This window comes from Triturus cristatus, chromosome 2_1 (assembly GCF_964204655.1).
Source record: "Triturus cristatus chromosome 2_1, aTriCri1.1, whole genome shotgun sequence".
NCBI classification, from domain to species: domain Eukaryota; kingdom Metazoa; phylum Chordata; class Amphibia; order Caudata; family Salamandridae; genus Triturus; species Triturus cristatus.
In genome coordinates, this window is record NC_140581.1 from 223,516,947 (window position 1) to 223,805,304 (window position 288,358).

At 45.6% G+C, this 288,358-nt stretch overlaps 1 protein-coding gene and 1 long non-coding RNA gene across 2 annotated transcripts; both read right to left on the minus strand.

Moving 5' to 3' along the window:
- Positions 1-13,104: 13,104 nt before the first annotated feature.
- NARS1 (asparaginyl-tRNA synthetase 1) lies at positions 13,105-230,107 on the minus strand. The gene is made up of 15 exons (XM_085630181.1): positions 229,900-230,107; positions 172,119-172,201; positions 169,447-169,512; positions 169,251-169,343; positions 150,949-151,038; positions 109,776-109,854; positions 105,972-106,042; positions 102,566-102,652; positions 91,489-91,710; positions 90,594-90,793; positions 63,049-63,184; positions 50,930-51,043; positions 43,544-43,675; positions 21,540-21,671; positions 13,105-14,345 (listed from the first exon to the last, which is right to left on the minus strand). The coding sequence occupies exons 1-15, from the start codon at positions 229,943-229,945 to the stop codon at positions 14,214-14,216; spliced, it is 1,683 nt and encodes a 560-aa protein (XP_085486307.1). The 5' UTR covers positions 229,946-230,107; the 3' UTR covers positions 13,105-14,213.
- Positions 113,665-116,450, minus strand: LOC146863999 (uncharacterized). The gene is made up of 6 exons (XR_014969908.1): positions 116,321-116,450; positions 116,124-116,221; positions 115,907-116,005; positions 115,462-115,566; positions 115,106-115,169; positions 113,665-113,783 (listed from the first exon to the last, which is right to left on the minus strand). It is a non-coding gene; the product is annotated as an uncharacterized LOC146863999 (long non-coding RNA).
- Positions 230,108-288,358: the final 58,251 nt, after the last annotated feature.

A 288,358-nucleotide genomic window follows, 5' to 3' on the forward strand; every position in this document is an offset into this window, starting at 1 on the left:
TTCTATGTAAAGTTTTCAGTTGGATAAGTCGCAGACGCATTGGGATGGCCACCTACCTCGGGGAGGAAATGGTTTCGTGCCAGTCGTCGTCCTATAAGTATCCCAGGTCCGTTTCCCACTGCTGCCGAAGACGTACCAATGGGTCGGGTTTGTTATTGATTAATTTGCGGTAGGTGAGCGAGATCGCTTTACGGGGCAGGGGATATGTCAGGAGCCTATCCTCCAGTGGGGAGGCTTCAGGTATTGTCTCCCTGCTAGTCACAACAGCGGTTAGGACAATGACGATTTGGAGGTATCGGAACATCTCGGACTCCGCCAACTGGTATTCCTTTTGGAGGTCTGCAAAGGAGACCATCGCCTTTCTCTTCCATAGGTCCCCCACTGAGGAAATACTGATCAGGTCCAATTTTTAAAAGCCCGGGCAACTGCTCAAGGTCCCGAGTTATTCGGATTCCCACAGGGGTGTGAGCGCTGTTAGTTTCTTGTGCCACCCCAGTTTCTTTGTTGCACAATGCCACTGTGTGCGCAGTAGTGGATTGTGTGGATTGTGTTTTGGGGTTAGATACAGGTGTTTCCAACAAGTCAATCGTGAGCTACCAGTGGCTCCCTCCCACCTTCAGAGTAGCTGACAGCCTTGTGTTAATTTTTAAGTGAGCACAGGGTCACATTTTCCTTTTAAAGTTAAGGAAAGGCCGTGTTTATTTTATATTATCATCAGGCTGCAGATAGCAGGGCCTGATAATGATCAGTACGCAGTCAGATTTATGACCTGGGATGCGGCACAGAGGTGAAGAACTGAAGCACTGATGTATTTAACTCCTATATAAAAGTCCTTGTCAGCTCAGTACTGGAGCATGTCAACAAAATTATGTTTCTAAATGCTTTTAAATGGGAGATTTTTTTTACATTTTTATTTATTAATTTTCGTCAAATGTAACATACATTACAGACTTTAAGGTTCATGTTACAGACATAGATCAGTTCTTTTGCATATTCATCATACTTATCTCATTGATGTAAAGAGCAAAGAGATAGATCTTGGATAATGCAACATCACGTTGTGACAGGTCTGTTCTATCTTAGTACAATAACATGACACGCGATGCACTATATATGTTTCTGGGTGAGTGAACTACAGTATATTACACATGACCTCTATCTCGCATATCATGGGGAAGCGGACAGTAGTATCTAAAAGAGGGCCAACAGAGTAAGAGACTTCTCAATCACAAGACATTTCGTATCACAGCAATGCAGGGTGTGATGAGAAGGGGAAGGAGATATAGTGCCAACATTAAGATCCTGCTACAGGGAGTGAATCGGTCGCAACCTCCGCATCTCTCATCCGAAGATAATTCTGGAGAGGGTCCCATATATCCTTGGGCCTAGAAGCACGTGGGAGTGTTTCAGCATAAGTGGTGCGCTGTTCCTGGCAATAAATTAGGTCATCAAACCACTCCTTGAATTTCGGGGCTCGCCCCCCCTACCCCACCTGCAAGCCACTCTACGCTTAGGCAGCAGTAGCGATATAGTAATATATTGGCAATATAACTTAGGGACCTGTTTGGTATAGCCCAAAAGCACAAGTAAGGGACTACACTCCAGTGTGACAGATGTAATCTTCTCCAGGGGTTCGAAGACCTGCAACCAATATTCCTGCATATTTGGGCACTCCCAGGCTCAATGTAGGAACCCGGCCCCCGGCCTGTTACATCTCTCACAGAAATCTGTGTCTTTCAATTTGAACCGAAACATTTTGGAGGGGGTGTAGTAGAGACGCTGCAGGAACTTATAGTGTGTTACACGTACAGCTAGCAGAGATCTGTGCAGTTTGCAAGCAGCAATTTGTCCACTGTTCATCAGATACTTCCATTCCCCAGATCTGTGTTCCAGTGTGTGCGGGATTTGCAAGGGGGCTCTGGCTGATGTGTGCGTATGTTCTGGTAGAGCATAGAGACCAAGTGTCCCGCATCAGTGGCTCCCAGCATTTGATGTAGAGGTGCAAGACTTGTGGGTTCCTGAGGGAAGTCTGGAACAATAGAGTAGGACATAGAGAAATACGTCAAGGGAAGAGCGTTGTATCTTGTGAAAAAAATGGTCAGAGGAGCGAAATACGTCATGAAAAAGATCATCCCATTAAGTAATGTTGGTATGCTCACATACTTTGTGAAAGCCACATTCCTGTAGTATGGGCATGTGGGGGTGATAGGACAGGGGAAGCCGCGGTGAATACAACATGGGGGATCTAAGGAGAGCTGAGATGCGATGCCATGCGTCAACCGTACCCGTGACAGTAGCGGGTGGTATGTCGCGTGTGCGAATGGGTGCGTGTATCATCCCATCTAGCCAGTGCTCTGCCGCTACCTGTGGCATGTACCTGGGGGGGTTGATCCAGTAATAAGTATAATGAGCTTGTGAACTCAAAAAAGACTATACAAAATCTGGAATGTCGAATCCTCCCTGCGCGCAAGGTCTCGTGAGTGTCGACCATTTTATCCACGGCTGTTTACCACCCCATAACAACCTAATCAGTTCAGTGCAAAGTATTTTGAAAAAGTAGTGACCTGGGTGATGAGGTATATTCATGAATAAATACAGGAACTGCGGGAGCACCACCATTTTTATCAAGGAAGCCCGTCCTGCGAGCGGGAGAGGAAGGGAGATCCAACGGGTAACACTGCTTGTGAGACTATCAATGGCTGTACCATAATTGAGGCGTAACAATTCCTCCCTGTCGCGAGAAATTTGGATCCCTAAATATCGTAGGTCAGTATCGCACCATTCCAGCGGGAAGTCGAGGGAAAATCTGGTGGCCGCAGGCGTTAAGGGGAACATTTGTGACTTCCCCCAATTAATATGTACCCCGGAGAGTCTCCCAAAAACAATGAATTCCGGCAGCAGCGGATTGATATTTTGCGGAGGTTCTCTTACATAAAGAGTAACATCATCTGCATAGAGGGAGATCAGGATTTGGCATATACTGCATCGAAGTGCCTTGTCCTGATGGTGTGGACGCAACTGGGACGCTAAGGGTTCTATCGCGAGGGCAAATAACAGTGGGGGATAATGGCCATCCTTGACGGGTGCCTCTCGAGATGGGGAATACAGATGATAAATGACCGTTTATTAACACTTTAGCCGTGGGGCATTGATACAGTAATCGTATCCAGGACGTGAATAGGGAGAGAAAGCCCATGCGTTGCAGTACGCCAAGGAGATAATCCCATTCCACTGAGTCGAATGCCTTGGTGGCATCTAAAAACACTGCAGCTAGTGACAATTCCGGAGCTACGTTCTGGAGTATGGAGAATAGGGTGCGAAGGTTATGGGTGGTGGCCCGTCCGAGTACGAAGCCCGATTGATCTGGAAGGACAAGTTTGTCCATTAAAAGGGCTAATCAGTTAACAATTAACTTAGCCTATATTTTTGTGTCACAATTTATGAGCGACAGCGGTCTATGTGAGTCGCAAGAATCCGCGGAGTTACTGGGCTTCAACAGGGAAGTGATTAGCGCCTCCCCCATTGATGAGGGGAGCATGCCATTAAATGGGAGAAATTTAAAACGAAATGTTACCTAATGATCATGTTAACTCTTCATTTTAATTTTATCCCATTTCAAAGTGATGCATGTACAAACAGCAGGCCTCTGGCTCCCAGTGGCCAGTGGACACTGTACCCTATTTATATCTGAAAATTAATGTCATGTTTTTCAAATGGGAGAAATTTAAAGTGGATAAAAATATTTCAATGAAAAATTGAGTCAATGTTTTTCTCCACTCTCAATAAAGTCATTTACATCTTAATATTTTATGAAGCATGTTCCTTCACTTTAATTTACTCCTATTTAAACAAATGGCTGTATTATTCTGTTATAAATATGGCACCGTGTCTACAGGCCACTGGGTGCAAGATGCCTGCTGTTTGTAAATGCGACACTTTGAAATGGGAGAAACTTAAACTGAAGAGTAAACGTATAGATTCCATGAAACTCATCATTTAAATTATCTCCCATTTCAAAGTGTCACTTTTACACAAAGCAGGTATCTTGCTCCCAGTGGCTGGTAGATACTGTGTCATATTTATAACTAATAATAGGCAATTTTTAAAGTGGAGAAATATAAAATGCTGAAAAATGTTCCATATTATGACATTTTTTTGCAGAACAATTTTCTGTACTTTACATTTCTTGCATTTAAAAAAAATGGCTGTATGTTTGTGTTATATCTGTAACATAAGTACATACAACACAGACTCATTCACCCATAGACATTCATATGAACACATGTTCATACATCTCCAAAGACCACTCTCTCAATGATACACACGGCAGCCCTGTCATAGTGCCCCTTGTCAAAGTATTTTGTTCAAACCCTAGTCTTTGGCTCTATCGACAATAAGACTAGATTCAATGAAAATGGGATTAGGGTGTCTGGTAACTGCGCGAGTGGCTTGGCCTCTAGTAGCTCACAATGATTTTCACTGATCAGAAGTAGCTCTCTCTACAGAAAAGGTTGGAGACCATATTGTGCATACTGGTATCACCCCCTAGCCATTACCCATCTATCCGTGTGGAACGCCTGCTCGGATGGTGGTGCGAACACCCATTGGTTAACCACTGCCAACTGGGAGGCCCAATAGTATAGCTTCAGGTCTGGTAACGCAATCCCCCCATCATACCATCCTCTGGTCAGTTTGCGCGCTGCTATACTTGGACCTTTCCCCTCCCATAGAAGAGTTCTGACCTCGTGTTCCATGCTGGGGAAATAGGTCTCCGGGACTCTGTGAGGGGTGTTTTGCAGAGCTTATAGGAAACGCGAGAGAGCCAGCATCTTATAGAGCGCCGCTCTACCCAGTAAGGTAAGAGGCAAGGTTCTCCAGTCAAGTACATCTTTCTGGAACCTGGCCAAAGGAGGTTGGAGATTAGCGGCATAGAATTGGTCAGGGTGTGAGGTAATATAGATTCCCAAGTACCAAAAGCCCTCAGTGGCGACCGTGATATTAGTGTTTTTATGCAGCCTCGGAACTTGCCCCCTCAGCATGAATAAAACAGACTTTGTCCAATTAATAGTGTAACCAGAATGCGAGCTAAAGATCTCGAAGATATGCAAGATTCTGTGGATCGAGGCAGAGGGAGCCGCCACATACAACAGGACGTCGTCCGCATAAAGCGAAATTCTGTCCTCGTGTTGGTTTGTCCACTTCAATCCTCTAATCAGGGGGTCACCTCTAACCAAGGGGCAACCCTGCCTAGTTCCCCTCCCTAAACGGAAGCTACGGGAGGTATGCTGATTGACTACCACCTGCGCCGTTGGACCGGTGTATAGTAGTTTGACCCACCTTATAAACCGGGGCCCAAACCCCAAACATTCGAGAAGTGCAAATAAGTAAGGCCATTAGATGGTGTTGAATGCCATTTTAGCATCCAACAACAGCAGTGCAGCGGTCTATGGGGCTTTTTATATTGCCAACTATGTACCAGGTTTAAGACAGAGTTGCTGACTTAAGAGTACAGCGCAATTGCCCGTGGAGGAGTGTGTTGACTGTTTATTTCGAGGATTGTGCAATAGCAAGAGTGAATCTTGCAGAGTAAAGGAATTTTTATGGAGGAATGGTAAGAGGAATATTGATAAGTATACTACCCTAGGGGCAGTAAGAAATTTCTTAAAGAATGGAAGGACTAAAAAAAATGTCAAGCACTACAGGGAGGTCAGACAAATTTAGAGGAGGATGGTTTCCTACTAAGAGGAGGCTAGATTGTACAGTCAGTAACCAGTAAAAGATTTTGATAATTAATCTGGAGAGTCACTTAAGTATCATTAAGAACAAGTTGAGGTTTAAAGATCAGATCTAGAGGCCTGGGGTGGATGTCACCATGGAGAGTGGTGCAGGAACGTTAGGACTGTTGTGCCACAGGCAAAACTTCAGTTCTATTACATACGCCTTTGAAACCCAATACCTTGTCTTGAGTTGCCATGGGGTGATGTGGACGTGAACCTTCTGGGTGCCATTGTTGAGGTGTCTGGTATGCACAGGTATGTTTTGGTACTATTGTATTTTTGTTCTTGTTCCTAAAGTTTGTTTTATTGACGGAATTAGCTCATGCTGCAAATTCTTAGATGAAGTTTTCCAGAGAGAAGGAATACCAAGTTCTGTGGCAAGTGACAATGGCACCCAATTTAATTCTAGTACCGTCAAGGAATTCTTTGTGTGCATTGACATTTTGCAAAGGATCATGTCCCTGTAATATGCAGCTGGCAATGGGGCTGCTGAACACTTCAACCAAATGATAATTGGAACACTGGAGTTGACTATTTAACACAGTAGACACTGGGAACAGAAAGTGACAAAAATGGTTTGGGCATATTGGGTTACGCTTACATTGACAAAATATAGCCTTTATAATCTTAAGCGAGAGAACAATTTGCAAAACTCAATCTTGCTTAAATATCACTGGAAAGACATAAAGATTAGTCTCTGGAGGTAGTCAAGTATACGGTTGAAAGGGCCCAAGTGTTCAGGAAGTCGTATTTCAATAAGCAGTGGGGACCTTGGACGTTGCAACAAGGGTGCATGTGAATATGGCTCATCAGTCTAGGAGGGGGAAAGAGGGGAAGTATGTTCGCCAGACCCCTCAAGGTGGTCGGATCGTTCAGAAATTTTGCAAATCTCAGAGATTGGAAGGGATGGTATTTCGGTGTGTTGCCCATGTGTGATGGAGCAGACTAATGTCAGCTGGGTGAGGATGGAGAAAAACTATTCCTATTTCAAGACAAATGGTATAGACAGAAACAGGGTGTGGCAATGGGCTCCAGATTTTCTCCCGCTTTTGCTAATCTTTTTATGGGTTGCTTCGAGGCGAGGAGGATCTGGGGCCCTTTGGGCACAGAATGGAATGATTCGATACTGTACTGGTGAAGGTACATTGACGATTGTTTTATGATATGGACAGGATCCCAGACCAAACTCACTGACTTCATCGGACATCTTAACTCTAATGAACATAACATTCACTTCACCTCACAACAGAGTAGAGACAAGATTTCATTTCTAGACGTAGAATTTTATGTCAAAGACAAATGTCTACATAGTAGATTGTTCAGAAAAGAGACAGCATGTAACTCTTTACTCCATGCATCCAGCTCACACCCACAGCACCAAATTCGGTCTATCCCATTTGGAGAACTGGTGAGGGTGAGACGTAACTGCAGCACGAATATTGATTTTGAATCACATAAAAGGAGCACCCTAGCTAGATTTAAGAACAGAGGCTACAATCATGAGACTCTGAGGAGGGCTGAAAAGAGAATAAATGTAGTCACAAGGGCAGACACTTTGAAAGAACGAACACTGGTCAACAAAGACGACAATAAAATACGGCTGGTTACCAGCTTCAATGACTGGTCGGGTATTCTTAAACGGAGCCTTACTAAACACTGGCACCTACTCAAGGCAGACAAATCCCTCAGCGAAGTGATCACAGACAAACCAGATATCACGTACAGACGGGGTTTTTCACTCAGAAATATTCTGAGCCCTAGCTATCCAATACCCAAGAACAAAGACAATTGGCTGACCCAATATTCTATTGGGTTTTCCGGCTGTGGACAATGCACGGCATGCAAATGGGCGCACTCTAGAATCACTGAATTTCAGGGCCCGGGTGGGAAAACCTACAAAATCAGGACCAACATTACGTGTCTCACCAAATTTGTGATCTATGCTATAGAGTGTAAATGCAGAAAGAGATACATCGGGAGTACCATCCGGCCCCTACGTGACAGAATCAGGGAACATATACGAGCAGTAAGAAATGGAGATATGAGATACCCAATAGCGGCACACACATCTATTTGCTCAGAACAAACTGCCAATAGATGTTTTGAATTTTATGGTATTGACCATGTACCTAGACACCCTAGGGGTGGGAACCGAGAGCTGACACTAAGACGCAAGGAAGCGTTATGGATTTTGAAATTGAGGAGCACAGAATGTGGCTTAAATATCGACCACGAGCTACATTATTTCCTAGGCAGATAGGATGTGCGCTCACTCACTGTTATGAAATGAAGATAATTGTACCTGTCACAGTGACATAATGAGATAAAGTAACAGTCACTGTATATACAGATGTACGAATTGATTATGACCTGGGTAGATGACGATGTTTTAACAATATTAAGTCATTTATGTTTGATAGTTGATGTCTATGTCCAAATGTATGCATATTCCTTTTCTTTATGCTTATATTATGTATACATTCTAATCATGGCTACTTTAATTTTTAATGGCCACAGCAGATGGAGAGACTCAAGGGCACACTAAGGGCACACGAACCCAAGGATACTAGTATAGCCAGTTCTATCCGAACATTGCCGTTTCACTAATACTCTCACTGCACTTGATTTATTTCGGACTTTCGTGTATACATCAACGGTGATACGTCAAATGCACGCCTGATTAATTTGGGCTGTCTAAACTTTCATATCTCTTCATACTACTTTTGTACATGTGCGCTTTTCAGAACGTCGAATCTTTTAACTGATGTTCGCATGGGATTATGCTGGAGATTAGGCACATTTGCTCTGGCTTATCAAATACGGGATTTTCACACACGTCCTACACGCCCATAATCAACTTGATATTTATCACAGCTCGTGTCACACTCTAGTTTATGGTCTTAGTGGATTTTGAATGAGATAAACATTAATTACAAGTGGCATAGAGAACGTTACCTACGCTAAAAGAATATTGCCAGGCTTGTTTCTATTTCCATTGTTCTGACACGGGGCATTGCGCGCCACCCGGAGGTATTTTCACTCGGCGATTTGAACGCGATAAGGAAACACACGCAAAACGGGCCGCTGTACTCGGCGTCTCTACATCTTGGTAGTGAGGACAGATACATGGGACACTAACTAATAAGTCAGGTAAGAGTTTGCAGTGATCGTCTAATGAGACGAATGTAGATAATGACCACCGCAATAGCTTAGTCTTTGTGATTAGAGACTTGGAATCTGGGAATGTTTGAGATATAATCTGAGCATACTTTCGTGGTATTTACACAGCAGCATCTCTGAGTTTTTAGGTATTTGCTTTAAAAGCCTGTTACTAGTAATTCAGGCAGAATACTCATGGGCTTATCTCTAACTTCACAGATCAAAGCAATATACACGCTACGTTGGGAAAAAGAGTGTGTATTTCCGGTGTCCCCGTCAAGGATCAGACCCCCATGTGGTCCGGAATTTTAACCACATTAGAAGTAGGTCTTGTCTTGTTATTTAGCGTTATATTAGGTCGAGAATCAAGGGAACAGAGCATTAATTTGGTTTCTCTTGTTGTTTTTTTGTTCTCTTTACTCATTAGTAACATATTTGGATAGAAAATAGGTAATTATGCTTGGCCATGGGGCCCTGGTGTTTGCGTGTATTATCACGGGTTGGCATGGTGGCTCGATGCTCACTTTGCTACTTTGGTTCCGAGGATTTATTTTACATATCCTCTCACATTAGGCGAGATTCTATCACGTGTGTGTTTTCACATCTACTCCCTTCTCTCTCCATCCTTGTGGTCCCGTCTTAGCAGATTTTAGAACCGTTCATATCACGCTTGTTGGTACGTACACATTAATTTTCTCCATTCTTTTATCCTTTGCCTTGCTTTTGGACTACATAGGATACATATCTATGTTCTCACTGAATTGCGCCACAATTTCCATTTTCTTTTCACTTCATTAATAACCTATGTTTGGAAATCCACTTTATATATAAAACTTTTTCAATGCTTGTCGGATTATAATGATTGCATTTCTTTGATTAGTGACCCCTCTCTATCCATAAATTCTTGATGTCAGTTGGTATTTACTACTGTTTTTTTCTGCACAGCCTTGAGGAAGTCGTGGGATCACTTTCCCTATACGACGAAACACGTGTTGGCTGTGACTGTGATGTTTCATTTGAGAGATTCTTGAAATAAAGAGCAAAGAAGAAGACTTCACATATGACTCACTGATGTTTATGTATTGTATCTGACTTACAGACGGTCAATTTTAGAAACCAAGTTTAATAATTACGTGTGCTGGGGATTTGATAAACAATTTCGTCGAGCTCTTGCGGTTTCTCTACACCTTACAGCACCGTCATATATGTGAATTACATGATATGTATGTGTCTTTCCTTTGAAGCGCCTTTATACCTATGACCTATACCACATATCCGCTGATTTAACTGAGGAGTCTGGTATGCACAGGTATGTTTTGGTACTATTGTATTTTTGTTCTTGTTCCTAAAGTTTGTTTTATTGACGGAATTAGCTCATGCTGCAAATTCTTAGATGAAGTTTTCCAGAGAGAAGGAATACCAAGTTCTGTGGCAAGTGACAATGGCACCCAATTTAATTCTAGTACCCTCAAGGAATTCTTTGTGTGCATTGACATTTTGCAAAGGATCATGTCCCTGTAATATGCAGCTGGCAATGGGGCTGCTGAACACTTCAACCAAATGATAATTGGAACACTGGAGTTGACTATTTAACACAGTAGACACTGGGAACAGAAAGTGACAAAAATGGTTTGGGCATATTGGGTTACGCTTACATTGACAAAATATAGCCTTTATAATCTTAAGCGAGAGAACAATTTGCAAAACTCAATCTTGCTTAAATATCACTGGAAAGACATAAAGATTAGTCTCTGGAGGTAGTCAAGTATACGGTTGAAAGGGCCCAAGTGTTCAGGAAGTCGTATTTCAATAAGCAGTGGGGACCTTGGACGTTGAAACAAGGGTGCATGTGAATATGGCTCATCAGTCTAGGAGGGGGAAAGAGGGGAAGTATGTTCGCCAGACCCCCTCAAGGTTGTCGGATCGTTCAGAAATTTTGCAAATCTCAGAGATTGGAAGGGATGGTATTTCGGTGTGTTGCCCATGTGTGATGGAGCAGACTAATGTCAGCTGGGTGAGGATGGAGAAAAACTTGCCATTGGTGGTTGCGGGCTTACAGTGAGATTAAAAGTTGTCATTAGTTGGGTGCCACTAAACATGAATCTAGTTTAGGTAGTCAGTCAGGGCCGCCCGATGCTCTCACCCCTGTTGTGCCTGACAGTGAGAGGGCTGGTACAGAAGTTGTGACAAAGTGCAGGTACACCATCAGGCTTCCTGAGAATTTGGACAGGTTTGTTGTGGATTAGCTCCCTGTACGGTGTGTGTAATTCCAAATGCTGTCACTCCGTGCAAGTGGGTGTTTTTTGTTGGGTTTGCTTGTCTGTGTATGGGGGGGTTGTGTGGTGAGTTTGGTTCTCGGTGCTGGAGTAAAATACACTTAAGTTCTATGTTCTTAATTCCTCATTGGAACTGTGATGTTAAATTTGGGGTGGAAGTTGCAGACCAGGAGATGAGGTTGCAGCTGCATCACTGGGTTTCAAGAATAAATATGCTTTAAATCATGTCACGGCTCGGTGATGTCTTTTAATAGAAGTAAACAAATATATGCTCAATTATTAGCAAGAACTTTGCAATAGCCTCACAAGGTACTTTGTCCCCCCCAGACGATGACCTGTGAGAGAGACTCTACCAAGTTCAACGTTCTATATTGGCAACACAATGAGAACTAAGATGTTATTTGGCTGTTTTCCACCAGTTAACAAACAAAGATAGCATTAACAATGAGGGGGCTCTAGCCCGTCCTGTGAAATCCGGACCATTTGAGCCCTTTGATCTATACCTTACAAATACTCGTGTCAGGCTTACAAAAAAAAAAAAAAAAAAAAAAAAAAAAAGAGAGAGAAGGTTGAACCTTCTATCCTATCCCACTGCAGAACTATTTCACTGCTTCCTGCAATCACAAAAATCCTCGCAGGACTGTGGATGATGGCAGTCAGTGACCTAGTGTTTTTTGATCTATGTGCCACTTGACACAGTGAACCACATTGTTCTATTGCAAAGGCTTAAAGATGGGAGTGTTTGCAGCATGGTTCTTCATTGATTTTATGAATTCATTCAGGTGGAACTCAAGAGGCTTGCCTTCCTCAGTTAGGTACTTAACATATACCATGAGGTTCCTCTGGTTTGAACACGCTCTCTTAACTTTTTAACCATCGATGTCAGACTGGCTAAAGCCACATGCTTCTGTTGTACGTGTTTAATGAGGGCAACATCCAGCTCATACTATATATGAATAGCTATCAGGTGACTACTGCTGATAAGTTAAAAACAATACAATGGGGAAGATAAATGCCCCTACATCTACCAACCACCTTAGATTAAACTCACCCTAGATGGTAGTCATGGCAGTGGCCAAGTGAGTGTATGTGTCCCCTCATACAGGCCTAGGAGTAGGCTATATGCAACCTGTACTTTAAATTTCACATTCAGCTCTCCCAACTCCCACCCATAGCATCCCCTTGTTCTACCACCTGAGGCTATTAGGAAAAATCCTACCCAGCCTCACGTAAGAGGGTACCAGCATAGCAGTAATAGCTGTGATTGGTTAAAGGATAGACTACAGCAACACAGTCTCTCTGGGGATGCATAAAATAGCCAAGATAAGCACTTTAATGGTGCACAATACAGCAGTGAAATAACTTTTGGGGCAGCCAGTGTAGGAAGCTACACTAGCTGGAGAATTACAGACACCAAGCAATTTTAAAGCCTTATGCTCAGTCTATAGAGATGTTCCTCACTGTGTAAATGTATATAAACAACCTGGCGCGAGATCTCCCAGTCCGTCATCTCATTTCTGCCGAACTAGAAGCAAGTGGCAAAGTAATTTGGGTGTTTTGAGACTCAACCCAGACTCTTACACTACTACTGAGCTGCACAGAAGGAAACTAAAAACCAAGATGCTTCCGCTATTTTCAATAGCTTCAGTTTTTACCTACTTTCAGCATCATTGCAGCTCGCCTTTCTTTTTTCAATGGGAATATAGCAATATCGATTTGTATAAAAATCTAAAGCGCATCTATGCCAGAGGCATTATTCATGATATTTAAACATTGTAGTAAAGGTTCATATGTGGATAAGGTGCAATCAAAAACGGAGCTGGGTAGATCACTTATAGCAATAAATGTACAATCATAGAACCATAGTACTACAAAAAATGAAAACAGTTGTCTGGTGTTCCCATGTATTTAATGGATTCAATATTAAACAATGATTTTTACATTAAGCAAACAAAGACTCAAATACAAAGCGTTTTAATTTAATGAAGATCAGTGGAGGACTATGCGGTGTAATAAAATGGGTCCCTTTTTATTATACCCGTAACTTACTTAATGTGTTCGATTAGTCAAGCTGTAAAAGATCTATATTCAATATAATTATATTGTAATTCCTTCTTAAAAGATGCTCCTACTACAAGAGAACAGTACATTTTATTCTTATAGATTACTGAATGCAGGGTCATTTGGAGAACAAAAACATAAAAAATCATGCAAACAGCTGTGGGATGCCATTTCACGATTACAAAATGATGAGTTTTTCAGTCTTTCCAAAATCCTTTTGATTTAATATACTACTGTTGATGAGGTTTGTACAGTAAATAGCATGAAAGTATAATGTCCAAATATAAAATCATTATCCACTATCAGTTTCAATTATCATTTTCACTTTTTCACAATGAGCTGCTCAGGTGCAAAAAGGAGCAATGCCTCATTTTGATTTACAGAACAAATATTTAGAGGAATAAGCAAATGGCTTTCGGGAAGGAGAAAGTCATGCCTTTCTACTAACACTCGTATATCTTTTTAATTTACATACTAGTATCAACCTAGATGGCCACTTGGAATATGAAATGCCATACAGTATGATCATTCTTTTGAAACATCTTACTCCACGTGACAAAAGAGTCCACATTATTACAGCATATAATTACTGTCAGGTTAGTTGAAACACATGATACTGCTTCAGAAAAATCAATGACTCAATTATTGCGATAATATTCAATAAATCAGTGTTTAAGGACCAAAATAAATGTTTTTAAATGAATTAACTTTTAAGAGGTTTCCAACCGTGCCAATATCCAACTAGAACAGATTTGCTAAAAAGGTTTTAACAACAGTTACGGCATACTGTAAAATTACTGTTTAGCAAATGAAACCGTTGAAAGAAGACAGGAAAGGGTTCTTCTCCCTCATAAGTATTTGCAATGTACTGTTCATCTTCAAGTAAAAGTTCACTTTTCTTAAATCCATTCTTTTGTCTACTAAATGGCAGCAAAGGGAGTTAAGGCTTGCAGCGCTGGACAAAGCGAGGGTACAAACATACATCCCTGATGTGGTGTCTATTCAGAATCCATGTCAAGAATCGCTCTAATCCCAATCCATATCCACCGTGAGGACATGTGCCATATTTACGCTGCAACAGAAAAAATATCACTATGTTACAATTTATTGAAATACCCAAAGTCAATAAGCACATACTGATTGTTTCACAAATCGTTTTGCACACATATGTTCAATTTTAGTATGCACAAATATGAATCTGTGGTTGAAAAATGCAAATTTCAATTCAAAGAATGTGGAAAATAATCGAAGTATTGCAAATTTCTGATAGAGACTTCTAATTGAATATTCCTCACCATGTGAATATCCCCAGGCTTCAGCCTGGATCTGGAAACTTCAGTAACAATTCCCTTAAGCGTCAGTAGTTGGTCGCTTTTTTGTACAGATTCGCAATGGCTCTGTCCCACCCTGGATAGGGCGTCTTTGCCCCTATATATATATATATATATATATATATATATATATATATATATATCACCTCCGCGTGCTGGCATCTGTTTCTTTCTTTATGTGTATATTAATGCGTATCCGCAGTTTCCAAATCCTGTCATACCAGATAGAGATTTTTTACCTCTAACTTTACAGTGTGCAGAATGACACCTACTAAGACAACAGGGTTCAAACTTTGTCATGCCTGTAATAGACAAATGTTGGTTATTGACACCCACAACAACCGTCTCTGCTGCTGCTGTGCCAAAATTAATAGAAAGGCCATTTGGGAACATGAGGCCAAACTTGTCGGTGCCGAACTCAGGAAATCAAAGAAGGGTTTTCGGTCAAAGTCAAGACTATGTTCTCGCTCCTGGTAATCAAAAGGCTCGAATAAGACGAGAAAATTCTGTAAAATATACAAGCACAGCTCCTTTTCATCCAGCCACTCCAATCATTTAGGGATGAGCAATGCTACAGGCACCTCCAGGCCACAAAGTTAATCTCCACACCTGAAAGAGACACCGTCAATGGTCCTGACCCATCCGAATCGGCAACAGACAGAAACGCCACAACAGCTACATGAGCTTCACCTGGCCATGGATAAAACTTTTGGTGCCTCACTGGGCCCGTCTGAAGGGCATTCGGGTCTCATGGATACAAGGTGGATTCCAGCCAGAGGATCTTTCCCCAACACAGACCACTACACTCGACCAAATGCCAGTCCCCCTTTGGATTTGGCCTCAAGACTGGCTCTGACCCCATCACTGGTGCAGACTATTTTCCAGAAATTGGTGCCCTGTAGGGCCGCCACCAGGTACCCTACCGATGCTGGGCCGCCAACACCAAACGGATCCAGATTTTGTCTGGTTGCAAAACGAATCCTTCCACACACTCAGAACTAGACTATCCCCTAGAAGATGATGATGATGATGATCAAAGTAACACTTATCATGATGGAGACATATTCTGAAGACCTTCAGGACACCAGTGGTGTGGACACTTCCCCAGACATTGGTCTGTCCTCACCTAACCTGGCTATAGCTATATATGATTTTGCCTTATTTTCCACAGTGATCAGGAGCCTAACAGTAGTCCTAGATCGTATTTTGCCAACTAGAGGTCGAAACTAAACTCAACCCTGCACAATCAAACTAAGAACCCCTCCTGCCCTTCAATAAGGAATTTACAGACATACTGTTAAAAACCTGGGTAAAACCAGGATGTTGCCCCCTCACCCCTCAGTAGGCAAGTCGCAAGCTGGCAGAGATTGTCTACTACAGCTTCCAAATCAGGAGAATTTTGTGGTGCAGGAATTCACCAGCCAACTGAACCCAAATGCCAACCCAACAAGTTCCCCAAAAATTCAAAGCTAATGGAAACATTTGCACAACACATACTTTCGCCTGCCGGCCTTGTGCAAAGATTAGGGAATACATCTCGTCTCCTGGGCAAGTATTCACACACACACTGTGGGACAAAGTGGTTGAGGTTTTGCCAGCTATATCCGATGACGTCAGAGTCACATTGCAAAGACTAATCTTGGACGTTCAGGGAGCTGCGAAATACACCATCAGATCCGGCCTGGACATGACCGAATGTCTGGGTAGGGCAGCCAGCACCAGTGTGGTGCTAAGGCACCATGCCTGAATAGGCTCCATAGGCTTTTATTCAGATGTACAGCAATTCCTTCTGGACATGCCATTTGTCAGTTCTCACCGGTTTGGAGCAAAGGTGAACTTGGCATTGGAACATTTCAAAGTGAGCAAGGCCACAACTCAATATTTCGGCCTTGCTCTACCTGTATGCCAACTTCCCCACACCACTCACCCCTTTCGAGGCTTTGGAAAGGGTTTCCAGCAAAGACGTCAATACGAACCTCGGCAGTGAGTCTCCCAATCTTTTAGAAGCAGAGCAAGGGAACAGACCACCAATGCTCAGGCCCACAGGGATAACATTCCACCCAAACTCCACCCCTTCCTGCAGTCACTGCTAAACTGTTTTAGTTTGCCCTCCGCGGCACGTGATCGGCTGGTAGGAGGTCAACCTTTCACCTCCCCGATTAGAGGAGCATCACACTTCCTAATAATTGGTGCTCCTGATTGTAGAACATGGCTATTCCCTACCCTTCCTCTCTGCCCCAATAGGCATGCTATCCATACCGCAAAACCTCCCAGAAGACCACTTGTTCATACTCCAAGGAGAAGTTCTGGGTCTCTTGGCCAAAGGAGCAGTAAAGAGGGTGCTGACAGAGATCTGGACTGGTTGCTACTCCTGTTATTTTCCGGTGTCTAAAAAGGACAAAAGCCCTTGTCTCATCCTAATTTTTCACCCTCTAAACTTCTTCCTTTGGAAGTACAAATTCAAGATGTTCACTATGGCCCAATTACTATCTGCCCTGGATTTAGGAGACTGGATGGTGGTGCTCAACTTGTAAGGCGCTTATTTGCAATCCCCGTCTGGCAGTCCCACAGACTATCTGCGGTTTGAGGAAGACCACAAGCATTTCCAGTTCTCACTGCTTCCTTTTGAATTGATCAGTGCACTTCGGGTCTTCACATAAGTGATGGTGGATGTCACGGCTCATCTGCGGAGATTGGGAATACCAGTCTTCCATACCTCAATGACTGGTTGCTGAAGGCAGTCTTGCGTCAAACAGTCATAAACCCTCTCCAGACGAGAGACAACCTGTTGATATCATTGAGTTTTTCTATCAAAATGCCAAAGTCACACCTGACCCTTTCACAGTGAGTACCCATTATCAGAGCCCTCCTGGATATAGCGCTTTTCCAAGCCAATCCTCCGCCTTAATAAGTCCAGGACATTCGGGCTATGATCCCAAAGTTTCGGCCTGCAGCCGGGGTCTCAGTGATATCTGCTCCAGGCTTCTTGGCCGCTTGACCAGGTGGCACATACGGGCTATGTAGTGGGATCTGCAGTCTCAGTGGGCTCAGCAAAAAGGCAAATTGTCTGACTCCATACAGGTGTCGAAGGAGACCGAGAAATACTTGCTGTGGTGGTTGCTCGACCACAACAATAACTGTTGTGACGGATGCATCATTGTTGGCATGGGGTGGTATTCTAGGAGAGATGAAGATGAAAGGACTCTGGTCTCTGGCAGAAGCTTGACTCCACATCAACTTGCTGGAGTTGCAAGTGATTTGCTTCGCACTGAAGGCGTCCCTCCCAACCATCAAGGGGAAACAGGTACAGGTGCTCACAGACAACACAACTACCATTTGGTACTACAAATAAAAGGGCAGTGTGGGCCATGGGGCCAGTAACAGTAGGGTAAAATTCTTTGGAACAGACTGAACACTCAGGACGTCTCTCTGATTACACAGAACCTGGCAGGATCTTTGAACACCAGGGCAGACAAATTCATGAATGGCATTTATACTTTGAGCTGGCACAGCAGGTCTACGAACAATGGGGAAAACTCTGGCTCGATCTATTTGCCACCACAGAGAACAGGCAGTATCAATGTTTTCGCACAGTAGTTATCTTTAGGAGACGCCCGTTTCGCCTACACTGGGGGCTCAGGGACTTCTGTACGTCCCTCTGTCTTCTGTCCAGAGTACTGAAAAAGATCAGGAGAGACTGAGTAGGGCACCCAGAAATTCTGGCCATAAGCAGTTATCCTCCGAACCGACTGCCCCCTGGGGAAACCCTCCTTTGTCTGCAGCAGGGCCAGGTCTTGCACCTAAGCCTGCACAACCTACTCCTCTATTCATGGCAAATGAGCAGTGATAGTAGATGGCCTTTATTCTTCCTCCTGAAGTGGTTGGTGTTATTTTAGCAGTCAGATGTCCAGATACCAAAAAAGCAGGATGCTATGAGAAGGTCGACTGGTATTCCTACCCTCAGGTTCAACACCTGCAAGCAAGTTTATGTGACATTCTTATGTTTTGTCTTTCACTGGTACAGCAAAGCCTTGCTGTGACTAACTAAAGGTTATTTACCATATCTTTGGCCTTTTTATGTTTACTAGATCAACCTTCTCTTCAAGTCATCTGTTATGCCTTTTAAGAAGGGGTTGACTCACCTGCTCACACCAACACTATTTCCAATACAAACACCATTTCGGATACTGCAGTGGGACCTTAATTTGGTTCAAACCTATCTCGTGTGCACTCCTTTTGAGGCCATGCAGAGTTGTCTTTTGCCTGTTACCATCAAGATAGTTTACCTCATCACCATAACATCGGCCAGGGGGGTGAGTGAACTGCAGGCATCGTCTGTGGCCACCATACACTTTGTTGTTCCTAGACAAACTGGTCCTCTAGGCAACAGCAGCATTTCTGACCAAGGAAGTCAATCCCTTTGACGAACAGCAATCCATCACCTTACTGGCTTTCTAAGCACTGCTTCATCCTTCCTATGAGGAAGAATGGCCGTACTGTCTTGATCCAAAAGCTTCTACATTGATGATTCAAGGGAATCACACAAAAGGGAGAAATAGTAGAGCATTACAGGGCTTACGCCTGCCCTTAACATCCTATGTAAACACTAAAATGTTGCGTGGTATCCCAGGGAGTCTGCTGTCTGCCTATTCAGCTGATCAGCAGGTCATTTTCAGGAACCCAAAGTGTTCCCTGTGAGCTGCTACCTGTGCTTAACCTAATCTCAAGGCAATTCCAAGAATTGGACAAGGATGGCTCACTCACGTAATGTGGCATGCTTCATCATTTGCCCCCTCGTCCCACCCTCGTAAGATGAATACTACTAAGGGGGACTCAACCTCAGAATGGGGCTTTTCTGAGGGAGCATCCTGGGACCGGTTGTTTGTGCTGTAATTTTTGCTGTAAGTGAGATGAGTATGCCCAGACATGGCTCTCATGCTTGCTTCGTCACCGGATTCAAGTTAGCCTAGCTGATGAGGGGTGATATCCCGAAACCTGTCCTAGGGTGCTTGTTTCCTGTCCGGGAAGGACCTCGCCTGGCAGTTCGGGCTGGACTGTTCCCATGAGAAACAGGGTCAAGACTAATCTGCATATGGCTAGATCCAAACTGGGGTGGCATAGTGAGCAAAAGAACAATAGATTGAGCCCAGATCTCTTGACTGGGGGAAGAGTGGTTGAAAGGTTTCAGCATTCCATCTTGCTGCGTTTGTTATGACCATGGCAAAGGAGCCAGTCTCTTCTGCCAGTGGTGGGTGAATGTAGGGCAGTTTCTGTGTTGGAATCGAGGTCACTGAGCTTCCTATCATAAACCTTTGCGGTATCATCATCATTAGGGTCAAGGCAGGTTATAATGAAGTGGAAATTCTTACAAACTAAGTATGCAAGTGGCGTGAAAGGTGCAACTTCGGTTGAGGTCTCGGCAAATGTTTTTTCAAGTCCAAAAGTACTATTAGCTTCTTGACTGTGGCGTCCGTGCTGGCACCAATGCTTGGGACACCGGCGTAAGTCGTGGAAGTCTTGGTGCCATGTGGGGCAAGGAAGTAGGCATGGGTCCCAGAGTCTAGGATTAGCCCCGGAACAGGGTAGAGAGACACATTCGGTATCAGGAACTAATCTGAAAGCAGTAGCCCAAATGGAGTCTGCCTCAGATCCTTAGGGCATGAAGACACTCCCGAAGGATCGGGTAAGGTACCGAAGAGACACAGCATTGTCTTCTTGGATGCCTAGATCTGCAGCGGCATCACCAATGGACCCAGGGACTCTCGATTGGGACTAAAGCCGGGATCGGCTCCAAGGTCAGAGGCAGATACTGTGACTGGGAGGTATCTGGGGCACCAATCAACTTCTCATTGTGGGAGTGGCTGAATGAGAGGGACATACTTTATCCTCTTATGATGCTTCTTCTTCGTCTTATCTGATTGCTTCGGATGAGAGCGCTCGTAGGATCGGCCTCAGGAACGAGAACAAGTATACACTCTCAACTTAAAAGTGGGATCAGGCTGTAGGTGCCTTTTCTGCCAAGTATGGCGACGTAGAGCTTGGCTTCACAGTCCCGAACAACCGTCTGCTTCATCTGAGCGAGTTTCTCACACGTCGCGAAAGTCATGTGACGAGCCTAAACGTCAGAGAGACCTCATGAGCCATGCCATTTTTGGTGGGAGAAGTCCCTTACACACTGCAAATTAAAAAAATAATTAAGTCTTTCAGTCCTGCCGGGATCCATGTCGGTAGGCATGTAATAAAAAAAACGAATGTCAGCTCGCAGAGGTGGTGGCTTTGTAGAGGCCTTTTTGTCACATCTGGGTTGTGACGGATCCGATACAGAGTCACACAACACCACCTACTAACGCACAACGGAGTTGCTGAAGAAAACTCTGGACCCAGTCTGGCACCTGGGGTATTCACAATGTGAGGAATCCGCAGTTAGAAACAGCCACCAGAGAAATGTTTCACCACTGGGAAAAATATTTTCCAGGTTGGAAGAAAAAAACACAGAAACAAAGTTGCATGTGGTAATGCACAGATCCAACACTCTTTTGACTGCACTTAGTCCACTGTGCAGACAATTGCCATGATGTGGAAGCAGACAGGAAAAGAAACACATAGGGAAACTAATGACTGTGATTCATTGGGTACACATGGAGGTTTCTGTATAATCCAGAAAGTTAGAAACCCTAAGATATATAGCTTTGAGACTTTCAAAAAGATTTTCTGTGAATCAGGCACTTCGTTATCAGGTGCATTTCTGTACTATGGGCAAAAAAAGATCAAACGCTGTTAAACTGTTAAAATAGGAGTGCTGCTTTTCACTCTTATACAGTGTTGATGAATCTAACAGCTTGAGGCCTGCAATGATCAGACTGTCAATTCTGCTGTAAAACATAGAGCTACTTAAGAGTTGAATGTCAATTATTAATTAATATAATTTCCCTTACCTGATCCGTATACCAGTAGTAAGGAGTGGGGTCAATCCCTTCTCTCTTATATCCCTCTAATAGCTCATCACTTTCATAAATACGCATCGATCCACCTACAATCTCTCCAACATTGGGCATTAGAACGTCCACCTACCAAATTAAGAAAACAAGATATTTCAATGCCAAAAATACCAATTCGTTGAACAATGGTTGAATGGATGGATCGTTTTATTTTCACACAGCAGCATACTGACCTTTTCTATTGGGTATATTGCAGTATCAATTATTACACAGTGGTAAATGTTCTAGATTTGTAGTATTGAGCAGCAGCAAAGCATCTTAACATTTTAGTACTGAAGGTATGTGAAATAAATGGTGCCTGTGCAGACCAGAAGGAATGAGTTACTTACCTGTAAGTGCAGTTATCCAGTATTGGTATCTTTCATAGATTCACATTCCTGAATCATTCCCCGTCGTCAGTATGGGAGTCCCCGGTACATAAATAAAGTAATGTCTCATTAGACATATAGAGTAATAGGCCAAGGGCCTCACCTTAGTATCATATCCATGTCCTTTTGTAAAAAAGGACCACACTTTGGAGTAGAGCCAATCAGCTATCACCACCCTCTGGAACATTCCTGGAAGGAGCTCTAGTCCCTCAGATTTTCGTAAGCACAGTGCTAAGTAGTTGTATCACTGAGAGATCCAAGAGAGTCCTTCCAGGGGAGGTGGGTGGGTTGCATGTGAATCTATGAAAGATACCAATACTGGATAACTGCAGTTACAGGTAAGTAACGCATTCCTTATCCAGTATTATGGTATCTTTCATAGATTCACATGCCTGAATCAGAGTAGTAAGCAATGATGAGCACATTTCGAATGGTACAGTATATGAATTCACCAGATAACAACATATCAACGTGAAAATAGAAAGTACCAAAAGGCAATGAAATAACATAGTAGGAAACACAATAGAGAAATGTGCGTATAGAAGAAAGGATGGTGGGATGAAAGGAAGGGCACACCTCTAATGAAATAGGTGACGAAGCACCGCTTGTCCCACTGCAGCGTCTTTCATGAGTTCCGTATCCAGGCAGTAATGCTTGGTAAATGTATGCGGCGTCTTCCATGTTGCCGCTCTGCAAATGTCTGCAATGGGCACACCTGCAAAAAGTGCCATTGAGGTGGAAATTGCCCTTGTGGAATGGGCTCGAACTTTGGAATGCAAGGGCTGCCCTGCTTGCTGGTGACAAAAAGTAATAGCTGCGGCGATCCAGCGAGAGATACTTTGTTTAGTGAGTGGGAGACCTTTCCTAGGTCGACTGTAAGCCACAAAGAGTTGGTTGGATTTTCGGATAGTCTGTCTTGTCAATGTAGAATTTTAGGCAGCGTTTAAGATCCAGAGAATGCAGGGTCCTTTCTGCCACTGTTTGAGGATTTGGAAAAAAGGATCGCAACACTATAGGCTCATTGCGATGGAAGTTTGACGGGACCTTAGGTATAAATTTCGGATTTGTGTGTAGTATAACCCGGTCATGTTTGAATTGAAGGAAAGGGTATTGAATTGAGAAAGCATGAAGTTCACTCACTCGCCGTGCCGACGTAAGGGCTAGAAGGAGCACTGTTTTCCAGGAGAGATACTTAAGATCAGCTCTGTGTATCGGCTCAAAAGGGTGTTTCATAAGCTGAGCCAGAACTGTGTTGAGTTGCCATGAAGGAGGTAAAGTCTTTACAGGAGGGAATGTCCGAAACAAGCCTTTAAGAAATTGTTTAATCAACCTATTAGACCACAGAGAAGGGCCTGCAAAGGATCTCCTGAAACGGGATATTGCTGCCAGATGGACTTTAATGGAGGCATGAGCGAGACCAGAGTTCGCCAGATGGAGAAGGTAAGGCATTATTTGCTCTGGAGAGGATGAAAGAGGGTGTATGTTGTTTGACTTGCACCAGATACAGAACCTCTTCCATTTTAAGGAATATGTTTTGTTAGTACTGTCTGCCCGAGCCAGAACTGCTCTACAGTCCGGAGGTATGTCTAGACCCTGGAACTCTCTGAACTCAGGAGCCAAGCTGATAATCTGAGAGATGCTGGATCTGGATGCTGGACTTGTTGGTTGTTCATTGTGAGAAGAGAGGGAAACAGTTTCAACTGGATCGGCGGTTCCAGGGAGAGAAGGTGAAGCTCCGTGGCCAAGCTGGAGCTATCAGGATGAGCGTGCAAGGTTCCGCTTTCATTTTCCTGAGAATCAGGGGAATTGGTGGAAAAGCGTATGCAAAGACGTTGCACCATGCGATCGAAAATGCATTCCCTAGAGATCCCTTCTGGGGATGCCAGCTTGCGAAGTGTTGGCATTTGGCGTTCTGCTTGGTAGCGAATAGGTCCAGAAGAGGGGTGCCCCACTGAGAGAATATGCCGTTGAGAGTCCGCTGATTCAATTCCCATTCGTGACATGCTGTCTGCTCAAAGAGTCGGCCAGAACGTTGTGTGTTCCTGGAATGTACTCTACCCGAAGAGAAATGTTGTGATGGAGCAACCAGTTGCAGATTTTTTGCGACTCGTGAGAAAGTGTTAGAGAGCGAGTCCCTCCCTGCTTGTTTAAATAGTGCATTGTCGTGGTATTGTCGGTCCGCACAAGCACTAGTGAACTTCTCATCCATGGTAGGAATGCCCGAAGAGCGAGATAAACCGCTCGTAGCTCCAGGAGATTTATGTGGTGTTTTCTTTCGGAAAGGGGCCATTTCCCGCTGATCTGAAGTTCTTGGAGGAAAGCTCCCCCAACCTTCAAGGGATGCATCTGTTGTGATGGTATGTGGAGAAGCAGGAAGCAAGAAAGGCAAGCCTTGAGAAAGGTTCTAAGGGCAAATCCACCACCGTAGAGCCTTGATTATCTGAGGGGTCACCAGGATGACATCGTTGAATGATCCCGTACACTGGACCCATTGAGCGGATAGCGCCTCTTGAAGAGGGCGCATGTGAAGGCGACAGTGTGGAACTAGTAGAATGCAGGAAGACATCATCCCGAGCAGGGATTTGAAAAGGCGCACTGTAAGAGACTTTTTGGATCGTATGCGAATCGCCAAGGAAAGAAGCTTGTCTCTTCGCTCTTGTGAGGGAAACGCTTTCTTCTGGATCGTGTCGAGAGTAGCACCCAGGAAAGTTATACGCAGGGAAGGCCGGAGGACGGACTTTTCCTGATTGAGAGGGAGCCCCAAGCGATCGAAAAGCCGTCGACAGGCATCGGAAGACCTGGACGCGCCTTCTAGAGAGGGTGCTTTGACGAGCCAGTCGTCCAGATATGGAAAGAGCTGATGGTGTTGTTGTCTGAGATATGCGGCAACCGGAGAAAGGCATTTTGTAAAAATGCATGGTGCCGATTTGAGTCCGAACGGTAGGACACGGAATTGGTAATATATGCCCGCTACTGCGAATCTCAGAAATTTCTTGTGATTCCGATGGATAGGGATGTGTAAATAGGCATCCTGAAGGTCTAAAGACACCATGTAGTCGTCCGCATTGAGAAGTTGCAGTACTTCCCGGATGGTAACCATACGAAACGACTGCTTTTTTAAGAATTTGTTGAGACTTCAAGTCTCAGATTGGTCTCCGTCTTCTTCTCCTTTTTGCGGACCAGGAAAAAACGGGAGTAAAATCCCTTCCCCCTTTGACGAAAAGGAACTCTTTCTATAGCTCCCTTCTGGAGCATAAGTGTAAGTTCCAGGAGTAGAGCACGTACATTTTTGTGAAGAATAGGTCGGGGAGGGGTTTGGGGAGGAATTTGAAAGAACTCTAGTGAATGTCCGAAATGTGAACTAGTTGCAGAACCCAACGGTCCGTTGTTATTTGTTTCCAATTTTGTAGGAAGTGGGAAATTCTTCCTCCAATCTTTGAGGGGGAGGAGGAGATGGAGACTGGCGGTAGTGGAAAGTCATTGTCGCCGAGCAGAGTCTTTCTGTCGATCTCCTTTGCCACGAAAGGAGGACTTAGTGTAGGTTGATTGGTGCTGTTGACGTTGCTGGTATTGTGGCAGATATTGCCGAGTGGAAGAATAGGAAGATCGGTGTTGGTAATCACCTCTTGCAGATGTTTGTCCTCTTCCTCTTGAGCCCCGAAAAGGTGGGTTCTTGAACTGAAGGGTACCCAAAGCCCTAGCCCTGTTGGTATCCTTTTTTTATACCCTGAAGAGCTTCATCAGTGTGTGTTCCGAAAAGAAGCTGACCATCATAGGGCATGTCCAAAACTTTTGTTTGCACTTCCAGTCGGAATGAAGTCGCCTTCAACCAACCCTGGCGCCGTAGGACAGCTGCGCCAGCCAGTTGGCGAAATCCAGTAGAGGCGATATCCATTGCACAGTCTATTATCTCGGATGCAGAACGTTCGCCCTCCAGCAAGATCTTTTTTGCTTCTTCCTTTGAGTCATCTGGCAAGGCCGCAAGATATGGAGCAATATCTGCCCACATCTGCCTGTTATAGCGTCCTAACAGTGCCAAGGAATTGGATGCACGCACTGTTAATGCAGACATTGACGAGAAACGTTTTCCGATATTAACAAGCCGTCTACCCTCTTTGTCCGGAGGAGCGGTCAGCAGAGAGGAAGGATTTTTCGATTTCCGCTGAGCAGCTTGTGTGATGACTGAGCCTGGTTTGTGATGTCCGGTTAAGCAAGCTGGAGCAGTATCTGGAGCTCTGTATTTTGTATCCAGACGAGGCAAAACTGGGGGCACCGAGGAAGGGTTTTGCATTATTTTAACACCCTGATCCCATATGTAATCTATAATACGGATAGATCTTACTGATATTTTAAAGGGCTCTTTAAAATCATTGAGGAAGCAATCCTGCTGGTGTGAAGGCATAGGTATTTGGAAGCGCTGCGCCTCTCTTTCCACTATGTTGTGAAATCCCCCAATGTCCTCAGGAGGCGAGTCAGCTTGAGCGGGCTCGGGGGAAGCTGGGCAGGGGAGTACATAAACGTCCCACTCATCACGAGTAGATTGGGAATCTTGAAGTTCCCCTTCCTCATGTGGATCCTCCTCCTCATCGTCTGTAAAAAGCGGAGGTGGTGAAGTGACAGGCCCATACTGCAAATTTAAAGGTGGAGGCCGCGGTCTTGGTGGTGGAGACACAGCTGGAGGCGGAGACGTTGCAGAAGTGGGAAATCTCTGCTTATAGTCCGTAATGAGGAATTGCAGATCAGAATCTATAGATGCAGGAAGACAAACCATGGGAGGTGGAGGCGGATGGTATTCTTCAGGATAAACTGCCTGATCCTCCTGTACTTGATCCTCATAGTCTGAACTGTCCTGATACTTGACGTTAAGTTGAGATGGGCTTCTCGCCGTCCGAAACATACTGCCATCATCAGAATCGTCTTCCTCCAAAAGGTGTGCTGGAGGCAGTAGCTGGACCCTACTAGGGGAAGTCAGGGCCGGCGTCAACGTATTTTTTGTGATCTTCAGATGTACGTACGTACGTACTTTTTTGATTGAAATCCGCAGTCGTCGACGTGCCTGTCAACGGTGTAGTCATCGACGGTGAAGCGTCGACGGACACCATGGTAGACGGAGTTCCCGTCGACGGTGTCGTCGTCGACGGTGTCGTCGTCGACGATGAAGTGGATGTCAATGGGATAGTCTTCGTCGACTGTGTCGTCGTCGACACAGTCGTCGGCAATCGCTGCGTCAACAGTAATTTGGACGTCGACGAAGACTTCTTTATCTTAAGCGTCGACGAGACAGACCTACCGGCCATCGACGATCGAGTCGACAACGTGGATAATGAAGTAGACGCGACAGAAGTTGAAACAGTCGCCGTCGACGAGGTCACACAAAAGGCTGTAGATGGAGATTTCCTCGTCGTCGAGGCCACCGTCGACGAGGCATTCGTCGACGGGGTGGAAAAAGGCTTTTTGAAGGTGTGAAGAACCTCCTGAGGAGAAACCTTCGCTGAAAGAGCCTTGGGATGTACCTCTGAAGACCTTTTATGCGCCTTCTTTTGAGGTGGCTGCGACGAAGGGCCTAGAGAAGCCACCCATGGTCTTTTCTGAGAGGACTGAGAAGATATGGAAGAGCCCTCACTTTCCTCAGAAGACAGTACTTGTTCTTTGTCTTTAAGCCACTGCAGCCAAATTAAGAGGCGTCCCTCACGATCTTTGAGGGTCTTGGAGGAAAAGGTACGATATACCTTACAATCCTTTGAGGAGTGATCCGGATAAAGGCAGTAGAGACAATCCTTGTGTTGGTCAGCCACGTGAAGTCTCTTTTTTCCACAGGAAGCACAAGACCTAAAAAGGCCTTTCTTTGGAGTATCTGCCATGGAGAACTGGAGAACTTCTCCCCGAAGATGGAAATTTGAAGTAAGAAGCACTGGAAATCCAAAAAATAAGGAAAGCTGAGCAGAGCTCAGAGGAGACTCCCTTAGCACGACGTGCGGTAGAAAATCTGAGGGACTAGAGCTCCTTCCAGGAAGGTTCCAGAGGGTGGTGATAGGACATGGATATGTTACTAAGGTGAGGCCCTTGGCCTATTACTCTATATGTCTAATGAGACATTACTTTATGTACCGGGGACTCCCATCCCGACGACGGGGAATGATTCAGGCATGCAAATCTATGAAAGATACCCTAATACTGGATAATGTCTTGCCTCTGGTGTGCCGCTGGAAGTTATTCTGGAGTTGGGATAACGACTTCTTTGGAAATATATATATATATATTTTATCTACTGGCGGTCGCCAGTAGATAGTTATAGTTAGGACCGTGTTTCCATAGGAAATCCGCAACATTCTATTTGGAATAACTTTGGCGTCGGTTGACGAATCCTCGCGAATTTTTCAAACCTAATGGGGCGCTACGCTCCGCTCCTACCCTGAAAGTTTCGGGGTGATTCGTCAAGCGGGGGCTGAGAAAAAAGGGGGGTCCCAAAACGCGTTTTTCCCCATGCATTTTTCCATAGGACCTTTAGTCCGAGCTACAGCCCGAACGGCTGAACAGAATTATGTGAAATTTGGCAGAGAGGTAGCCCTCATGTCAGGGATGTGCCTTTTGCAGGTCTTGTGTAAATCTGTTTAGTATTTCCTGAGAAAATAGCATTTAAATCAATATATATATCTGTGGGCGCGCTCCGTGCGCTTACGGTAAGCTTACCGTACGCGCACGGTGCCGTGCGCGAGCGCGATTCTGATTGGTTGTTAGATCAAAGTAAACATTCGAATCGGTCGAAATCAGGAAGTGTCGGCCGCCATTTTGTCTCTCGCAGTCTGAGGGGGTGAAAAACAAAGGTGGATAACGTGAAAAGGGGGCAGGCTGGACAGTTCCTGACCCCCTAGCCTTTGTCAGGGGGTCTCAGAAGGACCCCCAAGGGCAAAAAATTAATTTAAATTTAAAAAAAAAAATAAAAAAAAAAAAAAAAAAAAAAAAAAAGCCGAATGCGCGTAGCGTACGCGCACGGCGTAAACGGAGAAATTCTGCGAAATTCGCGGAATTACGCGTACCGTGCGCGCACGGTAAAAACATTTTTTCAAAAAGGAAAGCTTAAAAATAATTAAAAAAAATTGTGAGGTAAGGTTGGCTCTTAAAAGAGCCGTTGGGTTCATAGAGGGATGGAGGAAAGAAAGAATGGGAATATTATGAGCGTCTACAAACGTGCTGGTCTATCTTATTGTTAATAAGGGGAACACTGGTCTCCCCAAAAACAATAAGACCAGAACACGTTATACACCTCATTACAACCCTCCCAAATCGAGGGTTAACGTCCAGAGGAGCAGAAGAAGGTGATGCTCCCACCTCAGAGGAAGGGCTCAGCTGAGCTGCCGATTATGTACTCGGCTGAGCTTCTGAGGCTGGGCTCTGGTGACTTACTGAAGAGTTTTCTCCAGTATGTCGAGCAAAGGTCCTGGGATGTTCATCCCTAAGGTGTCTCATCATAGAGTGATTTCCAAAGGAATACTTTTTCCTTGGATTTCCTCTTGATAAAACACGGTCACAAAGTGTGCAAGTGACCAATGGAGCATTGACCTTTTTCTCCCCCTCTGGAAAAGTAAAATACTCCCATACAAAAGAATTCTTCTGTTTCCTCCTTCTCTGGATGATGGTGGTGCTGCTAGCCTCACTCTCAGAAGGTCTGCTGTTCTGCCATTGTATCCCAAAGACAATTCAGCTCCTTCTCCTAGAGAATCACAAGCAGTAATGAGGGGAATGGGTGTGGTTTGGGAAGTTTCAGGAACTGAAAGTAGTTTCAACCAATGAAAAGTGTTCTTTCAAGCAGTAATGAGGGGAATGGGTGTGGTGTGGGAAGTTTCTGGAACTGAAAGTAATTTCAACCAATGAAAAGTGTTCTTTCAAGCAGTAATGAGGGGAATGGGCGTGGTGTGGGAAGTTTCTGGAACTGAAAGTAATTTCAACCAATGAAAAGTGTTCTTTGTGGATCACATGACCTACCGTGCGCGCTCCGTAAGCTTACGCGCTCGTAAACAAGTACGCATGCGCAAATGTGACGCTTACGGAGCGCTTACGGAGCACGTACGTAAGATGCGCATGCGCATTACACGCCCCTGCGTAACCGCGACGTTGCTTCCGCGTGTACGCGTACGTCACGTACGTATCACGTTAGCGCGCTGTACTTATGACGTGCGGAGCGCGTAGCGTCAGCTTACCGTACGCGTATCCTATTACGTACGCGCACCGTACTTATGACGTACGGAGCGCGTAGCGTCAGCTTACCGTACGCGCACGGAAAAAAATGCATAAAAAAAAAACTTTCCATAATGCAGGATATAGTACATATATTATTTTATACATAGGTTTCCAAAAATTCTCCCAAAAAAATTTGCATTTAAAAAACCGTACAAATTCACTGAAAAAACCATAGGTTTCACACACGTTATAGTTAGGAATTAGCATTTAAAAAACCTTGCAAATTCACTGAAAAAACCATAGGTTTCACACATGTTATCGTTAGCTGTACATTTCACTCGTAAAAAACCAATGAAATTCCCCCGTTATAGTTAGTGCAGGCAACTATAACTCACGCGACCGCAATCCTCTGTTGATGCTAATACTGTATCTTTAGCTATACATATATTACAAATATTTATTTTTCATAAAGACACATATGTCATCAGTGATGTAATATCTGACGTCATCAGCAGAGGATTGCGGTCGCGTGAGTTATAGTTGCCTACACTAACTATAACGAGGGAAATTTCATTGGTTTTTTACGAGTGAAATGTACAGCTAACTATAACATGTGCGAAACCTATGGTTTTTTCAGTGAATTTGCAAGGTTTTTTAAATGCTAATTCCTAACTATAACGTGTGTGAAACCTATGGTTTTTTCAGTGAATATATATATATATATATATATATATATATACACATACATATACATAATAAATGTACCTTGTATACAGGAGGAGGGAAGCATCATAGGCTCATCTTTATTTAAAAAGATTACGAAGGACTGCCTGCCCACAGCTGTGTCCGTGTTGTCTGCAGCATCCAGACAGTAGGGTCTCGTAAAGGTGTGTCTGCTGGTCCATGTTGCAGCTGTGCAGATGTATTGAAGAGGCACCCCAGCAAATAGCGCAGTAGAAGAAGAAACCTTCCTGGTGGAATGCGCTAGAACGTTTGATGCAAGTGGTTTTCCCGCTTGTTGATGGCAAAAGGCAATAGTAGAAGATATCCAGCGTGCTATGGTTTGTTTGGTGACCGGATGACCCTTTCGCATCCGTCCGTAAGCCACAAAGAGTTGGTCATTCTTACGAATAGTAGCTGTTCTCTGAAGGTAAAATTTGAGACATCTTTTGACATCCAAAGAATGAAGCGTTTTCTCTGCGGGAGTTTGAGGATTTGGAAATTTTTTTTTTTTAAAACAACCGGCACATTGAGGTGGAAATCCGATGGCACCTTGGGGATAAAGGCCGGATTGGTGCGGAGCAGGACAGAGTCTTTAGTAAATTGAAGAAAAAGGTGGTTTAGTAGTAAATACCTGCAAGTCACTAACCCGGCGGGAGGAAGTAAGAGCCAGGAGTAGAGAAGTTTTCCAAGTAACATATTTGAGACTGACTTTATGGATTGGCTCAAATGGTGGTTTCATGAGCTGTGCCAATACAATGTTTAGATGCCAAGGTGGAGATGGCCGACGTATCGGAGGAAACATTCGAAAAAGACCTTTGAAAAATTGTTGAATTACTCTTGACGAGTAAAGTGAGTTAGAGCCATCTTGTCGGAATCGTGAGATTGCTGCTAGGAAAACCTTAAGGGTAGAGTATGAGAGGCCTGATTTCGCTAGGTGCAAAAAGAAAGGCAAAAGTTGTTCTGGCTTGGAATGTATAGGATGTACTTGAGCTTCATTGCACCATAGACAGAATTTTTTCCATTTGAGTTTATAGGTTTTCACCGTTGAAGGTGCTCTAGCCTTAGCCAAGACTTCTCTGCAATCTAAAGGAATGTCCAAATTTACAAACTCATAGTGCTCAGGTTCCAAGGCTCTAAATGAAGAGATGCAGGATCGGGATGACAAATTTGGCCGTGTTCCATGGTCAAAAGATTTGGAAGAGGGCGAAGAATGATCGGGTCGCACTTAGACAGGAGCAGTAGTTCCGTGAACCAGATTTGTCGAGGCCACCGGGGGGGCTATAAGAATAATGTGACAGGGTTCTTTCCTCATTTTCCGCAGAACCTTGGGGACTAGAGGTATTGGTGGAAAAGCGTAAGCATATATTTTTGACCAGTTCATCAAAAAGGCATTCCCGCATGACCTTGGTTGGGGAAGCCAACTTGCGTAGAACAGGCACTTGCGGTTCAGATATGTTGCGAACAGATCCAGATTTGGGGGACCCCATAGTTGAAAAATGTGATCCAGAATGGGTTTGTGTAATTCCCATTCGTGATTTGTCGTGGACGATCTGCTTAGGGAATCCGCAAGATTGTTCGATGCTCCCGGAACATGAACTGCTGTGAGGACGATGTGATGTTGAATCGCCCAATTCCAAATTTGTTGAGCCTGAAGGGACAACAAGACGGATCTTGTGCCTCCCTGTTTGTTGATGTAGTGCATGCACGTTGTGTTGTCCGTACGGATCAACACCGTGCTTCCTTGAATGATGGTTCGGAAAGCTTTCAGAGCCAGAAAAATGGCCAGTAACTCTAAAAGGTTGATGTGTCTTGTCTTTTGTTGAACGGACCACTTGCCTTTCACGGTCAGTCCTTGTAAGTGGGCGCCCCAACCCTCTAGAGATGCATCGGTCGTGAGGGTGAATAGTGGAGCGTCCGCCACAAACGGACGTCCTGATGAGATATTTTCTTCGTGAGTCCACCATAAAATAGCCCTTTTTAGTCGATGTGTGACTCTGACTAAGTTGTTGAAAGTTCCTGAGACTTGAGCCCATTGTTTGTCCAATTCCTCCTGGACATGCCTCATTTTCAGGCGGCAGTGAGGGACTAGAGGAATGCACGAGGACAACATCCCTAGGAAAGATTTCAACTGTCAGACAGAAACTAACTCTTTTAGATGGATAGAAGTCGCTAGATTGCGAAGACGTAGACGTCTTTCGTGCGACACAAAAGCTTTCCCTTGCATCTAGAATGGCTCCCAATAACAGTCTGTTTTGAGCTGGGAGAAACTGAGATTTTCCCATGTTTAATGTGAGGCCCAGGGATTGGAAGAGAGACCTGCATAAAAGAGTTTGTTTGGATGCCAGATCGAATGACTTTGCCTTCAGTAGGCAGTCGTCTAAGTATGGAAAGATTTGCACTCCTTGAAGATGAAGGTAAGCTGCCACCGGTGCAAGGACCTTTGTAAACACTCGGGGAGCGGAACGAAGGCCGAATGGCAGAACCTTGAATTGGAAATCCTTTCCGGCCACTCTGAATCTGAGAAATTTTCTGAGTTTCGACAGTATGGGAAGATGAAAATAAGCATCTTGAAGATCTAAAGTTGTCAAACTCTCATTGGGATAAAAAAGGGAGTACCTCTTGAAGGGACAACATGCGAAACGTTTGTGTCTTGACGTATTTGTTTAGAGCACGTAGATCCAAAATGGGACGCCATTCTCCTGACTTTTTCTGTATGAGGAAGAACCTTGAATAGAACCTCCTGCCCTTCTGTAGTTTTGGCACCACTTCGATCGCGCCCTTTCTCAATAATATTTTCAGCTGATTCAAGAGTTCTTTCAGGTGTGCAGGAGAGGGACATCTTGGTGGAGTATTGGGAGGAATCTTTACGAATTCCAATGCGTGTCCCTTGCGCACAATATCTAGAACCCATTGATCGGTAATAATTTGTGACCATTTGAAGTAGAAGTGGGAGATTCGACCTCCAAGTTTTGAAAAAGCGGGAGGATTTTGAGACGGTGTGTGGTGAGAGTCATTGTTTCTTGGAGGAATCCTTTTCTCTATAAGAGGATTTTCCTCTGTACTGCCTGTAGGTGGAAGAATGTTGTTGCCTATATGACTGCTGATTCTGGGAGGAGTAGCGGCTCCGGCTTTGTCTGTACTGATTCATATTTCCTCGAAAGGAAGAAGAGGAACCATGACCTCTTGCGCCTCGAAAACGTTGCTTTTTGAATTGTAAAGACCCAAGAGCACGAGCAGTGTCAGTGTTCTTTTTAATTGTTTGAAGGGCATCGTCTATATGCTGGCCAAACCGTCGTAAGGCATGTCCAGAATTTTTGTCTGTACCTCCTGACGAAAAGACGTGGCCCGTAACCAGCCCTGACGCCCGAGGACTGCTGCACCAGCCAAAAGACGGAAGCCAGTAGAGGATACATCAATAGCCCAATCGATAATTCCCGAGGAAATTTTTTACCCCTCTTGGAGAATTTTTAAGGCCTTGATGTTTCAGGGATAAGGTCTATAAAAGATGAAATGTCAGACCACATTTGACGGTCGTAACGGCCCAGGATCACTAAAGAATTGGCTGCCCGTACTGTTGTTGCAGCCATAGTGGAAAATTTCTTTCCTATACCATCCAGGCGTCGACCTTCTCGATCTGGTGGTGCAGACAAAGGAGACGATGGGTTTCTGGATCGACGCTGAGCTGCCTGAGTAATGATGGAATCAGGCTTTGTTTGCGAAATTAGACAAGCAGGAGAATTTGGAGGGGCTTTGTATTTTTTATCTATCCTAGGAAGGATAGCTGGAATGGAGTTAGGAGTTTGCATTAGCTTGGGGCCTTCTTGCCAGATAAAATCGATAATTGGAATATAACGGACCTGCTTTTGGGGTTGATCCTTAAAATCATATAGGAAACAATCCTCCTCCCTGGTGGTCATAGGAAGGTGGAATCTTTTAGCTGCTCTTTCCATGAGCAAATGAAAACCACCAATGTCGACCGGTGGAGAATCCAAAGGAGCTGGATCAGCAGGAGATGGCGTTTGTATTTGATAGTTGTCCCATTCAGAAAGAAAGGAACCGTCATCCAGCTCACCTTCTTCTTTGTCACCATCATCATCCTGCTCGTCGCCAACGTCCTCCTCTATGATTTGAGGAACTGCAAGATGTTGAACTCTTGTCGCCCGACGTAGGTGTGGTCTCTGTTTCCTTATTTGAAAAAGGTTGTGAAGGTATTTGCAGCGTTGGAGAAGTCTGCACAGAACGTGGAAAACGGCGGTTGTAATCATCCAACATATATTGAAGGTTGGAAATAAGACTCAAAAGCAGTTGTGCCATAGGAAGTTCTGGAGCTGGGTGTGTGTCACAAGTAGAGAAATCGTCCTCTTGCAAGTCGTCATCATCATCATCATCAGATTCCTGTCACTTTATTAGAAGTTCAGAGGGACTGCGAGCAGCCTGAAATCTATCATCCTCGGATTCCTCATCGTCAGATGAAAATAGCACCGCTGGAGGCTGAGAAGGAGCTTTAATTGGTATTAGGGTATCCAAAGAGGAATGTCGTCGTTGAAGCAAAGAGCTTGAAGCCCTTAGTGGTATCAGATCTTGAGATGGAGCCGTATCCGTTGTTGCTGACGATGAAAGTAGTCGTTAAGCCACCGTCGACAACGGAGCCACCGTCGACGACGAAGCCACCGTCGACGACGAAGCCACCGTCGACGACGAGGCCACCGTCAACGAAGAGGCCACCGTCAACGAAGAGGCCACCGTCAACGAAGAGGCCACCGTCAACGACGAGGCCACCGTCAACGACGAGGCCACCGTCAATGACGTATGCTTCTTTCTATGTTTACTTGCCGTCGACGACGAAGTTAAAGGCACTGTAGACGAAATGGGTCTCACCTTAACAGATACCAACGTCGACGGTGAAGACGCAGACGACAAGATCATAGCCGGCTTCATAGATATAGAGGTCGAAGATGTCGGCGTAGATGCGACGACGGCAGCTCTCGTCGACGGAGGAAGCGTTGATGAGCTCGTCGACGAGAGAGGCAGTCTCTGAGGTAAAAACTGCGCAGATGGAGGCTTTGACGCCTGAGAATCAGATCTCGGGGGCGTAAAGGATTCAGATAGACTCCTGGGGGGGGGGAAATCACCCCTTTTGAAGTTGAAGGTTGGGTAGTGGGCTTATTAACATGATGGTTCTTCACCACCTTAGGTCTAGGAGAAACCTTCTGAGAATCACTTGTTCTCTTCGAGGAGGGAGCAGTTTTGATTGAAGACACACTCTCCACATCTGAAAGAGGATTTTCTGAAGTCTTCAACTTCTGTAGCCACAGAAGGAGACGCCCTTCTCTGTCCTTTAAAGTTTTCTGAGAAAAGGTTCTACCAATTTTACAATCCTTTACCTGATGTTCAGGATATAAGCAATAAATACATTTCTTGTGAGGGTCTTCAGAATGAAGCCTCAGTTTACCACAACTTTCACAAGGTCTGAAGAGGGATTTCTTGGATGAGGACATCCTAGAGGTAATCTTCTGAGGAGATATGAGAAGAAAAACTGAGCAAGCTCAGGGAGACTCCCTTCACACGACGTGCGGTAGAAAATCTGAGGGCCTGAGCTTCTGAGGAGAGGGTTCTAGAGGGTGCGGACACCTGATTGGCTGGATTTTGGACTAAAACATAATGACAGTAATATGTTATAGATGTGACAAGCTGTCTATCCATAAAAACTCTATGGTTTTACTTTCTTTTATGCCTATTAGGCTTATGATATTACTACATTGCTATGTTATGTACCGTGGGACTCCTACTTCGACGACGGGGAATATTCAAGCATGTGAATCTATGAAAGACACCCCAATACTGGAGAATTGATGTTACTGCCACAAACAAACCTGTTGTCAAGTGAAGGCCCATACATTACAATCCACATTCAAGCCAATCACCAAATTAGGCGGGAGGGTATTGGGGTTAAAAAAACAATTAAAAGAAAATCTTGGTAGGAATTCGGTCTTCAACAATGGGAATTGGTAATTCTACAGATGTCACACACATAGTTTACATGAACCCACAAGTGCCAGCAAACACGCAGCAGCAACAACACATGAGATATCATCATCTACAGGGTAATGAAACATATCTTATGCAAAAGAGGTATAGGGGCTATAGGTCAACTTCTTGGGAACCAAGTGTTCAAGTCCAGAGATCGACTGGAGGAATGAAGATACAGATACCTCTTAACAAAGAGGTTATCTCCTGAAAGGAGGTCCAATGGTGGCCCTTCACTAGATTGGTAACATCAGTTAACCAAACTGGTTAAACGTCTGTATGGCTTAGAAAGTTAAGTAATTACTGCGGACATACTGCACGTCCTACAAATCACAGGTTCGAATCCCAGCATCTTGAACTAAATCTTTGAACCTCCAAAGGAAAATACACAAAGTAACCATAGACACATGACAATAGTCATGCAGTACAAAAACTATATACAACCAATTATTATTACACAATCAAACAAATGTGAAGTACTCCAATGGAATATTACTGGAGCAGGTGCACTGCAGTGATAGAAGCAAACTGAAATAAGAGGTCCTGCATGGTTGTCCCAACTACAAAGAACCTGGACTACAAACCTATTCCCCCCACAATCAACTCAGTACAGAAAAATCTCTGTCTGAAATCTCTAAATCTATAGACTGCCACTAGAGTGGTAGATGGGAGAGTAGTAGTGGAGAGCACTTTTGAAAGGAAACACCTGGCTTATCATTGAGAGGCCCAACAGTCTTGAGATTTATCTGCTTTGCACTAGGTGGTTTGAGGTTCTATAGCCCACTGGCGCACATGAAGTGTGATGCACAAGAGAACCCATCCTTACCAACTCTAGAAATAAATGTTGTCCAAAGTATTGAAATACAGGTAGGACTCCAACTGTTTTTTTTCTCTCTTGACCTCGGTTAAGCAGTCCACACTCTGTTGATGGAATGACTGAATTGATCTGTATTTATTGGATTTATTTATTTTTTCCTTATAAGTCTTTAATTGATGAGATTTATCGTAAAGATGCAATTTTCAAAATGAATCGCGAACGTTCATAAAATGAAAATAAATGTGCTCCAATAATACGTTATTAGGAGCAACTGTACCAATAAACATGCCTTCACACATTTATTACTACAGCCTAAAGTTCAAATTCCAGTTTTTCACCACAGGACAGCAAAATTGACACGAGAAAAGCATTTTTACTGTCTCATAGGTTGCATGTAGCAATCACTTTAATCATGGTACGACTCTTAATCGTCACACTACCTCGTAATTGTGATTTTACTCCGCTGCAAAAATGTACCTCCTTGCATACTGGTTTTAACTATCTTTAGAACAAACAAACAAACACACACGCACGCACACCCCTATGTTTAATTATTATTACTTAATATGAACTGCTGAGACTGCATATCTTTACTTTGAGGTAACACCAACCAGGTTTGTAGCTGTATCAAATCGAAGTTTTTCTAAATATGGCATTCTATACTTTAAATTATCAACTGCAGCATAATTTCAAATGATAATGATTTTGTTTGTTACGGTTAACATATTTAATGATAGTAATTGTTCTACATTTTAATGTTGCATCATTTGGTCTTTTATGCACATGCCATCTCTTGACTAGATAAGGAAAATATCTCCAGAAATCGATGCTCGATTGGTTGTCAATACGTACTGTAGAGATGCAATTTCTTAACTACTTAAGGTAACAATAATTAGACTGCAGTTGTATTTTGGCATTTCAAAACCTTTGTTAGAGGTAATTGACAAGTTTCTTATGCAGCATCAACTTCTTCTAGATCCTTATATTGTACATTAATTACAAAATGGTTTAATTCACCCTACGAGACGTGATTAAAGGGTGAGTGGATCTAGATTAATACTTTAATTAGGTCTATTTTGTCAGGTTCAGAGGGGGTGATCTCTGCCCATTCAGGTAAGGTTATTATGTTGCTCCTGGAAGCACGTTCAACTTATTCACACTTATTTAAATGTGAATTACTGGCTGGCTGATGTTGGAGAACAAATTTAGTTTCGAGGGGCTTCAAGCAGGGCAAAGGTAGCTTTTTAAAGTTATCTTTCGGTAATATTTAGAATAAATCCGACTTCACCACTGAATTGGATTTTTGACAACTATTAAAAATAGTTGTTCAGTTATTTTTCTAGTTAGTTCCACTCACAAGAAACAGGTGAAGAATGTAATATTGCATCACATGTTCTCCTATGGAATAGCAAAACCTGCTACATTGAAAATAGCTTTGAGGGCATTTTCACTAGAAGGACATGTTACTTGTATTTAAAGGAATGTTTTAGGCCTGTCAATATTGTTACAAGTCGAAATTGCAGGTAAAACCACCTGCATGTGTCAGGCCTGCAGTCATGTTTACATTGTCACTGTAGTGGATGGCACATCGGGTGCTGCAGTCCACTTGTGACATTTAATTTGCCCTGTGTACATCTTGGTACCATATACTAGAGACTTATAGACAAGGTAAAAATGTCACATAGGATTATACCAATATTACCATGTTGGAGGAAGAAGCACAAGAACTTTACCACTGGATAGCAGGGGTGAGTTCTAGAGGTAGCAAAAATAAGGTTCAACAAAAAGGCAAACAAACTGGGGTGATCCTCCATAAAGGGAACATTTTAAACAGTAACAATCCTCTAACATATGATCTTTTTGTCAGCAAATAGTGCCTACTCATCATTCATAGTGTAATGATCATATCCTTTCTATTGATATAAATAAATTAAATGGAGTGTTTTCCATGCTTCGGTTCTAATGAAATGGTGTCAAATGGACCCAAGGAATCTTTCTCCACCAATGCATTCATTCTCTGGCCTGGTAAAAGACCTTGGAAAAAACTGCATTTTTCAATGCAACTATCTTTGGCATATTTTTTTTACTGTAGGTATTTTCGCTGATGCTCTTCAGCATTGTTGCCTTGTTCTTGGCCACAAAATAAAGACGGTTGGTTAGATTGCCGACAAGCATTTAAATCCACTGGCGTAAAAACTAATCTGAAGATGTGGTCATGTGCTGGGTTATTCTGGAATTACAATCAATGGAAAAGGGAATATTTGCTCCATCCACAGTTGATACCTAAAGATAAAACTAGATTGTGGAATAATGCACAGTATGCGAGTCTAGAATAGGTGCTTGTTGCAAAATATGTTCTGACAAAAGATACTTAATTAGGCTATGGTACGTTAATTTGTATTGCGCACTAATCACTCGAGAGGGCATCCAGGCGCTTGGGCAAGTGTATAGAGGTGTGTGGTTCCGATGGTGCTTATACAAAGAGCCGGGTCTTCAACTTCTTGCGGAACTCAAAATGTGAGGAGGCAGCTCAGATGTGTTGAGGGAGGCTGTCCCATGTCTTGGGTCAGATGTAGGAGAATGATCTATCTCCAGTTTTGTTTTTGCAGAGTGTGTGAGAGAGTGAGGCAGGTGTCTAGTGTGTTGGTGAAAGTGTATGCGGCTGTTCAGGTATTCTGGTTCTGTGTTGTGTGGAGCTTTGTATGTGTGTGAGAAGGTTGAATTGGCTGTGCTTGTGAATGGGGAGCCAGTGAGTCTTCTTGAGGTGCGGTGTGATGTAGGTGCACCGTGGGAGGTTGAGGGTGAGTTTTGCAGCAGTATTCTGGATGGTCTGGAGTCTGTGTAGGAGTTGTTTGGAGATTCCAGCATAAAGTGTTGCCAGAGTCCATCCTGCTGGTGATGAGTGCTTGCCTGAAGGTCCTTCTAGTAGAAGCAGGAGGTGCACACGGCCTTAACTTGAACCGTCATGTTGAGCTTGGCGTCTACGAATATCGGTCTGTGGGTGAGGGCAACCAGGTGGAGTCCCATGGGGAGGTCTTGTTGTCAAATACCAATACTTCTGTCTTGTCGAAGTTGAGCTGCAATCAGCTGATGCACATCCAGCCTGCTAAGATGGTCCTGGTGGTGGCAGTCTTATCCATCAGGGAGAGGGTGAGTTAGGTGTCATCAGTGTAGGAGATGACTAAGTCTTGTGATCAGATGATGATGGCGAGAGTTTTCGTGTATATGTTGAAAAGAGTGGGGCTGAGGGACAATACTTGAGGGACTCCACATATCAATCTCTTGGTCTCTGATGTGAAGGGTGACAGCCTGACCCTTTGGGTTCTTCTTGTTAGGAAGGAACAGATCCATTTGAGAGCGGATCCTTGTAGGCCAATCTCATGGAAGCTTCCAAAGAGGGTGTTGTGGGAGACAGTGTTGAAGGCCGCGGACAGTACAAGCAGGATGAGGGCTGCTGTTTCTCCTCGGTCCAGGATGATTTGAAATGTCATCAGTGGGCGCGATTAGTGTTGTTTCAGTGCTGTGGATCTTTTGGAATCCACACCGAGTGCTGCTGTAGTCCAGTTAGCTGGTGAGTGCTTGAGTAGCGGTCCATCTGGTGTTCTAAGACAACCATTTAAAGAACATTCGCAGAATGCATTGGATGTGGAAGCAGGAGGATCACACTGCCTGGACTTGAGCAGTCAACCAGCTTGTCTAACATGATCCCTAGATTTCTTGACATGGTCTGTAGGTGTTGTTCCTAGCTCCGACGGCCACCAGGTGGAGCCCCATGGGAAGGTTTTGTTGGCTAAGACCAGTACTTGCGTCTTGTCAGAGTTGAGCTGAAGGAAGCTTGTTTGCATCCAATCTGCTACGATGGTCATGCAGTTGGTGAAGTTAGTTCTGGTGGTGGATGTCTTGTCCGTCAGGAAGATGAGTAGGGTGTCATTGGCGCATGAGAGAACTGTTATGTCATGATCAGATGATGTTGGCAAGTGGTGTCATGTATATGTTAAAAAGGGAGGCACTGAGGGATGATCCCTGTGGGACTCTGCTTATCAGTTTCTTGGTCTCTGATCTGAAGGATGGCAGCCTGACCCGTGGGTTCTTCCTATGAACAAGGAACAGATCCGTTTGAGAGAGGATGCTTGCAGGCCAACCTCGTGGAGTCTTCTGATGAGGGTGTTGTGGGAGACCGTGTCAAAGGCTGCACAGAGGTCGAGCAGGCAGAGGGATGCTGTTTCTCCTCGGTCCAGGATGATTAGAATGTTGTCAGTGGCAGCAATTAGTGCTGTCTTGGTGCTGATGTTCTTTCTGAATCCTGACTGAATGTGGTCTAGAAGATGGTAAACTTTCAGGTGGGTTGTGATTTACTTGTTGATGTCCTTCTCAATCACTTTGGCTGAATAGGAGAGCGGGGAGATGGTTTGGAAGTTGCTCAGTTGATTTGGCTTGGCTGTGGGCTTCTTGAGGAGGGCACTGATTTCTGCAAGTTTCCATTCAACTGGGAAAGTGGCGGACGTGATGGAGGTGCTGTGATGTGGGTCAGGGTGGTGCTGATCGGTGATGTTTCCAGGTTCTAGTTGTTGTGAGGGCATGGGTACATTGGGGCCCCTGAATGGATGTCTACATGATTGCCGCTGTATCATCTCTAGGGAGGGTTGCCCATTCAGTCAGGTGACGGTCTTGGTTGATGATCGGTAGGGTAGCAATGTGTTCTCTGTGGTTGGGTTGGTGTGCGAAGTTGGTGTAGATGTTTGCGTATTTGCTGTAGAAGAAGTTGGATAAGTTGTAGCAGAGTTGTTGGGAAGCAGCAATGTTGATAGCGGCTGAGGGCGAGGTGAAATCTTTGACGATCGAGAAGATCTCATTGCAGCTGTTGAGCTTCCTTCAAGGAGGTCCACAAGTGCTTTCTTCTTGTTGTCTCTTATCTGCTGTTGATAGCGTCCGAGTGCAGCCTTGTAGGTAGTTCTGTTGGTGGTGTTGTGGTGGCTCTCTATTTCCTTTTTAGCTGTTTAAAGGGTTTTTGATGTCCCTGAGGTCTTCTGTGTACCAGCTGGGATGCTTGTTTGATCTACTATGCTTGTTGGGTTTGTCCATGCAGTTTTGATAAATTTGTTGATGTCCTTGTTTTGCTGAAGGCGCTGAGCCAGTCTGTGATTTTGCCACAGCTGCGGCTTGGAATGCTGAACCTAGTAGGGGTGTTGACCTTAGGTGTGTTGATTTGGAAGTAGATGGTCCATATCAATAGTGTGGAGGAGTTGCATTTGATGCCGTCGCTTGGGATGATAAAATGGTTTGTGCATATGTTTGCTAGGTGGTAGGTAGTACAGTATTGAGCTACTGTTGGGGAACAAACAGCATCAAAAATCTGCAGAGCTTTTCCAAGCAGATTCTCTTAGTAGAACAGCTTGCACTACACCGCATCTTTGAACCCAGCAATCCCACAATAGATCATAAACTGTAAGTTAGTCTAATTTACTCATGCAGCAAATTCTGGTTTCACTGACTATATATTACATTGTTTTATAGGTCTAGTTTGTTAGCACTGTAATCTGGCCCTTTGAATATCATCCTGAATGATGTGTTCCTGTTTCCCAGAGAAACTAAAATATAGAACTAAAAAGATACTTTGGCACAATGAACCGATGGGAGAGAGGGGATTTTAAATAATTAACATTTTTAAATATTTTACCCTTTCATCTAGCTGTTGATCTTAAGAGCTTACTGAAATTAAAATTAGCAAAAAAAGTAATAAAAATGAATGTGCGCATTTTGTTTTTTTTAAATACTGCACCAACTCAAAGAATAGCTTAGTGTTAAACATTTGTGCAACATAAACTGACTGATTCAGTGAGGCGTCGATCCTCAGGACATCTCTGCATGTAGAAAGACTTAATCTCTGCAGGGAATCGACACAGCAGGATAGGTTCATTAATAGCATCTGTCATTAGCCTTTCAGGAGCTTCTGGAATGTCCTGTGGAAGAACACAAGTTATAAACAATTAAGAGTAAAATCACCACAACATTTTCAGAGATTTTGATGATAGTCAATATTAAAAGATACAGCATCAGAACTGTTTATGCCATTATTTACCAAGCATACAAATGTACTATTAATTGCAGCATTTGTTCCAAAATCATATACATACATTTTCAGTAAATTACATAGTGCATAACTGTATCATATGGGCCTATACTGCCATCGAGGGGCTATGATGAAATTTATAAAGCAGAAGGCAGAGTAGTTTATAAGTATCACTTGAACTCCAAGATAGTAATATAGGACCATATATTACACATGTTACTCACTGAACAAGTTACTTACCTTTGGTAAAGCAGTTTCTGGTAGATACTCCATCTAACCCAAGGCGCCTCACCTTTTGAATATTCCTCAGAAGCCAGACTGGATCTGAAAGATTTTACAACAATGTTCCTGCATGGCGCTAGGTGGTGGTGTACGGCTCTGCGTTTTACTTGTTCCGACCAAGAACTGACAGAGCAGAGACACCCCTGAGCGTCTGGATTGACTCTTTGAGCCCTGGGATATGACGCACAAAACAATTCTTTGTATCAGGGGCAGATCTCGAATTGGATTTTGACCTTTTCAGATCGTAAAAAGTGGCCACTCTCCAGAACAAGGAGATGAGAGGGCAATGAGGAATATTTAAGTTACATAGAATATCCACCAGAAAGAGCTTTACCCATGGTAAGTAACTTGTTCTTCTGATGGATACTTTTAACCGCAGCTTCCTCACTTTTAAAATAAATACAAACGCTGTATTACACTCCCATTCCCCCTGCAGGTAGAGGGTCTATGAAGCGAGCTCAGACTAAAGTCTTGGAGGACCAAACAGGCAAAATGTCCTTTTTGTTGGATCTGGCTTACAACGCAGTAGCGGTTTGTCAATTAATATATTGACACCAACAAGGCCTAAGGGATGTCAAGAACAGGCACTCGCGTGCCAGCCTTGTGGTATCAGCCTTGGCTTGCATGAAATGAGCCAGCAGTCCTTCCGGAAGCTACTTCATGGACAACGTGTAGCAGATTTTAATGCAGAGGACTATCCATTTTGACATAGTCCTTTTTTGCACTGCCTTATTTTTCATTGTCCCAGTTAACCGCCAGAATAAGATGATTGTCCACCATGAAGGTGTTAGGTGTGATCGATGTAAAAACTTAAGGCTATTTTAGAGACCAGCCAATAAAGTCTCTTTTCTTTCAAGGGGTGAGGCGAGGCAAAAAATGCTGGGAGGTTGATGGATTGCCCAATGCAAAAAGGTGCCACAATGTTTGGGTCAAAAATAGCCCAATCCGGTGCCACTATGGTAAGTTAGGCCAGGTCGTTCCAGATCTTCTTCAGAACTCTGTGCAGGAAAGGCAGAGGCTAAAAGGTGTGCAGGAGTCTCGTACTCCACTATAGCTTGAATGAGTCTCCCAGAGAGAGCACTCATAAACGTTTTGACCCTACAGGTTCTCGACTTTGACAAAATGACCTAGCCAGTGCTTTCCCCACTGTTCGAAAACTCCCTGCGTTAACTCGGGATGCAACCGCCATATGCAGTCCACCACAAGTTATGAGCTGAGCTCGTCTACCAAGGCGTTTAAAGATCCTGCTCTGTGGTTCACGGTCAGGGAGATGCCATAATGCCCCAGCCACTCCTGCAACACAGGGCCTTTTGGCATAGGACCCAGTGCCCCACTACGCTCTGCTTGTTGCAGCACCATATGGCGGTGGAATTGTCAGTGTGAACCTGCAGCAGTCTTTCCTTGATGAACAGCAGGAAGGCTTTCAACACTATGGGGATGGCCTAAAATGATAGCAGGGAAAGCAGAGAACCGTGTCCAGCAGAGCTCCTACAAAATGGAGTGTAGGAAATCTGCATTTTCCGTATGTCCTGATAACCAGGAGTTAAGTGCCTGTACTCCCCCTTTGACCATGGTTAAATTGGCTTATTCCGATTTGGCACATTTAGCATGCCTGTAAGCCCCTAGTATATGGAATAAAAGGTGCACCCGGGGCCTGGAAGGCAAATGCCACTAGTGGACCTATTGAGTCATCAACTACAGTTGCAGTGCAAACATGGTTCCAAGCCTCCCTTGTGCATCTATTGTAGTAAACACTAACTGTGCGACATGTTCAAATAATCCATTGTGACAGGAAAATAAATGTTACCATGTCCGTACAGTGACAAGGCCCTAAAAGCTATTTTTACTGTGGCTGCCTAGCTGTCCTATGCCAAAAAACAGAGAACAGATCAAACTAATAGTTCTGGAAAGGAAATAATCAGAAAAATAATTAGAATACTATTTGTAATAGTTCAATTCACTGCGGAAATTGGATTTTTAATAAATATTAAGGATAAGTTACTTTTAGAAAGTTATCCTTTACCTGCCTGAAATGTCAGAAGGTTAGTTAGCATATGTCTCTGCCATATCTCAGCCTGTGCTCAAGCCTTGAACAGGTATGAAGTGCCTCCCAGAAGCAAATAATAGGATAAGCTGAACTAAATGGATAGAGTACTCCTCTGAACCCTACAGAATATGTAGGGTGAGGTTTGTGGGCCTCATTTTGACAGCACAGTGTCAGACTATGCTTGACGGGTCTTTTGAGCCAAATATAACTGTGGGGCACACTTGAAAGGAGAGAGAATAGCATGCTATGATAATTCTTGAAGATATGGAAGAGATTGTTATTTATTTTAATCAGAGTATGCAGACCGGTGGTGCTGGTTTGGGAGTACAGAAAAAGTACACAGCATGGAATCCTTAAAGGCCTTGACCTGCTACGATGTCGCTGAAGGCCTGGAAACTTCAGAGTCACAGCGTGACCAGTTGTCAAGGAGCGATCAAGCAAGCTATTAACCGCACCTTGACGCCCTCCTACCTTCAGTTTGGATTGAGTGCTGGTTGAGATAGGCTCCCGCTTCGACTTCTTATGCTTCTTTATAGATTTAGACGTGGACTTACCAGATGATCTCAAACATGAAGAGAACAGCATAGAGAGATGAGTCTGCACCCTCAACTTGGAGCATAAACAGGACTTATGAGAGGTCCGTGACTTCTTTCCCTGTTCAGTAATACAGCTTCTTTTCACAGTCCTAAATCGCCTTTGGGTGCATGAGAGTAAATTTTTTTCACAAATCGGAACTGTGCCCGAGCCCACACACCACAATGATAGACCTTGTGCAGGTCTATCATTAACATCAGTTTCCGGCTTCCATGGCACGGTTTGGACCCTGTATTCATTGATGGGAACATAGTTCTCTTGAACACAAGAAAAGATTTTGGAAGGAATTTATCAACTACAGAACAGAGATCCAAGACCCAAGTTCAAAGGCAAAAAAAAAACCCGACATCGGAACGTTTGTAAATAGCCCAGACTCACCTTGAGTATTATGGAAAATCGGCTAAAGGAGACACGTATTCGTGCTACAGACAAACTGCATGATGGGACTTGCAGTCTCCCACAGAGAACTGCGTGAATGCTCTCCGAGTTAGTTTGGTGCAGGTGTGCTCCCGCCATTAAGAAGGGAGGAGCACATTAAAAGACATTGAAACGGAAACTCCAAGCACCCGAGGCATTTGAAAAAGGCTCACTGCCGAAACGCGTCATGCCATAATTCTCAATAAAGGGTCTCCTGAAACCCCGCTGTGTCCCTTTGTCTGCTTGAAACGGAGGAGCCTGTGTTCTATATTTAGCGTGTAGCCATTGGCACATGAGGGTAACCCTTCCAACAAGAGTTCATGGTATACAGTGGCAAACTGGCAAGAAAGAGAACCAAGGTATCGGAATTTACCTTGAACCGCTGCCCGACCCATGGAAGCTGAGGTACTGCTGTCATTTGACAGTCCATCACTGTATGGAGAGATGTGGTCACTGTACTGTGGTCTCCAGGTAGGTGACCAACGGGAAAGTGTGGTTGGAAGTAGGGGACTTAAGATTGTTTATTAGCCAGCAACAACGCTAAGGTTCCCACCAGACTACGTTTGTAAATAGCCCAGACTCACTTTGAGTATTATGGAAAATCGGCTAAAGGAGACACGTATTTGTGCTACAGAGAACTGCGTGAGTGCTCTTCGAGTTAGTTTGCTGCAGGTGTGCTCCCGCCATTAAGAAGGGAGGAGCACATTAAAAGACATTGAAACGGAAACTCCAAGCACCCGAGGCATTTGAAAAAGGCTCACTGCCGAAACGGGTCATGCCATAATTCTCAATAAAGGGTCTCCTGAAACCACGCTGTGCCCCTTGTCTGCTTGAAACGCAGGAGACCGTGTTCTATATATACACACACACACACACACACACACACACATTACCTACTAGCGGTCGCCAGTAGGTAGTTATAGTTAGGACCTATTATCCATAGGAAATTCGTAACATTCGATTTCCAATAACTTTGGCGCCAGATGACGAATCTTTGCGAAATTTGCAAAACTGGTGGGGCGCTCCGGTCATCTCCTATCCTGAAAGTATGGGGGTGATTCATCAAGCGGGGGCCGAGAAAAAAAAAGGGGGGTCCGAAAACACGGTTTTCCCCATGTTATTTCCCACGGGAAATTTTAGACACGGCTACAGCCCAACTGCTGAACCGAATTACACCAAATTTTGCAAAAAGGTAGCCCTTGGTTCAGAAAGCGCCCATTTTTTTTTTTTTTTTTTAAATGGTGTAAATCCGTTCAGCAGTTCCAGAGAAATTAAAAAAATAGGAGGTAAAAAAATCAATTTCCCAAAGAAAACTTTAGACACAGTTATAGCAAAAACTGCTGAACGGAATTACACCAAATTTGGCAAAAAGGTACTGCTTGGCTCAGAAAGCGACCTTTTAAAAAGTGGTGTAAATCCGTTCAGTCGTTTTTGAGAAATTAAGAAATAAAGATAATGATATCTATGGCCGCGGTGGATCCGCGCACCCTCCCGATCACAAGCTTCATGCTAATTGGCTGTCAACACTTCAAACCAGGAAGTGTTGGCAGCCATCTTGTGCCTCGGTACAACCGAGGCACAAGAAAAGCGAAAAACAAAAAGGGGGCAGGGTAGAAACCCTAGGCCTGCTCAGGGGGTCCCACAAGGATCCCAAGGGCCCAAAAAAGCATTTTTTTAAAAAACCCGCGGGATGCGTGGAGGATCCGGCCGCGAAAATAAAAACGTGAAGGAATGGTGAAGGAAGGGGGCGTGGCCTGAGGTGACATGTGTGCAAACACATCCTGTGGTGCGTTTTAAGTGGGGAAATAATTGCCCTTCAATCCTGAGGGCTCCTGTGGGCCAACTAGACCACCAGGTGCTTCCAGCAATTATTTCCCCAACTTAAAACGCGCCACAGGGCGTGTTTGCACACGTCACCTCAGGCCCCGCCCCCTCCCTTCACCACCGTGTAAACACACCCTGTGGCCGTTTTAAGTTGGAAGTGGCGGGGTGTGTGTGTCTATATAGGTGTATAAATGCATATGTAAGTCCTGTACTGAGTGACTGTACAGGTGAGTGAGTGGATGTGTGTGTAGACCTAAGAATCAATGAGTGGGTAAGTAGTTATTGGTATTGGAGTATCTATGGTTTTGAGAATGGCAGTCTGTAATTTTGAGTGGGTGTTATCAAAGGTTATATTAGGGTGTGAAAAGATGCATCAAATTATCACATGGATGATGTCATGAGTGATGTCACTGACCATGTCATGAGTGATGTAATATGTGACGTCATCAGCAGTGCATTGCGGGGGCAAGAGTTATAGTTAGTTGAACTAACTAGAACGGGGGAATGTCAATGGTTTTGTACGAGTGAAATGTCCAACTAACTATAACGCCCCTGAAACCTATGGTCTCGGACACAGACACACAGAGACACAGGGACAGACACACAGACACAGACACACAGAGACACAGGGACAGACACAGACACACAGAGACACAGGGACAGACACAGACACACAGACACAGGGACTGACACACACAGACACAGGGACAGAGACACAGGGACAGACAGACAGAGACACAGGGACAGACACACAGAGACACAGGGACAGACAGACAGACACAGGGACAGACAGACAGAGACACAGGGACAGACAGACAGAGAGACAGACAGACACACACACAACTTCCAAAAGGCAACATGTGCCAGGTTTTCAAATACAGTATTAAGGAATGCATGATCATTTTAGTAACTTTGGAATTATATAGCGTAAGAAGCTCAGCTAGAATTTGAGACGTATAAAAAATAGATATGTGACACCTGCCATAGCCATCTGTTAAGTATAGTTTTGTCAATTTTAAACAGTATTTCACAACAAATGAAATAAATCCACGACAGGAGGTACTTCCATTTGATGAGGTCAGCCACCAAACGTACTTAAGTTTAACTATAAAGGAAAAATGCTTCAGATTCCAATCATGTTCATGAATCTGGGCAGTAATGGGAAGATCCATTTGGAAATACAAAATATTCTTGAGCTCAGACACCCATAAGTCAGAGTAGAGTCTGAAAATGAGTGTGAGGTTCTGAGGTTATAAAAACTAGAAGAGGTTAGTATAAGTTCTGAGGACACCACTGCAAACGACAGTCTCAAAACTCTGCAGAACCCGTTTAGCAGTGGGCCCCGAAATGAAGGCATTCTCTACTGAACAATTTTTTGCACTGTCCTAACATGTTCAACCTCTGAGTGATATGGACAGGAATCTAAAATGTTTAGTACTTGACATTCGTTAGGAGGAAGCTTAAGAAGATCCCTGCCGGCAGATTAGTTCTTTGGATGTTAAATGGAATAGAAGAAAGCACACAAAGGCAAACTGAAACCGTGCCACCTTTTTTTGGGCACATTTCCCACATATATGGTAAACAGATAGAGTACAAAATAGATATTTTTTATTCAGTAATATAAATTGGGTAGGTGGGCATTTCATATTCGCTAAGAAGGCTTTGTTGAAACACACAGTCCTATTCTAGAAACATGCTTGAAACATCAGCACATTTTCAGTGGTCAAACAATGACTAGCTAGTAGCACAAATACCTTACTACACAGACCGCGATCCCCAATTAATGCAGCTTTTTGATCTACATTTTAGCTTCATCACAGCAAAAAAATGGACCAACACTACTTTGTTTTAAATTAGGTGTTCACTTTCATATTATGAACTAGATAAACTTTCAGTAAATCAATTTATTTGTGTATGCATAGGTCTTAATAAATATTGTGTCTCACTTAGGTGTTACATAGAAAGAACTGTGCAACATACCTCACCAAATTCATAGAAAGTCCCATCATCTTTTTTGATATCATGCTCTTTCAACCATTTAATAGCCTCTGAATAGTCCATTCGTCGGAAAGGGCGTTTTGGGGCCTTAAAATCCTGTAGTAAATTATTGAGAAATTTAGGTTAGACAAAAATATGAAGATTCCAACAACTATTAAAACAGCATCCTCCATATGGCCTGGTCTTGTTTCATGGCTTTCTTCCAGGTTACATGGTCCGTCCAGTAGAAATTAACATGGACAACAATTATACAGGTTAGTATGTCAAGATGTTTTTTACCCGAAAGATTGAAACTTAAGAACTATACATATTTAATATATTATGCCTGTTTATACAGCACACAAATAAGATCAGCATGATGCTGTACAGTGAACCACAAAAAAATTACACTAACTTAAAGCAAAAGGGAACAAAACAAACGACAAAAAAGTAATGAAAAATACAAATATAATATTTCATTCAAATCATGCATGGAAGGGAAAGCTCAGCAACATGTCTGGCCATCTATGCAGCCAGATGCAGACAAGGTTGACCTCCATCACTTAGGTTGTTATTACAGCTGTTAAAAGGAATAAGACCATAAAATGTCAACTAGGTTCATGAGACTTTGAACTGAGCTCTTTCTTCTTCCATTATAACTCCAAGAGCAGCATGATGTGTTATTCCACCTTAGTACATTATCTGGGAGACTATCTAGTTGCAGATGTCTTACCTTAAAATATGCCCCAGATGTCAGACTGGATCCAGAGGTTTTTGAGCAGTAGCTCTGTGCGCCGGTAGGTGGCATTGCTCAGCTTTGCATCGGAGGTGTCGTCCACACCAGAAGAGACACATGCGGTACTTATATAGGCACCATCCTGGCACACTATAGTCGGTTACTTTCGTGACATTCCACGCAAGGAACACAAAGCTACAATGAGAACTAACCACTGGCATGAAACACTTAAGGCCCTGAGAAGGGTGTCCTTTACACTTCATTCGGCTCACAGAGCAGGGAGGATTGGTAAGAAATCTGCAGCTAGATAAGGGTCTCGAGCAAATAAGGCTGTACCAAAGGTAAATAACTAGCTCACTTGATAGAGACTTCTAGCCGCAGATTCCTTACCTTAGGAAAGAAGCACACGCATTGCATCTCCGGAGGTTGGTCTGTGAAACCAATTTCGACCAGAAGGTCATGCAGGACCAAATGGGCGAAGTGCCCATTGCGACAGACAGGACTGTCCAGATAACAGTGCTAGGTAAACGTGTACAAAGATGCCCACGTTCCTGCTTGACATACCCAGAACAGGGACGCCACAGGCTAACACAGTGGTGGAATGAGCACGCAAACACTCAGGGGAGTTGATCTTGGCCAATGTGTAACAGATCTTGATGCAGAGCACCATCCATCTTGAGAAGGTCAGTTTCTGCACAGCCTTCCCTTTCTTAGCTCCCTCATACCACACAAAGAGCTGATAATCCACTCTTTTATGCAATCTAGGTAGAAAGACCACGCTCAGTTTGTGTCCAGACAGTTAAGTCTCTCTTCTTCTTTGGAGGGGTGAGGTGGAGCAAAAAAGGTAGGCTGGATAATGTTCTGGCCTACATGGAAGGGAGTCACACCTTTGTAACGAAGAAGGCACGCATCGGAGGACCTGCTTGTCTGAGTAGAAAGTGGTGTAGGGTAGGTGGGCGAGAGTGCCTGAAATTCACCGACCCTCCTGAACGACGTTCTAGAAACTAGACAGGCAGTTTTGATAGTCAACAGTATGTGCAGAGGCTCAAAGGGTGCACACATCTAGAAGGTAAGAACAGGATTAAGATCCAACTGGGGCATAATGAATGGCTTGGGGGGCAGGGGGATAAGCATGTGCTGGTAGCCTTTAAGGTGACTTGAGTAAAGAGGGTTGGTCCGCACAGATACCCTATAACTGTGCCCAGAACAGAGACCTACTCGGCCAACAAAAGAACAAACAGAAGAACCGTAGAGAGAGGTGCAGAAAGAGGGTTGATGTTGAGAGAATCAAACCATATCACAAACTTATCTCCACGGCAGGCATACACCGATTTGGTAGAGGGACGCCTGGTTGCCATAACAATATCACAGACTTTAGGAGAAAAATCGAAAGCTGTCAACGGTCACCGCTCCATCTCCATGCATGAAGAGTGGACAGGATCAGGTCCAGAACCCTCTCATGATGCTGCGACAGAAGATCCTCTTGAAGCGGCAGCCTGATCCGAGGACCGATGGTCATGCTCAACAGTTTGGTACATCAGTCTCTCCGTGCCCCATTCAGAGCCACAAGAATAACTTGGGCCTGGTTGTTCCTAATCTTCTTGAGAACTCTGGCTAGGAGTGGTTCCACTCGAGATGAAAAGCTTCTTTGAACGCGAGTTGCCTTGGAAACTCCAGCGCTCAAAACTGTGGAAACTGCACGTTTGACGGTGTAAAACTGATCTAGTCAAGGCTCCGCCCACTGCTGAAAGAGGCTTTGCATGAGTTACAAGCAGGATGCAGGATGCCATGAGGCCCAACAACCTCTGGGTCATTCCTACCAAAATCCAGGATAGAAATTAAAACATCGGTATCATAGCCTGAATATCCTGGACTCGCTGCTTGGGAGGATAGAACTGAAAACTGTGCTGTGTCCAGAACAGCTCTGATGAAAAGAAGTGAATGAGAAAGATTTGGGTTTGACTTTGGCACATTGATAGTTAATCCCAACGAGCGTAGAAAGTACACCATAGTCCAGAGGTGGGAGACTGCTGCCCTGGGCCGAGCCCACCTTCAACAGTCAATCGTCAAGGTATGGAAAGAGAAATATCTCTGACCTTTTCAGATGAGCTGCAACCACCGCCATCACTTTCGTGAACATCCGAGGAGCACTTATGAGCCCATAGGGGAGCACTGCAATGTGAAAGTGCTCCTGCCCCACCATGAACTGCATGTAACTTTTGTGGGCAGGCAGGTCGGTGATGTGGAAATATGCGTCCTGCACTACCATCCAGTCTCCTGGGTCTAAGGTAGACAGAACTTGTGCAAGTGTGAGCATTTAGAATATCTCCTTTTTCAGAAAGAAATTGAGAAGGTGCACGTCTAGTATAGGACCAAAGCCTCAGTCCTTTTTGGGCACCAGAAAGTAGTGGGTATAGCACCCATGACTACTACTTATGCCCGTACCCTCTCTAAGACTCACTCAGCCAAGAGATCCAGCACTTCTTGATGGAGCAAGAAGAGAAACTCACAAAAGGGAGGGAGTAGCCCCCTTGGCATATTTGCAAAACCAACGGTCCAATGTAACTGACCACCATGGGTGCAGGTGATGGTATATCCTACCCCCCACTAAATGTCCATGATGGTCAGAGGGCAAACTCAAGGGGTTTGGAGGCTATGGTTGCCTAGGGTTGTGGAGGACTGGCCTGACCTCTGGCTACCTGTGACACATGATCTATGGAACCCATGTCCTCAACCACAAAAAGGCTGGGAAGCCTGTTGGCCATAGTGATTGGGATGGTATTTTTGGGACCTCCTTCCGTGGCCATAAAAGGGGCAGAAATTGGAAAGGTGATAATGAGGGGCTAAAGACAAGCCCAAGTATGTGGTCACAGCTCTGCTGTCCTTAAAATGCTCCGGAGATTAATCTGCCTTCTACCCAAAAAGACAAGGGGCATCAAAGAGCATGTCCATAAGCAAGGTTTAGACATCCTCTGAAAAGCTAGTGGTTCTCAGCCAGGCATGGGGCCGCAATGCCACCAAAGATGTAATCACTATACCCAGTAAGTTTGTTATGTCCAGTCCACACTGTATGATGAACTTTTCTGCATCCCTCCAGTTGGCAATAGTTTGAGAGAGTATGGCTCGGGCCTCCTCCAAGACCACAAGCAGCACTTGTGCAACCAAATCACATATCGTATGGGAATATCTGCCCAAAAGGCACACGGTGTTAATCGACCGCGGTGCAAGGCTGGCGAAAAAAACATTCTCTTACCAAAGGTATCCTGCCTCTTGGATTCCCAATCCGGTTGTAGGGAACGCGCCGGGGTTGATCCTAGAGGCTTGGACCACCAAGCTCTACAGGGTGGGGTGCTGGATAAGAAAACTGGGGTCCCCAGGAGTGGGACGATAGCGGTGGGCAATTGTCCTAAGCATAGTACCCCCTGTGCAGGGCTGGGAACAGGACCTAATTAGGACATCAGTAAGGACTTTATTAAATGGGAGTAAGGGTTTAGAAAGGTGAATCTTGGCTGAAACACCTCCATCAAGACGTTTGTCTTGACTGCCACTGTGGGTAGCTGACGATCCAAGACTCAAGCCACCCTATGGACCACCACAACGAAAGAGGCTCGCTCCTCCATGGCCACGATAGGAGAAGGGACCAGGCCAGTTTCAGGTGAGGTGTCTAACCCACTGGCCTCTGCCAGTTCCTCATATCAGTAGTCCTCATTCTCATCTAGGGGTTGCTGGTTTCCAGAAGTATCTTCAGACCCCTCCCATTCGTCTCCCTGTCCAGGCCTGTCAAATACAAAAGGCACTGGCTACGATCCGGAGAGTATGGTCCCGGTCGGCGCCAGGAACCAGCGTCAGATGATGCCCGTCCGGCTCTGTGTTGTAGTCGAGAATGACCATGGAGATGGTGGTGTCGGGGCATCGGCACTGGAGCAGGTGCCAAGGGAGGTCTCTATCTCGCCAGCATCCCCACACACGATTGAAGAACAGATCCTTGGGGCCCAACTGGCACTGAGAGCGAACCCATCAGCAAGGATCCAGTTAGGGCCACTCCTGAGCCCCTGGGGCTCGAAGGCGCTCTAGTGGGGCTGGATTGTCCAAATATGAGGTGCATGGACTCAAAATTCCTTTAGTTGGACTGGGGTTGCTCTGGGAAAGATGTGGCTAAGTCGAAGAGCTCTTCCACTTGTTGGACTTCTTGTGCTTGTGAGACTTACCCGACAACTTCGAGTGAGGTGATGATCTCTAGGTGTGGCTTGGTGCACGGTCCCGGAACCTTCCGTGTATGGTCCTGGGATCTTAAGCGTTGCGGGGGCATCTGACATCGAGGAACTTGGGGGATTGACTCCCCAGCACCTTCGGATGTATAGCACAGCAGTCCTCGCAGGTCTTGGAGTTGTGGCCCCTCTCTAAGCACCATAAAGACACCAAATATGGGTCTGTCACAGACATCTGCCTGTGATAGGCATCACTTGGTTGGAAACCAGCTGGTTTCTTATGGGACATCCTGGCAGATCATTTAGTAATTTTTAATCTGAAAAAAGGTAGGAGTATCCTGAATAGAAATCCATTCACAATAACAGGTTATGTATGGTTTGTGTAACTGGTCTGCAGTTAGTGGGGGTTACTTGGACAACGGTGAAGTGTTGAGGAGTACTGGAGTAGACAATCCCAATATTATGTACAGGAGTGATTTACATATTTACAAGGATTTGAAATGGATCTTACAGTACATCAGGAAGGTATAGCTACCACGAAACATGACAGTGCATTGAGAATACATCTATCAAGAGTTTAGTTCAGGACGAGTATAGTTCAGGGCAAATGGGGGGCATTATCTTTCAGATTTGAAATGTCTCTTAGTTGTAGAGCTTTCTTGCTAGTGCAGCATATCTACTGGGAGGGCATTTAAGCACATTTATGATATAGGCAAAGTGAGTGGAAGCTTGATGGATGAAAGAGTTTTAGGTAAAAATACAAGATGAAGGTTATACCAGTGCAGCAAGTAAGTAATGGGAGAGGGATTCAGCAAAATAAAGCAAATGGGGAAGGGATAGGGAGGGCATACATTACCTTGAAAACCAAAGTGAGGAGCTGGGCTCTGTATCTGTCAGACAGCACATCTGACTAAGCGAGTGATTTAAAATTAAGTGTACTGCAAAGTTCACTACCTGTCAAGCAGGGAGAACGATTACTTCATGCGGCCCATAAATAAAACATTACATTAAATTAACCGTCATTGCTAGTACACTTAATGAGTCACTTGGCATTGTGGAATCGAAGGTGATGAGGGGCCTACTAAACACTGAGAAACTGGCCAGTCAGGATAAAAAGATTGTAGATGCTTCCTACCGTTATTGGTCAAAGATTCTGGCAAAGACATCGAAAGGTTAGATGATATTATCATGATATGAAGGTGGTTAAAAGTAAAGTTTATTGTGTGGGGCATTTTAAGGTACAGTCAAATCGACAATGCTAGGTCTAGCTACTAAGAGGGATTGGCTTCATCATCAGTGGTAGTGACTGTGACCACACACAGGAGCAATCTAATAAGGTTCAGAGATACAGAACTAGACTTTTAGGGACTCTTGAGTATAGTAATAGCAGACCGTGTTGGTTTGCAGAGACATTAGGACCTCAAGACAATAAGTATCAGTGAGTATGTACAGGAAGTATGGTGACCATCTATTATCAGATTTACGAAACTGTATCCAAAAATAGCAACAAAAAAATACCATATGGTTTGATTCTGCACACAATGCATATACATAAACGCAGAAAATACCACTAGGAGAAACTACATTTCCATACAGTTGAATGTGTGAGATGTTGAGTAGGAAAAAATGCTTTGAGATTCACCTGTTAAATTGACTTCCACACTGATTCCTTATTAGAATTCTTGTCCTTTCACTGAAATTTTATGGAGTAAGAGCATTTTGTAGTACTTTAATGGTACTACGATAGTACCACTAAAGTACTACAAAAAGCTATTCACATAGCTACGAGTGTAAAGCTCCACCTCCACTATCTTTTCTATGGTGATATCCTCACACATGTAAGTTTACTAGTTAGTGGTAAATGTGGGAGGGACAGGGCAGTGGTTGAAAAATGGGCCATACTGCAAAATAGGTAGGGGTTAGGAAGAAGTAAGAAGTGGTTAATGAAGGGGTTTTTGAAGGAATGTGAACCCACCACAACAGAGTCAGTCCATTGCTATTCGCAAAACCTTACCTCTAAAGTTACATCAGCCAAAACAGTAACAAATGTAAGTCCAGCACCACACTGCCAACCACTGATACTGCAACCACTCTCCCATAGAAATCTATAGAGGTAGGAATTTAAAATAAAAGCCCCCAGTAAATAATGTTGTTAATTTAAAAATCTATGAATTTAATGTTAAAAACCTTATTAAATGTAAGAATTAATTGCACTAATTAGTATTAAAATATAATTAAATAACTTTTAATTCTGTACATATAACCTATTAATATATATTTTTTAATTTAGGCGGGGTTGCTTTATTCATTTAAACTTCAGCAAAGGATTTATTTTTTAATTTAATTAAATGAATTGAATATTTATTTTAAAAAAAATTAATCTAAACACTGAGTAGAGCTCTCTATATAAGAAGTATGTGGTATGACTGTGCCGCCGCAACCTCCTAATCAATGATTAAATGCATTGACCAGATAACGCTCTTTGCTTTTATCCGCAGCTGTAGAACTATTAGTTACGGTTGTGTTCCCCCCTCTTTTCTGTATCCCAGGCTTAATGGTTGCCAAAAATTATTCAGGCACTTTGACTCAAACGGACCAATTCTACAGAATTTTCTATAGCCACAACATTAAGTAGGGAACAAGAATTCCCCTGTTTTTACCAAAATGTAAAACTCAATAAAAACAGCAAAAAAAAAGATTATATATATATATATATACACACACACACACATTAAATTTAAACACTTTACTGATCTTGAAGGAATAGGTTTTTGACAAATATTAACACAAATACAATTAATTTATTTTTGAATGTAGAGCAAATTAAAAAGCACAAAAAAAGTACTATCAACTTGGAACAACAGTCTTTTTCCCGGGAACTTCTGCTCGTACAGAGAGCAAAAGAACATTCGAACAGAGGAAGGCTGAAAGGAAAAAGACAAGAAAACACAGGCAAAACCAGAAAAGAAACATCAGGCGCCGAAAATCTAAGAACAACTGGCATGGGAACAAGAGGCCAGAAAGCAAAGAACCAATAATGGAGAACATTTACCCAAGTTAACGGTAATGAATCTAACCAATAAGATCCTATCTGATGACGAAATGAGTGTACTAGAACTTGGCTTGTCTTTTTGTCCTGAGACAGGGTTCGACTATGCACAAGCTAGGGTTGATCTGTATAAATTTGAACGAAAATTGAAATTATGCAAAATGCATGCGTTGAAAAATAACGGTAACAAAAAATGTACAGCACACAGCACTGATTGTGACTCTGTTTTAACTATTGCTGACATCCCGACCCTACAAATTATGACAACCCTGGAACAACAGATATCCCAAGAACCTAACACTGTTCCTCTGGACCCCTTTAATCCCACACATACTACTGACATTTCCAATTTCCTGGGCATAAATACAGGCGAGGCATCCCTCACACGGTTCAGAGCCAAATCCAAGTATGTACCTATACTTGCCAGAGAAAACATTGACGTTTTTAGTGACCTTGTGGCCGAAGACCTACTCAAACTCCTTAACACAACCAAAGAGAATACTAACATGACCAAATCTCAATGGGAGGCTGTGAATAATTTACAAAAAGACCAAGAACTGGTCATCAAATCCTCCGATAAAGGAGGTAACTTGGTCCTTATGACACGGACCTTGTACATCAAAGAGGCGCACCGCCAGCTCGATGACAATACTTGCTACGGTAAAGTAGACAAGAAATATCTCATCGACTTAAAAAAACAATATCATGACAAGCTGCAACATGGCATGAACAAAGTCTTCTTACATGGGACGAAAAACAATTCTTAAAAAATGATACCCCCACCACTCCATTATATCTGCTTCCAAAAGATACACAAAAACAGCAGCAATCCAGCTGGCAGGCCTATAGTGTCCTCCAAAAACAGCTTAATGGAGAACACGAGCATATATGTGAACCACTTCCTATTCCCCTTTGTTAAAGATCTAAAGTTCTACTTACGGGACACAACTGATTTTCTCCACAAAATACAAAACATTACAATAGGGGATAGTGATTGGCTGGTCAGTTTAGATGTCGAAGCTCTGTATACGAGCATACGGCACGAAGATGGCTTAAAAGCATGTAAGTTCTTTCTTAGAAAACACAAAGCTGAATCCCTACAACACACACACATGTTATTGGATAGGATTGCAATGTGCCTAAAAGAAAATGTTTTTCTGTTTGAGAATGTATATTACAAACAATTGCAGGGAACTTCTTTGGGCACCTGTTTCGCCCCAAGCTACGCCAATCTTTTGGTGGGCTGGTGGGAAAAGAAGGTGCTCTGGAATGACCTTACTGAACATTGGTATTGCAACGTTTCAAAGTGGTTGAGATATATTGACGACGTCGTCTTTGTTTGGAATGGATCAGAAAGTGAACTTAATCTTTTTATTGATTGCTTATAATTTAATGTTGTATACTTAAGATTCACAAGACACTACAGCCAAAGCCATATTGAATTTCTAGACATGAAATGAACTGTTGAATATGGGAAAGTCAGTACCAATCTCTTTAGAAAAATTCTATCCTTCACTCCTCTAGCTCGCATCCACCTAGCTTCAGATGGGGAATCCCCTATAGTGAATTCCTAAGGGCCAAACGTAATTGCAGTACCGAGGCATCATACACACGAACCAAACAGGAGATGAAAGCAAGATTTAAAGAAAGAGGTTACTCGAGAAAGGCACTACATCAAGCAGAAAAAAAGAGAAGAAACACAATGCAGGAAAGAGATTCTAGAGAAAAGTAGAACCAGGAAAAGAAAACAAGTTGAAACCAAGGAACCAACTAGGTTCATTACTAGATACTGCAGTCAATCTAACCAAATACGCAGGATCTTAAAGAACAGATGGGATATCCTTAGACAGGATCCCATTCTGCGTAATGAAATAACTATTTCCCCATCGATCACATTTAGAAGAAGTGCATCACTTAGAGACATTTTGGTACACAGTCACCTTTGGCCCAAGGACAATAATTGGCTCATGAAAAGCAAAGGCTTCCGCAGATGCGGCAAATGCAAAGCCTGCACACATAGTAATAATTTCACCGAAACTACCCTAGAAAGGACTAAGATCAAATGGAGAATACCCAATGCAATAAATTGCAACACTGAGTATGTAGTGTATGCCATTGTTTGTCCATGTGGCCTTTGGTACATAGGGTCCATGACATTTGCAGTGAAAAAACAAATTTTAGAACATTGGCGTGCGATTACTAACAATGACCAGAGCAACAACACAGCCAGACACTTTTCCAAAGAACACAGGAGTGACGGGACCAAAGCCAGATTTTTTGGACTGGACACAGTCAACCCAAATCCAAGGGGAGGTAATCGAATAGCTGCATTACGTAAATGAGAGTAACGCTTTATTCTCCTAGCAGGCACTAGATTTCCTAACGGCCTGAATCAGGACGAGGAACTGTACAGCCACATGTAAACTTCTATGTATACATTTTTAATCTTGCCTTGACTGAACACTCGCTCCTTCCCTCTTTCTTCACACCTTTTTGTTTTTAATGAGACAACAGCAGACTCTAGAGATGTACCACTGAGAAAAATGTAATGTTGATTTTGACTTATAAGATGCTAATTTGATTGTTCTGATGATTGTCACCTAAGGGATTCTAAAAGTGTGGATTTATTGTGTTTTTTCAGGAGAGAGCGTCTGCAAACCACCTGACCTTCACGTTCGTGTTAGCGATATGAGCACTGGAGTCACGGGCCGACAACCCCATTTCACTCCAAGTCACATTTATAGTTTCAGAAATGAAAACAGGGTACTAGAAACCTTCACTTCTTTGAATGCATAGTCTCATGATTCCTAACTGCCATGATTCTGAATAGAATAGGATCAATATCGAATTACCCTTCAACATTGAGTCTTTCCTCTCTCCTTACTACTAACACAGAGTACTAGACCCCAAAAAACTATGAACATCAATTGAATAAGTATTACTGACGTTTGCTAGCGTAAAACGGGCACTAGACCCACCAAACAATGACTATCACTTGTATAGCATCATCAACGCTAGCGCACTACACACCAGGTGGAAACATTTTGTCTACAATTTGCAGAACAAACCATTACTAAATAACATGCTTGCAATGCACTTGAAAACTTACTCTGCTAGTTTGATTTTAAGCACACTAACAGAGTTTGGCACTAACTTTTGTTTTCAAAATGTGACGTTAACATTTATTTTCTTTTATGTCTATTACCATGTGTAATGCTGACTGCACCTTTAAATAATGTGTAACTGGAGTTGGAGGTCATGTGACCAAGACCACGGACGTGGTCGAAACGCGTCGTCCTTGTCTGCGATCTGATTAAAAAACGTACCTGCAGAAACTGATGGTGGGGGCTCGACTTAATCGGTTACGTCGGATTGTGATTCCTTGAGAATATATATATATATATATATATATATATATACACACATATACATACACATATGTATGTATTATATATACACATACATTTATATACACATACATTTATACACACACACACATATATATATATATATATATATATATATATACACACACACACACACACACACACACACACACACACACACACACACACATACTTTTTTTTTAGGGATTTACAAAAAAAAAATCTCACCCAAAGTAAAAGGTTCATATTTACAAATTATGTATTAGAAATTACAAAAACCTATTTACAGAATTAAAAAAAAGTTATTAAAATATTTTTCATCAATTGGAAAATCTAGATCACTTTTTACATACAATTTAATTTATATATATTTTTTTAATTCAAAATAAACCATTTTATATTAACATCAATTCCTATGGTGTTCCATTTTAAGACCTAGGCCCCATTACTTTCTATGCAAGGACTATGCAATATACGTGGCTGGCCATGTGTGGTGCTAGACTTACTACAGCTCCCTTTTGGCTGTAGTAACTTTACACTTGAAAATGTGGCTTCACCCCGTTTCAGAGATATGCCTACACTTTTGATTAACGTTACACTCTTACGTGGCGAATAGCCAAAAGTCATAAATTTTACTTATATGTGTATGAGTAAAGTCACATGTGTATATTTACTTATGTGCAAGTTTACCTTTGTGAAAAGGCCCTGACATGTTTTAAAAGTAAAAGCAGACGAAAGCCTACCGGATGAAGTTCATATAAGTAGTTGGCCATCGGCGATTTCAGGACTCTATCTACAACATCACAAACCAAATCCTCCAAGCGGAACAGTAAATCTTCAAATGTTATGAACGGGCACTCTGCTTCAACATGTGTGTATCTGTAAAATGAAAATAAAGAAATTAAAGAAATTAAAAATAATTTTATTTTGATAGTTTACAACAGTGTAAGAGTGTTATTTAACCTCTTAACAGTTTGTTCAGAACATCCTGCTTTAGTTACCTTGTGATTTCTGCATTATTCAGTTAAATAAAGGTCACAAAGCGTCTTTGCACAGAAAAAAACTGCTCAAAATCAAGCATTAAAGATGAAGAAAACACAAAAAAGATTATAATTTAAGAGTGGGCTACCCGAAGCAATTGAGGACAATCTGAAAACATGTTAAAACTATTTTTTTCAGGATGATTTACCTGGCACACTATGTTCCTTATGGAACACTGAAACATCAGAATTGTCATTCCTAAACAAAGTCAATAACAGCCACAGTCACGCTACACAACATTGATTGCTACAAGTCTACGCAAATATAATACATTCAACAGAGCTGTTCATGTGCTAACAACATCTTACATGATGTCAACATTTCCTTTTAAGGAGAACAAGGTTGGACATAAATTGGTGCAGAAGGTTGGACATAAATTGGTGCAGGTGAGGTGAACCTCATTTGTCACTGGGATAAAAGACGCAATGGAGAAGCGAACTAGGGTTGAAGCCAGAAATATTTGTTTGAAGGGTCATAGCCCCAATAAAGACAACAATATGGAAGTTTCATGGCAGAGGAATTCTACCTGCTTATTTTTAAAATATTGCTGTAGTATTATGGGGACTTTAAAGCACATTACATTTTGGCTAAGGTATTGTTCATCACTTAAGTTTTGTGGGGAAATGAGTTACAAATGGTGTATTTTAGAGCATGTTACGTTCAAAATTAATATAATTTGTAGATTTAGAGAAGGATACCCTCTTCAAGAAACTACTAGTAAGATTAAGGTCTACTGTTAAACATAAACCATTTTAGACATCGGCAATCCTTGCTCTATTAGGGCAAGACTCACCCTGGAGACAGCTACCACAACAAAATATATAAAGCTGCATAAGGACACCCATCCCTTCCAGTAAAAGAAGCAAGTCAGAGAATACATGAAAGAGACATCAAAGGGATGGCATAAGGGCTGCAGAACTGCAATGAGGACGGCTTCAACTTGCAGTAATAAAGATTTATCAGCAAGCAATCAGGCTATATTTTCCTTGTCCTAGCCGGTAGTCTAGGAGACGGCAACAAGAACTATCCGGCTACATCATGCCACCAGAGACCATACAGTTTACCAGAACAAGAGAATATGTTATCCAGAAGCAACAGAAAAGAGAAAATCCCACACAAAGGAGTAGAATCAGGCAAAGGAATGCCATTGAACTACAGACATGAGTTCAGGCTGCAGCCCATGGTCATCCGTCATGGTTAGTGCCTCTTGTCCTCTGTGTACTTCTCTCACATGCAGATGGCGCCAATAGGAAACTGATGTCAAATGTTACAGCAGGTAGGTGGGGCCATATGCTGCAGCATGTGTTGACAGAGACCAGGGTGACCTGTACAATGCCCGACACAATGTCTGTCTGTGCACTGCCAAAGTGTTGTTAAAGTGAGACTCTAAAGGACTGTCCCATCTGGGAATGGGTGATAAAAAAATATGATCCATGGCTCTGATACAATCACTTTACTTGGAGGACTCTCAGAGCAGCCTGCAGCAGCAGGTAGATACAATCAGCCAGTAAAATCTGAAAGTTACACCGGTACAATAAAATATTAAAGTGGAGGCCAAACATAAATATGGACCTGCCTGGCACCTGAGAACCATCCTGTGTCTACAGCCTTGGGTAGAAATCTCGCCGAAATAGCTTTGGTTCTGTTTATGGAAAGTTTAATTAGCAGATAAAATGCAATATACCTCTGCTCTAACCTGAATAAGTGTCAGTGCTCTTCACATTACAACAACCAAAGAGAGACTGATCTTTTTAAGAATACAATTGCAGAAAACGAGGGGATGGGGTGGTATAAAGAGGGAACAAAACATATGTGGCCATTGTCATTGTTAATACAGTGTATCAAATGCCCTACAGCAGACAGATTATCATTGACACTGGAAAACAACAACCTCCTGGACCTCTCTCAACCTGGATTCAGAGCAAACCACAGCACCACGACAGCCTTGATTGCAGTCACTGATGACATCAGGGCCCTGCTGGATGGCAGGGAAACAGCAACCCTCATCCTACTGAATCTATCAGACACCTTGAAGACCGTCTCCCACCACATCTTGATAAACCGACTCCACCACATGGGAATCCAGGTACACGTCCTCAAATGGATCGCCTCATACTTCACCAGAAGCACTCAGAAAATCAGGCTCCCACCATTCACCTCTGAAACCAAGAAGATCATCTGTGGAGTCCCCCAAGGATCATCCCTCAGTCCTACCCTCCAACAAGTCCATGATCTCCCCGGGCCAACATTGTCCGATCACACAGGCTCAACACAATTTCCTACACTGACAACACCCTGCTCATCATGACAGAAGACTCTACCACCACCAGAGCAAGCTTCCACAAATGTATGATGAACTTAGCAGACAGGATGAAGGCCAACTGCCTCAAGCTGAACATAAAAAGACACACAATTGATGGACGGAATGCAGGACAAATCAAAACATTCACCCCCAGTCAAAAGATCTGGGTTAAATCCATCATTCTTTCACTCACCATGCCACCCCAGTTTAGACCTGGCCATATGCAAATCAGTCTTGACCCTGTGCGTCATGGGAACAGTCCAGCCCGAACTGCCAAGCAAGGTCCTCCCTGGACCAGAAACAAGCATCCTAGGACCGGTTTCGGGGTTTCACCCCTCTTCAGCCAGGATAGCTTGATTCCAGTGGCACAGCTGAACAGAGACAAGACAGAAGTACTCATCTTTGGAAAAACACCTCACCATTGAACGACACATGGTGACCTGCAGAAATCCGCCCGCCCGATGGACCACAAACCCAACCTCAGCATCATCTTGGGCAGCAAGGTATCTATGAAAAAGCTGGAAAAACGCAGTCTCATCCACATGCCCACCCCACACATGCTCCGCAAGATCTTCAGGTGGCTCCTACTCAACACCAGAAAAATTCACACAGGCCCTCATCACCAGCAGGTAGGACTACCGGAACACCCTCTACATAGGAATCACTGCAAGTCTCATGAAGTGACTACACACAATACAGAACTCAGCGTCAAGAATCATACTCGACCTCCCCAGATGGAACTTCATCACAATCCCACTTTAAGAAGCTACTCTGGCTCCCGTGCCAGGTCAAGATGTTGACCCACGCATACAAAGCCCTACACAACATTGGACCAACATACATCAACAAGCGCATGACCTACGACCAACCAACCAGACACCTACAAATACGTCTCCCTCTTCCTTGCAGACACCCCACAGATCTGCTGAGCCAACAATAGAGGACACTCCTTTTCTCATCTGGCAGCCAAAGCCTGGAACAACCTCCCCCTGCACCCCAGAACCTTGACATTGCTACAGTAATTCAGGAAAGGACTCGACTTGGCTGTTCAAATGAGCAAACCACCACGCAGCAGCCAGCACTCCAGCGCCTTGAGACCCTCACGGGTGATTTGCCACGCTTTACAAATAACTGATTAATACTGGGTGTCGTGTCTCAGCGCCGCAAGAAGGACACAGTACACGGTATGGGTTATGCAATCTTTATTCTTCTTCTCTCTGTGAGCCCACGTCCGCTCTGCTCCCTGCTTCCTGCCTTCTGTCCCCTCCCAACACCCTGACCGGATGTGGTGTCCGGTGACCTCCCTGCCCTTCGCCCAGTTCAGGGTCCTAGTGTCCATTCCCAGGACACTACATCTCCCCCCTTTGTCACAAAATCAGAGATGCACAAGTTAGGTGAATGATTGTTTGATAACATAGATAGAACATAGATAGATACATCGAATGGGTGTATCACATTTCTTCTATTAGTCTTTTCGGTCTATTTGCTGTTCGTCTTGGCCGTTGCCCCATGTCCTGGCCCCTTGCTGTCTCCCGGTCACCTTCTGTTTCTGTGTCATGTCGTTCCCGCTCTGCCGTTCCTTCTGTGCTTGGTGTTTGCTCTTCTTTCACCTCCTCTTTCAGTACTTTGAAGTGTGAGCTGTTTCGCGTGATCCTTTGGCGTCCTGACTCTGCCGTGACCATGGTTCCCTTCACTTTGGTGATTGTCAGCGGATCATGTGAAAACGTGCTGTCAGACTTCCGGTGCTGTCGCTTTTGCACTATCACGGCGTCTCCCTCTTGTAGATGGGACGTGGTGGCATTTCGTCTGCTGTCCGCATACTCTTTCATTCTTTCTTTTGCCTCCTTGTCTCTGTCTGCTATGCTCTCATGCCCTGATGTTGTTGTTGTCTCTACTTGCGGGAATCTTGTCCTGCTTGTCCTCCCCAAAACTAGCTCCGCTGGGCATTTTCCTGTGGAGCCGTGTGGTGTGTTCCTGTAGTCGCGTAGCACTTGGCAGAGTGCTTAGCCCAGCGAGATCTGTGACAGTTTCGCTCTCTGAACCGCCTTCTTAATGTTCCCCATGAACCTTTCGACCATGCCATTTGCCTGGGGCGACAGCGGCGTTATTTTCTTATGTTGTATTCCGAGGTATGTCATGAATCTTCTGAATTCATCTCCTGAGAATGGGGGGCCGTTGTCTGTTTTCAAACTTTCTGGGGAGCCCTATGCTGCAAAGATGTCATCTAAGATCGGTAAAGTTGCTGTTGCTGACGTTGACGAGACTGGCCTCACGATGGGGAACCTGGAGTACTCGTCAATGACCACCAGTAGATAATTTCCTGTCTCCAGCGGTCCAAAGAAATCAGCTGCTAATGTTGTCCATACCGCTCTTGGCAGTTCTGACATGTGCAGTGGTTCTCGCCTTGCTGGCTGTCCTGTCACTTGACAGAGGTGACAGGTCGCGATGGTGTCTTCCACTAGATGGTCTAGCCCAGGGAACCATACTTTCTCCCTCAGCAGTTTCTTGGTTGCAACGATGCCTCTGTGCGATTCATGTGCAATGTTGACTACTTGGCGCCGTAGTGAATACGGTATCACTATCCTGGTGCCTCGCATTATTATGCCCTGACTTGTTTCCGACAGTTCTTCACTTATTTTCTGCAATGCAAGCATCTCTTCTTTGTTCACTCCCCTTCTCCACGTGGAGTTGTTGTTCACATGTCTCCACCATTGTTGTCTCATTGTCTCTTTGGCCATTTGTAGCGTGACGTCTTCCTCAGTCTCCTTTCCTATCTCCGCTATTGTTATGGGTGCTGGAGCGCTTTGTTTTAGCACGAAGTTGAGATATTCCTCTGCTACTGACGCTTTCTCTTCTCCATTCGGTAATGGGTGTCTCGACATGTAGTCTGCTGGATTGTGCCCTTTCCCCGGTTTGTGGACAGTCGTGAAATCATAGTCCATTAACCGGATTCCCCAACGCTCTATTCGCGGCGGCATCTTTGCTGACGGGTTTCCATATATTGTTACCAGTGCTTGGTGATCCGTGATGATCGTGAATTGTTTCCCATATATGAACATGTGATAATGCTAACATGCCCATACCACCGCTAAGCTTTCTTTTTCTGGCTGCGAATACGCCCTTTCAATGTCCGTAAGGCTTTTGCTGGCGTAGGCAACAATTCTCCTTGGTGAGTCCCTCCCTGGTTGGTGTTGCGCTAGTATCGCCCCTAGTCCTATTGGGCTTGCATCCACCGTCAGTTCAGTGCAGAGCAGAGGGTCGAAATATGATAGATGTTCCACTGTCATCACTGCCTTCCTGATTTCCTCGAACGCCTCGTTGCATTGCTGAGACCAGATGAACTTTTGGCCCTGTTTGGTCAGTTCTCTCAGCGGGGTGCTCACCGTTGCAAAGTCTTGTATGTATCTGGCGCAGTAGCTGGCCAGTCCTAAAAATGACCTTATTTCTGCTGCGTCTTTTGGTGGTTTCGTGTTCTTCAGCGTCTCCACTTTGCTGGGATCTGGCCTCATCCCTTTTTTTGAAAATATGTGTCAGAAAAATACCAGTTCTTTTCTTTCTAGTTCACATTTTTCTCCATTTAGTGTCAACCCTGCTTGTTCCAGCTGCTTGCATACTTGACGTAGAGCGCTGTTGTGCTCCTCATCAGCCTTCCCAAATACTAGAATGTCATCGCTATAGTTGAAACTATTTTGTACTGGTCGTATTACTTGCCGTATCGTCTCCTGGAATATCTCAGCAGCCGATGATATTCCAAAACGTAATCTTTTGTACCTGAATAGGCCTAGGTGCGTGGACAAAGTTGTTATGTATCTTGATTGTGTGTCTAGTTCTAGTTGATACCCTTTACACAAATCTAGCTTCGAGAACATGCACGCCCCTGTTAGACGGCTGATCATGTCATTCAAATGTGGTCCCGGATGGCGTTCTCTCGAGATGGCTGTGTTAGGTATTCTCATGTCCACACAGATCCGTATTTTGGAGGTGTTCTTCTTTGGAACTGCCACTATTGGTGATACCCACGGTGTTGGTCCTTCCGCCGGTTCAATTATGTCTTGCGCCAGTAAGTTTTTTTAGTTCTTCTTCTACTTGTGGTTGTAGATGTATCGGGACCCTCCTGTGGTGCTGGGCCACCGGCCGGACTGCTTCATTGATGTGCAGCGTTATCTGCTTCCCTTTCAGTTTTCCAAAACCTTCTAGTATTTTCGGGTATTCTTGCAATATTGTCTCTTTTTCTGACATGTGATAAGTCATGGCAAGTAGCCCCATGACCTGTGCCGTCACATTGCTCAGCAGGCAAGGTGCTGGGATGTCACCTTTCAGTACGTGTATGTCTTCTTGGTATGCCCTATCCTTGTATGTTAAAGTCTCTGTGAATTTTCCCATGTTTTCCACCGGTTTCCTTGAACCCCAGGTGAACACATCTACTGTGGATGGTCGTAATGTTGGCTTGACTCTCATTTTCATGTATTCAGACATGCACATGATGTTGCATGTCGCTCCACTGTCCAGCACAAACTTCGCTAGGTGGTTCCCGACCTCGATGTCCACAGTGGCAGTCTTCTTTATTGTCTGCTTCTCTACCAGCTGGATGTGTTCTTGCCGTCTTTCTTCTTTGGGCACATCGGACATTAGATAGAGCCGAGCTTCTCTCTCAGGTGCTGTAGTGCCGTCCGACGAGCTTCTCTCCGCCGTCTCTATGTGTCTAGCATATCTAGTGCTGGTCATCCTTGTTCCGGCTGCACGTCCCCTCTCACTTCTGAACTGTCTGCTCATGCACGTACTTGCGAAATGATTGTCTCTGTTGCATTTTCTGCACTTCTGGCCCATTGCTGGGCAGGTGTCGACATGGGGAAACTCAAGACCGCACCTGTAGCATGTGTTGTTCGTCTTCCTGGGAGGTGGTCGCTATCGGTGTTCCTTTTTTCTGAAGTTTCCAGTGACATGATGTGCCAGTGCCGTTCCTTTTTCTTGGCCCATTTGGATTTGCTTGGCGTGCTCCGTGGCCCGTGCTTCTGTGCGGGCCATCATCAATATTTTTTCAAGTGTCGTAGGTTCCTTCAGAATGCGTGCTCGGAACTCCACCGACTGACATCCTTCAATGAGACGCAGACGTATCGCTTGGTCGTTGTCAAACTTTTCAAATTCGCAGTGTGTGACCAGTTTCCGCAGCCGTGTCGCAAAGTCATCCATACTCTCCTCTGGCCTTTGGCACGCCGTTTTGAACGTGTATCTCTCGAAATCAATGTTGCGTTGGGGGTCAAATTTCTCCGTGAGGCATGCTAGTGCGCCTTTGTAGTCTGTTTTGTCGCTGGGAATCGTCAGGAGCAAATCCTCTATGTCGTCTCCCCCAAGATTCACGAGCAGATCCAGTTTCTTGCCCTCCACGACGTCCGTTGCCCGCATGTAGCGTTCAAATTTCCTTATCCATTTCTCCCATCTGATACCCGCTTGAGGTTCCGATGTGTTGAATGGTAGTGGCCTGCGGAAGACAGCTTGTGTACTCTTTTTGTCGTCGTCACTCATCTTTTCTTTTTTTTTTCCTTTTTGCTTCCTTGTTTCTTTATGTCACCCTTTTCCTTCTTTTATTTGTCCTTTGCTTCTCTATTTCCAGTATTTGTCGTGGTTTGTTGTTATTTCCCTTCAATTCTGTCTTTTTCCCTTGTTTTTCTCTTGCCTGGCCTTTCAAAATGGCAGCCGTGTGTTCCTGGCTGCCTATTGGTCCTTTTTGCCTGACCTCAAAATGGCTGCCGTACTCACGTTTTGCACTTAACTGGCCCTTCAAAATGGCCGCCGTGTATTCCTGGCTCCTTATTGGTCCTCTCGCCTGACTTCAAAATGGCCGCCGTGATCTCGCGAGAGTTGGTTAAACTCAGGCGCGCGAGATCCTTATCTCCCCAGTTCACCGCTCGCCAGCCTCGCGTGATGCTCCTTCCCAGCTTTCCTTCTTACTTGGTTACCACTACCGGGGTGGGCTCCCGCACCGACGTTTGTTCGTCCTTTCCTCTTCTTCTTGGCGCTCCGGACCAGGGTGGGCTCCTGGCTCCGATTTTAGCGACACCGGGTGGGCTCCGACAGTCGCAGCGACGATGTTCTTCGAGATCCCTCCTTCGATCGCCAGATGTCGTGTCTCAGCGCCGCAAGAAGGACACAGTACACGGTATGGGTTATGCAATCTTTATTCTTCTTCTCTCTGTGTGCCCACGTCCACTCTGCTCCCTGCTTCCTGCCTTCTGGCCCCTCCCCACACCCTGACCGGATGTGGTGTCCGGTGACCTCCCTGCCCTTAGCCCAGTTCAGGGTCCTAGTGTCCATTCCCAGGACACTACACTGGGGAGGACAGAGTAAAAGTCAAATCAGTAGTTATAAAGAGAAGAGTGGAACAGGTATGTTTTCTAAATATCACTTTGGCCTCTGAGATTCTCAAGAAGAGAGTTCTACAAAAAAGGGACTGTTCCCAGTGGAGACACAATTGGTTAATAAGGAGTAGGTTACTTACCTTGTAAGCATCTATTCGTAGTGTGTGGTGCTACAGATTCACGTTATGCATAATCCTGCCATCCAGTGTTGGGTTTGGATTCTACAACTTGTTTTTCTCAAACAATTATTTTTATTGTCAATGTGATGTAGAGTCTCCTCTTCAAGAGACTGTGCATGTTCAATGGCTCCATTGTTCGAGTGTTCATCTTTTCCTGCCATAATGGCGAGTGAGGATGGACCTAGTGAAGTTACTCTAAAAGCATGAATGTGTGTGCAATAAACAAAAAATATGTACATATTTGTATCTACAATGTAGAATACATGTAAATCTGACACCAGCGTATGCCTGTCGGGGAGGTGGGAGGGCGCATGTGAATCTACAGCATTTCAAGCTATGAATAAATACTCACAAATTGAGTAACATACTCCATTCGTAGCATGTATTGGCTGCCGATACACATGCTATGAATAGACTGTAAGGCAGTACTCCTCTTGCGGTGGTTCTAGGCATCAGACAATGTAGAAGTTTGAAAAAGTGTCCTGAGTACTCCTTGTCCCACAAAAGATTGCAGTCTTGCCTGGACATCCACACAATGGTGCTTAGTGAACGTGTGCGGATTCAACCAAGTAGCTGCTTTACAAATATCAGCTAAAGGGATGTTGCCAAGAAAGCCAACGAAGCACCCTTTTTCCCCAGAACAATGTGCATGTGAAACTGTTGGTAAAGTACATTTGGCTTTAATGTAGCAAATTTGAATACATTTAACAATCCACCGTGACACACCCGTTTTAGAAATGGCTTTACAGTTTCATGGATTGGAGAATGCCACAAAAAGTTATTTTTCTGAAAGGTCTAGTTCTCTCAATATAGTACATTAATGCCCTTTTAACATCTACTGTATGAAGTGCTCTCTCTGTCACAGGTTCTAGCTTAGAGAAGAAAATGGGTAAATCAAGTAGTTGGTTTAAATGAACAGGAGAGACTACCTTTGGGAGAAATTTGGTATTTGTCTGCAGAAGTACTTTATCTTAAAACACCTGAAAATTAGTTTATTCTATGGTAAGAACATGGATTTCAATAACCCTTCTTAGGGAGGTGTTACCTACTAGGAAAGCAAACTTCCAAGTGAGGAACTGTAGTGGGCAATTATACAACTATTAAAAAGGTGTGGCCATCAACCGTGTAAGAACATTTAAATTCCAAGAGGGTGCTGCTGGTGCCTGTGGTGGAAGGAATATGCTACTTACCAGTATGCATCTGTTCTTGGCATGTACAGCTGCAGAGCCACACTTCGGATAAGATCGCCATCTGGTGTTGGGCTCGGATGATTGCAGGTTGTTGTTGTCTTCGGAAGAAGCCTTTTGGTCACGAGATAGGGGACTCCTCCTCTGGACAACAGTGGCGTGTTTTATGACTCCCTTAATCATGGGCAAGATTTGAACTGATTTTTGAGATTGTTCGAATGTGTCTAGAAGAAAGTCTTCTTCGGGTGTATCTGAATGCATGGTGACGCCATGGAAAAGTGCTGCCCTGTTTATCAGCTGCCCAAACCCTAGGTGGTCATCTGGAGGGGAGGGTTTGGAGGGGTATGTAGTGGGATCAGGAATATCAGGTAAAGGGTAGTAGGCCCAGTCGTCTACGGGTACCGTATCCGGAAGTGTGAAAGGATCATTAGGATCATTAAGGTCATCTGGATCATCCCCTCCCCCTAAGCCATCATCATCATCCTGTGGAGGGGGTGTATGTGAAGGAGATGGTAGAGGAGAAGGAGTTGGGGGCAGGGGGGGTGGGGTGAGAGGTGGTATAGGAGAGGAAGGACGAATGGGTGAGGTGGCAGAGTCCTTCTTGTTTATGGGAGCTGGAGAAGGTGTTGTGTCCAGCTTCCTTTTCTTGTATGGCACAGCGGTGACATGTCCAGTTTTTGGTTTGATATAAATCCTTTTTTGCGTGGGATCAGGGTGAAAAAGTTCTTCATTGTCCGAAAGTGGCTTTGGTGTCGATTTTTTCGGTTCCGATCTATGTTTTGGTTGATCGGTAGAGTCTTTTGGGACTTTAGACGGTTGTTTCGGTACAGATGATGGTTTCGGTGCCGGTGGAGATTTCGGTGCCGAAGAACGTTTCGGTGCCGGTGGAGATTTCGGTGCCGAGAGGGAATCTTTAAGCTTGATAGCTTTAGATGCCGGTTTATCAATAGGTCTCGATGGTTTCGGTATCGAGGGTATCGGAGCCTGCTTCGGTGCCGAAGGTACTATAACATGTGGTTTGCTCGAGCCCGAGCCACCTGTAGGCTTATATTTCTTCGGAGCCGAGCCCGAGACTTCTGAAGACAGTTTTCGGTCGCGACTGGGGCCAGCTGGCAGAGTCTTGACCAATGCCTTTTTTGGGGGGGTTGGGGTAGGGGCACTGGTACTCACTCGTTGCCCCGGAGTGATGGGGTCATCGGAGTCGTCCGCTTCGGATATAATTTGGAGTTCCTCGGAATCTTCTTCCGGGACATCGGGGCCCTGATCAAAGATGTCCTCTGGTTCTGGAGCCGGTCTGGCCATGATATGGCGTCGAGCTCTTTGGTCCCGGATGGTTTTCTTGGATCGGAATGCGGCGCAGGCTGGACAGCTGGATTCGTTATGTTCCGGCGAGAGGCACAGGTTGCAGACCTCGTGGTGGTCACTGTGGGGGAACTTTGCTCCACATCGGGGGCATTTTTTAAAAGGTGTCCTTTCCATGAGCCGTGTCTGGAACCGGTCCGATTGAATTTCGACGTGGAGTTGAAGTATGTAAAGGTTTTTCACTTTGAAAGCTGGATTTTTAGAAATTTTCAGCCGGAGAGGAAAAGTTCATCCGAACCCAATGGCGGAAAAAAACAATCCAAGGATGGAGTGGATGCCCATGCGCACTGTTGTCCAGAGGAGGAGTCACCTATCTCGTGACCAAAAGGCTTCTTCCGAAGACAACAACAACCTGCAATCATCCGAGCCCAACACCAGATGGCGATCTTATCCTAAGTGTGTGATCTGCAGCTCATATGCCTCGAACATATTCTTTTCAACCTTCACATGAAGCCTTAATGACAGGTATTCTAAATTGTAACAATTCTTACCGTTCTGCAGATAAGCCGCACTCGCAGCAAGGTGCAGCTATATGGAAGTGTATGCTAAATGTGACTTTTTTAGGTGTAACGAGTAGCATACTATCTATTGTATCGTATGAGCACAAGGGTCTATATGCTGGGCTATACAGTAGTGGCAATGCGTTTCCACAAGCTCTTGTGGTGGGATATCTTGCCTCCCCTTGAATGTCCATACACTCTAGAGGCAAATGTAAGTATCCAAATTCCACGACTTCAGGAGCAAGTCGGAGTTGTTTGGGGTCTGGGTGCCTGCCTTGTCCTTGCAATGTAGGTCTTGTATGTTGGGCAGCCTCTTGTGAGGTAATAGGGACAACTCCAAGCAACTCCAAGAGTGTCGTAAATCAGGGTTGTCTAGCACAGGTGGTCGCTACTAGAATCATCTTGAGAGATGTCCGTCTCAGTTTCCTGACAAGATATGGAATAAGTGGGAGAGGCGGAAAAGTGTGCGCAAATATCCTTGACCAATTTATTCAAACAGCATTGCCCATGGACTGTGGATGGTTATACCTGGAGGCAAAGTTTTGGCATTTTGTGTTTTCTACAGTGACTAACAGATCCATGCCCGGTGTCACCCACCACTGGAAGTACCGGTGGAGGACTCGGAGTGGGGCTCCCACTCATGGGCTTGTTGCTGCTTCCTGCTTAGCAGGTCCAGCAGTGAACTGTCCACTCCTGGGAGATACTCCTTCAAGCGATGGATGCAATGGTGGATAGACCAGTCCCAAATGTTCTGTGCCAGCTGAAACAACTGTACTGTGTGTGTACACTGGGTTCCAGCCAAGCAGGTCCCCAATGCCAGAGTAATTTCCTAAAACTGTGCAATCGTTCCCCCAATTGGCAAAACCTTTAGCACCCTCTGTAAGACCCTAGTAAATGGTACCCTGGTGCCTAGGGCCTGAGGTAATAAAGAGGGTCCCTAAGGGCTGCAGCACGAATTGTGCCATCTTAAAAGACCCCAGCCCTACCAAGTACCAAGCATCAGGCGTAAGACTAACGCATTTCAGTGTGGTGGTCCGCATCACGGCACTGAAATGGAAAGTCATGCATGATATGCATAGTGCTTGCCAGGGCTATCAAGCCGCAGCGCTGCAAATTCTCAATACTGACACTGAAACTAAAACTGGTGGCAGCGGCCGAGGCATCCGCACTGCTAGCTCCCGGTAGGCTTGGGGGCTAGCTGAGTTGAGCTGCTAGAATGTAACAATAGCCAGGATTCCACACCACCACTGCAGTTCAGGCGAAGTTGTGTGAGGCTGACTGCGCCAATGGTAGCGCTGCTCGCACTGAGTGGTAAACTTTAAAATCATCAATGTTGATTCCCCGCATTCGGACAGACCCAGCCCCAAATCTACAACCACTGGAGCCCAGAGCACACCACTGTGCTCACTGCTGCAGCTGAGTCTGAAAATGATTCATGCCTGGGTGGCGTGTTTGCCGCGGGAGTAAACTGAATTGCCACTCGTCAAAAAGTAAGTGTGTATGTCAGTGCCCAGCCTGGCTGGTGTGTACAATCCGACTCTCACTCTGCTGCTAATTTTTGTTTATAAATTATAATTATTAATAAATAGCAGTTTGGCACGCGGTGAACAGTTGCCTGCTCCCCACAGATAAAGTGTACTTTTCAACGAAGAGCCGCCACGTGACATTGTCAATCTTTTACTAACTCGTTTTGGGCCGGTCAGGTGACTCTCTATGGTGGCGGACCACCCAGTCCAACAAACATTGCTTTCAGTGCCACAGCCTGCAGTGTCACTTAGGGTCAGGAGAGCCTTGTGTAGCTCTCCGTGACAGCCTGCTGGTGGTGTGATCTGCGGGCAGGTAGCGTCGCGACGGGCACAGCGGACCGCTTGGGGTATAAAGATATTTTTTTAGGGTGAGTCAGTCGAGTACCACTACTTTTTGAAATAATTAGATCTGGCTGCCGCCGGTGACCTGTGTATCAGCCCGAGGCTTGCCAATTAATTATGTCTGGTGCCAATCTGCGACGTCTGTGAGTCAGCTGTGTTGACTGAGACTCTTAATTTTAAATTAGGCAGCTTATCCGTGCTGCGAGTGCTGCAGGGCAGGTTGTGGTGCGCCGACCAGGGGTGCCACATCAGGGAAATCTGGATTTTTATTAGGGTTGAGGGTTGTAATTTTAAATAATTCACTACAGTGCCCTGGCTGTCGGCTGGGACCGACTGTGTGTATGTCAGCCTGAGGCTTACCCAGTGCCTTTCTGCGATGGAGTTCGCGAGTCAGCTGACTGTGTTGAAACTCTTAATTTTAATGTTAATACCATTCCATTTCTGTTGCTTTGCAGCAGTCGGATCTTCTTAGAGTTTCTCCTTGCTAAAGTGGGTGTAATTAGAGATGTTTATATGTTTTCCACTTCTTCATTGCTTGATTTTGCTCATGAGAAAGTATCATACATAGTCCTTGAAATGTCAGTCATAATTACACTGAAATTATAAAAAATGTCACACATAGCAGCAATCTGAAACCTTGGCAGGTATGGGACCCTCACCAAGCACATGCATGACTGCCATTGCAGGTTGAGTGTCTTGGTGCAGACAAAAGTGAGAACAGGACATGTCACACATCCCTGTCTGCTATGTCCCCTACCACTACATAAGATATTTGTAAATCACCACTAGAGCAGGCTTGACAGCCCTAAGGCAGGGTGCTTAATATTACACGTGAGGACATATCTGCATTAGGTGATATACCCCTGTGCTGGTCAGTCCTATTGCTGCCAGTGTAAGTCAGGAAAGCCATCTTAAACCACATACTGGACACTGGTGAAAAGAGTTTCCCCAGATACATGATGGCTTCACTGAAAATAGGGATGTTTGATACCAAACATCTTGTCTTGATAAACCCACACGGATGCCAGTGTTGGATTTATCAAAACATGCACTCAGAGGGAACCTTAAAGGTGCCCCCTGAGATCCTACCAGCCTCCGGTGGCTTGCTGACTAGATTCTGACAGCCTGCCACCTGAGGCAAGTTTCTGACCTCCTAAGGTGAGAGCCTTTTGCTCTCAGGAGGTCAGGAATAAAAGTCTCCCACAGGATGACCTGCTGATTAGCCACCTTGGGCTGGCGAGCTTCAAAGGAGCTCCAGCGTTTGGAATGCAAATCTGGGTCCCCTCACAGAAGAGAAAGCCACCCCCCTACTCAAAGCCCACTTGGCACTAGGACAGGCATGAAAATTAGCTAGTCAGGTAGGAGTGCCACCCTCAGGCTAGTGCCACCCCTAAGGTGCACAAACTGAAAGGTGGACTCGAATTTTCAGAGGTAGCCTTCTTTGTGATGGCATACCTAGGAATTCTGGGACAGGATTATTCCCACTGGAAGTGGTCATGTGGGGGGTGTAGTGACCCCAAAGGTCAGTAGCCCATTGGCTACTACCCTACACTCCCCTAAATTCAGTATTTAGGGGAGTGCTTGGCATTAGAGAATCAGATCCTGGCGACCTAACGAGAGAGGACACTGAAGAGCCACAAAAGCGTAGAAGACTAAAGAGAGCACCTAACTTGGCCCCAGCCCCGCCAGCCTGTCTGCAGCCCTCCTCGAAAACTGCACCAAAGTCGACTCGTCCTGCAGCGATAGATTCTAGAAACTTGGGTTGACTACCTGCCTTTGAAATAGACTCAAGACCTCCAGTGAACAGCACACCTGTTCTAAAGAACTCCAAAGACGACTCAGAGGCCTCCAGAACCGCCAAAACCTGACACATGAATCAGCCACTGCACTCGCCGCCTCCAGCCAGAGTTTAAGTGGGCCAACGGTGCTAACAAGGATCTACAGATCTCGAGTCCATCGTGGTTTCACCCCTCCTGTAATCCCAGACGTCACCTGGAGCCTCTGCACGCAGGCTCCCTCTGTCGCGACTGCTCCAGTAAGGAAAAACTGGACGCCTAAAGACATCTCTGCCATCGTAGCCCCTGGGCATTGGAGAAGAGGGCCAAAGGTGTCCCTCTGTCCCCAAGCATTGCAAGGCCTAAGCACACTTTCTGGTTTAGTCCGGTTGGGTTCCTAGCCAAAGCCTGCAGCCTCTTTTTACAGAGACCAATCCCCATTGAAACGCATTGGGCTTCCGACGCCAATTTGCACCATGCACCCAGCAATCCTCGTGCCGCTGATGGTGTACTGTTGGTGCTGCCTAGGATCTTGCCCACCACTCACCTTAACTCCTGGAGATTGGACCTGTAAGACGATGTACTGTACCTAAACGCTGGCTCATGATTAAAAAGGAGGCTTCTTAGTCCCTCCTGGTTACCGCCCTGTCTTCTTTTAGGACGGCCCATCCTGACTGGATCTTTTACTTGTGGCCTGACATTGTCTCCTTCATAAGTGTGCAAGCACTCTTTTATTTTTATGTTCAGCGCGGTCTGCCGCGGGCGCACTTGTTCATGTATTAATTTATTTATTTAGCCACGTGGGGCAAAAGGGAGAGTTTCTCCTCACTAAAGCAGTGTGCGGCCGCGCTTGTTTATTTATTTTACCACGCCTATTCTTCCGTGCTCTGGGGTCCATAGGAGGAGCGAGATGGATCAGACCCTACATACAGCACAGGGAGCAACCATTCTGCATCTGTGCAGGCCTCACAGGAGCGCAAGCGCTTACTAACTCGGTTTGTAATACAAGAGAGACCTTCCCATTCAAAGCTCGTGCAAGGCATGTCTGCTGTCAATCAAACCGAGGGGGGTTCAGGGAATCAATGTTCTTCTAATCGGGCTATAGATGCAGCAGGCAGCCAGATGCAGGCGTGTGACACCACTTGTGTTCATATGCCTGCATAGTTGTTTAGGCCTTTAGTGGCTTTCTGGGGTTGGTGTGCGAGGGTAGGTAGCAGTTACAGAATGCCTTCCTGGGGGGAGCAGTCAGAGTATATAGATGGAGACAGTGATTGCATAAAGGAGATGCAGGGGAATGCTGTGGCTATGCGTGCTTGGTTGTAGGATTTGTAAATGGCATGGGGTACAGTTTGTGCCTGTATTCTAACATTAAATTGCACAGATTAGAACTGGATGCGGGGGAGGGGTGTCCGCGCGTACGAGGACGTTCACGTGATTGTGCTGCGCGCCCTTGTGTGTACATTTGTGTGGGTGTATGTGCGCGTGTGTAAATGTGGGAGTATGCTGTCGTGTTGTGTGTATATATATATATATATATATATATATATATATATATATATATATATATACATATATACACACACACACACACACACACACACACACACACACACACACACACACACACACACACACACACACACACACACACACACACACACACACACACACACACACACACACACACTCCGGAAACTTCAATTACTGCTACGATGCAATGCAGGTATTTAGCTTTGAAAATAATGCACTAAGCTGAATAAAGATCCACTGTGAAATCCATGCAATATCGGAATGGACAAATACCGTGCATTATGGGAAATGTCTTTTTTAATCATGGTCATGTGACTTTCCAGCATAAATAAGCACGCACAAAGCACTTTGTTTTCACGTTTGTTTCCACCCGTGAACAAGGCTCACGCCGAAACGCGTAGGGATATGGAAACCTATGCTGCTTGTCCTTGGATTAAACGCTTTCAACACAGAAATGGGCCTCTGCTTTGTTGTTACGCTGATGGCGCTTTGATGGGCTGCTCCATGCCCATTGTTTCCAGAGGCCGCCCTGTAGGGTCGGGGGCTCCGTGTGCTTGGAGATATATATATATCAAGTAATTCTGTTTAGCCGTTCGGGCTGTAGCTGTGTCTAAAGGTCCTATGGAAAAATGCATGGGGAAAACGCGTTTTGGGACCCCCCTTTTTTCTCGGCCCCTGCTTGACGAATCCCCCCGAGACTTTCAGGGTAGGAGCGGAGCGTAGCGCCCCACCTATTTTGAAAATTTCGCGAGGATTCGTCGACCGGCGCCAAAGTTATTCCAAATAGAATGTTGCGGATTTCCTATGGAAACAGGGTCCTAACTATAACTACCTACTGGCGACCGCCAGTAGGTAATATATATATATATATCTTCTACTGGCGGTCGCCAGTGGATAGTTATAGTTAGGACCGTGTTTCCATAGGAAATCTGAAAATTCTATTTTGAATAACTTTGGCGCCGGTTGACGAATCTTAGCGAAATCTTCAAAACTAATGGGGCGCTCCGCTCAGCTCCTACCCTGAAAGTCTCGGGGGGGGGGGGGATTCGTCAAGCGGGGGCCGAGAAAAAAGGGGGGTCCCAAAACGCGTTTTCCCCATGCATTTTCCCATAGGACGTTTAGTCGAAGGTACAGCCCGAACGGCTGAACAGAATTACTTGAAATTTGGCAGAGAGGTAGTCCTCAGGTCAGGGAAGTGCCTTTTGCATATATGGAGTCAATCTGTTCAGTATTTCCAGAGAAAATTGCATTTAAAAGCACATACATATCTATAGCCGCGCACCGTGCAAGCGTAATTCTGATTGGTTGTTACATGTCAGTCAACGTTCGAATCGGTGGAAATCAGGAAGTGTCGGCCGCCATTTTGTTTGTTTTCAGTGCGAGAGTGGAAAAGGAAGGTGGCGAACGTGAAAAGGGGGCAGGGTAGAGAGTTCCTGACCCCCTAGCCTTTGTCAGGGGGTCCCTGAAGGACCCCGAAGGCAGAAAAAAACATTTTAAAAGTTTTTTTTTTTTGTTTTTTTTTTTAAATCGCAGGGGTGCGCGCACCGTGAAAAACCATTAAAAAAAATTTTTATACGTAGTTTATTGAAAAATAAATATATTAAAAAAAAAATACATACATAACTTAGCATTTAAAAAAACATACAAATTCACTGAAAAAACCATAGGTTTCACACACGTTATAGTTAGGAATTAGCATTTAAAAAACCTTGCAAATTCACTTAAAAAACCATAGGTTTCACACATGTTATAGTTAGGTGGATATTTCACTTGTAAAAAAACAATGAAATTCCCCCGTTATAGTTACTTCAGATAACTATAACTCGCGCGACCGCCACTCTATCACAAGGATGATGTCATCAGTGATGTCAAGAGTGATGCCACTGACCATGTCATGAGTGATGTAATATGTGACGTCATGAGCAGAGGATTGCGGGCGCGCGAGTTATAGTTATCTGAAGTAAGTATAACGGGGGAATTTCATTGTTTTTTTACGAGTGAAATATCCACCTAACTATAACATGTGTGAAACCTATGGTTTTTTAAGTGTATATATATATATATATATATATATATATATATATATATATATATATATATATATATATATATATATATATATATATATATTCCCCCCCCTCCCCCACGTGGATGCAGTGCTGTATAACACACATAATAATGGGAGTGTTTGTCATTTAATAATGGGCGAGCATAAAAGATGATAATGAGTACAGATCTTTGGTATACTTTCGCTATTAAATGAAAGCGTTACACATATTTACTTTTTTTAATATATTTGGGCCAGGATATTATATACACTCTAAGAGCGAGTATCTGTATACAGACGCCAGGACCGGAAGTAGGGCGGGACCTGAGAACCGGCAGCAGCGCGCGCTGCTTGTGATAAAGATCCCTTAAGCCAGGTGAAGATGAGGGACTGAGCGTTGAACGGACACCCCCGCTATATCGGTAAGAAGGGGGACACTAAGGGGAGACCAAGGTTACTTTGCCAAACACGGGAGGCGCCCATCACTATTCATCAATAAGAGGCGGAACTGCTCCCCAGGGTTTGATCAAGTTGTTTGGAAGCCTTGATGTAGCGTTTTAACAGCAGCGAGAGTCCCGTGCAAACCAGGATATTCATTTGGATAACACGGAGTGACAGTTAGCGACTCTATGATGATTGGGGGCATACTTGACAGGCATTCATATAAAATGTAGAGGGGTTTCCGTTGGTATTGCACGACAGGTTTTGAAAAAATAGGTGGAATTACACACAGGAAGCGCCATGCACCCAGATGTGGGAAACACACAGTGAGTAGACAAACAAAGGGGACTACAGCGGTGTGCTTAGCCTGACTTGAGGGCACTCGGAATATGGTTGACTGCATCATGTACATATAGGGAGGGTAACCAGAATTTAAATACCTTTCATCTCTCTTGTACAGACGGACTAATTGCAGCGATTGAGACGGGACCTGTAAATAACTTACAGTGTGAAAAATTGTTTCTCTCACAGGGTTGCAGGTATACCGACAAGGGGCAACCACCCGGTAAATATATCATACGTGATATCCTTGGTTTCCCACAGATATTGTATATCTTTTTAACTTGATGCGTTGTCTGGTATATGTGTTGATGAAATGTGGTATGCTGTCTCTTGCAGGTATAATAAACTGAGAAAAGAGGTGCAGTGAGGATGCGGACCCTAACCCTGATGAAACTGCCGCAAACTCTGTGAGGCAATGAAACATGTTGGTTTTAATTGAGCAGACACACAGCAAGGAATAAAATAGTGTAGCCAGTGGGTCTAGCTCGTTTTTAAACTAAGGTGTTCTGGGTTTCTATGCTAGATCCCGGTACTCCTCATAGGGTCACATGTAGCACATACACCACATTTTTGGTTTCTTTTTTCTCCTCACTATCTATTTGTTTTTCAAGTTGGCAGGTGCTAATGATGAGAACCTGAGGACATAGGCGAGTACCAGCCTGTAACCTCCCATGGTGTTACTCCCGTGAGGCTCTGCCAACTTTTCCTAACCTTCTTTTCTCTATTTTCAGGTCCCCCGCACACTGGTGGGAGGGTTTGAGCAAGCAGACAGCACCATAAAGCACCACATATCATAGTTTAAGGTAGTGATTTAGGTCACTGTATGGCAGATGTGCGATTTTGATTCACTGCCGTGACACAAAGTTGTGTGTCCACTCTAAAATTACATGGTGGACGCTGGTATTCGTCCACAGTCAGATGGAACAGGTCATTTGTTGAGGTGAAGTTAGTGAGTGGGGGGCGACCTGTTCTGTTGCTACCCCCTTGGCTCCCAGTTGTGGATAATTATCATTTACAATGCCAATAACTTACACTCACGCAAATGCGAGACCTATTGCATTGCAAATGCTTGTTATAAATAGGTGTGGATCTCCTTCTTGAGTCGTGTTGTCATTTATTAATCATTGTGTGTATTTGCAAATGTCTTACACCCCTCTGTGTTAAGCCTAAGGCTGCTCGACCACAATACCCCCTAATAGAGCACTTCGGGACTGCATAGCAAGCCCTGTCCACGAGTAAGGGAACCCCTGGACTCTTTACACTGTATATCAGGTTATTGATATATCAGATAAAGAGCCAGCTTTCTACAGGAACAGCCTTCCCAGTTAGATTGGGGAGGAAGGCTTTTAGAGCTATCTGAATCGCTAAGTTCCAGCACATTGATGTGTATCGTTTCTGATGATTGGTTCAAGGACCCTGAACCCTCAAGTCCTCCATATGCATGGCCCACACTATGAGTGATGCATCTGTGATGATAGTCACTTGCGGGATCGGGTTCACAAAAGGTCTGCCCTTCAGGAGATTCTTTGTGCCCCACCATTGCACTGACTAATGGACCCTGGGCGGAACCAACACTAGATCCTCTAAACTGCCCCCGCCTGAGACCACTGAGATGCTAAACACTCCTGTAAAGGTTGCATGTGGAGCCTAGCTTCAGGAACTATTGCTTTACAAGAGACCATCATGTCTAGAAGGGGCATCACTATTATGACTGGCAGGCGGCGATGTGGTTGAAAAAGAGATTGAGAACCCTCTGGGCACTGGGGCATGTCAAGGTGGAGACTGTATTGAGGATTGCTCCCAAGTATGGCTGTATCTGGAGAGGCTGCAAATGGGATTTGGTGGCATTTATGGTGACCCCCAATTTGTGTAAGAGATTGATGGTAGAGTGTGTATCCAGCAGGCACCTCTGCCTTGTTGCACCTCTGCCTTGTTGAACTCCTGATCACCCCAAAATTGAGATACAGGAAGGCATTAATGTTGTGGTTTCTCAAATGGGCTGCAACTACTGCTAGGCATTTGTTAAATACTCTCAGATCAGTAATCACCCCAACCAGCAGAACGTTGACCCACTAATGATGCCCACTTACCATAAGCCTGAAGGTACTGAGGATGTGCCGGGTGAATCTGTATATGAATGTATGCATCCTTCAACGTTGGACGAGGTTGAAGAGTATGGACATTCCGTGGCAGTGAACATGGACATTGTTGTTCCGGATTAGGCCACTGGTCACTCACAGTTATTTGTCTCACTGTTTTTTATTATTGAGCTTCTTTGCCGAATGTATCGATAGTGATCTGTTGTATATTGAGGTCGGCGGAAGTTGTAATATTCAGAAAACCAATAAACTACGTTTACAATTTAAAAAATAAAAATAAAAAATAAAAATAAAAATGAATGTATGCATCCTTCAGGTCGACTGCTGTCATGAAATCTCCTTCTTGCAGCAGTGGTGTTACATCATGTGAAAGTGCTCTGACAGAATGTGACGATTGAAAGGGCGTAGGTCGAGATTCAGCCTGAGCGTCCCGGCTTTTTTGTGTATTAGTAAGTATAGAGAATATACCTCTTTGCCATGATGTCTGCATGGGACATGCTCTATGGCACATTTTAACAGGAGAGCTTTTGCCTCCTCTTTGAGAAAGTGATGATGCTGAGGGTTTGTCTGTGTGGAGGAATATTTGGGGAGGGAGGGGTGGAGGTTAGTAGCAGGCAGTTGCCCTTGCGTATGATGGATAGTATCCACTGGTCTGTTATTTCTGCCCACAGGCAGTGAAGCTGCTGCATCCTTCCCCTGACAGATGTGTCTCCAGGGGGAATGAATGCTTAGTCATTGTTTGGAGGTGGAGGCTCCCTTACTGGGAGTTCCTGTACCCCTACCAATGCCTCTGTGGTTACTCCCCTTGAAGCCACCTTTGGTAGTAACGTTTACCAGCTTGCTGCGGTTTTGGTATGTTTGGTTGCCAGAGGTGGTGGTGTTGGAGGCCCCTCTGCTCTAATATCTGCGAAAGGACTGCCGATGTGGAGTCGTGGACTGCAGTGCCCCCGTGGATTTTGCAGTCTTTGTATCTTTTTTTATTTTCTCTAACAGGGAGTCTTCCTACGGGGCAAAAGAGATGTTCCCCATCGAATGGAACATTAAGGAGGTAGTGTTGCACCTCAGGTTTGAATCCAGAGATGCGTAAACAGGCATTCCTACGCAGAAGGTCTGAGGAGTTTATTCCTCTTGCTGCGGTGTCTGCGCTGTCTAAAGAGCAGCATATACTACCATCAGAGCTTTACCTCCCTTTGGTGACTAACTCCTCTCCTTTTTTTCTGCACTGCGCTAGGAGATGCTGCAGCAGCTCTTCCATATCATCCCAATTGGCCCCGTTATACTGTGATAGCAGACCCACTGAATTGTCTATGCCCCAATGGTCTGCATGGCCCACTGCAATCCATTTTCCTGCCCCATCTATGCGTTTGCTTATCAGGAGGAGGTGCGTTTCCGGTACTCTGGGAGGCTGCTCTTTTCGTGCAGTTGTTACAACCAGGGAGTCAGCTGTTCGGTGATGGTCAGTAGGCGATGGCTTGTATTTCTGTTCAATGTGTATTGTTAATACCCAAGTTTTTTACGGGGTCTTTGAATAGCTCTGTAGAGAATTTTAGCATTGACCCTATCATTGGTAATTATAGAACGGAGCGTTCTGTCTTGGAAAGTATCTCGACTAAGAAGTCGGTTCCTTTCTCTGTAGTATGCATCTGGACTTTATGGTATTCAGCAGCACACTGAATAATACTATGATAGGAGGAAGTATCGTCAGGTGTTGAAGATTTAGGTGGGACTGGCATCTCAATGTCTGGTTTTAGTATTACTACATTGTATGCGTCCCAGGGATCTGGGCTTTGGGGTGGGACTCCCTGCCAGTCAGTGTCCTGAGTGAAATTACTAGGGCACCATATGTCTACATCATCTGAATGTGTAGATAATGGTGACATTTGTTGTGGAGGTGGTGTAATGTCAATTTGCACAGCACCAGTGGCTTTATGCTCCAAGCACTTCTTCCTTGAAAGAGGCTGTGGTAGGTCAATGTCCGTCCTTTTCAGTTTGTAAGCCCTCTCAAGTAAAAGTTCCTCCTCATTAGTTCCTGTAGGTTTTCAAAGACATTTCCCTGCAGTGGTTGTTGTTTTACTTTCTTTTGTTTTTTTGGGCGCCAAGTCCACATCAGCCCTTTTCTTCCTGTGCTCTACTTGAGCGTGGGATGTCAATGCAGAAGTATTTTTTCATGGTCGACTTATGGCTTGATCTGATGCTTGGTCAGCTCCGATGGCTTGGTCGACCCGGGTGGAACTTGTGGCGTCAAAAGTTTTGTCGCTATAAAGTATGTGCAGGCATTGATGGCTTTATTAGCACTGAATGCTGCCTCAGCTGTGAGGGTCGTGTGTTCCCTCCGTGTCCGTCTCTGTGGCCTTGAGCTCGATCATGATTGAGTGCAGTCTCGTCCTGTCTTGGCTCCAAGGTACGCTTTCGGTGTTGGGCAGCACTTGAAGGCTGTGGCACACCAAGGCGATGGTGGGAGGGCTGCGGGGGAAGTATTTTGCTATGTCTGGGGACCTTGGGTACTCCCGGTCCTTGGTGTTGTCTTTGTCCTGGGTCCCTATGCAGTCTGACCTTCCATTGTTTCCATAGCCAGCATCATCGAAACGTCGTGGTTGTCCTACTCATGTTGGCTGGAGACTTCGGAAGCAACATAGTGCAGACTGCACAGGAAGATGCCACCCTCTACCGGAAAGTCTTTATCCTCTTCATCACTTAACTCTAGCTACTGACTATCATCTGCAGAGTATTCCATCTCTGCTGCGGACTTCATGTAATGAGCCAAGCGTTGGTCGCCTCTGGAGCGCAGGGTTTTCTGAACAGGCCACTGGTAGCGAAGTCCTGCTCGTTGTGCTCCGGCTACAAGCAGAGGTTGCAGACGTCGTGTTGGTCAGAGTATACGTATTTTGCCCCGCACTGAGGGCACTTCCTGAAAAGTCTCTTTTTTACCTTCCATCACCTGGAGCCGAACATTCTCGGCTGAACTTGAAAGATGTCCCTCATGTTAAAGTCAACACGAATTGAATAGTCACTCTAAACTTGAATCCAACCGCTGACGGCGAAGAGGCAGAGTTGGATTCTTCAAGTAGAACCCGCTATGAGTGCGTTGCACTTTCATGGACCATGAAGGCATCGAAGATGCGGAGCTCCAGTGCAATCCATCTGAACCCAATGGTGGAAAAAACCAAATAACAATGAGCCGTTGAACATGCCCATCCCCCCAAAGAGGAGGAGACTCAACGTCATGTCGACAATAAAAAGACTTCAAGAGAAACAAGTTGTAGAGTCCAAGCCCAACACTAGATGGCAGGAGTGTGCATAGCATGTGTTGCTGAAGCCAACACATTCTACAAATTTGAATTTCCTTTTTTCAAGTGCTACATTGCCTTTGTCTTGGTGTGATTCAATGACCACGACACTATCTTCAAGTGAGCTTTTGAAGAGTAAGAAAAGCTCTGAAGTACCATTGTTGTTGCTTCAATTTGATGATAAATTAGGCCTTATTGGCCTAAGACCCAACTGTAATCTATGTCAGGAAATGCAGTTGCTGCCCTGGCATAACATTTTCCATCTGCATTCGAGTGGGAGATAGGATTTTATGTGAATCTATGAGGGTGGTTTAGAAACCACTGGCAATTACTTCAGAGAAGAAAAATTACAGTTTTGTTGTAAAATAAAAAAATCTCAATGCCTTTGGTCTAGGTACTTTCGTTTGTTTGTCAGTGATGTTAATTTCCAGCACAGGTGGGAAACTGGAAGGAGAGAACATCGATGTTTGTTCAGGATACTATGCAGTTGCAAACATTGTGGGTTGAAAAGCTGAGGGATGGGGTCCAGTCAAGATTGTGGCCAAGATCTCTTGATATTGAAGCAGTATTGTGTTTCCCATCAGATGTTGACATACTTTAAGATAAGAATGTTTTTGGAGAAGCAGGTGCTCTTGTCTAGGAAAGCTGCAACGTCTCATGACAAGCTGGTGATTAGACATTGAAGAGAAGTGAGTTTTCATTGAATATTTAATAGTGAGATGTTCTAAAGAGATTCTTTCAGGGATAATAATTTCAGTAGCCAAGACTCCATTGTGAAGGATAAGAGCAACTCCTCCTTTGGATTTCTCAACCTGGTTTATGTTGAATCTTGAAAAAAAGAATCTTATTCTAGGTTTCTGTTTTGATTAGTTAAAATGCATTTAAGCTACAAACAGGCAGATTTTATGGTGAAATAAAATACGTTGTAGAGTATAACCAAACTAGAACGTGGAAAGGCTAAGGTGAGGTGATAAACCATTGATAAGCAAGGGTTTGAGGTCAAAAGCCTCAAACCTATGGTCAAGAAAAGGGTCAGCATGAGAATAGGGCGAGTCATCTCAGGATACTGCCCAAAGAATTAACAAACCCTTGTTTCATGACACTGTAAATAAGAGGTGTTCCTGTTACCCAATTTCATGATACTCAGGTTACAGGCCTTGGGCTGAATAAGGGTTGTGTCAAACCAGCCGAGATGACTTGTAACCTGGGGGTCACATCAGACCTCAACAGTGAGCTCTTAACTCATCAAGTCATCATAACAGTCAGAACATTACTCCAAAGAGGTCTCCAAACCAAAGGAAAAAATGTCTGAAGCCAATGGCCAGATGTACTATATGGCTACATCGCACCATGGCATCTGGTGTGAACATGACCTGGCCAGATCTTTGTACTGAGCCACTTGTACTAATCTAACACAACACAAATTGGCAATCAAAGGATTTGCAGAAATCCTTCCGCATTAACAAGACAGAATTTTATCTGTGACTGTTTGCAAACATCTGTGAATGCATACATAGAATCCTACAAGGTATAGCAAATCTCTATATCTGCATTCACTTTAGCAGTGCCCAAATATAGGCACCCGCTGAAAAAGAAATCAGAGGAGCATGCAATGGGCCATTGCTACGGCAAGTTCCCCAGACCCCCAATAAGAAAAATCAAAGCAATGGCAATTTGTAACGATTCAAATCTTTCCTAACCACATGAGCAGACACAAAGCATTTATACAGGTTCTTGCGAGTTGCAAGGAGGAGTGATGCACCTTTACTTGCCCTTTCGCCATGCAACAGAAAAGAATTTATAATATTCACACTGAAATTTGCAACTGAGTTTGTGAATTTCAATGTTCGTTTAGTACATTGCAATTTGGGACTTTACATTGACAAAGTCTGTAACTTTTCATAGCTGTGGCTCTGCAAATGCAGTCACAAATGGAAATTAGTTTAAAATTCAGATTTATAATGTTTCTTACTCTGCAAGATGTCTGCGTGTTCTGGACTGTTCGGCCCTATAGGACTGGGCAACGCAGAAACAATCTCCCACCGCAGGAATGCAGGTCTCTAGATACAGCTGTGATGATTGAGTCAAGAAAGCTTCTTCACCGAAATAATCAAGTTTGAACAATGTTGAGCCTCCCTCAACTTGGGTCTGTACCATTGTTGGAGGGGTGACCTAAGAAAAAAAAATCATTTTTGACTAATCGTACCTATCAAAAGCCTTGGTTTACAATACATAGAAGACACACATTTACATACTTTTCTTGTATTAACCTCTTGGCCAAATGGGGACAAATTTGATCCTCAAAAAATAAGGTAGCAATCAAGGAGATGAATCTCGTACAAATCACATATGATAATAATACACGGACAATGGTTACTCGGCCCTATTGCAGAGAAATTTAAAAATTGAAAACAAAAAAGGGAATCTAAAACGCTAGATGACTCACACAATAAGAGTAACTATAACCATATCACAGACAATATACTATTTATGAGTATATGAAGCACTGAAGATACTTGTGCTCGGGAAAAAAAAATATTGTTGTTTCCCAAGCATGCGGTGCTCGTCTACAAGGTGCACCAGATCAGCTTTGTAGAACAATCTGCAGGTTTGTGTCGTTCCTTCAGCCCAACAGATTAACATTTAGGTAAATCCTAGGTAGCCATTAAATAATGAGGAAGCCGAATAAGCATGCAGTAACACTCTTCTGAAGCACATAAGAGTAATTCAGTGACAGAAATATGCCATATTTTTAAGCTATTAAAAAATAACTAACAATTGCTTCATTCACACAATACATAAAGCTGCAAAACTGATACAGTGAATAGAACCATGAACACAAATAAATAAAAATTTAATTTACTCACTTCAAAGTATCCTCGATCAAAGAAATGATCCCTAAAGCACTGCACAACTGTAGAGCGAATTTTCAGGATTTTAGACATATTCTCACCACGGATCATCATGTATCGGTTGTTCAGTTGCACATCTACATCAGATTCTTCATTGATCAAATTATCTGCCCCGCCAGCAGGAGCCAAGCCGATGAGTTCCCAATAGTCACAAAGCAATTCATGGCCACCAGGAGCCTACAATAAATTGGAACGGAGAAAAAAAAATACATTTAATCTAGAGCATCTATACATCAGGGGTGTGGAACCTAATAAAATATTTACTTGTTCATGGTGCAGGTTACTTCATAAATCTACTTGCCCTGGAGGAAAAAATCCTCTTGTCATTTTCGTGCCATGTAGTGTAGTGACAAATTATGGCAGCAATCTCATTATATAAGAGTTCTGATACAGCCTATCTGATTATGCCAGGGCTCATACCATAGATGGGTTTAATTACTAGTAATTCCCTTATTTTGCCACCTTTCCGCAGATCTATATACTGTGGCTAAAGGTAGTGGTACGCAATAGTTCCAGGACTGCAATGCCCTTTTGAGTCTTTGCAAACCTACTAACTTGTTTTCTCTAATCTTTTCCCATACTGAGAAAGGTTGGACATTTACTCCAGGCAATGGCAGATGGAAAACTTCTTCCAGGGTTGGGAAAAAAGTGGTTGGAGAGAAAGGGAACTTGCAAACGCTCAACAGATTTTTACGTGAGCAAATCTATACATGAATATTTGCTTGTGCTAAAATGCAGTTCAGAAATATTTTCTAGGACTAGGATTTCTTTACATACTTCTGTAAATTCTTGTAAATTCATGAAAGCCTTATGTCTGCACTAATGCAAGGACATATACCATGGATGCACTTTTGAGATTTCTTTAATAATTGGGCCCCTAATTAGATGTGGCCTTAACGAAGACAGTTTTTTAAAAATTCCATCTCTGTCTCTCTGCCTATTTATCGGCTAGCTGCAATATGAGCGACAGCATTCAGCTCTTTCACAAGGAGCGTATTGGCAGACATAGTAGTTTTGTTCAGTGCCAGGAACTAATGTGGTAATGTGTGCTTTTTGAGACCAAAATTAGTTTTTGGTTTTTGCCAGTGCTTGTTATAATGGTGATGGCCCGCAGCTCAAATGCCAATAAGCTTTTACAAAAACCATGCCAAAACAAGACATGCATTGACAAAACGAAAAGGTTGAACACTAATTTCAGACCTACTGACTTTGCCAATGTTTGTTTATTGTTGTGTTTCCCATAATCTTATTGAAACTGGTTACACTGATTTTCCATTAGGAATATTTTTTAGAAAAACTAGCAAGCATCAACACATTTTATAAATGCTGCTACAATGATATGATACCTAAAATTTTACAGTAGTTTAGCAAAATTTTTTTTTTTTCCTAGTTGCATTTTTTTGTGAACATTTTATTTTGAAAACAAAGAATCATCCATCTTGCTTTCAAGCTTCTACAAATATTTGCATCTAATCAGAGAGCATTCTGGGAAAATTATACCTAGCCTCACACTGCTAAACTTCAAAAACGTATGTAAACTTGTTTATGCTGAAACTGCTGTCAGAAGTGCAGTTGAGCCTTCACCATTTCCTTAGAAAGCTCAGCCTGAGAATGAAGGTTTTGCATTAATGAACCATAAATACAAGTTCGGACAGCAGTAACATATGAACACAAAAACTCCCTTAACAGCAGACAATGCCTTTCCCTGATCCATAATGCGGTACTGTAAACTGGCAGCCAAATGGTCCGTGCTGCAGGGGGTTTAGACTATTTGTCCCAAGGACAAAATACACATTAGAACTTGTTGTCCCTGACCCCAAACAATATGTCCAGCAATGTAAAGGAAATCATATAGATATTAGTCCCAAACCCAACACAGCTCAAGGAAATCCTTACTTCTCCAGCAATGTATCAGCTAAAAGACAAACAGGCCCATACTGTCCGTGTTCACAACCCACCGCAAGGGTCACAGATTAATTAGACATCCTCGCTGTTACATAAAGAAGAGGTGTATGTATGTACGTACGTACGTACAAGTGCATTTTTCTATTGACCCTCAGATCCAAAGCACATGAACAGCACAAGTTGGTGGCAGTGCAAGCAAGCCACAATTAATGGATATGACAACTTGCCTTGAAATACTAAGTGAGAAAAATGTAGATGCTATCCACTCTGCGTCAGTGGTGTCTCAACTGAGACTCAATAGGTCCAAATAAAAAAAGTAAGAGTAATAGCTTGTTTTGTTTAAGTGAATTTGACAGACACCACTAAACATGCAGTCTATCGAAGAACAGTTGCATAGGACCGATTTTCATTTGTGAACATCCATGGCTGGTATTAAACATGTGCCCCTCAGGTGCAGATTAGAATCTGTTGAGCCATCCAGTCCACAAGACCTTCTAAACAATAAAAACATTTTTTACCTGCTTCAGATATTAGACACCGTATTTGTTGATTGGACAGTGTTAAACATATTTATGCTGATAGTGTACTTGTTCCACACTTAGCCAAGAGCCAAAAAACCAATCCCCTAGCTTTCATTCACCTTAATTTAACTAGACTAAGCTGACGATTTAGATGGCTTCTTAAAGAATATTTCAAACCCACTGTGAGCCGGAATGCGAGTCAGACCGGAAGTGGAGCAGGACTGTGCCGCGGCATGTAGCACCGGAAACGGGAGAGGGTCTAGTCTCGAGACCGCCCTTAGAGGAGGGGCCAGACACGGAAGAGGAAGCGGGACGCTTAAAAACGGCAAGGAAGGACGAGAAGGTGTGGGAGATGCGAGGAGTATCGAGAGGAGCAGGAGTGTCGAGCGGAACAGCGGTGAGCAGAGGAGCAGCGGTGAGCAGAGGAGCAGCGGCGACCGGAGGAGCAGCGGCGAGCGGAGGAGCAGCGGCGAGCGGAGGAGCAGCGGCGAGCGGAGGAGCAGCGGCGAGCGGAGGAGCAGAGGCGACCGGAGGAGCGGTGGTGATCGGAGGACGAGGACGACGAGCGAGAGGAGAAACAGCAGCGGACGACGAAGCAGGTCGCGTCAGTAACATCTTTACGGCTCTCAAACCCGGTGGGCAGCAGGGAGGAGAAACCCCCCGGGTCCCAGCGCCGCGGTCCGGAGAACGGGCCGTGGCTCGAGGCAAGTGGCTCTGCGGGGACCTTTTGGGTGGGGGCGGTGGGGAGGTTGTGAAGGGCTGTGACCCACGTGAGAGGTGCAGAACATCCCCGACCCCACACTTCCCCTCCTACACATCCCCTTGGTGACGGTAGCACAACAAAGAGATCCTGGTAGCAGTAACTCAGACCATTCTCTTTCTCTTTTCTTTCTCCCTGCAACCCCGAGCACCTGTGAAGATTGAGACCCCTGACGTGGAGGAGCAAGGAAAACACCCTACAGGGAGAAATCTCGGGGAAGACCTACGTTGTTTTGCTCTGCCTAGTTACAGTTTGAGACTGTTCTATCAGTGTTTGGTTCTCCGCCTATCTGTAAATAAACAAGAACCTAAACCTATTCGTGGTATCCCCAACTTCTTTCTGACAGTAAAACCCCACGAGGGACGGTAACCCCCACAACTTGGTGTCAGAAGTGGGATCTCCACCGGGTGTCGACAATGACCCAACCCGTGCCTAACACGATAGAAAGCATAATTAACCAATTGGCGGAAGGACAGAGACATCTACAGTTGGCTCTAGAGGAACAAGCTCTGGCAGCCCGGACAGATAGGGAGGCGTTACATGGGGCCTTAAGGGATCAAGCAGTAATTCTGACAACGAACCAGCAAGTCCAGGACACCGCGATTCTTAGATTGACTGACGCCATCGTCAGTGCTAGAGTTCGCCCTAATGTCCCCGGGTCGGTCCTCCAAAAGTTCCAGGAGGGAGACGACCCCGATTACTTTTTCGTGAACTTCGAAAGGGTGGCCACAACAGCGGCATGGCCCCCGGAACGCTGGAGTCAGTACATTGCCCCCTTGTTAGCGGGAGAGCTACAAGCCGCCTATCAGGCCGCCAACCCAGCTGGGACAACAGCCTATGAAGACGTGAAAAAGGCCATCTTGGAGAGACTCGGTTGTGACCAAGAATACTATAGAAACAAATTTAGGAGGGAGAAATGGAATGCTGGGGATAACCCCCGTGCACTGTACTATAGGATCAGGGATATGGGGAACAGATGGCTGACACCCCATGTGTGTACCATGGAGGAAGTTACAGAAAAGATCTTCTTGGAACAATTCCTGGACGCTCTGCCCCTAACGACTCGATCTTGGAAAAAACAGCCCCTAATCTCAACACTTCCACGGCAGTTGACCTAGCCTGTGCCTTCCATAGGTCACCCGAGTTTAAGGCAGGAACAATCCGGACCCCCTCTGTTTCCCAGAGAAATATCCCCAGACCTGAGATCAAAACCCGTGTCCAGACTAGAGCGCTTCCGCCTCTCCCGAGCATAGGCAATCAGGGCCCACAATGTTTTCATTGCTCCGAGTGGGGCCACATCGCTCGGCTATGCCCACACAAAACCTCAACCGTAGAACCCATGGAGGTAGGATATACAAGGGGGCGGATATGTGTGGGAGGACAAGGGGCTCCTAGATACAAAAAAAGAGATCCTCTTAAACGGAAGGAAGCAACGGGCACTGTTAGACACTGGGTGTCATGTGTCCGTGGTGGACAGGTCACTAGTACCCCAGCCTCAGTTACGAGAAACTGACACAGTGCAAGTCACCTGTGTACACGGAGACACAAAGACCTACCCGGTCGCAGAGGTACTACTGGATATATCACATGACCCACAAATACGGCGAGTAGGGGTGATACCGTCCTTGCCCGAGGCAGTCATAATAGGAACAGACCACCCCAAGTTTGAGCAGTATCTAAGTGAAATAAGAAACGAGGGGACTTCATGGTTACAAGAAGCTCCCTTTAGCGAATACGGTCTAGAAATAAGTGCAGGGAAAGACAGAAAAAGCAAGACTGAGAAAAGGAAAGCTAAACACCTGTATGCAGAGGCGCATGACCCATATCACGCATTTCCTGTCTCCATTACAGAACCTGTGAAGACGGTCCCGAGTAGCTTCCGTTCAGCACAGAGAGAAGATCAGACCCTTGTTCATGCTTGGGAACAAGCACAGGAGCAGGACGAGGAGAAGGTAGGACCTTATTTTTATGTGTCTAAGGGTCTTCTATATCGCTCAGGAAAGGAGGGGGACGGGGTCAGAACGCAGCTCCTGGTGCCTTCGGTCTTCAGGCCTCACGTCATGCAATTAGCACATAACCATACAGGCGGTGGGCACTATGGGAAAGAGAACACTCTGAAGTACCTACTGGGCAAATTCTACTGGCCAGGAGTCTATAAAGATGTTGCAAAGCATTGTGCGTCCTGTGTTAGGTGCCAATACTCAAACCCCGAAGGAGTTAGAAAGGCCCCACTTCGTCCTTTGCCCATAATAGACGTACCCTTCCAACGTGTCGGGATGGATTTGGTAGGCCCACTCCCGCCCTCTGCCAGAGGCCATAAATACATCTTAGTCATTGTTGATTACGCTAGCAAGTATCCAGAGGCGTTTCCCTTGACATCAATGACTTCACCCGTCGTAGCTAGGGCCATGGTTAGTTTCTTCACCCGGGTGGGATTTCCGGCCGAAATCCTCACGGACCAAGGAACTCCTTTTATGTCACGATTAATGGCCGAAGTATGCAAGGTGTTAGGCATCCACCAGATCCGGACGTCGGTCTATCATCCCCAAACGGACGGCCTGGTGGAACGTTACAACAAAACCATTAAAAGCCTGCTTCGCAAGGCCATATCCGAGACAGGGAGGGACTGGGACCAGCAGTTACCATTAGTCCTGTTCGCCATTCGAACCCATGAACAAAAATCAACGGGATTCTCCCCGTTTGAATTACTATTTGGGAGAAAGCCAAGGACCCTGCTAGACATGGCAGCCGAGCAATGGGAGACAGAGGAGGAGGAGGGACAACCCCTACCCAAATATGCAGCTGATTTAAAATCTGCTGTTGAGAGACTATGGGGCCTCGTCCATGAAAATATGGAAAAAGCACAAACCTCCCAAAAACTCCTATATGACCGCAATAGCAGACTAAGGGAATTCTTTCCCGGTGATAAAGTTCTCCTATTACTCCCTTCCACAGACAACAAACTCTTGTCCAAGTGGCAAGGCCCCTATGTGATTGAGAAAAAAATCACTCCCGTGACATACAGTGTCCTTCAACCGCTCAGGACAGGGGGTAAGCAAATATACCATGTCAATCTGTTAAAAAAATGGGAGGAGCCCACAAACCCAGACGGGCCTGGGCCGTCTGTTCTCACGGTAAACACAGAGAGATCTCTAGAGATAACCACCGCCAACATAACCCCGACCACGAGTACAAAGGCCCCTGAGGGCACCATTATGTCACCTGACCAGAAAACCCAGCTAGCTTCCCTACTAGATCGTTTCCCAGGTCTCTTCTCCACAACCCCGGGGCTGACCTCAATGACCCAGCACGACATAGTGTCCATGGACGATAGGGTGGTGAAGCTAAAACCATACCGAATACCCGAAGCACGAAGAGAGGCGGTGGAACGAGAGGTCACCGACATGTTGCAGGCGAACATCATAGAGCCCTCTACAAGCAACTGGTGTTCACCGATAGTGCTTGTACCAAAACCGGACGGGAGTCTACGGTTCTGTATGGACTTCCGTTAAGTGAACAACGTCACTAAGTTCGATTCTTACCCAATGCCTCGTATAGACGAACTTATAGAGAAAGTAGGGAACGCCAAATATCTGACAACCCTTGACCTGACCAAAGGTTATTGGCAGATACCCCTAACACCACAAGCCAAAGAGAAGACAGCATTCTCAACACCATCGGGGCTCTATCAGTTCCGGGTACTACCTTTCGGCCTCCACGGGGCACCTGCGACATTTCAACGTCTCATGGATCACATACTGAAACCACACACCGATTACGCAGCAGCGTATCTGGACGATATAGTCATCTTCAGCCCCACGTGGACAGAACATCTAAGGCATCTGGCAGAAGTGTTTTCAGCCATTCAGGACGCCGGGTTAAAAATAAACCCAAAGAAATCACTGCTAGTGACTGATACAGTACAATACCTCGGATATACAATAAAAGGGGGACTGATTAAACCTCAGGTCACAAAAACAGAAGCGATAAGAACCCTGCCTCAACCAAAAACCAAAAGAGATGTCCGCTCCTTCCTCGGGTTCCTGGGGTACTACAGACGGTTCGTCCCTAACTTTTCAACCTTGGCAAGCCCCCTCACGGATCTCCTAACCAAGACACATCCCTCCCGCATACAAAACTGGTCAGAGACACACGAACGTAGCTACCAAGCTCTAAAGGAAGCCATCTGCACAGCCCCTGTGTTACACTGCCCAGATTTTAGCAAACACTTCGTTCTGCAAACAGATGCATCAGGTGTTGGTCTGGGGGCTGTGCTACAGCAGCCGGACTCACGGGGGGATCTCAAGCCGACCCTCTATATCAGTAGGAAATTGTTTCCTAGGGAGTGTCACTACTCAACAATAGAGAAAGAGTGCTTAGCCATAAAGTGGGCGGTGGAAGCACTACAATACTACTTGTTAGGGCGTCGCTTCACCATACTCACAGATCATGCCCCGTTAACCTGGCTTGCGAAACATAAGGATTCCAATCCGCGTATACTCAGATGGTTCATGTCATTACAACCTTTCTCTTTCCAGACATTCCATATCCCCGGCACTCGGCAAGGCTGCGCCGACTACCTGTCCCGGAATCCCTCCACAGAATGGCCCCAACGTCCATTCCTAGAGGGGGAGATCTGTGAGCCGGAATGCGAGTCAGACCGGAAGTGGAGCAGGACTGTGCCGCGGCATGTAGCACCGGAAACGGGAGACGGTCTAGTCTCGAGACCGCCCTTAGAGGAGGGGCCAGACACGGAAGAGGAAGCGGGACGCTTAAAAACGGCAAGGAAGGACGAGAAGGTGTGGGAGATGCGAGGAGTATCGAGAGGAGCAGGAGTGTCGAGCGGAACAGCGGTGAGCAGAGGAGCAGCGGCGACCGGAGGAGCAGCGGCGAGCGGAGGAGCAGCGGCGACCGGAGGAGCAGCGGCGAGCGGAGAAGCAGCGGTGACCGGAGGAGCAGAGGCGACCGGAGGAGCAGAGGCGACCGGAGGAGCGGTGGTGACCGGAGGACGAGGACGACGAGCGAGAGGAGAAACAGCAGCGGACGACGAAGCAGGTCGCGTCAGTAACATCTTTACGGCTCTCAAACCCGGTGGGCAGCAGGGAGGAGAAACCACCCCGGGTCCCAGCGCCGCGGTCCGGAGAACGGGCCGTGGCTCGAGGCAAGTGGCTCTGCGGGGACCTTTTGGGTGGGGGCGGTGGGGAGGTTGTGAAGGGCTGTGACCCACGTGAGAGGTGCAGAACATCCCCGACCCCACACTTCCCCTCCTACACATCCCCTTGGTGACGGTAGCACAACAAAGAGATCCTGGTAGCAGTAACTCAGACCATTCTCTTTCTCTTTTCTTTCTCCCTGCAACCCCGAGCACCTGTGAAGATTGAGACCCCTGACGTGGAGGAGCAAGGAAAACACCCTACAGGGAGAAATCTCGGGGAAGACCTACGTTGTTTTGCTCTGCCTAGTTACAGTTTGAGACTGTTCTATCAGTGTTTGGTTCTCCGCCTATCTGTAAATAAACAAGAACCTAAACCTATTCGTGGTATCCCCAACTTCTTTCTGACAGTAAAACCCCACGAGGGACGGTAACCCCCACACCCACCTAAATACATTTTGTTACGGATCTACTAAGTATGTGATCTAATAAAGTATAAGCAGGCCCAATTCTTGAAAAATGAATGATCCTACAAATCATAGGTTTGCACCTATGCATTTCATACTAATGTTTATGGATTCAGACAAAATCCCTAGGAATACTTCAGTTCATCCCAACTCTAAACATGGGCTGATTGGTGAAATTCAGATGTGCCAGACCAACCTTTTTAAATTTGTATTAAACAAAAATCTCCACAGGAGATTGACTGTCATTGACAGTCCCACGAAGAGTTACAACTAACAAGAGAACTCCTCAGGGATTCGAATATTCTGGTGGCCTATAAAATGAAGCACATTTTAACAGCCATATATGTGCCCATTCATGCTTTAAAAGTCATCCCCACTCCCTCAAGAGACACTTTAAATGTCTAGGTCTTATAGGTCAAGAACACCGGTCACTCAGCCTTTTAATCATCATATTTGTAATGTAAGATTAAATCTGCTTGGATTTAGCACATCTAACAACTGCCGGTGAGCATCGAAAAATACACCTTCTATTAAAGGCAAAAACCCAGAGTCTTAAATATGAAAATGTGCAGTAGGGGGTCTTGATTATGGCAAGTTCTGTATGAACAAGGCCCACTACTTGGATCCTGCCTTCCTGCTCAAGGTTCCAGATGTGGTAATAATTGGTCAAAGAACCTCTGACTGCAACACAGTGTAGGAATCTGGCTCTTTATGTGATATCATGAACCTGATATACCGTGCAAAGAGTCCAGGGGTTCCCTTATGAGTGGACAGGGGCTTGCTATGCAGTCCCAAAGTGCTCTATTAGGGGTAGTGTGGTCGAGCAGCCTTAGGCTTAACACAGAGGGGTTTAAGACATTTGCAAATACACACAATGATTAATAAATGACAACACGACTAGAGGAGATCCACACCAATTGATAAAAAATAGCAAGTATCTTTATATATGTTTAGGAGTCAAAGAAAAATCGTTCAGGTAAGTAGGCTTTTAAATATAAATTATTTTTACTTTAAAAAGCGGACACTGCAATTTCTGAGTTCTACTGTGTTATCCTATGGAAGGAAGAACAAGTTCGGCAAGCAGCTATAGTACAGCAACTTACAAGACCAATCTCCAGGAGTTAAGCTGAGTGGTGGGCAAGGGTCCAAGGCAGCACCACCAGCGGCACAAGTGGGGGCCGGGTGCAGGGTGCAAAACAATGTCCGGAGCCCAATGTAGCTCAATGAAGATCGGTCACTGAGAAAGGACGCTGTAGTCAGGAGGCTAGTCAGTCTAAAAACCAGCAAGTGCCAGTGCTCTTTCCCTAAAACAAGGTAACTGTGCAATTGTTCCCCAATTGGCGAGACCTTTAGCAGCCTTGTAAGTCCCTAGTAAATGGTACCCTTGGTACCTAGGACCTGGGTACTAAAGAAGGACCCAAAGGGCTGCAGCATGCATTGTGCCACCCTAAGGGACCCACCACCAAACTTATGCAGGCTGTGTGAGATGGTGAAGACAAAAGTGAAAACACAATATGGCACACAACCTGTGTGCCATTCTCACAGACACTGCATACAATATATGTAAATCACCCTTACAGCAGGCCTGATTTCGTTCTATAGATCTGTTTACAGTGTCTGCTTCAGCATTTGACATCTGGAAAATGGACTACAGAGACAGAGTGATCAATGAATGCCTGAGGGTAAAAAACTTCTGTCAATAGGATCTACAACTTTGTCCCTCCCAACTTTGTCAAGCATTACACATCGTATTGTTTTTCTGATAAGTTTGAATAGCAATTCAAATGTTCTGCACAGATGATAGGGCATTTGTTTTTTATTTGGCACGTAGATGCCTTTATACCCAACGCCTTAGGGTTAGTCATTTCTGGGAATTATCAGGTAAAAAGTTCTTTCGGGAACCATGTTCAATCTCACCATCCTAAAAAGAGGGTGTTTGTCACGATCATCTAAGCTGGTATTCTTGGTGAGAAAGCATATGTTGCTGCATGCTTCAATACAATTGCCAGAGAAACTAAAGGCTCCCAAGTCACACTCTCAACTCTGACTGCTGGCAACATTTGTCTTCTAGACACTCCTGCAGTGGGTTCTTGCAAAGAAAAGAGTGGAGAAATGAAGTGACTATTACACCTATCAGTGATGAAACTGAACGTTTGCAGCCCTCCATGGAGATCCCAAGATGAAAAATGTACATGAGACATGGAATCATTTACAAAACATTACCCACCTGCTTCCCGTCTGGCACCAGGTTTAATGTTCCATATACAGCAACACTGCTCTCTGTTGAAAGCACCACTCCATTGTAACACTGGCACTGTTGAGTGGAGTGACAGAACAGACAGGTTTACTTTTGTACTTGTTCAAGAAAACAAAGCAGGCACTAAAGTTCATTTCAGTATCCTTGAAGTCAGGTATATTTTAATCATCAATTGCATCCTAAAATACTTACAAATGAACATCTTTCCATAGGTCTAAACATCTATCTTTTTAGATGCTAACAGCAGCCATTCAGTACAAAGGAAACATGCTGGATAGACTACAGATGTTTTAAGTTAACTAAACATTTTAACAATAGAAATCTTTTATTCCTAAATACAAGAACAGTTTTGACACGTTGCAACAAAAAGACATACAAATGCATGTAAAGACTTCAACTGCAGTTAGTAACTGATGTTCTACCTGTTCACAAATTTCTGTATTTCGGAACAGTGAGAGCAACTTGATGTTGATTCTCCTACAACAAAAATTACTTCTGCATGACTCCTGTGTCTCCCTGGAGGAGCTGACGGGGGCTATGAGGAAACTCAATAAATCTAAGACGGCGGGAAGAAATGGCTTCCCAGTGGAGTTTTACCGAACACACACCGACTGGGTGGTAGCGAGGGGTACCCGGCAGGGTTGCCATCTCTCTTTCCTGCTTTTTTTGTATTGGCATTGGAGCCCCTGACTGTACTGCCACGGCAGGTGATGAGGGAATGGGGTATTACGGTAAGAGACACTGAGCACAATGTCTCCCTCTCTGCGGATGAGGCAGCACCGGCCTAAATGAGACATTTTGAGGGATTCGGGATGGTCTCTGGAGTCCAGGTCAACAAGCATAAGACCCTATTATTTTCACAGGGGGGGGGGGGGGGGGGCGGGGGGGGGGGGGGGAGGGGTGGTACGGGGTTTGACCAATATCCCTGCAAGCCAACTTCCATAGACCAAATTCAGTTGGGAGCCTGAGGGCTTCAGTTTATTGGGGGGTTAAGGTGGAGCATCAAACCCGTTGCAACATAGACCGGGTGGTGAAGGGTCTACACAGGTCCATTCGCTTCTGGAGCACGCTACCTCTCTGTTATGGGAAGGATGGAGATTACAAAAAATGTATTCCTACCTCGCTGCCTATCAGTGGTCCAGAACTCATCGTGTCAGACACCCTTGGGAAACTTCAGAAAAATTGACAGCTTGCTAACTTCACTAGTGTGGGCAGGTCACTGCCCGAGAGTGGCCTTGCAAGTACTGAAAAGGGACATGACCGCTGGAGGGCTGGCACCTTCTGACATACAGCACTACTAGTATGCGGCCTACTTGCAATATGCGGCACAGTGGCTTGTCGACTCAGACAATTAGGTGAAAAGCCTGCTGCACGGTACATTCAGTGGCAAGATGCTGCCTCGACTCCTCATGGGGGTGGGGTGGAGCGGATACTCCGATCCCCTACCTGATGGTGGCTATCTGGAAAGAAATGGTTGGTTACTAAAATAATCCGAAGAGCACCATTTGATCGCACCTCAGATTGTGGGATCTTCATCCTTTTCGCACTGTAGATGGTGACATGTCTATGAAGCGTTGGAGGAGGGGTGGCTGCCCATCATCTGGTGACCTGTATTCTGGTGAAGTCTTCATCGCCTTGCAGAAGGCCCAGGAAACCTTTCAGATGGGTGCAGGGCAATTCTTGCAATATGTCAAACTCGAAGATACCGCTTGGGAGCTGTCGTGTATGTTCCCAGCTGTGCTGGATCCCTTGCAGGTATTAGGTGGGCTTCTTAGCTGAGGGGAGGGACGACATCTTATCACGCCCATGTCCACGGCCCTCTGGAGTGACACTGTCCGGTCACCGTTACAAGCAATGATGGCATGGGAATTAGAACTGAAGGACCCCTTCACTGACACAGACTAGGACCGAGCGTGTGCACTGGTTTGCAAGGTTTCCTGTAACAGCAGGTTCAAGCTGATACACTTCAATTACCTAAATCAAGCTTACATGGCCCCTTCTATCCTTAGCAAGATCTATCCGGCTAGGGAGTTGAAGTGCCCTAGGTGCGGTAAAGACAGTGCCACCTTTTTGTACATGCCGCAGCCATGTGTGGAGGGAGGGACATACTGGGCTAGGGGAGCGGGGGGGGGGGGGGGGTTGGGGGGGAAGGGAGAGGGAGGAGGGGTGGAAGAGTAGTACCACAATTGAAAATGCCTCCTGATTGGTATTTCACCTGGGAAGTTTTTATTGGAAATGGTGCCACAGCCCTGGTGCAACAAAGTGCCATATAGATTTGCACAATTGGCACTCCTATTGGCAAAATGAAGAGTGGCTTTTAGCTGGATATGCACTCGTGCACCTCAGCCAAACATGTGGGTCAGGGGTGTGCTGGAATGGGCAGTACCGGAGGAACAGCATATTCAGCTGTCCAGATCAGACGACAAGGTGTTGGATGATATTGCAACATGGGTTTTAGTGCTGAACGGTTTTAGAAGCATGGGGAAAGTAATGATGGGTCTGATTTGCACACCAGATCCGAGGAGGGAGGCGTGTAATTTAGCTACTGCATATGTCTTCATGGGGATTTGGCCTCCAGGCGTGTCTTTTAGGAGGACAAGTACATGTGGGATTTTTGACCTAGTATTCATCATCGCAAAGTACTTCTTCACCAACCGAAATTTGTTCCCTCTCTTGACACTGTGTGTGGGTATAATGAGCAGCAGGTTAAATGTTATGTTATGTGTCTTGTTATTTTCTGCGCTCCTTTCTCATCATGCTGTAATAATATTAAATCCAAAAATAAAGGTATTTTAAGAAAAGAATACAACTCAGCACCAATGAGCAGTAGCTCTCTAGGCATTACCACTGCCTGCTCCACTTTGTGCATGATCTCTGCTTCTGAACAGGGCTCGCCAAGTGAACCGTTTCTTATATTTAATCAACAATGATGTAGATGACCTAATCGATATTTGACGTAGTACTTGCTTCTTCTGGCAGTTTGGTCAATAACTAGTTCAAAGTCTTAGGCACGTCATTAAATTCATTAGTTGGTTTCACTAAAATTCTGATCTTTTCATGCACTACTGTACAATTTAGTCATTTAATGTGTTTTGCGTTCTAAGCGCTTCACCAGGAGCACGGATTTTGTAGGAAAGAAGAGAGAATGAATCTCGCCTTTTCGTTACTTTGATTTCATATTTGACCGCATTATTTCACCCGTATCAAGCAGAGAGTTTATGAACTAAGACAAATATCAAACAGATACATTAATATTTGTCCTAAATCTACACGAAAACAAATACTATAAAATGGTACATTTACTAATGAGTATGTTGGTTACATTCTCAGGATAACTGTACATGTGTAAAAAAAAAATATATATATATATACTAACCAACTCATTATTAAGAACACACTGAAGAAACCCAGTGCCATCTCGCAGCACAATGAACATCAAGGTTTTTCCTGGAAAAAACAATTTTTATGATTAAATGCTTGACCAAAAGACGGATATTATTTGTTTTTATTCCAGCGCCAGCAAAATACATACTTTTTCGGATAACAGACAACTGTCAAAATTTAAAAAGTGATTCACCATTGATTGTTTAACAATTAGCTGCGTAAGGACATAGTGTAGCCTCTATCGGTCCAGCTGCAACTAGTTAAGGTTACTAGTAGAGGGTAGACTCTATTTACGCATACGCTCTTGCTACAGTTTGGCAACGGCAGTAGAGGCTGTGAAGCTTGAGAACATAGCGAGAATATAATCTCTAAATACTTAGAGCTATCTAGATGTGGCAGCAGCTGACAAAAGCACAAGAAAAGGATAATCTGTCAGAAAGAGATTCTGAGTTATCACGCACGCGGCCAACTAAAGAAGATTCATGGTTTTTGAAGGCTGTGCCTTGTTTTTTATCACAGGATGAAGAAGCATCATTGGCGCTTGATCAAGGTGCTCTGCATCACTGCTTCACCAAAACGGTCAGGGCAAGCCGTCTTGGAGCACACATACAGGTACCTAGCACCGGGCCAGCTAGATGTGACAAACCCTTACACTAATAGAACCACAAAGCAGTAAATCTGAATGTCTCCAGAAGTCTTGGAAGAAAGTTAATGACACACTGAATCGTCTGCATTCAATTATTTTTTTTATTAAAGAAAAACATTATATATTCAACCATTTTCAGGCAGGACTCACATACAGGCATGACATACATATGGATCAATCGGCGGACTCAGAATCCATCAGGTTATGTGAATCTCTTAGCATTTTCAATCTGACTCCTTATGTCTCGTCCCCCACCAATGAAAAGGGCCATATCCGGGACCAGATCTTTTCAACGGCCAAGATTGAAACCGATGTGCCCCTCCCTATTATCTGGTCAGACATTTTTTGCTCACCTTTATGATATGCAAGGCACATGGTAGGTCTCAGTCCCATTGCAAGCAGCGTGCCAGTAGTTTTCGATCTTTCGAGAAGCTAACACAGGTGGCTTTACCTGCTTTACTCAGTCAGCACCCCCATTCCCACTAATGGCACCCTAGAGTATGATGTGCTCTCACTGGAAGGGTGGCTCCAGGAGTGGACTATGCAACTAGCCCCGCAAAAACTTGAGTAGCCAAGCAAGGCAGAGCTTCAGCTCCGTGGTTCACTGAGGCACTTAGAAAAAGCAAAAGCGCATGCAAATGCCTCGAACGAATTTGGAGGAAAAACTATGATCCTCTGAGTAAAACCATCTATAAAGTGGCATTGAAAGACCACTATGTCCGAGTCCGTTAGGGAAAAAAAGCCTTTCTTGCCTCTAAAATTGAGCTAGCCGGACACAGTAGTAGGGAACTGTTTAAGATTGTTAAGGACTTTTCTTCCCCCTATGCAACAAAAAGCCCTTGCACCCCCACCCATGAATGGACGAATCATATTGCGCAAAACTTTTATAACAAAATAAAAACTATCCAGAATTCATTTGGTATTTTGGCCCTTGATAGCAAGAACAATTCTGGCCTGCCCTCCCCCACTGGCCCAGTTGTGGATGCAATTCTTTTGGAGTTTCCCCCTGTTCCTATGGCCACCTCACTTAAAATTATGGCATTGAAATCCGGCTCCCACTCTGACCCTTGTCCTGCCAAAACTCTGGCATCAATCGCTGAGGTATTGAACCCTGCTGTCAACAGAGTCTTGAATGTATCCCTGTCTGAGGGTTCGATGCCGGACAGTTGGAAACACGGAATGATCCATCCGCTCCTGAAGAAACTCTCAGCAGATCCCTCAGTAGCCAGCAGTTACAGACCGATATCTCTACTGCCTTACTTCTCCATGGCTTTGGAGAAGTATTTCAGTGCTGTCATCACTGACTTCGTAGAGGCTACCCATGTCTTGCATCCAAGCCAGTCAGGATTTAGAGCCAACTTCAGTACGGAAACGACCCTCCTAGAAGTCTCTGAGACGATCAAAACTACTCTAGACAGAAGGGGGGGGGGGGAGAGGGGGGGAAGCTGTACTGATGCTATTGGACCTATAGGCGGCTTTCGATACTGTGCCCCACAATCTATTTCTGCGCAGACTTCAGGACATTTGGGGCACAGTTCTTAGGTGGCTCTCCTCCTTCCTGGCAAGCCACCAGCAAACTGTTTGGTCCCCCCCTTTCTCGGCCATCATTCCTCCGTTGAATGTAGGAGTGCCACAGGGCTCTGTTTTAAGTCCAACCCTGTTTAATATTTATATGGCCCCCCTCGCACCCATAGCAGAACAGCATGGAGCAAAAGTTATATCTTACGCCGACGACACTCAGCTGTTGTTTACTTGTGAGAAAGAAGCGGCGTTAAGAGGAAACGAAATCAGCACGTGCTTGGCCAAGGTGTTTGCCTGGTTCAAACACAACCAACTGCTATGCAACTCTGATGAGTCTGAAATTATCTTTTTTGGACACACTCCTGGTGATGAATGGTGCCAATGGTGGCCCCAGAATTGGTCCCCCCCGTAATCCCAATGACCTCATTAAAAAACATTGGGGTGAAACTGGACGCAAATATGTTTATGAAGTCCCAGGTCCAATCCGTGGCCGGCACCTGTTTTGGACTGCTAAAAATGATGAGAAACTTCCTCCCTCTGTTCCCTATCCTGCATAGGAAAACAGTGGTCCAAGACTTGATCATGTCAAGGCTGGACCATGTCAATGTGCTATACCTGGGCCTTCCTGAATACCTACTTGGCCGCCTACAGGTGGTACAAAACACGGTGGCCCGGGCCGTTCTTAGGGTTGGCCCCAGGACACACATGAAAGTCCCTGCACTGGCTCTCAGTGAAAAAAACAGTTAAACTTTAAAGCCCTGGTGTTAGCCTTTAAGGCTCTCCACAATATTGGAGCTCCCTCCATCAGAAATAGAATTCAGCCCTATATCCCATCTAGAACTCTGCGGTCGTCGACACAGCACCTGACGATCGTGACAAAGTTCTTTTGGTCACGAAAGGGGGCGGGCGCTCCTTTCAAGTAGCAGCTGCGAAGCTATGGAATAGCTTGTCTCCCTCTCTGAGACAGATGCAGGATCTCCTCGGTTTTAGGTGACTTTTGAAAACCTGGCTCTTCCAACTGTAGAGGAGGCGCCTACTGTTTTTCTGTTCACACTGCATTGCCAAGGGTTTTTGAGATGGCGCCGGGACACTCCCTGGAGTAGCCGCGCGCTCTACAAATACCTTGTAACATATCAATTAAACAGTTCCTCTAAGCTGTTGAGCTCCTGCATAATAATTCTTTACATGACTAAAGCTGCAGCAGAATTGAAGCTGTCCCATCTGTCTTTTTCAGTTTTGTGAAATTACATGGCCACGCAGTGTGCCTCCAAACATCAATGTTTTAACTCTATTGTAAGACATCAACATAGTCCGAGATCTTTAATTCATACTATGCTTATGTTTGTCGTACTATTAGTGTGTGTTCATGTAAATCGCTCTACAACATTTGGAATTCTTTCTAGTGCTAAATATGTAATATTTAATGAATGGTTTCCTTCACACGGTCTACTCCGTTTCCTCCTTCAAAGCTAGTATTCTATGAAGAAATAATGCTGTCCATTGTAATTGAATTAAGCAAAAATAAATAACACCGCTATAACGCCATTCCATTTTCATAAATATATTATTAAATTAAGAAGTAAAGTAATATGAAATAACATTAATTAGAAAAGCAATCAAAAATACTACCTTGTCTTCTCAACCTGTGCACCCAACCAAACACTTTCACTCTTTGTCCTCTATGTGCTTCCAAAGTACGAATCTTAACCTGTAATGTAAAAAGTAAATAAGATAAAATGTTGATTCTTATGCCTCATTCCTTCTTACTACATAATATTAGACGGTGCAGTTCTCTAGAATAGGGACTTTGCTATTGAGTTGAGAGGGTGGTAATATGTAACGCAGGTAGCTCTAACAACTGCTGAATGCATTACACATCATGGCGAATCAGTGACTACCTGACTTTTAAAACTAGATGTTCATTAATTAATTAAATAATTCCACTTGTCTGCCACTTTCATGAATTGGTCTGCCTAGTTTGGAATTCAATCTGAATTATTTATCCAGAATATCTGGAAGGCTGGAAAGATTTTATTTGAAGGGGGCTTTTTCTTAAAACATGGAACATGGGAAGAAAATGGTTGGCCATATCTTAGACTCACACCCACTGTAGAGTGGGAGATGGAAAGTAGTTATGACTTGAAGGCCTTATTATGTATGACAATTTAATATTAACACATGCCCTTCAGTGCCCCCTACCCAAGCAAGTGGTCTTTGCACACCCATCTCCCAGCGAAGACTCCTTCCCATTTTCAGTCATTTTCTCTAAAGTGTCGAAGTTATCATAACCTCATAACTATCAACTGGAAAAATGTCCTTTGCCTTTTAGACTGATAGCCAAATTTAAAGATATTGTCCTTGCATTCTCCATCATTATTAGTCAATCCTTGAAAGAGGGTCTTGTCTCTACCATACTAAAGGATTTTTCAATCCAGTAAGCCTGAACATAAGCTTCTTGCCACCTATTCTGCCAATATCTGATCTACAGTCAACCTTCATAGCCATCAAAATGTCTTAGAATTTTGGGTACAAACCAAGTAAGTAACTACCCTCAATTAAACATCGTTCTCAAGAGGTTTCAATCAGGATAAGACCAACATAGGTGCTGATTTGGCTTTCCTGTGTTTTAGGAAAAATAGTTAGTTTTTAGAGGAAAATTATATTACTTGTTAGGCTGCTTTCTCTCTAAATAACATCTAAACCATTAGAATATTAATTTTGTAGCCTAAAGTTTCTACTAGAATTACATGCTGTGTATAGTCCCCCATCTAATGGCTGGGCGTGGAAGTGTTGTAGTCCAAAACATTTTTCAATCCTTGGTGGGTTTAGAATGTCGACTGTAAGCTTGCAATGCCCCAGTACGACACCATCATTTTAGATTATTATTTTCCCCCGCTGTTGGTTCAGGGGTGCATGGAAGGTGCTCATGAGCAAAAACACCAACTGACGGTTAACAGATAGTGAGAAGCTGCCTAAAACTACAAGGATTTGCGCATCTTAGTGCTGGATCAAGCCGAGGTTCTTTCGGGGGATGCTTTACCGTAGCCAGAGAATGGTATTGATAATACGTAGGGTGTCTAAGATTCCTTGACACCATCTTAGAACATAAGCACAATTTCCATGTTCTGCCCAAACTGCCACTTGAAGTTTACCTTAAAAACGAACATCCAGTTGTGTCTAATGAAGGACCATCGGGCCGACAATTGCCACATTAGCTCTGCCACACTAGTTCTCTTTTGAAGTCAAAGACTCTCGTGCATAGAGACGGGGTACTTCTTGCCGACTGGCGGCTGCTGACTAGCCAGATCTATATATGACTGCAAAGCAGAGGCCGAGCGTGTCATCGTTGGACAATGTTGGTTTCTTAAAAGACCCCATTGCTGAGATCAAGGGGGCTCAGGGCGAACGCCACGAGGAGGCAGAGCTCAAGGTTACTCATTATAAAACAAACCATAATTCTACATTACCCCACTCAATAAAACTACTGCAGCAGTAGATCGACAAGGCATCCAAATTGCCTATGAAAACGCTGAGGCAGATGCCTTTGAGCGATAAAACAGAGTTGGAAAAACAAAACAAAAGCCGGCCGATGCAGAGAAAGTTTGCAGCCAGAGGAGTGGGAGAGTCTTTCCTTCTTACCAGGTCTAAAGTAAAAGCCACCAGTAAGGCACTGCCGAAAGGATTCAGCTCAACTTCAGGATACGACTGAGCCCGAGGAGGGAATACGGCGCAAGCACCCTTGTAAGACAAGCCCCACAGGGACAAGAAAGCCTCCGGCATCGTGAGGAAGAAGACGGCACTGGAGGCAGCTGATAGAAAGAAGAGGGCCTTTGAGGAAACCATGGAGCAGCCCAGATCCCTTCTCCCCATGGAATTAAAAGTCCAAGAGAGGAGGCAGAAACGCATACAACTGCAGAACCACCACAGAAGGTAGAAGTAAGCCTAAAAGTGGGGGGGGAGGGGGTTGGGTGGTCTACTATACACAACGCGGCAGAGGAAGCAGACCTTGAGGCACATGGTGAGGGAGATGCATTATGGGAAGACAGGGGCGCCAACTCTCCCCAGGAGGTAGTGGAAACCTATCCCTTTAGATCCTCTCCCCAGATGACATTTCCAATATGGGGTGGTTATGAGAGCTTCAGATGTTTTAGGGGGACAGATGAACATTGACACGTTTACTTTTAGAAACACTAAGCACTCTTGATGGGGAAAAATTGATTTCTACCTATGCATCATAGCATTTTTGGGCAGGGGAGGGAGGCTCTTCAGAAACCAGCATGTGCCAAAGTGGGATCCCCAAAGATCGAAAAGAAGTGCAGGGTATCCACTCCGGAACCTAATTAAATATAGTCATGTGTGAAGCCAGACTCTCGACAAGTCTACTGCGAGAAAAAGAGCCATGACCCCTGCATCCTTAGCTCCTCTCACAGACAAAGATAGCAAAAGGCTAGAAACAGTGGGAGAAAGATAGAGCAGGCAGCACCTATATGTTTGTGTATCACCAAATGCAACGCCCTCCTCAACAGATACTGCCACCAACACAGGAAGACCTAATGTCACCTTTCTGAGGAATAATAAAAGAGACAGTCACAGAGGACGGGAAGAACTTCACAAACTCCTGCCTTAGAACTAAACGCAAATGACATCGAGCACACAATTGGCCACGGACACTGTACTAAGGTGACAATGAATGGTTAAGCATTTCAGGATTTACGCCTGAAGTAGTGGCCAATATAATTGATATGCATCTCACAGGAAACCATCTCTTCGGACCAGAGATGGATAAAAGCCTGGAGGGTATGAAAAAGGCAAACAAGAAAACTAAAGCCTTGGGAGCCTTGCAAACATTTGGGCCGTTTTGTAAAAGACTAGGCATCCCAGATAGAAGAGTACAGTGAATAGTTACATTCATTACCACATCAAAAAAGCAACTTACAGGGACCCATTTTGGGCAGGTGCAGCAGTGGCCTTAAAAACGCTGCCAAGGTAAGAGCAATTTTTTCATGCCAGAGGCAAGTTCAGAACCAGCACCCCGAGAATAGCAGCCTTACAATCTACCAAATGACTTGTTGGAAACTCTCTCCCTCCTTCCCCATGAACACACATCTGTAGGAGGACAACGGACTTCCAAGGTACCTGGAAGTCCATTTCCACAGACAGATGGGTGCTAAACATGATAACACATGGGTTTTGGATAAAGTTCATACAAACACCTTCCACAATGCCCCAAAACTAAAAACATACCAGAAAGAGCAAGAAGAGGTATTGCTAAGAGAAGTGAAGGAACTATTGCAAAAACAAAGCAATAGAAACTGTACCCCAAGAAGACCAAAACTCTGGATAATACCTAGGGTATTTTCTTGTTCCAAAGTAGGATTTAACATTACGACCAATATTGGGCCTGAGGTTTGTCAACAGATTAGTCACAACAGAAAGGTTTACGATGACCACATTAGAGGAGAGCATTCTACTGTTGAAAGAAAATGACTATCTTCAACTATAGACCTCGAACTGCCAGGCCAGGTCCTCCGTGGACCATAAACAAGCATCCTGGGACCGGTTTCACCCCTCGTCAGCCAGGCTAGTTTGAATCTGGTGGGGTAGCGAGCATCGGACCCACATCTGGGCATACCGTTCCTATTTAGGGCGACAAATGCAAAATAACAGATGATAAATAGCTGAACCAATCAAACATTCACCCCCAGTCACAGATCTGGGTTAAATCCATCGTTTTTTTGCACGCCACGCCATTCCAGTTTAGACCCAGCCATGTACAAATCCATCTTTACCCTGTTCCCCATGAGAACAGTCCAGCCCGGACTGCATCCGTGGGGCTTACCTTGCCTTGGCCAGATTCAGAGAACTATTATATGCTATGGGGCTGTTGATCCTCAATTTCAAGAAAACTTTTGACTTCCTACATTGGGCCTATCTTCATGAAATACTGCTCAAAATGGGCTTGGAGCGCAAGTTCCTGTCCTGTCTGTCTGTCCCCTACATGCCAGACCACAGGCTCGGATGCGGGCACACAAGTGGTTTACCACAGATTCCCAATCAACTGTGGCACCAGGCAGGGATGCCCCATCTACGTTTTGCAGTGGGTATAGAGCCCCTAGATATGTGGGTATGTTGTGATGCCCAGGTTAGGGGCTTTGACTGGGGGAGGGGCAAAGAAGGGCAGAATAGCCTTTTATGCAGATGACATTCTTCTTTCCTGGCACAACCGTCCAAGACCGGGCCCTGCCTCACGTCCATCCTCAATGTCTTTGGGGGCTTGGGGAGGGAGGGTAGTGGGGGGTGGGGGAGGGGGTTCGGGTTGAAAGTGAACTGGCCTAAGTCACTCTTGATACCCCTCCCGGGAAACAAGGACAATGGGACACAGCATCCTTCCCCGCCGATCCGATGTCTGAGCTTCAGCTACTTGGGGATCCATATGTCATGGGTACCAGACCTAGAAGAAAAGAAGGTACTCTACCTATATTTTTCTAAATGTACAGTGTATCATGTCATTAGTATACTGACACTTAAACTAGACCTATTCAGAGCATGAGTTTCAAGGAACTTTCAGCACATAGTCAAAGAAAAATTCGTTTATATTTTTATTTTTTGTTTTAGTCAATTTTAGACAAAGGTATTCAAAAAATGAAATTTTCAATAATTTGTAGGAATAACAAACAATGTCATGAAACAAAACACAAATAACAATGATAGATGGGTCCCGATCACAACCACGCGCACACAAACACACAAACTTATATCGGTATCATATCACACCTTATGCATCTACTCATAAAATGCCACTAGTCAAGTGGGGGTCCAAAACACTGCCTCGTTGATCAATATATAGGCAAAAGCATATGAACATTCAATACTGTGCTAAAGGGTATATGTTCAAAATACAAGATTTAGAGCTTGAGTGGACCCCTTGGGAGCGCCGACGCGCGTTTCGGTGAACGCACCGAAATGCTGGTGCCACCTTCCTCAGGGCGAACAAGGAAATGGTTTTGGCGTTTTTGCTGGGACCTAGCAAAAATGAGAAAGCAAATGAAGGAAAGAGGCAATTCAAATGTGATTCAATAGCATCGTTTGTTTTGAACAGAGAACTAAACAGACTAAGGTCATTGGTCATAAGTGTCAAACATCATAAAAAATTACAATAAATCCAATTGAAAAAATTGAGAAAAAACGTAGACACTGGCGAGTCCTATGCCCGTAAAGAGATGGTACATATTATGTACTTAATTGGTATCATGTTTCTTATGCTAAAAGCTAATCAAAAAGGGAAAAGAAGCAGATAGGACGTTTTTTCGCTCACCTGTGGGAAATCTAGGTGCGGCAAATAAGTCCAAAAGAGGACACAGGCGAGAAAGCTCTGATCTCGAGCGAAAAACGAAGGTCAAAACGTTCACTTGGATAGAGTCTGCTGGGTAAACATACAGATTATAAAATAGAAACTCGAACTAGAAAAAGAGAAGGAAAAGAATGACATCGCCATCTTTCATGCATAGTTAATATGAACAGTGGGAGGCAACTTTTGTATCGTTAACTGCCGCAATGAGAGATAGAGAATGAGAGACGAAAAGAAAGGCTCGTAGCCTGGACAAAAGCTTCGAAAGGAAAGGAAAATAGGCACAGGGAGGGAAAAACAATCCAGGGCGTGCTGGCGCCAAAAAAGGGAACGGATTAAACCATCCATTACATGTTTTTCCATCCAAAGGCAGTCAGAAAGAATAACAGATTAAGCGAGATAGAAATATCACCTGTAGAGGGAGTTGTAGACTCGCCGTCAAAATCGAATCTTTTAAATCATAAATTTTCTTTTCGGCGGCATAATAATTAGATTAGGATCCCCGATGAGGCTGGAAAACCAAATGCGAAATAATAACAGAGAAATATACAGTGAGCATAAAGAAATTCTAAATAACAAGGCAGGAGCTCTACAGGGTCTGTTAAGTGGGTGGTGTAATGGGTCCATACCTGGGGGAACGGGGATTTATGCCTCGATAGAAGAAAATAATAGCAGGAGCAAACTCGGGTTGCTGCGGTGGATTTCAGCGAGGCAAAGAATTGAATGCCTGGAAAGAGTGAATAAATAAAGGTCAATAACTGAGGAGACGGAGGAGAGAAACAGCTAAAAACTGTCAGGGGGAAACCACAGAGTCTGAAGGAAGTACCTGATAGCACGAACGTCACGCGAAAGGGCACACCGTCAGAGCGCGGGACTCCGGCAGAGATGTAGACTCCGGCAGAGATGTAGACTCCTCAGGGACGGGAGGATCAAAGTGAACGAACGGTCGGGTAAACATCCGGAATGGTTTAAGGGCCGTTTAAATAGGCCAATGCACGGTTGTATGCAAGAAAAAAACGGGAGGGAGGGCGTGGCCAGATTTAGGGGGCCGAAGAATAGGACAAGTCAGAGGCTTTGGGGGGAGGAAAATCACACGGACGTATTGGTAGGAAACTAGGAGAACAGATATCCAAACAAAAATAAATATAAAAATAAATATAGAAATGAACGCACAGGCGGAGGCTGATCTAAGACGGCGGAAACAGCGGTGCATGCTCAGAAAACAGGACCTGATCATCATGTGACGAGGGTCACAACTCCAAATGAGAAAATACAGGGGTGTCAAATATAGCTTGTGAATAATAGACATATTCAGAAAGGTTCAAATCACTGTAATAAACTTCCAGGGGTCAGATGAAGGGAGTAGACAGCAGTTCTAGACAAGGGCTGCCATGATCAAAGAGTGCCCATATTTTAGAATGTACATGTGATTTAAAGAGCTCAGGGCATGATGACTGAAAAAGGGAGAAGGATCTGGAGCCACATGGCAGCTGGAAGAATATTAGGGCTTAAAGAATAGCATTTTCCCATGGAAGGGATTCATTTAGTCCCTTGTCCTTAGATTTGAGGACAAAAATCCAGTACACTTCTCGCTTCTTACGGACATTATTGCTGTCAGTGCCTCTTTGTTGGCGGATCTTTTCTAAGATCGTCCAGCGAAGGTCAGTTTCAGAATGTCCCTTTGCAGTCCAATGGTCTACTAAGGGGGCTCCATGTCTGGTCCGTCTGATATTGGACTTATGCTCACCTATTCGAATCCTTACCTCTCTGGCAGTCTCGCCTACATAGGTGAGGGGACATGGGCATTGGATAGCATAAATGCAGTTAGATGTCCTGCAGTTGGTCATATCTTTCATCTTGATGTTATAGTCATTGATACAAATATTGTTGCAGACTATTGCATTAGAGCATGCATGGCACGTACCGCATCTGTGATTGCCATTGATGGGAACTGTCCCCTCAATCGATTTTTGTGTCCAGCCTCTTGATTCTGGTTGTTTCGCTCTAACTATCCAGTTTCTCAGATTTTTGTTCCTACGGAATGCAAAAAGAGGCCTGGGGATATGGGTTGTTTCTGGCTCTAGGTTTAACAGATGCCATTGTGAGTTCACAATTTGTCTGATTTTATTGTTCATCACAGAGTGTTTTGTGACGCAGACTAATTTATCCGGCTGGTTCCGTGTCTTGGGTAGAAACATGGTGTCGCGATTGTAGAATCGGGCTCTCTTACAAGCATTCCTTACCATCTTGCGGGGATAGCCCCTTTGGATGAATTTTTCTTTCATGGTTTCAGCATGAAACAAGTAGTCATTGATGGTGTAGGAGAGTAGGGTCTGCAATCCTATGATCACCCAGATTTTTTGCTTTTGCTTCATTGGTTTACGACTTTCTCCGGCTGTGGGCCTGCCAATCAGACCCACAGCCTAGCTGTTCTCTCTCGAAATTAACACACATGTACGTTAGGTGCATCCACTAATTGGAACTGGGCCGCCTTGTCAGTCCCTGTCTCAGCATACCACAGGTATCCAGGGCATCGGTGTACCCAGGGCCTACCAGGGGCTGAAGCATGTATTATGCCACCCCTGGAATGGCCGCCCAAATCTGACACAACTGGCTGCACGACAGCTGGGGCCACGTGGTGTAATCACCCGTTGCTGTAGGTGTAGTATTCCTACACCTAAACCCTAAAAATGGACACATGGATTCCTATCAGTCACTCCTATAGCAGGCCTTATCAATCCTGAAGGCAGAGTGCAGGGAATCATGTGGGACGGTGCTCTGGCGCGAGCTGAGCCCGTCGACGGCTTGCGGAACCAAGCCCTAATAGCCGTTCCATGGTGACGCGGGCCAACTACTTTTAAGGCATTATAATCCTTGCGGTTATTTGCTAACTTTGGCATCGCATCACCTATACATGTCGAGTAAGGTGTCATACGAATGGGAATACGAACCCCTCGCCAGTCCTGGTGACGGGGTTAGCATTCCCCCCTTTTAGAGGGACACGACATGGAAGTAACCTGGAACCCCGGTTAAAGTTGACTCAAGCCTCAGCATCACAAAATGGATGCTGCCACCAGACACAAGTCTGACCTCCTGCTGCTGGGGGACCTTCCAGCAAGGGGAGCTTGGACAAAGGGTTTCCTGTCGAGGGCGGTGTTAGCACCGTCCCAGACAGGGTTTGTGTATCCCAGGTAGGCAGGGCTGAAAGGAAGGTGATTGCCAGTGGCACCCCGGTGCTCACTGTGCATAGCCCGGCTCAAACCAGTTTCGGGGGCACACCAGCCCCTGAGCTGGCGCGAAGCCGGACAAAGGATAGGGGTGTAACCACCCCCCTCCTGGCTCCACCCATAGGTAGAACCTAGTCACGGGCCAGCCCCTTTTTCTTAGAATAAAGGTAGGAGCGCGTCCCCTTCCCAAATTGGATAATCAGATAATCGGATAACTCCGAATCACGAACCACTTTCCACGAAAGGAACTCTTGACTATTTCTGAAGACTCTCCCTTGTGGCTAAGGAGTAGCCACCCTGCACCAGCAGGCACCATCTAAGCGCTTGCGGTTTGCTGTAAGTCTCTCCTACGGATCAAGACTGCCCAGCTCGACGAGACCCGAGTTCCCTGCCATCTCTGACCTTTTACCTCCCTCATCAGCTCAGCTGAGAGTCGTAGGTGTGACGAGACCTGCGGGACCGGCTATCTTCAGAACCTGCACGACGCTTATCTAGCACGCCCACCGAGGGACCCTCGAGTGAGTGCACCTAGGGTTTGAGAAGCCCTAACCCTGAGCAGCTCCAGCATCGAAGTCTGTCTCCCCAGCATCCACGAGATCTGCGTGGGGGCCCTTCCGCTCCTTGCTGTTCACCGCGTTGTTCGACCACTTGCCGACCGGCTTGTGGCCCTCTTCACGACGCACCACGATTGTTTCATCACGAGTCTGGTTGCTCCAGACTGGCTCTTGCTCCCCTTCAACAGAGGAGTACCACGGACCCTCCTGGTCCACTCCCGACGCCATCTTGACTCCCCCGCCTGGGTGGCCACTGCCAAGATCCGCTGCCCCTTCCTGGGCCCAGCATCGTCGACAGCAGACACCTTCGTGGGACAGCTCGCCCTCCATCCTGGTCGCCGCCGCGCCTCCTGGTCCGAGGAACCGCCGAGTCCGACGTCACCCACTCACCTGGTCGAGGTGACTTCAGCCGGTACCCTCCTGGTACCCACACGATCGCTGGCTAGCGGTTGAGAACTGAGTCCCCTCTGCTTTCAGGTTTTCCTTCACCACCGATCCAGGCTTGGATCGCTCTGAACATCGTCACTGGTCGCCTGCCAGCAACTTCTTCTTTCAGGCTCCTGAGACTACACGAGGACTCCCGACATCTTGACGAACCTCACGCAGCCGCAGCCTCCGGGCTAGGTAACTCGAGCATCTCGGTGCTCCATCGCAGGTTCGCTCTACAAGTGTCCAGTTCCTTTTTCGTTTAGTCCCACTGATCGGATCACTCCGGAATCAGTATCTCCAGACTCTAACCATTCGCATTTCACTGTTAGTGTAGATGGTTTCTCGTGCCCCTCGGGCATTTGTGTAAATTGTGCAACTGAAGTATTTTCCTAAGAGTTTTGTAGTGTGCTTAGCTCCCTGACTCATAAAGAGCCAGGGTAGTCTTGTTATAAATAAATATCCTTTTATTTTCATAACAACTTGTGTGGTGTCCTTTCACTTGGTGTTCAAGGGGTATATGTGATGGTAAACAGCTGGCTTAACACGCCCTCTAGAGTTTAGCCTAAGACTGCTCGTATCCACGCTACTAGGATAGCTGGTCTAAAAGGTTGACTTACAACCAATCATCAATAAGGGTCGTTTGGAATGATACACAGTGATCACTAGAATAGTGAGCACTACATATCAGGCCAACTTCTCACATTGGTGAGCAGCGGTTGGGATTTGAGCTTGCTGTTGTTTTACCACACACGTATCCTAAGAATATCGCAGTGAAAGATCACATAAGTACCCAGGTACATATAACTTAACTTAGAATACTCCGAGTTCTACTGAACCGGCTGTTGTAGTGTAACAGGGCTTAGCACACCCTGACTACAACTCTTAGCAAGGGATCAGTAGGTAAACCCATAGTGTAGGTAGGTGCAACACTTACACCTCACTAGAAAAGCATGTCGGTCCACGGAGAGTCTGCAGGGACTCCCTTAGTGGTCAGTGACCCTCCACAGGTCGTGTCACGATATGCAACTCTTAGCTTCAAGGAGATGAGACAACTGTGTGCCTCCCGGAAGCTAAACCAGGGTTCTAACCCTACCATCGCAATACTGATAGGTCTCTTAGAGGCGTACGATGCTAGGAGGTCCTCTAACCCAGGTCCCCCCAGTGCAGATGGGAACATGCCTCCCTTAGAGGGAACCCTCGGTGACCCAGACCTCGACCTCCACACAGAGGAGGAGGACGAGGACGAGTTATCGGGAGACGAGGCAGACAAAGGTCCAGTGGTAGTCGGCAGGCTTACAAGGACCAACTTAAGCAGGCATGAGAACGGAACTGGGGGAGCCCCGGGCCCACGCTCAAGCAGGCTTAACCTTGGGAACGGACGAGCTAGGTCTCTCTCCAGAGGCTCTGGCAGATCGGTTCATACACATGTCTCTCAGGCACCTTCTCAGAGAGGAATGACTTCCCCTCAGAGGAGGGAGCATGAAGCGAAGATGCGGGAGGTCAATCTGAGGATCGAGCGGGAAGAACTTGCCCTCGCCAAAGAAAGACTTGCCTTAGCCCGAGAGCAGAAATTAAGTGGGTTAGATCCCACTGGTGGCAGCATTCTCAATAGAGAGAAAGACAGGGGTATAGACACTAGACACCTGAGTAAAATAGTGCCCCCCTTTAAACAAGGGGACGACATCCACAAGTGGATAACTGCCTTGGAGAGGGCCTGCACTGTCCAGTGCGTCCCCCCAAGTCAGTGGGCAGCTATACTGTGGCTTTCCTTTGAAGGTAAAGGAAGGGACAAGCTCCTCACTACAAGAGCTGAGGATGCTAACAACTACCAAGTCCTGAAGAACACACTGATTGATGGGTTCGGCTTAACCACGGAACAGTACCGGGTGCTGTTCCGAGACACCCAGAAAATTCAGTCTCAGGATTGGGCTGACTTTGTCGATTGTGCCACTAAGGCTTTGGAAGGCTGGTTGCTGGGTAGCAAGGTTACTGATTACACAGGATTGTACAATCTTATCATGCGAGAACAGATTTTAAACAACTGTCAGAACCAATTGTTGCATCAGCACCTTGTCGACTCGGATCTGACCTCTCCCCAAGAATTGGGAAAGAAGGCAGACAGATGGGTCAGAACAAGGGTCAAGCAGAACCAGAATCAGAACCAGGGTGGTCAGAAGAAAGCAGACCAAAAGGGTAACAAGAACGAACAAAATGACCAGAAGTCTTCGACAGGTCCCCAACAAACCAAAGAGGGTGGGGGTCAGGCTTCACAGAAGAAGAAGACTCAAGAAGGCCAGTCAAAAAGGTGGTGCCAATACTGTAAAAGTAAGACTCACTGGTTTAGTGAGTGCACCAAGAAAGGAGGGCAAACTCCTACCACTGCAGCCCCTAAGGCACCTGCGCCCCCTAGTACAGTCAGCAGTGGTAGTGCGCCTCCCAAGGCATTAGTTGGGTTAACCTTGGGAACCGAGGGGAGTGACGACTTAGTCGGCACGCTCACTCAGGCCGTCCTTGTCTGTACAGGGGATATGGATATGTCCCCTGATGCCAGTCCCAATACTTTGGGCAAATACAGACAGACACCTTTGATAAATGGAAGAGTGGCTCAGGCCTACAGGGACACGTGTGCCAGTGTCACCATGGTGACGCCTAACTTCGTGGACCCTGGACAGATCATGCTAGGTACCAGTTACCTAGTGACCAATGCCAGCAACGTCACTACCAATCACAGTATGGCAGTTGTTGATTTCTCCTGGGGAGGGGTAAGTGGCCCGAAAAAGGTTGTGGTTAGTTCAGACCTCCCCGTAGAATGTCTGTTGGGCAATGATTTGGAAACGTCACAATGGTCAGAAGTGGAGCAGAGGACTCACATGGAAATGTTAGGTTTGCCAGCACATGTCCTTGCTGTGACCAGGTCACAGGCCAAAAGATGCCCCACTGAACAGGTGCTGGATCCTGGAAGAACGGACCAGACACCTTCCAAGAAAAGGAGCAGTAAGGGTAAGGCTTCGCCTTCCCCCTTGCCCCAGGTCGTGGATCAAGTCTCCGAGGAGGCTGACCTTAAAGAACTGAGGGAAACTGAGCCGCAAGAGCTTGAACCTGGTCAGGTTGAGTTTCTGGGCTCAGGGGGACCCTCCAGGGAAGACCTGGGGAAGGCACAGTTAGACTGCCCCTCACTTGAACCCCTCAGACAGCAGGCCGCTGCTGAGGCTGCAGGGAACGCCACGGGTACCCACAAAGTGTACTGGGACGATGGACTCCTGTACTCTGAGGCAAGAGACCCCAAACCTGGTGCGACCAGGAGGCTGGTCATCCCCTTGTCTCTGAGAGGTTTCCTTCTCACCTTGGCCCACGAGATTCCCCTTGCAGGTCACTTAGGCCAGAATAAGAATTGGGACAGAATTGTTCCACACTTTCACTGGCCCCACATGTCCGAAGATACGAAGGAGTTTTGCCGCTCCTGTGTCACTTGCCAAGCCAGTGGTAAGTCAGGTGGCACGACAAAGGCCCCCCTCATACCACTACCAGTGGTGGGGGTACCCTTTGAACGAGTGGGGATCGACATTGTCGGACCAATGGAACCCCAGACAGCATCAGGGCACAAGTTTATACTGGTGGTGGTGGACCACGCCACCAGGTATCCTGAAGCTATTCCCCTTAGGACCACTACGGCACCTGTGGTGGCACGGGCCCTACTTGGAGTGTTCTCCAGAGTGGGCTTCCCTAAGGAGGTCGTCTCAGACAGAGGTGCAAACTTCATGTCGGGATATCTGACTGCTATGTGGAAGGAATGTGGTGTCAACTACAAGTTCACCACCCCCTATCACCCACAATGCAATGGGCTGGTTGAGAGATTCAACCGGACCCTAAAAGGGATGATTCACGGACTACCTGAAAAGCTTCGGCGGAGATGGGATGTCCTGATACCCTGCCTCTTGTTCGCCTACAGAGAGGTCCCGCAGAAGGGGGTTGGCTACAGCCCTTTTGAGCTTCTGTTCGGACATCCTGTAAGGGGACCCCTTTGTTTGGTAAAGGAAGGATGGGAGAGACCTCTCAGAAAGCCGGCATCAAACATTGTGGACTATGTGCTCGGTCTCCGCTCGCGGATGGCGGAGTACATGGAAAAGGCATCTAAAAACCTTGAGGCGAGCCAAGAATTACAGAAAGCTTGGCACGACCAAAAGGCTGTCCTGACTGTGTATCAGCCTGGACAGAAGGTGTGGGTGCTGGAGCCAGTGGCCCCAGCAGCACTCAAAGACAAATGGTCTGGGCCCCACACGATCATTGAGCAAAAGGGAGAGGTCACCTACCTGGTAGACCTGGGAACTCCCCGGAGCCCCCACAGGGTGCTCCACGTAAACAGGCTCAAGGCATATGTCGACAGGGAGGGCATGGGCTTGCTCATGGCCACAGATGAGGGACAGGAGGAGGAGAGTGACCCTCTCCCGGACCTGCTCTCTCAGAACCCTGACGATGGATCAGTAGATGGTGTTGTCTTTTGTGGCAGCCTCTCTGGACATCAACAAGAGGATTGTAAACAGGTTCTTCAATCCTTTCGACATATGTTCTCTCTGACACCCAGTCAGACCAAGTGGTGTACCCACGAGGTCGACACTGGGGACAGTCTGCCCGTAAAGAGTAAAATCTATCGGCAACCTGATCATGTCAGAGACTGCATCAAGACAGAGGTGCAGAAAATGTTGGAGCTGGGAGTCATTGAACCCTCGGACAGCCCCTGGGCTAGTCCCGTAGTGCTCGTGCCGAAACCTCACACCCAGGGCGGTAAGAAAGAGATGAGGTTTTGCGTGGACTACAGAGGTCTCAATGCGGTCACTAAGACCGACGCCCACCCGATACCAAGAGCAGACGAACTTATCGACCGGTTGGCCTCGGCCAACTACTTAAGTACGTTTGACCTGACAGCTGGGTATTGGCAAATCAGGTTAGCTGAGGAGGCCAAGCCCAAAACAGCATTTTCTACCCCGGGTGGGCATTATCAGTTCGTGGTAATGCCCTTTGGTTTGAAAAATGCACCTGCCACCTTCCAAAGGCTGGTGAATCAAGTTCTCACTGGGTTGGACGACTTCTGTGCGGCGTATCTGGACGATATCGCTGTCTTTAGCACCACCTGGGAGGATCACCTGGTCCACCTGAGGAAAGTGTTAGAGGCCCTGCAGAAGGCAGGCCTCACTATCAAGGCCACCAAGTGCCAGATAGGGCAGACACAGGTTGTATACCTGGGCCACCTTGTAGGTGGAGGCCAGGTTCAACCATTGGAGAGCAAAATACAGGCCATCCAGGACTGGGCTCCTCCAACCACCCAGACTCAGGTTCGAGCTTTCTTGGGCCTGACTGGTTATTACCGGAAATTTGTCAGAAATTATGGATCCATTGTGACCCCGCTAAACGACCTGACAAGTAAAAAGATGCCAAAAAAAGTTCAGTGGACAGCAAGCTGTCAGAAGGCATTCGATGACCTAAAGCAGGCCATGTGCACAGCACCTATCCTAAAGAGTCCAGACTACTCCAAACCATTCATTGTCCAAACAGACGCTTCGGAGCTGGGTGTGGGAGCTGTTCTATCGCAACTGAATTTTGATGGTCATGACCAGCCCATAGCTTTTATTAGCAGGAGGCTGACCCCCAGAGAGAAGAATTGGTCAGCTATTGAGAGGGAGGCCTTTGCTGTGGTTTGGGCCCTGAAGAAGTTGAGGCCATACTTGTTTGGCACTCACTTCAAGATTCAGACCGACCATAAGCCCCTCTTGTGGCTAAATCAAATGAAGGGTGAAAACCCCAAACTACTTAGGTGGTCCATTTCCCTACAGGGGATGGACTTCACAGTGGAGCATAGACCTGGCACTGATCATGGCAATGCAGATGGGCTCTCCAGGTATTTCCACTTAGAGCAAGAAGACTCACCTGGTCAAGGTTAGCTTATTGTCCCAAAGTTTGGGGGGGGGTCATGTAGGAGAGTAGGGTCTGCAATCCTATGATCACCCAGATTTTTTGCTTTTGCTTCATTGGTTTACGACTTTCTCCGGCTGTGGGCCTGCCAATCAGACCCACAGCCTAGCTGTTCTCTCTCGAAATTAACACACATGTACGTTAGGTGCATCCACTAATTGGAACTGGGCCGCCTTGTCAGTCCCTGTCTCAGCATACCACAGGTATCCAGGGCATCGGTGTACCCAGGGCCTACCAGGGGCTGAAGCATGTATTATGCCACCCCTGGAATGGCCGCCCAAATCTGACACAACTGGCTGCACGACAGCTGGGGCCACGTGGTGTAATCACCCGTTGCTGTAGGTGTAGTATTCCTACACCTAAACCCTAAAAATGGACACATGGATTCCTATCAGTCACTCCTATAGCAGGCCTTATCAATCCTGAAGGCAGAGTGCAGGGAATCATGTGGGACGGTGCTCTGGCGCGAGCTGAGCCCGTCGACGGCTTGCGGAACCAAGCCCTAATAGCCGTTCCATGGTGACGCGGGCCAACTACTTTTAAGGCATTATAATCCTTGCGGTTATTTGCTAACTTTGGCATCGCATCACCTATACATGTCGAGTAAGGTGTCATACGAATGGGAATACGAACCCCTCGCCAGTCCTGGTGACGGGGTTAGCATTCCCCCCTTTTAGAGGGACACGACATGGAAGTAACCTGGAACCCCGGTTAAAGTTGACTCAAGCCTCAGCATCACAAAATGGATGCTGCCACCAGACACAAGTCTGACCTCCTGCTGCTGGGGGACCTTCCAGCAAGGGGAGCTTGGACAAAGGGTTTCCTGTCGAGGGCGGTGTTAGCACCGTCCCAGACAGGGTTTGTGTATCCCAGGTAGGCAGGGCTGAAAGGAAGGTGATTGCCAGTGGCACCCCGGTGCTCACTGTGCATAGCCCGGCTCAAACCAGTTTCGGGGGCACACCAGCCCCTGAGCTGGCGCGAAGCCGGACAAAGGATAGGGGTGTAACCACCCCCCTCCTGGCTCCACCCATAGGTAGAACCTAGTCACGGGCCAGCCCCTTTTTCTTAGAATAAAGGTAGGAGCGCGTCCCCTTCCCAAATTGGATAATCAGATAATCGGATAACTCCGAATCACGAACCACTTTCCACGAAAGGAACTCTTGACTATTTCTGAAGACTCTCCCTTGTGGCTAAGGAGTAGCCACCCTGCACCAGCAGGCACCATCTAAGCGCTTGCGGTTTGCTGTAAGTCTCTCCTACGGATCAAGACTGCCCAGCTCGACGAGACCCGAGTTCCCTGCCATCTCTGACCTTTTACCTCCCTCATCAGCTCAGCTGAGAGTCGTAGGTGTGACGAGACCTGCGGGACCGGCTATCTTCAGAACCTGCACGACGCTTATCTAGCACGCCCACCGAGGGACCCTCGAGTGAGTGCACCTAGGGTTTGAGAAGCCCTAACCCTGAGCAGCTCCAGCATCGAAGTCTGTCTCCCCAGCATCCACGAGATCTGCGTGGGGGCCCTTCCGCTCCTTGCTGTTCACCGCGTTGTTCGACCACTTGCCGACCGGCTTGTGGCCCTCTTCACGACGCACCACGATTGTTTCATCACGAGTCTGGTTGCTCCAGACTGGCTCTTGCTCCCCTTCAACAGAGGAGTACCACAGACCCTCCTGGTCCACTCCCGACGCCATCTTGACTCCCCCGCCTGGGTGGCCACTGCCAAGATCCGCTGCCCCTTCCTGGGCCCAGCATCGTCGACAGCAGACACCTTCGTGGGACAGCTCGCCCTCCATCCTGGTCGCCGCCGCGCCTCCTGGTCCGAGGAACCGCCGAGTCCGACGTCACCCACTCACCTGGTCGAGGTGACTTCAGCCGGTACCCTCCTGGTACCCACACGATCGCTGGCTAGCGGTTGAGAACTGAGTCCCCTCTGCTTTCAGGTTTTCCTTCACCACCGATCCAGGCTTGGATCGCTCTGAACACCGTCACTGGTCGCCTGCCAGCAACTTCTTCTTTCAGGCTCCTGAGACTACACGAGGACTCCCGACATCTTGACGAACCTCACGCAGCCGCAGCCTCCGGGCTAGGTAACTCGAGCATCTCGGTGCTCCATCGCAGGTTCGCTCTACAAGTGTCCAGTTCCTTTTTCGTTTAGTCCCACTGATCGGATCACTCCGGAATCAGTATCTCCAGACTCTAACCATTCGCATTTCACGGTTAGTGTAGATGGTTTCTCGTGCCCCTCGGGCATTTGTGTAAATTGTGCAACTGAAGTATTTTCCTAAGAGTTTTGTAGTGTGCTTAGCTCCCTGACTCATAAAGAGCCAGGGTAGTCTTGTTATAAATAAATATCCTTTTATTTTCATAACAACTTGTGTGGTGTCCTTTCACTTGGTGTTCAAGGGGTATATGTGATGGTAAACAGCTGGCTTAACACGCCCTCTAGAGTTTAGCCTAAGACTGCTCGTATCCACGCTACTAGGATAGCTGGTCTAAAAGGTTGACTTACAACCAATCATCAATAAGGGTCGTTTGGAATGATACACAGTGATCACTAGAATAGTGAGCACTACATATCAGGCCAACTTCTCACAGATGGTAGTGCAGTTTCTGTGGAAACGGAGGAATTGGCTGAAAGGCATTCCATCCTTTTGACTCCTCGGGTGGAAACTGTCGAAGTGGAGGAGTGTGTTCCTGGCTGTAGGTTTGGTATAGAGGGAAAAGCAAAGCTTGGATTCCCGATGTTCAACCCAAACGTCAAATTCTAATTTGGTTGTGCTCGTATGTGCAGTGAATCTAATGTTAACATCAGCTGAGTTGATCCATTCGATATATTCATCAAGGGACAGTTGGTCACCAGTCCAAATGAAGAAAATATCATCTATGTACCGTGACCAGTGGCGTACATTTTCGAAGAAGGGGGCTATTTCATTGCAGATGTTGCATTGCTCGAAATGTCCCATATACAGGCAGGCAACACTGGGGGCACAGGCTGCCTCCATGCTGACTCCCTGGACCTGTTGGTAGTAGCATCCGTCGTATTCAAAAACGTTCTCTTCTAGAACTATTGCCAGACATCGAGTCAGGAATCTGCCATTGTGTAAAGTTTGATCTTTTTCGATAATATTGGTCACAACGCTGCAGGCTTCTGTTTGGGGAATATTAGAATATAAGGATTCAACATCTAGAGTGACTAGAATTTCCTGTTGAGTGTTGTATTGCAATCCTTCTAACTTCGAGATAAAGTGACCCGTGTCCTTCACGTATGAGTGTAGAGATTCCACCATAGGTTGTAAAAATGTATCGATATATTTCGATAATGGTTCCGTGGCGGAGCCAATAGTGGAGACAATGGGTCTCAACGGGGGGTTGGCCTGATCTTTGTGTGTCTTGGGAATTCCGTAGATGATAGGAATCCTAGTATGTGTAGGAGTAAGGAATTGTGCTTCTTGGATGCAAATTTCCTCTCTATCGACTGCTTGTTCAACCTCGTATAGAATCCTATGTTTAACCCTAGGTTCAGGATTGGAGGTAATTTTTGAATAATGTCTTGTGGAACCAAGAAGGTCCAACATTTTTTCTTTGTAGTTTTTACTGTCAAAAATGACAATGCCCCCTCCCTTGTCGCAGGGTTTGACCGTAAGGTCATAGTTGCTGCTGAGGGATTTAAAAACTGCATTTTCTTCTTTGGAGAAGTTGTATGCAGGGGTTGGAACAAAATGTATTGCCTTCTGAATCTTATTAAGGACCGCTTTTTCAAAAAGGCTCACCTCCATGCCTACCATATCGAGTCCTGGTGTAAAGGTTGAGGGTGGTTTAAGACCTGATAAATTGTTAATTTCTGTGTTAGAATTCCTATCAGCAAAGTACTTTCTCAGTCTGACTTTGCGAAAGAAAGTGTGGAGGTCTCTGAGGAGTTCAAATTTGTTAATTCCAACAAATGGTACAAAGGATAAACCTTTGGAGAGCAGGGATACAGTCGAGCAGTCCATAGAATGGGATGATAAATTGAAGACAGGAATTCTGTTTATGTCCTCCAATACTGTCGTTGACGAGTTTGAATGTATCTCTGAGGAGGAGCTTGTTCCTGGTATGGGCTTCTGTATTGTGGATTCAAGGCTGAATCCTGGTATTGTCCCCTGAATTGGGAGTTCAGAGGTTGATTTTGGAAGCGATTCGGATACCTGGGGCGGAAGTTGCCCTGACGATTGCCTAAAAAACGATTATCCGGTATCGCTCTGTCTGTAGCCTGTCTATGTTGTGGGTTGCTATATGAGGGTCCCTCACTATCTGAATCTGTGGTGTCAGAGAAAGTAATGACTCTCTTATGCCCCCAGGATGAATAGGTATTGTTAGCGGTGTTTTCTGTGTTGTTGGTATAAAAATTCTCGGTGAGGAACCGGACCTCTCATGGAGCCTTAACATTCTTACCGTCACCCATATAATTAGTAAGTATTTAGACAGATGGTCTAAACACCACTCAACGAGCTGGGACTGGTGGCTCTGTGTAAAATTATGGTCTTACCGCGACTCCTTTATGTTCAATTTCCCATTTTCTATCCCAACCACTGGTTTACTACCATAACCTCCCAAGCGTGGAAAGTTCTATGGACCGGGAAAATAAACCCCCTCCTCCCAAAGATCTCCTTTGACAAATGTGTTTGGTCGACCTTCAATTGGGATCTGGCCACGGCCGACAACCGCCTTTACTACTGGGCAGTGCATACCATAGTGGTGAAGGTCTGGGTAAGTAAAGGCTGGGCAGACCCTTCATGTAAGATGGAGGTATACCTGTTGGGCTTTAGTAACCTCCTTGGTATGTTAAACGGCATGTTGATCCCCTGGTTGCTCCCAGAGATCACTAGTGTGGTATTTCAGGCATGGCCGGTGGCCCTGTGATAGATGGGTTGTGACCGGTGAGTGACGCTGGAGGTTGATTTGTGGGTGGGCAAGTGGCTGGAACAGATGACGCGACTTAATTTGATTTGACTATTTGTAAAGCGCAACTATCACTCCGTAAGGAGCATCCTGGAACTATGCAGAAGAGAGAGAAGGAAGAGAGGTAGATATATAATGTATCTCAGTTATATAAAAGTGACAAACGGAGTGCATCGGAGGATCTAAAGATACAGGTCTTCAAGGCCTTCCTTGAAATGAGTTTTTGATTTCATCAGCCTTAGTTGTATTGGCATGAGGTCCCGTGCTCTGGTTCCTAGAACTGCTAAAGATTTACCTACTTTGGTTTTGCACCCAAAGACAGAAGGTTTAAGAAACTTTGCTGAGGAGGATCACAGTGTCCGCGCAGGAGTATAAGGGGTAAATCTGGCCCATAGATATTGGAGTCCTAGGTTTCTGAAAGCTCTAAAAGTGATTAATAGGACCTTGAATAGGATGCTTTTATGAATAGGCAACCAATGGAGGGTTTTGAGAGCTGCTGAGGAAGATGATCTGCGGGGCAGTTTTAGCACTAGGCGGGCCGCTGCATGCTGTACAACCTGTAGCCTCTTCAGTACTGGTTTATTAACTCCTGCGAGTAAGCTGTTGCAGTAGTCTAGTCTAGACAGGATAAGTGCCACTGCAACTGTCTTCCTTGCAGAGAAGGGATTGTAATAAAAAAAACAGTTTTAGAGTTTTGATAAAGTTAAAGCACATCTCAGGCACTGCAAGTGCAGGAGGTCGAAATGAGAGAGAAGCATCAAATTTTACCCCCAGTTTCTTAGCCACTTCTACTGTTTTAGGTGGAGCGGGTGTGTCTTCAGGCCACCATTGGATCGGCTTGAAGGGACTGTCCTTCCCTATTAGCAAGATCTCGGTTTTATCCGTGTTGCATTTAAGATCATTGAGCTTTGTCCAGCAGATGACCTCTGTTAGGCATAGCTTAAAATTAAGTTCTGCCTTATTCGAGCCTTTGTCTAAGACCAAGATCAGTTGCGTATAGTCTGCATAGGATGTTATTTCAATGTTAAAAGAGGCTATTAATGAAATAAGCGGGGTCATGTAGATGTTAAATAAACGAGGGCTAAGAGACGAGCCCCGTGGGACGCCAGAGGTGATGGAGCGTTCAGTTGAAAGGAATGCTCCTAGGGCCACTGCTCATCTGCCATTGGCGAGGAAGGATTTTATCCAGGCTAGCGCGGTACTGATGGGGCGTTCAGTCGAAAGGAATGCTCCTAGGGCCACTGCTCGTCTGCGATTGGAGAGAAAGGATTTTATCCAGGTTAGCACGGTACTAGATATACCGCAGTTTTTTATCCGGGTTACGAGAATGTCACGTGAAATGGTGTCAAATGCAGCTGACAAATCTAATAGGACCACCACCGCCTTTTTTCCTTTGTCTAGAGATAGTTACAATGTGTCCAGTATTTCCAGTGGTGTATATTCAGTTGAGTGCTTAGGGCGGAAGCCAGATTGGCGGGGGTGTACTATCTTGGCGTTCTCAAAAAAGTCGGTTCATTGTCCGTTGACCAGTCTTTCTGTGATTTTACCAAGAATGGGTAATAAGGATATCGGACAAAGGTTTGAAAGCGTGGATAGGTCCATGGTCTGGTTTTTTTTAAAGTGGTCTGACTACTGCCAATTTCCATTCTGCAGGGACTGTAGCTGTGGCCAGGGATGAGTTAACTATATTGTTAATTACAGGATTGACAATATCTATGATTTTATGAAGGACCACAGGTGGACATGCATCAAAGCAGGAACCAGATTTGCATGCAATAATGGCTTGATGTGACTGATCAAGTGACATTTAGGTGGGTTCAGGCTCTAACTCTAGATACTGTGCATGTGGGATGTTAAATTCTTTTTGGATGTTGAGAATTTTTTGCTCAAAGAAGAGAGATCTGATCACATAGCGTCTGTGATAGAGGAATTTCCTTGACTAACATTTTTGGTTTAGTGAAGGACTTTATGATTGTGAAAATCGTTTTCTGACCATGGTGGGCGTCTAGTTTCTTTTTTGAGAAATACTCTTTTTTTTGCTAGCTTGATTTGAAGATGATATTTACTCAATTTGAAGAGATTTAATTCCTCTAAGGTGTAAGCTCCTCTCCATCTCTGTTCCAGTTGTTTACACTGGATGTGGAGCTCTGCTAGTGTGGGCGTATACAAGGGTGCTGAAATTTTAGATTTTTGTTTATTTTTCCTAAAGGAGCTAGCTCATTGCTATTCAATGTGATCCATGTGTGGAAGAGTTGCATGTCTTCTAGAGTGTCTCCAGGTAGAGTAGGAGTGGATGCACTTGCCAGGTGCGGCAGCTTTGGGTTTGTACCATCTTGGTCAATTTGCGACTTGGTAGTGGGGGAGGAAATTGATTGAAAGGGGGATTAGTGACTGAAGTATTGATGTTGAAAGGAATTAACATCAAGTCCGGACTAGCGGGCTTTCGGCAGTGGGATCTTCTCGGGATCTCCACCCTGGGCGATATATGGCGTGGGAGCCACATGTGTTCCTTCCAGGAGCTTCAGGCCCGCTTCTCGCTACAGCCTTCTCAATTTTATCGCTACCTTCAACTGCGCCACGCGGTCCGGGCCCACGTCCCTCTAGACTCCAGATTGCCTTCCCATAGCCCGCCTGAAGCTCAGGTGATGTTAGGGTGTCTGGGGAAGGGGGGCATATCCCGCATTTACAAATCCCTGATTAACAATACCCCGGTAGACTGGAGCGGACTAAAACAGCGATGGGAGGCCTGGGTGGGACCCCTAGATGACGCGGACTGGAGGGACGCCCTTATGGCCCCTCGGTCGCTTACCACCTCCGCTAGGTTGCGGGTCATCCAACTCTACTACCTCCACACCGTTTATCTGACTCCGGACCGCCTATATCGTGCGGGCCTCCGCGTGGATGCCTCCTGTGCCTGCTGTGGGGTGGCTACGGCGGACTTTTTCCATATGGTGTGGTCTTGTTCCCGCCTGGAAGACTACTGGGCAGCGATTGAAGCCGATCTAGCGGAGGTCCTGGGATGGGAGGTCCCCCATGAGCCTAGAATGGCCCTGCTGGGCATCACGGACGGGATGGATGGGTCCCGTAACGACAAGTACTTCCTCACTACTGCCCTAATGGTGGCTAAGAGGGATATAGCAGCCGCATGGTCACAGCCAGACCCGCCCAGAAGGGCTACCTGGAGTAGAGGGGTGGATTGGTGTGCGGCCCAAGAGCGGTCGTTATACGCTGCCCGGGGCTGCCCCAAAAAATTGCACAAAATATGGGGGAAATGGCTGGGGGGCCTGCTTTGAGGGGTGGGGGCGCAGAGGGTGGGGACGGGGGTTGGGGGAGGAAGGGGGGTTTTTTACATTCGTTTGTCGATGCTTCCCTGATTGAAGTTACTGATGCCATGCTCAATGCACTGTTGTATATCATTCTTGATATTGTCCTTTATGCCGCAAAACACAATAAATTTGTTTATAAAAAAAAAAACATCAAGTCCGACCAGACTTGAGAGATTGGGTGCGACCGTTAATGAAGTAAAGTGGGAGCAAACTCCATCTAGAGTGTGGCCGGCCTGGGATGTTGGTGCTGAGACCTATTGGTGGATTCCAAGAGTTTAAGATTTCGAGAACGTTTCTACTCCTGGTTCTTTCCGGCATTCTAGGTGGAGATTAAAGTCTCCTAAGATTGTAAAATTATATTCCCGGAGCATAAGGTGACCTAATGTATCTCTTCGCGATTCCAGAAATTCAAGTCTAGGGCCAGGGGGGCAATAAATCAGACATCCTGGGAAGGAGAAAGCCATTGAGTTTGAAACAGAAGCCTAGGCTTTCAGTCCCTTTAAGGGAGGAGAGATAAAAGTTTATGTATTGAAAGGAGTCATGAAAAATAATGGCCAATCCCCCTCCTCTACTTTTGTTTCTACCTTGTCTACAGATGGTATAATTAGGAGGGAGTGCTAGGAAAATATTGGGGTTACACCATTCCTTGAGCCATGCTTCAGTAATAAAAAGGAAATCAAGTTGTAAATCAGCTCTTTAATGTCTTGGGTGTGTTTACAGAGCGAACGTGAATTAATTTAGCTGTGTGTTACTCAGTGCTTTGCATCTAGTATCTGTAAACTTAAATTCCATTCTGCATTTGATACACGTTAGGGGGCCTTTGATTTTACAAGGTGCCAGACAGCAGTCACATTTTACACCCGTGTTAAACGTTTTAAAAAACTTCTGATGACATTGAAGTACCTGGGAGAAGTCGAGCAGCATGGCTGGCACTGGCCGCATTCCAGACAGGCGCAGACGGACTTGCCTTTCGCGTGCATCTGCTTTGGCAGACCAATTAAGTACTGGAGCCTGCCAACCACTGAAACGCTGCAGTCCCAAAATGGTGGCTCAGAACGGGCAGTCCTCCTCCCGGTAGGGAGGGGAAATAAAGTACAAGGTGCAGATAATTATTAAATGAAAAAGGAACACGTGGACGGGATGTCCACAACACGAGGACTCTGTATGCTAGCTAGGCAAGTCAAATTCAAGGTAAACAGTAGCCCCTCAGAGTAATATTCAATTTAAATCCCCCAACATTGTTCAAAACAGACATTATTAGGAACAAGGATCGAAATTAGGTATTTAAAATAGCATGAGCATTTGCAATAGTGCAGCAGTGTTTAGAAGCGGGGCAGTGAAGCATATAGTCTCACCTTTACTATCTTCGCTACGTGGCCGTGTTGGCACGCCAATTAGGTATTGGAGCCTGCCAACCACTAGAACGCTACAGCACCAAAATGGCGGCTCAGAACCGGCCTTTCTCTTCCCGGAAAGGGAGGTGAAATAAAGTGTAAGGTGCAGACAATTATTAAATGAACAAGCATTGAAAATGCAATAGATCTCGCCTTCGATTACGTTAAAGCCATTTGCTTTGCTAATGGTATTGTATAGCAAAGCAAATGGCTTTAACTTAATGAAAGGCGTGACCTATTGCATTTTTAATGCTTGTTTTGAATGGCCCTCTCCTTCCTTTCCTTGCTCTCCATGCCTCCTCTCTCTGAGCACAGCCTACTAAGTCACATGCATGTTTGCCTTAATCTCTAACATTGTGTTTCTGAAAATTACCCTCACCTCATTTCAAAGATCACAACCACTGCTTTAAGAGTGATACCACTGCAACCTAACACTATCTATTCTCACCGTAGAACATCTATCAATATCGGCAACCATTTGCATGAATTCACACTATCTCCTCTCACTAAAGATTACAACTAAATCCTATTAATGTAATTTACCGCATAGAAATGTGAGTGAATGTAGGGAATGGTGTCCTTAAGTACACAAGACTCATCCTAATAACCAACAACCAACTCTGAAAAATAACCTCTAACCTTGGTTCAGGAGCCCAGTATAAAGTGTTTTAAAGCCATGTTGAACCACTTTACACTGTGCTGTGCTGCCCAGTGTAAAGTGGGCTGTGCTGCCCAGCATAAAGTGTCTCAATGTCATGCTAGACATAGTAAGCACTATATGCATGCGATTACTATATGGTACAAAATATATCCTTTCTGATACACAACAATACTAACACCATAACAGCGGTTGGGCAGTAGATTAGAGCAGTGGTTCCCAAACTGGGGTCCGGGGACCCCTGGGGGTCCCTGAAGCCTCCTCAGGGGGTCCGCGACTACTTTGAAAATTGAATAATAATAACAGATCAATAAAGTGTAGATATATAAAGAGGCTAAATGTACAATTGAACATTTTAAAACTTACTGTAAATGTGAAGGAATTTGAAACTGGAGGCTAAAAATTAAATTGCTATCCTCAAATTGATTTGCGGGAACATTGCAAGTGCATCAAACTGAATATAGTATGGATGATGATTGGCCTCAATTGAATTTAGAAAAGCTCCAACAATTCTATTAAAATTACATTTTGATTTCTATTTTAATTATATGTTTTCTAATTAAATAAAATGTGTTATTTGTGTATTTGTTTGAATGCTTTTTTTGTATTTTTGTGTATTGTTTTGTGGTTCAAATCATAAACACTGCTTAGGCCGGGGTCCCTGAGTTCCAGTAATGACTCGTGGGGGGTCCCCGGATTCGAATAATGATTCAGTTGGGGTCCCCGGGTTCCAGTAATGATTAAGTGGGGGTCCCCAGAAGTCAAAAGTTTGGGAACCACTGGATTAGAGTGATAAAGACATTGATAGATACAGACAAAAGAGGCGACCGAGACAGAAATAGCACAGGTAGAGAGACAAGCACAGAAAAACACGGTGAGTGAAATAATAAAAGGGAGAGGCAGGAGGAGCCCCATCCTTCCATAAAGCAAATGTGTATTATCGGCACAGTTTATAACTCAAAAACCACAAGTCGCTATTTGGCATTAGTACAGGACGCTGTGATCTCGGCAGGAAAGTTATCTTGCCTTCTGACGCCATACACCTGTGTAGAAAGGCTCTTTCTTCATATCTGCGCCTTGCCAATAAATAAAATGCACACATTACCCAAGTGCACTGCGTCTTTCCTCTGTGGCCTGACTGCGTTGTTGGCCTGACCCACACGGTCAGATTTTTACCAGATTACATTTTTTTGCAATGACGGGTGGCACCGGGGCCAAAAGAAAACGTTACGAGCACCACAAAAGGCGACTCTTTTTTAAGTTAACTGTAACAGTTGGGTCTGAAGGATTGTGTCAATTGATGAAAACAGCAAAAGTGTACCATCAGTTTGTGCAAAGGTTGCGACACTTTTAGTTGCGGCAAATTATGACAACAATATGTACAATGTAGTATCATTCAAAGTCACAAAGAAAGCTACTTTACAATTGGCACGAAGTGGCGTGGTGGACAAAAGTGTGGATGCAGGTAGCAAGAGTGAGGAAGCAATCGTGACAGGTCCCTACTATAGATGGCAACTCGGTAGAAATATTTTGGCCCTACTTCCAGTTCACGAAAGCATCATTGTTTATTTTTGCTGCTATATTTAGTGCCAACAAACTGACGCGCGTGTTCTTTACACCACTAAAAATACGTAGATACGCATGCAGAGCACAAATGCAATATGCCTCAAAGCACAAACAGCCCCAGAAAACAAAGAGTGCTTCGTGCATCATGAGCTAGCGGCTCCTGCGTCCAGGTGTGCATCCTCGATTAAAAAGACTTTTACAAATGAATAGCAGATTCACAGCAAACTCCGGCATTAACACTCAGTGAATTAAATACTAGCAGCTGACGCCTGCTGCGATCTGCATACCACTTATTGGAATCGTGTCATGGCCAATTCGGTCTTTCATCCTTTCAAGGTTGGTAAAATGAGTAACGTTGACAACTATTTGAATAATGCTTTAGAAAAACACAACTGTGAATTTAAAAAGCACGGCAGGTATTATTGTTTATGTTATTGAGGCAATTAATGTACACTGCAAACCGAGTTCCATAAGCTTAAAACTCAAATCACATTTAATAAATACAAGAACCAGAAATGCATTGGTAGTAACAGGGAAGACAGTTCCACTAAATATCTTGAAAACAAATTAAGGGGCTTATTTACAAGCCCCTTGCGCCACTTTTTCCAATTTTTAAAAGTGACGCCCCAGCAGCGTAAGAGACTTGTAAATGAGCCCCTAAATCTGGATAAAGCTACATGCACAACAAAAGACAATCACTACTATCTACATTAACGTAGGTACCCTCCATGCTGCGCCAGATTACTTTGCAGTGGATTCGAGCTATTAAAAATGCAGTACGGGAATGGCCGCCTGATCCCGGAGCTCCGACGGGGCCGTTGGTGTTCCACTGAAATCCGGAATTAATCCGTGCTGAGGGGAGTGCCCTGGAGCTCCCCCGGCTCCCCCTGACCCAGTGCCCACGAGAGCTGCTCGGCGACCCCAGGAGACACTCGCGCGGCCCGGGAGGGCGGCCGCGGCGGGTGACGGCAGCCGGGCGCCTCGGCTCCGGAGCTCTGTGACTGCTCCCGGCGCTACCTGAGGCTCCGGCGTGGGCCTGCTTAGCGACGTGCTCGGAGTGACGCCGTCGCGGGAGAACGCGGCCGATTTCGCGGCGCGGGACCGCCCCTGGGCCTGGGAGCCTGCGGCCAAGGTCGGAGACCAGCAGTCGTCCACAGGGAAGGTGCACGATCGCGACTGGGGCTGCGGCGGAGTGATTCCCTGGCCGAGAAGAGGGCGCCATTTTGCGGCCACGGGAGAGCAGAGGGAGGCCTGTTGCTGAGGGGCGCCCTGCCCAACCATCCGGTGAGACCCAGGAGCGCTACTGGGGACTGCACACCGCCTGGCTGCCCGGGAGTAGGACGGAGCGCTGTATCTGATATCGGGCCCGGTTGTTTGGCGGCGGAGGCCTTCCTCCCCCTATCGATCCCTGAGAGAGAGCTGTGGGCCCAAGGATACGTCCGTGAAAGCCGTCCCGAACCAGGGGGCGCCTGGGTGCTGCGGCGGGGACCAGCAGTCGTCCAAGGGAAGGTGCACGATCGCGACTGGGGCGGCGGCGGAGTGATTCCCTGGCCTAGAAGGGGACGCCATTTTGTGGCCACAGGAGAGCAGAGGGTGGCCTGTTGCAGAGGGGCGCCCTGCCCAATCATCCGGTGAGACCCACGAGCGCGACTGGGGACTGCGCACCGCCTGGCTGCCCGGGAGTGGGACGGTGTACTGGATCTGATTTCGGGCCTGCCTTTTTGGCGGCGGAGGCCTTCCTCCCTCTATCGATCCCTGAGCAAGAGCGGTGGGCCCAAGGCTACGTCCGCGAACGCTGGTCGGACCAAAGGGCACTTGGGTGTTGCGGCGGGCGGTGGTGCATACGGCCTGCGGGGTGCCCGGAACGCCATGCGGCCCAAGAGTGGCGCCGCAACACAGGCCAACAAGCTTGACCAGTACACAGTAGCCAAGGCGCCGCCTCAGGCGGAAAGGGCCCCGAAGGATGATGCAGACCCAGCGGACCCTTCCTTGAAGTCCATCATGGCCACGATTCAAACCCTGGGCACGAACTTGGAAACCAAAATGGATAAGATCACCATTGAAGTGGCCCTGCTTCGAGCCGACCTGGGGAAAACCACTGACCGGTCCAAGGCCAATGAAGTCGATATAAAGGCCCTACAGGACTCGGAGAAGCGGCTTGAGGGTAGGGTGAATGAGCTAGTGCACCAGCACCGCCTGATGGCCCTGCGGCTTGATGACCAAGAAGGGAGGGCTCGGAGAAGTAATATCCGCGTCGTGGGTGTGGCGGAAGGACTTGAAGGAGACAGTGTGGAGCTCTTCCTGGAGGACCTGATCCTACGACACCTTAAACCCAAGCGTCTCTCAAAGCTCTTCACCATTGAGCGGGCGCACAGAGCCCCTATCCCTCGACCCAAGCCTGGGGCCATGCCACGGACGATCATAGCCAAAATATTGAATTTCCGGGACCGTGACGCAATTCTCCAGGCGGCACGACAGCACGGTGACCTACAGTATGAGGGGGGCCACGATCCGGTTCTTTCCCGACTTCACGCTCCAGGTCCAGCGGGAAAGGCGCTCCTTCCACGGGGTCAAGGCGGCGCCACGCGATCGTGGGATCAGATATATGATGTTCTTTCCCGCCAAATTGAAAATCATCACTGGTGGACGATCCCTCTTCTTCACCACGCCGGAAGCGGTACAGGAGTGGCTGGATGCGGGAGAGACGACGCAGGGTTCCCGACGTGAAGATGTACAGCGGCGAGACGCGGGCCTGCCCGCCACGGAGTCGGCGCCGGGACACCCAGGGTGTGGTGAGCCAAGTCAGCGGTCTTGGCGTTCCAGGTCCAACAGTCCCCGTTGGGGCTCGTCCAGAGAGGGGACGCCGCGCTGAGACCACGAGAGATAGCGCTGAGAAGACGTCAGACAGTAAAGTATACCACACGTGCCTTTACTTTGAGACTAGTTAACTCTGGGGTACACTGGCCGCCTCACTACCTCTACAGTTGGCTTCAATGTATGGGTGGCTCCGGGACAGAGGGGCTGAACGAACTGGGACACCACGGACGGGCGACCAAAGGGGACTAGCCCACGAACTTCCCAAGTTGAGTTCCTCGGTGGGTTCACCGGGGTGGGGTGGGGCGACAGGCGCTCTGCTAATTGGGGTGGTGGGTAGTTCAAGACCCACGGAGCAGGGGGCAGGGTGGGGGGGGGATTGTTTTGGGACGGGGGGGCAGGGAGGTCGGGGCCAGCTTCGGGAGGGAAGGAGTTGACCGTCCGGTTTATTGGGTTTGTTGTATTATGTATGTTTTGTCATTGTGGGGTGGGACCCAGGGAGGGGTGGGAGTTGGGGATCCTTTACGGTCACACAAACTATGTCAACATAACTGATGCCCGGGTGGTGGGACAAGGCACCCTTGTAAGACACAGCTATGGCTAGGAGGTGGGAAAAAAGCTTGAAGATCCTCAGCTGGAACGTCAACGGTATGGGTGACAGACTTAAGCGTACTATAGTTTTGCAGTTTCTCAAACGGCACCAGCCAGATGTGGTGCTTTTGCAAGAAACACACTTACTGGGGAATGTCTGTCATGCCCTGAATAGATATGGCTACACTCTAGCAGCACACTCAGGTTTCACCACTGGATCGAGAGGAGTGGGTATACTCCTGCGACGCTCGCTGCCCCTTCATGTGGATATCACCAAGACCGACCCGCAGGGCCGCTTCACGGCTGTGTCGGGGCGTTGGGAGGGCCGGGCGCTTAATCTTCTTTCAGTTTATATCCCCCCAGGCCTACAGGCCCGGGCCTTCGCAGACCTGGGCTCATTCCTCCTTTCGCTACCGGAGGGTCGGCTCGTGCTGGGAGGGGACTTGAACGCAGTGGCGTCGGGAGCCCAAGACAGGCTGCCACCTAGAGACCTGCCCCAGGGGCAAAGGTGGCTGCCGGACTTTCTCGAGTCCTTTGGGCTGACGGACGTGTGGCGCCTACTCCACCCCACTGAAAGTAACTTTAGTTTCTTCTCCGGGGCGCACCACTCCTGCTCACGGCTGGACTACATCCTCACCCTGCTCCACACGACATGGCGGTACTGGAGGCCGAATTCCTCCCCAGAGGCATTTCTGACCATTCACCGGTCCTTGCACATATTATATTTGGGAATAGACGGGAGGGCTGCACTGCGCCAATTAATCCCTGGCACTTGAAACACGAGGTCACTAGGAAACACATATCCACCTCAATCTCGCACTACTTCACAGAAAACGATGGGTCGGTCGGCTCCCCTGTCACCCTGTGGGAGGCGTTTAAAACTGTGGTGCGGGGCGAGTCGCTATCGGCTATCGCGGCTCGGCGGCGGGAACGCAGCCAGCAGACCACAGCGCTGGAGGAGCAACTTGAGGAACTAGAAAGGGAGGCAACGACCAGCGGCGACCGGGAGCTCAGGCACGCGATGCAGCTAAAGGCGGCGGAGTACAAAGCGCTGGTGACCCAGGAAGCCCAGACGGTGGCTCGGCATAGAATTGGTAGAATATATGATCAAGGTGACAAAGCCGGGAAACTTATTGCCTGGCTTGAGAAGAAACAACAGGCCAGCAGGGTGGTGCCGGAGTTGCACACTGAATCGGGGAGAGTGCTCACGGAGCCCCGGGAAATAGTACAACAGTTCGCCGACTATTACCAGCAGGTTTACAGGCGAGAGTCGGACCGGCCGGAGGAGGACTCCATGGACCTCCTCGCAGACATATGCTTGCCCACTCTCTCGGACGCAGATCGGGAGGGTCTTGATAGCCCGCTCACCGAGGCTGATCTCCAGCGGGCGATAGGAGACCTCCGTCCTGGTAAGGCGCTCGGTCCGAATGGCATACCCATAGAGATCTACAAACTTCAGCCGGACGTCACTAGTAAGCACCTCAAACTCATGTTCGACCGAAGTAAAGCAGTAGGGCTGCTGCCCCGGGACCAGCGCTTAGCGACCATAGTGGCAATTCCGAAAGAGGGTAAACCCAAAGACTCCTGCGCATCATACAGACCCATTTCGCTCCTGAACGCGGAACCTAAAATACTGGCCAAGACGCTGGCCAATAGGCTTAAGCCGGTGCTTTCGTCGCTAATCCACCCTGACCAATCGGGATTCATGCCCCACCGAAACACGGCCCTCAATATTAGGAGACTGCATGGGGTGCTAGGGCAGTGCCACAGTCTACAAGAGGACGCGGTGGTGGTCTCGTTGGATGCCACCATGGCCTTCGACACCCTAGAGTGGCCATACATGTTCGCAGTCCTGCGCAAGCTGGGCTTTGGACCCCAGTTTATCGCTTGGGTGCGATTACTGTATGCGGAACCCCTGGCGCAGGTGCTGGTAAACAATAAGGTGTCTGAAGTCTTCACGCTGGCCAGAGGAACTCGACAGGGCTGTCCCCTGTCCCCCCTTCTATTCGCCCTCTCCCTCGAACCGCTTGCGGCCTGGATAAGACAGGTTGCCACCGTGCAGGGCATAACATGGGCGGAGGGGTGGGAGGATAAGATATCCCTCTATGCCGATGACATACTTCTTTACCTCTCGAAGCCGCGTGGGTCACTGATCGCGGCGCTGAATATACTGAATAGTTTTGGTCGCAATTCTGGCTTCCGAGTCAACTGGGCCAAATCGCATCTCTACGTCCTCCGTGGGGACCCTCCCAGACTCCCTGACACTTGCCCTATTCGGGTGGCGGAGGACGGGTTTAAGTATCTCGGAGTGTACATTACTGTTAATAAGGCTCTGCTGTACGAGCACAATCTCAAGCCGCCGCTGCTCCGGCTTCAAAGGGAGGCGAAATCCTGGCAGCATCTGCCCCTGTCATTGCTGGGCAGGGCGGCCTTATTTAAGATGCTTTCGCTCCCGCGTTCTCTACGCGCTCCAAAACTACCCACACCTGGTTCCGAACAGTTACTTCCTAGCAATCGAAGCTGCGCTGCGCGACCTCCTCTGGGCCGGGCAGCCCCGAATCTCGCTGGCCAAACTCACGCTGGGGTGGTACGATGGTGGAATCGCTCTCCCCGACATCCGTAAATACTACTGGGCGGCCCACCTGTCCGCGATTAACCAGGGGACGTACGGGGACGGGAACGACCCGGCTTACGGCATGGATAGGTGGCTGCTTCCCGGGGGGAACTATGAAATAGCACTCTACTCTAGACGGGGTGTGCGCAGACTCACAGGCCCGACACTCAATTCGGTACAGCTGTGGCACATCGCCCAGAAGAAGCTCGGATGGTCCGAAGTCCTCACGATGGCCACGCCACTGTGGGCCTCAGAAGCGTTGGGAAATCTGCGGCGCACCAAAGGATTCCGCAATTGGGATCTGATCGGCATCTCTCAAATTAAAGACATCTGGGGACCTGCCGGGATCCGCACGTTCGCCCAAATGCAGGACGCGTACGAGCTGGCAGATGCCGAATATTTTAGATACTTGCAGGTGCGTCACTCCTTACAGGCGAATATCCCACCGGAGGCCAAGCTGCCGCCAGCCTCCCCGCTCGAAGATAGATTGCTGGATGGACTCCTCGCGGAACACGCCATATCCCTCACTTACAAAAAACTTATTAATAACCCCCCAGATTTGCTTCTTCCCCTTAAAGAAACGTGGGTCGCTGAAGGGCTGGAAATAGATGACGAGGAGTGGCTGCATGCTTTGGCTTCTCCACGTGAGGTCGCGATATCGGCCCGATTGCGGCTTATCCAATTAAAGATCCTACACAGAGTCTATATCTCTTGCACGAGACTACATATGATGGGTAGGGCGGACACAACGCTATGTAGGAGGGGGTGTGGAGGCGATGGAACCTTTTTTCACGTGCTGTGGGACTGCCCGAAGATTCAGAGGTACTGGAGGAGGGTGGTGCGGAATATGGAGGAGGTGTGGGAGGTGGAGATTCGCCCGGAGGCCAAGAGGTGCCTCCTCAATATATGGGAACCAACTGACCTGCCGCCAAAGGGGAGGCTCTGGGTGACACTCGGGCAAATGATAGCAAAAAGGAACATTGCCAGGCTCTGGGGCAGCGCTGTTCCACCGAGGCTGTCAGACTGGACCGGCGACATGGACTGGTGCATGCTGCAGGAAAGGACAGTATATGTGGCGAGAGGGTGCCCTCGCAAGTGGGTTGAGGTGTGGTCCAAGTGGAATGATTTTAGGGGGGGCATTTGCGAGCCTCCTTCCATTGTGCAGGAAGAACCCGGAGATGTCTAGACACCTGCCATTGCTGCTTGGGGAGCTGGGAGGGTTGCTGGCCCGAGCCAGGGGCACACACGATAGCGCAGTGTTGACCGGTGTTTAGGGAGGGAGAAGGGGGGGGGGGGGGGGGGGGGAGTTGGACGGTTCGGCACCTTATGCCTCCTAGGGCATCATGCCTTTAATTTGTGGTCGTTTGCTGCAATACTGAGACCTGCAACATTCTTCTCTACCTCTCGGTACGTTTGCATTCCTCAACGCCGCCGTACCTCCGGGTTGACGGCACAGGGCTGTGTGATCCGACATAATTCCAAATGTGTTCACCGCGGCGGGCTTCAACTCCGCCTCCCAGAGCTTCGGAATCTGAATTGATTCCAAGAAGCTCTCGATGCCGAGAGCAGCGCATGCGCTGCTTACGTCACGAGACCTAAAAAGCAACACACGAACAGGACATCGACAACGCGAGGACTCAGTGTGAGATCTAGGAATGGCAAATTCAAGGTAACAGTAGTCCCTCAGAGTCAAATTTGATTTAGTTAAATTCCCCCAACATTGTTAAACTGTCCGCTCCCTATTGCTGACTGATTTCTAGCGTAACCTGTGTGTAGCGCTTGCGCTTTTTTGAGCGTTTTATATTTGGAACTTCTGGCCTTAGGCTTTTTTAAATCTTCCTTGTTTTGTATTTAATTTAAAAATTGTTTGCATTACTCCCTGGTTTTACATATTAGGTCCCCTGCTTGCACCATAAATTGTATTACTCACCGCAGTTGGGCGGGCCCATCTCCTGGTCTCATTCTGGACGTTAGGTCGCCATCTTGGGAGTGCTACGTGACGAGCGTGTAGCTCGGACGCTCTAGCTGTCCGAGGTACGATTGACGCTCTAAAAGGGAGTCATGCCTCCGCGCAGCGGACTCGTGCAGCGGGTTCGCCGGACTTCCGCCGGAGTTACGCCTGAGTTCAGCCCGTCTGCGCCCGTCCGCGCTAGGACGGGCTGATGGGCGGGCTGGTCGCAGAGATCTCCTATTACTCGCAATATACAGTGAGAAAATACTCATTAGGTGAGTTGCTAGCTCTTAGACCACTGCCCCTAGCGTGCCACTTCGGTCTCTCCCCTGAGGGCCTGAGACGGTCTTCCACATGCCGCTCGTGTGGGGTGGTGTTGTTTCCACCTAACGTAGTTAGGAGGGGTTCTCCAACCTCCTTAGTTGTGCGAATCACTACTCAATCCAGAAAGGGTTTTTTGATTAACGCCAGGTCGCTTATTAAGAATAATATAGCGTTCCATGAATTTGTGACCGACAGGCAACCGGATTGGGTATTTGTCACGGAAACATGGGCGTCCGAATCTTCCGGACATGACCTAATATTAGCGACTCCTGAGGGCTTTACGATTTATAGACAGGATAGAGTGGGACATAGAGGGGGAGGGCTGGCAATTTTGTGTAGAGCCCCTCTCTCCTGTACGACAAAAACTCTTTCTGAGCCCTCTGACTCCTTCGAGGTAATGTATTTTTGCATTTCGCTCTCTCCAACAGCTTCTTTTACTGGCATCCTTGTCTACAGACCTCCTGGTCCTAGAGCCACTTTCTGCTCCGACCTATTTCGAATTTTAGAGCCATACTTCGGTAAATCGCAGATTACTATTCTTGGGGATCTAAACTTCCATCTGGACGATCTGGGAGCAAGGGATACATCTCAGCTGATTGATTCGCTGGAAGCCTGTGAGTTCAGCCAGCTGGTGAAAAGCCCTACTCATCGAGCGGGCCATATACTAGACGGGGTTTTCACTAACGACTCTAGACTCTCAGCTGGCTCTCCTATTCCCTTGGCCTGGTCGGACCATCTGGCAGTACCCCTTGAATCTATAATCCTGGGTGAAGAGCCCCGCAGTTGTGCCTCCAGCAATAGAGGTTGGAAAAGAAGTTATAAAAATATCACCACTGAAGCCCTCGCTCCTTTTGTAAGAGGCTCTGCGGCATCACCTTTACGAGATGTTGATGAGGCGGCTCAGGAGCTTGCCGACTCCATTACCAGAGCGGTTGACGTGCTTGCTCCCGCCTCTTTGCAATATGTGGCTCGGCGGAAACCCTCAGCGCCCCTGGTTCACAGAATCTTTAAGACTCCTAAGACAAACCTGTAGAGCCAAGGAGAGGAAATGGCGTAAGTCATGGGATCCTTCTGACAGAGATAACCATAAACGGATGTCACGAACCTATAAAGTTAGTGTGATTAAAGAGAAACAGGACTATTTTTCGAACCTGACGGTCTCCCTTTCCTCGTCCAAAGAACTGTTCAAAATAGTTGACTCTTTATGTTCTCTTCAGACTCCTGACCCAGTTGAGAACTCACAGGAGCTATGTAACAACATCTCCGACTTCTTTTATAAGAAAATTTCGGACATTCATCTGGACCTAGAAACTCAGAGGAATCTGTTAGACGACTGTTCCTTCCTCGATATTAAGGCCTCAGAATCCGGGAGGAAGGACTCAAATAAGTTCCTTACCCTTTTTCCGCCGCTTTCTCTTGAGGGTCTTAACGTCCTACTTGACAGGACTAAGTCTGCTTCTCCTGTTGACCCCTGTCCCCTAAAAGTTCTAAAGGAGTGCAGGGAGGTCCTTTTGCCCCCATTGCTGGAAGTAATGAATGAGGCCCTGGCCCAGGGTACTTTCCCCTCGGCCTGGAAAAAGGCCATAGTGAAGCCTCTCCTTAAAAAGCCTTCCCTCGATCCTGGAGTATTGAAGAACTTCAGACCAATATCCCTGCTACCTGCTCGGGCTAAGAAGCTCGAAGCCCACCTTAACCTTCATTTATCCACCTTTCTTGACTCCTCTGAGTTCCTTGATAGTTCTCAGCATGGTTTCAGGAAATTCCACAGCACTGAATCTGCTCTGACTATGGTGGTTAATAATATTCGCTGTAGGGTTGATTGTGGTCAGACGACCATTCTGGTCCTATTGGATCTCACTGCAGCGTTTGACACCCTGTCTCCCTCTATCTTAACTTCTCGGTTAAGGGAGGCAGGGGTGGCTGGGTCGGCTTTAGCTCTCCTTGACTCTTTTTTACATCTTAGAGAGCAAAGAGTCATGCTCGGAGAGTTCCTCTCCCCTGCTAAATCTTTGCAATGTGGGGTGCCCCAAGGGTCTGCTCTAAGCCCAACTTTATTCAACATCTATGTTGCCCCCCTTGCTAGATTAGTAAGATCTCAGGGGATGGAGGTTGTGTCGTATGCCGACGACACGCAAATTATGGTGTCCCTAGCCCACTCTGTTAGTGCCTCGGCGTCTAGCTTTAGGTCATGTATGCAGATGGTGGCGGAGTGGATGGTTCTAAACTCCTTAAAATTGAATGCCGACAAAACAGAGGTCCTGGTCTTTGGTAAGGACCAGGACATCTGGTCTAGTGATTGGTGGCCTACATCTTTGGGAACTTGTCCTTCCCCTTCCAAGTCGGCTCGGAATCTCGGTGTCATCTTTGATACTTCGTTGTCTATGAATCTCCAGGTCAACAGGACGGTATCCACTTGTTGGGGAGTCATCATGACCCTTAAAAAAATTCTTCATTATCTCTCGTTTCAGGCACGTAAGCAGACCGTGATCGCCCTTGTTGGTTCTAGGCTGGATTATTGTAATGCACTATATGCGGAGATCAATAAATACCTTATCCAGCGCCTTCAGGTTGTGCAGAATGCCACCGCCAAATTTGTTTTGGCTCTCCCAAAAGACTCTTCTGCAACAACTGCCAGGAAGACCCTACACTGGCTCCCCATTCATCATAGGATTTCATTTAAACTCCTATGCCTCACATATAGAGCCCTTCTTGCTGGCCCTTCGGATGCTTTGGGGTCTCTGTTGACCCGCTACATTCCCAGTAGATGTCTTCGCTCCTCTGATGCTAATCAATTGGTAGTCCCTCGAACCAAGAAGATTAGATGGGGTAGCAGAGCTTTTTCCATCGTCGCTCCGCTACTTTGGAATTCCCTCCCTTTGGAGATTAAGTCCCAACCTTCCTTGGTTCCCTTTAGGAAGGCACTTAAGACCTGGTATTTTATGAAGGCCTACCAGTAAGTTCCTCTTATCCTCTAGTTAGCATTTTGTGGTTAGGCGCCTTGACGCCCATTGGGCTTAGTAGCGCGGTACAAGTCTGTCTCATTCATTCATTCATTCAGGCATTATTAAGAAAAAGTATTGAAATTAGGCATTTAGAATTGCACGAGCATTTGCAATAGTGCAGCAGTGTTTAGAAGCGGGTAGTGAAGCATATAGTCTGACTTTAACGGTCTCTGCACCCCCCCACTTGAGGGGTTTCGAGGATGGGAAATTTCGGCATCACGCCTGGGCAACATCTGGGAGGATGATCATATGAAATCCTTCAAGAACCTCTAGAGACTTTTCACTCCAAAAAGCACACTTCTTCTGCTATCTCCAACTGCACTTTCCAACCACCAGGGCGCTTTGGTTGGCCCTCCCAATTATATTCCCTTGAAGTTAGATAGCTTATGGGTCCACTGTCCGAGGGAGGGATTCCTCAAATTTACAGAGTCCTGATTAATCATTAGCACAGTTCTCGGTAGGCTCAGTGGGAGAGGTGGCTGGGCTCTTTGGAGGAAGCGGATTGAACAGAGGCTTGCATGGACCCGCGTGCCCTTGCAATCTCATCCCGGCTGAGCCTTGTCCAACTGAAATACCTACACTGTGCCGATTATACATCCCAACATTTGTGGAAAGCATGCAGGCAGCCAGACCCAGCCTGCATTAGATGCCACGGAGACGGGGTGATTTCTTCCACATGGTGTGGAAGTGCCCTACTATTCAAAAATACTGGCTAGCCATATTTGTGGCACTGTCCAAGGTTTTGGGCCACCAGTTGGAGGGCACCACCCAGAGGCGTGCTGTGCGGCCTTGTGGATGAGTTGGGAGGCAAAAGGGGGGAATCAGGCCTTGGTGGAGCTGGGTTCCTTACTGTCTAAAATGACGTGGCCAAGTACTATAAGTCGCTGGATGCACCATTCCTCGGGGGATGGAGAAAGGGCATGGACCGCTCTGCCAAGCTGGAAGAACCAATTTTTTCTAGCTCAACGGTGCCCTAGGAAGCATCAGAAGATATAGGGAAAGTGGCGGACATATTATGGGCTGAACACAGAGGGGTTGTCAATGCAAGGCAATGGGTGGGTGGGTTGTGGTAATCAGTAAAAATGACCCGAGGAGCACTTGTGAGCGCCTGTTTTCCGAGTACATGCTCTTTTGTGTTTTTATTAAAACTAATAAAGTGTTACCAAAACATGATGCACATATGACTCTCACACCTCTCTAATGAAAGGGGGTAGCATGAAAATATATAATCTAAAGTGGTAGTCACGTAATGGAGCATTGTGAGCTTACGGTTGATGTCATAATCAGGGTCCACCTGTGTCAACACCCACCAAAGACAGAAAAAAGCTTTATACTATTACACTTACAAACCTAACCAATAAATGTCAATTATGCACAGCATGTTAATCTAGAGTTTCAAGATGCAAAACATAAATTACAGGTAAGTAACAGGATTCTTATTACCCAAATGAGTCTATGGATTAAAAATACTTATTTTACCTAGGTGCTTCGTAAAACATTTCTTAAACATATTCTCTTTTTATTCATTTTAAACAGTGCTCACATTTTAGGGCCTCATTACAATGTCTCTCAGAAAGCATTCCGACCAGACTCTTTGTCGGATTCGTTTCAGATTGACTCGGGCTAGGGGCGTCCGACGGACCGATTAAGATGGTTCGGAACACCGTTCGGTCGGACTCTCATTGACTTCAATGGAAGCCTGTGTTCTGACCGACAATACGTACTCCCATTGAAGAAAGGGGTGGTTGCGGAAAACCATGCACCATGGTGCCTGCCACACTGTGCATGGTTGGAAAGAGGAGTCCCATGGGTACCCCCAGGGGCCCCAACTGGAGGCCTCTGGGTGAAGAGGGGCCTGCTATGGGCCCCAAAAGTCAGTTTCCAACAGCCGTTTTGTGCTCGGGAAGGCTGTCCGAATCAGACATCGTAATATGTTGGTCGGAAACGCAGTCCATAAACCTGTACAATTCGGCTCAGACCGCAAATCTAAATCCCGTTTGGAACCTTTCTGACTGACATCATAATGAGGCCTTTTGGTGTTAAAGCTATAGTACTGAAATTATACATATAAAATTGCAAACAAAATAAGCCTTACTCACAGTTAAAGGCTCAGGCGCATTCAGATCATTTGAAATGATGATTTTTTTAGCTTCCTCCAGGTTCTTCTCTCGACGAAGTGTGTCTTCTGCCTTATAATATTACAAAATAAAAACATTAGTATGTTATATTTAAGTTTGCTCATTATACTTTATAATAGCCATCTCAAGAACAGGACACGTGTCAGCCCCAGAATTCTAAACACAGACCTTTACCTTCGAAATACAATTTTCGGCCCATAAAAAAAGCCAATGAAACACAGACAATGGGACTATCACAGTTCTAGATTTTGAACTTTGGGAGAATGGAGAGACATTTTTAGCTTTTTTCAGGACAGTTTTAGCAATTTATGTTTTCAAGAGAGGCGTTACCATCAGTCATTAGTCTTACTCTGCATTTGATAGCCCTTCCTGTCTTCTAACTTACCCATTCCGGTCTTGAAGCTGGGGAAAAGAGCTAACATTTGTGTAAAGGTTTTCTTGAAAATTAGCCTGTTCATGCTTGGGAGTATTGTGGACTAGTTAAGAGAACTTAAACATTGAACACTGCTCAGAATTTGCCATTATGGTGTATATGCAAAGCCAAAAGCAGTTATTACCGGAAAAAAGTGGTATGTGCAAAAGCAATGGGTATCCGAAAAATCTTGGAATGTTTTGGAGGAGTTGGGACAAATGTCAATAAAGTCAGAACTTAAGAAGGGAAGATGGTTTGCTAAAACAGCCAGAGTGTGTGCAAACCCGAATGGCTTGGTGTTTTTCATCCAGAGTACTTTTACAAACACAGCAGTCATCTTGCTCCCATTGACTGGTAGACACGCTGCCATATTTATAACTGAAAAAAAAAACTTTTTCTTTTTTTAAATGGTAGAAATTTAAAGAGCAGAAAAATTTTCCATAATGTGCAGAAACATGTTCCTTATTATTAACATTTTTGCAGAACACTTTTCTGCACTTTAAATTTCTCGCAGTTGAAAATAAATGTTTGCACGTGTAACAGTACAACGTGTGGCGAAAGATATGTCCTGTGCCACAAGTACAAGGCTGTCAATCACCCATACACATATATCCCATTCATTCAGACACACGTTCATACATCCCCACAGACCATGCACTCACGGATGCACGTGATAGCCCTATCATAGTACCCCTAGACACAGTATTTTGTTCAAACCATAGTATTGGACTCCATGGACATTAGGTTTAGAGTCAATGAAACTGGTCAAGAGGGTGTCTGGTAAAAATGGGCAAGTTATTGGCCTTCAGTAGCTCACAACTATTTTCATTGATCAGAAGCAGCTCTCATTACAGAAAAGGTTGGAGACCCATGCTTTGGATCAACCTTCTTTTCACTTCACATCGCTGTAGGGAAGCCCAGACTTTGCAAAAGGTAGAGGAACGGAAGGGCTTTAGGCATGGTGAGAAGCGAAGTGCACCAAAATAGGTAATCTTTTCATTAAAAAAGCACATCAACTTTTTTCAGGTGAAACAAGACCACTGACCGAGTAAAACCCACAAATCAAGACAGCAGCTACCTTACTTCTCGCTCCATTTGAAAAGCTCCTACAATTACTTTCAAATGACATTTTATACAGAGGATCTACAAACTTGTGCTAGAAGGAGAAGAGGTTCACCAGGAGAGCTAGGAAAGAGAGTTAGGTCAGTAATTCACAGTGTTACAGTGGGACACTTTAAACACAAACAAGCATAAAGGTATCACGCATGTCAAGGGCCAAGAAACTATGTACAAGATATTCCTGTGATGGCACTGAACATCACAGAAATGGCATTGCAATTGATAAACAGAAAGACCACAGATAGATGCAGGAGAGACTGCACCGTCACCTTTTCAAAAGAAACACAGCGGAGAGGTTACCGAGATTAACATCCCAACGAAGCAAAGCAGCACTTTACTAATCTAGATTCCTGAGGTGCATTGTGAAAGAACTAGTAAGCTGATAAACTTTACTCATTCTTACAGCGAAACAAACTCTCCTGGCTTAAAGGTAGACTCCATTCACCCCGCATAAAACCAACTGTACCATATAAATTATGGTACACTTAGAGCTGTAGGAAAAAATTGCACTATTTTCAAGGGACTGAAAAACAGTTCACATCATCTTGTGCGCATCTGCATACATGGTTTATGCCACACTATTTTGTCATATACAGCATTTATAAACAAAGGTATGCAACAAAAGGCAGAGCCATGTGCTGTGAAAAAGAATCGCAATAACAAAGATTTGTGTGTATGGCCCCAGTAGCTTTCTTCTGTCCACGGACTATAAAATGGAATCTTTGAGAAAATAAAAATTGGTTTCTCACGCCAGTTGTACCATATTATGGTAATGAGGGGTTTTACCTTTGCACTGTAGTAATAAATGAGTGAGTTTATTAGTACATTTGTTGAAAATAACATGTTGTATTTGCCCACATTTATTTTTGCATGCATGGCATATACATATATAGATTTATGCCATGGCACTGAAAATAAATGTGGCCTATCAACACATGATTTAGAGCAACTGAACTAATAAACACACATTCACATATTATTAAGGTACACAGATCATATTTGAGGTTCTTTTTATTATCACAAATCAGACATGAAAAAAAACAGTTTACTGCCTCACTGCAAGTGCCAATTCCTTTACACTGGGAAACATCCCTCTTGATAGTCACAAGGCCATTTAAGTGCGATTTTAACCTACTGCATAAATATAAACCTTAGCATCGTGGTTTTGGTTAAATACATTTGTTAATCAAATACACATGAAAAAAAGGCCATGGCATAAAACAAATATACAGATACGCAGAGAATAATATTTATTACCAGTGTTGAGAGAGGAGAGGGGTTTACGATCCACTTGAAGCTTCACCTCTCGTCCGTCATGGCCCCTTCCCACACAACAATGGTAATGAATAGCATATTACATCCTACACTTCTGTATATACGTTTGGAGAGTAAATACAGCCACCGGTATTTTAAAATTAAAATGTTTTCTTCCCAAATTACTTATCTTTGGAGACAGAGACACTTTGTAGAAGCATATCAGATTGGAGATTCTTGATGCATAGTTGACCTACCAAAATCTTAGGGGGGTTTCTCACAATGAGATACATGGTGGAAGGTTTTCAAGAGAAAGAGACCACCCAATGATTACTTCTTACCTGTTCTTTTTTCCCCCTCATCTCTCTCCCTAGTCAGAGTTTGCCACAGGCATCCATGACAATTTTCCACAGCAATGTGTGGAGTTGTAACTTTTTTTCCCGGTTTCAATTTATGCAGTCTGATCATCCATCCATTTATCTTTTCTCTATGAACGATACTAAATTTGTCCTATTTTTCTCTGCTTGCTTGCCGGGGCACTTTGTGCAAGATTAAACAACCAGAAAAGGAAGCCTGGCTACTTTAAGGAGTAATTGTTGAGACTGAGGACTGTGTTGCATTTGAAAATATAGTCAACCATCCTCTGGTGTCCCTAACAATGTATGTTTTTTGTCTACACATTCAGAGATGCATCAGGGGTTGTGTGAAATGAGGGCACAAACTCCGTGATTAAGTGCTAAAAACATCCTCTGATATTTACTAATCATGACGTCAAACGATCATTACCCCATATGCATAAGTACATTTAAATAAAATTCCATCTGAACAACCTGGATTAAGATTTGTTTCTTTTTTTTTTATCAGATGGCACTGCTCTTAACTTTGCATCAGGATCATTGGAAGTGAATAATTTAATTTTGTCATATAAACAAACATTTGTCAACTTCAAAGTTCTCAGGTGTCGTGCTCACGTCTAAACACCTTTCAACACGTCACACCATCAGGATAATGGAGTCAATGCAGGGATAAAATCTGGAAACTTCTTTCAGTTATAAAAACTAACAATAGCAACAATACCGCAATCATGACAACAAATATCGGGGTGTGGCCTACCTTGCAGAGAAGGTGAACATGCTTGGCTGAGCACCCGCTGCATAACAGGGCCCCGGAATCCAAAATTCTGTGCCCCCGACTCAGCAGACAGCGACACACTGGATGAGAACCCCTGGACCGTGGCGGGAGCATTTCTTTATCACCGGTTATGAAATCTCCCCGAAATGAGTGACAACACTGCCGCAGCCACGAATGTGCTGCGCAGCTAAGATGGCGGCTGGAGCGCTGTATGGAGCATGCAACACTGACAGCCTGTGCAACAGCGCCGGAGCCCTTGGAGAGGAGACCCTGCAGCAAGGCAGTGGAGGTGTTCTTGTGGGCCCCCCAATGTGAATGAAGGGGCCGGCAGCGAAGGCAAGCGATACACGCGACCGCAGTGCACCCACAAGATGGCGGCTTGCACTCCAATGTAGCGGTCGGAGGATCGGCAGCTGATGGGATGGTGCAGCAGTCGTTAAGGAACCTGCCGGCTGCAAAGTGCATCCTGTAGGACCCTTGGAAGGCCTTGTGCGCCTGGCAGCTGTGAGGAGATCGGGGTGGGGTAGAGCCTATTGCACTGCGGTCAAGTCAGACTTGTGCGATTCGTCGACGCAGGAGTAGCCAAGGCCTAGTGGCGCACCCCAATATAACAAACACACACATTCGGATTGTAGTGCGGCGGGAAGACCACGTTTTATTTATATCCTGGGGACGAACCCGCCCCGAGGAGTGCATATTTCGATACATTGTATTGGAGAGCCTAGATGGCTCTCTACATCCCTCCTTTTCTTTAGCTAACATCAACATTCTAATTATGGAGTTCGGGTGAAGCACACACAAAGTCTTTGAATCGCTGTCTGGGCGCAGGGTTCGGCCAGAGACCATACCTCTGGCTCCAGGAGCTGGAACTGGTCCCTGCCTTGGCCAGGTCATGTGTCATCAGCGTGTCCGGCACCTGCGGACGGGCATCATCTTGGGCTTGCGCAGTCGCCCCAGTCTAGGCCTTTCCAGAGTCCTTATCAGGGGTAGATTGTGTCTGTGGACTTCCACTCAGCGGATCTCCCACTTCGTCTGGCAGGGTGAGCTCACGCATGTCATTGCAAGGTCTGGGCACCTTCTAGAACCACAACACATTTCTTGTAACTACTTGCTGTCCCTTCCTCGCGGAGATCATGGTCCCCTGGTGTGTGCGACTCTCCACACCTCCGGCTCATACGGTGTTTGAAACTTCCAGCTGGGGTGTCTCGGACTACCTTATAATCCCCACCTTTAGGGGGGTGTCTTGGCACCTCTGGCGAGACTTGCCTTCTTGTTAGTCCTTTCACTCTGGGCTTGCACCGCCGTGTCATCTCTCTCTGGGGGCTACCAGGCAGGATCTGTTGGGATGCTGTCTCGTGGGGCTCTCCTGAAGAGCAAGTGGGATGGTGCGCAGTTCAAAGTACTGTGAGGGGTCGGTCGATATAAGTCAAGGAATTGGTGCAAAGATCTTTCGGCATCTTCTCCTTGTTCCACAGTAATTAGTGCCAGATTGAGTGTTCGCATCAAGCGCTCAAACTCCCCATTCGCTTGAGGCCACCCACTGTTGTGTAATCTTCCGTTGTTAAACACCTTTTCTCTCCATATATTCTTGCTATTCTTGCCCCGAAAGGGGAGCCCGTTGGCAGATCATATTTCCTCAGGGAGGCCTAGGGGTGCCAATGGATGGGACCACCTACACCGCTGGAAATTTCGAGTATGAATCCATCAGTACCAGAGTACTGCGGCAGTTGGGAAAACAAAAAAAAGTCAATGCTGAACTTAGACATGGGTGTCTCGTGTACTCTTCCTTGATGATCGGCGCTGGGGCGGGGTCACTTCCTCTTATGGCACGAGTGGCAGTTTCTGATCTGCTCTTCTACGGCGGTATCCATGCCGGGGAACCACACCTTGCACCGCAGGCGTGTCTTTGTTTTTGCCATTCCTTGGTGCCAGACGTGTGCTCAATTGACAACTTGCTCTTGCAGCCTCTTCAGGACCACGATGACATGCCCTCGCAGCACGACCCCATGTTCCCCCTCAAAGAGTTCACTGCGAACCATCCATAGCTGTTGTCGCACTAGATGGTCTTCTGCGTTGAGCGTCTGTGCACCATCCAAGAAGTGGGTCAAGCATCTGGTGAGCATAGCTTCCCTGACTCTCACCAGCGTTTCATCGATGGTGGTGGCCAGCCCAATCTCTTCAGGCGTCACGGCCTTGGGACAGGCTTTCCGCGTGATCATCCTGACCAGGGCTTCAGTGTGTTCCTCATTTCGGTGCGGACACTGTGTGACTGTCGCCTCTGGGTGCCCTGAGAGATAGTCCGCTGGACTGTGTGCTCTGAGGCAGAACAGGATTATGAATCTGTATGCCTGCCGCTGCACCGCCCACCTCTCTATCTTGGGGGGGTGCCAGTCTCGAGGTTCCTGCAAACAGGGGGATCAACGGTTTGTGGTCCGTCACCACTTGGAACTAATGTTTGTGGAGGTACAGGTGAAAATGCTGGCATGCGTACTTTATGGCCAGGGCCTCTCTCTCAATCTGGGGGTATCTTGTTTCTGTGTCTGACAGGGCACAGCTTGCATATGCAACAGGCACCCACGTTTCTCAACCACACTCTTGGAGGAGGACCGCTCCCAGTCCAACAGGGCTTGTATCTACTACTGGCTCAGTGCACCTCCCTGGGTGAAAGTAGGCTATGGCAGTTTTATCCTTTAAGGCTGTCTTGATGGCGTGAAATGCGGTGGTCCATTCCCACGTGTGTCCACTGCGTGTAAGAGCTCATAGGGGTTTGGACAGCGAGGTCAGGTTCGGTATGAATCTGCCACAGTAGGTGGCCATCCCGAAAAAGCTGCAGACTTCCATGGGCGAGGTGGGGGCCTGAGCCGACCGGATGGTGGTTGCTTTCTTGAGATCCACTCTTAAGCCATCTCTTGAAAAGGTGTATCCAAAAAAGTAAACAGATTCCTGGTAGAAAGAACACTTGGCCTTATGAAGCGTTAGACCATTATCTGCTAGACATTGTAGGGTGGCTGGTAGGTGTGTGTGTGTGGTGGTCCTCCAGTGTGTGCAAAAACACCAGGATGTCATTGCTCAGATTGATTACACCTTGCAGGCCGGACAGAGTCTCCCAGATGGCTTTTTGGAAAACCTCTGCCGCAGAGGGCACCGCGAAGCTCAGCTTCTTGCACCTGCGGAGCCCCACGTGGGTGGAGAACGTGGTGATGTAGCGACTCTCTGGCTCGAGCTCCAGCGGGTGGTATTGGGCATTCAGGTCGAGCTTCGAGAACCACATGTATCCACTGAGGTCCATCACAATTTGGTCCATTGTGGGTGTCAGATGTCGCTCTCTTGACGGCCTTGTTGGGGAGGCGCATGTTCACACAGAGCCTGATGGCACCAGGCTGTTTGGGCTTTGGCGCGATGACTAGCGGTGACACACACAGGGTCAGGCCCAACACCTTCTCGATGACATCAAAGTCTTCTAGCTTCTTCAGCTCAGCTTCTCTCTTCTGACGCAGTTGGAATGGCTGTCTCTCCGATGCCTCAGCGCTGTCAGTCTAATGGACAGGTCGATGTGCAGTTTGAATTGCTTGCCTTTGACTTTTCCCAAACCCTCAACCAGTTCTGGGAATTTGTGCAGCATGGCTTCAGCATGGAAGTCATGCACCTGATTCGCGGAGAAGACTAGTCCTAGATCTTCTGCAGTGTGGCAGCAAAGTAAGGTTCCGTTTTCCCTTCTGTGATGTGGAACCTGGCTTTCGTTGTATGCTTGTCGCTGGTAATTTCGATCGACCCTCTTGGGGGGGGAGGGGAGGAGGAAGGAGTGTGTTCTAATTTCTAATTTAAAATACTTGTAAAGCGCAGCATACACCATGCGGTTTCTTGGCGCTGGGGAGATCGGCAACTGAGGTGAAAACAAGAAGACCAGGGAGAGAAGAAAGGGATATTCGAAGGGGATTAAATAGGGAAGGCTTGGCTAAAAAGGAACGTTTTCAGATCTCTGCGAAAGGGGAGATACTGGATGGCAGACCGGAGGTGGTCAGGAAGTGAGTTCCAGAAGGTTGGAGCTAGGGTGGAGAAATTAGCCCCGCCCCACTTTTTGCGAGTGAAGCGAGGGATCTGGAGGAGGGACCTGGAGGAAGATCGAAGTTCTCTTGTGGGTAAATAGGACTTGATTAGTGAGGAGATGAAAGCAGGGGCGGAGCCCTGGCGGGCCTGGAAGACCATGCACCCGATCTTGAATAGGGCCCGTTCCTTTATGGGGAGCCAGTGAAGCTCTCTAAGAAGGGGGGTGGAGTGGTGATAACGAGGGAGGCCGTACACAAGCCGGGCTGCTTGATTCTGGACGGTCTGGAGTCTACGCAAACTGAAAGCGGGGATACCGTGATAAAGAGCGTTTGCGTAGTCCAATTTTGATATCACGAGTGCGGCCACAATGATCTTAAGTGCCTGGGGGGAAAAGAAGCGGGAGACAGTGCGGATAGTGCGAAGAGAGAAGAAACAGGAGGACACCACAGAACTGATTTGTGAGTGGAGAGTGAGTTGGCTGTTTATTTTGACACCAAGTGTTTTGACCGTGGTGGAGGGGGTCGGTGCAGAGCCAAGAGAAGGGGGCCAGAAGAGAGAGTTCCAGGGACTGGATGGACCACCAGTGAGAACCAGCTCGGTTTTATCCGGGTTCAGCTTAAGGTGGTTGTGGTTCATCCAGTCACTGATGAGTGTCATGGTTGACTGAAAATTGGAGACCGAGAGAGGAGAAGGGGACAGATCAAAGATGAGCTGGAGGTCATCCACGTAGTTATAGACGGTGACCTCCAGCTGCTGTAGTGCAAAGATGAGAGGAAAGATGTAAAGGTTGAAAAGTAAGGGGGAGAGCGAGGATCCATGTGTTCCTCCATACGTGTATATTCTCGCTTTTGTGAGCAACTTACGAAGGATATGACGAACATCATCATCGTCTTCTTCCAGGGTGAATTGACGCCCTTGTGATGCACCCTCCTCTTCACCATGGGGGTCGCTGATCTACAGTTTTTGTATTTGTGACATGTTCCCAAGTTGTTTTGTGAAAGCTGGCCAGACCTGCTGCTCCTGCATACTTTTGTAAAATGATTTGGCTTCCAACACCGGTAGCAAGCCTTTCCTTTAGCAAAACACGGGCCGGCTGGGGATGGTCTGCTCCGCAGTTTCCACATGCTCCATCTGTTTGGGTTTTTTGTGGCAGTGCGCATGGCATTCGGCCACCGTTGGATTGCTTCTGTTAAGTGCAATCTCCATTTCCTCTGCTCGGGCGTCCGACAGCTCTTGGGACCCGGCGAGAATCAGGATGTCGTCCAATGATATCCCTGGTTGACGAAGAATCAGCTTCCAGAGTAGTACTGAGCGACACCCTTGGATCACCTGGGCCCGTATTTCTTCCCTCTGGTCGGCGAATGTGCATGTGCTTGCTCGCCGCCTTAGCCATGCATAGAACATGTCCACTGATTCAGTGTCAGACTGCTTTACCTGCCGATAACTTGAGTTGCTCTAAATCGGGGTTGAGCTGGGGGTCAGAGTGTCGATTTAGTGCTGTGACCGCAGCTTCGTAGTCGCCATCATCCCCTATGTTTGGGATGGTCTCGAATAAGTCATATCTCCCTGCCTCCCATAGTATATTAGCAGTGACCTCTTCACTGTTGCATCCATTTCCCACGTATCTTTGAAGAAATGGTTAAGGCATCCTATCCATGCTTTCCAGCGTTGAGCCGCCGTTGCAGGGTCAGCTATTTCTCTGAACGGGGAGACTGCTGCATGGTTGTGCACTTGGGGTGTTGCTGTAGCTTCCGCTTGATTGCCCGCGGCGCCTGCTTGCGGTGGGGTGCTCAGATCGCCTTCTGGGAGTGTACCTTTGTTATGCCTCCTGCAGGATCGGTGTTTGGCACCTCTCAGTTCTCCCCTTTCTTGTGTCTGTGCTGTATATTCTCCCTGTTGTTCCTATTTTGTTAGCGTAGTTTCCTTTTGGTAGATATTTCTTGTTCACTGCCCCTAGTTTGCTGCTGTCTTTAATTTTTATTTTTTTTGTAGTGTCCTGTAGGGGGGCTGCAAAACCCTAGTCCGGCCGGTGGGCGCAAGTGGGGCAGGGCTGTAGCAGGGCCTTGCTCACTGCGCTGTCGGATCACCAGCACGAGTCGCACCGCTCTGATTCAGCGGTGATGTGCGGGCGGATGGTTCTGGGCAGGGCAGGACTCTATTTCAGAGGAGGGGGAGGGGCTGCGGAGACGGCAAAACCTAGTCGGGAGAGGCGGAGCCCTGGATGCGGTGGCCGATCAGGCGTGCTGCTGCTTGGCGTGGGTAGCCTCCTTTCACTGGGCAGGTAAGCCGGCGAGGCGTGGGTTTACTACCGGCCTCATCACCAATGTGCGATTCGTCGGCGCAGGGGTAGGCAAGGCCTAGTGGCCCACCCGATTTAACATAAACACGCTCACTCGTATTGTAGTGCAGTGGGAAGACCCCAAGCGGTCTCACCGCATTTTATTTATATCCCCTGCATGCTTCGATACGTTGTATTGGAGAGCCCGGATGGCTCTCTACAAGACTGAGGATGACTGGACCTGCGAGGAGATCCCCCCCCCCGAGTACCTGAAAGGAAAGGAAGAACGAAAATACATGAGTGCGCCTGCTGGGTTCAGTGCCTTGCCTGGACACAAGCCAGGGATGGCGATTACGCCCAGTGAGTGGCTACTGGAGCTGGCCCGGTGGGGAGGGGCAGGGATGTTACAGCACCCATAACTAGGGGAGTAACAAGTGAAGCTTGACAAGGCTAGTCTGGAAGGAAAAGAGCCACCAGTGTTCATGGATAGCCTGGAAGACTGAGGTGATTTGGCACTCCTGGGAGGGGACTATGGACTAGCCCTGCGGAGGCGGACAGGGAGAATCAGGGCCTCCTGTGTGGGCTGGAAACAACGCAGGGGACCAGACTGTTTATTCCCAACTCCCCTACCCCTCCCCCCAAGAGGACTTCAGTGCATGGCAGGGTGGCAGCAAAATAATCGTGCACAGCGTGCAAGGAGCTATGCATGGCTGCTGTAGAGACATTGACCAGTTGCTGGAGGGAGCGGAGAGGGAGAGTGAAAGCACCACGGAGTAAGGCCAGGCCACACACTGCAAAGGGGGGACCCCCACACTCAAGAGTGGTACCAACCAGCAAAGACCAGACCGAGCATGATGAGGGCCACAGATGCCTGGCAGCATATATGGTAACTGTCTTGGAGGCAATGAGACACAAAGACGTCCCTAGAAACACAGATTGCCACGGTGGTGAGCGAAGCGGGATTACTGAGGGAAGATCACAAAAACTGGTCGACCGAGTTAAAGAGACAGAAGACCAATGGGAGCTACTCTGCCGCAGGTGAAAGATCTTACACAGAAATGCACTGCCACAGAGAAGGAGGTGAGGCTGCTGACGAACAGACTGGAGGATGTGTAGGGTAGGTCCTGCAAACACAAATTTCGACTGGTTGGAAAAGACTGTCTTGCAGAGCAATCTCTCCTGATTCTTCTCAGTAGAACATGCACACAGAATACCAGTGTATCCACTGCTGCTGGCGGGAGCCCGCACCCAATCATAGCATGGCTGATGAACTTCAGGGATAGAGAGGTTACCTTACAGGCGGCAAGGAAGCATGGTCCCTGGGTAATAGATGGTCAAGAGGTAAATCTGTATTCGGACTATACTAACCTTGTCCAAAGACAAAGGGGGGCATATGTGCCAGTTAAGAGGGTGTTGTGTAAGCTGGATTTCAAATATGCGCTCCTTTTCCTTGTGAAGTTATGGATAGTACATTGAGATAAGGCTTACTTCATGGCGTCGGCACAGGAGGTCAGGTCAAGGCTAGAGAAACAGGGTGCAGAAGGAAGATTGCTGGTGACTGGCACCATCAAGGCGTATAAATAATAAAGTCACTGCCTCATCAACAAAAGAACAAGGGAAGGCGGCGAAAGTCAAGCAACGAAGCAACATCCTAAGCAACAACAGATGGAGGTCTTTTATCTCTGAGGGAGAGGAAAGAGTTTTCAGAACGGTCAGATAGAACAGGAAACGGGAGAAAGATCGAGTGCTGAATGTTACGCTCATGACATCTGAACGCTTGGTATAGGACAGACCCAATTTACTCGAGTAGTGGTAAGAGAAAGTCATGCTCGGGATCCGGGGGCAATGGAGTTTATCTGGTATATAGAGAAGGCATAGAACTATAGACAGCCGTACACAAGTGGCCTCACGCTGCGCCCCAGCGACAGAAGCACATGCTGTTTTGGAGTTGTTAAGGTTTGGGACTCAAATGTACTGTGAGTTTCGGGGGTGGTTAGTTTTAGAATCACTACACGGTAAGGAGGGGGGTAGATTATATCCCCTTGACACACTTACACACCCACCATGACACCAACCCAAGCATTAGCGTTGTTAACGTGGAATCTCAACCAACAAGGTAGCAGGGTAAAGAGAAGTTTGGTTATCAAGGCCCTTAGCAGACACAAACCAGATGTTGCATTTCTGCAAGAAACACATCTCATTGACCGACAACACTGTAACATGGAGGGGGCAAGTACAAACCGGCAGGTACAATATACTTCAGGGTCATAGAGCGTGTTGATCCTTCTCAAAAAATTGCTGCCGTTTCACACGAAGCGCACATGGACAGATGCACAGGGTTGCTATATGGCGATCCTGGGAGAACATGAGGGCGATGCTATGCTACTGACTAGTTCGTATACCTCTACCGAACTCCAGTCAGTAACACTTTAGAAAGTGGGAAACATCCTGATTGAAGCTTCCCCTGCTCTAACAGCAATAGGTGGGGATTTCAATCTCGCACAGACATGAAGCTACATAGAATAAGCGCAAAAAGTGGAGGGGGGAGACAACAGGTGTAAAGTTAGAGAGCTTTGTGCAGGCACTTGGGCTATGTCATGTCTGGAGATCTCGCCACAGCAGTGAGAGAGGATACTCATTTTACCAGGGTGCACGCGACATGCACTTGCGACTTGATTATTTCTTCAAAGCAGGCAATTTGCTCCCTAGGTTTAGTGAAGCATAGTACCTGGCTTGGGGGAATAGCGACCACTCACCCCTATGAGTGTCCATTAATGTGTGAACACCACGCGGGGAGTGGAGAATGGAGACATGGCGACTAGATAGACCCACTAAGTTCTATTTTGAGGAAAACAAAGATACAGTGCGATAAGGCAACGATCAGAGGTGTCATCATTGCGGAAAGGAGGATAGCTTTGCTCAATGCGAACAAAGCCGTCGATTCTGTGGAATGGCTGTAGCTCTTCGGAGTCCTGGCCAAGATGAGCCTTGGTACAAAATACAAGACATGAGTCAAACTGCTCTACGACAGGCCAATGGCCAGAGTGAAGGTTAATGGTCACACCTCCCTGGACTTTAGAGTGGAGAGGAGGACGCGGAAGGGCTAGTCCCTCTAGCAATATAAGATTTGGCGGAATGGGTGCAGATTGATGCGCAGATCTGGGGCTGGCCGTTGAGTAACAGATGAGAATAGCGCATAGTCCCACACGCCAACAAACGTTTGCTATATCTGACAAACACATGCCAGACATTGGTCAGGCTGCGAGATGCCTTTCACATTTTCGGGACTCACTCTGGTTTTGCCATAAACTGGGACAAATCTCTTTTGTTACCAATAGAGGATTGGGACGGGAGGAGGCACCCGCACTGCCATCGAGAGTGGAGACCAGGTTTAAATAACCTTGGGATCTGGATCACTTAAAGTCCAGGTTCGCACAATGAGGTAAATTTGGATCTTATGTTAAAAGGGCTGGAGCAGGATGTGAAGCACTGGCACTCAATAACGCTTTTGCTGGTAGGAAAATCAGCAATGCTTAAGATGGTACCACTCCCTAGACTGCTATATATCCTAAAGAACAGTCCCTACAAGATTCTGGACGCTTTGTTTACCAGGGTAGATGCGTTTGTATGGACATTGCTTTGGGCAGGGAGGCAACCCTGCATAGGTATGAGGGTCCTCCAGAGATCCAAATACGAGGAAGACATCGCCCTGCAATGCATCCGGAAACACTATGAGGTAGCACAGGTGAGTGTAGTTAAAGACTGGGTATACGCAGATTGGGAGGACCCGCATATCGGCAGGATAGGTTGGGTATGAATAAGAGGAGCTTCATGCATGTTTTATACGGGGGCAGACTGTTGCCTGGAGTGAGTCTGGCCACTGGAATGGTAGTAGAAATCTGAAAGAGGTTGACCAGAGAAATGGGGTGGGATAACAGGCTGACCCCAAAAAACACTGCTATGGGAGGGGTCCCGCTTGTGTCCAGTTGTGGCTCTGAAGGTTTTTCAGAACTGGGACAACATCAGCCTTTCCACGTTGGTGAATGTTTGGGATGCAAATGGAGTGGTGCCCTTCACCTTCTTGAGGAAAGAATATCAGATGTCAGAGTGGCTGTGGTCAGATAAGCCATGCCCTCAGTGGGTCATTGGAGGATGAGACACATGAAGACGCCCCACTAGAAGGGAAACTGCTACAATGGTGGGTGGATAAGAAACTGATCTCAATGACATAGCACTATAATGTGAAACACACAACCCCCTCTGTTGAGATTGCAGGATAGATGGGAACAAGATCTAGGGAAACTCAACGAGGACGATTGGCTTTTGGGTGTCCAGTGGAGGAGGCCATAAAGGTGTGTTTTCGCTTTATCTAAATTAAAAGACTGCATTGAGCTTACTACACAATGCAGCTCCATAGGATAGGCAGAATGGAGGATGTGCACTACCTTTGAGGCTGTGGGTCATAGGGCACACTACTACACAAACTCTGGAGTTGCCCCCACTTGTGGGACTTCTGGGAAGCTGTGGGGCGATCTCTGGAGGAGACAATGGGGCTGGGGCAATTCCGGCTAGCACTCCTGGATATATGGGGCCCACAGATGTATCTCGAGATTAGAAATTCTAGTAAACCTGGGATGCATGGTGGTGAAAAAATTATAAGCTTATGGAGTGGGAAGTCTACAAGGGACAGGGTTGACAGACGAAATTTGACAAAATCTGGGGCGGTTGAGATGCAGGAGCCGGTTGGGATACAGGAGCCGGTTGAGAGTTTGAGGAGACAGGTATACCTCTGTTCTATGTTGGAAGGGTGAGGCCGAAAGAATGAACAGCCTTTGCAAATACGAGAGGGGCAATGGGGACGAGAGGTCACGGGAAGCAAACCATGACGAGGAGAACATAGATCCATAATTGTACCGTGCTTGGCTGTGGTGGCCAAGGGGCTTGTTATCACAGGTTATTACTGTATATACTCTTATGAATGAAACAAACATTACAAAACTTTGGAGTCCATCAGGAATGTTATGAGTCACAACAGGATTGTGCAAATGAACAAGTTTCTCCATAAACGTTTCTCAGGCAGGAATGTATGCAATGGGCATCAATCTCGGACGATTCTGGGCGGTAGGGAGGAGAATAAAGAATTAGGGTTAAGAGAAGTTTTTGTTTTTTAGCCAAGCAGTTATGGAAGCAGATTTAAGGCCTGTGGAGAATTTGGAAATATTGATTTTGATTGACGGTAAAGTAACTTGCTATTTTAATAAAGGAGAAGGAGCAAATGTACGGCAGGAAGAAGAGTTTGTGACCGTAATGATATTTATGAAATCCTAGTAACTTACTGCGTAAAAGCACAAATTAGCGAGATAAATTATAAAGTTAGTACAGGGACATCAACGGAGCAGATGGCAATACAGGTGTTTTACAACTGCAGTGATTTATCAGTAAGAGTTATGTGGATGAAATAATAAAGTTGCAGAGAATTGTGGCAGATTCAGTCAGATGCAAGTTTGCAAAACTCTGAAAAACTTTTAACTACAAATAGCCTGAGAGAATCTTTTGCCATGGAACAGATTTTGTACAGCATTTTTGCACACTCTAGCATCTAGTGGAAATAGGAGGTTATCATGTTCTGTAAAAGATTTTCCACATTTTCTCTCTTCCTGTAAGTGAGCCTGGATCAGCATTTGAAAGTCCGTACTAAGGAATGAGATTGCCAGAGCAAGAGATTACTTATCATAAGAAAATAGCAGGTTCTGTGAGTGCCCTTTCGTGTGGGAGGAGAACTGAACTAACTGGAGATAGCCAAAATGTTGCAAAGACGAAATAACCTTCCCAGTCTTCAAAAGAAAAAAGCAGTTTTCAGTATGGTGTTCCATTAAAATTCATGGTTAAAAACCAAATAAAGATATAAAAAGCTAGAAAGAAAATGAATGCTTCACAAATTAAAGAGAAACTTTGGAAAGGTAAGGAAAAAGTGCTCTAAAATGTTTGTTATGGCATGGAGGAAAGTAAGACGGCTCCAGTGGAAGGCAGCACTACTGGATTGGGGCCCAGACACAGCTTGAATAATGAGTAAATTAGATTTCAAATTGTGTGCAAATATTATAACTTTCCAACGGGGAGAAAGATTTCAACAGTTTGAAATAAGCTGAGGTATATGTAAAATAAATCAAGTAGAAAATATTTCAGTTCCAGATAACCTTTTTGTGGCTGTCCAGTTCAAAGGGAATGATATATTCGCTACTGTATAAGATACTTGGAGCCTTGACTACAACCAGGGGTGGGACTAGGGGTCAGTCTTTTTGAGACGAGGTAGAATTATCCATATGACCCTTTCATTTGTGAATTTTATGTATTGACATATGTGTTTTATTGTTTAGGTGGTCCAAATAGTTCCTGGTTGTTATCTGTTGTCTGTGAGAGTTACAAATGACTCGGTCTTGAAAAAGATGGCTATATAAAAAAGTACCATCGAAACGAGTCGACGCTTTATAAAAAGAACACAATCCGTGAGAAAACTGGGACCTTTCGAATGCACATTTCATGTATGGTATAGGGTCTCAGGCTTTAAATGAAATAATCACGGATGTGTTCATTCAATGACATAGTCCTCTGTCTCTTATGTGTACACTCCTTGTTTTTTATGTGAATCCGTTTTTAATGATTTTTGTATGTCTCTACTGTATTTCTTGATGAGATTTTGATGCAACAGAGATATTGTATACCTATGTATTGTTAAGCGTATGCTTTTTCAAACAAACAAAGTAATAAATCGATATTTTTTTTAAGTTCTTGTTTTGAAGTCACTAGCAAAGGGGTTGGAATTATACTGTTCCCTGCATGTATGTGGATAGTTTGAATGCAGGGGAGTATGTTGTATAATAGAATATACAGTCAATAGTATTAGAGTAGCAATTTTTCCAAAGGAAACTCGTTTTGTTCACATGACTGTCCAGTTCAAACCCAGGCAATGAGAGAAACTGAAGATCTTTTTGTTCATAAGTTTTAGTTAAGAAATACAATACAATACAGGTATATACAATCAGCATATATAAGATATATAACATACATGGAAGGGAGAGAAAGTGAAGGTACAAAAAGCAGTGGACCCATAAACTTACCATGATCTATAATGATTTTCCAACTATGGGAGGCCATGTAAAGGAGTAAATAGTTAGCTATGTTTCTCCCTGTGAGGAATGATATATGTGTTACGTTACCACATAGGTTGAAAAAGAAAGAGTCAAAGCTTTCATTCCTGATGGTGCGGATATCATGCTTTCACTAATCCAAAGGCAACTCGTATTCTCCATCAGTAACAAACCTTTAACCAAATTTCAGCGAGCCCAAAATAATGCGGCCCATATTCTCTTCAGACTAAAGTATCCTATCTAATAACAGGCTCTGACCACACATTGGCTGCTGGCCCTAGTCCAGGTGCCATAATGCCTTTACTAGCCCATAATGCTTTACATGGATGACAGATATCAAAAGAGTCCTTTATACACCAGATCAGATGCTTAACAGTAGCCTCTAAAATTTGAGGTCACTCAGAAACACAAGATACCAGTGGTTTTGATGGAGATAGGTTATCAATTTGGAACTCCCTCCCGCTGCACTTTTGGTCTGAATCAGCCTAAATGAAGTTCAACAGGGCAGTAAAGGCTTGTTTATTCTGTTCAGCATACAGTGGCTAATCTCGTCCCACTGACTTACTGTCCTTTCCCTTTTTCTCCCAATGGTAAAAGTAATCAGAAGAAGCTGCCTTAAGTTATTTAGTACCATTCAACACAACAGAAATAACAAATAAATAATCTCATACATATCTGGTAACAAGAATGATATTGCTCCCTTTAAAAGTGAGGGTTCATCTTAAAACAAGTTTCTAACATACCACCAGTCGAATATAACAAACATCAGACCTATTTTGCAAATGTTCGTATAAGGCAATTATCTGGCTATGAACAATGAGGGGTATCATGCAATTCTAAATGTTTCAATAAGAAAGAGACATTGTTAGCTCACCTCCTTCTTTTCTTTAGCTTCATTCTTCATTTGCTCTCTGTTCCATAGTTTCCGAACATTTTTAAGTTGAGTTTTCGAAATGACATCCCACCTCTAGGAGAAAAATACTTTAGTAATAATTGATATACTTTATAAACAAATTAGAGAATGCATAGAAATACATATTCTAGAAAGGATTTGCTTTATATCAAACAACCTCATTCTCTTTTGGGGAATCCACATAAAAAGTGGGAAAAGGTTCCTTTCCTGCAGTCATCATGGCCTGTAAAGAAAAAAGAAACAGATTTCATAAGCTCAGGGTGGCTCATATGACAATCTCTGCAAACACTTTCACCACCTCCAGGGGTATTCAGGCATTGCTGATTTTACAGTAAAAGCCACATTAGATTCTCAGAAGTATGCTTCTGCCCATATTTAGAAGTCTGGCACTTAAGCTGAGCAATGGAATGCTGTCATGTAAGATCTTCCCTGCCATCCTCAATAAGAGAACTCTCCCATATGGTCATTTCAACAGAAGGGGGAGTTACGGATACCATAAAAGACTTAAAGATTGTATTTGTTCTTTGGCATTTAAACTTGGCAAGCAACATTTGGAAAAGAGGTATTTGTGAAAATGAGTAAAGAAAAATTCGTCAGCTATCAAAGGGCATTCACATTTCGATCAACCATTCGCCCAAGTGCTGCCATACAAATATTTGATGATGCTTCAAGAAAACTGTTACCACTGCTGTCCTCTTAGAGAAGGTGTGCTGGGCAGACTCTAGTAAGCATATGTCAGCTTGTTAATCTTTAAAAGATCAAAGCAAAACTTTATTTCCTGATGATTGGCATGTTGAAGAATATGTTCTGTAAGCCCATAGCACACATCCAAACAACTTACATTAATAGGGAGGTAGATATGGTCAAGCTCAAGCATCCTTAATTTTCTATCTTTGATTGCTGACTTTGGGCCTAATAATGGAGGCAATACCAGTTTTGGACTTTGTTTTCTCTGAAACTAGCAATAGAATGTCTTTTTGCTCATTTAGTGACTCAACTTGATATAGCTATTCTTTAAAAAAAAAACGGAAAGTGGATCTCCCGAACCAACAGAAGAGGCTTCACAGTTGTGAGTGGAATATTATTAGATACGGATGTCAGAAATCCTAGGCTGTAATAATTCTTTACAATATCTAGCACCCTTTGTCTTTTGTTACCTTTTACAATTCTGCAAGATGCTCACCTCCAAGGGAGGTATGCAGTGAAGGCAAACTGTTGGATAGGGAACTGCAGAGGGCCTCAAAGTACAAATCTACGCTTTTTTTGGTTGCAAGAAAGCTTCCAATGTTGCTGCTGGAACAGTCTCTGCCAGTATGGTGTATGAACATTTTAAGCTCAATTGTGAAAAACATCTCTTCACTATCCCTTATTCTTCAATTGTTTCAGATTCCACCATGATCTTCTGTATTTCATCATTACATGAGTATTTTCACTGAAAGGTAGATCTTTCATTTCTGTTATGCATTCAGATTCAAAGAAGTGATTAAGATTCAAAGACGTTAGTCCCAACCACGGGGAATACATCAGGCATACCTTAGGTACAGAAATAAAATGAGCTCCAGTGAGTTCTATTGAGAACTGATCATCTTGTCTGAAAAAGTGATCATCCACTCTAAGAAAATCCCATAAGCCTTCTCTTCAGTCCCTAAGCAGTAGTTCTTCCCCATAAAGCCAAAGTGGCTGAGAGGCGCAATCATTTATTGTCGTCTAGAAAGCCTTCTTGCCCACATAATCCATACATCTGTTGCCCAAGTCTTTTGAAGCAAAAAGGAATCTCTTAAAAGCAGCCATGACCACAAAGGGAGATTCTCCCTCAAAAAGTAGGAGCCCCGATGTCAAAACGTGAACGATCTCTTCTGTCTCTACTTCGTTCGTTTCACAGAATGCAAAGAAACTCCTCCAAAGTGTGGTCCAGGAAGCTAAGCTAGAGTAATTGTATATTTGGCAATAATTTTTCAAAAACAAAATCATAAGTATTTGTACTTGCCGGGAAGAGTTGCTGATGTAACTTTTTTGTGTGATGGTGAAAGCCACAAAGTCTAGTCTTGCTTTGAGATCAAGACTTTTAGCACAAGAGAAAGAAAACAGAAGGTGACTAATCAGGCTCTCATATGAAGTTACCTTCCCCAGGTTGCTTTTTTTGGACAGGGAAAAGCCTGAACCATTGAAGATCGTGTCTAGAGGCATTCAGAGCTTCAGGTGCACACCACAAGAAAGCACTACACTTATTAGAGCTGTCTCTTGAAGTGCTTATTGCATACACTACATACAAGTTGATCGTTTGTAATGAACAAAAGCATTAGACAATATCCATGTAAAACAGAGATCACAATGCACATCAAAAAAATAGAAATAAGAACAGAGGCCCTATTCTACCCTATACAGAAAGTTACTACCGGTCAGCTTCTACGACAAAATAGTTAGAAACAAGTATAATTTAATTCTTCAAGAAGCCTAATTGCAATAATCAGCAAAGCTACCTTGAACAACTCCAATAGTCATTTCACATGCTTGATTAACTTGTCAACTTAGCTGCTTAATTATGTGCGGTTGAATTAAGACCAAGTGCTGTGATACTGGATTACTTAACACTGCAGTTCTTGTCGGTTTACACAGCTGACTTGGTGTATAGGTCCAATATGAATATATTCCTTGGTAGAAGCTTAGATTTTGAAACTTGAACTAGACCATATAACTTACAATGGTGATGCACTTTCTGCAAAAAGTGGGCATTGAAGTGCTTGCAATAGTATCTCAACAAACCATGCACCATACTTGGCAGGAAACAAATGAGACCAAAAACAATGGCATGCAGAAATACAAATGTACCTTCAGAACGGTCTTAAAAGGCTTCTTCTGCGTTCCATCTCCAGTGGAATCATCCCCCTCTCGATCAGAAACATACATTTCTCCTGCATAAAACAAAAATTACATCTGTTCAACAATGACAGCCTTTTAAAAACTAGAACGAACTAGATCATGAAGGCAATTATTGAAAAGAGTACTTAATGAGTTTAACGCAGCCTGCAGTTCACATGTTAAAACTGGAGCTACTAGAAAACTTATAAGGGTATTCTGTCGCTTGTAGATCAAGTTAAGTAATAAAAAATAGTTGTCAATGTGCAGTCTTCTTACAGACTTATACAATAAATTTGCATTAATTAGTCTTACATATTCATTGGTATGACAATGTGGACTCTGCAAAAGAAGAGTAGAGTGTGATAAATGTTTACCATTAGTGCAGCTTATGGTAAATGCAATGATGCCTCTTCTTTTAAAACTTGGTTCTTTTGAAATCAAATCACTTACTGCTTTTTAATTCAAATGAATTATTGTATGTGAACCAGGTGCCACATAATAAAATCGTACTCTACCACAATTAAAAAAACAGAACTAAATTGCATAGAACAATATAGGAAAGTCTATAGAAGATATAATAGTGGAGCACGAACCCATTGTTTTGCTATAGCCCAACGCTGCATGTTTTGCATAGTTTTAACAAGAACAGTACTCAGGTGTTGCTCCATCCGTCCACTTAACATGAGTGATATGTTGCACCATCTATCCAAGAGTATGAAGGCTTGTGTACTACACTACCTTAGAAAAAGCAAAGAAGGGAGAAACAACTTTCTGTATCATCGGTTTGTAATAATACTCAGCTGGGCAAACATAGCTCATCTTTGACATGGGTCGACATCGTGATGGTAATTTTCCTTCAACAATGTTTGCTGCTCTAAATACCTGTAAACCAGCATACCACCCCTGAGGTGGGGGTTCGGTCAAATTAAAGAGTGTTCCATTTGTCTTTCATAGTTTTCATTTGGAGGACTTGTAACACCTGAAAGAGCAGTATTATACAACTCACACAAAATCTCAAGCTATGACTTGAGACAGTCTGATATTCATGGTCTTGAATCACTTTAATGTTTTATGGGACTGAATGCAAAACCATATGGCTGATCATACCAAATAAGTCTCCTTTCACAATAGGGTATCTGAAAAGAACAACTGAACGCACTTCAAATTAGGAGAACTCCAAACGTTAAAAAAGCCCCACTGTAAATCTGGGTCAGATTTTCAAGGAGAAGCTCATGGTATTCAGATTCTTCACAATATTGCTTTCTTTACACCACAAACATGTATAAATCATTGTGATCTTAAAAACCAATCCTATAATTCTCATTTAGGATATTTTGGCCAGTGGTGAATCACTGTTTCACATGTCAGAAGGCTATGTGCACAGTGGTTGGCCGCAAGCTTGATAAGCTTAAATTTCTAATAATGTACACATCATTTGACAGACTTGCATGACAAGTGACAAGCCCAAATTGAGTTTAACTTGCAAACGGTCACATGGGTGGCTGGTGGCCAGTGATAAATCACTGTTGCACATGACATAAGGCAATGTGCACCAATGTTTCCTCTAATTCTTTTTTTTGCTGTGCACCTATGTAGTATCTGTGTGTACACTTTTCTGAGCTGTGTGCGCAACAGAGTCGTAATAGGAGTCACTATGTGAGTGAGCACAGCGTGCTGTCTCTAAAAAAGGTGAAAGACAACACCGCTCTCATTTTTAGGCAAAATGGGAGGAAGAGTGCCTGGCTGCATGCTTTTATTTTTAAATAAGTGCTATGACACAGCCAGAGTTGGCAGCATCATATCTCTTTTATTTGTTGTGGCAGGTGAAGGGGGAAGCATGAACAGCAAGAGAGAGACGGAGCAAGCAAGAACACAGACAACAGTTGGGGGCAAACAAGAAAACAGACAGTAGTTGGGGGCAAGCTACAACACACACACACACATCTAGAAGAGGCCAGGAGGGGGCAAGTAACAGCACAGATAGTGGGAGGGAGCATGTAACAACAGAGACAGCGAGAGAAGATGGGAGAGGTCAAGCAACAAGACAGACAATAGGCAGGAGGGGAAAGTACATGAGGGAGCCAGATGGAAAAGACACTCTCTGGTAGATTGCTTCAACTTAAAGAAAAAAGTAGCACCTAATAAAATGAGCAGTGGAAGGACACAAGTAATGCATCAAATCACATGGGGAGGGACACACAAATGAAGAGGAAGGAAACCTATGGCAGCTGAACAATAAGATGCAAGCAAATGAGTGACACAATGAAGTCAACCAATGGTAAATGGTGGCCTCCAATCCCACTGTACTTAAAAAAAAAAAAGAAGATCTTACATGCGCTGTCTTAGGCAAGACCTAAAAAGGGTAAACATTTCCGGTAGTCATATAAAGCACAGCAAGGCCCTTGGTCCAGGTTTGCACTATAAATATTGCTGAAAGGAAATAGTTTCTAGGTGCGTTAGCTCACATAGATCAACCCATGTAAACCAAGACTATAACACCTAGCTGCATAGGGCTGTTAAATGAAAATCCATCTTTCAGCATATTAATTGGATCTACAGGAATTGAAAACGGCGTTCATTGAAGACAGAAAAGGCTAACAAGAACAAGGCCCAGCTATGCAAAGGCATTTTGTGTTCACAAAAGAGCTGATTTGCAATATTGGGCTGTGTGCATCCTTAAATATTGCCTTTTGGTATGCAATTGGTTGCAAAAATATTAGTCATAAAGCGCGACCAGTATTTTGCGATTGGAGCTTCATACATTTGGACCAAGATCTTAAGTAAAATTACTTTTGTGGTGCCATGTTATTGCCATCACTTGTGCCCAGAGCAGTGCTTCCCAAACGTTTTAGGATAATGACCCACTTTTTTAGTATGGCCAACATTTGCGCCCCACCTAGCTCTAATGAACATGAGGCGGGTGATTTTTTTAATGTAACTAAAGCATGGTGTGTTAGCTCATTATCATTTACAGAGAGCATATTTCCATTGCAATGATCACTAAATGTACACAAACATACAGTTTTAAACTGTATTGCACACAAATGATAATGTGTGGAAATCAGGTTTCAGTCAATATATATTATTTGCGCAACACAGAGTAAAGGGTCTTGATTTGTTCCGATCCCATTAACATCTTTCTTTCAATCACACATCATAATTATACAGAAAAGTGCTTTATTTCGGCTTTTCTAACTGCAGAATTTATATAGTTTATTTACAGGTATTCACATTTTGTTGTGTGCTATGAAAAAAATGACATCCTACAGCCTTTCCTATTTTCACACTTCATGTACCCCAGCATGACTGGCCCATAATAAACGTTACTTTTCTTTCGCCAACTGCAAACTGAGAGGAGTTTATAAACACCAGGTGCGTTAAAACAAAAAAACCATAAGCAGAGGAAGACCCAGCCTGACTTTTGAGCTATGTGTTTGAAGTGCAGCAAACGTGACAAGATAAAAACTGAATTTAAAGGTATCTTTATTTATAGCTTGGACATACCACCTTAAATCAAAGGTTTGGAAAACATTGGCCTAGCACTAAAATTAAAGCAATGTGTGTAAAATATAGAAAGGAAGAAACAAAATATAGTCTATGCTGAAAACGAAAAAAAAAATGTCACTCTCTCTAATGCATATATACTTTAGATTTACAGTGCTATGCTGATTCGATTCTGTAACATAACAATGCCATGACAGTCGCAGCTCACAGTAAAATACCTCGAAAGGTTAAATGCGATCCATTCTGCTGTGATTTAACTAAAGAGATTCAGTTACACACCTGCCCTGTTCTTTTTATTGCTGGCGCCTGTGTCTTGGTTTTTTCCAGATGCGTGCTGATTTTCAGATGCCCGTAAAGAGCTGTCCTGCTGATAAGCAGAAGGACCCTTTGTAATGCGTGCCCCAGAGGCCCCGCTGGGCGAGGATAAATGAAAATGTGCACGGCCGCCCGGGCGCACACTCTAGAGGGAACAGTGATGTGCACAATGGTTGGTCGCAATATTGATATGAGCGGAAGCCTAGCCAGTGACCTGCCAATGAACACTACTGATCTGTCAAAGGCACTGTGGTTCAGTCGAAGAGCCAGGTCTTGAGGTCCTTCCTGAATTGAGGCATTGATGGTGATTGCGGGAGGTAGGGGGTGTTCAAGGTCTTTGCTGCGTGGTAGGAGAAGGATAGTCCTCCAGTCGTGGTCTTGTGGATACGAGGCCAGGACAGCTGGGTAGAGCGGAGGTCTCTGCACTACTCTACGCAAATCCAACCGGTGGAAGTTGCACTTTTCAGATCGCTATCCGACATCAGGAGCATTTTTCTCAAGTATCAGAGAAACCGAATATTCCTTTCTTACCAATGGCTTTTCTCAGGTCACAGGAGCAGTAAGACTAGTCTCATAATTGTTTTGTTACAAGACCGTTCGGGAGTCTAGTCAGGCACCGGTGAGCTGACAGAGGTATGAAGAGTATGTCAGGTGTCTTGCTGGGCATCAGGCTTCATTTTATAGCAAACCTTTGTTAGGAAGAAAGCCCTGTCAAATTTAAATAGACAATGTGTGTGCTAACATGCTTTATTGTTAATTCTGCTGCAATAGGAAATGGGTGTCAATGTCTTTTCTGAAAATTCATAGGTTTTGAATTTAGGTTTGCGAGTTGTGCACCTTGTACATGCGCATAATGATATACGTAGTGTAAATTTCATTCTGTTATGCAAAATATTACACCACCTCCCTTTCCTACTCTCTCCTGGCAAACTCCACCCTAGAATACTTCCACAAGAATGACATCCTCTGCCTGTAGGAGACCTGGGCTACCGACACAATTCTTGAAGGGTACTTTGAACTACACATCCCGGCAACTAGGCTTAACATCCTTGGGCAGCCATCCGGAGGTCTCTCCACATTTATCAAGCACACTAGAAGGGTAGTGGCCACAATAATTCCCATCACCTAGCCCGAGCTACAAGCCCTCCTTATAAGTGGGCTAAAAAATGAAAATCAGCCACTTCGATTATTGTTAATCAAAGGTTAATCACTGGGCTGGACAATACAATATCAAGACTGCTGGCTGACTGCTAAGTTCTTGCCCTCCAGACTAACACCCTGAGAAGTTTGACTGTTCACTCTCCATACCCTAGAGTCAAGTGCAGAAAGTGAGTACTTGGCCCGGTTTGTAGAGTCACAGTAGGTCAGATACTAGGACATCAGTGGCAAACAACCTCACCCACCCCTGTTTTCCAGTAGCCTTCCTGAATGGGGTCTGACAATGAGACAGTCTTCCTATTGTAAGAAACTACGAAATACTTCTGCAAGAATCTTTACATCAAAAAAGGAAACTGAGAAATGTTGCTGAAACGTGCCCACAGTTCCTGTTCACGGTGCTCTGTCTGAGCTTTTTGCCCAGTGTCAGGGGTGGGACAATGATAATTACAAGAAGATATCATTGCTGTGCTTCTACTGTGGCTGCTTACGAGAGCTACTGCACCATTTTCAAAAGCATTTGCAGGGGATGCGAGAGGTAGCAGGCTCCAACTGCTAAATAAAACACTGTTACTGAGAATTCAACATTAAGAGGTCTCCGGTGGGGCTGGAGACTGTAGCTTATAACTTTCCCTGCCACCTCTAAGGTATGTATGCTCTTGTCTCAGCCTATGAAACAAGGGTTGATGTGGCCATAAGTTCTGGCCTTGGCAAACATGCTATGTTTTTATTTATTTATGCAAACATATGCAATACACAAGACAAATGACAAAAATATCAAAATAAAGGAGTAGCACCGAAGTGCAGGTAACACCATCCCTGGAACTGAAGTGCACTCCTTTTCAGCTGGTGTGCAGTTGTCACCAGGCAAAATGTTATCTCTCGCATTGCAAGACAGCCTATGGATGAAGTGGGCCTGCCCACTGCCACATGCTGAAGGCTATGGAGGGAGGAAGCAAAATGTGAAAGAAATATAAACAGACCTATGAATAAATGAAGAGGAGGGACCGAAAGACCCTCTATGTAGGTATATATTTTTATTATGGTTTTTTGTGATTACATTAGGCTAGCAAAACCACTAAAATTGTCTCTAGGCAAGACCTAGCAGCTCCTTTAGAAGTGACAGGGGAGTGGTGTATACTTATTTGGGAGTAAATGAATTATTATGAATTTGGCAGATGCAGGACACCAGTCAACAACTAGCACGTCCCATTCGCACTATGTAGTTGTGTATGCCCATGTATACACTTTAAACAGAGCAGATAAAGCATAGGCATGTGTGCATTCTAAGTAGGGCAAAACTCTAAACGACTCCCTAAGTTTCTTGTATCACTAGTTGTCATACAAGAAACGTAATGCCCAATCACTTTTTCCTTGTGGAGAATTCTGAACTCAGATTTTGGCCTATAGCTGAACCTCAAAAAAGGCATATTTCACCTTTTTAGGTCGAGCCTGAGCCAGCGCGCAAGTGCTGCTCTGGCGATGATCGGTTGTAGTTCAGTACAGGAGAGAAGCTCTGCCAACTCCCTCGCCCATATTTTTCATTAGCTTGTGTCTTTGTCGTTCGTAAATGCGGTCTTCTGATTCCTAAATAGGCTCGTTAGTCCCTCCTTAGTACGGCCATGTCGTCATCTGTAACCTCCCATGGCTACTGGCCCCTTTACTTGGTTGTTAAACAGTAAGTGTACTATTTTCTTTATTGAGATTCTCCTACATTAAGCACAACGACGTGCTTTGCTTACATTTAGCATGCCATGCCCGCTTTCACTTTCGAAACAGCCGGGACAATGGCAGCCGTTTGTTTGCAATGCCATAGGTCTCGCATTTAAACGCGAGACCTATAGCATTGCAAATATGTTTTGCTCTGTGCGACTGGCTGTTGAGCGCCATTACACTGCGGGATATGAGTCCAGGAGGCAGTTAGTGGTCGGAAACCAGGCCGCGGTACGGCGGGCGTTACCACGGGGGTAAGTGAACAGACAAAAGAGAAACAGGGCAGCAACCCCAGCCCCATTTGGATGCTGCACCTGGGTCGCTTTAGTGGGGGTCCCAGCGAGGATCACAGGGAAGGAGCACTAGACGGTATAGTAAGTTCCTTTTGATTAACGTGTTTTTTTGGGGTAGAAACTATCGGCAGTGGACGAAGATTTGCCTTCTCTTTACGTCCACCAATCTGGATTAGTTTTGTTACAGCAAGACACTGTGGGTCTCCCCACCTCCATCCTCTCCCTCAAAATGGATGCTGAGGGAATGGTACTGGCGGGCTCTATGCTTCTAACCACAAGTGCTGAGCTGCCCAACGCCCCTCGGTGAAATGCACTGGCCCGGCTGTGCTGAGAAGCCGATTTGTCCTAACCAATAGTAAAGTATTCTACGCTGGTGATGTATTCCGGCACTCCCTCGGAAACGCTGGAGTTTCATCCATGTGACGGGGGTCGTGATGCAGCCTGGAGAAGGACTAACTGCCGCATTGCAGCCATCCTCCAATTGCAAGCAAGGCCTGACTTACTTAAGCGAGAGTATGCGGCAATGGGGAGCGGTTCTCCTAAAAGTTTTAGAATAGGACAGATTACCAACGAAACTGCAGAAAAAAATATAACGGAAACTGGCGTTTAAAGTAGGTACATGTGTAGTTATTTACACAATATCCAGTAGATAATTTAAAAGATTCGGCTAGATACCGCGTTACACCATGGCATTAATTTGCTGAAGAGCACAAATTTAGCAATTTCTGAATAGTTGCATGATCAACGCCTTCCGTATCTGGCGATAGCCGTAGTTGCCTATATTTGGCCAACAGAAGGGGATGGCGTTGCCAAACTGATGTGGTTATTTGTTGCTCTCAGTGAGAGACTGGGTTTATTTTTATTTTTTTTAATACAAATTTTTATTTGGTTATTCTGCATTAGAGTGGGTGTAGGGCCCACCAGGATATGTGCGAAAAGAAGGATAATATTTGCATCTGTAACCATTTCCATACTGACGAACAATATCTGCCAAACATGCAGGTGAAACAATAATACAACTATTATGCAGACAGTTGTTAATCTCAATAATGCAGCATATGATACGTCCAATTCTAATAATACAACATGATAATACGACCAGGTGATATGATATTGTATGATACATCTCAGGGCTAGGAGGAAGCCACTCATGGATCCTCTTCAGGCAGGTGGGGAAGGTCAATAACTCGATAGGTCGCCCATCGTGTCCAGATCTTGCGATGTTTCCTAGGGCAGCCCCGAGCCTCAAATAGAGCAATCTTGACACCCAAGCTTCTATCCAATTCAGATTTCCATTTGCCTATAGTCGGGGGAGAAGATGCCTTTCACCCCTGTGCAATATGCCTTGTGGCAATAGTGAGGGCGAGGAATAGCAGATGTTGTTTATAGAGGTTCCCCCCTATGTCGTCAGTGGAATGCAATAAAAACAGTCTGGGGTCGAATGGAAGCACCCACGCCAATACCTCACTAAGGCATGATCTAACCCTGTTCCAGAAGGGTTGCAGAGCTGTACAGCTCCATACCGTGTGTATGAAGGACCCATCATCTACGCCACACTGCAAACACGTTGGGGGCTGAATAACCCCCATTCGCCACAGTCGTACCCTAGTATAATACATTCTACGTAAATATTTGAACTGGATGAGCCGGTATCGCGTGGAGACTGCCGCGCCTCTAGGGCTGGCAATCGTCTCGGCCCAGTCATCATCCGTGAGTTCCGGGATATCCGCCTGCCAGCCCAGTCTGGTCTTGGCAAGGGGAGTGGTTGTGTGTGTCGTCAGTGTTTCGTATATTTGCCTAATTTTGTGTAAACCAAGGTCACCCATCAGCAGGCGACCCTTCAAGGGCTGGAACTCGAGAAGAGCCTCTAAATTTCAGATCTGGGGGTTGAGTGCATGACGAAGTTGCAAGAATTTATAAAACTGTGACTTATGGAGGCCGAAGTCTGTCTCTAGTTGTTGAAATGATTTTAGGGTAATACCCCGTACTATATCTCCCAGGGTCGAGATCCACTAGGTCCCATCCCCGGAACCCACCCAAAGAGGTCGCCGATTGAAGTTATGTGCCATGCCATAAGGGGGTCTGCTCAGTGAGTTTTCCCCTCCACCCCATTTGCCTAGTCTTGGCCCTCCATAGCTGTATGACTACTCTGCCAGCCGGCAGTAGGTGATATAAGCGCGTGTGGCTGTACAGTAAGTGGAGAAGAGGGACTTGTTCCATAGCGGCATGTTCTATAGTGTATGCCGGGTCTGTAGGGGAATAGTACAACCATTTGTTAATTACGAGGAGGTGAGACGCTGCGTAATTGGAATAAATATCGGCCGCCGCTATCCCCCCACAATATGTGGACTGTATACATATACAGAGTGCCACACGAACAGTCCCACCACCCCAGAGGAAATTATATTGTATAGCATTTACCTGCGCAAACCAGGTGCAGGGAAGAGGATAAGGGAAATTCTGGCGGCGGTACAGGATCTGAAGTAAGGAAACCATCTTAAAGATGGCTGAGCGCCCATAAAGGGAGAGGGGGAGAGCGGACCATATAGTTGTTGTTTCATTCCCAAGGCTAATTAACAATGAGGTGATATTATGCGCCCAGGAGATCTTGGGTCAGGGGGAGACGTAAATCCCTAAATATTTGAAACCATCCGTAGCCCGAGCAAGCTGTGCCGCCCATGACTCGCGACGCTGGTGTCCGCACACTGGGAAAAGACAGACTTGGCGGGATTGATGTCGCACCTGTGAAAATCTATGGAGAAATACACGAGGGATAAAAAAAAAAAAAATCTAATCTGGACTGTGAACCAATGAATCGCCGATAAGTATGTGTAGTCGCATTCCAGAGGGTGGAATTCACGCCATATGTCTGCCCAGCCCAGTGTCGAGGCGAATGTATGTAGTTTAGTCGGACCCGGTGGCTGAGGGATATTTGGGTCGCGCTGACGATACATAGGCCCCATGGTATCATTCCAGTCCCCCACGAGCAGGGTCAGGCCAGTGTAAACAGTTCCCCATACCCCTAGCAACTTGTCGATGAAAGTGGCCCCTATTGGAGGGGGGGGGGGGGCATAAATACTGCCTACTGTAATCTGTTCACCATACATCTCCCCTGAGACGAAAAGGAAGCGGTCTCCCGGATCCGCCCTAAGTGCTGTGTATTTAAACTGAACCCTACGGTAGATAAGAACTGCCACACCCCTGGAGCCCCTTGTAAATCCGGCGTGATAGATATGACAAAAGCAGAATCGGGCGAGGCACAGGACTTTCGTTCCCATCAAATGGGTCTCTTGGAAGAGCAAGATGTCTGCCCCATATCGTTTCGCTTGTCGTAGGACTGCACCTTGTTTAACAACCCCCTAACATTCCGGGAGACCACCGTTAATTCCCCAAGGGGGTACACTTCACTAGGTGTCATTACGACCTATGTCAGAGGTGAATAAATCAAAGAGACCTGCATAGAGGAACATAAGGAAAATAACACCGGTCTGCATGTAACTTAAAACATTGACATCATAAACATTACAATCTGTCAAGATCCCCCCCCACCCCCACCGGCACTACTAAAAACAAGGAGCATCTGTTGCGGTGTGTAGAGCCGAGGGCCCCCAACGGGGGAGCTTTCAGGTCTCGCACCAAAGATTCCCTTCCCACCCTATAACTCTATGAACACGGGGAATACAATAAGTCCTTGATTAAGCAGCCCATGATCGAGCTTCCACGCCCGCCCAGAGAGAATAATACGTATGTATATTCAAGCCGTCGCTGTGCCCTGCGATTGCCATATGGTCCGTGGATTAGTCTGAAGTGGTCAAGGCGGCCGCTCAGGACTTGCCGACATCCTGTCCGACCCCATCCTCGCCGCTTCTGTGACTTGTTGCGTCGCTGCCGTTGGTTCCGTGAACTTCAAGAGGAGTCCGAGTCTATGGTCGGTGGAGAGTTCGCTCGGAGCTGTGGGCGCTCATCCGTCCAGGTGAAGACCACCTCCGGGGTGTCGAAGAAGAAAGACTTAGAATTATAAATTACACGCATCCTGGCAGGATATAGCAACATATATTATATATTCAGTTCTCCAAGTCTGCGCTTCGCCGCCATGAAGGATTGGCGTTGTTGTTGAACCAGACGCATGTAGTCCGGGAATATCATGATGGAGCGGGAATCATGCACAAAGCTGTCCTTATGTGACCAGACGAATCGTAGGACAGCATCGTGGTCGGCATAGTTCATGATCTTTGCAATAACAGGTCTTGGGGCCGCACCCGGGGGATTGGGGGTATTTCTGTGTTAGTGCCCTGTGCGCCCGTTCCACCACGAAAGCCGAGGAGAGGACCTCGTTAGGTAGGATAGCTGTGAGCCACTTAGCGATGAAGTTTGTCATGGAGACCCCCTCGCAGCCCTCTGGTAGGCCCACGAAGCGCAGGTTGTTTCGTCGGGCACGGCCTTCCGCATCTTCAACTCTAAAGGCCAGTTCTTACGTTACGACCGTGAGATTATTTACTTTCTTTTGGAGTGAGGTCACCGAATCCTCCACGGTGGAGACCCTAGTCTCCGCCTCAGTGATGCGGTCCACTGCCTTGCGTAGGTCCTGGCACAAAAAGGAGACCTCGGACTCCACCGCGCTGATTTTCGCATCCAGCATGTCTCTGGCACGGTTGATCGCAGCCAGAAGGGCCGCGTTGTCCAGGACAGAGCAGCTCCCGTCCCCATCTGTAGCGCCTCCAGTTCAAGTAGTAAATTGGTCAATGGTGCTCTGCTTGGGACCAGCCCTGCCCGGCACGCCCTTGCCCAGCTGAAGAAACAGCCCAGCAGTCCAAGGGAGGGGGCAGGCAGCCGGGACAATGAACCCACACCACGGAGGTTAATCGCCGCTCCGCCGAGTGGGGCAAGGATCTCACGAGATGTAGAAACTCAGCCCCCAGTGCCACGCCAGGTGTGGCAGAGGATCGGACTATGGGGCTAGAGGCCGGTGACTGAGATGGCAGCCACCGCAGTCCAGCGCCCCCGGGCCGCACAGCTCGGAAAAAGAGAATTCCATCCAAGGAGGGGCGCCAGCCAAGACAGCAGACGTCGACCAGGTACAGGCCTTCAGCGCCCCAGAGCGTGAATCGTTGTCCAAGGGCAGATTACAGTCCTGTGCCTTCGCACATGGTATACAATGGGGGTCTATGTAGATCGACCCTCCTGAAAATCCAAGAGTCCACAGGGCCCTCCAGCAAGACAATCGGGGGCCCAGTCCCCACAGTCTGAGCAGCTATGCTCCCCGGGCCAGTCCCCAAAGGTGCAGCAGAGAAAACGGCGGCTCTGGGATGAAGGGGGAGGGGCAGCAGCTCCCACACGCCGGCTCCGCTCTCCACAGCTGTTGCTCCCCCAAGGGGGCACAAGGCGCTGCTCCCTCGACGTCCCCCCCCCCCTCAGACCGCGGGCCGGGTCCACCACCACCGAGCGGCTCCGCAGGTTCTGGGCCGGCCGCAGAGATGGAGGCGGCAGCCAGCGCGGCGAGTCAGGGATCCGAGACAGGCACTGCAGCGGCACAGCCCCCCGGTCCCAGCGAGGAGATCCCGCACTCCAGAGGCACAGGGCAGGCGGCGCTGCAAGGTGAGGTGACTCTGGGCAGGATTTAGGTCGATATATAGGCGGATTATGGCATGGATGGACGGAGCTCAACTAAGCTGCGTCCACCAGGTCGGCTTGATAAGCCACGCCCCCTGTGTTTAGTTTTAATAGAAGTTGCGGCTTTTTTTTGTCTTCACCCACCTAGATGTTAATTATTGTTGCTTTATTCTCTCTCCCGTTGACTAGGAGCCTATAGTGTAGAGGGGCAATGCGCTGCATGGGAGCAGTGAGTGTAGATGGGCGAGCATATTTTGGCTTATCAGGCTAACCCGTATAGCAACGATTCGATCCCAGGGGGTGAGTTAACCACTCTTGGATTTCCTTATACATGTAGCCGTTGTCACTTTTGAATTCTGCACTTTGATGTTTGCATTCCCCACAACGGCAACTAGGGCTTCCCGCGACCCTAGGACTGGGGGCGGCAGCCTTCACTCACAGTATGCTTGCAACCTTCACCATGAAGCACCTCTCCCACGCCCCGTAGCGTCCTTATTGTTACATTCTACAATTCTATCCCCTGAATTTGCTAACAAGTTCCTTGCAGCAGAGGGCACTATATGATTTTGTAGTTTATGTTACCGCTCACAGTGAAACTTCACCAGAGATGCCCACTCGACGCATAGCCTTGTTTGCATGCATTACACCTCTGGATTGGTTCTCACTTTTGCCACCAAGTACGCCTCAATGATGTGCCCTTACTGTGTTCCGTGTATTGGGTTCTGTGTTTTTCTTTTAGGTCTCTCATCTGTGGGTCCACTAACCCCTTGGGACCCCATGGACCCCTCTGGTGACGTACAATTGTTACTTTCACCTTCACTGTAGTAGAGATTATTTTGAGCACCCTCTCACCACGGTCCTGAAGAATTGCCACAGACCCGTACGGGCATTGGACAAGAAACATGTTGACCTTTTGATACATCCCTGTTGATCATTATTATCCTGACAGGGTCCACTTATTTTAATTTGGCTGGTATACCAACAGAATAAAATTGTTCCTTGTTGGGAATACCAAACCTATATTAATTCACCACACCCTTACTCACTACACTTGTTGCACTTACCCCCACGCACCCATACGGCTGTCTCTTAAAAGATCTCCGAAAAAGAGCCCCTACGCGGGAGCCTGTTGGGCATTGCAGCGCCAACCCGACGAGGAGCACAGCCCCATGATGAAGCATGACACCTTGCTAGGTATGTGAGGGCATTCTATAAGAGACCTGTCTCTCCCCCTCCCCCCCCCTTCCCATTCCCTGAGGAACTGCACACCTTCGGTTTGAGTGTATGATCCCTCCCCTTCACAAAAATACATTTCACTCGCGTGAATGTTTAGGGTTAAGGTACTTGGATAGAAGCTGTCATTTCACAGCCCGGGCTGTGTAGTGTTCTAAAGCTCTCGCATTTATAGTTGAAGATTTGAATTTGGGAGGTAGACGATCTCTTGCTTTTTGTATTGAGGAGTCATAGATCCCAGACTTTCTCCCAGCCCGCCATTTCTTATGAGATTAATAAGATTAATAATGAGAGCCCAAGGTTTCCAGAAAGGCAATTGAAGAGTAATAGTTGTTATTCAGGTTTTTTTTTTTAATTCATAATGAAATAATTGGTATTCCTCATCTCAGTGGCTTTAATCTGAAATTGGAGTCTCTTTCCTGTAATGTATCAGTAGTGATACTCTGCCAGTGATCCTTTTTTCATTTTCTGCAATTAACCTGCATTGCGATTCTGTATGACTGTGTTGCTTTACCTTAACACAGGAGGAAAGGCTATACCTGTTGGGATGTGTGTACAGTACTAGTAAGTTCTATAGAAAGACGTTAGGCACCTGCATTAACGCGTTTACATTTTTAGGTCTCCCTTGACAGTGCAGGTGTCATCAAAACGTGTAGGATTACCGCAGAAAGAGCTTTCAGGACAGCTCTATCCACATATTGGTGGGCAGTAATACACGTTTTGACTGGGCAGAATTTGTGGGCTTCCGCAGAAAAAGTGCTTACTCTCAAAGAGCTGTAATCATTTATCAAGTTGCCAGAGCTCTTTATCAAGTCCAGCTATTGTGAGCGACAGTGGTTTGTCAGTCATACAGAAATGAAATTAAATGCCAGGCTTGCCCGTGAGGTAGGGCCAACACGCATGGTGTCAAGGCACACAATAAAGCCCAAGTAGACTACGTATTTGATAAAGTGCGCAGCATCGTCCACACCTTGTGTCCCAATCAAGGCTTGGTGGGCAAGGCTGTGTAGAGTCCAAGCTGGTACGATACTATTGAAGCACATTCCAGCAATACATGACTAGACAAATCGAGACAGCCCATCAAATACTGCATATATTGCACCCTCAATTAAACCAGGTGGGTAAATACTTAAAGTAAGACGGCTCATCCCATTCTCGTATGGACCAGCCCTGATATCATATTTGCACCTGAAAACAAAGGCGATAAAGTAACAAAGCTGTTTCATGATCCGGGATCCCTTGAACGGATATATTCACATGGATACAGTAATGGGTTCCAGCTGCTTTCCCACACAAAGTGCTGCCTCAGTTTAGTACCAGATGGCAGCATCCTAGTCACATCCTGGAGACAGTAACAGTAACAGACACAATTCAAATGACTGATTGTGTGCACAAAGTCATAAAATAATTAAAGTGACACATCCTTATCTGGTGCATGAGTCTGTTGCGGAGATGGGTCTCCGAAGAAAAGGGTAGGGAGCACTCAACAGTAAATTATCCTGTGGTGCTGAGATTTCCCCTCCTTTCCTCTTGTGAGATAGAAGAGACAAATAACAGGTTTAAGAAGCATTTACAATGCAATAGGTCTCGCATTTATGCAAGTTTGAGCTACTGGCATTGTAAATGACAATGCCTTTTATTTAGGTTTTGTTTTTTAAAACATAAATAAAAGGCATTGTCATTACAATGCCAATAGCTTAAGCTTGCGTAAATGTGAGACCTATTACATTGCAAATGCTGGTTATTCTCCTGTCTGTATGGTTTGCCCACCTCTAGTGTCCAGCTTTCTCTGACCAGCGTAGTACCCTGAGGCGGAAGCCGGGGTGTTTGCTAGTGCTGCTAGACTTGTGTGTTTTGTATATCTTTTTAAATTGCACTGTGTTCGTGTGTTTTAAAGACCTAAACACTTACTTTGAGTCAGCGGCTTGGCTCGTTTTGCAGTAATTGCGCCGAGGGGGAAGTCCTAAATCCCTTGTCAGCGTCACTGCACCCACGTGACTCGGGGCCACGCCCACCCACGTAGCCACGCCCACTCCTCTATCCCCTCTTTTCATGCTCACTACTCGACAGCGCAGCGGTCGAGCGCAGCGGGCACACCATCAGCACGCCGAAGACACGCCAAAGACTAGCCCGTCTGTGCCCGTCCGTGTCAGGATGGGGCACGAGGCCGAGGCACACTTTCCCACAGCACCTCCCAGATTGGTAAGAACCTCCTCCGCTTTGAGAGCGCTGCGCCCTACCCATAAGCCGAACTGCTCTTTATCCAACCTTCACAAAGTCGGAACCCATGTTTGCTCCGAGTGTAAACTATCCATTGACGTTCTTCAACCCTACTCCGACCCACCTAGGAGACACAGGAAATGTAAAATTTTACGTAAAAATGTACAGCCAACATACGTATTGTACAGCACAAACTGTAGATCACTGCCCAAGCATAAACATGAAATCTTTAATCTCCTTACTGAAGAATGTCCTAGCGCCGTCTTCCTAACCGAGACATGGCTACATGACAGCGCCGGCCCAGATATTGCCATTGCCCTCCCTGACAACTATGCCATTGTCAGACTTGACAGGGAAAAACAGGTAGGGGGCGGGATAGCCATCATTTTTAACAGGGATTTCAAATGTACTTTGGAATCTGTACAAATTCCAGACTGTGAAGCGGGTCTTTTTAAAATTACCTTAAACCCCAATTTCACAATGTCAGGCCTTCTGATCTATCGTCCACCAGGAAACCCCTCTCAATGGGTATCTAACTTTGCAAATCTTATTACTCCCTACTATATATCATCTAGCAATTTCTCTCTGCTGGGTGATTTTAATTTACACCTGGAAGATCCCACCATCCCCTCATGCTACAATTTTCTGGAAGATCTAGCTGCACTGAACTTATCTATTATCAACTCCAGCCCTACTCATATAGCTGGCCATCTGTTGGACCCCATAATATCTAATGTCAGTGAACTCACGCACATCGCCACCGTACCTTCTGGCTGGTCCGACCATCATCTTATCAGCTTTAGCATTTCTTCTCCACCCTCCCCTAGTGTGAAACAAAATAGTATTGTCACTAATAGAAGGAACTGGAAGTCAGTCGACATCGATGCTTTAAATGCGGTACTCAAACAAAACCCTCCTAGCCCTAACTCCAACATCGACCACGTAGCAATGGAGACCCAACATTGGCTAACAAATGCAGCAAATAGCTGCCTGCCTTCTATTCACACCAAAGGGAGTAGGCATCGTCCCCCGGCCCCATGGTTTAACGACAGCCTTAAATCCGAAAAATCAAAATGCAAAGCATTAGAACGTCAATGGCGTAAAAAGTACGACCCTAATGCCAAAAAATGCTATCATGATGCCAGAAACCACTATCATGTGGCGTGTATAAAGGCAAGAGCTGCCTTCGTCCTAAAAACAATTACCGAAGCAACTAACATGCCCAAAACTCTTTTCTCTCAAGGAATTGGCGGGCGCATATACTACAGCCGCCGCTCCCCCCCTAAGCGCTCAACATTGTCAGGCGTTAGCTTGCTTCTTTACAGAGAAAATTGACAAAATCATCTCAGATATCAATACTAAAATATCTGACGTTGATCCACCCCCTTCATCTAACTCTATCCTGCCTCAATCCACTGCTTTAGGCGGAAACCTGTTGGAATCCTGGCCGAGTCTCTCATTAGAGAATCTCAAAGGAATCCTCAAATCAGTTAAATCTGGCTCTCCTAGGGACCCCATCCCTATTAATATTATAAAAAAACTGGATGACCAGTCCTTGAATATCATAGCCAACCTCCTTAACTTGTCCCTCGACCTTGCCACTGTCCCGGCCTTATGGAAGCACGCTATGGTGACACCCCTCTTGAAAAAACCAAATGCTAACCCAGAAATACTGGCCAATTATAGGCCTATATCTCTGCTTCCTGCTTTTTCAAAGTGCCTCGAGAGACACGTGCACTCCACGTTAGCCATTTTTGCAGAGGAAAACTCCCTACTCCATCCCTCGCAATCTGGTTTCAGGGCTGGTTTCTCGACGGAGACCGCCCTGTTAGGTGTCACTGAAAATATCAGAAAACTTCTTGACCAAGGCCAGACGGTAGCACTTGTGCTATTGGATCTAAGTGCGGCGTTCGATACCATCTCCCACGAAACGCTTATTAGAGAACTGCACACAAATGGTATAAGAGGAAAGGCTCTGGAGTGGATTAAATCCTTCCTGGCAAACAGAACCTTTCAGATCGCATCAGCACAGGCCGAGTCAGACACCTTACCTGCAGATCATGGAGTGCCGCAGGGGTCCATCTTGAGCCCTCTGTTTTTTAACATCTATCTCAAACCTCTGGTAGAACTTGTTGAAAAGCTAGGGCTAACGCTTATGAACTACGCCGATGACACCCAAATCATTTTTTCCTTGTCGAATTCTTGTCCCCACTCCCCGTCGTTACTCAAGGAAGGATTACTAAAAATATTGAACTGGATGACAGCAAACCAGTTAAAACTGAACGGCGACAAGACGGAAATTCTGATTTTGGGAAAAGACAAAGATCTCTGGAACCCCGCGCATTGGCCAGAACAGATGGGCATCCTTCCTACCCCGGTGTCCCATGCTCGAAATCTGGGCTTTGTATTAGACAACGCCTTATCCATGGACAAACAGGCCAGTAAAGTTACTGGTTTGTGTCTCACCATAGCTAGATGGTTGAGGAAAATCCTGTGGATGCTGCCTATGTCAACACAGAAGACCGTAGTCAATGCCCTTATTACATCAAGGCTTGACTACGGCAACATCCTATATTTAGGCGCTAATAAATCTGTCATTGGACGACTACAAGTAGCGCAAAACGCTGCGGTCAGACTCCTGTGTAAGATTCCTAGGAACGCTGGAGTCTCGAACCATCGCCGGGACCTTCATTGGCTCAGGATAGAGAACAGAGTTCGTTTCAAGGCCTTGAACTACATGTTCAAAATAAAAACAGGAGGAGCCCCAAAATACCTCCAATCCCTTGCTTGCCTTTACACGCCAAAGAGAAACCTCCGGTCCCAGACAGCAGCATGCTTCTGTATACCAAGGTTTAAACGTGCAAGATCAGGGGGCAGATCTTTTGCCTACCTTGGACCCTCCTTGTGGAACACGCTTCCACTAGGCATTCGGAAGGAAGATAACTATTATAGCTTTAGAAAGCTTGTAAAGACCTGGCTGTACGAACAATAAACACCTTAAATTCTCCCTCCGTTTCTGTCTCTTGTTCTAGCTGTGTCTAGGCGCCGGGAAACCCTTCTTGGGTAGCTGTTGCGCCCTATAAATTGACAAAATAAATAATAAATAAATAAATCTCTCACAGCACTGTGGGTGCTCCCAGACTTGTGGGTGTCCACAGCACTATGAAATCTTGACCATGGCTGGAGGGTTCTGAAATATAGGACCCGAAACAGTCTCCCAGAGATTTTAAATAATGTAAACATGTTTATATGTCTTTAGACAGGAATCACTGTCAATAATGTAACTTGAGCTCACGACTCAATGCATTCGCTCGGCCTAACGGCAAAGGCTTTGCATTAATTAATCATATATACGAGTTTTAACAACTGAATAATTTGGATGCAAACCTTGCCTTAGTGTCGGACAATACTCTTTCACAGATCCATACTGTGGTATTCTAATAAGGGAATAAAAGCTTTTGCTGCAAAAGGGGTGGGAGATGGAGGGAAGGGGGGGGGGGGGGGTTGGTGTGTCTACTTGTCCATTGGAGAAAATTACCATGAAAACGTGTTATTCTTGACCTCAAAAGATATGTTCTGGGTGTCGGGCAGCAGGAATTCCACACCCATGAAGGGGGACTTTACTAGTCCAGTGGCTAATGTACTGTTGGCCTTTGGTGGACTGTGTCCCAAAAATGGGCACCAGACAACACACACTATCAATAGAAACAAATACAAAGTAGTTTTGGGTGGGCACTATGTTTTTGGATGTCCCCCCCCCCCCCCGCCTGCCTCTGGGTTTTAACCGTGAAACGTCCCCTTTACTCTGCGCAACTCATTGTCATCTTCTCCTTCCTCCATGTCAGCGAAGGGAAGACGTCGTCTGTTTGAAAACTAGTGCATGGAGGAAAGGATGTTTTTCTGTGCCACATTTGTCTAGTTCCAGATAAGCGGGTTTCCCTGCAGAGCTCCATAATAAACCCTGTTCTAATTAGAGGGCATGTTAGTGTTTTGTTGGTCCCTCTACCGGCAGTAGCCAATAAGCACTGACAAATTCAAGAAGCATTGGCAAGTCCAATTGCTGTATATAGTTAAACTCTGGGTTTCTCTCTTTGAATTTGTGGCCATATAATTGTATCCGATTTTCCATGGCAGGTGCAGAGAGAGACTACTGGGAGTTAGTGGAAGAGGAGCAGACGCTCATTCCCATCCACAAAGAATTAGTGGACGCTATTGATGCTTCTCTTCAGAGAGCGATCTCATCAGCCGTGGAGCCACTGACTCGAAAATGTATTAAACTTACGGTCTGATGCAGTATTTTTTCCCCGGTGAAGGTAAGGGGCCTTTGCCTTTAAGTGACCCAGGCACCCTTAGGGGCAAAGGCACTGCAAAGTCAGCCACCAGGGCTAGGGATGTTTCATAACCGTTGGACACTGTCAAAAGATTGCACAAAGCCTTACTGAAGCAGCGACTCTACGCCCTTGAGAACCGGGTGGATTCCAAAATTGACAGAACAAGCGGGATGCCACATTCAGGCGGAACACTCCCCTAGCCCAGTTTCTCATCTCCCTGGGTCTTACTGATTTATGGAGAAAGCTCCCTCCATTGCTTCGAGAATCAGGGTCCCACAAAGTATACTTTCAACTTGATTATATTTTAACACCAGCGGGCGAAAAAGGGTAGATATTTTGGGGAGAATAAATAGCATGGGCCTTTCAGACCACTCCCTACCGTGGGTGACTATAGGGCATAAATCCTACTCTGCCACTAATACCTGGAGACATGAATACGATGAACGAAAATCATACCGAAACCAAACTATAGTTCCTGGAAAACCAAGACTCAATTGAATTAGCTGTCACGTTATAGGAAGCCTACAAAGAAGTCATGTGCAATAGGGTTCAGAAAATCATCGCCTATAAAAAAAAAAGACAAATCGAACGAAAGAGCGACACCCTACAATCGGAGTATATTGAACAGCCACCAATTCAATCAGCCAATATATACTTGCTACACAGCATTGAGTTTACGAAGTTGGAGACAAGGCAGGAAAACGTCTCGCCTGGTTAAAAGGCGTGAATTGGAAGCCAAGCTGATATCCGAAATACGAATTAGGGAGGGGCCCCATTACTCCACAGATGCCGAAATATCAGGGGAATTTACGAGATACTGTACCAATCTTTATGACGAATGCCCTCTGGCGGATTCAGCCCAGATTGATACCTACCTTGCAGAGACTGAACTACAGATTTTATCCAACGATGATAGTGTCTCTCTCGATGATGAGATCTCTTCAAAAGAGGTTAAAAAATTTTTTTTAAAAAAAGATATCCTTCACCAAAATTCAGGCAAAACACCCAGCCTTATTGGGCTCCCAGCAGAATATTTTTTTTTTTTAAAACAAGCAAAACTTCCGGCTCCCCATATGCTCCAACACTTCCCCAAGGCACAAGAGGATTGTATCCTCCCGCCAGACCTCCGAAGGGCCACCATTATCGTAATCCATGAACCGGGGAAGCCACCCACCTCCTGGGCCTCATATCGCCCCATCTCTCTTACAAATTCTGAAACTAAGGTCCTAGCTACCATTCTTGCCACCCGGCTTAATGCACAATCACTACCTTGATACAAAATTGCCGGTCTAGCTATATGCCGAAACGCTCCACCAGAGGGAACCTGCGTAGGCTTCAAAACTGGATTGCACAAGTTCAACATAGTCCTGCCCCGCACCTTTTTCATTCGCTTGATGCCGAGAAGACCTCTGATGCGATCCACTTGCCTTTTATGGCACAGATTTGCGCATCAGTTCCGAGGATGGGTAAACCTACTCCACACAAATCGATGGTCGCAGTCAGAGTGAATAATATTCTATCGCCCGACTTCCCCCTTAAAAGGGGAACCCGTCAAGGTTGCCCACTCTCCGCACTCCTCTTTGCCCTGACATTGGAGTCATTGACCTGCCTGATTCGAGTCAACCCTAACATTATGGGCTTTCGAATGGAGGGATCTCCTAGCCGGGAGAAAATCTCCCTAAATGCAGATGACATTCTGCTTTATCTCACCCAATCTACAATCTCGATTCGGACGGTCTTCCAAGTGTTTGAGAACTACCGCTCTAACTCTGGATATACCATGAACTGGGATAAATCCATGCTCTTTACCATAGGTGACTCCTTTGACCTGACTGATCTCCCTGAGAAGCTAAACATTACTGGTGAAGGATTCCGATATCTAGGGATCTACGCTATGTCGAACCCGGAACTAAGTATTTAACATAATATTAAAATAATTATAAGTAACTTTCAATCCGATGCAACCCGATGAAAGCAACACCCCCTGACACTCTTAGGGAAAGTTGCAATGTTTAAGATGATCACTCTGCCCAAACTCATATGCTTTACAAAACACACATTACAAACTATCAGTGGAGGTATTTATTTACCTGCATCGAGAGAGCTGAGAAAAGTCATGTGGAATGATGGACATCCGAGAATCGCACTCCGTAAGCTTCAATGCAGCCCATATGAAGAGGCATTGTCCTCCCCGTCCCCGGGCCTACTACTGAGCCGGCCACTTAATCGCCATCAATGTCTGGATGTATGTAGACCGAAATCATCCCACCCATGCCCTGGAAAGATCCAGTTCCAGATGCATTCATTTAATCACTTCCTATATGGTGGAACAGGAAAATCCAACCTTCTACCAGCTACTCAACTTAATTTGGATGCATGGAACAAAGCTAATTCCTAGATCGGATGTAAACTTTAAATTACACGGGAAACACCACTATGGTTGGGCAAGGCCCAAAAAGAAATCACCAGACTCAATGACTTTGCTTCCTGGGACAGTATAGGTATCTCCAGGGTGGGTGACTTATTAGAGGGTGGAGCCCTAATGCCCTTTAGCTCCCTACAACAGGACTTTCAACTCCAAGATCACCAACTATATAAATATTTACAGTTAGCACATGCATGGAAAGCCGAGAATATTCCCAAGACCTCCCAGAATATGCCCCCTTAGAAGGCAGACTCCTATTAAATGAACTATCAGAAAATACACTATCATACACTTACAGAACAATCCATAACAACATGCCAGACGTCTTTGGGAAATTGAGGTTAACATGGGAAACAGATGTGGGCACACTTGAAAACACTGACTGGGAGGCGGCATTATGGTCCCAAGAGAAGTGGCAATCAAGTCCCGGCTACGCTTCGTACAACTGAAAATCCTCCACAGGATATATTTTGATAGGGCCCACCTCTATAAAATGGGCAGAGCGCCCTCATTCGAATTTCTTCGGTGTTGGAGGTACCAGGGTGGGGGGTACTTCCTCCACACCTTGTGGTTATGCAACAGCATACAGAGATATTGGGGACAAATACGGACAGAGTTGAGTCCCAAATCCCTGATGACCCCAAATATATCCTGTTAGGTATACCCATTGATGAAGACCTACCATGTATCATGTATGAAACTATTGTTATGCAATTTGGGATTGGTGGTTACTAAATGAGATCTGAGCAGAAAGTGAGGGTCTCCTGTGACACCAAATCTCATGGAACGGAGGAGAAGTATGGACTTATTTATGGCTGTGGAAAGATTGATATACAAGCACCGGCGTATATTCCCATATATGGGCGATGGATACTCTATTATTGACTCACTGGTGATGATGAGGCTGCCAGTGATTTGTCTCAGTGAGGAGATAGTGTCATGCCATATTACCTATTTTGATTCTTTAAAAGGCTTATATCACTGTCATGTGCTCTACCTGGACTCTACATATCATTTGAACACTTACTTTCTGGTTGTCTCCCTACAAAAGTTTAATATAGGGGGGGGGGAGGAGGGGGGGGTTTGGTGGGAATAAGTCTACCCCACGGGATGCTGCGGGTTTGCCAGACTTTTTGCATCCGGAAGACATATATAACACCTGTTCTGTGGATTGGGTACCTGCCAATACTGTAGCACTGTATCTGGCCAGTCATATTCGAAAGTCCATGGGCAAAGAGGTTCAGGGTTGACTGAGGATGGAATGTCCTAGAACCTTGTTAGCCGGAAAAGCCGCTTGTACACCCAAGATCGACAGCAATATGGTAACATTCATTACCAAGTTTATTAGGGACCCGATGAAAGGCCTTGGTCGTTGTTAGAAATGGGGGTCTCTAGTTGGCAGAGGTAGGTACCTTTGTCCAAATAGGGAACCTAGCTTCTAGTCAGGGTAAGGAGAATACAAACTTTAGGTAACCCCTGCTCACCCCCTTGGTAGCTTGGCACGAGCAGACAGCATATCCCAAAGGCAATGTGTAAAGTATATGTACCAACACTCACAGTAACAGAGTGATAACACAACAAATGGACACCACATCGATTAAGAAAAATAAAGTATCTTTATCTAAACTTAACAAGACTGAAATGACAAAAATCCAACATACAAGTACTAAGAAAAATGACTTTCAAAAGGTTTTCAGCAACTGAGCCCATAGAAAACTATGGATGTGCGATTTCTTGCAAAGTACCTGTTGCGACAAAATTCACCAAGCTAAACAGCCGTAACGATGAGAAGTGTCGAAAAACAAAGAGATGCGTCATTCCTGAGACCTTCATGGAGGCGATGCGACAGTATCGCTGTACACAAGAGAGCGATGCTTCGGGTCCGGTCTGTAGGGAGAAGCCATGAGACGATTCTGAGACGACTCCGATCCGCAGGTGTTGCGTCAGGGAAAACTTGCCGCACAGGGACGATGCATGGAAATCTGGGATGCATCGGCGAACGATGCGGCGAGTGGTGCTGCGTCGACCTTTTCACCCGCGATTCCTCGATGCATCGATTCTTGCCGCGGCGACAGACGGTGCATCAGTTTCAGCAGTGGCGCGGCGGTACGGGTAGATTCTTCTTGCACCACGGCGTTGTGTCAGAAAAACTGTTGCAAGAAGAGCGATGCGTCGATTTTCTTGTTGTTGTGTTGCTTTCCAGCTCCCAGCAGCAGAAACAACCTCCAGAGGCCCCACACAGTCACAGTCACTCCTGGCAGATCAGAACACAGAGTGTCCAAGCAAGGAAGTTCAGGGGAGCAGGGGGTGAAGTCTTAGTGTTCCTGAGGCTTCAAAACAGGAGGAAAGCTCAACTCAAACCCTTGGAGACTTCCCTCAAACAGGGGACACAGCACACAGCAATTCTGAAAAGACTAAGGTTCGCTTGGAGTCCTACCTGCTGCTGGGGTGCTGTCTTCCCTCGCTGCCATCTAGAGGGGCTGCCTGCTACCGCTGTTGCGCTCAGAGGAGTCGAGGAGGGCTTGAGACACGACGCGGGACTCCGTGTCCCAGGAGCCCGTGCTCGGCTGCACCTGTGCTCTCTCCCCGCCCACCCGACTTGGACTGCTTTAAAGACCTCGCGGAACCCGCTGGCGCGGGTCCCGCATCGCTTGGAGTCCTACCTGCTGCTGGGGTGCTGTCTTCCCTCGCTGCCATCTAGAGGGGCTGCCTGCTACCGCTGTTGCGCTCAGAGGAGTCGAGGAGGGCTTGAGACACGACGCGGGACTCCGTGTCCCAGGAGCCCGTGCTCGGCTGCACCTGTGCTCTCTCCCCGCCCACCCGACCTAGCCCTGCCACGTCCCATAAAGGAGGAGGCGCCATCCGCTACGCGGGACGCGAGCGGGACGCGCCGTACGAAGCCCGGACAAAGGGCGGGCCGTCTGTGGCCGTCAGGGGCCGAAGGAGGCTGGGCTGGGCCACGTCCCCTTCCTCTTCAGTAACTGTGAGTACATACCCCCGCTTTGTACCTGGAAAACTATGTCTACACGTTCTGGAAAGTTGTTAAGGAACGAAGGCGCAAGGGGGCCAAATGTGGCAAGCCCCATTATAGGGACCATGGACCGTTTTATCACCAGGGTGGCGGCGGTCATTGAAAAGGAGATTGCCATGTCTGAGCGGCGTTTATCTGAGGTTTACCTCCCCTCAAGAAGTTCATCCCTGGGGGTCGACGCCCAATCATCATTGATACCGGCCAGTGCCCAGGTCCAAGCCATTTCTCCTCCTAGTGTGCCTAGTGTTTCCATAGACCCCCCCCAGTTGGTTGGCATAGAGCAAAACATAGGTAGACTAGAAAATTTGGCTGCTCTTTTTCCTATAGTCACTGCGGAGGTTGATGGCCTTGGTAAGCTTTCCACAACATCATCCACTAATCCCCCAAGCGAAGCTATCATTGATCTGGAACCCTCAACACTGCTCACTTCGCCCTTAGCCCTACCAGAAGGGGAGCTAGCTAGGTCTCCCAAAAACTCCCAAACTCCAATCAACAGACAGGAGAATAGGCCCCCAAGTAAGAAGGTTCGAAAACGTAAAAAGGGTTGCCCAGTCAGACAGGCCGCTCTTTATCAAAGCTTAAGAAAGCCTTTTGGAGCTGGTATGAGAACCATAAGGGCTAAGGCTATAGCGAATGAATCTGACATAGTTGGGGATGTTTTGAATCCTTCTGAGGAGTTACACCCAGACGCAAATACTGTGAAGCCTTTAAAGCTTCTTGACTTAGTAACGGCTGAAAATATTTTTGAGAAGGTTTACAGCCTCTTGAACCCGTTGCTAACACAAGTTAAAGGTCTCGGGGAAAGGATAGACAAACTTGAGCAATCAACCCTTGACGGCTTTCATTCACTTAAAACAACAGTTAAACAAATAATTAGAGTGACTGAAATCAAGGACTTGGGTGCAAACGGGAACGAGCCCTTACCTCAGAGAGACCCTAAGCACCCAATTTGTTTTAACAAGGGTGTTTCTAATAGTCCATTAATCCCAGCTCTCATATCTCCCCCCCCGTCCCAAAGCAGGACCACAGCAAAAGGGTTCACTAACTCACATAGAGCCTGATAAAAATAAGCCTAAGCCTCTCCAACAAAAGCAGCCACAGACAGCTAGTGGCAAAATGGAAGTTTCCCAAAAACCAGGGGCATGTAGCAATTTTAACAGGTTAGCCCTAGAGAAAGTCCCTAGGCCTGTTCCCCATCCTACCACTATATCCACCCCTTCACTGGCCTCTAGCAAGCCAGTACGACGGATCCCCCCTGTAAATCTCCCACCAGACTGTCAACCTTTTGTTGCAGTCATGGTCAATGTGCCCCCTCTAAAGGAAGGCCAGTTGGAAAATCATCAATCACTTAAGAATAAGTGTATCCACTGGCTGAAGGCAAACAAGCCAATCCCGTTGGGTGTGGATGGCATTATTTTAAGTGTCCGCAGAGTGGACTGGGTAGGGCAGGGGAAAAAAACGCAGGAGGGGGATTGTATAATCATAAATTTCCAAGACCCAAGAGTGGTACCATCGATTTGCACCCCAATTAAAAGTATGGGGGCTCCAGGGGTTAAAGTGGTAGATCTTTCCTACTTTTACCCCAGGCAAATTCTTGATTCTACTGGAGGAAGTTTAAGTCCCCCTCCTCTTGGCCAGAATTGGACTGGGGTTTCAGGGGATATTAGGGAGAAACATTTGTGGACAGCAGGACCTATTTGACTGGAAACTGGGTATAGACCAGATTCAGCGGAAGCATTAGTACTGAGCAAAAGAAATCCTATGGGTGGGATAGGCGACTCTATATCCACCCTGCATGACCCCCACTCCCCTCATGTTCCTCCGAGGAGGCCCACAGGCAGGGGCATTCCGGCGCCCTGCGACACTCCAGCTGTGACGGACCTAGCCGTTAAGGTTTTCAGCTGGAATGTCGCAGGGATCGCAAAAAAACTGGCTCTACCGGATTTTGTTGCATCGGTTGATGAGCACTCCCTGTGCCTTTTCCAGGAGACATGGAGTTGTGTGCCGGTCCATAGGGTGGGCTTTTCTTCCTATTCTTCCCCTGCTCAGGTTTCGGATTCAGGGAGAGGGCGTCCAGCGGGTGGCCTCCTTATTTGGGTCGCGGCTTCTCTAGACTGTAGAATCATGGAGTTCCCCACAGGTTCCCCTGACATACAAAACATTACCCTAATAGATCAAAGGGGAAGAGTTGTCTTAAATGTTTATAATGTTTATGCCCGGGGAACTGTGGGCGGGAGAAAGTCTCCTGTAATATCTCTCCTTGAGACCTTGTTAAATAATACCCTACATAAGTCTCGTACATTGGTTGCTGGTGACTTGAACTGTACGTTCGAGCCTTTGGGCGCGGACGTTTCCCTCGACCAAGAAGAGGAGGATACCAGGCGGGGGATTCGGGCTCTGGAAATCCCACCGATTAGAAGGTGGTCAGAAGTGGCGCTCCAGCTATACTCCCTGAGACTTGAATTCAACTTAAGGGCAGCAAATGGGAGGACACCCTCGGATAGGTTGGGTGCCCACACGTATAATAGGCCAGGACATACCTCTAGGTTAGATTATTTTTTAGTAGACGTATACTTATGGCCTTATGTAAAGGACATGCAGGTGGTCCCCTCGACTGAAAGTGACCACAACTTGCTTTCTTTAAGTATGGTCCAGTGGTGGCGACATTCAAGTAAGGTTAATATAAATCGGGTAGCATCACCTCCGGATGATTCTGAAGTCTCCCCTTGTGGCAGACGAATAAAATGGGCCAAATTGGTTTTATCAGAGGCAAAGGTAGAAGAAATACAATTTCACCTAAACTATGCGGTATCAAACCTTGGAATCTCCTTAGAAGGGGTGGGTAGAGTGAGTGGGCTCTTTGTCTCCCTGGTAGAATCCTTAACTAACGTCTTTACATTATACCATAACAAGTTGGGTAACAAACACTCTAAAAAACCAGTCGATGGCTGGTATACCCAAACATGTAGGGCTTACAAGGCAAAGCTAGTTGAGGCACTCAAAGTCAAGTCCCGTAGTGCGATACAGGAAGCAAGGAAGGCCTACAATAAGTCCCTTAAACTCGCTAGGAGGGAGTGGGAAGACAAATACTGGGAAGACCTGCTACAGACCAGCAAAATTAGGGACTCAAGGGCATTTTGGCATCTTATAAGTACACGGAAAAACCCCGATGCACTTGTGAGACCCTGTAACATCCCGCCTCAAAACTGGGTAAAGCATTTTGGGTCCCTATACCTCCCTCCAGATGGGGATCGTAATGTGGGGATGGACCACACACGAATGACTGAACCTCATGCCTATGATCTCTTCACTCCGTTAGAGATTGAGGGGGTTATAGGGTGGGTAGCCCCTCGCAAGGTAGCGGGCCCTGATGGCCTCCCGGGGGACCTTATGAGGGCATATCCAGCGGAATGGGCACGGGTCATAGCAGCTCTACTAAATGATATTATGATGGGAGGGGCAGTGCCAGAATCCTGGAAAGGGGCGGTGGTGGTCCCGATTTATAAAAAAGGGTGCAGGGAAACACCGGGGAACTACCGACCTATAAGTCTGATTGACTCCACCCAAAAGATAGCTGGTAAAGCTATCCTTGGAAGGATTCTCCACTGGGTGGAGGAGAACAAAATCCTTTCAGACTTTCAGGCAGGATTTCGGGTTGGAATGGGGACAATAGAGCAGGTGTTCAGGCTGGTATTATTGGGGTGGAAGGTGGTGGAACTGGGCAAGGGTAGTCTTTATTTGGCCTTTATAGACCTGAAGACTGCCTTTGACCTAGTCCCCGGGAAGATCTTTGGAGGGTACTTTATGAGTTGGGATTACCCCCATACATCTTGTCCCTTCTCATTAGCCTTCACGCCCATACCTTTACTCAGGTCCGTTGGGGTAAAAACGGAGAACTCACTGAGAAGATTCCAGTGTCCAGGGGCGTAAGACAGGGCTGTGTCTTGGCACCCACCCTATTTTCACTATATGTGAACGGGGTGGTAAAACATCTGCAACAAGAACCAGCCGACGCCCCCTGTCTCGGAGGAGTCCGTATCCCCACCCTGCTTTTTGCGGACGACACGCTCCTGATTTCGAAGACCCCTCAAGGCCTCCAGAAATTACTAACGCGATTTCAGGAGTTTTGTGCTGCAAGAGGATTAACAATAAATGTGGACAAAACAAAATATCTAGTCCTAAATCCCCCTAAGAAATTGGGCCGTCCACCCACACTTAACTCGATCCCCCTAGAGAAAGTAGCCGAATTTGATTACCTCGGCATTCAGATCACGGATAGGATGTCTTGGGCTAATCATATTGATAAAATGGTCCTCAACCATAGGAGAGTGGGAGGTGCTCTTATGAGGGAGTTCAGGGCCTCTCCCAGGAGATCATTTACCCCAGTAATTGATATCCACAAGGCTAAAGTAGTGTCATCAGCCTTGTACGGGGCAGAACTGTGGGGCCATTGCCGTCTGAACGCCCTAGAGACAGCGGAGAGTAAGCTATTGAAATCTTTTATCTCCGTGCCCCTGAGCACACCATCTGTACCAGTGCGGTTGGACACGGGCTGCAAAAACATTAAAAGACCAGGCCCAGCTTCGCCCGCTCTTGTTATGGACACGTATCTGGAGGGGTGAAGAACTAAAGTCCTATGCTGACGCCCTGGGGGAAATAATGAGCCTGGGGGGCTGGGCTAAGATAAAGTGGCTAAGAGAAACCAAAAAGCTTTTGGAGAAGATCGGTCTAGGAGGCTGTTGGTCATCACGTTCAGCCCCTCCAAAAGAAGTCGTTAAGGCGCTTTATTGGAAATGGTGTGCGGAGCGTCTAATTACAAACTCTAACCACTGCAAGTCCACTGTCGCCTTTTTGCAAATTAAAGACATTGTGGCTTTTGAACCCTACCTGGACTTGATCACTCTCCCCTTTGACCGAGCCCTTTATTTTAAATTCAGAGTTGGATCCCTCCCGCTAGGTGCAGTGGTATCGAGTTGGTCACCAGCGGCCCGTATTTCTCCCAACTGTGCATGTTGCCCAAGCAAGGTTGAGACCATTGCGCATGTCTTATTTGTATGCCCGGATTACGCAAGGCCTAGGAGTTCCTGGTTGAAACCCCTTTGCCGAAATATGGGCACACGTAGCCACCTAGAAGCCTTGCGTATCCTAACCACGGACACTTCCCCCTCTTTAGTGTGTGGAATTGCAAAATTTTTAAAATGGTTTTGGCTAATTCGTTGTAAGAGATTGTCAGTAGCTGTTTAATTCCTTTTTAGCTAATTTATTAACGGGCACTTCATGTCCTTTTATCTTTTTATGAATTTCATACTGGCTTCTTGTAGCTTTTGTTTCTTTGTGTACATTGTAATAATTGTATTTTTTAATGTGCTTACAAGATATCTTGCATATCGAATAAAAGCTTATGATGATGATGATGATGACTAAGGTTCTTAGTGTGAGACACAACTTTGATCCCAAAGTGGAAGTGCATTGCCAGAAGGGGTTTCCCCACCCAACACGCAAATTGATATGCTGAAAAGCTTGGGGATCAAATTTGACAAAGATATGTCTTTCCACAATAAAATTAACTCTGTGTTGGGGTGTAATTCAGCTTCTTGTAGATGATGAAAAATGTTGTGCATTTCCTTTCGGTTCCAATTAGGATTACAGTGATTCTGGCGCTGGTCATGTCCAGGTTGGACTATACCAATGCTTTATATTCCAGTCTGCTGAAATACCTGTTGAGGAAACTACAGATGGTGCAGAATACTGCCACCAGGCTTGCCCTCAGTCTTCCTAGAAGAGAGCATGTCACTCAACATCTGCGTAATTTGCACTGACTTACGAAAACAAGCAAATGTTATTCAAAACCTCGCTGTTAACCCACAGAGTTTTGCATCACTCGGGTCCTGTCTATTTATCCTCCAGTATCTCTTTCTATAATTCTGTGTGAGCCTTGCATTCCACCAATAACCATTTGCCCACGATTCCAAGGGTGGACGTTACCTTTGTTTTTTGGGAACGATCGGTTGGAACATTCTTCCTCTTGAGATGCGCCTGATAGATGAGGAAGGACTTTTTAGGAAAAAGCTCAAGACATTGCTTTTTATTCAGTAGCTAGTTTCCATTCTCTCACATGTGTACATTATCGCAAAGCGCCGGGACACTCTTGAGTAGCCGAGCGCTCAATAAATTCTGAAATATAAACATGTGATCACTGCATTAATAAATGTGTCAACTTCCATGTAGAATCTGGATAAACAAAAATAAATAAATAGGTTATAATTGCATCCAAGCATGGAAACGGAGCAGATCCATCAGAGTGCGAGTCCTTGGAATCCGATGTCATATAGGCATTGGATGAGAATGGGGTGGGAGACTGTCAAATTACTGTGGAGAGTTCCAGGAAGAGGAGGTCCACATTGTCTCTCCTGTCCAGAGCCATGCGGATGTCATCTGTGGCAGCGATGAGGTCAGTTTCCATGCTGTGGTCGGGTCTACAACCAGACTGAGCGGTGGGAGGTCAGTTGCATGCCACCAGTCATCTGGGAAGGTCGCGGAAGAGGTTTAGGCATTCAGAATGGGCATGAGCAGGGTGCTGATGGGTTGCAGTCCTCTGAAGAAGACATGGTGATGGCAGGGTTCCAATGGGGTCCCTGAGTGGGTGGACTTCATGGCAGCAGCTGCTTCTTCTGGGGTAAGGACGGGCTACGTAGTTAGCGTTGTTTCTTTGCTAAGATCAGGAAGTGTTTGGTGAGGTCTGTCGGGTCCAATTGCGGGCTGAAGTTGCTGTAAATGGCAGGAACTTTCTACTCTCATGTACACTATAAACATGGCATTACATTTTTCAGATTTCCTGCCCAGCTGAATGCAGCACTAGCCATGATTCTACATTCACATTAGGTAGCCAATCCTCTGTTGGCCAACTTATAACCCACATTACATCATCTATTCCACAGAACAATGAAGCAAAGCCCAATACATTCAAATATATACAGCACCTTCCTGTATCTTATGCAGTACTCCTCATATGCACAGCACTCTCCGGCCACACACTCCAGTTAGCAGTGGACATACCAACCTCATTTGCTGCGAAGGGGCTTAGTGGTCAAGAACAAATAAATAAACAATGGACCACATTGGCCAATTCGTGAAAATAAAAATAAGATCTAGTGGAACTGGGAATTTTCAGTGTTTGGAGAATTAATACCAAATCTTTAGAAACATTTCAGGTTAATTATTTGGAAAATTAACATGAGGAAACAAACAGCATTCTACCTAGCTTATATTTGTATATGTGCGAAAGCAAAAGAATCCTCCATTAAAGGCACCAGTTCCAAGGTGTCATTTCATTAACTACTGTTCTCCATATAAAGGCGTTTGTGCTGCATATGTATGCAGTTTTGGGTTTCCGCTTGGGGTGGCCCTTAAAAGGAGTCCCTAAAAAGGTCCTGGCACAACTGAGGGAGAGATTGGTATCGAGTGGATGCACGTTTTTTCCTGTCAGTGAATTTGTTTCTGTGACCTGGCGTCCAAACCTGTGTACAATGCAAGTTTGTCTGTGTTGTCTCAGTAGGATGCTTTACAGACAGGGTGCAGAACCTCTTATTCTCTTCCTAACCAGAGTCAGCTGCCAAAGCGTAGTCCATCACTGGGGTCTCATCAGACCCAAAAATCTACAGGAACATTACTGCCTTTTCTATGCGATGGTTAAGTGACTGCTGGTGGCTGAGGGTGGTGTGGGCTAGTGCTAACTCCTGCCTGGTTGTTCTTTAGCTGAGCCCAAAGCTTGAATATTTTAAAAAGTAGCCTACTCTGACAGTTAGACAGGGTATTTACTGTGCTATTTAGATCAGTCATGGTTAGGGCTACTGAAATTATGCGGCAGGGGAGGGTCAGATTATGCGGAAAAGCAGAGTAAATTGTGGAGGCTAGAAAAGGCAAATAATGCGGCACTATGCAGTACATTTTGGGATATTATTTCTTCATTATTTTGTAATTTTTCTTATCTTTTTAACACTGTCTGGGCATTAGTTGTTCCTCAATAGCAACAGTTTAACATCCAAATAAAGCAATAAGTTACAGAAAGATGACAAGTCAACCTTTGCAGAGGGCCTTCTGCTCTGCAGCAACACGTGTCGCTTTATTTATTTTTACAAACTTTTGAACGGTATAAGCTAGAAACAATTTTTTGGTTAAAATCTGTAGGCGGGTGATGATGGATTATCTGGCAAATCTACAATTAAGCGAACATCTCAACACAATCTCATAGTTCCAGTGGCCCTGGTATACACGTCTCAGTGTAGTTTTGCTCAGTATTTTAAACGTAGCCCCATCCCATGTCCGCACTTCCTAGATTTAACGAAATGAACCCATCTCTATTGAAAAATTAATTCATTTAGCCTAATGCAGTAAATATTTATGGGAGCGTGCTCTTTTTTTCAACGGGCTAATTAAAGACTGTGGGAAAAACATTTCTAAGTCGGATTAATGTAGTCACTGGTAGTCAAGATGTTATGCGAAACTTATCAATGAGACGATTCTGACATACATAATTGTCAGGTGTCTTACAAAAGGACATAGCTGACAAACATAAAACAGAAACTAAGTAGACCATTGTTTTCACTTTTCTTTCCTTAAAAAAAGAAGGCGTTCTATGAAGAAGCACGATGGGAGGAGGAGGAAGTGGAAGAAGTGACGAATCAATTTTCCAGTAATGCGTGGGATGATTCAGTTTTTGCAGAAGTGACTTCGACTGTGTCATCATTTTAGCCATACTAACTGTAGCTTACAATACGATACTTCACATATACCAAACTGACTATAAAGAAACCCATAAATACCCAATGTGATAATCTTATGCACACAATACTCACTGCATACATGTAATACATTTCCTCTGTACTGTGCTGTCTACAAAACACATTCCTCGTTAGTGTACATCGTAAACTAGGCATCTACTACTGTAAATGTGCCACCCTGCTCCTATGCTCAACATTCATTGCACACCATCGGTTAACGTACAAACTCAGGTTTTAATGGTAGCACTGATGGAGCAACGTTTCGTATAAAAGAAACTTGGTCGTATGCAATCCTCTTGAATAATATGTAATAATGTAATCAACATGTTTGTGGATACTAATACTGCAGTACATTCATTATACTGTATCCAGGGGACGCTTGCCTATGTGCATTACTAACCCGTAATCCGAATGTCATTAAAATGGCTGCCGAAAACGCGGGATTTCTACTGTGCATGTGTCTACTACATCTACGTAGTATGACGTCTTCTTTCGCTTGGGTGGAAAACTTTGCAGCTGCGCAATAGCTTTAAACATGGCCGCTTGAAACTCACATGATAATGCGCATGCTAAGCCGCAACTAAATCATGCAAGTTTTACTAAACTGCTAATGCAAAGGATATATCTAAGTAAATGGGCTTAGAGTAGAAATAAGTGTTATACAGTGAATTAATTTATTTTCGTATTCTAACATGTTTTTCTTTGACTTTATTATTAGTTCGTATTTGGGCCTTTGAGGGTGACTGAGATCCCTACCCACTTGATGGATGCGCCTGCGCATTGAAAACCTGTCCTGAACTCTGATGGCACAATTGAACCACAGCCAAGGACATGTTCACAAGAAGCCCATGGAAAACTCAACTCTTGAACCAGCAAGAGGAAATATAAAATATAATGTTGCTTAAACGTATTGATACACATATGAAATGCTGGTGGGAATGAAGCTTGTGAAAGTAAATTTAAGGGGCGGGAAATTAGACAAAAGAACTATAGAAAATATTACATTTAGTATGGTGTGATGATCTCTTCCCATTGCCTGGCCCCATCAGAATTAGGGGTTTTCACGATTTGAAACATTTGGGGGTGGAACATACACAAGAATAGTATAACAGAAGTAGTTTAGATTAGTTAGACACCCAGAGATGCTGCTGCACACGAGAGATGCAGATGCTATGCTGAGATGCTGTCCGTGAGCTGATCGGAGAAACCTACACTTAGGGAAAATTTGCGCAATCAGAACCGAGGAGGAACATCCAGGAAGGGGTTTCCGGACGAGCCCGAGAGAGTAGTACCAGAGAGGGGTGTAACGCTGGCATTGCACTAGAAGAGGTTACCTATCCTGTCCTGAACCAGTCCTGAATCTTTGGCTCCCTGTTGTCCAGGTCCTCACATCATTCAATATAATTCTGTGTAGTAATGTCATCGTGCTGCTCTCTATTTCTTCCCCTTCAGGTGCTGTCATAACAAAAATTATTAACTGTGAACTGATTTAAGCTAACTTTACTTTCTTTCCTGACGGAGAAATTTGGTGTATTAACATGTATTTTGATGTGACTCACAAATTATTTTGATCAGATAAAGCTTAAGAAAATCCTTGGGGTCTGTGGTCTTTTGAAATGAAGGTTAAAGTTATTTCTTTCCTATTCTAATCTACAATCAGATCTATCGACAAGAGGAAATTTACCCAAATGAGACAGGGTTAGTAAGAGTTGGTGAGATAATTTACACGCAGGTACATCTAAATTGATCCCAGCGGATATTTGCTAGCTCATTGTATGAATTATATGGGCCTAAGTGAGTGCTGTGGTGTGTATGTAACCCGAGCTGGTAAACTCCGCTGGATCAGTTTTTCTTGGTAGCAGAGCTATGGTTCGATTTAGTTAGTTAGGTAGGAATTATTTTGCGAATTGAATTATTGATTTATGTTTTTAACCAAAACCGTTATGTATTGTTTCATGTTGTCTGGAAATTCCCGGGAATATTGAATAGCGGGTGGCGAATGGAAGCGGACACTGCAGTGAGGTTACTTGTCCGGATTGAGAAGGTGCTGAAAGTTATGCAGGACTAGAAGCACTGAGTTAGGGATTATTTCTTTGTGTGAAAGTGAGAATAATTGGTAGCAAGGAGTTCGCTGGTGAAACTTTGGTCTTATATCACCTAGAAAGGAGGCTGATATAACTTTACCTGCACAATCACACTCTTCGTGCTGCTATAACTTTGCTGCTACGTGATATTTATTTTATGGTGTGTGTGTGTGTGTATTTTTAATCTGCTTTCATTCGTATTGCCCGTTTGTACATTAGTAGAACATTTCCTGAATTTTGCTGCCACTTTTACTTGTCTCGCGGTACTCTGCTGATCGGGGGTTCCTCACTTCCTGTTTTTTTCCCCGGTGGGCCAGCGAGAGACGCGATTTTGTTTTGGTCGGGCGCTCACTAGTTTTCTGGCCACCGGAGATACAAAAATGCACGCTGCGTGTTCGCAGGTGCTTAGGGGGCTGATATAACTTTGCCTGCACAATCACACTCTTCGTGCTGCTATAGGTTTGCTGCTACATGATATTTATTTTATGGTGTGTGTGTGTGTGTGTATTTTTAATCTGCTTTTATTCGTATTGCCTGTTTGTACATTAGTAGAACATTTCCTGAATTTTGCTGCCACTTTTACTTGTCTCGCGGTACTCCGCTGATCGGGGGTTCCTCACTTCCTGTTTTTTTCCCCGGTGTGCCAGCGAGAGACGCCATTTTGTTTTGGTCGGGCGCTCTAGTTTTCTGGCCATAGGAGATACAAAAATGCACGCTGCACGTTCGCAAGTTTTGCTGTCCCTCAGTCTGTGTGCAGACTCGATGGTGTTTCTCCGGTGAGTCCTTAAAACTGTTAAGGGAGAATATTTGCAACCATCAGGCTTGTCCTAATTTGTTGGGGAAGCAAGATTTTGTGTGTTCGGTTTGCGGGTTTCAACTTTGTTTTGACTCGTATTCTATTAGTAGGGTTTCTAGGGTGCCTACTATTTCAGCGGCTCTGATAAACGCTCGCTCAGTGAAAAAACATCATTCTGATGTGTTTGAGCTTTTGTTTGATAATTCTCTTGATCTTCTGTTTATCACAGAGACTTGGTTGGATAGCTCCTCTGATCCAATCGTCCCACTGGCTATTCCTGGGGGGTATAAAATATGTAGGTTGGACTGTCCGCTGGGGAGGGGTGGCTATCATCTTTAAAGAAAAGTGGGAGCTTTGCAGGTGTGATTATAGTACCTGGGGCGGGTGCGAAGCACTTGATTTTAGCATTAGTTTCTCGGCTCATTTTACGTTGGGGGCTCGCTGATTTATCGTCCTCCAGGCCCGGCGAGACCGTTTCTTCTGGCCTGCGATGAGGCAGTGACAGACCGGGCTTTGCGTTTTTCCCATCATCTGATACTGGGCGATTTTAATTTTCATCTGGATCAGAGAGACTCTAGAGACTCATTAGAGCTCCTTGATATTTTTCAACTAGCGCATTTTTCCCAATGGGTCACTCAGGCGACCCATCAAGGGGGCCATATTCTTTTATCCCATCTTTGCTAACTTCTCCATCAAAGCTAATGACCCCCTTCCAGTCTCTTGGTCGGATCATTTTCGGACCTTCTTCTCTTGGGAGGTGGCCTTTCCCAGCTCAAGGGCCTCAGTCTGCCGTAAACCACCTTTTAAAAAAGTTGAATCCGCCAAATTGGCTATGGCTTTATCGGCCGGTAGGCCGCTTCTCCCTCAGGGTTTGGATGGGAGCCTTTTAGCTTTCTCGAATTGGATTCAGGATACTATGACTTCTATCGCCATCCCCACTTCGATGAGGCGCTCTAGGGAGTCTCCCTCCAAACCATGGTTCACGGTAGAGCTGAAACTTTTGAAGCAGGATCGTAAAAAATTGGAACGTATTTGGCGCCTCAGTAAATACTGCTTGGTGGCAAAGGGTGTGCTTAGGCAGAGCCAGAAAATTTATTATAAGGCTATCTCACTAGCTAAAAAGCATTATTATGATGTCCGTATCGACCAGGCACATAACAACTCAAAGGAGATCTTTGCGATTGTCCAGAGCTTTATGTCACCTATAGCTCAGATAAGCGCCTGGCCAGCGACGGAGCCTGGTGTGATACGCTATGTAACTTTTTTCTGGATAAAATGCGAGGGATTCAAGATAGTTTCACACGGTCTCTATCCAATCCCCCACCATCCACGGGCGAGTCAATCTCTCCTTCTATTGTCAGTTCCATTTCTTCTAGTCACTCTCTGGCTAATTTTGCCCCGGTTGACTTGTCTTGCACGTTGAGGATTTTGAAGAGACTGAAGTCTGGTTCACCTGTGGACCCCTGCTCTGCCAGATTATTGGCGTCAGTAGCGGAGGTGGTGAACTTTGAGGTGAATATTATTAGTAATTGTTCCTTGCTGGAGGCTTGTGTCCCTAGTGCTTGGAAGCAGGCTAAAATCCTTCCACTATTGAAGAAACCTGCCCTCAATCCCTTGATTCCTGGGAATTATAGGCCCATTTCTCTTCTTCCCAGCCTTGCTAAGGTGTGTGAGAAGATAGTGAACAGACAATTGTCTGAGTTTGTGGAGAGGGAGGGGCTCCTGCAACTGGCGCAGTCAGGTTTTCGCTCCTCTCAGTACGGAAGGGGCGTTGGTAGAAGTGACTGAGGCGATTCGTGACTGCCTCGATGCCGGTGGGAGAGCAGCCTTAGTGCTGCTCGACCTGTCGGCTGCATTTGATACGGTCCCCCATTCTTTACTGCTTGACCGACTTGCGGAGATTGGCGTTTCTGGAGCAGCGTGGGATTGGATTAAGTCCTTTTTGGAGGGCCGGGTTCAGCAAGTCTGGCTTCCTCCAGCTGCATCTTTACCTCGGCTGGTTTTCACTGGGGTACCACAGGGATCATCCCTTAGCCCCCTTTTGTTTAACATCTATCTTACTCCTCTAGTCATATTGGCGGAAGATTTGGGGGCTAAGGTGATCGCATAAAAATAAGGAAGCCGTGGCCCCTGTTCAGTTCTGTCTGTCTTCACTATCCAAGTGGCTCGCGAAGGCCTAATTAAAATGTAATGAAGATAAGTCAGAGATACTGTTGTATGGGAATTTCTCCCCTGGCTTTAGAGACAGGATTTGGCCATCTGAGTTCCCGCCCCCACTGTCAAACAGCAGTGTGGCTAAGAACCTTGGAGTGTGGTTTGAGGAGAATCTCTCTTTTGTTAAATTACAAGTTAAGAGACTCGTGGGATGCTGTTTTGACCTCCTTAGAGTCCTGAGAAGATTTCTACCACTCCTTCCTCAGGTGGCGAAAGAGTCAGTGGTACGTGCGCTCAATCTCTCCCGCTTGGATTATGCCAATGCGCTGTACGTGGGGATCCCGACATATTCCCTTAACAAACTCCAAGTGGTGCAGAATGCGGCTGCTCGCTTTTTGGGTGAGATTCCCTTAAGGAATAGCGTGCGAGGCTATCTGCGCTCTCTCCACTGGCTTCCTATGAAGGCTCGGGTGAGGTTTAAATCTCTTACTATTGCCCACCGTGCTCTTCACGGCCTGGGGCCACTCTATCTGCAGAAACGGTTCTCCTTTTACGTTCCAGGGAGGCTACTGCGTTCCGCTGCTCTTAGGTTGGCAAAGGTTCCTTGCTTCCACCGGCACAGACTAGGTGGTGCGTCCCTGGTGGCCCGGACTTGGTATGCCCTTCCGCTGGCGCTTCGCAGTGTGGAAGACCCGGTTGTTTTTAAAAAATTGTTAAAAACTCATCTGTATGTCTGAGCTTTTTGTTATGTGTACAGTTTCCCTATGCTCGCGCCGGGACCCTCCTTGGAGTAGCTGTGTGCGTTAGAAGATGAGTTAACATAACATAATACTGAAGGAGTAGCAGGTTCTCTGATGCTTGAGTGAAGAGTAAGCGGAAAGGTTTTACTCATAGTGTGTGAAGAGTGATCGGAAAGGTTTTACTCGTAGTATGTGAAGAGTAAGCGGAAGGGTTTTACTCGCAGTGGAAGAAATTAACTATTCTTTGAATTTAGCGGGTCGGCCACAGTAGCGAATGTTTTATGTTGTTAATTAATGAAATTTGTGGAAAATTTGTGAGAAAATACGTTTTCGCATTACCTTGTAAAGGAGGGGTCGGTTGCGGGTGTTGCACTGATGTCACTGAGAGCCGCGCTGGGATTGGTTGAGACAGCGGGCGTGTAGTTGAAGCGAAATTGTAAAGGAGGGGTCAGTAGTAAGGACTGATACGGACGTCACAGAAAAGCTGCGCAAGTATTGACTAAACTAAAAAGCAAAGCATAAGTTGATTGGTCACCTGGTCACCAGAATAGAAAACTCACTGGTATTGGAGGATCATTAAAATAGAAACTAATTTCTGATTGGTCATTAAAATAGGAGCCCCAAGAGTAATAATAGAATTTATAAGTACGATCCGACATTAATAGGTACCCGTCCAGATAGAAGATTTGTAGGTTTTGCTTACGAACAGTATCTTAACCAGCACAAGCACGCAATGTACGGTGAAAAGAAAAAAATGTCATTTATGCAGAAAATTAGGAATTATTTTAAAAAGGATAAACCCATTAAGACTAGAGAAGGAATTCTTATCCCTCCCCCAAAAACGCCTGCATCATACATAATGATGGAAAGAGGCTATCATACCTGTGTATGGTTAGAAAATTGGGTAGAATATACAAAAGATGATGGAGTATTAGCATTTCCTGAGTGCGGAACCTTTAATTGGAGAATTTTACATAATTTACGAACTCGAATGAATTAGAACCCAGACCTAGATTGACCCAGTACGAAGCTCTAGAAGAGTGGGAGACTGAAGCATTTGAGCGTGATAGACCACGAAGTAACAGGAGCCCGAGTAATCATTACCCAAAATTTCCCCGAGAGACTCAAGATAATCAAATGAAACAATGGAGACAGGCCATGGTGGCGGAAGGTTTATATCCTGTGTTAATGGCAGAGGAACAGGCTGGAGACAAATTCTCAGAGAAAACAAAACATTTAACTATGGCAGGTAGTGGAGATTCAGAAGATGATTATTTGGAAGATATTTTAATGAAAAATCCTCCGCCTTATCAAGAGGGTCCAAACAGAATTTCCTCAAGTGCCCCGATATTGGATACACCCTTAGTTCCACAGGTTATTCATGAAACGATAATGGAAAGAGTTCTTCATGAAAAGGAAAGGGAAGCGATAAATAAGAATAGAAGCGAACTGATCCAGAAAATAACTCAGTTAAGTACACGCCCTAAACACTAACGATACCAGTGACTATAGGTCTTGTAGTCCCATTATATGGGGAAAAGCCAAACTGTCCTAAAACACCTGTCATGACTACTTCAATCATTGAACCTAGAAAAGAAAATATAATAATTGATGACCAAGCTAGTGAATGTGAATCAGTAATTTCACTAATGGATTTGCCAATAAGAGGACAGATAAATGAAACCCGAAAAGGTCTGCCCAGTTGTTCAAAGGAAGTTAGATTAGAAAGTTCAGCAGGAGCCAGAAGTGCCACAATAGTAACCCCAGAAGAAATAGAAAGACGGGCACAAGAAATAGAGAGGCCGAAACCCCAGATGAAAATATTAGACATTTTCAAATTACGAGTGGAATTGGAAGAGATGGTAGCTGGAAATGTGGGTTTAGATAGGTTAAACACATATAGTGAGGAAGAGTTACTGTTCATTTGCAGAAGCATTACCCGAAATACAAAAACATTTCATGAGAAATTGGCAAACTTGGCATCTGAAATGGGAATTGACATAGGGAGGTCCAAAGTGTTGCAGAAACCCTATACAGCAGAGTTTTCTGATAAAGATATGGAAAACATGAATGGGTCAGGAAGAAAATTACAGATCAGAGAGCTATTACTTTTACTGCAAAAATGGGGTGATCAAGACAAATGGAAAACTAGGTGGACAAAGAAAAAGGAAGAAGCACAGGTAAATCGAACGATATCTGAATATGCAATGAGAGAAACAGAAAAGGTTGAGAGATTGTGCCCGAAGAGGGAAGTACCAGGAGGAGGATATGTACATGTCCCATGGACCCGACAGGATATTTTGTCTTTTACTAATGATTTTTCAAAATTGAGAGAAAAACCAGTGGAATGGTACAGGCAAGTTGAAAGGTTTATGAAGGTTTCCAAGGTTTTGCTGAAAGATTTGGATGGTCTGTTTGACATAGTTGTACCTGCTGATTTGTGGACAGAATATAAAATTACCATAGACTGGGCTCGTGATGAGTACCCAAGGGAACCAAAGACATGAGCCCCGTCAGAAGATGTGATGAAAAAGTATCATCAGGTGATCACCTTCCTGAAAGGGAAAATTCCCCCAAAAGAAACTGATTGGGTAAAGATAGACAGAACAACCCAGGAGAAAGACGAGTCTGTACATGCGTACTATGAACGCCTTTTACAGGTGTTTAAACAGTACAGTGGCTTTGAGAATATTGGAGACAAAGACATGACCCATTTTGTATACAGGTTTGTGTCAGGACTAAAGCTAGAAATATCCCAAAATGATTAAGCAGCACATGCTGTGCTGGCAAACGAAGCCCATAGACGAGATCCTCAAATACGCCAAGTACTGTGGAGATGAAATTGAATGTAGACGAAGAACCTTAGAAGAAAAGGTAATGTTGGCCCAAGTAAAATTAGCAGAATAGGAAGAACTCCAGTTAAACAATCAGGCAGGAAACCAAGGAAAGGGGCAAGACCAGGGTGAAAATAGTGGGGGTAAACCCGGAGGGCGAATGAGTAGAGAAGAGGCAAAGAAAAAGTTTTGTTGTCATGGGTGCGGGAAGTTGGGGCATTGGTAGAAAGAGTGTAATAATATTCGGAATAATAATGGCCCAAATCAAAATTTAAATCCACAGACGCAGAATGAGGTGTTAATGAGTCAACCGCAACAGGTTATAAACCTACAGAGCCAATTTCCACCTGCCCCTAAGCCCAATTTTGTGAGTCAAGCCAAATACAGTGTGGACACCGGATTTCCAGAAAGTGGTAAGAAAATTTTTGTAACATCACAATTTCTTTTGCAAGATCCATATTTTGATTGTGACAAACAATGACGGTGCCTGAGGGGGGAGGAAGGGGAGTGCGTACTTGGCGCATCTCTACCGGTAGAGCTGACAGGTCCATATATTGAGGGTAAAATAGATGGAAACAATATCACCTTCCTGTTGGACACTGGTGCTACCCGTTCTACTGTGAGAACAGCAGACATTCCAAACCTACCCCTCTCGGGTGAAGCAATCCAAGTAGTAGACGTTTCAAATCAACAGATTAGAACCCCGATCACAGAACCCATAGAGGTGCGAATTGATAATTTCAGAGAGATGCACAAATTTGTAGTGTGCAATTCTAGTCCAGTAAACTTGCTCGGAAGAGACTTATTGTGCAAAATGAATTGCACAATATTTTGCATACCGTATGGTGTTGCAATTCATACTCCAGATGAAGACGGAGTTTACAAATTCATGTTAGCCAAACAAGGAACAAAGGAAACCAAATGTATTCTCTGATGACAAGAGGTGAGTTACCAGCGGAGGTCAAACTGACAGTAAATCCTGAAGTATGGGATTTTACCGGAAAAGAGATAGGATTAATGGCAAATGTAGATCCTGTGAAAGTGACGGTGAAAGAAGGTGTCATCTATCCAAATACTCGACAATACAAAATGAGTCCTGAAATTAAAGTAGGTGCTGCAGCAGAAATTAATCGATCAGTCGAGCAAGGTATTTTAAAAGAAATAATGAGCCATCCTTGTAATCCACCCATAATTGGTATTAAGAAGCCTAACGGGAAATATAAGGTGGTTCAAGACCTGAGAAAAATAAATAAGATTGTTGTGCCGTGTTGCCCAGTAGTGCCAAACCCAGCTGTAATTCTGTACCAGATACCGTGGAAGGCAGGTTGGTCTACTGCAATTGATTTATGCCATGCCTTTTTCTCCATTCCATTGCATCTAGATAGTCAGCTCTTATTTTTGTTCAAATTTGAGGAGCATGTTTACGTGTGGAATCGGGTGCCTCAAGGGTACACCGAAAGTCCTTTAATCTTTAACCAGATTTTGAAAAGAAGTCTAGGATCTCTCGTGTTGCCAAGAGAGTCAGTCCTGGTGCAATATATTGACGACCTATTGGTTGCGTCAAAAACTCAAGATGACTGTGTTACTGATTCAATTGCCTTGTTAAATCATCTGGCTAAAGGTGGACATAAAGTGTCCCCAGAGAAATTACAGTTTTGCCAAAACTTGGTTAAATACCTGGGACATCAAATAGAGAGAGGGGTTAGGAAGGTGACCTCTGAAAGAATAAAAATAATAAGACAAATGCAGTTGCCACGAACCCAAAAGAAATACGGATGTTTCTTGGGGTCGTAGGATATTGCAGGCAGTGGATTGTAGGGTTTTCTTTACTGGCTAAACCCCTGATCTAGATGACAAAAAAGAGAGCAAAAGACCCACTAGAGTGGGATGATGAGAGCATGGGAGCTTTTGTGAAATTACGAAGTTGTCTATGTGAAGCAACTGCTCTGGGAATGCCAGATTATTCAAAAGAATTTGCATTACTCTGCTATGGGAGAGATAATTGTTCACTCGCAGTCCTAACTCAAAGACATGGTCTAATGCGACGTCCTGTGGCATATTTTTCTTCTACTCTAAACCCTGTAGCATGTGCATTGTCAAGTTGTCTAAAAGCTGTAGCCGCAACTTGCGTGAGCCTGGAACAAAGCGAATCAATTGTGATGGGACACCCTGTAAAAGTGTACGTCCCTCATTCAGTCGTGATTCTTTTAACAAGAACTCAAACTCAGTACCTTACCCCAAATTGATTAAGAAAGTATGAGAGTTATCTTGGGGGCTGAAAACTTGACCATAGTCAGATGTACTGTTCTTAACCCAGCTACTTTGTTACAAGATCCATACCAAGAAGAAGTAAAAGATGAAGTCGAACATGAATGTCTCGACGTAACAGAACTCAGTACCAAACCCCGACCAGACATTCAGGAAGAACCTTTGAAGGATGCAGATCATGAGTTATTTGTAGATGGCTCATGCATGCGTCATGAGGAAGGAGGATTGAGTGCTGCTTATGCTGTGTGTACATTGGCTGGAATAGTCAAAGCATCCTATTTACCAGAAGTCAGGTCTGCACAGGTAGCCAAATTAATAGCTTTAATAAAAGCTTGCAAAATTGGGAAAAATTGGAAAGTAACCATTTTCACTGATAGTCAGTATGGTTACGGGGTTGTGCACAACTTTGGATGCAGAGGGATTTCTTGACTTCTTCAGATCTCCCATTAAAAATGGAAAATTTGTGAAAGAATTGATTGAGGCAATACAATTGCCAAAAGAAGTGGCAGTGGTCAAGTGTGCTGCTCACCAGTCAGGGGACGACTATGTGACAGCAAGTAACCGATATCCTGATCAGGTTGCCCAGCACTGTGCCAGACATAAAATAGCATTAAATAAGAAAATTGAAACATGCAGAATCAACTGCCAACTTATGCTACTTGTAGGATTGGGAACATGGGAGGAGGTAAAAGATCTACAAGATGAAGCAGAAATGAGAGAGAAGGAGGAGTGAGTGAAAATAGGATGTCAACGAAGGGCAGAAGATGGTGTGTGGGTCTGTTATGATGGCAGACCAGTGATGCCAGACTGTATGCTTGCACCTATGGCTAGGATGTATCATGGAGACACACATGTAGGCAGAGAATCTATGATAAGACTTTTCAGACAAGATTGGTTTGACACAAAGTTCAGGACTGTTGCAGTCTTTGCCAAAGATGCTTAACATGTCAACAAATGAATCCCGGCAGGAAAACAGTGGTCAGTATGGGAAAGAAGAAGGTCCCTTTGTAAGACTCCAAATAGATTTCATTCAATTGCCTTCCTGTCGAGGGTTGAAATATGCACTTGCCATAGTTTGTTTGTTTTCAAAGTGGGTGGAGGCATACCCGATCCGAAGAAATGACAGCTTGACAGTGGCCAAACTCTTATTACGTGAACTTACCCCGGAATTTGGGTTTCCAGTAACAATTGAATCAGATAGAGGATCTCATTTTAATAATGAGATAATCCAATTAATTTGTGAACCATTCAAATTCGAACAAAAATTGCACTGCGCGTACTGCCCAGAGGCTTCTGGAGTGGTAGAACAATTGAATGGCACAATCAAGTCAAGACTGGGAAAGGTGTGTACATCCAACCCACTGGAGTGGCCTGATGCGTTACCTCTTGTTCTGATGGGACTCAGAAGTATTCCTGACAAAAATACTGAATTGAGTCCCCGTGAAATACTCATGGGAAGAGCAATGAGGCAGGCATGTATACCAGGACACAAGCTGTTAAAACATAACTAATGATTTGGTTTTGGAGTATTGCAACCGAGTGCGTTCTATCTCTCACCAGGTTGGGGAAGACACAGTCAACAGGCAGCTGAGCCAAGCGTATGATCTGAATCCCGGTGACTGGGTAGTTGTGAAGAATCACACTCGAGAATCGTGCCTAGCACCGATCCTGAATTAGCTGACCAAGAACAACCAAGCACCTATCAGGACGACTGGATCCCAGTAGTGGACATACCTGAAGTAATTGTTAGAACAAGAAATCAAACAAAATTAGAAAGACAGGAAGAGAGTGAGGATCAGTTGGGTGTAGAAGAACGTACTCAGGAGAGTAGGAATACAGTTATTAGGGAACCTGAGCAGGAACAGAAAAGGAAGGAACAATATACTCAGACAGACGAAAACCAAAGTCCAATTCACGAGTCTGAGGAGGGATAGATATTCCTTAGAGAAAACGTTCAGGCAGAAGAAAATCAAGAGATGGAAAGACCTGAACAGGACCAGATAGGAAAAGAAAAACAGGTTCAGGATAAAGAAAAAAAACAAATTGCAATTAATCCTGAACAGGGTCAGATTAAGGTAGAAGAACCCATCCAGGCAGAACAGGCTAAAATAATAAGCCCTGGACAAGGTCAGATAGAGAGGAATTCTGAAGACAAAAAGGGTCAAGTTGTGCCACAAGTAAATGAAAACAAAAGAATTATTGAAGAAACTGACAGTGCAGTGCAAACTAAGAGAATCAGGAAAGGCGATAATTGGCCCAGTATTATTAAAAGACTGAAATACCGCCTTAAACCTGTAAGTGTAGAACCTGACCAAGTAAACGAAATAACCAGTCAGTCAACTGAGACTCCTAAACGAAGAAGCCCAAGATTGAGAACATTGAATAATAAATTCAAAAGGTCCTGAATGGACACATGTCTTTCTTGAAGATTTCGAGAATCTCAACATAAATGAGGAAAGTGTTGACGAACTGAATGCAGAACGGATTGACGAAGAAGTGAGACTAACTTGAAAGAGAGAGAAAAACTTAAGGTGTTATTGTGAGAAGTTGGCCTGGTATATGCTGGTCACTAGTTAAAGTGGGCACCTTGCACAGGTACAATTCGACTCTTATGGTGGATAGGTTTAAGACAACCTTTTAAAGAAAGCTATCCTAGTGGTAGCTGTGGAGAGCAGCCTTCAGGCTAAGTCTTTAGAGGAATGTAAAGCAGCTTGTTTTACCTTATAATATCTTGAATTACTAAATGAAAGGACACCACACAGGTATATATATCAAATATATGTGTATTTATTATTAGACACACTCTACTAATCTATGAGTTTAGAAGTCAGGAACATATGCACAAATCAACGTTTCACAATAAGTTAAGCACAAATATGGCTGGGGCCCTAGGGGCGTACCAGACCATATACTTAAAAAGAGACTTAAGAATAACGACTTGCAAAAGGACAAGGCCTAGGGCCTTCAGAAGCGCTGGGGCCTCACTAATCCTCCCAAGGCAGGTAAGTAAAGGACCCACGGGAGACGCATGCAGTGTGAGAACACAGCCGCGGATCCCAATAGACTTCGATGGAGAAGTCGCGGTTGGAATTTTAAAGTTTTAGGATACTTCGAGAGAGTCTACAAGCAAGTCACTTACAGGGTATGTAGTTCGAGAGCCAACACACAGAGGAGCACTGTAGTGCTGGAGTTACCTCACCCAGGGAAGCCGGGTGCATAGGTGTCTTTTGGCGTCGGGTCGCGGCGTCGTTTTCAAATGGGAGCCAAAGATGACTTGCTGCTTGTGAAGACAGGCGAAGTGTCCGGTGGAATCCAAGGCTGGATTCAGAAGAAAGAAGACCTGAAAGCAGAGGGAACAGTGTTCAAAGTCACTTGGCAGTGACCCGGGGCAAGGAAGATAGATGCCCACCGTCGTCGGGTGATTTCAGGTGATCCCAGGTGTCTTGACTCTTCAGCCACGAGGTCCAGGAGGCGTCGATGACGACTAGGAGCTGGATTCGGCGTGTCCCACGAAGTCTGCAGCTTACTGCGGTGTCGGCGACCAGATTGGAGCCAAAAAGCCTTGGCAACAGCCAGTCTCGTGGAAAGTGTAAAAAGTCAGCGGTACAGACCAGCAAGGTCTGAGGGACTCACCCAGCGAGGGTAAGTCAGGGCAGGCCTGGAGCAACCAGGGGAGCCCTTTGGTTTTGTAGAAAAGTCTTCTGAGGACCCACAAGCCAGCCGGCAAGGGATCGCGAAGACGCCTCTGGAGGATTCACTCACCAGGAGCCCACGGTCACTCGGGACGAGGTAGGCCTCTGATCTTCGGAGGAAATCCTGCTGGAGGCCTGGACCACACGTGGTCCAATGCACAAGTTTGTAGAACGTCGTGAAGGGGTTGCACTCGAAAATAGTGCCCGGTACCCAGGTATTGCAGTTCCTCGTCACTCGTGGGGTGCACTTGCCTCAGCTTCGCTGGAGACTCACGATGGCCTTGGAGAAGTCAGGAAATCCACTTCCGGGGCTGCAGGGACTTCGGACTCCGGCGGGAAAGTTTGTGACCGTTAATTCAAAGTTTTGGTGCCTGCCAAGCAGGGGAGTCACTCCTTGACTCCAAGGGAGATTCTTCAGTCTTCCAGAGGTAGTGGGACGTCGAAGGTCCAGGATTCTTCTTCAGAGCATCGTCCAGGGATATCTAGTTTGCAATGGTTCCCTAACTTATACTACAAGGAAGGGAGGGACTAGCTCTATGACCCCTCCTATGGGAGAGTCAGGGGAGTGGATGGCTACACCCACTTCCCTTTGTCCAGTTTCGCGCCAGAGCAGGGGCAGGTAGCCCCTGAACCGGTTTGAGCTGGCATATGCACAGAGGAACCTACTGATCCCCCAGTGCAGGACTTCAAAGCACTCTAGGAGTGCACCCACCCAGCCCCAATACACTAAACCCTGTCTGGGAGGTGGTTGCACCTCTCTGTGACAGGATGCCTATTGTTGGGCCTCCTCCACTGCGAGTTGCGGTCAGCAGCAGGAGGGCAGCCCAGTGTCTGTGACTGGTGGCATCCATTTTGGGATGCCAGGGTTCTTCAGGATTCTACCGTGTTTCCACAGTGGGTACATGTCTATTTATTTATTTGAAAAGTTTTATATAGCGCTAGCTACACCCGAGGGTATCAGAGCGCTTTACAATGACAATGAGAAATAGACTTGGACACAACAATAGCAATAATTAAAGCAATTAAACACACTGATATATAAAAATAAAGGAAGAATTAATAATACATATTTGGCAGATTGCGTAAATTGTAAACAGAAAACAAAACGAGAGGACCAGAATGAAGTTATAGCTAGTGATATAACAATATGCCTGGGGGGACTTATTGCACATAGTGAGGAGGGAGGGTATGGTGAGCGGAGATCAGGGGAGTGATTACCCCAATAATTTATTGAGAAGGTGAATTTTAAAGGTTTCTTTTGAAGCTGTCGTAGGAAGGGTTGCAGCGGAGGTCTTTGGGAAGGGCATTCAAAATGGTTGGGGCCTTGCCGGAGAAGGAGCGGGATTTCGCGGCGTTTCTTTTTTAGAAGAGGGGGTATGAGCAGAAGAGTGTTGGAGCTTCTCAGCGTGCAGGCACTGCCAGCTCTTGAGTTTGGTTGAGAGGTAGGTTGGAGCATTCTGGTAAAGGGCTTTGTGCGTGATATATGCAATTTTGTAGGAGGATCTGCCTTCGATGGGGAGCCATTTGAGGGCCTTGAGGGAAGGGGAGATGCAGTTGAGGCGGTTGCAGCTGGTTGTCAGTCTTACTGCAAGGCTGAGGACGGCTTTGATGGGGGCATGGTGGATTTTGGGAGTACCGGAGAGAAGGGCATTCCCGTAATCAATTTTGGATAGGACCAGAGATTCGACAATTAGTTTGAAGTCATCAGCTGGAATGAAGGGTTTGAGTTTTTTGGGATGTCGGAGTGTGAAAAGTGCACTTTTTGCTGAGTTCTTTATATGGGAGTTGAGTGTGAGTTTATTGGTGAGGGTGATGCCCAGTGATTTGACAGAATCGGCAGGGGAGAGAGAACATTAAGGTCAGCGATCCATGTTTGGATGGGGAGAGGGTTGTTTTTGGGGGAGAAGAGGATGATCTCAGTTTTGTTAGGATTTAGTTTAAAGATTGTTATTATGAACCAGGATTGGATCTTGGTAAGTGTAGTGTTAAGGTGAAGGATATCGGCATGGGACTTTATTTTATAGTACAGTTGTTTGTCGTCAGCGTATAGGTGATAGTTGATATTTGCTTGTTTGAGTATAATGGTCAGGGGTTCCATAAAGAGGTTGAAAAGGGCGGAGGAGAGGATGGATCCTTGAGTAACACTTAGGGAGACAGGGGTTGGCCTGGAGAGGCTGGTTTGAATTGATTTGTTGGAAGTAGGATGTGAACCAGGAAAAGACCGTGCTATTAATGCCGAAACGTTCTTTGAGTGCATTGAGTAGGGTTGGGTGGTAGACTGTGTCAAATGCCGCGGTGAGGTCAAGGAGGATGAGTAGGTAGCTCTCGCCCTTGTCCAGGGCTAAGTGAATATCGTCGACTATGTTGAGCTGTGCTGTTTCAGTGCTGCAACCTTTGCGGAAGCCCGATTGAAGGGGGTCGAGGAGGTTAAATGTGTCAATGTGTTTGTCCAGTTGGCGGAGGACGCATTTTTCGAGGACTTTGGAGAGGAGGGGGAGGTTGGCGATTGGGCGAGATTGGTAGGGTCATTGGGGTCGTCTTTGGGATTTTTGGGGATGGGGGTGATTTGTCCGAGTTGTAGTGAAATGGGGACATTTCCTGTAGAGAAAGAAGTGTTAATGATGTTGGTCCAGTAGGGAACGATGACGTGTTTGAGATCTTGGACGAGTGCGGAGGGGAGAGGGTCTTTAGTGTGGGAGGAGGGTTTAAGTTTCGTTAGGATGTTGAAGACTTCCTGTTCATAGACGGGGTGGAAATTATGCCAAATGGCGTCATTTTTGAGCAGTAGGATGTTGGGCAGGATTTCAGGAGGGATGTCCGATGGGATGAGGAGTGAGTGAGTCAAGGGTTCAAGGGGAGAGGTGAATAGGGTGTAGTATCCGGGGGGTGTTGAGAGGTGGGCGAGGGTTGGGGGTGGAGGAAAGCACAGTCAATCCTAGCGATTTTTTCGCTGAAAAAGTTCGCGATTTCTTCACATTTGTTAGTGGAGGCCATAGGGTTAGGGAGTGCAGGTGAGGTTTGACTTCTAATAATATTGAACAGTTCTCTAGGTCTGTTTTTGGCATGGGAGAGTTGATGACGAAAGAAAGATGCTTTTTCCGAAAAGATGTGTTTTTTGTAGGAGGATCTTGCATTTCTAAGGAGAGCAAGATGGGATGGGGAAGGGTGTTGTCTCCATGTTCTTTCAGCTAGTCTCAGTGAGCGTCTTTCTTTAATAAGGTCAAGGGTGAACCAAGATTTAGAGGGGACATTTTTTAGCGTTTTCGTTTTCAGGGGGGCAAGATTGTCTAGAACCTCAGTGACAGTTTTGTTAAAGTGCTCAGTGAGTTCGTTAGCATTAGAAGAGGGGGCAGTGAGACGGAGTTGGGATTGGAGTTTAAACTCCAGAGTGCCGGGGGGGAATTGCCTAAGATTTCTGGTCACAGTTGTAGTCTTATTTTTTTGTATCGGGCTGGAGGGAAGATCGGGAACAAGATAATGGTGGTCAGACCAATCGATGGGGATGATGTTGGATAAGGATGTCAGATCAGGGTTGGAGATGATGGCGTCAAGCGTTGCTCCTTTGGCGTGGGTGGGAGAGTGGCAGAACTGTTTGAGGTCGCTGATCTCAAGAAGGTTTTTGAGAAGGACAATTGCATGGTCGTCAGGCTCATTCCAGTGGAGGTTAAGATCTCCATGGAACAGATCATTGGAGTTGGAGAGTAGCGATTTAGTAAGAAGGTTGGATGCTTCTTCGGCAAATGGAAGGGATTCACAAGGAGGGTGGTATATGTTATGGAGTCGGATTGGGGGGGGGGGGGGGGGGTGTTTAATTTTAAGTTTGGCTCCTAGGTATTCAAAGGTTGTGTAGTCAGTGTTAGAAATAGAGGAGAGTTGAAGTTCTTCTTTGTAAATAATTGCTAAACCTCCCCCTATTTTTTCAGTTCTGTCTTTTCTGAGAATAGAGTAGCCAGGGGGGGCAGGAGGTCAAGGATGGGTGTGGAGTGGTCGTTGAGCCAGGTTTCAGTAAGAAAGGCAATGTCAGCATCCTCCTTGAGGATGGTTTCCGAGATTCCGGTCGCATGTCGGACAGCCGAGCGGCAATATCCCTCTAGAAGGGTGGGATCATACTCCCACACCAGTTACTGGTGTGGGGGTATGATTCTAAAAGCGTTTGACACCAAACACGACATGTTTTGATGCAGCCATCCCAGAGTTAAAATTAACCGCGAGGTTATAATGCACTGAAGAGTATATGGTTTAACCGCATCCACAAACAGCCACAGAGAATAGAATCTGAGAGCTGCAAAAGGGCCCTGCTCAGGCAGAGCCCACCCCCCTCACATGGAAACCAAGCACCCTGCCCTCAGGATTGATAGGGCCTGCCTTAGGGGTGACTGATAGGTTTATATGTGTGTGTAAGGAGAGATATAGGGAACCTCTATCTCAGTGAGCAGTGCTAACAGTACCTCACCCAGGCTGCAGTAGCAGGCCTGTGGTGTGAGATTTAGTCTGCTTCACAGGGGTGGCATAATACATGCTTCAGCCCCCGGTAGGCCTGTGAAGTACCTATGCCCTTAGTACCTAAGGTACCATATACTAGGGGCTTATAAGGTACCACAGTATCCAATCACTAGTGCATCTAATATGCACTCCAAGTTGTTTAGAGAGAACAGAGAGGCTGGGGCCCTGATTAGCAGGGTCCCAACCAGACTATAGCCAGAAACCAGTGTAAACATCAGGTGGGGGCAACATAAGTGCAGATCCTACTCCCCAACAGTTATAGAAAGAAAATTCTGAATTAAAGAAGAGAAATCTTCTTATCCCAAAATATCTGATAATAGAGTTGCTGGAAAACCAAAACTTAGCCGTATAAAGAAGTGCATATGTAGCATATTTTTAGTACTCACAATGTTAGTATTAACAGTGGCCAGTACTAGAGAGACTCACAAGTTATGGGTGAATATTTTCTAACCATGAAAACAATAGATATAGCTGATGCACACGTGCGCAATTTAACATGTAAATGACATGAAGAAGAAAAGATATTTTTGAATTTAGTTGAACAGAGGAGACAGGATTTCCAAAGAAGGACCTCAGAACCGAAACCCCAGATGCCTAAATGGGCTGAGAAGGAAGATCTTTTGGCAACTGGCAAGACTCATGCTGCTGTGATCCTGGATTTTGAGAAAAAGGGAAAATCTGTCTCCATAGGTTGAAGACAGAATATAACAATGCATTTATTGGTTCCAGTGAATGTGAACATAATTTCTTAGTAATTGGGGGATGGGGACTAAAAGGAGGAACAGATCCAGTATTTCCTGGAATTTATTACGTATGTGGAAACAAACCCTACTTTAGGCTACCTGATCATTGGTATGGGAGTTGCTATTTTGGAATAGTATTCCCTAAAGTTTATCATGTTAAAAGAATCACTGGAAGCAATGAAGACAATAAAGGACTAACACGCGACAAAAGGGCTAGTGTTTCGGAAATAGTGGGGGATATATTCGTTGTATCGATACCTTCAGTGGGAGTACTGCTTAATTCGCGAAAAATGTGTCAATTGACTACGGTAGTTGATCGGTTATCAACTGACACTGCTGGAGGTTTCTTGTTGATCAATACATAATTAGTTGCTGTCAGATCTATGGTTTTGTAAAATCGACTTGCCCTTGATATCTTATTGGCAAAAGAGGGTGGAGTCTGTAAAATGTTGAAAGCGCAACATTGTTGCACTTCTATTCCTGATAAAAGTATTGAAATTGGAGGATATTTTAAAAATATCACACATTTGGAAGAAGAATTGAAACCACTGGAGGTTGACAGTGTATGGAAGTAAATAGTGAATAGTTTTGCTACTATAGGTAGTTGGTTTTCTAACATAGGTAAAAGTATTTTAGGTCAAATACTAATGGCAATAATGGGTATAATAACTTAGTTTTGACAGTAATGTGTTGGCACAAATGTCACGGAAAAGGGAAGAAATTTAAAGTAAATGAGAAATGTAAGAAAAGAAAATTAGATGAAATACAACTTGAAGAGATGAAAGGAAATATTTACAAAAGAATGAGAGGATTACAATACAAAAAGGATAAGGGAAGTAATGAAAGAGTTGAAGAAATCGAAATGGTAGAATGCTAAAGTTGGCATCTGATTCAGTAACAGAAATTAGTGATGGCATAAAATGCCATCAGAGAGGGGATTGATGGAGCAAGGTTTCGTATAAAAGAAACGTGCTCGTATGCAATCCTCTCGAATAATATGTAATAATGCAATCAACATGTTTGTGGATACTAATATTGCACTACATTCATTATACTGAATCCAGGGGACGCTTGCCTATGTGTATTACTAACCCTTAATCCGAGTGTCATTAAAATGGCCGCCGAAAACGCAGGATTTTTACTGCGCATGAGTCTACTGCATCTACGTAGTATGACGTCTTCTTTCCCTTGGGGGAAAACTTTGCAGCTGCGCAATAGCTTTAAACATGGCCGCTTGAAACACACATGTTAATGCGCATGCGAAGTCGCAACTAAATCATGCAAGTTTTACTAAACTGCTAATGCAAAGGATATATCTAAGTAAATGGGCTTAGAGTAGAAATAAGTGGTATACAGTGAATTAATTTATTTTCGTATTCTAACATGTTTTTCTTTGACTTTATTATTAGTTCGTATTTGGGCCTTTGAGGGTGACTGAGATCCCTACCCACCTGATGGATGCGCCTGCGCATTGAAAACCTGACCTGAACTCCGATGGCACAATTGAACCACAGCCAAGAACATGTTCACAAGAAGCCCATGGGAAACTCAACTCTTGAACCAGCAAGAGGAAATATAAAATACAATGTTGCTTAAATGTATTGATCCACATATGAAATGCAGGTGGGAATAAAGCTTGGGAAAGTAAATTTAAGGGGCGGGAAATTAGACAAAAGAACTATAGAAAATATTACATTTAGTATGGTGTGATGATCTCTTCCCATTGCCTGGCCCAATCAGAATTAGGGGTTTTCACGATTTGAAACATTTGGGGGTGGAACATACACAAGAATAGTATAACAGAAGTAGTTTAGATTAGTTAGACGCCCAGAGATGCTGCTGCACACGAGAGATGCAGATGCTGTGCTGAGATGCTGTCCGTGAGCTGATCGAAGAAACGAACACTTAGATAAAATTTGCGGAATCAGAACCAAGGAGGCACATCCAGGAAGGGGTTTCCGGACGAGCCCGAGCCGGAGAGAGTAGTACCAGAGAGGGGTGTAACGCTGGCGTTGCACTAGCAGAGGTCAGTTATCCTGTCCTGAATCTTTGGCTCCCTTTTGTCCAGGTCCTCACATCATTCTAGGTAAATATAATTCTGTGTAGTAATGTCCTGGTGCTGCTCTCTATTTCTTCCCCTTCGGGTGCGGTCATCACAAAAATTATTAACTGTGAATTGATTTAAGCTAACTTTACTTTCTTTCCTGATGAAGAAATTTGGTGTATTAACATGTATTTTGACATGACTCTCAAATTATTTTGATCAGATAAAGCTTAATAAAATCCTTTGAGTCTGTGGTCTTTTAAAATGAAGGTTAATGTTATTCCTTGCCTATTCTAATCTACAATCAGATCTATCGACAAGAGGAAATTTACCCAAATGAGACAGGGTTAGTAAGAGATGGTGAGATAATTTTCACGCAGGTCCAGCTAAATTGATCCCAGCGGATATTTGCTAGCTCATTGTATGAATGTATATGGGCTCAAGTGAGTGTTGTGGTGTGTATGTAACCCGAGCAGGTAAACTCTGCTGGTTCAGCACGCTGTTTCAAGCATTACACATGACTGCCTGCAGCACCATCCTGTCTAGCACCCCTCACAGCATCCACTTTAAACAGCCTCCTGTTCTACATTGGTTTGCCTCAAAGAAAAGCAATTCATTTCAATAAGCTTTATTTCGACAGTACAGGTTATAAAAGCATGTTTACATAATTATAGTCAACATATAAAAAATTCTAAAAGATGTCAAACATACCACAAAATACATGTACTTCTTAGTTGTATAAGAGCTAAAGATCGTAGCATACAAATAAGTTAGATTCAAATTAAGGGACAATCCATTTTCCAATGTCCACAGGTGAAGATCAAGAGTACTAATTGAAATAAATTACTATTGAATAAAATAGAGCTAAAATGTGAGTTTGATTAAAAAAAAGGGGGGGGGGGGTAACTGTGATGATGCACACACTTCAAACAGAAAGGAAGCAAAAGTTATGCTGTTACAAGGTCCTACATCAAAGGTAGTACTTTAAATGTGAGTTTGGAGGAGCCAGTACAAAGAAAAGCACATACTGACTATGACATGACCACTCACAGCTCATTCCAACTTATCGTACGTCTACAGTCCACCAACACGATTTTCATTACATGATGCACACTTCTTACGGGCATTTTAGGAGCCAAGAATTACATTTTAGGCTTTCACTGGGCACACGTGTCTGTGAACGCAAACGGTATATGGTTTTGCAACGTATGTGTTTGGGGGAGGGATCGCTGCACTGCTCCCCACCGATTTCCGGGCGGTTTGGTAGATATAGGCAGCCTTACCATTCAGCTGCAGGTCAGCGGTCTTCGTTATCACTTCTTCTGTCATCCTGCCGGGATCTGAGGGTCCCTGCGTCTCCCCGGGAGCACAGGAGGATGCTGTCAATGCTGATTTTACTCTGGAACACAATTACACCACTCCCAAGCTTTCAGAGAGTACAGCAAGATTGCATCAGGCTGCCTGCCGCAAAGCAAGTCGCGCTGTCGTAAAAAGACGCTAGGGAAAACAAAAGCACGACAGAATTGACAGCGCGTTAGCAGCTCGGTGAGGTTACGGAGAGCGCTGCGGCCATCTTGACAGGGCACCCGAATAGCCCTCACTGTAGCAGCAGCAGGCGAAATGGCTAAAACTGTAGCTGCCTAATAGAAGAGATAGATAAAATGCTATATATCCATTTAAACGTGCATACGTTGTCTCCTCGACTTCTTACTTCCGAAGCACGCTTAGTTGAACTCGTCCCTTCCCAAGATCGCACATCTGACTCGGCGCGAACAGACAGGTTTTCCTTGGGCACACGTGTTTGTCTCTGAAATGAAAAGGTACATGAATTCGGAAGACATGGCCATTGTGGGTTTTTTTGTTGCAATTTTTTTACAAAACGGACCAAGACGCAAAAGAGTATCTGATCGCTGTGCATATACACTTACAGTGAAACCTAATTGCAATTAAAACCAAGCAGAACAAGCGTTTGCAATGCAATAGGTCTCGCATTTATAGGAGTTTGAGCTATTGGCATTGTAAATGACAATGCTTTTTATTTGTTTGGTTTTTTTAAAACACAAATAAAAGGCACTGTCATTTATAATGCCAATAGCTCAAACTCGTATAACTGCGAGACCTATTGCATTGCAAATGCTTGTCCTTCCATTCCATCGAAAACAGAACACGGAGAAGAAGGGATTTTTCCACTCTGTTGTAGACGGCCATAAATAGTGCTCTATATTTAACCCCCGTGACACCCAGGTCGCACAATCTACATGACAGTTGTTGTATTTCTAGTTAGCGCTGTTTCCGCTGATAGCGCAGCGCCATAAATAAAACACACACTTGTTCACACCTGTACTGCGTATTGCGTTACATCAGGTAACAAGAGAATGCCATTCTGAGACGCGTTACGTGTGCCCGTGTGCTGGCAGTATGCCAATCACACATGTGCCCTCTGGTTGTGTAGAAAACAGAGCTGGTGCCCCCGCGCTGCACGGTGTGCAATGTGTGTGAAAATTCTTGTAATCATGAAAATAGTACCTGGTGTGGAACCCAGTGCACCGTTTATTAATAGACAGAGCCGCCTCTATGTACCATGGTAACCAGTACAACAAGCGGAGGGTCAGTGAGAGCTCTGAGAGGTGGAGGGGACACCGAGCACAGAGGGAGGAGTGCAGGAGGGGTGCGAGATCTCTGGGTGGATGAGATGTGGATAAAGACAGCTCTGAAAGGAAGAGAGTGGAGGAGATATCTAGAACAGAGAGGGGAGGGGGAGATCACAGAGGAGTGGGTGGTGGAGGGGAGCGAGAGTGTCCGGGTAGAGAAGGGCAGTAAAGAAATGAGCGAGGGTGGAGAGAGTGCTTGGTAACTTAGAGAGAGATCAACTCTAGGGACAAGGGAGGGCACAGAAGTAGGCTATAAAGAGGGTGTCTCCAGAATGGAGAAAAGTGGCTTGAGAGGCCCAGAAAACAGGAGGGTTAAGATTCAGAGCAACCCCTGGGTGGTGATAGTAAGAATGTGGGTGGTGAAAGAGATGAAAACAAGGCACAAGAAGAGAAAAGGCGGGCTAGTGAGACAGTGAAAGAGAAACTGAAAGTGAACTGGAAAGAATGGAAAAACGAAAGTGCTCGTGAAGGAGGCATTGATCGTGACAGCGAAAGGGTTCAGGAAAGGGACGTACTGAGAGACAATGAAAAACAGACCAACAAAGGACAGGTAAAGAGACATACATTGAAAGGCAAAGATGGGAAAAAGTCACAGAGGGTGAAACGAGATAAAACGGAGCTTGCGAAAAAGTGTCGTAAAGAGAGTAAGTAGGGAGGGGGAGGTATGTGTTAGCACAAACAGAACTTCTAACAGAACCCAGGACTTAGTACTGAAAAAAGGGCCCGTGGGACAGGGTCAGACCCGCCTGGTGTAGGGAGAGGGAGAGGGGGTGCGGGGTTTATGGAGGCCAAGGGAGTAAATGTGCATGCCTCGGGGGTTTCAGGCAGTTCCACAGGGTGGGGGCTCCAGAGGAGAAGCCCCCGCGAGACAAGAGTGAGCGAAGGCCTGGAAGTGAGGACCAGGGGGTATCAGTGGAGGTTTGTGTGGGGACGTGCAAGTCAGGGTCAGTCACCCTCAGGCACCAGTACCAGGAGTATGTGCAAAGCCCGGCTGTGAGCTGCGAGCCTTGGGCTTGGTGATGAAAGGACGGGGTGGAGTATGTCCCGGCACGGATGACCAGGGTTCCTGTAGCACAGGAGTACAGAACACGTCCAACGAGCCGATACCCAAGTCACTAAACCGGCTCAGCACCAGCGCAGCAACCAGAGGTTTTGATGAAGGAAAATCTAGGTTTTTGGGTATCCGGAGGAGGGGTGCGCGAAATTTAGGTCATTTGCTTTCATGTCACTAAATGAAATTAGGCATAAATATAAACAAGCGCGCACTGAAGTTGACGAGGAGGGAGTGGGAGGGGGGAGTGGGGGCGGGCACAGTGGTGCGGCCGCAGTTGTAAAAGGCAGGGAGAGGGTGAGATTGAGAAAGGGAAAGATAGGGATCAAAGGAAACAATAACAAGCAGGAAGGGGGTGGCAAATGGTGTGCACTTTGATGTCCTCAGTGGCCGCGCGGCTCACTGAGGACATCAAAGGGGCCGCGAAGTGATCAGGCAGTGCTTTTCAGGCTGCCAAATGGTGCGCGCGCCCAGCGCACATGCACTGTATTTGGAGGCCTGAAAAGCACTGTTTGCACTTCCAGATCCCCCTTTTACAAAAGCTCTCGCGAGAGCAGCGCTAAAGCACTGTCTCAGGCGAGACCTAAACAACGCAGCGCGGACAGAGGCACCTTAAAACATGACATATTAAATACACCAAACCCTAAAGCATTATAAACTAAACAATAACATTGATTAAGCTCTTTAAAAAAAATCAGCAAATAAAACGCCTCAAACACCTATTTAAGATCCGTAAAATGGAGTTAAGCCAGCTATATATGTGGTTTGTCAATCGAATTTCAGGGCATGGTGGCTTCAAACCAAGAACTAGGCCTGTAGTCACAATTTTCAAGTACTGTTGTGTACTGGGTCCTGAAACACCCCAATGCTCATGGTTCTAACTCTGCTGCTTGCAGCTGACCCAAACGCACCCGACTTCTGCAAACCCCAACCTTTGGCAATCAAAGGTATTTGGGCCGCAAAGGACTAGAGTAGACTGTGTTTTGTAGCTGGGCAAAGGAACTAAGCCGCTGCCTACGTTGAGGAAATGGTTAAATGGCAGTCCATGGTAATTGAAGGGATGAAAGGCGTTGGTCCGCTTGGTTGGGGTCAGTAACCAAACACCCATTCTAGAGATCCAGAGATAGCAGCGATACCAGAAAGCAGCTTTCCCCTCCAAGAATGGGAACATGTGATAGTGTGAGGGTGTGCAGGTATGGTGAGGGACCAAGTAACACAGGAAAATGCCAAGGGGGCAGAATAATTTGCAGTAGCAAAGCAAGCTGGACGCTGGAAGTGGACGGGTGGGTGTGATGTTTGCCAAGATACTAGTGCTTCAAAACACCAGTAGGGATGTGGCTGTATCAGTCACATAATCTGGTATTAGACTGAGCACGTGCAGAGTGTGCCAGGTTACCCTGATTCAGAGCATGTGCAGGGACGGGTCAATTCTTACCCATATTCAAAGGATGTGCAGACACACCGAGCGACTGATTAGTCTGATTCAAAGCACATACAGACACACTGAGTGCCAGGCAACCCTGATTCAGAGTGCTTGCAGACGCAAGTGCCAGGTTACCCTGATTCAGAGCACATGTGGACACAATGAGCCACATGAGTAATGACATGTCTTTATAACCTTCAGTACTGCAAAAGAGACTTTGTTAAGTCTCAGACGTAAACAAACCTGCATTGAGAGAGAGTTTGGGTCAGGATTATCCACTATTGAGTCCCTCGAGGCTGATCCAAGCTTTTCAGGATTACCACTATATAATTAACTCAAAATCCGATGTATTTCATGTTACTTTATCACACGCCGATGCCCGCAAAATAAGGCGCAAGCCAAAGCATCCGTTCCCATTGATAAAATGTTGGCCAACCTTGCTGCCCATGAGCAAAACGCGTGTACTGCCCATGAGTGCTACGTTTGTCCCTGAGCACTATGCTGAAATGGCCGGTCTTGTATCCTGACATAGATGTTGTTCAGTGGCAAAGCTTCTGACTTCCGAAAACGAGACTTGTGTGCCCAATATTCACTTAGGTACTTGTGTTTATGGGAAATTCACTTAACCTCTCTGCCTCTCATGACAATTTATTGCTGTTATATATATTTCCATGAAGCGCACTACCTCATTGCAATGTAACTTGCACTGTCCCAATTACATGTTCCCATCCACACTTCCCATCAGATCCTATTTTATCAACTCTATTTTGATGTTGTGCCCATAAGCTGTCTAGACAGATCTTCTGGTTGGCAATAATTCTGCTACAGTAAAAATGTTCTGCGGTGGGGACACAACGCTGCAACTTATTTTGCATATGGGTTGGGGAGCCATTTTGTAGGATATTCTAGTATTTTATCTGATAGCTGGTGATTAGGCCCAAGTACTCCTTGTAGACTCAAATATTTCAAACAAGCCAATCAGTTCCAAACATTTTGATTTGCGTAAATAATAATGTGTTCTCTTTAAAATAGTGAACTGTGCTTATTTTATTAGGGGCCCTATTTATGTACCTGTTCGAGCAGGACACAGCACAACAGTAACAGCTTCAGGGAGCTATCAATCAATGCATGGGACTAGGATAGGAAAGTAAAAAAAAAATGAACAGACGTTACTTCTGCCTCCACTGGTGAAGCTGGACAGACTGGATGGAGTGTGACTGGATACAAGGGGGAGGGGGGTTAAACTCTCAGCGGGAGGACGACTCCAGGGCCTAATTAACTTTACAGCATGCAGGCGGAAGGGGTGGGAGGAAAAAAATGGCACTGAAATGTATGCACGTGTGGACAACGGACCACCACAAGCATTCTTCTCCAGCAAGTGACTAGGGCTGTGTGTAACATGAGAAGTTTCCTATCTCATTCAGAAATACTATTTATATAGCGTACATCATCAAATGAACTGGGTTCAGGCGCTTAAATAAAACAGAGGTATTACGGCGCAGGTTAATATTGGTCCTTTATCTATCACACACTGTCCATCAAAGTATACTGAACAGTGTTTTGCCAGTTATTTTGTTTCTTTGTACCAGGCCCACACTGGAATGTTTGGCATGGCACCTCAAAGGCCAAATCAACATGCGAGCATCCTTGATTGTATCTGTCTGGCCCAGTGGGCGAACGAAAGAAGTGGTGGTGGGGTTGGGACATGGAGGAGGGAACAAATATGTGTAGATCACAGCCCCTTAAACTCAACTACAATGGAGAACGGGTAGAGTCATTCATCCATCCTTAACGAGAGTGTCAGAGAGAACAGAAGGAGATAAGACAAGCAGTATCTGATACGGGGAATGCCTTTTTGTTAATGTGCATAAATAAAGTGGTGTGGACTCGAAAAGTGGCTCCATGCCAAAGCTCCGGCCCCGCCATGCATAATTGATGGGAAGGGGCGCGGCCACCCGATGAGAGCCCATATAACCTTCCGGTCGAGATCCCGTTCTATAAAACTACAACAACAACAAAACGAGACCTATTGCATTTTCAATGCTTGTTTGAACTGGATAACAAGGGACATACAGGATGGATCATGTATACAAACGTTGGGAGGCCCTGAACTGTGTTGACCAACAAAATTCAATGCTTTAAACCAATAATGTAAAGTTATACAAAATGATTAAGTGGACACATTGTATCGATTATTAACATCACTCCTTATCGACAAAGAGAAAAAGGCCCCAGAGCTCACCTCATTCTTCGGGCCTCTGCTCACGGCTTTCCCGTTCGAGCCTGGGGTAGCCATGTCCTTGGCGTGTGGGCACCTGCTCCTCAGGGGATCCGGGCGGTGGTCGCCATTGCTGCAAGGCGCGCTGCAATCCAATAAACCATTCATCATTGGGGCCGGGACCTGCAGCAAGAAACAGGATATGTGGAGTGAGGGGAGAGTGTGCAGAGAAAGTTGGTATCACGGAGGCAGCGAGGTAAGGACAATGGAGTAATGGGAGAGGGAAAGGAAAGCATAAGGCCTAGAGGAAGGAGAGTGAGGACAGAAGAGGGAGAGAGAAGCAACGGATGAAAGGAGAGAAATCGAGAGAATGAGATACAGGAACATATAGGGCGTGAGGAGGGAAGTATGGAAAGATGGTAAATGGGGAGATGGACAATGCAGCATAACGGGCGAGGGTAAGTACGGAGATGGCGGGAGGGAGAAACGAAGAAAATTAGAGAGAGAAGGAACAGTAGGGGGGAAATGAGGAGAGAGAAACAATACAAAGAAACTTAATGAGCGAAGAAAGAGTGAACTCGAGCGATGGAAGGAAGTAAGGGAAGGAAGTATATTGGAAGAGGTGAGGTCCAGGAGCTGTAGTGAGGAATAAATGGGGTGGGGCGATAAGGAGGGAGGGTGGTTGAAAAAAGGACGCAGAAGGAGGGCAACTAAAGAGTCTCCATAAGAAGTGATGAGAAGCGGAGACATGGGGAAGACACACCTCTGCGATCAGCTGTCCTGCAGTTCCCCCAGGGCACAAGCAGGCATCCACTTCTGTCAGGACAGCCAATCGTAGCAAAAAGACAAAAGTGGATGCCTGCTTGTGCCCCGGGGGGACTGACATTAAAAAAAGACATGCGAAGCGTCATTTTCGTTGCTATGGCAACAAAATGGTGCGTCGCGAGGGGCTGGCAGTGCTTTTCAGGCTGCCAAATGGTGCGCGCGCCCTGCGCACATGCACTGTATTTGGAGGCCTGAAAAGCACTAGTTTGCACTTCCAGATCCCCCTTTTACAAAAGCTCTCGCGAGAGCAGCGCTAAAGCGCTGGCTCAGGCGAGACCTAAAAATCACTGTAATAAGATACATACCAGAACGTACTCCTTCGGCGCAACTTGAAGCTCTAGAAGGGAGTACCACTACTTTTTGTTCAAATTTTCTCCCCTGCACTGAGACAGTGAGCTGCTCACTGGCAGAAGTTTTTTATTGACTTTACAGTTACAGATATCTGCACGGGTAGAGTCAGGCGCACAACACCCATTGGACTCAAAGGGCTTCAGCCCCCCCCCCCCACCCCCGTCGTGTGTGGCAGCCCGGGATGAGACAGCTTCTCGGCACACACACAGCCGCACCCGAGCACTTCACAGGTCTTTAAAACACCATTTGCATGTTAATGAGGCCTCGCTGTTGTTTCACCCCTTCTAAGAGCCCCTGCAGTTCCACTTTGCCTATGGCTTAAAAGATTCAGCCCCCCCCCACCCCGAAATATTTTCTTAGCCCCCCCCCCCCCCCCGAAATTTGGCTCTAGTTTCGCCTCTGGGTAGAGTCCTACCACCAAACACTATTTGGAGGTATAAAAGTTGACCTTTCCTTGACCCCTTATTATTTGTCCGGGTTGCTGAAATTTAGAGCAGCTACGTGCTGTCTGAGTCTCTCCGCACACTGACAAATACCTTTTTCCACTGGGTGGTAAACAACGAAAGACGGTTGCCGAGTTCAGAGGAGCTCCTAAAATTGAGTAACAAAATATTCCAATGTGGGACTGATTAATGATTGCGTTAGTCTGACCCCTGATGCGTGGCACCTAGGACTGTATTACACAATCTTGCTATATTTGAAATCATTTACAGTTGTCTGTCACAGGCATGATTTATATTATTACTAATTTGCGTGCATTTGAGCCTGACGTTGCTAATCATTGTATGGTGCAGTGAAGAGCCTCTGGAACAGCGTTTTTTGACAGTACTGCCTGCGTGCCGATCCTTTCATCAGATGCCTCCCTCCCCAGCACAGAACCAGAAGTGGTTCTCCGTACTGGGAAAGTGATGCAACCGGAAGATAGGCAAGTCTCGATGATACTACATCCACACACAACTTATACACAAAGTCCCCTGTTATATATATATGAAGCTTTGCAGAGCTCTAACATTTCTCTTAGGTCAAGACATGAGTGAAATGAGCATTAGGCAAAATAGGAGTCACTTGGCAAGAAGTGACATGGTTAAAGAAGTAGAAAGACAGATATGTTCAGGATTTTTTTTTTAATTTACTTTGTTTTATTGATTTTGGCAGGTAAGCAAAATACAATACAAAATGCAAATACCCCCCAGGTGGCGCCAACAGAATGAGGTCGAAAGCTAGCCCGGCACCAGTGAGACATATCAGACCAAAGTTCTTTGAGCTAGCAAATGTCCACTGGAGCGGAGAGGGCCAGGGCTCCCGCCACCTGGTTGTTTAGTAATCTCGTCAATGCTCAAGCAAGAATGAAAACAACCCCCCAACTTGAGCCACACCCCCCCCCAAACCGGTGTGCCTGAAGCGCTTCTGTGAGTCTTTAGTCGTGGGAGTCGCCAAGCGGTGAGGTCCCCGGGGCATCACGTGAAGACGAAAGGTCGGTGAGGCGCAGTAGGCGGAGATATCTTGGGCAGGTGATTTCATTAAATTCTGTCGATAAGAGTGACAGAATCGGCTGCCAAACCTTGGTAAAGGATGTCGTGGACTGCGTGAGTGTGGCAAGAATGCGTTCCATACCTAACGTGTACCAAAGTTTGTGCAGCCAGCCAGAGTGGGAAGGCCGAGTCTGAGACCCCCAAAGTGATATGATGTGCTGGACCGCCGCACCCATGGCCAATCCCATCTGTCTCCCCCTGAGTGATTTCAACGGAAATGTGATTGCGTTGGGCAGACCTAAAAGCGTGTAGGCAGGGAAGCGGGGAATGGCAGTGCCAAAATGTTTGTCGATGTCGTCAAGTACTGCTGTCCAGAAGTCCGTCACCTCCCTGCAGTCCCATAGGATATGTGTCAGTGTGCCCTCCGCGTCACATCCTCCCCAGCAAGTGGAGCTACGGTCAGGGTTGCCCCTGTTGAGGCGTACCGCTGTCAAGTACCAATAAGTCGCAACTTTCACTGCTGTTTCCCTACCGGCGGTATTCCTGGCTGTATGATTAGCCCTGTAGTAGATGGCGAGCCATTCCTGATCCGGGCTCTCCCCAACTCATCCTCCCATCTCCGCTGGCCTGCTGAACGGCGCGAATCGGCTGGTGGACAAAGCATTTTATATATGTCCGTGATCATCTTGCGGTCCGTTTCTTTGGTGATTAACCACTTTTCAAAAGCTGTCAGCCGTCGGCCCACCATCTGACGGATTCCGGTCCGTGTCAGCCAATGTCGGATTTGAAAATATTGAAATCTTTGCGGCGCCACAATGCCGTGGAGCTGTATGACGTCCGACAGCTGGATGAATCCCTCAAGATCGAACAGGTGACCTGCCGATCTGCAGTCTGACGCCCGCCACTGCCGGAACGCGCGACTCTCGAGCCCCGGAGGGAATTTCGGATTATCGAACAAAGGTGTAAGTGGTGAGGGAAAAGTGGTAAGCCCCCGGCTGACTGATACACCATCCCAAACCCGCAGCAGCGTGCTCGTGTGGGGGGACTTCTGAAGCCGAGCCGGCCGATCAGTGCGCTTTAAAAAGGGTATTTTCCAGAGGGGAGATTGCGACAGCGTCCTGTCTTGAAAAAGCCACCGCTTCTCAGACTCGGACCTATACCATTCCACCAAGTATCTCAATTGCGCCGCTTGAAAGTACTGCAGCAAAGCGCGGAAGAAGAGGTCCCGTCGCATCCGAGGCCACTTCCCAGCCCATATAAAGTGGTGTACGGCGTCTTATAGGCGCTGTATGGTACCTTGAGGAGGGGACACTGGGATGGTTTGAAAGATATATAGGATCTTAAGAAGGACAGACATCTTCACTGCCGCGACGCGCCCAAGGAGTGATAGGGGCCGCATCTGCCATTTCCGTAAGTCGCTTTGTATTTGGGAGGTGAGTGTCTCATAATTCGTTACGACCGTCCGTTCGGTAGATGGAGTTAGAACGATCCCCAGGTATGGGATGGATGTTTGAAGTTGCAAACCCCCAAAGGCCAAAGATGCTTCATGGGTTTCGTGAGCATTACGGCCCAGCGGAAGAAGCATAGATTTCCCCGTGTTTATTTTGAAGCCGGACACCCTCCCATAAGCTTCCAACTCTCCCAAAAAGGCAGGTACTGATTGTTTGGGATTGTCCAGCGCCGCCAAGATGTCATCGGTGTAGAGACTAATTGGATGAGGTTCCCCCTCGAAAGAAATACCGACAATGTCCGGGTGGTCTCGAATTTTTTGCGCCAGGGGTTCTATATAAAGCGCAAAGAGGAGAGGCGAGAGTGGGCAGCCCTGGCTCGTACCTCTCCGAATGTCGAAGGGCCGTGAGCTTATGCCGTTAACCCGGATCCTGGCCCTGGGAGTATCGTAACAGCTGGCGACCAGGCCCTGAAGCGGTCGCCAAAGTGCACTAACGTTTTATCTAGAAATCCCCAAGCCACGCGATCAAACGCTTTCTCAGCGTCTATAGATAGGAGCATAGCGTCTGACCCTGCATAGTGAGCTTTATCTATTAAATGCAGGAGGCGTTTGGTATTATCACTGCATTGTCTATTGGGGATAAAGCCCGACTGATCTGGCTCGATGAGACCAGGGAGCCGCGGCCCAAGTCTGGCAGCTAGAACTCCTGTAAAGATTTTAAGGTTCAAGTTGAGGAGAAAGATGGGCCTATAGGCGGAACATTGGGTGATGTCCTTGCCCGGCTTAGGTAACACAACGATATCGGCCTCAAGCATATCAGGCGGTATCGAGCCGGGGCCCCGAAACGAGTTAAAGAGTCTGGTAAGAAGCGGTGCCAACAGCGGGCAGAAGGCTTTGTAAAAGCCGGCTGAGAAACCGTCCGGACCCAGCGACTTCAGGGGTTTGAGATGAGATATCGCCCCAATCACTTCCTCAATTCTGATCGGGGCGTCCAGCGAGGCGGCATTTTCTGCAGAGAGGTCCGTTGTTGCTGCTCCACTCAAGTAAGCCTCTCCATCTTTGTCGAGCGCCACATCCGCGCTATATAGGGACGCGTAGAACTCCCTAAAGGCCTCTGCGATTTGGGCGTCGCTGCCAAGAGTGTCTCCCTGTGCATGGCAAACAGTTGCGATTTTAGACCGTTGGACCCTGGCACGAAGCGCACTGGCCAGGAGATGCCCCGTCTTGTCACCTCCCACGTAATAAGTATGACGGAGCCTCAGTGCAGCGTATTCGGCCCGGTCAATATCTAAGCCGACCAGTTGCGCTCTGGCAGCTTTCAGTCGTCGCCAAATTCTGGGAGCGCCCGTGCGGCTATGTATCCAAGCTCGACCTCTGCAGCAGTTAGGGAGTCCTTCTTTTCTTTGCGCTCTTTGGCTTCCGCAGCGGAGATGGCTATCAACTCCCCCCTCAACACCGCCTTCAATGCCCCCCAGAGTGCCGTCAAGGGTGTGCCGGTCTGGTCATTGCGGGTAAGGTAGTCAGTGATGCTTGTGTGTAATTGTTGGGCGACCCCTTTCCGTTGCAGGAGGGCCTCCCGCAATCTCCATCTCCCCCCCACCGCCCTAGTCCGGGGAACCCTCACAGTCAAAGTTACGGCGGCGTGGTCTGATAAAGCAGCCGGAATAATATCTACGTCCTCCACAATCGTGCTGAGCTCCGAGGAGCCTATAAAGTGGTCCAGTCTGGCATAGGTCCGGTGCGCCTTAGAGTAGAAGGTGTAATGTATCGCTGTGGGGTGCCTATCACGCCATAAGTCCACTAACACCCTGTGCGCCATCCACTCCTTCCCCTCAAGTGAAATCGCTACCGAAAAACCAAAGCGGTGGCCTGAGCGGTCCGCCTCCCGGTCCATGACCAAATTAAGGTCCCCTCCCACTAGCATGTAACGGGCTTGGGAACTGAGAATCTCGGAGAAAGCGCCCTTAGGAAAGGATTCTTGACCTGTGTTGGGGACATATAAAGAGCCAATAATCATGGACACACCACCCACCTGAATGGAATGTGCTAACAGCCTACCTTTGATTTCGCCTATTTTTGGTCCCACCTGACCAGAAAAGTGTTTCGCAAAGAGTATCGCTACCCCTGCCTTCTTGTCATTGGTAGAGGAGTAGAGTTGCTGAGGGAACGCCCGGGACCGCATGCAGTGCCAATCCCTGGGAAGGAGGTGTGTTTCTTGCAAGAGACATATGGAAGCCCCTGAGTTCTCCAGGTACGATAACACTGCACGTAGTTTGATAGGGTTATTGAGCCCCTTAACATTTAGGGTAAGAAGCGACAGGGTGGTCCCCTTCATTTAGCACTCCAACCCAGGGAAAGCGATGACCCCTGAGGACAATCCTGGCGTAGCGGCGCTCCAAACTCCGTTCCCCCCATGGCACACCGGTTTCCATCCCCCCCGCACCCCTCCCTTGCCCCCCATCCCAACCCCCAACAGTCCCCCCCCCGAGCCCAAACTATCCCCAAACTCCCCCAAGACACCCCCTGCCCTCCTCCCCAACCCCAACTGAGCCCACCCCTTAATTGTCCAATGCCCTTTAGTCAAGACCCTGGGCATATGGTACCAAAAGATCTGGGAGCACGTGTAGCCCAACCCACCTGGGACCCCCGCCGCCGCCCCCGCCCCCAGCACGCTAAGCTACGGTGCAATGAAATCCCCATGCCAACTTAAAGAGCCTCTGGTGTGGAAGTGTCCCTTGATACCGCAGCTAGGGCCGCAGCCCTCTCTTGCGTCATTGTCTCTGGGTCAGGCTTCGTGTCCAGGATAGGCGAGCGCCGGCGACCCACCCTGCGCCACTCGGTCCCCGACTGCCGCTGCGCGCGCTCAGGGGGCGACTCCAAGCTGCTGCGTGTGAGGCCCAGCAGGTCACATGTCTCCCGAAGAGAGCGAGACTGGACTAACTTGCCATTCCATTTAAAGATTAGCCGGAAGGGGTGGCCCCAAGAATAGGACACACCCTTGTCCTTTAGGAAGGCAGTCACCTCCTTGAATGCTTTGCGTTTCTGTAAAGTGATGGATGCTAAGTCTTGGAAGAGGGCTATAGTAGGCCCTTGGAAGTGGAGCGGTTGCTTCAATCAGGCCTCTCGCAAGATGCGCTCCTTCAGTGGGAAGTCCGGTAAGAAGGCTAAAATGTCAGGCGGTGGAGCCGGCGCTCTCCGTCCCAGACCCACCCGGTGAGCACGGTCAATGCGAATGTCAAACTCTGGGCCGACCCCCAACACCTCTCGGAAGAGGCCCCTTAGGTAGCCAGCGACGTCTGCCCCTTCCTCTTGCAGTGGGACCCCCCGAACGCGGATGTTATTGCGTCGGGAACGATTTTCAAGGTCCTCCGCATGGGATTGTAAGTCGACTTGTTGATCCTTCAGGCGGATGATCTCCTGCTGCAGCTGCTCAATCTCCTCAGATCTGGATTGGTCACTATTCTCAATGGCTGCCACACGATCCCCCAGATCATCAACTTCCCGGCGGTTTTCCCGCACTTCCCCAGGCACCTCTTGCTTGAGGGTCAGGAAGTCCCCCCATAGAGTGTCAAAGAGGGATTCCAGAAATGCTCGGGTTACTGGAGAATCTCGATCCTCTGAGTCCAGTGGTGGCTGGGTGGCCGGGGGGGTGCGACAACCTCTGTCTCCCGCTGCGGGGCACCTAGCCAGCATCTCCTTGAGTGAGCGTTCCCCCTTCTTTTTTGTGCTAGCCATCTGTGGGCCACGAGCTCCGCCCATCCAGGGACGCACTCCCAGTCCGGCTCCGCAGCTGCGGTGCTCCTCTCTGTAACAGGGGAGGGGAGACCAGCCACCCCGCGAGGATGGCCGATATTAGGCAGCAATGAGTGTAGTAGTCCCCCAGACGATCCCCAGCAGCACAAGAGGGGTGTCCTAGGGTTCCACGCTCGGCGGTGAGGCCTGCTGGTGCTGGGGCACTCAAGGAATGGGCAACAAGTTCAGCCGGCAGGTCCCGGCCCCCCGGGCCCACCATGTGCCGCCCCCAAAGTTCCAGGCCCCCGCCTCTCTACCCCGGGGCGGCGCGCTGCAATGCGGCAAGGGCCCGCTCTGACTCACCGCCACCTGATGCTGCCCCGGAGGCTCCGCTCCGACTCCTCGCAAAAGTTCGCTGCTGACGTCGCCACAAAAGCAGATGGCTTCCGCCCGTAGGCGCCAGAGGCCCGTGAGGCCGAAGGTCCAAAAGCCGAGTCACCACAGGAAAGGCCACCGATCCACGCACTGGCTCCCGTTCCCCCACAGCGGACATCCGGCGCCGATCGAATGCTGGTCCGTGCCCCAGGGGCCCACCCCCAGGCCCGCCCTCTCCTCCTGGCGGCTGACTCACCGGCCGGGGGGGGTTGATCCACCCCCGTGCGCAGCACAGGGCCCAGGCGCCAAGCCCGCGGAGTCCCGCCGATGTCGCGTTGCAGGGCCCACGGAAGGCGCCGGGCCGCACAAGGCAGCTGATCCTCGGCCCGGACAGCTAGGGCCTCTCCTTCCAACCCCGAGGCCTCCTCCGGTCACCCAGCGCCAACAGCACTAAACGGGGCGCGGCTCCACTCACGGCCCAGACGCCAAGGCCGCCTGAGTGCGCCAAGCCCCGCACAGTAGATTCTCGGCGACTTCTGGTCTCCGGACCGGCTCCACAGAGCAGCGCTGTGTCCCCACAAACTGCGACGCCGGTTGCGCCGTTCGGCTGGGGGCCAAAGGTTTGTGGGTGACTGTGGTTCGTTGTCAGTCTTACTACACAGTTCAAACAAAAGGTTTGCAAAAAGAATTGCCCAGAAATACACAATGGTACTTTATTTTTTAGAAACAAACATAATCAGACCAAACTTATTTGGATGATAGCACCATTCTGAACTAATGTGACAGGTGTGCCTCCTTGTCTCCAGATCGACGGTCAGTCTGTGGATGTATTCTTGCTTCTGCCATCCTCCAGTCATGCTTAACTTCAAGTTTTGAACAGTACTTTGGGGGTCATTAGGATGTTGGAAGGACCGCCACCTCCAGCCATGCGGTGCTGGTCCTTCCGCCATTGGACCTCAATTGTCCCACTGCCGAATTAGGATGGCGGTGGGTATCCCATTCTGTCCTTTGAGGATGGAAAGACCGCCCGCCACTGGTCTGCCAGAAGCAATCAGTCTGACTGGCTGGCGGACGGACAAGGGAGCATAAAATGGTGGCAGTGCCTAGCAGGCTCGTCCACCAAATTATGTTGGTGGAGTTTGCAGGCCTTTCCATGGCGGTGATGCTGCCATGTAAAGGCTGGTGGAGAATTTTTTGGGGGGCTTGTTGTGGGCCCCTCTAGTGTTGGGGGAGGTGTGGGTACACTGGGGGGATACCCATGGTACCGCCTAGCATTTCACTGCAGCAGGCACCATGTAGTGCCTGCCACGTAGTGCAGTGAAATGCACAACATGGCTTTTTCGCTTTGCGGCGGGTGCTGCTGTAAGCAGCATCCGCCACAATGTTGAAAAGCGGAATGCGACCGCTATGGAGACGGTCGCATCCTGATTTGGTATGCGGGTCCGCCTCATGTATTGCGGATGGTCCCGGTTTACCACAGGATGGCGGACGGACTTGTCCGTCCGCCATCCTAATGATCCCCATAGTCTTTACTACTGCCAATGCTGAGAACCCAATCTCACGTTAATATGATGAGCCAAAAGGGAGAAGAGTCTTGATTGCAATTTTTGACAAATCTGAACGTTCTTCAAACATTTTCAGCCAACATTCTCCCAATGAGATTTTGCTAAATTGCATCTGGAAAATATGGTCACTCTGGACCTCAGTTAGGTCTTCTTCAAGGTGCATTTGAAAAAGAATACCTGTATCCACTAGAAAAGGTTGAAAGGCCCAGCTACTGACATGTTCATTGTCCTCAGTAAAGTACTTTTCTAAACTGTCCCTGAGAGAAGTTAAGTGATTTTGTATGACCTCAGCAGTGCTTTCCAGTTCATACATGTTTCCCCAAGAGCTTCTGCTAAACTCAGGAATGCCTCAAGCAGGCTACCTTGAATTAGTTTTCTCCACAACTCCAGCTTCCTTTTAAAGGCAGATATTTCTTTATACATGGTGAAAGATATACTTTCAGCTCCTTGCAAAAACAGATTCAAGACATTTAGTTTATCAAAGATGTTTGCAAGTGATGCTAAAAGCACAAGCCAATGTGAATTACACAGCAGTTCTATTTTGTAGGGGTCCAAATCCAGAAGTTATTGTTGTGCTTCATTTCTCAGTTCAAAAATGTGATTCAGCACCTTCCCTTGGGAGAACTACCAGACTTCTGTATGGAAAAACAAACCATCTTGTTCAGCTCCCATTTCTGCACATAAAATTGCCAACAGAAGAGCTCTAGTGCGGTGAGCCTTTATGAAATTAACATTTTTCACAGCAAGGTCAACACATCCCCAAGTTCTCTTTCCATGTTTCGGACTGCAAGGGCTTCCCAGTGTATCATACACTGGTTCCATTGAATATGTGGAGCCACTTTCAACACTTTGGCTTTTAAGCCTGCCCTAGTCCCACCCAATGAAGAAGCACCATCCATACAGATCCCAACACAGTGGTCCCATTTTAAGCCACTGAAGCACAGGAAGTCATTGAGACTATTAAACAAGGCTGAAGCTGTTGCCTGTCCCTTGATTGGTTTACACAATAAAAATTCTTCCAAATTGACAGTTTTGTGGCAGTATCGTATATCAGCACTTAAACTAGCTTCCTTAGATAAGTCAGTTGATTCATCCAATTGCAAGGTAAACAACCTCGATTTCAAGCATAATATGAGTTGTCTGTGGATATTTTCTGACATGTCTGAGATGCAGCGGCAGACTGTTGTGTTTGAGAGGGGTACCATTTTAAACTTCTACGCCACTTTTTCACCAAGCATTGTCCTGACTATGTCAAGAATAGTTGGAAGAATCACTTTTCCTCAATCTGTAAAGGGTTTTTATTTGGCAATATGGTGTGCTACTTGGTAAGATGCTTTCAAAGCATTTGCTGGTGTGGAGACCACATTTTTCACAGATTCTTTCTGTTGGATGATGTCTTCCAGCTTTCTAGCAAAAAAATGTTTAGTTTCCAAGTGGTTTTAGGCTTTCACTTGCCAAGGTCATGCCACAAACCACACACTGTGATCATTTTTCACCAGTTATGATGACACAATTGAATCCAGAGTCCAAATAGGAGGCATCATACTTCATTATTTGTGCAGCTTTTTTCTCGTCTGTTTTGGCTTTTTGTTTGAGCACCCTACAATCTTTTGGCAGCAGGAAATGATCTATGTCAAATGTGTGTTTGATCTATGATACAAAATTCCAAAGTTTAATATTAATGAACACCACAGACTTGCTGTGCATGCAATATATATGACTTTTTATTCCCAACTCTTTTCAGTTCTTAAAATGTCTTAAAAATGTCTTCTTATCTGGAATGAATAAAGCTCAAATAAAACATTAGGTCTGTTCCACAACAGAAATTGCAGCTGGTGCTGGCTTCCTTACTTAGGCAGGCCATGTGAGCCATTACCAAGGTTCCCCTTTTCTGAGAGCAAACACATTCCTAACTATAGGTAATATGGGTGGATGACATGCTGAGAACCCACCTCCTACCTGCTAAAGATCAAAAATGTTTGTATGGCCAACTTTGAGTTCCATCTTTCTTAGGCCAGTACATTGAGTACTATTACATTGAGTAATAGTAACCTTTGTTATTTGCAACACTTAGAAAAAGCAGAACTGCCATATAAAGTTCTAATAAAAATATGAATAAGAAATTTTAAATGTATTTGTAAATACCACAAAACACTGCACTAGCCCAAATCCACCACATAACTCTGAAAATAAACAGCAAATGATAAACCTTACCAGGGCCACAATGACGCCACCTAGCACTTTACTGTTTCTTCCCCGCCAAAACAAACCAAAAATGAGAATGTGTATTATAAAAGAAAAAATAATGACCCTTACATTGTGGGAGAAAATTCCCAGGGTCTCAGGGTAATTTTTCTTTTTGAGGCCATCAGTCTTTTCCTGGTGGTCCTAAACAGAAAATAAAATTATTTCGATTCCACGAGGATTGAAGCAACAAGGACATAACTTATCTAAAAGTAGGAATAGTCACAACTAATCTTTGGTGCCCAAAAGTGGAATTTCAACACCCCTAAACTTCCTGAGTTTAAACAACCCTTAACATATCAATCCACTATATTGGTTCAGCACCTATCAATATGTCATACACATGATTTCATTTTCGATTGAGTTCAGCAAAACAACAAATTAGATGATGTAACAGAAATTCTCGTTATGGTTATACATAACACCAATCGAACTTATTTGTTTTATGCTCCTTAATTCATAATTCTTCATCTTTACAGTCAGTTAAAACACGTAGCCTTAACAGAAAATAAGTACATCTGTTGAGCAAACTCTAAATGAGACCCATGATGTTTAACCCCAAACTTCTCATTTGGCTAAATTATGTGCTATTGGCCAATAACCTTTTGAACTTATTCCATTGTCTCCATTTTTTGTCTATGATTGGGAGTTTATGAACATAAAAGATGTTAAAAAATGAGTGATAAAAAAACCAAATAGACAAACTTGGACTTGAAGGAAGCATGTTTAGACACCGTCCACTCTCATGGTACTTGGTAGGCTATGGAAAAAGCAGTACTGCATTACAATCTTGGGTCTCAAGTTTTACCAAATTCTTTAATCTTGGGCAAACCATACTCTCTATATGCCTCTGTCCTCTGATCTCAAAATATGTGTACACTGGACCTGTGACAAAAAGGTTTCCCTAAATTTTTGTGGATTTTCCAAAACTATGTATGACTTATAGATACAGCATGTGAATGTAGTCATAACTGGGCTAAAAAATGTGCATGCCCATGAACTTGCTCTCTGTGTCAGAGAACTACAGCTGAATTGATCCGCATTTGGGAAAAGCCAGTGATCATAGGAATGTGCTGTAGGAAAAAAAGTGACCAATTCAAATATTAATGTTAGCCATAGTGTGACAATTGTATCCACCTCTGATGGGTCCACAAAGAGACTTTCAGAACTGAGTAAGTCCCAAGTGGGATACTCCATGGTATAACTATGACGTTTCACTTAGGGTTGCTTTGGCTGAACATAGAGTTGTTTACCCACTTATAAGGTACAGAAATGTATACGATCCAGCGGACCTAGCGGATTCAGATAGCCAGAGTGTAGTAAACATGCGAATATTACTCTTTAGAAACAATTAAAGTACTTTATACAAGCTGTCTCTCTCAGACAGGGCTGGCTTTGGGGTAGTGCGACCAGAGCCGGGCGCCGAGCTCAGTGGGGGCGCTTTATTTTAAAATGTTGCTGTGTAGTTCCTTGGGCACCCAGCAATATTCGGGCAACAAGAAAAACGTCAAGACAACTCTGGTGATTAATGAACCTGCTGGAGAAAGATTCACTATAAAGTAGCACAGTGGGTTAAAGGGTCTGCTGCAAAAAATGTGTACCATGCAGATCACAGAATTGTATTTTATATAGTTAGCTCAGTGGGTTACTGCTTTTGTCACAGAGATCCTTTTGTTACTAATGGATTATTTAGGAATGGTGCCCCACTGAGCTTTCTTTTCCAAAAGATATGATGTACGGACAAAAGTTCCTTTATGTTTATTTTTCCTTTATTCAAATGGTATCAAAATACAAGCTCCAGCCAACACGTTTCGTTCAATTCGCATTTAACTTCATCAGGGCTGAAAATGGCAATATAAAATACATAAATACACATAAAAACAAAGATAAACATGACATGACAATAATCAAACAACTTAATCTCATGGTATGACACACAACACGAAATGACATCACCAATAAACACAACAGGAAAAAGGCTGGCAAACACAGAACAAAACACAGAACACAACTATCACAATAGACGGAACATTATTAAAAACATTCATGTAATACTGCACATAAATATTTACATCACTGATACAAGCACCTATATTGGGTGAAAAAATTAAAGGGCCTAGTGATGATACGTAATGGATAGTTAAAGATGATTACACATGCCTACCAAGACTGATTTGCATATGGCTGGGTCCAAACAGGAATGACATGGTGAGCAAAAAAACTATGGATTTAGGCCCAGATCTCTGTACTGGGGTATATGTATGCCATTGTTCTGCATTCTTTCCATCAATTTTTCATTTTACAAGCGCCTACCTAAACACCCAATAGAGCCTTCACTGTTAGCCATACTTGAAGCACGATTATAATGCAACTATTAACTAAATAGCCATCAATGGCACATTTATAGACTGCAGGGGAATAGGACACAAAGTGCAACATACAAATTGAACTCTACTATTTATATACAAATTAAAAAGATTAAAATTATTGTAAATAATTCAACCACTAGTGCTGACTTATAGGCAAACCTATCTGAGACCGACCCGCAACCTCAGTGTAAAGACCGATAAGAAAAAAGAAAGCATACCGTAAATGTAAAAATGTTCACTGCTCCAATTGCAGGGTAGCGAAAATGAAAAGAGAGTATGAGAACAAAAGATTTGCATTATCACCCCAGAGTTCCGTATATGAGAACCAAAGTTGCTACAATCAAACATAAAGAAGTTCTATGATGGGACTCAGGTGTTTGGGACCCACTTCAATGCCTAGACACCAAAATGAGAAACAGACCATAAATAGACGCACAACCACGTCACCATTATAGCTCTGTTTGCTTAACATCGTATATAATCGGCGCTTGATGAACATGGACCGCACTGATCTGGGGCTCACACTAACAGATAAATAAATCTGAATACATACAAGTGTATGAAAAGGCAATAGTTACAGAGAGTGGGGAGTCATGAACAAAATACACCAAAGAAGCAAAAGGAATAGAGGTTATACGATAGATCACCACACTAGTACTGTTTAAGAGCATTGCCAGTGGGCACTGAGTCAAAACAAAATGGAGTACATGAATAATAATTGATTTGGATTGCAAGGGGAAAAAAAAATAAGTAAATAAATCAGGATAAAAACATGCATGTGACATGACCAAATCTGTACATGAAAGGGAGGGATGGACAAAATGCACCAAAGGAGCAACAAGAAAACAGGGTGACAAGCCGCATAGAGCATGATGTAGGTCCACTGTTAAGCTTGATGCGGATAGGCTGCCTCACCTTTATCATATATGGTTCCCCTTGCACACCTAAAACAACAACAGATGGAACCCTGGGGAGCCCACATTTGGTATGCCTATCTCAGGAAGTAATGGAACTCATTATCCTATTGTGTCCTTTGGCAACGGACTGCAATCTACATATCCACTTTGCCTCGGTTTGCCGTAAAATAAGTTCCCTCTCCGCCCCCGGTTGTTCGTAGGGAAATGGTCAATACCAAAGAACCGAAAGAATGTGTTCGCCACATGTGCTACTCAGAAGTGGTCTGTCATGGGGTACCTAGAGTGAGAATTGAGCAGGGCTCTGCGATGTTTATGAATTCTCACTTTTAGACTCCGTATGGTACTGCCAACATAGATCAGCCCACATGGGCATTCAATAATCTATACCATGTATTGCAATTTATTAAATGCCCGATTTTATGGAAAATCTTTTGGTGCAGGGGGTAACCAGTTGTTTGTATGTGATCTCTGTGTACTAATATAGCTGCGACAAAGGGACTCCCTCAATGTGCGTCCCCGCCTGTACACTGTAGTCCGGTTTTCATTAATGAACGGGCGTAGTGTTGGTATGTCCAATAAGAGGTGCCAGTGTTTTCTAAAGGCCTTAACAATCCTGTCACTCTGTGCTGTGTACTTGGTGAGGAATGCTACTTTATCTCTTGGTGTGTCTCCTACGTGTTGTATCTGATCCATTACTCCTCAGGGTGTCTGTCCTAGGTAGACTAAGAGCTCTCTGTTCTGCCTTATCCAGGATCTTGTGGTCATAACCACGATGATGGACCGCTGATTAGTTTTGGTGATGTTATCCTTGAACTTGTTCTCCTCACTACAGAGGCATCTAATCCGTACCATTTCCCCATAGGGGATGTTAATGATAAACGATCTGGGATGTGCACTAGATGCGTGCAGAATGCTATTGCATGCTGTTTCCTTCCTAGACAATGTACTTTGGACCACCCCATCCCTTATATAACAAGCATTTGCAATGCAATCGGTCTCGCTTTTGGGTTCTTTTATGTATTTAACTATGCAGCACATTAGCCTGGGTGCTGAAACATCTACTGTTCTTTAACATGGAGGGAAAGTAAGCACCAAACTGCGTGACACGCCAGGTATGGGAGCACATGGAGAGAAATATTGCCTTTCAGCAGGACATGGCAAAGTCCAAAGCTCTGTTTTTAACATAAAATCAGGGCCTTCGATGGTCCTATCACTGAAAATATAAGATTTGAAAAAAAAAATATTGTCTGCGGGTTCTCGTGGAAGACAATTTCTATGGACTGGAATGTAGAGAATGCTAAAATGAATCTAATATTTTCTGCAAGGTCAGGAGCAGTTTAGCGAGGGCACGGAACAGGATTGTATACAAAGTCTGTAGCAGTGCAGCGAGGGCATGGAGTTACATTTCTGAGCTAACTCTAATTTCCTAAATGTTAGTTATTTATGAAGAAGCTTTTAGGTCACAATGATTAGTCATGCAAATGTACATATTTGCTTGTATTCTGATATACGCCTGGTAAATCACTGACTACAAATGATTTCTCAGTGCTACGAAGCCGTCCCAATGAGCTATACAAAAAAACTGTCAACATAACATGATATCAACAATAAGGGCCTAATATACTTACAAACCAATAAAAACAATTTAAAAAGCTGCAGTTTATAGCTAAAACATACCAGATATGGCAGTATGCAGAGTATAGTGATGAAGGCTGTGTATTGTGGTCCCTACCCAACTTTGGATTCTTACTTGTGTAAATTGCTTTAGCATAATTACGTGAAATTGTGAGCTGAAAATCGTTCAAAAAACACAAGTGCTGTGAACAACCACTCTTGCGTTCGTGCGTTTTGTTTCTGTGCGCCTGTTTTAGGATTTTTTCCAGAACAGACTTAAAATTTCGCATGTGGCATACTGACATAATTCCAGGAATTTTGCGTAACAAACGTAGCGCAATTTGGAAATTTAAGTGAGAATACCCCGGCGTAACAAAAAGTTTGCTCAGCCCTAATTCTTTCCGACTTTGCAGACAAATATTTTTACACAAATATTGCCTTTCTTTATTAGTTCTGAAATGCATCTTCTAAACATTCAACTGGGACACCTTGTGCACTGTGCATGAAGACATATTCAACACTAACTAAGGCTGAACTTAAAAACACCTGCATATATAACAATATGTTATCATCAAAAAGACGATTGTGACAGACATATGCACGACGTTGGCCGTACACACAAAATAGCTCCTCGAAGTAAAGTTGGGTGCTCCTAGTCACCATGTTCCTTTGAGCGGAATAGCATACTGCAGCTGTAACAAAGATCGCCAAATAAATACTTCTCACACGGCCCCTCGGATGTGGGGGCTAATGCGAGCTAATCCGGGTCACTTCGCACTCCATTGCCATAAAGTACTATTTTTGTTACCGGTACGCGGACATGACCATAGGATTTGCTGATTTTAATGCTTTCCTCGACTCAGGAACATACAAAGCACAGTGCCTTGTATCCAACAGCCCCAGTGCATAGTACATGGCAGTGGTTACCCACTGGCACAGAACACTTATTTTTCATGCCTGCAGGTAAAGGCCAACCGGTGCTCGGGCGCGAATCACAGCTGCAGCCGGGCCAAAGAAATTCATTCAGTCTTTCCAGCAAGAGGCCATTTAATTTAAAAAACACTCACAATATTCAGGCGGGTATTAGCGGTGAAGACTTCAATGCCTTCCAGCTCATAAAATTGTCACTTGGCAGCACGTGCATGTGTCACACGCTGGCCACAAACACAGCATGCTGTCGCATCAGAATATTTTAGAGGAAGCTGGAATTAGAAGCCAGCCTTTGACTCTGAGGCGCCTATTATCTGTTTCCAATTGGTTTGTTTAATGGCTACAGCCAGCGAGGTTCCAACGTTCTTATTGAGGATTAGGAAAACGAGGCGGTGACAAAGCCCGCTTGGCATGCTGGGATAGCGGAGGACCTTTGGGATGGGACGATGTTGCCCCTTAATGCGGGAATGCCATCAGGATTAATGCGTGAATGCATGCGGGCGACAAGGCATGGAAGGGGGGGAGGCAGAGAAGGCATTGGACCGCGTGATGGGGAGGGAGGGGGGGTATGCCACGGGAAGAAAGTGGTCTGCAGTGAAGGGGCCAGTAGCCATGGAAGGACACGAATGACGGCATGGCCGTCATAAGGAGGGACTAACAAGCCTACAACCAATCAAAAGGCAGCATTTATGACACAAGCCAATCAAAAAGATGGGCGGAGAGTGTGTGGAGCTTCCATGATGCTTCCGCGGTATAGTGTGTACTGCATGCCTCGCCAAACGAGCAGCGCATTCCCTACAACGCTAGGCGAGACCTAAAAATGGATATCTAGGCAGTTGATGTGACCCTTGTGATGGTGCATAGTGAGTTGGACATTGTATGGATTATCATTTAAATCCGCCAAATACTCAGCCAACTGTGTGCTAGATCCTAACCAGAGGCAAATAATGTCGTCTATGTACCTCCCCCAGAACATGATGTACTTAGTCCAGGGGGAGGCACATTTGCCCCAGGCATGCTCCCTCTCATACCAGCCCATAAAGAGTCCGGCATAAGAGGGAGCAAATCGGGAACCCATTGCAGATCCCTGCAGTTGGTGGTACAATTTTTTGTCAAATTTGAAGAAATTCTTAGTTAAGATAAGATCAATCATGTCAATCATGTCCATGATCATAGTATGGTATGCAAAGCGGTCAGCCCCCTCCTTATCCAAGTAATGGCGCATGGCCATTATGCCAAATTCCTTCTGAATACACGTATACAGCCCCACCACGTCAAGAGTAACAAATTGTAACTCCTCTGACCAGGGAAACCCCTCAAATTTCACCAAGATGTCTTTACTATCTTTAAGATAGGATGGGAGGTTGGAGACATGTTTCTGTGAGGTCCACAAATTCAGACAACTTTTCTGTGGGTGAAGCCACCCCAGAAATGATGGGTCTGCCCAGTGGAAAATCTCCATCCTTATACACTTTTGGCAGGATGTATATGCACGGAAATCTAGCATTTACCACATGTAGATATCTGAACTCGTCATCCGCCAACAGATATTCATCCCTCCATTCACATAGTCTTGTAGTAATGCTGACTGTTAACTCAGAGATCGGGTTATTTTTAATCAGGTCATAGCATTGTCGATCATTTAATTGGTGGGAGATCTCACCCATATAGTCATGTCTATCCATAACTACAATGTTCCCCCCCTTGTCTGCCTCGCTTACGACAATAGTACTGTGATTTTGTAACGTGCGCAATGCCTCACTTCCCCCTCTTGATAAATTGAAAGGGTGGCGGGGGGCATATTTGTTAGGGATCTCAAGTGAACGTAATTCTTGTGTGATTTTGTCACCAAATTCATAGATGTTGGGATGATAACCGCTGTGGGGGACAAACCTGGATTTACATCTAAGTCCCGTATCATGGTTGAGACTCTCACTAATATCAAGATCATCCAAGATCACACGCCTATCAACCATCTCATTATTCTAAACGGAAAGTCGGGTTTGAACCTCACGTATATCACCAATTGTTCTTAATACTGGAGGCGTTTCAGACACACTCAAGACAGGTTTAGGTGACTGCTGTGCAAAAAACTCTTTTAATTTAAGCGCATGTAAGAACACGTAAGGACTTTTTTCAATACATTCATTTCCTGTTCATCTAGTATTCAGCCTGATAAATTAATAATCTGTAGATCCATCTGTGTGGGTGCGCTTCGTGTCAATCTAGCGATACACTCCGTGGTACTCCCCTCTGTCTGCACATCACTAATGGCAGCAATAGCTGCTGCCCCTAGTTCTTTTTCGAACAGGTCAGCATGGAGTGACTGTCTATATTTCCCTTGCCTCCTTGTCCTCCCACCTCTCCTTGTCTTTTTGGGCCCTTTTTGTGTTGACTGTCGCCTAGGCGCAACCTCTCCAATTCCTTCTGGAAATTGGTGGCCCCTTCCCCTAAAGCATGGGTACTCACAAACTTTCTGTCGGGGGCCAAAAATACAGTGTGGATTGTGGCCGAGGGCCGCACCAGTAGAGGTAGGGTCAGTGGGGGGCAGGGCTAATGTAAAATAAAAAAAAACCTGTTTCAAAACATTAGACAAAGCTGTATTTCAAAAGCAGATGTAACTACAAAGAGCACATTTTGATAATACATTTTTATTAGCAGACTATAGCAATCTTAAAAGGCATTGCATAGCTTCATACACACTTTGACCCCAATTCCATCACAGTCTCTCTCTCTCTCTGTCAGTTAGTCTCCCTCTCTGTCAGTCAGTCAGGCAGTCTCTCTCTCTCTGTCAGTCAGTCAGTCTCTCTCAGTCAGTCTCAGTCAGTCAGTCAGTCTCTCTCTCTCAGTCAGTCTCTCTCAGTCAGTCTTTATCAGTCAGTCTCTCTCTGTTTCAGTCTCTCTGTCAGTCTCTGTCAGTCTCTGAGTCTCTCTCTCTGTATCAGTCTCACTGTCCGTCTCAGTCAGTCTCTCTCTTAGTCAGTCTCTCTCTCTCTCTCAGTCAGTCTCTTTAGCCAGTCAGACTCTCAGTCAGTCTCTCTCTCTCTCTCTGTCAGTCAGTCTCTCTCTCTATTAGTCAGTCAGTCAGTCTCTCTCAGTCAGTCTCTCTCTGTCAGTCTCTCTCTCTGTCAGTCAGTCTCTCTCTCAGTCAGTCAGTGTCTCTCTCTCTCAGTCAGTGTCTCTCTCTTAGTCAGTGTCCCTCTCAGTCAGTCCCAGTCAGTCAGTCAGTATTTCAGTCAGTCAGTCAGTCTATCTCTGTCAGTCAGTCTCTGTCAGTCTCTGTGAGTCTCTCTCTCTCTGTTAGTCTCTCTCTCTGTCAGTCTCTCTGTCAGTCTCAGTCAGTCTCTCTTTCTCAGTCAGTCTCTCTCTCTTAGCCGGTCTCTCTCTCAGTCAGTCTCTTTTAGTCAATCAGTCTCTCTCTCTAAGTCAGTCTCTTTCAGTCAGTCAGTCTGTCAGTCTCTCTGTCAGTCAGTCTCTCTCTCTCTGTCAGTCAGCCAGTCTCTCTCTCTGTCAGTCTCTTTCAGTCAGTCAGTCTCTCTCTCTAAGTCAGTCTCTTTCAGTAAGTCAGTCTCTCTCTGTCAGTCTCTCTCTCTCTCTCTCTCTCTCAGTCAGTCCCTCTCAGCCAGTCTCTCTCTCAGTCAATCTCTTTCAGTCAGTCTCTCTCTCTAAGTCAGTCTCTTTCAGTTAGTCAGTCTCTCTGTCAGTCTCTCTCTCTCTGCCAGTCAGTCAGTCTCTCCCTCTCTCTCTGTCAGTCAGTCAGTCTTTCTCTGTCAGTCTCTCTCTGTCAGTCTCTCACTCTGTCAGTCTCTCTCTAAGTCAGTCAGTGTCTCTCTCGTAGTCAGTGTTTCTCTCTGTCAGTCTCTCTCAGTCAGTCTCTGTCAGTCAGTCAGTCTCTCTCTTAGTCAGTCTCAGACAGTCAGTCTCTCAGTCAGTCAGTCAGTCTCTCAGTCAGTCTCTCTCTGTCAGTCAGTCTCTCTCTGTCAGTCAGTCTCTCTCTGTCTGTCAATCTCTCCCTCTTGTTCTCTGTCAGTCAGTCACTCTCTCAGTCAGTCAGTCTCTCTCTCTGTCAGTCAGTCAATCTCTCTGTCAGTCAGTCTCTTAGTCAGTCAGTCTCTCTCTCAGTCAGTCAGTCTCAGTCTCTCTCTCTCTCTCTCTCTCTCAGTCTCTCAGCCAGTCAGTCAGTTTCTCAGTCTCTCAGTCAGTCAGTCTCTCTCTATCTACTCTCGTTCCACTCTCTCTCCACTCTCTCTCTTCCCACTGTCTCTCTCTCTACCCACTCTCTCTCTCTCCCTCCACTGTCTCTCTCTCCACACTTCACTCTCTCTATCCACACTCTCTCTCCTCTCTCTCTCCACTCTCTCTCTGGGGGGCCATGGGTACATTACCTGCAAGGTCCACGGGCCGCCAAGTAAGGCCCGCGGGCCGTACTATGAGTACCACGGCCCTAAAGGGATATCTGGTTGGGCTGTGTTAGAGGCAGCACTCTCACTAGATGCTAGAGAGCTACTGCTGACCAATCTGTTCTCAAGGCTTACCTCACTGCCACTTTGACCCCAATTCCATCACAGTCTCTCTCTCTCTGTCAGTCTCCCTCTCTGTCAGTTAGTCAGGCAGTCTCTCTCTCTCTGTCAGGTAGTCAGTCAGTCTCTCTCAGTCAGTCAGTCTATCTAAGTCAGTCAGTGTCTCTCTCAGTCAGTCTCTTTCTCAGTCTCTCTCTGTCAGTCTCAGTCAGTCAGTCTCTCTCTCTCTCCCTCAGTCTCTCTTTATCAGTCAGTCTCTCTCTCTCAGTCTCTCTCAGTCTCTCTATGTGTCAGTCTCTCTGTCAGTCTCAGTCAGTCTCTCTCTCTGTATCAGTCTCTCTGTCAGTCTCAGTCAATCTCTCTCTCTGTCAGTCAGTCAGTCTTTCTCTGTCAGTCTCTCTCTGTCAGTCTCTCACTCTGTCAGTCTCTCTCTGTCAGTCAGTCAGTCTCTCTCTCTCTGTCAGTCTGGCTCTGTCAGTCTCTCTCTCTGTCAGTCTCTCTCTCTGTCAGTCTCTCTCTCACTCAGTCAGTCAGTCTCTCTCTCTCTCTGTTGGTCAGTCTCTTTCAGTCAGTCTCTCTCTCTCTAAGTCAGTCAGTGTCTCTCTCGTAGTCAGTGTCTCTCTCTGTCAGTCTCTCTCAGTCAGTCAGTCAGTCTCTCTCTGTCAGTCAGTCTCTCAGTCAGTCAGTCTCTCTCAGTCAGTCAGTCTCTCAGTCAGTCAGTCTCTCAGTCAGTCTCTCTCTGTCAGTCAGTCTCTCTCTGTCTGTCAATCTCTCCCTCTCGTTCCCTGTCAGTCAGTCTCTCTCTCAGTCAGTCAGTCTCCCTCTCTGTCAGTCAGTCAATCTCTCTGTCAGTCAGTCTCTCTTAGTCAGTCAGTCTCTCTCTCAGTCAGTCAGTCTCAGTCTCTCTCTCTCTCTCTCAGTCTCTCAGCCAGTCAGTCAGTTTCTCAGTCTCTCAGTCAGTCAGTCTCTCTCTATCTACTCTCGTTCCACTCTCTCTCCACTCTCTCTCTTCCCACTGTCTCTCTCTCTACCCACTCTCTCTCTCTCTCTCTCTCTCTCTCTCTCTCTCTCCCTCCACTGTCTCTCTCTCCACTCTTCACTCTCTCTCTCTCCACACTCTCTCTCCTCTCTCTCTCCACTCTCTCTCTGGGGGGCCATAGGTACATTACCTGCAAGGTCCACGGGCCGCCAAGTAAGGCCCGCGGGCCGTACTATGAGTACCACGGCCCTAAAGGGATATCTGGTTGGGCTGTGTTAGAGGCAGCACTCTCACTAGATGCTAGAAAGCTACTGCTGACCGATCTGTTCTCAAGGCTTACCTCCCTGCCCCTTTTTCTATCCTCCGTGTTGGTTATCATACTTCTTCGCAAAAGTGTAGATGCGGCCATCTCTATAATCGCGATCGTCTCGCTTAATCTTGCACATTTTTTGTCTCTAAGATATTGTTGGTGCTATTCAATCACCTTGTTCAAAATAACATCGTTTTTTTTCAATTAACTCCTTGCAATCCATAGACTCTATCTGTTTTTCCAGGCCCGCTATTTCGCCCTATAACTTGATCCCTTTTTCATTCGCATGCTTTATTAAAATTTTCATCATAGTAAATGATGCCCCTTCAAGGTTATGTTCCCATTCACTCAACAGATCCCCACTCAGATCCTCAAAAGTTGGAAATATGAGGATCCGGAGGCCTCTGGGGATCTTTTTATTGTCCAAGTACTGCCGGAGGGTGACGCCATCCCACCAGCGGGCAAGTTCTTGTTTTTTTAACCCATTCCAATTTGACAAAGCATGACCGTAACCCAGAGTTCTGTTGTTCACTAGATGGTCCAGAAGATACCGCACTGAACCCTTTTCCAAAAAGGTCTTGCGCCAGCTCCTCTCTCCTGTCAATTAGTCTCGGCATTGTGTCTGAGGATGACTGAACACGCTAATGAGTACAGGCAAGTCCAAGAAAACAGCAAAAGTACAGAACGAGGACAGATTGTGAAAGCTGCACTTCACTGCTATGTTCCTGACTGAAAGAGACTGACTGAGAGAGAGACTGGCTAAGAGAGAGAGCCTGACTGACAGAGAGAGAGACTGACTGACTGACAGAGAGAGAGAAAGACTGACTGACAGAGAGAGAGAGAGACTGACAGACAGACTGACTGACTGAAAGAGACTGACAGAGAGAGAGACTGACTGACTGAAAGAGACTGACTGAGAGAGAGACTGACTAAGAGAGAGAGACTGACTGAGAGAGAGAGACTGACTGAGACTGACACAGAGAGAGAGACTGACAGAGAGAGAGAGAGACTGACAGAGACTGACTGACTGACTGACTGACTGGGACAGACTGAGAGAGTGAGACACTGACTGAGAGAGAGACACTGACTGACTGAGAGAGAGACTGACTGAGAGAGAGAGAGAGATTGCCAGAGAGAGACTGACTGAGAGAGACTGACTGACTGATAGAGAGAGACTGACAGAGAGAGAGAGACTGACTGACAGAGAGAGAGAGACTGACAGAGAGACTGACTGACTGAAAGAGACTGACTGAGAGAGAGATTGACTGAGGCTGACAGAGAGACTGATACAGAGAGAGAGACTGAGAGACTGACAGAGAGACTGACACATAGAGAGACTGAGAGAGAGAGACTGACTGATAAAGAGTGCCTGAGAGAGAGAGAGACTGACTTAGACTGACAGAGAGAGACTGAGAAAGAGACTGACTTAGAGAGACTGACTGACTGAGAGAGACTGACTGACTACCTGACAGAGAGAGAGAGACTGCCTGACTAACTGACAGAGAGGGAGACTGACAGAGAGAGAGAGACTGTAATGGAATTGGGGTCAAAGTGTGTATGAAGCTATGCAATGCCTCTTAAGATTGCTATTGTCTGCTAATAAAAATGTATTATCAAAATGTGCTACATCTGCTTTTGAAATACAGCTTTGTCTAATGTTTTGGAATGTTTTATTTTTTATTTTACTGAAGCCCTGCCCCCCACTGACCCCACCTCTACTGGTGAGGCCCTCGGCCACAAACCACACTGTCATTTTGGCCCCCGACAGAAAGTTTGTAAGTACCCATGTTTTAGGGGAAGGGGCCACCAATTTCCAGAAGGAATAGGAGAGGTTGCGCCTAGCTGACAGGCAACACAAAAAGGGCCCAAAAAGATATTATTGTCATGTCATATTTATCTTTGTTTTTATGTATATTTATGTCTTTTATATTATCATTTTCCGCCCTGATGAAGTTCAATGTGAATTGAATGAAACGCATGGCTGGAGCTTGTATTTTGATACCATTTGAATAAAGGAGAAATAAACATAAAGGAACGATTGTCCGTACATCATATCTTTTGGAAAAGAAAGCTCAGTGATGCACCATTCCTAAATAATCAATTTCTTGATCTGCGTTGCAGTTTGCACCCAACGACGGCAGGTGCAGGATTTGTTTTGCACACTCCCATTGATTACTGTAAGACATTATCACACAAGGAACATTGCAGTGAAGTGCGGCTTTCATAGTCCGCCGTCGTTCTGTCCTTTTGCTGATCCTATTGTTACTAAGTTAAGATCCTAATGTAGCACATTGAGCTATGAACTGGCAGCAAACAGCTCCATGCAAGGCATAGATTATAAACGTATGGCTTTCCCCTGTCTTTCATTATCCTACAGTTGATTAAAAGGGTGTGTTTGGGTGGAAATAAATTCTTATTAGTAAAGCCAATGCCAACCACTGTTATATTTTAAATATTGAGTTTTTACTTCTCATGATCAGGCACTCTTAAAATATGATGTCTACCAGAATGGGTGACATGTGATTCCTACCTCTTGTAGGTCTCATCGTCTTATGGAACATTTCCTATACGTTTGATTTACATATGCAGGATTCATTGTCTCTGTATATGTGTGTGATGTAAAATCTTCTGACATCCGACTTTGGTATGAGTAGCGCTGTTTGTAGAGGACAATGATGTGTAGGGAAAAATGGGAATTGTTCCTGATTTGTGTGATATTGGATAAACATGAAAATTATAGCTAACAAGCATTGGTAAAGGCAATATGTCTGTCTTGTTTTAGGTGTATGTGTTTGTTGTTGTGTGATGGATCTAGATCCACTAACAGAAAACTCAGATAGAGGCACAAGTACGAGATTCAGATTGACATATTTTTTGCCACACACATAATCACACAGATCACACCTCTTGTAAGAGATTCCTAGATAATCTTTTAGGCCAAAGTCTTTTTAGACGCCCCACCTTTTTCACTTCACTTAAAGCACTGCAAAGAAGCAAACTGAATGAGTAGCTCACACCTGCTGGATATGATGAATAGAGGTCTCTGCAAATTCAGCACTGTAAAGAGGGAAGAGAGTGTGGACAATACCTCGAAAAGGCGAGGGCCCACCTGGGAAAGTAATAATAGTGTAAGAAGAAAGGTAGAGCTTGTGACTAAAGGGGTTTTATGATGTTACTGTAGCGGACCAACTCATACAACACCACCACGTGTCTCTCTTCATACGGTCTCATTTATGAAGAGCCAGTATCACATGGTGTGCACACAGTGAGGTGGAAACCCCAGCGGAGAGTGGGTTTCCAGCACACTTAGTGGATTCTCTTCCCAGTCAGCATCCAATATGGGTTTTACAATTTATTTTTGGGGAAGGTGCGAGGGTCTGCTTGGGCAATGCATGGCTATAAGCCATATTCCCTCTAAAACCAGAGTAGGTAAAAGTCCATCCAGATATGCAGTATGGTCTCTCATTTCTTATCCATTCATCATCACTGCCCTTATGTGTGTTTAGTCATCAGCAGAAAGCCAGTCTAAAAGAGGTTGTAAGTGTCTGTCTGAAACCAAGGCGGACTATCCTCTAGGACTAGGGGTGCCACTATTAGTAAGTTTACACACTAGAGGGCCCAACCCACCCAACTTGACGGTGCAGAGGTTTCAAGCTACCTCACAGGAGGCCTTATTAGCTGCCAGATCTAGTGCCCAAAACTATCTGTGTTTGATAGGAAGGTGGAAGTAGGGAAGGCTGCTCTGGATTTGTTTGGCTGGGGTCGCAGGGCCATGCCAGTTCACCTTCTATTCTTTTGGGTTTTGTTATTTGTTTAGGTTTTTGGTAACCGCCTAGTGGACTATAACTTCTGAAGACCATGAGAAAATGATAAGAGGCTGGCTGCCACGGTGTCTAGTCGCCTGGGCTATAATTATGTTCACGTGGAGAAAGGTCGGCCTTAGTGTATGCCCTTGTGATATGTACATTTGTGCTATGCACAGAGGTCATCTTGAAGCAGGCCACCTATGCTTACAGCTCATCTGGTGTCCCTAGCAGGTGACCATCGGCCTCACTCACGTTAGTGCCCCCGGAGGTGCCCTTCCCTGCAGGGCAGAAGTTCAGTACGCTGGGAGACTTGGTGTCTGAAAGGAGAAAGGCATCCATTGTGAGCATGTGAGCCCGTGCACGTGGTGCAGGTGGAAGACAATGTGTTACACGGCCAGACTGGCTTCCTGAGCCTTTATCTTGGGTGGGCCTTCGCAGGGTGAGGGTCAGAAGAGAGGTTTAAAAGGTAGGAAAACACAATCCTCTAAAGATGGAAGCCAACAGACACAAGTTGGGACGTTTTAGTGAATGAAGTTCATTGTTCCCAGAGTCAGCTACCAACCACAGATAATCTAACAGGACGGATAAGCTATATCATTCAAGATCAAACAGGTAGTTGGCGAGGAGCTGGGTAGCCTCCAAACCAGCACACATTGTGATTTTGTGAAAGCCTGGCCTTGACATGAGACAGATAACTGATTTTTCACATGCCATTGTCTCCTCCCTATTCTCCACAGGCACTGCGTGTTGCTGATATTGTTCCTACTTTGTAAAGCGCCAAGTTGCCTTGATCAGTAGTGCTAAGTTGCAATGTGCATTCACTACCTCAGGCGAATCTATGCATCTACTTTCCCTTCCCTGGCAACCCCATTTCCTATCTATCTCAGGATTCTCAGCGGTCATATATACTACTGTCTTTCGGACTCTTCTTTTATACAATTGTTGCTATGTATTTTTATTGGCACTTTACATAAACCCTGGGACATGCTGCTATTTTGTTCCATATCCTGTTGTATACCATTTGCATTTTTACCATTACTGTATATATTTTTATGTACCCTTTATGTACCTCATGTTTATTATTGGTGTGCTTATTCTTACCAATACTATATGTTTCTTTTTGCAACCGTTATGTACCTCGTGTTTGATTGTTTGTGCTTAATCTGTACAGCACTCAGATACCTACGGGTCAAGATCACCCTATATAAAACACACAAATAAATAAATACCTGGGTGATTTATGCCTATTTATTGCAGGCACAGTCATAGATCAGTCATGGAAAATGGTGCCACAAGAGAGCAGTTTTGGCACAAATTGGTATTTAATATGACATGACAATAGCAAATATACGAAGATAACATTCAGCGTTGAGCCATATGTGCATAGTTTACAATCTCATCACAGGCACAAATGGTGGCATGTCTTCTATATGAGCTGAAGACTCTCAAAAGATTCAGTGATGCAGTGTGTCAAAGATATCTTGTTGAAAACTGTCTTACAGACACACAGAATGCAAAACGTACAGTCTTCACCTTTGCCCTTGTCTTTCCAGTACATCTCTGTTTGCGTGAAGCTGATATGAATTGGTTCACAGTTCCTTGCACACACCATGATAAAAATAAATACAAATGCTTTTATAAGAGCTCTATTTTATATATCATGCCCAAGCCTTTGCAAAATTTTCATCATGAACAAATGACCATAGTAAATTGCTGCTACAAGAATGAAAACAGAAAGAACCCGTCAAATTCACAAAATTGCAAAGTAATAAAAATGAACCGGAGCCTTTACCCCAACCCCCCACATGGCTCAATCTATAAATGTGTGTGTGTATGTACATGATAGTTTGAGTGTATAAAAAAAGATAGTTTGAGTGTATATCTGTGAGGTGAAAAGCCAGAGCATGGTGGATGAAGCAGGGAAAGGCACCTTACTCAGGGCAAGAGTCGAGTATACATGCGTGTAGACGGCGTCTACACACTTTTTTCACAGGGTGGACACCGTCAACACTGACAAGAGGTTGGGCCCCACTGAAATATGCTAAACGTGTCCCAGTGTTATTTCAAACACTGGGACACATTTCGCTGTGCCTGCACATTGTCTGCTTTCGTTCCAAGCAGCAACCTGCAGGCGAGGAAGAGGCTAATCCTATTGTTTGAGGAAGCTTTTTTAAGGGGGCACGGGGGACCTTCACCGAATGATCGAGGGAGTGATTTAGGGGCAAAAGGGGCACCTTAACTTGAGGCAGGGTGCCTGGGAAAGCTCGCACTAAAAATTAAGGAAACAGATATGTGAGTCATGGAAACTAAGCCAAAAGGTTTAACAGATTTATTTAGAAGGTGCAACTTCAAGAAACTTCAAGAAAAAGGCATAAAAATACAAAATACAAATATAGTGACCTCGCATGAATCAGAAGACATTTCTACATGGAAGCATTGAACTCGTTTGGAGAGAGACACTTCAGAAAACCTCAAAGACACATTTGTAAATGCATTATGAAAAACATAAGTTAAATCAAGGCAAATGCTCTCAGAATGCAAAACACACTTGATCTAAAATACTGAGAATACTCACGTACCCAGCTAAAAGAAAACAGCCTTGCAAGTGTAATATAAGCCTTAAATTCTCAATAAGAAAACACCAATTTAGAGACAAAAATAGCATACATAGCATATACAGCATATATATATTGGCAAGTTAAATTGTATCTTAAAAACAAAAAACAAGAGCTCTTGGGGAGCACCCACACCCGCCTGCCATCTACTAACAGACGGGTGGGGTAGACCGCCGAGAACTGTGTGGGCTCCCCTTTTTTACTCTTTAAGGCTATGAGAAGTGCCTACAGTAATGTCATCTCACGCCACTTCTACCTACGTCCCTTATACCATGGTTTGCACATTTATCAGACGTGTCGTGTCTATCCTACTAAATGGGGACCGTAGACTAGGTGAAAGGTTATTTTCTCAGGCCAAGCGCTCGTCGTAAATTTCATAGGGCAAGCAGAAAATATGTAATGCAAAGGAATAGAATATATATATATAGCGAGCAGATCCTGCGCCCGTAATCTTAGGGTGCGATGGAACGCCGTGGCTGTATTGGTATGACATAAGTGAAGCAGCAGCTGAGTCTCGCATCTGACAGCAATCGTAAGAAGTTTTTTTAAAAAAGCATAAAAGAGAACTAACAGCAGCACCCACTATGGATATTATAACTTACCTGAACTACAAAGACCAAGGTGCAGTGGCACCACATGCCCAGTGGGGCGGAATTGACATTTCAAATCACAAATGCGAATACATAAAGATTGCTGTTGCCTCTAAGCCATTGACAAAGGGAATTGTAACCCGAAACACGTTTGGCGAGGATGCCATGCTGCAAGGGTGTTTCTGTGTTGCTGCAGTCTACTAATAAAAGGCCAAACAAACGACGTGTGTGGTGTCTTCGCCATTCGGGCACTTTCTTTTGGAATCTGTAACGGCCTGCCCTGGCCGAGAAGACGCCCCGCTGCAGAGAGAGCAGATCCTGCGCCCATAATCTTAGGGTGCGATGGAACGCCGTGGCTGTATTGGTATGACATAAGTGAAGCAGCAGCTGAGTCTCGCATCTGACAGCAATCGTAAGACTGTTTTTTTAAAAAGCATAAAAGAGAACTAACAGCAGCACCCACTATGGATATTATAACTTATCTGAACTACAAAGACCAAGGTGCAGTGGCAGCACACGCCCAGTGGGGCGGGATTGACATTTCAAATCACGAATGCAAACAAATAAAGATTGCTGTTTCCTCTAAGCCATTGACAAAGGGAATTGTAACACGAAACGCGTTTGGCGAGGATGCCATGCTGGAAGGGAGTTTCTGTGTTGCTGCAGCCTACTAATAAAAGGCCAAACAAACGATGTGTGTGGGGTCTTCGCCTTTCGGGCACTTTCTTTTGGAATCTGCAACGGCCTGCCCTGGCCGAGAAGACGCCCCGCTGCAGAGAGAGCAGATCCTGCGCCCGTAATCTTAGGGTACGATGGAACGCTGTGGCTGTATTGGTATGACATAAGTGAAGCAGCAGCTGATTCTCGCATCTGACAGCAATCGTAAGAAATTTTTTTTAAAAAGCATAAAAGAGAACTAACAGCAGCACCCACTATGGATATTATAACTTACCTGAACTACAAAGACCAAGGTGCAGTGGCAGCACATGCCCAGTGGGGCGGGATTGACATTTCAAATCACAAATGCGAACAAATAAAGATTGCTGTTGCCTCTAAGCCATTGAAAAAGGGAATTGTAACCCGAAACGCGTTTGGCGAGGATGCCATGCTGGAAGGGCGTTTCTGTGTTGCTGCAGTCTACTAATAAAAGGCCAAACAAACGACGTGTGTGGTGTCTTCGCCTTTCGGGCACTTTCTTTTGGAATCTGTAACGGCCTGCCCTGGCCGAGAAGACGCCCCGCTGCAGAGAGAGCAGATCCTGCGCCCATAATCTTAGGGTGCGATGGAACGCCGTGGCTGTATTGGTATGACATAAGTGAAGCAGCAGCTGAGTCTCGCATATGACAGCAATCATAAGAATTTTTTTTTTAAAAGCATAAAAGAGAACTAACAGCAGCACCCACTATGGATATTATAACTTACCTGAACTACAAAGACCAAGGTGCAGTGGCAGCACACGCCCAGTGGGACGGGATTGACATTTTAAATCACGAATGCGAACAAATAAAGATTGCTGTTTCCTCTAAGCCATTGACAAAGGGAATTGTAACCCGAAACGCGTTTGGCGAGGATGCCATGCTGGAAGGGCGTTTCTGTGTTGCTGCAGTCTACTAATAAAAGGCCAAACAAACGACGACTGTGGTGTCTTCGCCTTTCGGGCACTTTCTTTTGGAATCTGTAACGGCCTGCCCTGGCCGAGAAGACGCCCCGCTGCAGAGAGAGCAGATCCTGCGCCCGTAATCTTAGGGTGCGATGGAACGCCGTGGCTGTATTGGGATGACATAAGTGAAGCAGCAGCTGAGTCTCGCATCTGACAGCAATCGTAAGAATTTTTTTTTAAAAAGCATAAAAGAGAACTAACAGCAGCACCCACAATGGATATTATAACTTACCTGAACTACAAAGACCAAGGTGCAGTGGCAGCACACGCCCAGTGGGGCGGGATTGACATTTCAAATCACGAATGCGAACAAATAAAGATTGCTGTTTCCTCTAAGCCATTGACAAAGGGAATTGTAACCCGAAACGCGTTTGGCGAGGATGCCATGCTGGAAGGGCGTTTCTGTGTTGCTGCAGTCTACTAATAAAAGGCCAAGCAAACGACGTGTGTGGTGTCTTCGCCTTTCGGGCACTTTCTTTTGGAATATATATATATATATATATATATATAAGTCCAACGCCCCTCACACAACATGAAGAACCGGGCACACACGCAGGATCGTTAGCAAACCAGCAGATTTATTGGAAATGGCATGATGCATTTCGGAGTCTTTCCTTCTTCAGATGCCTTATCCCGACTAACAAGTGCTGCCGGAATCCAATTTGAAAAGGTGCCTGCTTCGCTCTGATAGGCTCAACGACCAGGTGCTCGTGGTGGAGATATGAGCACTCACGGTAAGTACACTCCCCCATGTGGGTGGCGCTCTCACTTCCACCTCCTGCACCCATGTCTCAGGCAACTCACTGCCGGCCCCACAATCCATCACCCTGCCGCTTCAACAACTCCTAGGGAAGTCCCGTAATGGAGTCCAAGTAAAAAAGCGGCGGCGAAGCAGCGTTTCAAGTTCATTGAAAATAGTCCAAAAAAGTTGCCACTGTCGTTGCTTCGCTACTTGTAGGGTGGGGCGCCCAGGTGCATAGTGGCCACGCACCTAAACATAAGTCCAACGCCCCTCACACAACATGAAGAACCGGGCACACACGCAGGATCGTTAGCAAACCAGCAGATTTATTGGAAATGGCATGATGCATTTCGGAGTCTTTCCTTCTTCAGATGCCTTATCTCGACTAACAAGTGCTGCCGGAATCCAATTTGAAAAGGTGCCTGCTTCGCTCTGATAGGCTCAACGACCAGGTGCTCGTGGTGGAGATATGAGCACTCACGGTAAGTACACTCCCCCATGTGGGTGGCGCTCTCACTTCCACCTCCTGCACCCATGTCTCAGGCAACTCACTGCCGGCCCCACAATCCATCACCCTGCCGCTTCAACAACTCCTAGGGAAGTCCCGTAATGGAGTCCAAGTAAAAAAGCGGCGGCGAAGCAGCGTTTCAAGTTCATTGAAAATAGTCCAAAAAAGTTGCCACTGTCGTTGCTTCGCTACTTGTAGGGTGGGGCGCCCAGGTGCATAGTGGCCACGCACCTAAACATAAGTCCAACGCCCCTCACACAACATGAAGAACCGGGCACACACGCAGGATCGTTAGCAAACCAGCAGATTTATTGGAAATGGCATGATGCATTTCGGAGTCTTTCCTTCTTCAGATGCCTTATCCCGACTAACAAGTGCTGCCGGAATCCAATTTGAAAAGGTGCCTGCTTCGCTCTGATAGGCTCAACGACCAGGTGCTCGTGGTGGAGATATGAGCACTCACGGTAAGTACACTCCCCCATGTGGGTGGCGCTCTCACTTCCACCTCCTGCACCCATGTCTCAGGCAACTCACTGCCGGCCCCACAATCCATCACCCTGCCGCTTCAACAACTCCTAGGGAAGTCCCGTAATGGAGTCCAAGTAAAAAAGCGGCGGCGAAGCAGCGTTTCAAGTTCATTGAAAATAGTCCAAAAAAGTTGCCACTGTCGTTGCTTCGCTACTTGTAGGGTGGGGCGCCCAGGTGCATAGTGGCCACGCACCTAAACATATGTCCAACGCCCCTCACACAACATGAAGAACCGGGCACACACGCAGGATCGTTAGCAAACCAGCAGATTTATTGGAAATGGCATGATGCATTTCGGAGTCTTTCCTTCTTCAGATGCTTTATCCCGACTAACAAGTGCTGCCGGAATCCAATTTGAAAAGGTGCCTGCTTCGCTCTGATAGGCTCAACGACCAGGTGCTCGTGGTGGAGATATGAGCACTCACGGTAAGTACACTCCCCCATGTGGGTGGCGCTCTCACTTCCACCTCCTGCACCCATGTCTCAGGCAACTCACTGCCGGCCCCACAATCCATCACCCTGCCGCTTCAACAACTCCTAGGGAAGTCCCGTAATGGAGTCCAAGTAAAAAAGCGGCGGCGAAGCAGCGTTTCAAGTTCATTGAAAATAGTCCAAAAAAGTTGCCACTGTCGTTGCTTCGCTACTTGTAGGGTGGGGCGCCCAGGTGCATAGTGGCCACGCACCTAAACATAAGTCCAACGCCCCTCACACAACATGAAGAACCGGGCACACACGCAGGATCGTTAGCAAACCAGCAGATTTATTGGAAATGGCATGATGCATTTCGGAGTCTTTCCTTCTTCAGATGCCTTATCCCGACTAACAAGTGCTGCCGGAATCCAATTTGAAAAGGTGCCTGCTTCGCTCTGATAGGCTCAACGACCAGGTGCTCGTGGTGGAGATATGAGCACTCACGGTAAGTACACTCCCCCATGTGGGTGGCGCTCTCACTTCCACCTCCTGCACCCATGTCTCAGGCAACTCACTGCCGGCCCCACAATCCATCACCCTGCCGCTTCAACAACTCCTAGGGAAGTCCCGTAATGGAGTCCAAGTAAAAAAGCGGCGGCGAAGCAGTAGGTAGTTATAGTTAGGACCCTCTTACCATAGGAAATCCGCAACATTCTATTTTGAATAACTTTGGCGCCGGTCGATGAATCCTCGCCAAATTTTCAAAATAGGTGGGGCGCTGCGTTCCGCTCCTACCCTGAAAGTCTCGGGGGGATTCGTCAAGCGGGGGCTGAGATAAAAGGGGGGTCCCAAAACGCGTTTTTCCCATGCATTTTTCCATAGGACCTTTAGACACAGCTACAGCCCGAACGGCTGAACAGAGTTAAATGAAATTTGGCAGAGAGGTAGTCCTCAGGTCAAGGAAGTGCCTTTTGTAGGTTTGGTGTAAATCTGTTCAGTAGATTCTGAGAAAATAGCCTTTAAATCAATATATATATCTGAGCCAGCTTACGGTGCGCTTACGGTGCGCTTACCGTACGCGTACGGTGACGTGCGCGTGCGCGATTCTGATTGGCTGTTAGATCTTAGTAAACATTCGAATCGGTCGAAACCAGGAAGCGGCGGCCGCCATTTTGTGTGTTTCACACAGAAAAAAAAAGGTGATAACTTGAAAAGGGGGCAAGGAAGAGAGTTACAGACCCCCTAACATTTGAAAGGGGGTCAAAGAAGGACAGAAAAGTACAAAAAAAACATTTATTAATTTTAAAAAAAAATCGCGGGGTACGCGTACGGTAAGCTTACCGTACGCGTACGGTAGAAAAAAAAATAAAAAAAGAAATAAAATTCAGATTTAAGTGTTTAGATATTAGGGGGCTCTAAAAAGAGCCGTTGTGTTTATGAAGTGATTTTTTAGTGGTACCTACAAGTAAGTACCGACGCAGAGTCTAAGGTTCAAGAGGAAGACTCTGTTCCCTTCATCAGTGAAGTGTACACCATCTCCTCTATAAATGTCTTGCATGTCGTAACGCAAGTTGTTGTGGTAAATGGAACCCATACCATAGTCACGGAGGAAAGCAGAAACAGATTTGTTGACGTGCTTTCTTGCTTTGTCAATCTGCGGACAAAAATGATTGGACCAGTTCCATTTTTGCCTTTGGCATATGTTAGAATACACAAAGGCAGTTTTAGGGAAAAGTGAAAACAGTTGTGCAAAGGTCTCCTTCATAAGCATTTCCAGACCTACCCCAGTCAAAGTGCCTAGGTCATTGCCACCACAGTGCACTATTATGAGGTCAGGGTGTTGGATTTGCATGAAGGATTTCACCAATGGCATCAATTGGTGCCACTTTAACCCTCTCTGACCAATCCATTTAATGTCTACATTTGGCAAAGCAAGGTCTCTCACCATACCTGTTTTCTCTGCATACTTTTCACTCCAGAAGACATAGCTGTGCCCTACAATCCACACTGTGAACATCTTCAAAGGAGAACTGGATGCACTCAGGAGGTGTAATTCAGTAGAATGGTAAAAAGAAATGAAAGACAGTTTGGAAATGGAGGCATACATATTCTTTTTTTTTTTAAATGATTGGCTGTTTCATACCATTCTACAATAAAAACTAGGCTGTATGTGTAAATTTATAGAAGCATGTTTTGTATTGGTACAGAAAAATGTCTTACCAAAGAACAGTACTATGGATTTGCTGTTAGGTTTGAAAAGTCAACCACTCCTGCTCTTTGGAAATGAAACATTGTTTGGTGAACTTCTGACCTAACTCTGCACAGCAGTGTTTCAAGAGCTGTTGCTATGGTAGCAGGCAGAAGTCAAGTTGGGGGAAGGGTACTAGGCAGAAGTCAAGTTGGGGGAAGGGTACTTTTGGAAAAGGGTTAGTTTTCAACCAATAGGAATGTGTGATTACATTTGAAAAAAAGGGGGAAGCACTGAGATTTTAAACTTACATGTATATGTGTGGGAAAAGAGAGGGAAACTTTGCCATTATCTGGTTCTGTTGAGAGAAGAGAGGTGTACAGAACAGAGATCCTGGCTCTGATAATCTGCTGTTTGAGTGCCACATTTCTTTCACAACTAACTAATTTTAAAGGTGAGTTTAGAGTTTGAGAGGGGATGTATATGGTAAATTAAGAAATGAATAATAGAATTGGAATTCCTTTTGTTGAAGTTGTGTTTATCATTTTCTGTTTTGGGAGAAATTTAAATGTGAGGAACATGTAAAATAATATGGACTATGTTTTCATGATAAACTAAGGTGTACTGGTATAAATAAGGAATACTTTAAGGGTTTGAGGTTGCACTCAGTAATGCAAATACATTCAGCATCAGTAAGGCTGGTTGCCCTTGCTGGAGTGTAGTCAGTCACCCAGGCTACACATGTTGTTGGTCTCAGAAAGCTGTTTGGTATTGCTCTGGTGATTTTACATTTGCATTAGATGGAAAGGGGGAGGTATTTTTTTCTGCAGAAGCAGACTCTTAGCACACAGCCAGCTGCATATCATGTGGAATCATGCATAGTATTCACAACCGAGTGGGGTTTGAGGTTTCAGTCAGTAATGCAAATACATTCAGCATCACTAAGGCTGGTTGCCCTTGCTGGAGTGTAGTAAGTCACCCAGGTTACACATTTTGCTGGTCTGAAAATGTTGTTTGGACATGTGCTTTTTTAATAATCTGAAAAGTGGATTCATAATGTGTCAGACTGTAAAAGTACTTATCACTTGCCAAAAAAAAGAGTAGTAAGTGTGCTTTCAAATTGGCAAAGAAATTTCGTTTTGTGACTAATATGAAAACATGACTCTGTGTGCAAATAGGAATTACAGGCAGAGATGTATTGCGTATTGCTCTGGTGATTTTACATTTGCATTAGATGTAAAGGGGGAGCTATTTTTTTTGTGCAGAAGCAGACTCTTAGCACACAGCCAGCTGCTTATCCTGTGGAATCATGCACAGTATTCACAACCGAGTGGGGTTTGAGGTTGCAGTCAGTAATGCAAATACATTCAGCATCACTAAGGCTGGTTGCCCTTGCTGGAGTGTACTCAGTCAACCAGGTTACACATGTTGCTGGTCTGAAAATGTTGTTTGGACATGTGCTTTTTTAAGAATCTGAAAAGTGGATTTAAAATGTGTCAGACTGTAAAAGTATTTATCACTTGCCAAAAAAAAGAGTAGTAAGTGTGGTTTCAAATTGGCAAAGAAATTACGTTTTCAGACTAATATGAAAACATGACTCTGTGTGCAAATAGGAATTACAGGCAGAGATTTATTGCGTTATATTCTGGTGATTTTACATTTGCATTAGATGTAAAGGGGGAGCATTTTTTTTTATGCAGAAGCAGACTCTTAGCACACACCCAGCTGCTTATCCTGTGGAATCATGCACAGTATTCACAACCAAGTGGGGTTTGAGGTTGCACTTTGTAATGCAAATACATTCAGCATCACTAAGGCTGGTTGCCCTTGCTGGAGTGTAGTCAGTCATCCAGGTTACACATGTTGCTGGTCTGAAAAAGCAGTTTGGACATGTGCTTTTTTAAGAATCTGAAAAGTGGTTTTAAAATGTGTCAGACTGTAAAAGTATTTTTCACTTGCCAAAAAAAAGAGTAGTAAGTGTGGTTTCAAATTGGCAAAGAAATTACGTTTTCAGACTAATATGAAAACATGACTCTGTGTGCAAAGAGGAATTACAGGCAGAGATTTATTGCGTTATGCTCTGGTAATTTTACAGTTGCATTAGATGTTAAGGGGGAGCTATTTTTTTATGCAGAAGCAGACTTTTAGCACACACCCAGCTGCTTATCCTGTGGAATCATGCACAGTATTCACAACCGAGTGGGGTTTGAGGTTGCACTTAGTAATGCAAATACATTCAGCATCACTAATACTGGTTGCCCTTGCTGGAGTGTAGTCAGTCACCCAGGTTACACATGTTGCTGGTCTCAGAAAGCTGTTTGGTATTGCTCTGGTGATTTTACATTTGCATTAGATGGAAAGGGGGTGTAATTTTTTTATGCAGAAGCAGACTCTTAGCACACAACCAGCTGCTTATCCTATGGAATCATGCACAGTATTCACAACCGAGTGGGGTTTGAGGTTGCAGTCAGTAATACAAATACATTCAACTTCACTAAGGCTGGTTGCCCTTGCTGGAGTGTACTCAGTCACCCAGGTTACACATGTTGCTGGTCTGAAAATGTTGTTTGGACATGTGCTTTTTTAAAAATCTAAAAAGTTGATTCATAATGTGTCAGACTGTAAAAGTACTTATCATTTGCCAAAAAAAAGAGTAGTAAGTGTGCTTTCAAATTGGCAAAGAAATTTTGTTTTCAGACTAATATGAAAACATGACTCTGTGTGCAAAGAGGAATTACAGGCAGAGATTTATTGCGTATTACTCTGGTAATTTTACAGTTGCATTAGATGTAAAGGGGGAGCTATTTTTTTGTGCAGAAGCAGACTCTTAGCACACAGCCAGCTGCTTATTCTGTGGAATCATGCACAGTATTCACAACCGAGTGGGGTTTGAGATTGCAGTCAGTAATGCAAATACATTCAGCAACACTAAGGCTGGTTGCCCTTGCTGGAGTGTAGTCAGTCACCCAGGTTACACATGTTGCTGGTCTGAAAAAGCAGTTTGGACATGTGCTTTTTTAAGAATCAGAAAAGTGGATTTAAAATGTGTCAGACTGTAAAAGTATTTATCACTTGCCAAAAAAAAGAGTAGTAAGTGTGGTTTCAAATTGGCAAAGAAATTACGTTTTCAGACTAATATGAAAACATGACTCTGTGTGCAAAGAGGAATTACAGGCAGAGATTTATTGCGTTATGCTCTGGTAATTTTACAGTTGCATTAGTAGGAAAGGGGGAGCTATTTTTTTATGCAGAAGCAGATTTTTAGCACACACCCAGCTGCTTATCCTGTGGAATTATGCACAGTATTCACAACTGAGTGGGGTTTGAGGTTGCACTTAATAATGCAAATAAAAACATGTAAAATAATATGGACTATGTTTTCACCATAAATTAAGGTGTAGTGGTATAAATGAGGAATACTTTTAGGATTTGAGGTTGCAGTCAGTAATGCAAATACATTGAGCATCAGTAAGGCTGGTTGCCCTTGCTGGAGTGTAGTCAGTCACCCCGGTTACACATGTTGCTGGTCTCAGAAATCTGTTTGGTATTGCTCTGGTGATTTTACATTTGCATTAGATGGAAAGGGGGAGCTATTTTTTTATGCAGAAGCAGACTCTTAGCACACACCCACCTGCTTATCCTGTGGAATCATGCACAGTATTCACAACCGAGTTGGGTTTGAGGTTGCAGTCAGTAATGCAAATACATTCAGCATCACTAAGGCTGGTTGCCCTTGCTGGAGTGTAGTCAGTCACCCAGGTTACACATGGTGCTGGTCTCAAAAAGCAGTTTGGACATGTGCTTTTATCAGAATCTGAAAAGTGGATTCAAAATGTGTCAGACTGTAAAAGTACTTATTACTTGCCAAAAAAAAGAGTAGTAAGTGTGCTTTCAAAATGGCAAAGAAATTTCGTTTTCTGCCTAATTTCAAACCATGACTCTGTGTGCACACAGGAATTGTTTTTAGATATTTAATTTGTGATGGTGTTATTGTGATTTTCACTTGTAGGAAAGGGGTACATAGTATTTTAAGATTTGAAAAGATCATAAAAAATGTAGTAATATATTTAAATAAAATAAAGGAATTTTTTTTTAGTTTTTTTCAGGTATTGCTGAAGAGCAGTGAACAAAATTTAAGATGCCTACAAAATCCAGACAAAGGAAAAACCACAAAAAAAATCTATATTTGAAGACAACTGGAGGACCTAAGTTAGCTGGAGATGCTCATGTTGGGAAAAAGAGAAAGTCTTCTGGTAAGCAGACAAAAAATGTTTTAAAGAACATCTTCAAAAAAAGGAAAAATGTACAAAATGTCTGTACTGGAAAGAATCTTTTCAATAGAAAAGAACAGGAAAAAATTGAGAATTTAGTTAATGCAAATATACCTTCTGCAATAACAAAGATTAACTTAAACAGAAAAACAGCGTTTAAAGAGCTACGTAGAAAAATGTTTCAGAGAAGAGTTATGTCCAATTTGATAAAGGATGTAAAGAAATATAAGAAAAAGGCAAAATATTACAAGAGAAAAAAAGAAATTGAAGCCATTGCAGCAAAGGCATTAGAATTAAAAAGGAAACTATTCATTTTAATTTTGAATAGGATGCGTACATTAGATAAAATGGTCAATGTACTGAAATCACAAAGCAAAAGGAAAAGAGTAGTGAAAAGAACAAACTTTTGTAAAGTGTTTTTAGGAGAATGGATGCATAGTTCAAGTAGTGAACCTTTTTTTAATGAAGAGAGTTATTTTCAAAGTAATAGTTTGCTGCATGCAGTTGACACCAGAGGTCGTGCTTACGAAGTGAAAAATGGTTGTATAATGGAGAAGGAGAAAATGGTTCCAAGAGATGAGGTACAAGTGATGGCGGATGAGGCTATGGGGAGACGTCCTAAAGCCCCAGTGTACACTTGGAATTGTAGCAGTATTTGCACTGTGCGTCAGGAATCTATTGATAAATTTCGTGAGTTTCTAAGAGAATATAGTAAAAAAAAGTGTAAAACAGAAGATTAAGTTGCTTCAAAGTCTAGATCCATGCAGAGTGAGAGAGAATACTGGTTTGCAGGGTCATTCTCTGGCTTGTCTATCTAGAAAAGTGTGTAATAGTGTTTTCCATCATTTTAGGATGCTGGCTGTTCATCATACTGAAATGAGAAAGTTTGTGAGACGGTTGTATTTTGCTAAAAGTCCAGCAATAAAGTTAGATGAATTGAATAGGGCTCTGTTCCGTGGATCGGTATCAGATGTAGAGAAGGTTGTTGATGAAATTCAGTTTTGTTACTTTGGTCCTGAACAAGACAGTGCAGAAAAGGACACAGTAAATGAGGAAGAAGTGGAAGAGAATGTAGAACCCTCTGTAAGTAAGACATTTAATGATCACATAACAAAATTTGCAATAATCTCTAATGAAAGACCAAATATTACTTGTATTTGTTGCCGCAGAACTCATTATAGAAAACAAACCAGGTATGTTGATCTCTACAGAAAAAGTGAAAATGAAGATAATTATAAGTGGAAGGATTTTGCCACATATATATTTCTTGAAAATTGTTTTGAATTGGGTGAAGATCAGCGTATTTGTAAATACTGTTACAACAAATTAGAAGAAAATAGAATGCCGACCAGAGCTGTACATAATAATTTAGAATTGGATGCTATTCCTGCCGAACTTTCTGAATTAAATACATATGAGTCTATACTTATTCAATGTGTTCATCCGTTCCAGACCATAGTACGTATGGAGCCCAAAACTGGTAAATTACCTCCTTCAGATTTACTGAGAGGTTTAAAAGGTAGAGTGGTGTATTTGCCCTTGGATTTGAAAAAAAATATGGAAACTATTGATGCAGATACTTTGGAAAGTGAACCATTAGTTATTCTGGTTAATGGTGTACCTACAAAGAATAAGAAGATTTGGCAGGAGCTGGTAGATGTACGGAAAGTACAAAGAGCAAATTTGTCTTTGAAAAGGAATAACAAATGGTATGAATCAATTTATATAGAAGAAGAAGAAGAAGATTTACAAGAAGACACAGAAACACCAACTGGACAAATTGAAAAAGTGGACAAGTCAAAGGAAGAAGAAATTTATGAACATTTTAGCATACATCCTCTACATTCAAAAGAAGCTATGGGAGACAATATTGATCTGTTTCAGATGAAGAAAGCAAAAGGAACTCCCGTGAGTGTATGGGAGGAGAGCTTGGAAGCTCGATGTTTTCCCCAGCTGTTTCCTAAAGGAAAAGGAGGACGATACGATGAACGTCCAGAACAGATTCCAGCTTCTGAGTATCGGACTACAAGACTATATGCAGAAGATCCCAGATTTCGACAAAGTATTCCTTATTTGTTCCATCTTTTATTTGAAAGCGACTTGTCTGCACTATCTTATGCAGTAAATCACATTTTAAAAAGTGGAGTACATTTACAAAATGTGTTTGCTAAGGATTTTATGGAGAAAGTGCAGCACCGAGATGATCATTTGGAAACACAACTGATCAATCTGATGGCTTGTCAGCGTGGGACAAATGAATATTGGTACCGACGCCATGGTGAATTAAAATGCATGTTACGGAATTTAGGAACACCAACATGGTTCCTTACCCTAAGCTGTGCTGAGTACGCTTGGGATGATTTACTGGATTTTCTACGAGAGGCAAATTCAAACATTAAAAACATTGAATACAAGAAAGCAGGAGAACTGTGCTCATTGGATCCGGTTAATGTTTGCAGATATTTCAATCATAGATTTGAGGCTATGATGTCCTTCATCTGCAATAAAAAAAATCCACCCCTTGGAGAAGTAGTGGATTTCTTTTGGAGAAAAGAGTACCAGGCAAGAGGTGCTCCTCATATTCATATGCTGTTGTGGATCAAGGATGCCCCAAAGTTTGGAACAGATACTGATGAAGCAGTGTTATCTTACATTGAAAAATATGCAACATGTGCTATACCAAAAAGCACAGAAGAGAAAAAGTTAAAGGAGCAAGTTTTACGTTTCCAAAGTCATCGGTGTGGAAAATACTGTTGACGGAAATACAAGAGCAAAGATAAATATTACACTAAATGTCGATTTGGATTTCCTAGACCTGTTCTTTCAAATGGAAGAGTAAACAATTTTATGTCATCTGTGAGACATACTATCACAAGAAAATCACCTAAGAATACCTACAACCTTAAAAGAAAAGAAGAATCAAAAAATATAAATGACTACAACCCAGTCATTTTATCCATGTGGAATGCTAACATGGATATACAGTATGTAGCTGACAATTCCATTGCCGTTGCTCGATATGTAACGTCTTACATTACTAAATCTGAAAAAACTGAAGTGAAAGAAATGTGGGAAGAGATTTCTCACGAGAAGACTGTCAGTAAGAAGCTGTACAGTTTCAGTTTAAAGATGTTATCGCATCGAGAAATTGGATCCTACGAATGTTCAGATAGGTTATCTTCTGCAAGTCTCTACTCGAAATCAAGAAGAATAATTTGGGCAAGTTTAGGCCTTGCAGCAATGAGAAATCGGGTACTGAAATCCGTTGGAGAAATTGAATATTTGGCCGAGAATGACCCAGAAAGTACAGATATTTTGAAATCAAACATGTTGGACACATATTATCCCAAGAGAAGTCATCATCTGGAGAACATGTGTCTCTATGAAGTGCTGCAGAACTACATTTATTCACGGAAAGCCGCAGAAGACATCAACAATGGAAAATATAAAGTCATTGGTGAGGAAGGATGTTTGGTGAAGCAAACAAAAGGAAGTTTGATAAATCACAGGAAGCTGAGTTGCGACACTACTGACAAAAAGGAATTTTACTACTTGGCTCTTTTACAGCTGTTTAAACCATGGCGTACAGAGGATGAACTACTGGGAGAATTTCAAAGCTATGAAGATTCATTTAATGCTTGCAAAGACAGCATACAATGCAGTACATTCACAACTTATCTGCAAATGTTAAATGAAGAAATTGAACAGGAAACTACAATTGCAGCTGAAGTAGCTAGAGACAGTTCTCAAGACAGCCAAAGTTCAGGAACACTCAGTCAAGATCCCCTAGGACAATCAATCGTTGAAAATGAAGCATCAATAGCCATGAATGAAGTGGAAACGGCTATGAATCAAGCTCAAGAAGAATTTATAGACTTACAAAATTTGGAAAGACAACTGAATGAAGAGCAGCAACAAATTTATGAAGAGATCAGAAGCAAAATTGATCACGGATTACTACATGAAAAAAAAGAGTGCTCATGCACATCATTTCATCCAATCAGGATGTATGTAAGCGGACAAGCTGGAACTGGAAAAAGTTTCTTAATAAAAGTCATCAGAAGCTACCTACAGCAAAAAACGGATTCTACTTTGTCTTGTGTGGTTACTGCTCCAACTGGGTTAGCAGCATATAACATAAAAGGAATCACCTTACATCGTTTGCTAATGTTACCAGTGGAGCATGAGAACAAAATACAATACAACAAGCTAACTGGAGAAGCATGCTTGGAAGTTTCAAGAGTATTGAAGAAGATGCAAGTTCTCATTATTGATGAGGTGAGCATGGTATCAAACTTAATGCTTGCCTTTGTGCATTTAAGAATGCAGCAAATTCTAAGGACAGACTATGACGTGTTATTTGGTGGAAAACATGTCATAGTTTTTGGGGATCTTCTACAACTTACTCCAGTTAAAGGACAACCAGTGTTTAATACTATGACACATGAAGACACAAAGAAGTCATTGGGAAGCATCGGTAATGCAAATATTTGGTCCTTCTTTGAGTACAAGGAACTTACTACTAATATGAGGCAAGCAAACGATGAAGAATATGGAAGTATTCTGAAAGTTATCAGAATTGGACTACTCACTGAAGCTGGCACGAAAGCATTACAGAGTCGGCTGCTACATAATTTATTTCCAAAGGAAGAAATAGTTGCAGAAAAGATATACAAGAACATTGCAGAAAAGAAAAGTGTCATCTGCTTAATGCCAACTCTACGTGAATGCTCAATATTCAATGAGGAGCTTTTAAAATTGGAAAAGGAAGATATCAGGAAATTGGAAGCAGTGGACAAAATTGAGGATGGAAGAATTACTATCACATTAACAGGCACACTGAAAAATAAATTGGATTCACTAGAGAAGAACATTTCCAAAACAGCTGGATTGGAAAAAAATCTATATGTTTGCATGAACTGGAGAGTATTTTTAAGGAGAAATTTGGATGTTGAAAAAGGTTTAGTTAATGGAGCTATGGGAAGAGTTGTGGGTTTTATTAATTATCAGAAAAAAGATGGAATTGAATGTTTAAAAATAAAATTTGATCAGATAGAAGAAGTTAAAGACATTTGTCGTTGTTCAGTTCGTTTCATGCTTGTGAAAGACTTATATGTACGTAGGAAGCAGTTTCCGTTTTCTCTAGCATATGCTGTAACTATTCACAAGTCTCAAGGATTGACTGTAGATTGTGCTTTTGTGAACATTGGTTCAACTGTGTTCAAAGAAGGTATGGCTTATGTAGCTTTGTCACGAGTGAAAACATTATCTGGTTTATTCATGATAGACTTTGATGACTCAAAAGTTAGTGCTGATACAAATTGTGTAAAGGAGTATAATAGATTAAGAAGAACCTATGCTCCTCATTTAGGTCAGTATCCTGTGTTTGAGAAACGTGTAGTTTCTCGTAAAAGGAGAAATGAGAATATCTGTAATGAAGATGTAGAGAGGAGGAAAAAAAAGAGGAGTGATGTAATTGCAAGCAAAAAGAAAAAGGAAAATGTTGAAGAGGTTGTAGGTTGTCATTTTGAAAATAGCTCTGGTGTCAACTGCTACGCTAATGTAGTGCTGAATGTTGCATTTTATCTGGAAAGTGTGCAAGAGCAGATAATAGTAAATCAGAGAAAAAGATTCTGTTCTGAGTTGAGTCTCCTTTTTCAAAAGCTGAGTAATGATAAAACTCAAAGAGAAAGTGCTACTGAAATTAGAAAACTTTTAGATGTATGTTCAGGACGAACACAGTTTTCTCAAAATGTACAGCAAGACGCACAGGAATTCTTGATGTTTTTTCTTCAGGTACTGGAAGAAGAAGGGGTTCCCATTGAAAATATGTTTGGTGTCTCTTATAAATGGGAACATAGTTGTGAAAACTGTTACAATACATGTGGCTCTAATGTTGATTCTGAAAGGTTTATTTATTTAACATTGCCAGAAAGTAAAACAGTCACTTTTGCTAAATTAGTTAAAGATGCTAATCATAGCATGGAATGCAGTGAGTGTCAATCTGAAATGTTTTCAACGTTAATTTTAAAGGAATACAGAAAATATGTAATTTTAATGATGCAACGATGTAAAGCTGATGGTTCAAAATTGGATACTTTAATAAAGAAGTTTACAGGACAGCAATTATCAATTTCAGGAAAAACTTTTGTAACAGTTGCAATAATTTTCCATGAAGGACCTACTGTTACTTCTGGACATTACACAGTTTATCTTAAATGTGAAAAAGGCTGGACACTGTGTAATGATTCCCAATTGATTTTCAAGCAACGTTTGCCTTTTGATTTAGCAAATTCCTATCTAATCTTCCTGAAACCTAAATTTTAGAGAGACTTGGCAAGATCTGTACAAAACAATTTTACCATTTTATTGGATTACCATTGGAATTTTAAAAAAAATATATTTTACAAATTATCATTTGGCCTAATGGAAAGGTAACCAATTGTAATGTGGACTTTTTAAATTTTTAATGAAACTTTGGAAAACCAAAAATTTAGACAAAATCGGTAACACCTGCACAATTTAAATTTTGGAATGTTATTGGATTGCCATTGGAAATTTATTCAAAAAAGATTTTTAAAATTACTATTTGGCCATGAGGAAAGGTAAACAATTGTATTGTGGACTTATTTAATTATTAATTAATCAATCGGAAACCAAAATGTTACAGAGAATCGGTGAGATCTGAACAATTTAAACTTTAGAATTTTATTGGATTAACATTGGAAATTTAATCAAAAAAGAATTTTAAAATTACTATTTGGCCTAAAGGAAATGGAACCAGATGTATTGTGGAGTTATTTGAGATATATTTTTGTGATTATACTTCTGAAACAAAAATGTCAGACGGTATTTTAAAGAAATAAGTATTGATATTAGATGATATTTTTTTAGAATATTATGCATTTCTATAATGTTATGTTTAAGTAAAAAGAGATTCTGGGCTTTTTTAAAACAATCTTTGAGATTGTTATTTTTTTTTGCTCGCTGTTAAATGATGAATGCAATTGCTTTCACAATTTATAGTGAAATGCAATATATTCTGAAAACAGCAAAAAAAAGGCAAAAATATTTTTGGGAAAATATGTAAATATGTGTACTGTATAATAAAATGTTTTATTAAATATTAATACTTTTTTCTTGTTTTCAGATTGAGATAGAAATTTTTTGAAAACTTGAACCATTGATAAAGCAATTAAAATTAAATTTTAATTCATAAATCATTTTTTTTTTTTTTTTTTTTTTTTTTAAAAGTTTTATTGAACAATAATTCGATTACAAGCACGGGCCTACAACCACCAGGGCCGGCCGCTAAGTACAGAATAAAATATACATTTATCAAAGCTGCAGTCGGTTCCCGGGGCTCGGCCCCGTAGTGACTCCGGATAGTTCTAAAGGAACAGGAGACTTAAGTCCAACAAACACAAAAAACTAAAAGAAAAACAAAAGGCGAGGCATAAAGACAAACAGTGCAGGTCAGGCTTCCTCCGGGGAACTCCAGTTCAGACCATTAAGCAGCACGCGAAAGGAAGGAGTACCGGGAGGCTGGGGACGGGGGGGGCCAAGGGAAACGAACGTCCATATGTAGTCATTCCAAAAGGTGCCCGGAACCGTCAAGGGTCAGGGGGACATGGCGATATCGGTGTCCACCAGGGGGGGCGTACAGATACCCCCGCGATATGCATTCCATTGCCCCCAGATTCTGCCCCATGCCCCCGGCTTACCACGGGCGACATACACAGTCTTCTCCCTGAACATACACCAGTCCATATTCTCCTTCCATACTGACACGGTGGGCGGCCGCTGGGCACCCCAAAGCTGTGCTATATCTCTCTTGGCAATCATGTTCCCCAGGGCCGCCCACCGAGTCTGAGCTGCGCTATAATCATTGGGCTCCCACACATTCAGGACACAGCGACGCACCTCCGGCAGCAGCACAACCCCAGTGACCTGTCCCATAACCGTATGTACCCGGCGCCAGTAGTCCGCCACCTCGCGGCACTCCCACAGGATATGGAGAAAGGTGGCGCTGAGCCCACAACCCCGCTTACAGAGCCCATCATCGGAATATCCCATCGAGACTAAGCGAGGACCCGTCACATACACCCGGTGAAGAATCTTAAGCTGTACCAACCGGAGACGGGCCGGAATGGCGACCTCCTTGGGGGACGACAGTGCAGACTGCCAGTCCTCGTCGTCCAATTCCACCCCATCCCCCGTCCAAGCCTCCCGAAGGCGCACCAAGAGGTCAGCCCGATGATTAATCAGTTTCTTATAAATTAAAGAAATAGTACTGTCAGGGACATGTCCGTCAAGTATGCGGTCCTCGAGGGGCGAAGAAACCGGGATCTTGGTCCCCTCTCCAAAGACTGAAAGCAGGGCGTGTCGAACTTGGGCATAGCGGAAGAACTCCCTGTCCGTAAGCTCATATTCGGCCTGAAGAGCCGCGAAAGTCTTAACCGCGCCCTTATGCCACAGGTCTCCCACTTTGCTGATACCAATCGTATCCCACTGGTCAAACCCCTTCGTAGTCCAGAGGCTCCCCAGGCGATCGGAGGCAAACAAAGGAGTAGCACATGTCAGTCGCTCACTCCAGCCCGTGGCCGTAGTGGCAGCCCTCCAGGTCCGCACCGCAATCTTAGTAGGACCCGTAAGGGTCCGGCCAGCCGAGCGGGAGTAAAGCGCCCTGTTATAGTCCCCGCCGGGAAGCAGGAACTTGTCCATCTCATACGCCGGATTCAGGCCAGGCGCATACGTGGCATGGTTGATGGCCGAAAGCTGCGCGGCCCAATAATACCTGCGAATGTCGGGAAGCGCGATGCCCCCGTCGTACCAGGGGAGAGTAAGCTTAGCAAGAGCAATACGCGCCCGCCCGTCCCACACCAATCTCCTCTGCAGGCTCTCCACCTCCCGAAAGTAGGCCACTGGGATGACGTCGAAGGAATTCTGGAGTGCATAGAGGAACCTGGGAAGGGACATCATTTTGAACAGCGCGGCCCGACCCAGCGGGGACAGGGGCAGCCTGCACCACCGGGCCGTGTCCTCTCGCAATCGCCGAAGCGGACGCAGGAGATTCTGCTCATAGCGAGCCACCGGGTCCAGCGAAACGTATATCCCCAGGTACTTAAAGCCGCTCAGAGATACCTGGATCGGAAGCCGAGGCGGCAGGAGAGGAGGACCACCGGAGATCGGATAGACGCAGGATTTAGACCAATTGATCGTGAGGCCCGAATTATTCCCAAAGGAAGTCAAAACGTCAAAGAGGACGTTGAGCGACTGCCGCGGTGAGGTGAGATATAGGAGAATATCGTCCGCATACAGCGAAACCCGATCCTCAAAGCCCGGGGCCCACCGGATCCCTCTAAGCGAGGGCTCCCAGCGGAGCCAAGCCGCGAGTGGCTCCAGGGCGAGAGCAAAGAGCAAAGGGGACAAAGGGCATCCCTGCCTCGTGCCCCTGCCGAGGGCAAAGGGCCGAGAGACCCGCCCATTCACCACCACCTGAGCCATGGGTCCCGTGTAAAGAAGCTTCACCCAGCCAATAAATCCTTCCCCAAAGCCAAACTTAGCCAAGACAGCCCAGAGGAATGGCCACTCGATGGTGTCAAAAGCCATCGTGGCATCCAAAGAAACCAGCACGGCCGGTTCGGAGAGGAGCTCCGCCCTGGCAAGGGCGCCGTGAAGACGCCGCAAGTTAAGAGCGGTGTTACGATGCGGGATGAATCCGCATTGGTCCGGATGAATAAGATCGCACACGACGCTCAACAGACGATTGGCAAGGACTTTCGCCAGGACCTTAGGCTCCGCATTTAGCAGTGAAATAGGCCGGTAAGAAGTACAGCGGTCTCGCGGCTTGTCCTCCTTGGGGATAACGACTATCGTGGCCAAACGCTGGTCGGCCGGGAGGGAACCCGCCGCCAGAGACTCACGGAACATGCGACTGAGGAAGGGCGCAAGCTTGTCAGGGCGCAATTTATATAGCTCAATGGGCAGACCGTTGGGACCCATAGCCTTGCCCGAGCGAAGGGAGCGGATCGCGGTCGCTATTTCATCCGCCGACAAGGGGGCGTCCAGCCGCTCACGGTCTTCAACGGACAGGCCGGGCAAGGCGATATCCCTCAAAAGAAGGCGAGAGTCGTCCTCATCCCTGTCAGTCACTGGGGAGTACACAGCCCGGAGGTGGTCGGCAAAACATTCCACAATCTCGTCAGGCTCCGTCACACACACACCATCCGCAGCACGCAACTCCGGGACCACACGATTCACTCTCTCCTTCCTGTCCAGCCACGCGATCAACTTTCCCGCCTTGTCCCCGGCATCGTACAGTCGACCCTGCTGCTCCCTATACATAGTTTTGGCCGCGTCAGTGACCAGGGACCTATACTCAAACTGTTTCAGGCTGAGGGCATGGAGCCCGTCCGGAGTGACATTCGCCTCCAAGGCCGACTCCAGCCCCACTATGTCAGTCTCCAGCCTCACCACTGCCTCACTCTTGACCCTCTTAGCCACCACTATCTGGGAAAGGGCGTGTCCGCGGATCACGGTTTTAAAGGCTTCCCACAGGGACATTGCAGACGACACCGACCCCTCGTTATCCAGGAAGTATTGGTCCATAGCCTTGACCAGGCTGTCACGAGTCGTAGGGTCTCGCAGGTACCATGGGTTAATGGGAGCGATCCGCCCTGCAGACCGCGGCCCGGTGTCGAAAAGAAGCCACAGCGGAGAATGGTCGGAGATACCCCGCGCCAGGTGCCTGACCTCACGAATCCGACCAGTCTGCGCCGCGGGCATAAGGAAGTAGTCTAACCTAGAGAGACTCCCATGCGCCCCCGAGTGAAAGGTGAATTGACATTGGGTCGGATGCATTAATCTCCAACTATCCACCAGGCCGAAGGTATCCAGCATCCCACCCAGCCATGCCTGGGCAGCGGGGAGGGTCCTTGGTGGGTGACGATCCAGTTCACCCGAAACCACAGAATTAAAGTCCCCGCCCATGAGCAGGAGGCTGTCCGGAAGGTCAAGCAGCATTCGACCCAAGTCAGTGAAGGTGGAGTTCTGGAGGCCCGGGGGGACGTAAACTGAAACCAGGGCAAGGGGCTGCCCCTCCCACCTCCCAATCAAGCACACATAGCGCCCTCTGTCATCCGAGACTATCTTAGTGATCTCCACCGGAAGTGAGGTTCGCAGGAGAATGCCCACCCCCCTGGAACCAGTTGTGAAGCCAGAATGGGCCACGAGGCGGTATCCCCCCCTGTTCATTGCATGACAAACATTACCAACCAGATGCGTCTCCTGGAGAAACACCACATCAGGAGTCAAACGACGCAAATATTGCAGTACTACACCCCGCTTGATACGGTCCCCCAACCCATTGACGTTCCATGACATAAGCCTCAACCCGTCCCCCCCCATCCCCCCCAATAGATCAAG

Excerpts from the sequence above, each read along its gene's own strand:
- NARS1 (XM_085630181.1), bottom strand. The coding sequence starts at position 229,945 with ATGACAGAAGAAGTGATAACGAAGACCGCTGACCTGCAGCTGAATG. Across the intron at positions 169,513-172,118 it reads CTTTTAAGACCGTTCTGAAG|GCCATGATGACTGCAGGAAA; the intron begins GTACATTTGTAT and ends TTTTCTTTACAG. Across the intron at positions 102,653-105,971 it reads GTGTTCTTAATAATGAGTTG|TGCCAGTGTTACAATGGAGT; the intron begins GTTAGTATATAT and ends TCCACTCAACAG.